This window comes from Ornithodoros turicata, chromosome 2 (assembly GCF_037126465.1).
Source record: "Ornithodoros turicata isolate Travis chromosome 2, ASM3712646v1, whole genome shotgun sequence".
Classification (NCBI taxonomy): Eukaryota; Metazoa; Arthropoda; class Arachnida; order Ixodida; family Argasidae; genus Ornithodoros; species Ornithodoros turicata.
The window spans coordinates 92861597-93149954 of NC_088202.1; the positions used below are offsets into that span (position 1 = coordinate 92861597).

General features: G+C 46.5%; 5 protein-coding genes, 1 long non-coding RNA gene and 1 other non-coding gene across 7 annotated transcripts; 4 read left to right on the forward strand and 3 right to left on the reverse strand.

Annotated features, from left to right (window-relative positions):
- Positions 1-3651: 3651 nt before the first annotated feature.
- On the reverse strand, positions 3652-9631 carry LOC135383847 (uncharacterized). Its single transcript, XM_064613149.1, has 4 exons — positions 9418-9631; positions 7512-7719; positions 6173-6391; positions 3652-4434 (listed from the first exon to the last, which is right to left on the reverse strand). Exons 1-4 carry the CDS (start codon positions 9443-9445, stop codon positions 4278-4280), a joined length of 612 nt encoding a protein of 203 aa, XP_064469219.1. The 5' UTR covers positions 9446-9631; the 3' UTR covers positions 3652-4277.
- Positions 9632-11871: 2240 nt separating this feature from the next.
- Positions 11872-15372, forward strand: LOC135383848 (uncharacterized). Its single transcript, XR_010420104.1, has 4 exons — positions 11872-12029; positions 13415-13473; positions 13569-13617; positions 14995-15372. It is a non-coding gene; the product is annotated as an uncharacterized LOC135383848 (long non-coding RNA).
- Positions 15373-36482: 21110 nt separating this feature from the next.
- LOC135384869 (uncharacterized) lies at positions 36483-38325 on the forward strand. Its single transcript, XM_064614052.1, has 3 exons — positions 36483-37152; positions 37229-38070; positions 38185-38325. The coding sequence occupies exons 1-3, from the start codon at positions 36483-36485 to the stop codon at positions 38323-38325; spliced, it is 1653 nt and encodes a 550-aa protein (XP_064470122.1).
- Positions 38326-75571: 37246 nt separating this feature from the next.
- LOC135384870 (uncharacterized) lies at positions 75572-80101 on the reverse strand. Its single transcript, XM_064614053.1, has 2 exons — positions 79071-80101; positions 75572-78965 (listed from the first exon to the last, which is right to left on the reverse strand). Exons 1-2 carry the CDS (start codon positions 80099-80101, stop codon positions 75572-75574), a joined length of 4425 nt encoding a protein of 1474 aa, XP_064470123.1.
- Positions 80102-80111: 10 nt separating this feature from the next.
- On the reverse strand, positions 80112-80926 carry LOC135384872 (uncharacterized). The gene is made up of 2 exons (XM_064614054.1): positions 80232-80926; positions 80112-80136 (listed from the first exon to the last, which is right to left on the reverse strand). Exons 1-2 carry the CDS (start codon positions 80924-80926, stop codon positions 80112-80114), a joined length of 720 nt encoding a protein of 239 aa, XP_064470124.1.
- Positions 80927-85133: 4207 nt separating this feature from the next.
- On the forward strand, positions 85134-231296 carry LOC135383849 (uncharacterized). Its single transcript, XM_064613150.1, has 6 exons — positions 85134-85541; positions 138976-139338; positions 191933-192250; positions 216307-216324; positions 216693-216796; positions 231186-231296. Exons 1-5 carry the CDS (start codon positions 85478-85480, stop codon positions 216767-216769), a joined length of 840 nt encoding a protein of 279 aa, XP_064469220.1. The 5' UTR covers positions 85134-85477; the 3' UTR covers positions 216770-216796; positions 231186-231296.
- A 25073-nt stretch (positions 231297-256369) lies between these two features.
- Trnaa-ggc (transfer RNA alanine (anticodon GGC)) lies at positions 256370-256442 on the forward strand. The gene has a single exon. It is a non-coding gene; the product is annotated as a tRNA-Ala (tRNA).
- The last annotated feature ends 31916 nt before the right edge of the window (positions 256443-288358 follow it).

Genomic DNA, 288358 nt, shown 5'->3' on the forward strand with positions numbered 1-288358 from the left:
GAGATATTTCCGTGATGTACCTCCTGTTCCTGTCCGGGCAGGACGACCTTCGATGTGTGGGCTCGTAAGCAAAATGTGGACTTCTATTTGTGAATTCGGGTGGTCATATCATGGCAACACGGCCTAGCGCTCAGAAATTGCTAGGTCGCCGCCCGAGCTGGATCACGTAACCGTTGTTACCCGAACATGAGTGCCAGGAATCTAGCGGTTTTAGTCGCTTGAATCGCTAGGGGTATCGCGGTCGCCCGTCTTCAGGTTCCGTCGTCAGCTAAACCAGATGAACTTCGACGTGCGGGCCAATGAGGGCACTTGCTATCGTTGCAGTACGGATGTGACGACCCCGGATATAGTTGGGCAACCTGCTGCTCGGTCATTTGGAGACCGAGCGAAAAAAGTGTTATCTGGCAATTTCCGGGCGCTCAGAAAGTGCCACGCGAACATGCGAGATTTCTCGGCTTTGACCAAGCAAACATGACTGCTCGGGATCAGGCAAAAAAAGTTGCCTCGAAATGACCGCCCGAATTCGCCATATGCTAACCAATGCTCCGATTGCAGTAAACTGTAATATTGCTATCATGCTTTTTGTATTGCAAACTGTAGGATGGGACAAGCACAATGGTTTTTTATTAGTGTGTGTATTGTCATCGAGCGGGCGAACTACCACACAACTCCACACGGATACCGACGGTTATAAGCGGGAAATGCAGTGTTCTAATGCAGACAGCTTCACGCCATGCAGTCGTCTTCACAGTATACAGCTCCTATGGTGTCTGTTGTAAATAGAGGAGGAAGCGTATGCCACCCGTTGCACGGGAGAGCGAACAGCGGCACGAGGGAGTCTGTTGATATTTGACATTAAAACCTTTGCAGACGTTGGTAACGGGTCTACGAGTGTCCCTTCCTTGCGTAACATTATTTGGTGCCGAAACCAGGGATAGGTTTCCCTCTCCCTCCCGGCAACGCTCCCCTTCTCGCTACACGGGAACCACCCGCTCTCGTCAGTTTTCGAAGGAACAATCCAGACCTCGTCGGTGGCCGATGGATTGTCTTCGGCAGACCCGTAGCATCCTATACGCTTGGAAATCATCCGCCTCATCACCAAGTCAGAGGCGCTACAGGCCATCGGTGATGCAGTAGGTGCTTACATCGTAAATATCATTCGTCGACTGGAAGAAGGGTCCAAGAAGCTCAAGGACCTGGACGTCACCATTCAGGAGGCAATCGATGACGACGGCTTTGAACAGGAGTTCCTGGAGGCCTCAGAATATCAGGACTCCATCATCATTGCTGTTTTCAAGGATCGCCGCTTCGTTGCACAGAACCTTCCTCCTCTCCTCGCTTCTCTCGTCGACCGTCGGAACTGCTCTATTGCTTACTCGGAGGTAGGAGACAGATCGGACGACAGAGATTCTGGAGGGAATAGCAGAGCAGATTCTGACACTCCAGTGAACTACTCCAACTGTCAGCAAGAACGATACATGGCAAGAGATTTGGCTACTGAACCCGTACTACGGGCGGACTCGATCCCAAGCCTGTGGAGACCCCATATATTCCTCCTACCTTGTCAACGGGTGAGGACTTGCTCGTCCCTACGATCCCGCCTAGCATGAGCATCGACAAGTACAACACTGTTCCCGTCGAAGCCAGCGATCCGGAATTTCGTGTGCCATTCGCTCATTTAGCTGAGATTGGGCTGTGCGACCTCAAGAGCGGCGCCCTGCGACGTGCAAAGCACACCGGGTCAACGGCTGCCCAGAAATCGGACAGCAGGACCGTGCTCACTAGCAGACTCTTCATGACGTGCGCCCAGACAGGGCATGTGAAAAGGTCTGCCTCTGCACTGCCGGACCCGCAGAGGTCGCAGGAGGATCCTAACCTTGAGACCCCATCGGATCGCGAAGTTCGAATGCCCCTGGCTGAGCACCATGAGCCAGCAATTCTGTTAGCGAATGTGGCCAACGACTACGGATCTATCCACAAGACAATGCCATGTTTATCCCGACTATACCATCTCGCAGTCGCAGCTGCAGGAGTAGTCCGTGGGCTCGACATTAAGGATTTGCGTTACGCAGTCAGTTACTACCGGCTTGAAAGCATTGACGGGTGCGTCCATCGTGTGGGGCGTACTGGACGTGTGCCAAACCTGGGCCGAGCGACGCCTTTCTACGGCTCCGATGGCAGTTGTCCTACTGCGAATGCGCTCATCAAGACTCAGACGCTGTGGAACTTCGAGCAGAAGGGGTGGAGGCTACTGGTTAAAGCACGAAGCGAAGCTTGGTGGGACTGGTGGCGTTATCGGAGGCGCATCATCATAACGCCGGCCGGGGAGGATGTTGAGGAAAGACACGGAAGAGGACGATAGCGCGAGCGCTTGGCGCGCACTGCAATTCTGTTTTGTTGTCAGTAAAACGTTTGAGCATAATCGACTGGGAGGAAACAACCGAGTTGATGATGTTCAAACGTTTACTGACTAACAAAACAGAATTGCAGTGCGCGCCAAGCGCTCGCGCTATCGTTTCTTCCATATGCCATTCCTCAACAGTGTCTGTTACAAATTGCCATCTTTATAGCATTCGCTTCACATCCGGCGTCGTCTCTTCCAACGTTGCTGTAGGTCTACACTAAGCCAACGTGTCCTCCGTTTCTGCACTGCATGAGCAGACAACAGGAAACGGCATCAGTGGGCGAGCCGTGTAGCGTTCAAAAGTTACTTTTCGCTGTTTAGTGGCCGCTCCGGGTGTCTCAAACTCCCGATTTGAGTCCGCCAAAAGAGGGGCGCCTACTTAACGCACCCATTGTTGAGGCTTGCGAGAATAGCCTTAAATCGAGGTTAGTCTCCGATTGTAGTGCAGCACGCGCCAAGCGTTTAGTTTGTTAGTTGTGTGATCGGTGCATGGGTGCTCCCCGCCCTCTCCTCCCTGCACGGCGTCGCCGCTATCTTGCTTGTTTTTATTCGCTTTAGTTTTAGTCCTGCGGGCTGTTGGGCGCTGTGTAAGAACTTAAAAAGCAGGAACAAAGAAAATAGCCTATGATGCTTGGCGCGGAAAAGGCTTAGTGCACAAAACTTTCGAAAAAAAGTAACTAGCTACGGTAACTAGCCACTGCAAAATGTAGCTAATTACAACTAAAAGTTACCTTTCTCCGAAGACTAACTAGCTACAAGTTACTTTTTCAGCCACTGTTACTGTAACTAGCCACTAGTAACTAAATTACTTCCCAAGACTGGCCGAGGGCAGGTACCGTTCCATTGGAGATGCAAGCCTGTACGCCACCACCGCGAGTTCGCACATGAACTACACACGGCGTGGGTTAGCCAGCTTGACTAGGCTGACCTCTCCTATAATTACACATAACGAAAGAAAGAAAGTTCGCTGCTTGATGGAATACGTCATTGCCAATTATTGAGAATTTATCGAACAGCCTTCAGACAAAAGAGCGACGCTATGTACTTCCGCCATTTGTACACTAAAACTCTGTAAAATAACCATGCCATTCCCTGTATAGCTTTGCAGAGGGTCATTTCTCGCACACCAATTAGGGTTTACCACTGGGAGGGTGTACCAATAACGGTGAGTCCCAGTTGCGGGTCACGTATCCATTCATTTTTACAAGCAGAGCCAGCGCGTGTATATATCATTCGAGAGGCAAATAGGAGGTATAAATTATCAATGTACTTTATTTCAGATCTATCACAAGTCAGGGAGTAACATAGATATCCGACTACCGCTTAGCCGATGGACCACTTAGAACGACATCTATTATACTACGAAACAATAATATGCTTACACGAAAATGTGAAACGTTGTCGTCGCAAATGCATATATTACTACAAATTATATGGCACTCTCAGAAGTACAAATACACGATATAGGTTATGACTCGATAGAGCGAGACTCCCTGCAAATAATGAGGAATCAACACGGGTCGTTGAAGCGATCATTCTAAAACAACATTTGCGCTCCATCAGTAACTCAACATTTTAAAGACTCGTCGAATTCATACGTCATTGTTTTTAAGGGCAGGACGACGCTCAACGCAAACGTTTCGCGGTCAGTTAAAATAGAAGTTTTGTCCTCTAATATGAAAAGTAAAATGTGAAATTCTGATAAAAACTGTAAAACGTGCCATTGCAGTTACTAATTACACATCGTCATTCATCCAACGAAAACGTTTTGCGAATCATACTTCTGGAGGTACGTCGGCGCACAACATTGAATGTCACCTGTGCAGGTATATGGAGAAGTACACCAGCTTTGGTAACTCAGAAGTACTAGGTTTCAATATCTGGGGTACGTGAAGTTAGCTACTGTCTCGTTAGGCATGGACGTGCGAATCAGAGTGGTGACACAGCTTGGCACAACCTTATGCATTGATTGCCCCATGCTGTGCCAAATCCAGCGAGCAAAGCGTCCGTAGGCGATGCGACGATACTGCCTGCAATGAGAAAGTGCATTTAACTCATGCATAACGTGAGGTATAGAAAGACCACGGAGAAGGTGAGCGACATGTCAATGTGTAGGATAAACCGTGAAATCAAGGATTTGTTGTATCGTAGTTGTTCAGTAAAGAATTGTAATGTTATCACAATTCATAAAAAGTGGTCACTGTCTGTTCATCATACATCGATACATACATCCTGCGAGTATACTTGATGCACGATGTTAGGCTTTCTTGTGTTGACCGAAAAGCTCCGGTAAAGGTACGCGTTTAGATTTAGATTAAGATTAAGATTTAGATAACGTAGATTTTAACGCCGTCGAGGAAAAAAAAAATACGCCAAAAATAAGCTGAATGAGAATTTCAAATTTCTCGTCTTTCATTTTCTGTCGGTTGAGGTTGAACCGCTGCGGACGAGGGCTATCGGGTCACTCCATTGTTGCAACAAAATTTAACTGTGTTGCAAAAAAAGAAAAAAAAAACAAGAGAAAAAGCGCCGTTTGAGATGGGCGTGAATCCCTTCATACGTCCCTAGCAATTTATATTGAGGTTGAACATGAGAGAACTGATGTTCTGAGGCCGGAACAACATAGAAGGGACAATCACATACACGGCCTCAAGTTGCCTAAGAAATTAACGATGAAAGATGGAAGCCGCTGAAAAGGTTAGCCAGCTGTAGGACTCGAACCCCCATCTTCGCCCTGGACCGGTAACCCAGAAGATGTGGATTCGAGTCCTACAGCTGGCTAATCTTTTCAGTGGCTTCCACCTTTCATCGTATATTGAGGTTTTTGCAGATGCTGCTCTAACGAAAAAAATAAAGCGTTGCATTCAATGTATGCACGGGAAATGCCAGTTTCGTTTCTCGCCGATTTTCACCTAGTGACCTTACGGTATAAGATATTACCACCGTAAACCGCTGATTCGTTGTGAACGAAATAACCACCGATTTTTCACATCCGAATTCTGAAATACACGTTCAGTTACACACCGCCATTTTTGCCATTGTGTGCGTATCTCCTTCTGAAAGGAAGGAAAGTAGAGATAATTCGTGGATTTACGACGCCACAATGGTCGGTCTTGGGGGCTTGATTTTGCCCACTTTTTGCTTTCTTTTGCCCACAGTGCACCGAAATATGGTCAGACGGCACGCCACATCACTTGCGAAAGACGGTGTCTGAGCAACTTGTACCCCGCCACCAAGTGGCCGGCGTCCTCGGCAGGGTTAGAACCCGCAACTTTGGGATCAGCAGGCGGATACCCTACAAACTGATCCACCGGGGCCGTTGTTAACGGTTAAATGAGTTGTGGCAATTTGACGGATGTGGTTGCACTGTACTACGCGTCAGAGTAGTATTGAGAAGAAATTATTCTTTTTAGCTTCCGTGGTTTGCCAGATACATTCCCTTGAAGGAACTTCCGCGTCAAGCACTGACGTCAGAGGAGAGAGAGCCTCTGAATTCCCATTGGTTATCGAAAACACGTGACCTCTCCCGCGGTCACCTCATTGGGGAAGTTGCCTGCCGTGACGTGAGGGATGTGAGAGACGGATTAGTTTCAGTATTCGGGGTGCCGATTTCTGCGTCTATTACACAAATTTAATAAATCATAATAATAATCAATAAAACTTAGAATGCAGGCCCACACCGGTGCCAACAACCGTATATCCAGCATAACTTGGTGCGAAGTATCACAACGCCTTTGAGCCCAAAAACAGGAAGCTGCATAAACTTACTCGTGTATGGCCAGTTTATCGAGATAAACGGGCATCTTTTCCATGTACCAGTAATAGGAAACCTCGATGCTGTGAATGTTCAGACAGACCGGTTCAAACCCGGGATGCAGTGTAATGCAGGGATATTCGTCGGTTTTCTTGCGCACGATGTCTCGTACTTCTTTGCAGCATACAGATTCACTAATCACTGACATGCGAGCGCAGTGGCCACACGTGCACCTGGAAGAAGCCAACAAAGATGTCAACGCTGAGCAAATGGCATTTTCAAATTACTGTGATAAGATCATTCACATTATATGTGCATGCTCGGGGTTAACATAGCACGGCATATTGTTGGTTCACACAGAGCTACAGAAATGTTATCCGTTGTGGGTGAAGTCATTTGGCCCGACGTCGATAGCCGTGGTGATGTATGTCGCTGCCGGCGCGAGCGGCCTTTTTTTCTTTCTTTGTTTAAAAAGTCAGGGACGTTCTGCAGTAGTGAGGGGCACATTCTTATATCTCCTATAGTCAGCTCTTTGCTGTAGGACACATTTTCTATTATTTTCAATGTATTTTTGTCTCATACAGGCCTCATTGTCAGAAAATTCACACTCTGGCGCACTATGCCCTGTGTAACTTGCAAATGTGACATTTTCTTAACATTATACACACGTACGGTTTGAGCTCGTCCAGACGAATCGTCTGACAGCTCATTTGGTTTGCCTGCGACACACCGTACAGGTTGGGACAAAAGTGTACGGAACACGTGAGCGACGTACTTTTTCTTCGGTACGACACCCTAGCGGCTGCCCGAAGCGGGTGAGTTCACTGTTTCGGAGGGGTGGAAGGGTGCGCTACCAGCGACACACAGTGGTAGTTCCGGTGTCGCTTGGGTGTGCCTGGGAAGTGCAAGCTACCGCTCTGCGTCACTAAGAGCGCACCCTTCCACCCCTTCGAAACAGTGATCTCACCCGCTTCCGGCAGCCGCTAGGGTGTCGTAGCGAAGAAGTACGTCGCTCGCGTGTTTCGTGAACTTTTGTCCCAACCTGTACGTGTGCTACGCGACGTGATTCTTGTACGTCTTACGAGAGACTACATTCGTGCTCTTCAATTGCGCAACATTCCCCCTCCTCGCAACATTGCCGGTGCGCGTGCGTTATCCCCTGAAAGTTTTCTCTGTTATACATACAGCGCCACCTCACTGATTGCGATAACTTGAATAGTTTTGAAATGATGAGCGTTTTAAATTACTTTCAGTCGTTTAGTCGTGACGCGTGGCTTCGCAATCTAAACACCCCATACGCCGCGCAAAGAAAGGCGTTAGTTTTACGTCGAAAATTTTCAACAAAACTCTCACCAGCAAGTATTGCCGAGCCTGTGTCCCGGCAATCGTGCTTCCAATGCCGACGGAGGCGAAACTTCGGGGCCTCTACGGGATGCAAGCAGACGCGATACGGCTTCGGAGAGGCGACGTCTGGTCACACGGGATGACTCTTCATCAGAATCGCTGTCGCTAGAATCCGACGACGAGCTCGATGACGAACTCGTCCCGTATCTCCAAGATCCTGTCATGAAGGAGTAACGTACGAAATAGGTTTGAAAAACACTCGCTTAAAGCTCTTGCAAAGTTTTTGGACACTGTAGGACCACGGTGTTAACTGTGAGGAGACATCCATTTCATCACATTACCGCCAGCAATGGGGTAAGGTATCTCCCCTGGCGATGAAACCCCTCACTCATCATCATTTAACTAAACTTGTTGTATATTCTAGAACATTTGATGATTGCGACAGTTAATGACTGTAAGCACATTGCTGTCTCCATACGCACTATCCCGCCAGATTTATTTGCTATTAAAGCTGTACTTTCTCCTTTAGGAAAAAAAAAAAAAAAAGAAAACGAGAAAAGGATACAGAATTAATCGAGGTAACGGACGGAGTTTATAATGAGGTGAAGTGAAAAATCAGAGAGTGTGTAGGAGTTAAACTGCACGTTGGAGGACGTAATATACGCTGAAAAACCATACAGAAATTGTAATTTGGTCAGATTCCTTGTCAGTAAAACGTGAAAAATTAGACAAAAAATACAAAACGCTGATCCTCATGCGTATACTGTGTTGCGGGGTTTCGTAGCAGTTTTCCACATCTATTTTGCTGCGGTTTTTAAATTTGGAGACATCACGCACAGTTCTGTTATGTTTCTATTGAATACATCTTCCAAAACTAATTTCGTTGCGTCGCCGGAAAATGGCGGAATACAACAACAGCAATAAATGATGGAAAAGTGGTGGTAAATGGCGGAATTATTTTATTTTTAGAGTATTGACAACGTTCGAGAAACCATTGCGATAAAGTTCTCGCAATTTACTGCGATGTATCTGAAACCTGAGAAATTTTTGCATGGTTCGTAAGTTCGCTGAAAAAAGGAAAAATATTCATATGATTATGAAGCACTACATGCATCGTTGAAGGTTTCGCGTCTGCCTATGCAGTATTTCTTACGGAGTGGAAGGAGTGCAGCACTTTATTTCGGATAAGCATGTATAAATCAATACACATGCAACTGCACGTTATCAATTACGGTAGCTGATTATGATAATTCGTAACGTTACGTCACGAGACAACCAAACGAGGCCACAGCGAGCGGTTAATTGATTAATTTCGACCGCCGGGTTTAAGAGTTTCTCGCGAAACCGATCCACATAGGTCGGTGGTTGCTCGTCAACAAGTACGAAACCTTCAGCTACAGTTACGGCGAGAAAGCAAGCATGGCCAACGTTGAAACAGTCTTCAACAATATTGACAACTGCTGTTGCTGTTAACGTGATCATTAAACATGTGGTTGCGCTGTAAAAAGCATAAAGCATCAAAGCATATTCATTAGATACCCGCATTATTCATCTATTCAGTTCCACGCTACGCACCACAATATGCAGAATTTCGAGATAGTCGGCGACTCATGCGAGCGCTTTTCAGGAAGTTCTGAAATACATCAAAACATTCCATGCATGCAAAAACTATTTCTCAGCCATCGTTACAGCACCGCACTTGACGTGGACGATAAACTGCGACGAAATGTGTTCGTGAACGATAAATTCCTACTTGATGACGAAACTGCGTTGAGAGTTTCATCGCCAAGGACGAGGTTTGCACCTCAGCTGCAACGTCGCTTCATGTAACCGCTAAGCGCGTTGTGGTCCGATATCGGATGTTAGTTTCGTTGTGGCGCAGTGGTTTGCTACTTATTAGTAGAAATATGCTTACCTGCCATGATTGTTTCGTAATAGGGCATTCACCGGCAAGTAGGTGCCTGTAGCGAGTTCACCGTCGAGTAGAAGAAAGCAACCTTCTAACCACAGAGCGCCAGAGATCAGTGCTGTGCAGGGCATGAAAATATGTGCGTATGACGTGTCGGAGAGCACACTGGACTAATCGGGATAGTTAGTTTAGCCCTCACGATAGATTGGCTGCTGATTTTGCTGTGTTGCCCGATAAGCAAGCAGATAACCGAGAACGAGTCCGAAGTATGACAGCTCCCGCCCCCGCACGGCGTGACCTTGTGCGGTTCAGAAACAGCACAGAAAGATTAATCTCACGAGGGTGTCATTGCTTAGTGACGAAATAATCATTTCTTTGGGAGTGATGTCAGCTCGGTGGCTTTTGTCATTTCTTAGGAACGAGAAGACATATGGTATTAGAAATAACGGAGGATGACATAAGGTGATATCAAAGGATGATAACATGTTGAAGTATGGAAGTGGGCGTCGTGAGGCTTGTGTCGTGTTTCTCCCTCTGTGCTTAATTGCCTCATCCACTACGTTACGTGATATGAAAGGTTCCCTATGGCAAGTCCGGCACGTCCGGCGAAAATTTGTTTGTCTTTTGTTTTTTGGCTTGTTCAGAAAAGAGAGCCGCGAGCAATCGACAAATTTCGTCGTTCATCGTCACTACACGTATTTGTTGTTGTTGTTGTTGAGTGTTTGGACCTGGGTTCCAGGCTCCGAAGTGAACATATAGTGACAATTGAGAGTAGAGATACGCTGCTACATCATGGTGACAATAGAGCTACAAATAATCGTGGGTATGCTTTCATATTTTTCCTCATCATTACATTTCCCCCGTCCAAAATTTCTTCGAGGCTCCGAAGTTTCATTGGAGTTAATTAATATTCCCCAGTATATTAAAACACACATGATAAAAATTGCGTGGAGAGAAGGATCAGCTTCCTGCAACGTTTGCAGAGAATCCTTTTCGAGTACAGGAGAACGGGAAAACGCTAGGCATAAACACGACGACAACAACAACAATAAATGACGGGAAAACGATGATGACATGGGATGTTTCCCCGTGGCGGCCACAGGGCCGTGCCTCACTTCAAAGAGGTTAACATGAGAAGATGAATTAATGGTGAGCGCGAAGGGAAGATAGGTAGGAGATGAGATTTGTTTACAGGTCTTCGAGGAGGCCATGCAGTACTTTGCACGAAAGCACAAAGGGAGCGAAGAGCCCGGCACTGATGCGCAGGGGAGCTCCAGGGGCCAAGGACTTTGGACAAGCTGAATGGCATAAACACGAGGTAAAGCAAACAATATGATATTCATGGGGTTTCTGTGTCTTCATATACCATCACCCCAGCGGTGAATCACGCCAGGCCATAGTCATGATCTATTTGTTGTTGTTGTTGTATACCATCACCTCGCCTGTGCCACTTCTCTGTGGGCCGCCTATTAGTGATAGCCACTGTAACTGTCAAGAGAACTATTCTTGCGAACAAATCGTTCACAACCATCGTGTCTTTTCTTTTTTTTTTAGTCATAACAAGACCCAAAGACACACATACTGGAACTGACGTTGCTATCGACTATAATACTCGCCATTCAAATAAGCAACTGAAACATCTTTGGAAGTAATTTTGTGTGCAGGTCTTGACAATGTTTCCTGTTCGCATGGTGTGAGGTTTGAGCACTCAGCCTAAGTTCATCGTCAAGACTGGGACTGCATTTCTGGTACGACCTCGCTGTCGCAATTACCTAATACGTGTACTGTTGTGCTTGTTAGCTAAAAAAAGGTATCTCGTAAAGTATGTCAAAGGCAGCTTTTTTTTAGGTGTCCTCCCTCATCTGAACGGATGAAAATAAACTTCGTAGTCCATAGTAGGCGGGTCCTTACACCCCCCCCCCCCCAGTATTTAACATCAAGCAACAGCAACGACTTTATTTTAGGATGACGTTTGGGGCCTTTAACGTCAAACGCATCGATGTAGACAACGTAAGGTGCAGCCTTTATTGATTTGCTATTCGACCAGCGCTGTTGGTAGGCCGCAACGATGCTGGACAGTACGTTAAGCACGAGAATGACCGCCACAGTATGTATGCCACAAGCGCTATGTCACTGCGTTCATTGGCGAGCAGCAAAACGCAGCTGATACAATGAGCGCTAATATGTGCCATCGTCACCCACATATTCGCTGCTAAGTGACATGCAGGCCACGAGGCAACCACCGATAGGGTAACGCGAACGAGCGCATCGTTAGGCTTGCCAAAAGCATCTGGCAATGATAGGAACGTGACACGGGCTGAGGGTGTAATTATCTCATCGCACATCATTCACAGCCCACAAGTAGAGAACCCCTGTCACGGGAAGCGAATAATAGCTTACCTCGTGAGTTAACTGCGCGATTTTAGGGTGCGGGATGTGAACAACGGTGAAGGGTTGTCAGGCGCGGCGGACAGTCAAAAATATGTTTGTAGAATAGATGAGGCGGAGGTATATAATGTGCATGACTTGCAAAGTTTAATGAGACCGCTTTTATACTTCGGGTGCGATGCAGGTGGGTTTAAGCGCTGCATTGATTCTGATCGTTGCCTCGTCTTTTGGTGAGTTTTCTTATATGTATTTTTCGAGATAATCTGGCGATTACGGAAAGGATTAAGGATTAAGGAAATTATGGTTGAGGAGGCAGTGCGAATAGAAGCAGTGCACGGTGATCGCATCCACGTAATGTTTGTTTCTTCCGCGTGCTTACTATCCGCGCATAATGCACTCTAAGAAAAAAAGGAGTAAAACGGGGAGTAATTGCAGCTTATAGTCCCCCAGACTGCCCCCCCAATTACTCCCCATTTTGTCCCCTAACCCCGGCATTTACTCCCTAGGACTGCAAATTGTCATTGAACTTCGCAAATGGTCTTCCGAACGCAACAGTCCACGTAAATATGTGCTCTTGGTCAATTTGATGTCATAAGGCTGTATAACTCAGCCAACTTAGCAATTTTCCACCCACACAGAGTAAGAAACAATTAGTGCTTCTTTCTTCGCAAATTGTGCCCTATGTATGGCGCAAAAATTTATATCACTCGATATATCACTGTTGACAGTTTGATTCGAAGTATTTTCATGCATGCAGACGAATTATGTACCTGGGACTCTTAAAACAGAGCGTGAAATGCAGTCTCCACTCTGTGACATTCATTTACTCCCGTGCATTTACTCCCGAAAGGGACTATTTTTTGTGGCAAAGCATTTAGTCCCCAAAAGCAGTAAAATTTCTCAGTTTTTTCTTAGAGTGTGTATGGGTAAAAAAAAATAAAAAAATAGTATGAGTAACAAAGTTCCGAGGTACTGCTCGCGACACGGTTATCTGAAATCGCATGTCAGTAGTTCTGCAGCCTATATTTCCTTGATTGCCCTTGAACATACTGTGTCAATAGTATTGAATTATTATTATTGCTATTTAAGGGTGGACCATATGCTGCACGTGTTTCTTGCTCAAAATAAATGATCTTGCAACATCTGGGGATTTGTGACGGTTTAAACCACGGGGTGCTGATTTCAGACAACCGTGTCGCAAGCAGCACTTGTATGCTTCACCAGCTTTCTGGGTTGTTATGCATTGGAACGATCACGAAAATAGGGCGACGTTAGCGTGTTGTGGTCCGCCTAAGTATTCACCTCAAGTTTCTGTCATTTGGATACTAACTGCTGCTTACATGAAATATCACAATTGGTGAAATAAAATATACTCGGTCTGAATTATGCTTTGGCCGCCAACGGGATATATTTGTCGGTTGGCGTTACCAGGGGATTGCAAGGTAATATTAACTGAAGTGCTCGTAACGCAAACTCCGTATAACTACTCATCGCCGAAGTAGTTGATTACTGTTTTCATTTATTGTAACTATAACGGAAAGGTAACGGCTCTTATAACCTTGTTACTACAAGTAAAGGAGGATGAACTCTTAAAGGTGGATTATGTTCCCCACAGGTAAAGCATATGTGCTAGACAGAGCGGGTCACCCTCTTGCGTGGACACATGGATGTCATGTAAGTTCGACACTCATTATTCGAAAATAAAAATGGCGTACTTATGGAGGACTTTCGATGACGGTGCCCATAGTCATTGCGTGTGTTTCTGCTAGGTTAACTGCCCACCTGGATATCACTGCGTAATAGAACCAGCACTTTCATGTAAGCCTTTTGAGAACTCTTCTCCGCTACGGTGGAATGTTGATCGGGTTACACCAAACATATAGCGATTACTACGGTGATGTTACATGAGCTCTTTCATGTAGGCACCAGCACTTTCTTCTAAGCCTTTTGAGAACCCTTCTCCACTACGATTGAATGTTGATCGGGGTACACCAAACATATAGCGATTACTACGGTGATGTTACATGAGCTCTTTCATGTAGGCACCAGCACTTTCTTCTAAGCCTTTTGAGAACTCTTCTCCACTACGATTGAATGTTGATCGGGGTACACCAAACATATAGCGATTACTACGGTGATGTTACATGAGCTCTTTCATGTAGGCACCAGCACTTTCTTCTAAGCCTTTTGAGAACTCTTCTCCACTACGATTGAATGTTGATCGGGGTACACCAAACATATAGCGATTACTACGGTGATGTTACACAACCTCTTGATAACACCGTGAACACAGGTCTGCATACATAGCACCCACGGCTACGAGGTACTTTTCCAGACATTCCACATATAGAGCAGGGATTAACGAACGAAAGAACGAACGAACGAACGGACGAACGAACGACAAAAAGATAGAGCGACCTCGTATTTCCACATAAAACTACTCACACATAGAGATATTACTACACGACTAATGAGATAAGAATACCCAACCGTATTCCACAATGACATAAGCTTTACCTCTTTGGGCTATGGGTTATCTGTTTAGCAATTTTTTCGTCAGTTATCTGTCAGACTTGACCCCAGTACCAGGGTACAAGTGTATATCTACGCGGCTGGATTTGCAGAAGTGTATGACTCTAGCGTTGAGCTAAATGTTGCTTATATTGCTGCGTTTGAATTCGACGTGCAGATTCTATAAAGATATTTTGTCCAGATAAGCCACACCAGCTGTAGAGCTGGGCTGTCAAATTCGAACGCGGCCGATGATGGTCATGGTATGGTGCGCAGTAAAAACCAACACATTCTCATTAAATTCCGGTGGCTTGCAAAAACGTGGCAGTAACCTTAATGTATTGCCACCTTGCAGTCTATAGGTATGGCCGTATTCTTGAATGATCCTCGACTCGTCGTCAGGCCTCGTCTCCAGTGGGTGGAAGAAAGGCGCTCCTAATCTTGATGAGCCATTGGACTTCAAGGAGGCTCTACAGTGTAGCACTCAGAGAAAGCGCGAAGGATTTCCTCTGCTCGAAGGGCGTTTGGAGTCAAGATCGATATTTGAAGCACAAGACCGCTCACGTAGAGACGCCTGACTGGAGGGACAAGTTGAGGATCGTTTAAGAAGATGGCCCTTGGTAGCTTTCTTTCCTTTAGTTCCTCTCTAGTGGCTCATATCGCACTTTTCTCTGTTGTTCCCAGGCGTCCCATCGCAACCTTTTCACCATGGCTTCGGACACAGCTATGGCAGTGGCTTCGCGCACGGTTATTTAAACCCTTACCATGGCGTGGCAAGTCACACACAATTCTCTCCACTCAGAAGGTTTGGGGGTAATACGGGATTCAGGTTCAAACGCCAAGCTGAGTACGCAACTCGCCCAGACGCTGCTCCTCAGTTTAGTGGAAATGCTAACACCGACAATGGCCCCGCACCGTCATAGTTTGCGCTTGGACCCTGAATTACAAAGAATACTCTAGCATTAGCTAGTTAGCCAGTCATTGTACTTTGTCGCAGTAGATTCCAGTACATTGTGCTGCCTGAGCAAGAATAGAAAAATAAACAGGCTCGAATGTCTAGCATTTCTCTGTGCAGCGTTTGTTTGTGTGTTTTGTCATCCTTCTCCGAGCAGTGCTTGCAAAACGCAATGTGATGCCATCCAGGACATCGTGTCATCGCGAAGCCTCAGCCACTGCTCAACGCAGGCCAGAGTTGTACATGGCGACGCTACTATAGTAACGCCGCTACTGTATTCGCTACTTTTTGTCAGTAGCGGAATAGCGATACTGCTGCATTTTAAATTATTAAAAAAACAGTATTTCTGCTTCAAATATGGGTAGCGGCGGACTTTTTCTCCGCTACCAAATGGAAGACGTGGAACGCAGCGAAAAATGGGAGATACCGGCGAAGCAGAACATAGTATTTTTTGTTCTATATTCCTGCTTGTTAATGAGGCAGACGGATGTGACGATCTTCCTGAGTTTCACTAACTCTCATAAGTTGAGCGCAATCGAAAATTTAGGAATATAATTTGTGTTATTCATTATTTGTTGTGCATTTTTTTTACTTTTTTAGGTCACATTTATGAAAACACAAACGGGTATGTGTAACAAACTGCATAATATTGGGTTACGAGCTAGTTTCCAATATAAAATCAGTTGCAAAAATAGTGTGAGCGTGTTCAGGGCACATTTCAAGATGTGCTTTCAAACTTTGCAACTTTATTCTTCGGATCAGATTTTAAAAAAAATTGTGTTTTTTTTTTTTTTTGAACGGGAATACGAAAATACAAGGGTCGCTCAAGGTTGACAGAGAAGTTTGCTCGAGAAAAATCTGTGAGTAAATGTAATTTCCGCCATTTCATAAACGGTTAACGGAGCGTGTGCAAGACGGTGGCGTATCCTATCGGGACTCTGGTTTGTCTGCCATCACGTACGCACATGGTATCGGGTTGCACATTTTTGCGGTAAGAGGCAACATTTCGTGAACCATTTCGTGGAGCGGAAGTCTTTTTGATAAAGATGGTAGTAGCATGTTCGTTCAGGAGTTGCACAGCAAGGTACAACAAGGGAGAGAATTTTGGCCTTCTTCGGTTTCTGTGCAAACGACTGAACCCACAGCAGAAGCGGGGGCGAGGGCGAGGCTTGGCACCGGGGCGCCGCCAATGCTAAGCGGGGGGAGAAGGTACTACGCTCACATCCCGCCCTTCTCCGAAGAGACCAAGCCCTCTTGGTGGCACAGTTCAAAGGTTCATACAAGGTTCAAAGAATATACCAAGAAACGCCAGAAAACTGGGAAAAAAATGGTGCCAAATATACCAAATGGCTAAAAAGATAATAATTGATGGTCTAGTAGAGTTCATAGTCGTTTAGCTGACTTGGCAACCTGCGCTAACACACTGTTCGGTCCCAAGAGGGTAGATGTATCCCTGGAGAGGCAAAAGGTAGTGCGTCGCTCGTTTGTTCGCTAGGAGTGCTGGAGCTCTGCCCATCCACAGGCTGGATGGGGACCATGTGATCCACTGGTCATACAGGCGGAAGATAACTGTGATGGTCCAGTGAACAGCTATGCATTCCCATATGTTGCTATGCAACTTGCGTTCATCTGGAGTGAGGCTTCTGCTCGCATATTCGATGACCACTTCCAGGCCGTTTTGTGCTTGAGAAGGAACAGCACCAATTGCTGCTCTTGAGGCATCTGTAGTGACGGTTGCTGGGGCTTTGGATTCGAAATGAGCCAAGAGTGGGGCTTCGGTCAGTGCACGGCGAAGAGTCTGGAAGGCTTCATCACACTGTTCTGTCCAGGCGAAGTCAGGCGACTTCATCAAGGTTTGGAGTGGAGTTGCAACCCTGGAAAAGCTGGGAATCAACCTGCGGTAGAAGTTTGCGGTCTGGACCCATGAAAGCACTTCTTTATGGGTACGTGGACGGGGGCCCAGAGCATCGCTTTCACTCCGTCAGGGTCTGGCTTTTTCCTTTCACTGGATAGAACAAATGCAAGGAATCTGATGCTGGGAGGCCAAAATAGCACTTGTTTAGCGAAACTTTCAGGCCATTAAACTGCAAGAGATGAAGGGCTTTATCGAGAAGCCTCTTGAAGGTGCCAAATGAGTCAGCATAGATCAGATCGTCCAAATAAGCACGGATGCCATGCTTGCAAGTATGAGGCTGGAGGTCTTGAAAGGCAAAGTGCATGATACGTTGAAACGTCGAGAGGGCATTTTTCAGTCCGAATGACATGAGAGTCCACATAAAGGTTCCATGGTGGGAAATGAAGGCCGTCTTTTCATAGTCCTCTGGCCGAAGGCTGACCTGCCAGTAGGCGCTTTTTAAGTCGAAGCGAAGAACCCACATCTGGCAATGCCTTGGATTATGTTATTCCGCTATGTCGGCATCCTTATTAAATCCAATCGTGTGCTGCCTTGCATGCGCATCGACTTCTAGCTCCCTTTCACAACGACTTTTGCCGCCTTCGTGTAAACTCGATCTCGTGGATATCGCAAGGACCCAGTACAGCATGGCTAACAGGGGACGCCCAGCAAAGGAACAAGAAAGCCAGAAATGGGAACACTCTAATCGGGGTGCCCTTCCGGAAAGGATCCCCCTAATCTTCTCATGCATCTCATCATTCATATTGGAGCCGCTGGGTGATAATAAGGCCTGCGACACGACGGCATAAAATTGAGACCTGCATACGTATGCCAGTCTCAGCATAACAATCTTTTTTTTCTTCTTCGCGTATGACGCGCACAAAATAATATACGACGCGTTACCAAAAGAAATGCCTTCGAAGAAGACAGCGTTTCGCTGATGCTCTCAGGATTACTGGAAAGCGTCTGTTCTCGAGATACCTGGGGCATCTTATTACGCTGCTAGGTTTGCCCTTTTCAGGGCTCCGTATATATCGCGTATAATTCCAAGACGCATAAATGACGACGCAGCGAACGGCGAAGCGATAACATTGTCGAAAGCCGAGGTTCACAAAAAGGGAAGCGCGAAGAATGTTACAGAACAAGCCCAAACATAAGAGCTCGTCTTGTAATCTGATTAACAAGCCACGGAAGGGCAACTTTTGTCTGCTTCTCTTAAGGGCCATAACGAGCAGCCTCTCTTCGTTAATATAATTAGGAGATTTATGGTACACTTTACGGAGACGTGCTGTAGGTTTTGAAGTTAAGGACGCACGGCGGAAGAGCTGCCTCCGAAGAAGGTTGTAATTAAAGTCGAAAATACGTAACGGTTCGTTTCGTCGTTGAGGACGCTGCGGCGAATCTTTTGTTCGTCTGGGACGTAGGCCAAGTAACGAAAACCAGAGAGCCGGGGTGATTTTTAGCTCGTGGCTGTGTGATCTCATGCATGCGTGCTCGTTAATACGGGTTCTTCGACTTTGGGTGCTAGGGGGACAAATATTCTGTGCTTACAGTGAAAGGGAAAAGCATAGCACACTGAAACCTCTCCAAGGACGACACTGCGGAAACGCCATATCTCCTTATTAGGACACAAATGGGAGCAGAGATTTTGTACAGAGACGCGTGTATCCTAATAAAGGACATAAGTAGATTATGTCTGAGCAAATATTTCTGTTTCATTATAAATCATAGTAACCAGAAGCCTGCGTGTGCCAGTATTCCGAAAACAGGAAACGTCGTTAGTAATGAACATCACGTAGCACTTTGTGTTCAACGGCAGAAACCAGTAACTACGTCTTCTTTATGGCGCTGTTCTTGAGCCCAAGAAAATGGAGTCTGAGAAAATGGTCTGACCAGTTGTGTGGTGGGCTTAATGGCGGCCAATTGAAAAAGAGCGTGAAGCTCGTCGCTGAACTGGAAAGGGTAGTTGTGTTCCCCAAATGGCACTACTACACAACTACACTAATGGAACTAACATCCTCACCTTATGAGGATGTTAGTTCCATTAGTGTAGTTTCGTTAGAGCTATTTCGTTCTTTCGCTAAGTAACAGGGAACGGTAATGGTCACCTAAACAGAAACGGTATATTACCGAAACTGGAGGTGTTAACAATAACGGAAATGCATACCACCCTCCTCACCCAAGCAGCACATCTTGGCCCAATATTGGCAATAGTGGTCCAAGATTGGACCAATATTGGGCCGGTATTGCCTATATTGGGCCAATATTGGGCCAGGATGTTGTGCTGCTTGGACCATTACCAGAAACGAAAATGATCACGATGGAACGTAATTGTTCTGAGGCTGGAACTTACAAAGGCACAAACACAACGCAAGCCTCAAGTTGCCTGGGGATATGAACAGTTGAAATACGACACTCATCGAAAAAGCCAGACAGCGGCGGGATTTCTACCACGCACCTCTCGATTTCGAGAGATGCGTGGTTCGCAATATTGCAGCAATATTGCAGCTCAGGGGTGCATCCGTCGCCCTTCGTCCCAGTCCTCATAGCCCATGACGTCCTACACAACAGACTCCACGACACTACTCCACAACATAGCACAAGGACGGTAGCCTACTTTTTTTTTTCATTTCCCCGAGGCTATGACAGTATCGTTTACAACTGAGAGCGTCCGCCTAGCGAATGCGCCATTAGATGGAGGTCTGGGCCCACTTGCACGAAACCCTTTGAGTGCAACAATCAACGAGTGTCTCACACAAGCCTATTGCACTCGGTGTGCATTGAGTGCAACACTCAACGAGTGTTTCACTCAATCCCCATCCATAACGGATTCCACACATAACGGATAACGGAAACAGAAAATATTGCAGTAACTAAAAAAGAAACGGTAACGAAAATGCACCAGTTACCCTTCCCTGCTGAGTAATAGCCAGAAATATCAAATAGAACTGCGTAATGTCCCGATCCAATCATGGCTAATCTTCCCCTTCTATTTTCTCTCTCTGCTTTTTTTTGTCAGCATTAAACACATCCATCCAATCCAATCCAGAAGAAATGACGCTGATAATACTATTCCTGCAAGTGTCATGGTGCTGGCTGAGGGGCAGATGCCGTCGTATAGTGTGCCCACAACAGTGTTGTACCCGCTACCAAAACAAAGTAACGGAATACTGCTACCAACTACTCCACAAAAAAGTGGCGCAATACTACATAGCGTTGCTACAAATTTGGAAAAGTAACGCGATACGGCTACCAAATGAAAGTAACGTAAATACTATGCCGCTACTTTTCTGCTACCGTTCGCTCCTCTAGGCAACACCTTACCGTGGGCATCTCGTTGCGGAATGTGTCTAAAGACGGTGCAACGTTTATGTTCCCTCGCATAGACAATATGCAGCATACCACTACTTACAGCCTGTGTTGTACGTATCGCCGTTACAGTAATCGATACTTTTTCGGTATCGGACTGCGTATCGCGATACTTTCTTAAATCGGTATCGGAAAAGTATTTCCGTTACAAATTTATGGTAACGCGATCTCTGTATCGTTACTCATACCGATACTTTTCAATGCCCCACCCTTTCTTCACCGACCATATTTTTCACTCCTAGTCATTGTCTATGGTCCGCCTAGCTCTCGACAAGAAGTTTGTGAACACGCCTACTTGCTCCGTAACCGGAATTATGGAATTATACCAAACTCGTGTTCCCCGTTTAAACTTTGAAACTGAAGGAAATAACCACGCTGTGTTCAACAAAAGAGTTGAGGTCAACGAACAGAGGTCAAGGCTTTGACAGTGCGCTCTGCACTCCACTGCTAAACTGCCGTGCCGCGCAGAGTCACGCTCACCTACACTGTGGCATTATAAACTTCGGATAGGATTCCTGGGTCATTGGACTCCTATGTGTGGGCCTGACACTAACGTAATTGTCACACTGGACTCTGTCAGCTGCCGGAGAGACCACGGCTTGCAAGGATGGCAGAAAACGATTTCAAGAACCAGCTATTGACAAAAGTCAAGCATAACGTTTCCGAGCTGCATATGAAATATGCTGTATTTTCACTGCAAAGCTGTTCACGTAAGTTATATTTCTGTGTTGCGTCATCTCCGTATTTCAAACAAAAGTATCGCCCAAAGTATCGGGTTACTTTTTCTTAGTAAGGGTAGCGGTACTCCGTTACTTTAAAAAAGAAGTATCGATATCGGTATTTCGACACTTTTTACTCAGGCAACGGGTATCGGGATCGCGATACCATATTTCGATAACGGGTACAACACTGCAAGTTACAGCAAGATGTCATTTCACAGTGATCTTGAGATTATCTGCGTATAAGACATAGTTTAATGCACATAGCGCATATGTGCATTTAATAATTTTCCCGTCAGAATATTTCGAACGCAAGATTTTTTTTTTTCAATAAAAGTATTTTGTTCCAGATATCCGCGAATCCCAAACTCAAACTTTTCTGTCTGCTTACTGCTGACGAATTCATTTATGTAGTTATTTATTTATTAAGGTACCTCAAAGACTATAACAAAGGGCATTGCATGAGGGTACAAAGTATGGCAACGGCGATCAAACACAATAATACATAAATAATTGTATATATTGTATATAAATTATAATTGAATAAAATAATAATTAATAATAAATGTATAAAATAATAATAATAAAATAATTGTATATATTATACATATTGTATATACAGCGCAACATACAATACAATACATATACAGGGTGTTTGCTCTAACGTGTCCAGAAAATTTATTTAAAGCGAGCGATAAAAGAGAAACGAGCGCTACTTTTCAGCTACTTGACTAAGAAACAGGTGCTACTAGTGAAGCAGTAGCTGTTTCTTACTCAAGTAGCAGAAAAGTACCACTTGCTTTTCTTTTATCGCTCGCCTTAAATATAATTTCTGGACACATTAGAGCAAACACCCTGTGTATGTGCATACAAGCAAACAGCGTACATTGTGAAAAAATCCATAATCCACCTATATTAGTCAGCAGAAGCAAGATAGTACGTAAGTAAATTGTTTCGGAACTGTTGCAAGTATGAGGTTAGTACAAGTGATGAACGAAGCTCATTCCATTCACGAGCAGTAGCCGGGAGAATGTATCTTGAGTTAATGGAAGAGGTGTGGAAAAAGTTCTGGAACAGACAAAGGCGAGAAAATTTACGGCGAGCGGAAAGTGTGGGAAGACCAAGAGAAGACATCAGACTGGAAATGCTGGAGAAGTAAGAATAATCAGAAAGGATGAAATGGACTGCTCTGCTTTTAAGAGATTCGATGTAAGCACGTGTGGTGTGGATCCCAGATGGAAGAGGTGTATTCAAATTTAGGGCCTGTTAGGGAGGTGAAGCTAATAGTTCTTTACCTTCGGAGGAAAAAGTGTAAGGTTACTTTTGATGAAGCCTGATGCTTTGTTAGAATTCAAACAAGAAACACAATGTAATTGGTCCATGTCAGATCGGGAGAAAGATTTGGACCTAGACATTGTTTGATGAAGCACACGGCACTTGACAACAGGACAGCCGATAACTATTTTCACTAGCAGATCACAAAAACGGGCCATTTGTCAATGTTTAGGCTGAGTAATCAGGTTGAACACCAAGAAGAAATTTTATCGAGGTCTTGTTTTAATGGGACGCTATCGTTTTGTGAATTAATGGGACGGTAAGTGACACAGTCACCAGCAAATAACCGGACATAGGAAGATATATTAGTTGGAAGGTCGTTAATAACTATGGGAAAGAGTAGTGGTGCAAGAACGGATCCTTGAGGGACACCAGAGGTGACAGGAACAAATTCAGACTGGAGTTCGTTAGCATAACAGCACTGAGAACAATTAGAAAGGAAACTGTTCATCCCAGAAGAGGACGTCAGGAGGGAGATTAAGAGCTGAGAGTTTTAGCACGAGACGACGGTGTGGGAGGGAATCGAAAGCTTTAGCGAAGTCACTGAATATTACATCAGTTTGTATTCTACGATCCATGAATGAAGGAGGCCAGCTGGGATCGATATGATAAGCTTTTACGAAATCCTTGTTGTCAAGTAATGAAAAAGTTGTTACAATCAAGACAGGCAGATATGTTAGAGAAAATAATGTGTTCAAGAATTTTATAATGGATTGAATGCCGACCCACATGGTGCGTATTTCGCTCCGCGAAACACTTCGTGAAAGAGCGTGCGTGATACGTGGAACCTGAATACGCAGAGCGAACCACATGCTCGCGTAAATATGAGGCATTGCGTGAATGCGAGAAACTGCGAGCCTACTGGCAATACTTCTTCCTCTGCTCAATTCGCGTAATAGATTGACTGTTTTCGGTTCGACTGGCTAGTGCGCATGCGCCACTCACATGCGTAGCGTGAAATTCAGAACACTCTTCACACGCTGTTTTACGTGCAGAAAAAAGATATGCGTGAAATTTTACGCTGGGCATGGCACGCAACGTGTTGCGCGCTGGAATACGCACCATGTGAGTCGCCCTTAAAGGGATAGGTCGCTCCCTAACGACACTAGAAAAACTACGCCATTTTTGTGGCATTATGCAGTTTATCAACGCCACACAAATGGCGTATACGTCCCCTGTTTTCATCAAATCAATGCAGGGAACGTTGTCGTTCGGGGTGATGGTTGGCTAGGAGAGTGCTATGCGGGGAAGCTCTGTTTTTAGAGTCGAGTCATTAATAGGTATAGCTACCAAGTGGGAAGAAGTTCAAACGAATAGCATAACGTTTGCTCATGCTTTCGCAAGGACCAACGGCTCCAAGAAAAATGGACAGCCTACTGACTGTTGTTGGCATACTGCACCAAAGCTTGGGTCTCACAAGAATTAGGGAGTTACTGTTGTTGCTTATACCGTCTGCTGCTATTCTACCAGCCACACGACGGCTTCGCTTACAAAGCGCTTGACTGTACGAAAATTATGTATAATACACCTTTTTCGGGGGGTGGGGGAGGGGGGAGTTCCTCAGGAAGAGTCTAACCGTGTGAGATTACTTTGGTAATGAAGCATTTAACGAAACAAAAAAATATCATGTGACTTTTATCTAAACATGCAAAACGCCGTTAAAGTGGCAGTCGCATCCGTTTCGGGCGATTTCGAAACTTTCGTGTCATTTTATTCCTTATGGACTGTTGAACACGCCATCGAAAACCCCACACCAAATAGTGGCGTTGTTCGGCTGTTATTCGATGGAATACACGACAAGAGCAGACGACGGATGTTGTTATATTCCGCTAATCCCTCTCTCAAAAAATGTGGAAACGTATTTATCTAAGAACCAATCAGGGCGCGGCCTCCAGAATCTGGACCGGGACGCTTTTGATCCGCCGTCGTCTGCAAGCTCTGCAAGGCATTTGGATGTCAACATGTCCGACGCGAGCGAATGTTACCTGTCGTCGCTATCCAGGGATTTCCTCGCGAGGACAGCAGTGATGCAGTAATAGAGGACAATGATCCTTGTTCTACGGATTCGTTGCAACGACACTGTATAGAGATATCGAGACGAAAATGGTCGCGACGATCATACTCCCTTCGTCAGTTACGAGCAGCTTCTCGATTCAGTGCTTGACAGACGCTCACTTCAAAAACAACAGCCCAACAGCTGTCTCTGCGGGTTTTGCAATCAGAGGAGCCGAACGTGTACTGTGTTGCCGTGCAGTGGGCCCGGTAGCGACGCTCTGCACTAGCACATTGTTCTAGTGCATTACGGCATCATCTTTTTCCCCCGACCTATGCTACCGGCTGCAACTTCATGCTCCAACAGACAACAGGTACAGTAACATGTTTTTTTTCAATTTCTTTGAGGGGCACTGGTTATCACTTTCAAACGATAGCTAGGTAGCTGTAGAAATCTCGCAGCCATCACTACAAATTCGGTATCAAATTTTGCGTCTATCTCTTCCTTTTGTGCTGTATTTCACATGAGACGCATGTTTCTCCACAACTGGCACCCCACTTTTTACCGCTAGAATTCAGAAAAGCATCTCAATTTGAACCAGTCCCACCCTGCTTATTATACTACGTGAAACATCTTGTTGGGCATGTTTGACTAGGATTTTAACTGTACAGGGCAAACACTAAGAAGGGTCACATACACACACACCAAACACACTTTAGTGGCATACTTTGTATATATGTTGCTTCATGTTTATATCCTGTGTAGAGTGTTGTTTGGCTGTCTTTCATGGCACAAGGTATATTTTAGTGCTTTTACACTTTTTAATTGACACAGCAGATTTAATGATTTTTTATCTCACAGGTGTCTATGATTCACCAGCTGGATCTGGGGCTACCTGGATGTGCTGTTGCTCGTCCAATCGCCATATGAGGGCACTAACAGATTCAGAAGGATAACATATTCCATTTACATGTTATAACTTACCTTACTATGGATACCAATTTTTTTACAATAGAGTATATTGGGGACACTATGAGTTTTGCTACTTGCGTGTATTCGGAGCAAACTTGCGAAGTGGAGTAGTTTGTTCTGAGCGAGCATCCTCCAACAGGAAGAGACAGGGACACGAACACATGCACAGCAAGACAATCTGCTTTACTAGCAACTAAGTAAAAGATTACTAGAAGAACACAGTCCACAGTTTTTCCTGAAGAGATCCCAGATTTTCCAGGTCTTGCGCCTGTGTTCTTAAATTTTTCTTCACGTAAAATATATGTCTTTGTTATATTCTGTCACGCAGTTCCTATAGTGAAGTAGTGTTGTGCATGTTTGTGTCCCTCTCTCTACTGGTTGAAGATGACTGCATGTATTCGTAGGACATGGAAATTATGTGAGTGTACATGTGTTCGGACACTTATTCCATTTTATGCAGGTTTCTTTCATATAAATTGCTGCTCTTTGCATCCTTTTGTTCCACAGCAATCTCGTGTTGTAAACTAACAAGCTGCAAGTAAATCTTTCTCATCAGTCCAGTTTTAACTCATGTCAGGCAGCATGACATTGAGACCTGTCTCATTCCTGCTGTCCATGTCTTGTTTCATCTCTGTAATGTGGTGTAGATGTACATTGAACTGCACAATAAAATGATAAGCAAAGCATGAAGCATGATGAAATTTTGCTTTATCTTGAAAACTTTATAGTGCAACAATAGAGCATGTCTGTTTGGACTTAACATATTGGAGAATGGACAGGGACAAAGACAACAAACACAGAGTGTTCAACTAGTAATAGATTTATTTGGACTAGGGGTGTTTGTCCAGATAAACCAGATGCTAGTTGAATGCTGTGTGTGTTTGTTGTACTTGTCCCCGTGGGTTCTCCACCATGTTCAACTTCACAGTGATGCATTCAGGTGCACGGCCCTGGGTCCCCATTTGCTTGTGGGATGGGTTAATGTACCAAGAGCTAGCAGCCTAGCCAGGAGGTCCAAGGTGCATGGGCATCAGATGTGCACAGGGGAGGGTCAACCTAACGCATCCCTGAAATGCAACAGCAGTACAAGTGAGGGGCAAATGAAACAGCAACTAACTCTCACAAAGTATGTCTGCAATAACAAGTAGTTTATGAAGCAATTTGTCCCTGATGCTACTTTGGGCATCTTTGTCCATAAATGTAAACTGGTAAAAAATACAGCGAATTGGTTGGGAAATGTGAAGGAAAGTGCCTCTGGAGGACAGCTACCAATATTTTGATTGTTGTCCTTCTGTGCACTGTCCTCATCATTACCACAGTATTTAAATAATTAGAATTACAAGCCCTGTGCAGAATATAACACCTCAACAAAAGACACATAAGACAGCATCGAAGTTTCGCCTCTTAGCAACTCATTAATTTCAACTCAACTCTTAATCAGCAATTCTCTCAACTCAACTCAACTCAACTCTTAATCAGCAACTCTCGCAACTCATTAATTACATGTAGGAAATAGAAACAGTTACGTTTCAATCTCTACGTGAGACTTGTACTGTCGAAAGTTGTAACACAGCACTCATGTCATTCACAGCAAGAAATAAGAAATGTTGCTTTGTGCCTTTAAATACTGCATGTGATTTCGTCAGGGTAGACACTTTCATATGTCAAACATGCGAAGTGCCTTTGCAACATTCATGCCCTAAAAGAGAATGGCTGAGCACAGGAGGGTGCTTCCCAGTGACCTATTTTCTACCCAGGGCTGGCTTGACCGTGTGCTCTGGATGCCGCAACTGCAGCCAGTTGTAGCTTTCAGCCATGTGCCTCTTGTTGTTACTATGACGTGAGTATTGCTGTTGGCGCAAGATAGGCCCTTAAACAAGGGTTCTATAGTCTTGTTCGACTTAAAGGGTCCGTAAACAGGCCACCAAACGTTTCTGAAATAATGATACCCCATGAAAGAACGCAGATCATAATACCAAAATATACATTTCGTTCGGCTCTTGCCAGCTCATTGACCCATATAACTGCTTTCAGAGATGAGTAACCAGCGGGCCTCTCTCCACCACGCATACGTCACATGGCTACGTAGCGTTTTGCCGTCCAATCGGGGGGCCGAGCTGTGCACATGACGTTTCAAATTACCAGCCAATAAACATACTTCGTTATCAGCTGTGAGTCGGAGCGCTCAGTTTGTTTGTGTGAAACGACGATTTGCGTTCCGTGGTTCCGAAATTCAACATCATGACATCTTCAACATCTCTGGCTGGCGCAAACGTCAACAGTTGGGCTGCTATCACATGACGCGATTCGAACCCGGGTTCCTCCCAGTCACGACGTGACATGGCCAGCACGCTATCCACTGTACCACGCGAGCTGGTGACGCGATGCCGCGTGGCTCAAACCAAAGTACGGCACCCCAGTTGTCGGAACCATTCGAAGATGACGAAGATGTTCCATCGCGCACGTACCTAAGATTCCGGAACTGTAGTCACGGATATTCATTCGCGCTCGTGGTGTGCTGCGTGCTACTGCCCAGAAAACGTAGTGCGCGTATGATACCTAAATTAAACGCATTTCTTTTTCAGTTTGAGGCTGTAACTGTTTAGATTTTGAATAGAAGAGGATTCACGTTCGTCTAGTCCAATTCCGCATTTGAAATAAAATCATACGTGGAACACTCGATCGTATTTGGTGAGGAAAGCGCTACGTCAAAATGACGTAAAGTTAGAGCGCGGGCGGAGCTTAAATGCGAAAGAGTGCAGTGAATATTTCATCCGTATGCAAGCGCCTTTTGTTTTTGAGCGTTAGTAATTGCAAGGAGTTTTCACTACATAAGTTTCAATAATATAACACAAAGAAATGTGCACCTTCTGTGCCTGTTTACGGCCCCTTTAAGAAGGAAACAAAATCTAGTTCATCAGCTGTCAATATATTACTGCACGGCAGATAGGATGGTTGGATGCAGAGAGGTTACGCTGAATCGCTGCGCCAGATAATGTAATTGAATCTATTTCACTATTACCAGTTGCATCTTATTTTTGTGTGAGGAAACTCCAAAATTTACTATTGCACCTCCTTATCTCCAACGGCATATGTCTCAACTCAGCCATGAGATACCAGCATTCTTTTGGATTTAATCTAAAATGTAGATGAGCATCTGTATAGCTTATGGGCATACTGTGGAAAGTATGTCCTACATCATATGCACACGAGATTTCGCAAGGCTGTGACTGTAACTGTTTTTTGTACTCCTCACTAGACTAAGTGTGTTCAGATATGAGAGCTGCCAGCACAGGACTTAAACTTGGTTTTCAGAATCTGAGCTCCCTGTTGTTTCGGAAAGGGGGAAGCTCAGGTACTGAGGGTCAGCCGGGCTGCACCAAGGGAGATTAATTTGTCTTTGCCATGCTATACATACCACAGTGATGTGGCATGTATAGCATGACAAAAGCAAATTAATTTCCCTTGGTGCAGCCCGACTGACCCTCAGGATCTGAGCTTCCCCTTTCCGAAATAACACAACATCAGCACAACATCAGCAGTACGTAGAGTGGTAGAAATCCAGCGAACCAGTATAAGGAAGTATAAAGGGAATTGCCTCAAGACGAGAGCCGCTGATATTTTTCCTAGGCACCGTCCGGATCATTGGCATGGTATTTAAAGGGTTACCTAACCCTTTAAATAACATGTCAATGATAAGAATGGTGCCCAGAAGAACAGTCTCTGTTCGAAATATAAGCGGCTCTCGTCCTGAGGCAATTCCCTTCAAATATCAGCAGTAGTATCGCCAAATAATTGTGCTTCTGCCACGTTGACGCTGCTCTTATATCAGGATATCGAGGTGCTGGTGTGGAACAGCTGATATCGCCAAAGGATGCAAGCTGCACACTTTTAGCTGTGCTTGTCTCTGCATACCCCGAGAACGACCGACACTAGGGCGCTAGAAGGTGGGAGGCTTGCCCCACTTGGCATCAGGAAGTGGGTCTGAGTACCTGCAAGGCAAGGTTGCAAAGAGTTGTGGGTTTCTGAAAAGTGTAACTGTATCGTAATGTGGCATCAATTCATGATAAAATGACACTATAATACTATTTGCATGAGTCACATTCTACAGTGGAGATGTTGCCTTATGCAGTCTACTGTCTTAGGCAGTGATAATCCAATATTACTCTGAACAAGAAATATTATTTCATGCTAATAAGGCAGTGCTATTTATGCTCTGTGCCATAGATGGAACCCCATTCAATTTGAAGCACTTTTTATTTGGGAAAAGTTACCTCTAATCTGATCAACTGATTTTATTCGATAAATAAGATCAAATGCCCATAGCTGAAATTAACCAACTTATTCTGCACCGATTTGAACCAGTGGGTCTGTTCCAAGTGCGCACATACAGCATTTTACGTTTCACGCAAATCTTAACAGCAAAAGCGTCACGCGGTATTACTGAGTGCGCAGGTTGGAAGACAACACAGATGCGTAACCAGGGACGTCCCTGGTATGCCTCTATGCGCATGTTGCAGACATCCCAGAGATGACCGCATTTGGTTCCATACACGTCCCTGGGAGATATGAATGTAACTCCGAAGTACGTAACAGTGACGGTCCCATAGACGTCCCTCCGGATCTCTAAAGGATTTCTGAGGGACTTCACCGGTACCGCACGCCCACGCTGGTAGGAGTCTTCACAGCATAGCATATTTGCTCTGCAGAGGTGCTAGCCTCATCTGCTGATTGTTCTGTAGGGTCGGCGGTCATCGATATCCGGTGCGCGTATTTGCGACCTCCATACTGTTAGTGTGTACGCTATAAGGAAACCACATTCGCTTTTATACTTGCAAAAACTGTCAGTTTATTGGTTTCAAATATATTTGAGCTGCAAAGGAACAAAATTTCACACTACACAGTTCCTATCGCAATCCAAAATCCTACAAATCACATTTACTGGGAACATTGCACAGACGGAAATGACACGTGCAACACCGGAAGCATGATATCACATCTGCGTAAAGAGAACAATTTGCCTTATCACAGCGAGTGATTTGTTCCCCAGTCAGCCTCATTACGGCATGGTGAATGACTAAACAGAGACGGGACACCGGTTATATTAAAAGGCAAGCCGAATTGAATTCAAAACTTGAAGCCAAAAGGTATGCCCAAATAAGAGCACTTGTAGCAAACTATGCATATATCGACATACAGATACAAACAAATTAATATAATGCCGTTCCTGAGATTGCCACAAAGATCCGTATAATTTTTGCACGCACAAGTCCTGTCAGCTTCCACACTAAAAAAAAAAGATAGGAACAATAGCTTGCACCTCTACAGCACATTTCGCTTGAAATGTTAAGTTTTATCTATCTTTCTATAACTTTTGTCACAAATTACAAGCAATTTAATAATTTTCTCATGCTGAGAAATTAAATTTTCAAAATTAAAGTTCAAAATTTGCCGTGTTAGTATCAGATTTTTACACCATAAATCCAGAGCTGATGTCTGATATAGCCTGTCCCTATACAAATACACAGCTTACTACAAAGACAATTTTAATAGATTTTTCTAACGCGCAAGGCAACATATGCTTGTCTCATAAGCGAGCGGTGCAGTCTTCAACTCAGTAACCGAAACAAAGCTATGTATCTGAGTACACACAGTTTAAATGTCCTCTTTGTTGCTCCCATCTGCTGCTCCTCATTTGTGACGTTCCTGAGTTTGCGATGCATGGTGCAGTCACGACATAGTTGTCTCTTTCATTTCCCTCCCATTAAGGTAGCGACGCTTGAGGCACCGGGATCTTCGTGAGGTAACCTGACAACAAACAAAACCGAGACGTCATTAAATATTTAGATCATATCGTACTTCATAGAGTTTTTTTTTTTTTCCGGGGCTATATACACAATGTTTTGTTATTGAGAATACAATTAAAAAAAGAAAAAAAAGAGCTACATAGACACCGCTTAGGTACCGCTTGTGGCGAAAACCTCTATGTACTTATACTGTCCACATAGTATGCATATACACACAGAAAATAAATAGATTGCATTATTTAGCTTGCTCTGAAACAGCGCAGGAGGTAAACATGCCCAGTTCGCAAGCCTCACGTGGTAATACAGGTCAGTGGCATGCCAAATGGAGCCCCTGCAAGCAGGGACACATTTGGAATCCTATCACAAATTTACCTACCTTGGCATTATTGATCTGCTCATGAAAAAAAAATCCCATACGGGTCGTACAGTAGTTGTTCGTTGGGATGCTGCGGGACAGGCCGCTGTGAAAGAACCGTTGTGGTTACCTATACAGATAGGAAAATGTTCAGAATTGCATCACTGGGTGCTCTGCTTGTGACAGAAATGAAAAAGCGGGGCACCTTGTAAATGACGCTGACGTGTTCCTCTGAACTGAGAAGATGGAAGTGAGTAATCTTCTGCTGAGAGCAATCTTAAAGTGCATAGGACAGAGGAGAGTCAGTTACCCCTGGCACAGTATCCTTTTTGTCGTACTGGAAGCTAGCTTACGCTATCCCTGTGTACAAGCTGATTCCCACGCAATGAATGCACTGGCCCTGGTTTACCTGAAATTAGAGAAAGAGTACTACAGCTTACCGTGTCTGCGTTCAGGCCAAAAGCTTGTGATGGATAGGAGGCTGCTGTAACTTGGCAAATCCTTCATTGACATCCCTGTAATGACATTCAAAAATGTTATGGTACACGATACATGTTTGTTACAAGCCAGTGTTTTCATACGATTTGTATTTGATAATAAAACTCACTGTCACTCTAACTTACAGTGTTGTTCTGGACTCGGCCATTGGTAGCGACTTCTCAAACAACTTCTCAACTTAGCAACTTGTCAAACCTCTTCATAACGAACCCTGAAACTGGGGAAAAACATACTAAACGCTCTTTACGTTGTCAAACGTGTTCGCTCTGAACTGCCAGAAAATTATGTCCGTACGCTGCAAAACTTCACTGCATTATGAAAAACAGAACCCGTGACAAACTATCGGTCCATGTCTAGTTTAGCGGCGCCACTCGATTTCAAACTTCTAATCTATATGCCTGGATGGAATTTTGCATGGTGCATCGTAATCCAAAATAATCAAGCGGCGGTCGGTTCCACAAATTCCTCCAGAGATCAGTTTCCCTGGGAAAGTTTCGGCAGCGGCGACCATGTCATCTCCATGCGCCCATTGTTTACCTATGACAGCTTACGCACACCTCGCACTCTTCCCAGCGTGCATTTCGCCTGTTCCCTCTCGCTTGTTGCCAAGGATGCACAATGAAAGCACTAAATCTCGACAGGTATCATTTGTGGTACTATTACGCATCAGCCACAGAGCTTGGTTTTTCTCACTCAACGAAGTGTAGTGAGGTTAGGTTAGGCCAGGTCAGTACATATTACACGCGGGGGGGGGGGGGTCCGGGGGGCGGCAGCCCCCCCCCCCCCCTGCAGTTGTTCGAGACTGTGCTGACAGAAGACAGTGCCAACTTTTGGCGCGGAGCAATTGCGTGAGGAGGAGGCCGACTGTCGTCCGATAGCGGAGTTGCTGCTGTGCGTCTCAGCAACGAACAGGCGAAAGGCATGCTGGGAAGAGTGCGAGGTGTGCGTAAGCTGTCATAGGTAATGGGCGTATGGAGATGACATGGTCGCCGCTGCCGAAACTTTCCAGGGGAAACTGATCTCTGGAAGAATTTGTGGAACCAACCGCCGCTTGATTATTCTGGATTACGATGCACCATGCAAAATCCCATCAAGGTATGTAGATTAGAAGTTTGAAATCGAGTGGCGCCGCTAAACTAGACATGGACCAAACTATCGTTATCTAAAAAAGAGCAAACATACCTATACTGCCGTCCATGTCTCTCACTTGTACATCAAACTGCGGCAATACGCACGGACGCACGCCGCCATCATGGAAGCCATAAATACAAAGAACGGACAACGTCCTGCTCCCGCCACTTTTAGCGTTCAGTTTCACTCAGCCGCAGTACCGTATGACTGTTTGCTTTTTACCAATTTCAAAACCATGACATGCAATTATCCGCGGCACGTTATTCTCTATTGTCTACGTAGCAGCTTTGCGTTACTCAAACAATGCTGTGAGCAACATTACAAAGCTAGTGAGAAATTAAAAATGATTAGCGCCATCTGGTTGCTAATGGACGCCATAATTCGGCCTCGCAGTTTGCGAGTGTTTGCGAGAGAGTAGAAGAAGGAAAGTGGGAGAGCGGGAGGGAAGTCCCCATTACGAGGGCCGAAGTACACATGATGGACTTCATGGTGGTTGCGCTCCGCGACTGTTCCTTCGACGTCTAAGGGATTGCCCACGCGGGACGGGGGGTGTGGGGATCTTTTTCGGACGTCCCAGTGAGGTTTCGTGTTGTTTGGGTATGTATTCTCGCATGGTTTGTGGCTGAGCCCCTGCTCATTTTATTGTTTTACGATGGACCGTACATCCTAGCTGGCACACACGAATTCTGTGAAAGCGTCGTCGTAGCACCATATCTTCAAATCATTATAGCCCATTGAGGCTGCGAAAGAAATGTCACTTACCTCGGGCAATGGCATGCTGAATAGTTGGCTTTGTTCAGCGGATATCGGCACGGCGTCAACTCAAACGCTTTCTTTTTTACTGGAATCCCTACGCGCATTCGCTTAATGTCAGTGGACCTGTAGATGTTGTCCGAAAAATGCGAAGAACGGACGCGTAGTTTTTCTCGTAGGTCAGGGTTTGCACAGGAAATTGCATCTTCCCACCTTCGCTTCGTCTCGCGGTCCCTCGTCTCGTGAAACACATCTCGGTTAGCTGTGGGCTCTTCATATAACCAGGGCCGTAACAACGTGCACCGCCTGACATGATCACTTCGGAGCTTCCAGACGTGAAAGAAATGTCAGCGAATTTCCCATTATTCACAAGTGTCGAAAGCAGAGCAGACGAACTTGAAGAAAACAACAGCACGATCGACTGCTCCCAGCCAGCGCAGCCCTCTGGTTCGCTTAGATAAATACGTCACGTTGATGTCGGTCCCGCTGGAGCCTCCGCGGCTGCGGAGGCGGCTCTTATCTTTAAAATTCGTTTATTTAATATCTAAGCAGTTCCCAGCCATGAAAATTGGTCAAATAGATCAATGAACGATACCGAACATTATGGTATCAATTTGATACACCCGTTTCCGGAAGCGACTGTCACTTTAACGATCAAGTTGCTTTGAAGTTAATCGCCTCCGTATACCGCAACCAAGCAAGTGGGCAAAGAGCTATGCATGTTGGCATACAATGACTCCCGAATACTATTATTATTTCTTCATTTTGCGTAGCTTATATACCTACAGTGGTTACACTGTAGGTATATAAGCTGTATTATTTAACGTGAGAAAATAACTACATCGCGTTCGGCAAGCTGTGTAACCTATAATGTAATCCTATCCTGCCAGACATGCTTCACCTGCGGCACGAACACCTGAAAGCAAATTCGGCGGTTGCGATTGGAGTGCAATGACGATATCTCGTTGCGTTCCCGATATACAAGGGCCGTTCAAGGTTGACCCATACTTTTATTTCTTAAATAGACAGCAATGAAACATGTGAGAAACAGCAAACTACGTCAGTTTTTCAAAGTAGAACTCCCCAATCATCATCTTCATCATCAACTAGTGCTGTTGTTGTTTGAAAGTATTCACCATACGCACCTAGAAACCGCTGCCATCGCTGAGGCAACTCTTTGATATCTTTGGCATAGAAGGAAGCGAGCTGCTGTCCTGTCGTAACCACTGCAGGACATCTTTCTGGAGGGATTCATCTGTGTGGAGCGCCTTTCCTCCTGTGATGACCGCTCCCGATGTAGGAACGACAGCACACGAGATAGGGGTACCTTTGGGGTAGTTTGTGGAAGGAACGAGACCAACACCAGTAAATAATGGGCACACAATTTAATCTAAAACAAGAGATCTGTGCACAGGCTGTCGGCTGTCCTTGGGGCACAATCTGTGACGGCACAGTGCTGATGGAGACTGTCGAGCTGGCTGTTGAGAGGTTGCACAGTCTGAAGTCCGTGTCGAGTCCTGCGATACAGTTGTTGAGGGTTGCTCGTCCGAGCGCTGACTCCTTGCTCCCGATGGTTTTGTGACGAGTCGTGGTCGTCTGCCCTCACTTCTCTTTCTCCCCTGGTTACGGAGCTGCTCCCCTTTTATGGACTCTCCGGTCGCCATTCCCACTCCCATTCCTTGCTTAGGGAAAAGTCGGCAAAGTAATGAAACGGCTTCCTGGAACCTGCGGTCTCGTGTCAAGTCGTGATCGCCTTCCCTCTTCCCATCTGTCGCTTCAGTTTACGTACCCTGCTAGCCTCCGCAGGCCACGGCTATTCCTTGCTTTGGGAAGAGTCGGGAAAACAAGGAAATTGCTAAAAAGAGAGCTTTCTCCGCACTATATCTTCGTGGTAGACGTTGGTTCGTGAACAGTTGACTTAGCTCTGGATGGGGGCGTTCAAGCAATGCCGTGCTGTCCATTCTTTGCTAGATGCTAGATTGCAATTACTCCCCAGTTTAGTCCCCTAACCCCGACATTTACTCCCCAGGACTGCAAATAGTCAGTGAACTTCGCAAATTTTCTTTTCCGAATCCAACAGTCTACCTAAACATGTGCTCTTGGTCAATTTGATGGCATGCATTCAGATTGATCAACAGCCTTATGCATAAGGCTGTATAACTCAGCCAACTTAGCAATTTCCAACCCACACAGAGTAAGAAACAGTTAGCGCTTCTTTCTTCCCAAATTGTGTCCTATGTATGTCGTAAGATTTTACATCACTCAATATATCACGGTTGACGGTTTGATTCGAAGTATTTTCATGCATGCGCACGAATTATGTACCTGGGACTCTTAGAACAATGAAATGTGAAATGTAGTCCCACCCTGTCTCTGTCTCTCCGCACCCCCATGACCCGGATCTGGAACGTAATGAAGGGAATCTCTTCTCCAGTCACGCTCCGGCACCCATTCCGTGCCCTGTCCCTAGCCACCCCACCGAGCGCACGGAGTTGGATATTGCTACGGAATATTACGCTCGCCTCGCAGCCGACCCCTCAGCCGACCAACTATCGGCCCGCGGCATTCCAGTTGTTCCTGAGCGGCCGCTTCTTGTTTGTTCGGACCACTGAGAGGAACACTGACCCCCACCCTGCTAGCCGAGGCGTTCCTCAAGGAAGTGTGCCCAGCCCCCTGCTCTTCAATGTCATCATGGCCTCTCTTCCTGCACTGCTGCCCCACCACGCGCGTCTCACGCTATATGCCGACGACATGTGCTTATGGACATCTGCCGCTCGCCGCGACACCATTCAGCATCGACTGCAGGGAGGTTTATATATTATCGTCGCGTATCTCGCATACCTCGGTCTCTCCGTTTCACCCAGCAAGACAGTGGCCATGGTGCTCACTTGTCGATCATTCACGAGGTTCCCGCTCGTCATTGAAGGTTCACCGCTGCCATTTGTCCCGTACTGCAAGTACCTGGGCGTGGTACTTCACCGTGGCCTTTCCTGGTCTCGCCACATTAAGTCTCTCACCACCAATATCAACAGCTACGTGGCGGTTCTTCGTTGCCTCGCTGGTTTGCGATGGGGCCCGTCCTTCTCTGACCTCCGCCGTGTCCAGGAATCCCTCGTGCTGGGTTCTCTCCGGTATAGCCTTCCCATCTAGCGTGGTATCAACCGAAGCAGAAATCGAGATCTCCTCTTTAGCCAAGCCAGGAGCCTCCGCGTCTGCTTGGGAGTCCCTTCGACCGCCGAGACATACTCTGTCCAAGCCGAGGCACGCGGACCGCCGATCGATGTCCTGCGGGACGGCGCAACCCTCCACGTTCTCGCACGGTATCTTACTCGGCACCCTCTTCAGTACCTTCGCCACGTCGACGAAGACTGTCCGGCCTCTGACTTCGGTCGTGCTCTCGTTCCGTCAAAGGGTCCGTCCCTGCACAGTCCTCCCTGCCCTTGCACGGCCCGGCGATGTGGACGCTTGCAAGACCTGGGATCTGTGCCATTTCCCCGGCCTCCAGAGGAAGAACGATGTGCCTGTGACAGTAGCCCGCCAGCTCGCGCTCGAGCATCTCAGTTCGGCCTATCAGCTGAGCCGCGCGATCTATACTGATGGGTCGGTAGCGAATGAGTCTTCAGCAGCGGCCTACTACGTCTCGCAGGAAAACCGTGACCTCGCCCTCAGACTTCCCTACACAGTGTCCTCCACGGATGCGGAGCCACTCGGACTGCTTGCCGCTCTGCGGCATATCGCTGAATCTATGCCCGATGCATGGGTCGTCCTCACAGACAGCAAGGCGTCTTTGGCACTCCTGTCAGCATACCACCCGGGCGTCGTGAATGATCTGCGTACCATGGTACTTCAGGAGTACGCCCACCTCTCCTCGGTCGGCCACCGTAGCTGCCTTCAATGGGTACCCGGGCATACAGGGCTACACGGAAACACCTGTGGTGACGCGGCTGCGAGACGTGCCGCGCTTGATGCGCCCACGCCGGTGCCCCTACTGCCGCTCCCGGTGTCTGCGTGTCGCCTGCTAATACGGCGTCTCTGCGGCGACGGCACCCGCCAGTTTGTTGTAGACGCTATCCGACATAATGCGTTCCTGCAGTCCATCGACCCCTCACTGGAGTTTGTCATCGGCCGCCGCAGTACCCGCGAGGAGGAGTCCCTTCTATACCGTTTTCGGATGAACGTTGCCCTCACCCGTTCACTCCTGTTCAAAATAGGCCGCGTCCCATCTCCCACTTAGCCCTGCTGCGCCGTAGAAGACGATAGCTCCCATCAGCTCCTCCACTGTCAGCGTCACCACCATCATCGGGCCGTGCTCTGGCAACACCTCTCAGAGCTTGGGTGGGCGGACGAACGGACAGATGTTTCTCTCACAACACTCCTTCGCCCCGTGCAGCGAACTAGCCAATTGAGAGTCACAAAAGCAGTGCTCCGCTTTCTGCGTGATACGGGCCTCCTGGGCTCCCTGTGAGCCGAGTGTCTCTTTTTTATTTTTTCTTGTTTTTATTTGTCTATTTATTTATTTGTCTTTTTGTTATTTCTTTTTCTTTCTTGTTTATATTTTTTATTTTTGTTTTTTTTTTGTTTAGGGAACAGCAAGGCGGCTTGCTGCATGGCTGACCTTTCCCCTTCCTTTATTTCTTTTTCTTTGCCAATAAATCCCCCCCCCCCACTCTGTGACATTCATTCACTCCCGTGCACTTACTACTTCTTGTGGCAATGCATTTAGTCCCCAAAAGGAGTAAAAGTACTCTTTTTTTTTTTCTTAGAGTGTACTAATGCAGTGTGATGACATTGAATAGAATCCTGGATCAGCGACTGACGCTCTCGCAAGACAAATGACCGAAATGTTTCAAATGTTAAATGAGTTAAAAGGCCAGGGGGCTTAATCACTTCCATCGTTCGCAAGCCAACGAGGGGCGGGGCTCTCGTTAACACGAACATCGTGACACGTTTCACGTGACGCGTGACGGGGCTTTTTTCGTTAACGGGACAAAGGCGTAATCTCTTACTCGCGTAACGACCAACGGTGTCGTCTGCCTAACGAATGTGTTCACGAGCACACAGGCTCCATTGCCTATACATGGCTCATGATCTAACGAAGCGCGAGGCACTCGTAAACTCGAGCACGTGGTGTATAACGCGCTCGTTTCGTTAACATGACAAGGGCGTAATCTCTCGGTCCAGTAACGATCGAAGCAGATCGTTTGCTTTACGGGTGGGTCTACCCACTCGTTAGAATGTTAAACATCTTCGTTTGGAGATTTGCAGAAATAGAATTTCTACAGAAACGGATATGTATTGCTCCACGACTATGTACAAAAGGACATCCTGTCCATTTCGTGGTATTCACGCCAGTGGTTTCATGAGGTCTGTAAGATATTCTCGAGAAGATGCAGATCAAGACGAGAAAGAAGACGAAGAAGTGACAGCGACAAGCCATAGACAAACCACGCGAGCTATCCAAACAACATTAACAACCCCATTGGTCGAACAGATTGCAGCCTTGTTCGCAGCTGTAATTGCTGTGGCCAGCTCCCGTGGCTCAGTGGTTAGCGTGCTGGCCATGTCACGTCGAGACTGGGAGGTACCCGGGTTCGAATCCCGGTGCCGGCTGTGCTGTCTGGGGTTTTTCCTGGGTTTTCCTCAGACGCTTTCAGACATATGTCGGCACAGTTCCCTTAGAAGTCGGCCCAGGACGCACATTCCCCCAGGGCGTGAGTCGTGACGTTGCCCACATACGTGAGGCCGACAACGGCAAGCCCTATCACCACCACCTGTAATTGCTGTGCAACAACAACTTTATTTTAGTTTTGGAGAGTGGGGAGGTTCATCGCCACAGGCGATACTCTACCCCATTGCTGGTGGGAATGTGGGGAATAAAATAACGAGCCCCGTCACAATAACGATCGAAGTCCGATGGTGTCCAGAAATGTCAGAAGAGCTTTGAGCGCAGAGCGTTGCTGGGCTGGATTAGGCCAGGGACCAAGCAATTTCGATAGGGAGAAGGGGCGAGAGTCCAGCTGACGAAGAGACTCGGAGAGTGTGGTTCGGGAAGGTTGGTAGTGGGAGCAATGAAGAAGAATATGCTCCAGATCCTTAAGCCCACCACAGTGGCAGCAGGTGGGAGAGTCAACTTGTCTCAAGAGGTAACGCCACTGAGCTGTAAAGGCCACATCGAGACGCATTCGGTGGATTAATGCACCATCTTGACGAGAGGTGTTTCGTGGCATGCGGAAGGCGAGCGTTGGATCAACTCTGCTCAACATAGAGGGGGGAAGATTGTCGGTTGTCCATTGGCGGGAAGCCAGGGGTGTCACTATGCGTCGGAGAATTGAACGGCGGTCTCCTCTTAGCAGAACAATACTGGTCCGTTTCCGATACGAGAGTGCTGCTTCTGCGGCGCTGTCGGCCTGCTCGTTCCCCACGACACCACAATGGGCTGGAACCCACTGGAGAACTAGCCTGTGGCCTGCTGCGTAGATAGTGTGGTAAGCCATTAACACATCTGAGACTAGGGATGTGAATGGGCCTCGTATGCCGGAATTTTCAATTGCTTGAAGTGCAGATTTGGAGTCTGTGAAGACTGCCCATTCCCGCGGTGTAAAATCAGCGATGCGTTGTACAGGGTGTTACCCTATAAAAGTCTAGCAGCGCCGGCATGCCGTGCTCGCCAATTACTCAATGCAGGCTGTACAATGTGTTGCCTACGTATAAAACTCATAAGGACATTCCATCATGATAAATATCGATGTGATTGAGCATCGTAACGCAAAGTTATAGCCCAAAACGTGAGGTTTCCGTAGTCAAAACAGCCAAGATGGCGCCTCTCAGTTAGCAGACGACACCCCTTTTGGGTGTCGTCTGCTGAGTATGCGTCGGCATTTTTCGTTCCTCACGTTGCTTACTTCTGAGCAAAATACGACAGTTACACGAAAGCGAAATGAAAACTGCGGTTCCATCCGGCTGGCAGGATATGCGACACGTTGTCGTGTGGGGAGCAGCATGTCAAGTGCTCTTCTCAACGCCGCCATCTTGTTTGTTTTGACTATGAGAATTGCACGTTTTGAGATATAACTTCGTGCTGCGGCACTCAATCACTTTGAAATTTACCAAGATTAAATGTCCTTATGAGCTTTATATAAAGATCGCACAATGTGCCACCTGCATTGAGTAATTGGCTAATACGGCATGGCGGCACGGGTAGGCTTTTATAGGGTAACACCCTGTAGAAAGAAAAGGATGGCATAGAGTTCCGCAGCTGTGGAGGAGGTTGGATGTGAAAGGCGTGCACTACGCCTTCGGATGGTATGACGAATGCTGAGGCGGACTTGTTGTTTCGGGATGCGCCATCGGTATATGCTGCCGTAAACGTAGAAAACTTCTCGTCTACCAGAGCATGAAAACGGGCTCGTAGGACTTGAGGGGGGACCTAGTCTCTTCTTTCCAGAAGGTTAGGAAGGCGTACAAAAGTGGGCGGTACCGGTAGAAACCAGGGGGCTTCCGGTGGTATAGTGTCCTTAGTTATGAAGCCAGTGAGAGTCTGGCGTGTCCTCTGCGCTACTCGATAGAAGTCGCTTTCAGGGCGGTATCGAATTTTCCTGAGGAGCGGGTGGCGGGGAATGTGAGCACGCAAACGGAGGAAGTGCCGAGCCGTTTCACGTTCACGGAGAACCTCAATCGGGAGCCTCACGAAGAACCTCACCAGCTTCAGCCAGTACTTGCCGTGTTTCAGCCATTCTTGGAACTCCGAGGCATCGACGAAGGCTTCGAGCAAACAGGGACCGAAGCAGGGGCGCCGGAACAGGGGGAGCAGAGAGAGCGACGGCTCCCCCACATTTACGAATGGGGGAGCACGGCTCCCCCAGTGTCAGCCCAGCGTCGTATTCTTCTACGGTCTAACGGAAAGGCCCGTGCATGTGTTCTTTCGGCGGCCATAAATTTATAGAGCAATAAACAGAGAGCCTACCACTGTCACTGTGCGGAGACCGTTTGAGAAGAGCTACATACTAAAGGTGTCAGGTTCACAGGGTCCTGGAGTTGACCATGGCAAGGTTTGTGGTACGAAGTGCACTGTCGAGGTTTCGAAGTGCAATAAATCAGTTCGAAAGTGTGTACCGGGAGGCGCGAGCATTACCAGACTCAATCCACGGGGTGGGGTGGGGGGACAGAGGCGCAAACGGGAATCGCGAAAGGCACGCAAGACACAAGACATCTGGGGGAAATAAGGATACAAAGATACCGCCCGGTTGAAGGTTGTTCTAGGGGCGGTTTGCGAGGCACAGCCACAGATTTCAGTCGGTTGTGGCCAGGGTGCCCACTTCGAGCTGGCGTGTAAGACCTGTAGTACGACAATAGATGGGTAGAAATCCAGCGAACCGGTAGAGATGTAGGAAGGGAGTTGCCTCAGGACAGAAGCGGCTTCTGTCCTGAGGCAACTCCCTTCCTACTCCTGTAGTACGACAAGTGCGATTGACTGAGACGAAACGTCGTGCCGGTGTTGTGTTCACCTGTCGGCAACGGCAACGTCGAGGGAGCGCCATCAAGTTGTCGCCTGCAGAAGCGTTATATGATTATCAAACGCCATAGACATCGGAGAAGCCCACACCTCTGGTAAGAGATATGTATCGCAGCTTGTTTGTTGTCTTCATATTATGTATATGTTCACTTGTCATAGTAAAATATTCTAGCTGTTAACCTGATTGCTGGCTCCTCACTTTCCACCGTACTGATGTCTCAAACTACCCGCTGTTGTCATTTACCCGGCTTTTCTTATTGAGTCGCCCTGGACTGATAACGACAGCGTGACACCCAGTCAAAGAGCTGGGTGTCAAAGGGACACATTCTTGCTGAGCTCCAGACCGCCCCAGGAAAGTCTGGTTTCTTCGCAGAAGGCTTGAGGATCAGACGATATTCGCTTCCAGTCGCGGCACGCGTTCATGCCGCGACGACGATTCCCGGGGACAAGTCCCGGAAGTTCCTTACACATTACTTGTCATAGAGGTCTAGGCACTGCGCAGAAGTAAAAAAAGCCGGACGCACTGAACTCATACCAACTAGCCCACCACCAAGCGCTATTTAATTACAATACTTCTGCAATGCTATTTTAGATCTACTGTACAAATATGCAGATGTCGTTTGCCTGGAGCACGTTTACAGTTTGTGTAGCAACCCTGTATAACACCAGCATGAGCCTCAAGGAAAATAAGTGATGATGATGATGATGTTTACAGTAGCACTTTTTTTCGCTCCCCCACTGGAAAAATAGTTCCGACGCCACTGGACCGAAGTGTATTTAATGAAGTTGTTGATATCTTGTGCAGAATAGGAAGGCTGTAAAGCACAGTCGCCCTCACCAATGCCGCGTGAACCGCGAGCAGGGAACGCTGATCACAGCCCCATCCTGAGCCAGAAAGATGTTGAATTGCGGGGAGCCATCGCTGCACTTTGGTTTCAAGGTGTTTAATGTGCCGAGCCCAGCGCAAGTCCGAGTCGATTACCACGCCAAAGAAGCGGTGAAAGCGTACCGGCTCAAGCTTCTTTGCACCAAGCCAAAGAAGGAAACTGGCCGTAGCTTTGCGCGTGAAAGGGAACTCGACACACTTTTCGGGTGAAAGGTCCATCCCAAGGTACGTGAGGTACGTATGGATATTATTTAAAGCGAGCTGCAGGCGGCGCTGTATGGCTGGGCGTGATTTTCCTACTGACCAAAGGGCGACGTCATCTGCGTACACGGAAAAGGACACTTTACGAGGAATTACTGATTGTAGGCCGGCCATCACCACGTTAAAGAGTGTCGGGCTGAGAATGCTTCCTTGGGGGACTCCTTGTGGAACAGGATGCTGTGGGTTTTGGTCTAGGGACGTACGGACAGCCACAGTTCGGTCCGTAAGGAAGTCTTAGAGCCAGATGAAGAGCCGGATACCCCAAACGAGCGCAAGTCGTGCAGCACACAAATGTGCGAGACGGTATCATATGCGCGCTTGATGTCGAGGAAAACCGATGGGACGATCCGTCGATGGGCACGAGCATGTTGAACGGTAGAGACTAGGTCGAGAACTGGATCCATGGAGCTTCGGTGGCGACGAAATCCAGCCATTTCGTGAGGGAACGCACGTTGTTTTTCGAGCCACCAGTCGAGGCGATGCAAAACCAGTCTCTCCATCAGTTTCCCCATACAGCTTGTCAGGCTCACAGGGAGAAAGGAGGATAGCGCATTTGGGGGCTTGCCTGGTTTCAGGATGGGAACAACCAATGCCTCCTTCCATGTATGTGGTAAAAATCCTTGTTGCCAAGACGTATTATACACATGAAGGAGAGCTTGGAGTGACCGCCCGTCAAGGTTTCGCAGGGCGGCATAGGTAATTGCTGTAGCTGTAGCTCGTTGGTAGCCGGCGCCGGCTGTTCTGTCTGGGGTTTTTCCTGGGTTTTCGTCCGATGCTTTCACACATATGTCGGCACAGTTCCCTTAGAAGTCGGCCCAGGACGCACATTCCCCCAGGGCGTCAGTCATGACGTTGCCCACGTCTGTGAGGCCGACAACGGCGAGCCCTTTCAAAATCACCACCACCACACCACCCGGTGACATCACAACACGTAAGGGCTCGTAACGAGCACGATAGCCTCAACGAAGAAGCTAAACGAGGAGCAGAGATTGCGCCACAGCAGAGCGTCGATAAGGTTCTTCGTTTCGTTATTCCCAACGGCTCGCTGACGTTGAAGCTGCCAAAGAAAGATGGCGGAAGGGTTCTTCGCTTGGGCGATCACACAAGCGGCTAACTGTGCCCCATGGACGTGATGGCGTCAGGATGCCTTTCAACTGGACGAGACAGATTTTGTAAAGTTGTTCCGTCCGCCAAGAAACGCTGTCCGCACCGTTGGTGAGGACTTGCGACCGTATACTTCACACCGTCTTTATAGCTACGGGTGTTGTGATGAACAACAAAAGCGAAATGGATGCCTATAGGAGTTTTCGAATTATTCTCTTTAATGGTATATTGCGGACATTAGTGTTGATGTTGTAATGAATGCGAAGAGCAAAGCATTCTGTACATTTCCTGAGGTAGATTGTCTTGAATAGTTCCATAACATTCTTTTGCCTCGCGGTGCTAACACGGAATTAAAACAGTTCACTAACATTCCGTTCAAGCTCACAAGAAAAACGTTTTATTGCAATGCGAATTTATTTTAAGTCTACTGTTTATGAAGCCTGACAGTAAGGCTGCGCGTTGTACTTCCATGCTTGAAGGAAAAATTTACATAAAGGTAATCAAATAAGTGTATACGTTGAGGAAAAAGGGCAGCCTCCTCCTCTTTCTTCTTTTGATACTTCTGATACCACTACATCTTCCCTTTCTGGCCTCGGACTCCCATGTGCCCTAGAAATCAGCACACGTGCCATACTTAAGACCATTCTCACCCGACACCATCGTCAGGGCAGGAATATGATTTACAATTTTTTGCGTATCACTCGACGATTATCCTTTTAGTGACGTACTTGTTTGTTCATTATTTTCACATGACTAGCGAGCCATATATTGAGACGGAAAGCAAAAGAAGGTGATGAACGAGCATGGGAACGAACATTGGAACATTGCAGCCTCGCTGCCAGCCTGCTCTTCGCTCAGGGCGGTGACATCACAACACGTGAGCGCTCGCAACGTGCACAATAACCACAAGGAAGAAGCTTCACGAGGAGCACAGATTGTGACCTCAGCAAAGCATCGATGAAGTTGTTCGTTTCGTTAGCCTGAACGACTCGTTCAGCTGTCTCGTGCCTTTAAGTTGAACGTGGGAAATGATTAAGCCCCCAGATTAGTTCACTCAATTGTCATCAGGAGGGCATCCTAAATGCCGTTCAAACACTGCAAACTGGACAACAAGAAATATGGGACCAGTTGTCGAACCTCCTCAGCTCGCGCCTTTCTGCTGTTGAAAAAAATGAAATCCACCGGTGAACAGATAAATGAAGAGCTGGAATCTGTAAATGCAGGAAACTTGCTCCTTCACAATCGTCTTGATGACATTGAAAATCTGTCACGGAAAGGTAATTTAGTCTCCCGCGGCATTCCCGACTCAGCAGCAGAAACGTGGAATGAAACAGAGTCTAAGATTGTTGAACTTATCTCAGACAAGTTGGGAGACCCTGTTAACAGCGGTGCGTTCGAGCGAGTTCATCGCATAGGCTCATTTAAGCAGGGCAGTTTCCGTCCAATCTTTGCAAAGTTTTCGTCCTTTAAAACCCGGTGTGCTGTGCTGCAAAACAAATCAAAACTGAAAGGCAGTACCTTTTTTGTTCAAGAAGACTTTTGTGCCGCAACACGGTCAGCAAGAAAAAGGCTATTCGAGTTTGGTCTTTCACAGAAAAAACAGTTCAAACTTCGGTTTAATAAGCTCTCGATCGATAGCATCTGCTATATATATGATTCCACCAGTGCTACTGTCCGCTGTGTTGACCCTAGTTTTAGTTATAATTCTGCTGTACCCGTTACCTCTTGCGATAATAACTTGGTAGGTAAAAAGTCCTCCGGTCAGCCGCAAAATAAAACTTGAATGACTTTGCGCCCCAGACGCGATGAAATTCGTAACCAATAACCATTGGCCAGGGCCATAAATAACCATTTCGCTGTGTCCAGATTATCTGTACTCAACACTAATATAAGAATGTCGTGCGCCATGGCGACATGGAATTGCTGCTGGAAAGGGTTAAGGACTTTCGATATCTCTACGACAAAAATGACAAGAACTACAAAGGTACACGCTTGAAGGGGTCGGCGTGTGAATTCATAGGAAACGAGTTAATTAAGAATTAATTAACAGGGAAAGATTGACGTCGCGTTCGGAGGAATGCCTGTTCTGATTGTCTTTTCCGCAGCATTAACGCCATTATGGTGAGCTAGAAGGAGCTCACCATAGCGCCACTGTTAACAGAAGCACGTTGACTGTGCCGAGAAATTCGTTTTCTTCCATGACGATTGCGAAGGAAAGCACAGCGACAGAGCGAGCAGCTGGCCCAACAGCGGAGGCGGAAGTGGCGCAAGTCTCGCTTTCGCAGAGATACCTCGAGATTACGGCGACCGTCGGGTGCCCTGAGTGTGGACACTCTTGCCGTTCTCCGGTCGCCGTTTCACGCAACGGGAGCGGGCACTCGGCAGTAGGAACCAGCCTTTAGTCGGCTGAATTGTTCAGCGCTCCTGGGTACCTCACTCGATTGAATACTGCTGCGGGTTGACATACCTGTCCATGCAAGCACGGCTAAGAAAATAACCGTGTTTACAGGAACCGGTATGATGACTGGCCACTGACATTGATCTCGATGGATGCGTGTTTTTGCGACACGTATCAGGCAGGTACTGTGCGCTTTGCCGTGTCTTTGTAGACAGTTTCCCGACTTCCACAGCATACATCACAGTCTGAATCGGATTTGAAATTATAACACAGGCAAAGAGCTGCGGCGCGGATGTCCCCTTTTGTACTGTAGGCATGCGAGGCCATAATTTCATAGTGGACAACGACGAAGGACAAAATGAGATGTACTGTTGGGGACACAATTAGCTAAAATCGCCTGTCAGTACTTCGCCGTCCTATATTACCACCAATGCACTTAAAAATGTTGTGGCAATATTGTATTTGAAGGTGGACCATGTGCTGCACGTGTTTATTACTCGAAATGATCGAAGCGACCTCCATGCCATTTCTTCCTGGTGTAACAGTTGGCTTATGCCATTGAACACTAAGAAGTGCAAACACGTGTCAGTAATCATACGCTCAACACGTATTCTCTAGATAATACCACACTTGACACTGTAAGTTCATGTAAATATTTGGGTTGTCATATAACTAGCAACCGCACATGGGAATGAAAACGGGAGGCGTACGCCTTTTTTGTGACAATTATGAACAGCATAAGTGTCACAAAAAAGGCGTACGCCTCCAGTTTTCAACAAATCAGGGCAGATAACGACATCATTTCAGATTATGGTTGGCTAGGAGCGTGCTATGCGGTGAAGTTCATTTTTAAGAGTGTACCTGGATCATCCTGAAAAAGTCATCATTCCTTTTAACCGAACTCATCACTTCCAGAACTCATTTGTTCCCAAGACAGCCGTGACTGGAATCACTTACCTGCGACCATCGCTGTGGCCCGGGACTCAACAAGGTTCCGTAAATTACTCCATGACGTATTTGATGGGTAACTTTGTATGTGTAACTTTTCATTTGCTTCATTGCTATTTCCAGTCCCCTCTGTAATTCCATGTGATTTGAGGAAGAATTAAGAAAGAAAGAAAGAAAGGAATAGTCTGGCAACACCTGGAGATTTGAGATGAGATGGAGTGGTGATTTTAGACAGCCCCGTCCCCTACAGTACAACACGAACACTGACAAGCCAATAACGCAATTCCAATGTTAGATGAATAAGGAACCAAACGCGTCGACGTAGTTCCGGATAGACATTCAGCGCGAGATCACTAGATGACCTCCCCTTCGCAGTCTGTCGAAGGCAGCCCGTAATGAGCGGTGTCGGCGTCAAGACTGTTAGACAAATGATTTCCCCTTTATGTCGACTACACTGAAACCGGATAAGACCATTTTATGTAGTTTTAATTGGAGGGACATGCACCTCCCTTATGGTTTATTGGGAAGAGAGGGATTCAACTTCCTGTGACTGGATACACACGCGATAGAATGCATCCGGATCTGATACGCACGCAGTCCTGTACATCCGGAGGGTGACGGGTCCGCGTACAAAAGCGTTCCTTTCATTGAGTCATACGTGATGGAAACGCGGCTCGAGACACTGTTCTGTTATCTTGGAACTGGGATATGTTGCTTCGGGCGCAACCGACCGTTTGGCAAGCTGATAAATACTTCATGAGCACAGGGGCAGTAAGACAATAGGCGTCATCACCCGGTGACGTAATCAAGCTGGCTCATAATATTGTGGGGGAGCGATCCCAGGTTCGATTCCTGGCGTCAGCACCTCTTTTCCCTGCGTTGTTTGAAGTCCTTGGTAATTTGTCTTCGGCCCTGCATGTGGGCGGGATCCACATTAACAACTATGTCACAGGAACGTTGCTCGCAACATCTTACACGTGGCTGTGCTAGGATTGGCGTGCTTTATGCTTCATTTTGCTAAGATCAGCTGTGGACGTGGCCGTTAGGCCTGTTTCACAAGAACGTTTTGCTTCTCCGGGTTTTTTAAGATGGAGCCAAAACGGACTCATTAGAACCTACGGGGCTCGAATGCCCTTAGGTTCTATTTTTGAAGTAAACGGACGGCAAACACTGTCGTGTGAAACAGGCCTTAGCGGTAGGCGTGCAGCCCGTGCAGCTGATATACAGGGTGTCTTTTTTTTTTTTTTCGATACAGATTCTTCATAGAAAAACTATAAGGGCTATAGACATCCTGTTTTCACTTCTATCATCTCTGGACCGACGGACGTTCTTGGCCATCTGCTGCTCAACCGTGGAATGACTAATTACCTAAAACTCGTTAATTAACTTTGTAATTATAAAACCTACAAGATCGTCCCAATGAGAACATCTGGCCCCTTCGTCACCTGATAGCGTTGCCGTTTGCAGAACAAAAATCCGTTCGATAGATCGTCCGCTAAAAATTCGTGAAGGAACACCATTTTTTCTGTATTTTGCTCATTCAGCATCTTTGGAGACGCGTCTTTCCTTCACCATTGTATGGCTCCATAAAATGCAGGGTGCTTTCTTTTAACTACAGCAGACTTGAAAAAAAAAAAAAGAGAGAGAGATGAGAACAGCATGAATACCGTTTTCGCAGACGGGTTATACGTCCAGGCGGGCATTCTCTCGAAGAGAATATGGAAATGCTAGACGAATAAGTACTTAACACTCATTACTTAACTCTTTAATGAGGAGGGGATTTCGGGCATAAGTGAGACAGTAGAATGAGGGACAATCCTCGTTAAAAGTCATTCATTTATCAAAAGTCCTGAATCCTGAAACAAGTAAGTACGTTGAAATATCCATCGCCGAATTTTGCTATGCAAATGAGACGAAACCTAAACCGCGCGGCCCAGGAGCACAGATAGGACAGCGCTCATTCCATGTCAAAGGGTCTTGTGCTTTGGAGCCATGGATGTGCTTGGAGTAGGTGCTGATTTGCTGGCCAGATCAGCCGCTTCGCGGTCACGGCAAGCAATTCCATCATCACCACCACCCACCGCTTCGCGGCCCTATGGTGTGATCCGACGACGAGGGAGGTTTGTTTGTTTGTTTGTAAGGAAAAAAAAAAGAGGAAAAGGTTGTACGCTGCTCAGGCGCGCGGTTTTCGTTTCGGCTTACTTGCATAGCAATATTAGGCGGTGGATGTTGTTCGATGGCACGTGCTCGTTTAATGGTGTTTTTGAAAAATAGAGATCACCGAATTGGGGAGATAATTAATGAATTCGAGGTTATTAGTCATCTAGTAGCTACATATTCTTTTCGAGAGGACGTTCTTTTAGCCGCATAACTGAGCTTCGGAAACGGTATCGATACTCCTCTCATAGCTTAAAAATCTGGTGCACCTAAAACACACACACACACACACACACACAAAAAAAAAATGCCATCCACCCTATGTACAGCGCTGGCAACGTCCAACCAATCTCCCGTTTCCGTGACTTCACTCCGATGAGCGCCCGACTAGCGGCGAACATAACAATCAGTACCTGGTCTGACCCATGTTCTTTCGAGGGGTCGCAGGATGTTGTCATGATGTCGCTTGTGGCCAACACGTGTGGAAACAGACTCGGCAAAAAACAAAATATGGGGCAATTTTCGGGACACTTATCGAAGCAAGGTCACGGTAACGGGAGAGTTGTTCAAAGTTACGAGCACTGTACACTGTCACAGTTTTGCATCTTGCCCGATGATGCGTACATAGTATCTTGAGCATTTTCTCATCGTTACAAGTATTGCCCGCAAAGAATTTTAAATAGTATCGACAGAGGTTGAATAAATATCGTCAAACAATAAATTGGAAACCACTGCCATTGTGGAATTTTGTAAAGTGTTGCTGAAACCATCAACTGGCAGCGTCTACCATTAAGTACCTGCTCTCAGCACGGGTAGTACCCCGTGGTACAAACGTGACCAGGGCTGCATGCAGCTGCTCTGTTGTTGTACTGTTTTCAGTACTCATTAGTAGGATAGGGCACAGGTGCCCACACTGTTAGAAAAAAGGTATAAATAAGGTATAATAATGGGCTCTTATACCTCTTTAATACCTTGTGCTTCAGATGTATACCTTTGGAGGGTATAGAAGAGGTACAAATTTTCGATTTATACCTCCAACCCTTCTCAGGGGTATAAAAGAGGTATAGTGGAGGGCTAACGTAACACATTTATGCCTCACCACCATGCGTTTATACCCGGTACCAGGTATAGATCACCGAGGCCATACCGCTCACGGTATAGGTGAGGCTGTTTATACCTTCTGCGTTATTATACTTTCCTGCTTTTTTTACACCTTTACTTCCGCAACGTGCTTATCACATTTTTTTTTTTCGAGACGGTATCAGCTAAGTTAAACAGATATTTACTTAAGAAACACAGACATCAGTACAGTAGTATCTGAATCCACATGGTGGCTTTATGGCTGCATAATATCTGTGTACCTATAATGATTAAATCTAGACGTCCTCACCCTTAGGGTCGCTTGCCAGGCGAAGCCGGCTCCACAATTTGTCAAGTCGCCAGTTGTATATCAGTATTTGTTGCCCTGTAGATGGCTATCTCGCGATTCTCGATGACTACGCACTAACAAAATCTCAGAGCGCTCTTGCCCCTTACGCTTGTTCCACTATACAGTTGGCAATAGGAGACTTTTCGTTCGTTTTTAATTATTTACTTGGGGAGTAATGTGCACGAGCTTTGCTTTCTACTTCACACCCATGCGCGTTTTTATAGCGTGTATGTGTGTCTGTGTTTGAGTGTCCCTTTTTTTGTGTGCTCTCCTTCCCTCCAAAGGTGATTTTTCTAGTTCCCTCCTCTAAAAATTTGTCGCAAACTGGATTAGAATATACCTTCGCAGTGGTATAGTTTGTGTACCCAAGGAGACTAAATTCTAAACCTCCACTAGGGTATAAACTATTTATACATTTTCAGAAGGTATAAGTTTATACCCTAAAAGGTATACATTTTTCTAACAATGCACTTGAATTTCGGAAAATATGCCTCAATCTTGATAGAGCTGGTTGGTTAAAATAAGACTGCAATGTGACACGTTTTTTTGCTCGGCTTTTCTAAGGCGCTGTAGTAGTGGAAGAACAAGGGATAAATATATGCTGTAGAAGTGTTTTTTTCTGCGTGTAAAATATTTTCGCGTTTTCGAACAGGGCTGCTCTGAGGATTGATTCGCGAGAACTTAAATTCGCGACACAGGTTTCCGGGAGTGCTTTGCTCTTGCATATCGTGCCGCCGTCAATACTCGGGCATATTTCGGCACGTACTAAGACATCCGTTGTTCCCGTAGATTGCGGCATTCTAGGTCTATTCCTTTCTTCTCCTCACAGACATGGGAGGAAACGCCCTGTAAAATGGCCTTTGGGGACCCTGTAGGAGGCCATAATACTGGCCGTGTGCAGGTCAGCCACTTCATTTTAGCGGCTCTCATCAATTATCACTCCGGGCACTGAACAGTTCGGTTGAGATGTGGTGCTATCATACAAGCTGGTTTTGAGAATGCGTATAGGGCATGTTCTGGCTTCGTGGTATAGTGGTATATTGTATGTATAGTGCAAAGCGTTTATAGAAGTAACAAAAGCATGATCAATTTTCATTTCTTTGCATCTTGCCTGATGGGATAAAGCAATCTTCTGCGCTTGCTTAAACTGCCTACGCTGCATGGAGTAGAAAGGGTCAGGTAGTCACGGTATAGCGTCGAACGCCGAACGATTTTCGCCCTCATATGGCCAGAGTTATTCGCGGGAACTTAAATTCGCGATTTTGGAGGTGTGCGCGAAAAACGCGAATAATAATTCCGCGCGAGAAAAGCCACTTCTACAGTAAATGCTCACACAGTACATGCTGTGAAAAAAAAAAAAAAAAAAGATATATATACAGCTTGGGACAAAACTATATGAAACACTGGGATGTCGTATTTCTCTATTGGAGCGACATCCTGGCAGCAAACAGGTGCGGGCAGAGATATTGAGAGATGGATTGAACAGCCGGTCACCCGTTTCTTATCCGAGCTCTTCCTGATGGCAAAGAGCGGCTCCGACGAAGAAATACGCCAGAGCCGTGTTCCGTAAACTCTGTCCCAAGCTGTACAACAGTAAAGTGCCCACATCTGGTGCGGCGCTACTCTAGCCACTACTCATCGCCCACAGAACTTGAACCATTTCATCCCTTGATGTCGCCTCGCCGTCTCTCAAAGCCTTGGGAGACACGGTAATATATACGATGTATGCGATACGAAATACGATAAACGATGCTGTACACGAAGGCTGAAAAGAAGCTAAGCAGTTGGAGCATGGATGCCACGTGTACAACTCAAACCATGCACCTGACCAATACTTGGCCACTACGTTACGACAGTGTGTCTCTGCGAGGGTAAAGTGTGGAGAACCCACGTGACGAAGCGTCTGCCCATTCAGAAGGCAGCAATAAGAGTGTACTCATAAACGGGCATGGGCCTACAGAAGAAACCACGTGCACCTCAACCTTGAAATGTTACCCCCTTATTTGGGAGGACCAATGAGGTCACTGAACGCGCAATAGGGGAGTGAGGGAAACTGGGGAGTTGCGTAGACAACTGACATACTTGCGAAGCGAATACCCCGCGAAGCGCCGAGAACAGAGAGGGGGGGGGGGGGCGAAGACGAGGGAAATAGGAGGAGGAGAGAGTACGGCGCACATGCGCAGATCGACAAAGTCACCGCATGCTTTTTGGCGCCGAAATCCCGCCGTAAGTTCGCCGTCTGCTGCCGGAGATCACGTGGCCCAGGGATGAGGTGGTTTTTGTGGCGAAACTGTGGAGGCTGTCGCTGCACTCCATTGGTTGGGCAGCGCCAAACCCTTTAACGAACCATTTGAACTTTAACACGATTCGTGAAAACTACTTAATATCTTCACAAAAATCATTCAGTTTGCTCGTGACCATGCTTCTCAGCCGAAATAACGACTCGCAAAAAAAAAAGAAAAGAAAAAAAAACAGCTTACTTTTCTTTCAAACAAATCACCTGCTACACATACTGCAAACAACCTTCACTGTCGTAATACGGATGTCGATTATGTAACCTGAGCGGTATAAAATTGTGGGGAAACGGTGCATTTCTGGAGGCAGTTATTGTGTTCCACATAATTTTATAGAACAGGGTAGCGGTGGTAGAGATGCCAAGACAAATATAACATGACGACCTTTAAAATTCAAATAACTCAGGAAAAAGGTGCTGACACCAGCAGGGCGCTCTCCTGGGTTAGAGTGAATCCCCTCACGTACAAGGGGGACAAACAACCGCGCTCTTTCCATTCTTGCTTACATCTCTCTCATTCACGCATAGAGACACGAAGCAACGCGACATCTAATTTCGTCGAATTTCATTGATTCTTGGGCGTTGGAGGCTGATGTGTTTGTGTCGTCCATGCTTGTAGCCTGCCTTGCGGCTAATTCTCGTTGGTAACAATCTTGCTTATATACCTGGTATATTTTCCGAACAGTGTACAGAGCGGTGAACGCTGCTTGAATCGTGCAATATAACTATACTGCAGTTCATTTTTCCATTGATTTACCTTCGCAACCAAGTGAGCTCTAAATAATTCACCAAACAAACGCCAATTATGGGCTTTCTGAAGAATGGGCTTTCTGGAGCTGGCAGTCGCGTTCATAACTCTCACGTGACAAATCGTGCTGAATGTCAGTAAGAAACGTCCCACTATAGCATATGCGGGTCGACCGCTGAAGCGTCGGAAGGCGTCGGCTAACTCCCAGCGAGGAGGACGAACGTCATTCTTCTGTGCAGGATAATCACATAAGTGGCTTCTCTATCGCGTTCCATGGGATCGTGGCATCTGCCACAATGTGTGGCTGCCACATGTCAACCACCCGGATGACGGGAGACGGTCGTGTGGGTGTCTCCCGAGAGTTGCGTTTCTCCAGACACACCCAGTAAGCTCGTTCATTTCGATCTTGCTTGCAATGCGAGACGCGCAGCTTTGGTGGAGGACAGTGATTTCTCCGATTCGCTTGTGGTGGATTGTTTTCCAATTTGAGCTCGGTTGTGCCAGGGTAACGAGCTGTAACGAGAGTTGCGACGTGGGGCTTCATTCAGTGATGTTTTGTTTCTCATGAAGCTAAAGGATTGCGACGTGCAACCTTGCAGCAGCAAAAACTACTCGCACGTCGGTTTTCAAGTTGCTTTGACAGCGGAAGCGTATTGACGATTACGCTTGCAACAACAAAGTCAGAAGCTTGAACTTCGCGCGATTGCACTCTCGGTGATCAATAAAAAGTGTGAGTGCCTTTGGCTGTGGCATCGGATAGCAACAGCAATATTGCAAAGAAATCATACCCAGGGGCAAAAAACATAGTGAGGAAAAATCCACCATTTCTCGTCAACTCGAGACCACACTGAATTTCCCCTTCTTGATTTTCGTGTTGATGACACCATTCGAACAGATCGATACCTCTGTTGATAGGCGTGATGTCAATTTGTGTAGCCTTTATCAGAAACAGATGCTTGTAATAGAATTTGGGAAGGCAAATTCCAGAAACTCAAGTACTATTTGTTGAACTAGATTTGAATCAATCATCACTTTTTACTAGGCGTGTATAACTGAGCACCAATGGCATAGCTGAATAGGCTGGTGGTAGCCAAGGTTGTGCTGAAGACTGGGAGGTGGTGGGTTCGAATCCTACCACCGGCTGTGCGGTCTAGGGTTTTCCCTGGGTTTTCCAGCAGACATTCCAGGCGAATCTCGGCACAGTTCCCCTTGAGGTCGGCCCCCTCCCTGTCTCCCACTTGTTCCTGCTGTCCTCTCTCCATCGGTCCTCGTCTGTACGCCGCTCATAGCCACAGTTGCTTCGCGGCGCTAACACGAAAAAAAAAAACATATACGTACCGGCTGTTTCACGATGGTCGCCCAGCTGAATAATTCCTAAACAGGTGGGGCTATCGAAAAGCTTTCTTTTTAGTCATCATACCTCAGACATTGGCTAAGAACTGAGCAGTGAGCGGCTCATTTGTTTACGCTCATTAATTAAATGAAGCTCATGACTTTTAAATTTTACAGCGGACGCTTTCGGAACCTCTGTTTTACCGACCGGAACTTGCAGCAAAAAATGTTCCAGAAGAAAAACGAAAAAGAAAAGAAAAAAAAAAAAAACGCCGACGCTGATAAGGAACAGACAGAAGAGACGCTTCGGTGCATTGGTCATCATGATGAGAAAGGCAGGCTCTGCGGCGGTTCCTTATCTTCCGTCACCGCAGTGTGTGAACAGTGCCGGTGAACAAGTAGTTGCGAGCCCGATCCCTGAGCAAAAGAAATATGTAAACCAAAACCAGTCAATTATCTAAAAGTCACTAACTGTGGACGCTGACTTTTTTTTTTTTAAGCATTTTCCGCTGAAGGTTTCGGTGGGTAAAAGAGAGGTTCCGAACTCTGTTCTCCGGTTCGAAGTAAAATTTAAAAGTTAGCTTTTAAAGGTTAGCTTTATTTCATTAATGAACGTATGCAAATGAGCCGATCATTCCGCAGTTCTTGGCCGATGTCTCAGGGATGCTCACTGAAATGGAAGCTTTTCGATGGCGCCACCTGATTACAAATTATTCAGCCGGGGGACCTTCGGCAAATACACGGTGTAGCGGAGCACGTTCATAGCAATGCAACTGCACAACCAATTCTAATTCGTCCCACAGTGATTTTTTCATTCAGTGTTTCTTTTTTTCTCTCTTTACTAAACCCATAATGCATGTTTCTATTTCAAGCCGCAAACATTGCGAGTGAAAGTCACACTTCACAAAAGGGAGTACCAGCTCCCGTGGCATAGTGGTTAGGATGATCACTTTCCACGCCGAGACTGGGAGGTGACACGGGTTGGAATCCTGTCACCGGCTGTGCTGTCTGAGGTTTTCCCTGGGTTTTCCGAAGACTTTCCAGACGAATGTCGCCACAGTTCCCCCTGAAGTCGGCCCAGGACGCATACTATCCCCCCTGTCCCCCACTCCTTCCTGCTCTCCTCTCTCAATCTGTCCACGTCTGTACGCCGCTCATAGCCACAGTTGCTTCGCTGCGCTAACACGGAATTAAAAAAAAAAGGGAGCCCTTCCGTTTGTCTCATTGGAAGTGTGAGAAGCACAGGTTTTCCAGTGCTCAGCAGTGCGTTACGCAACGTTGTGCGACCGCAAAAGTGCTAGAGAAGGTTCCCACCATCGCTGACTCGCCAACTCTCATGCCGTGTCTCAGTAAGGTACCGTTAGTTACTCATTAAATTCCGCGGCCTGCACCCCTACGTCATTGATTACGGAACACCACCACGCAAAGCATGTTGGTGGGCACCATCAGCTTTATCAGCCTATCAGCCGACGCGTCTTTCCCGCTTCTTGCCAACCACCGCAAAATATAACCTCGAACCGGTGTTCTCGTGACGTCACATGTATGTAAACGAAATCGTCTGTAATAGAAACACAGTGCAGCATCACGAAGTAGACGGGTCAAGGATGTTGTTGTCGCAATGTCACTCTCCGCTTGAGATGTGTTCTACACGCGTGACTGAGTTGCTTTTACATGTGTTCGAGAACAGTCGGCAAAAAAATAAAAAAGAATGAAAAGATAAAAACGAGAGAAAGAAAAGAGACAGAGATTGGTTGAGGAGACAAGGCACCAGCAGATGAAAAGAATGCCTTTTTCCTGTGGCATATTATTTTTATTTATTCCGTGTTAGCGCCGCGAAGCAACTGTGGCTATGGTTAGTATGCGTCCTGGGCCGACTTTAGGGGGAAGTTTGCCAACATTCGTCTGGAAAGTCTTCGGAAAACCCAGGGAAAACCTCAGACAGCGCAGCCAGTGACGGGATTCGAACCCGTGTCACCTCCGAGTCTCTGCGTGGAAAGTGATCATCCTAAACACTATGCCACGGGAGCTGGTGTGCGGCATAACGACCATTCGCCAGCAGGTACTTTTTCCTGAAAACTGCATTTAACAGACATTAGTTGTGGATGTGACTTAACAATATTCATGAGTTATTTACCCTAAGTGCGATTGAAGGAGTGATCTCATCACACTTTCCTCGAAAGTGAAAGTGAAAGTGAAAGGAAGGCCGCCAGCATCCGAAGCACTAGTTGCGTGAATCGCCGACCATAAAGGTTCTTCGAAGGTCCATGCGTAACACTGTGTCGAAACGGGAACGCTGCACTCAATTTACATCTTCAAACAACCCATGCCATCGCATAACTCATCACCGACAAACGTACTTTAATGTACATCCTATGTCACGACAAGACTGAGAGCTTCGATGACAGCAAACATGCGAACACGTCGGATTGACTTGGCTTCCATGAAAGAATGCTTCCAGAGTGCGTGAGCTGTAATACACTTTGCAAACGCGCAGTGCTGACGCGTGCAAGATCAATACATAGTTCCAGTATCACTGCATGGCGTCTCGCACGAAACTGTGTGCCTCAGCGCTGTGCAGCAAAGATGGGGAGTGATGCATTACCGGTAATGCAACATCGCCTGTCCACTATATCGTCTGTCATGCAAGTTGCATAATCACCACAAACACCGCAATGAAAGGCAACAGTGTCTCGTGCATTCCGAGCTCGTGTATATTTCCGAAGCCCCGGTATAGGCATTATGGCGGGCTATATAGGCATGCCCCAGCTCCAGCGGACGAAACTTCGTTGCCGTTGAAGGTATACCGTAAAGCAGTGGAGGTGTAATCTCGGAAGATTTATCTATTCGGTAGCCTGAGCCCTCAGGTCTCTTAAGACATAATTTTCGCCCCCGTTGGACTCATAGTTGTTTGGAAAATTAAAATAGAAAATTACGAGCAATACTGTGTGGAAGTACTCACGCAATGCGTATTGTTCGCCAAGTACGCACGGCGGAAAACTACATTGCATGCGGAAAACGAAATAAGTAGGAAGCTACATATAGAATCCTTGCAAGTTACGTAGCAATGAAGGCCAACAAGTCAGTAGATCACTGAGGCTTGACGAATTGGAGGTTATTTGCTCCCAGACGTCGCCCCAAGCCGTTTTACTTTGGGGTGCCTGAACTCCCTCTGTGTATGCTGAGGGAGCCAGTATTGAGGCACCCTATTTTACCGCGATCGTACTTGCAAATTAAAAACATTAGGCTCTGTCACGCTTCTGACTTAAAGGGTCTCTGACCAGAACCTGGTCAATGTCTTTGTTTGTATGGATAACGAACCTATATGGTGCCTCCAGGTTACAACTGAAACGTTTCGTTTCTGCGGGGCCGCAAACTATTCCAAACAAGGAGCCGAAAAGCGGTTTCGATTTCTGCCCTCAACTCGTGCGATCAGCGCAAAACTCTAGCTATTATGCAGTGGTTTTCCCATGTGTATGACGTCAAACGCCCGCGACGTTTATTGGTGGAAAGTCCACACCGGAAGTTCGGGTGATTTCCGCAACTTCCGTATTGCTGGGTGCTTTTTCAATATGGACGCGGAAGCACAGCGGAGTCGAGAAGTCAGCTTTTCAGCTACCTTTCAGCAGCTGAGAGGCACCTGCTACGTGCAGCAGAGTTTGGAGGCCTTGCTTTTGAAATGTTGAGCCGCGAGTCGACTTCAGCATGAAGAGGAAGTTCCAACGACAGACTGTTAGATGAGCTTTCAGCATCCATCACGATGAAGCACATGAACAGTTTGTGTAAATTTCATGTTTGACGGCGCCGTGTAAAGGGGCCGGAGTGGTTCATTGCATAATAATGCCGAAAGAAGTCGAGTGCTTATGTTGCAAGGAGCTGCTCCTAAAGTAGCATATATTTAGAACTTCGAGGGCAGCACGAACCTAGCGCTCATATTCACAAGTAAGAAGCGTACGTGTCTCGTGCACAATCATGCTGGTTGGTTTCAATACAAAATAGTTTTTCTGAACTTTCCGTTATTGTTCGTCACTTATTCAGAAAGACTGCAGCTGAATTAATACTCGGCGTCCTAGCTACTAGCTTTAGCTTTGTTCAAAGCTTGCGTGTCTCATACAGGAAATAGATACGTACACTACATACCAACAGTTCGTGAGATGGATGTTGCACAGACTTGAAAAAAACAAGAGAATTGTTATACCAGTCTGCGCGGTGAACAGGATACGCAAAGCCTTTCCCATAGTAACTACTACATGCTTTAAATACCCAAGATACTAGGTGGAAGTACCCCCTACAGGGGGTGCCCTTGCAATTTCAGCTGTAGACACATGTCGGTAATGATGCAACTATAATAATGACCCCCCCCTCCCCCCGAACTTTTTTCAACACTCCTCCATCCTTGGGATTCTGGATAAACCACTGTGCTGACCCCTGACACAAAGCACCATCTCATCAGCCTGCTCCGCCTAGTAAGAATTACATTGGGCTCTCAATTCCACCACACCACAAATCCAACCCTGTTCTGACGCATCCTTTTGTCCACCCATTCAGTCAATATGTCGTAAGTGTTGTTCGAACTCTTACTGTCTGATAGCACCCAAATAGTATCGTTTAAGCACCTCAAGTATTTTAATGATCATTATGTGGAAGTAAATCACACTGTTATGCAGGTTACCCTGTGTGTGACCTCGGTTCCTGCTCTCAGTCCTCCAGAAGTGCTCACTACACAAGTTGACTATCGAAAACCTCAATCTTCCATGCATGATGTAAAACCCCAGTTCGCTTGCTTCCTAGCCATTTTTTTATTCTCAATTTTCCTTTTGTGTGCAAAGTGCACACCCAGTTCGAGTAGGATGTAGACCTTGAGGAACCAAGCTTTGTATCTTGGGCTGCTCAAATACTCAAATAGGCATGTTTTAGTCGAAGATGATGTAACATGAAATGTGGTTCATATAGTTTATTGTGGCACTCAGATAATATCTTCATAATATGTCTGCAGAGGTTGCTCCAAAATAGCATATGTGATGCAGCGTTATACATTATTGGGCTTCTGGGAAAAATCATGATTCACCTGATACAGACGGCAGCCTTTGTAACGGTGTCTGACACATTTTTAGCAGCCACTGTTTTAAAATATGCATTAAAAATGCTCCAACTATGAAGGTATCACGAAGTTCTTCATTTCATTTGTTTACTTAAAGACCCTTGTGAAGGGACTTACATAAATGCGGGAGGTTTTTTATCCAAAAAAGACAAATACCAAAATGATGCAAACAAAATTCGTTCACTCACCACAAAGAAATTCATTCGATCTGAAAACGATGATAGCACTTGGAAATAAATGACGATACATTTTGTTCTGATGCTATGTGGGCAGGAACGTCATTCCAGTTTGACACCATCAGCTGGTGCGGAGAGTAGAGGAATTTTTTTGTTTATGTAGGTGGAGCAAGTACTTTGTGCGAGTCATCAAGTCTTGGAAGTAACTTGTGAGGATATTGACAGTAAGTGGGGTGGGGAGGAGTGTGACTGTGATATAACTTATGAAAGAATGCCAGGCCTGATACCTTTCATCTGGTAATCAAAGGAGTAAGAAAGAGTTTGGCTTTAATGGCTGAGACGCTGGAAAAAGGATTATAATCACGAGCAACAAACCGTGCGGTTCTGTACAAATTCTACTTTATCGATTAAGAGATGTTGGGATGGGTTCCAGATTGCAGAGGCATATTCCACTTCTTTTGAACATGGCAGTTGATGTTCTGAGACTGGAACACATAGAAAAGGCAAATACATACAAAGCATCAAGTGCCTAAGAAATGAATGATGAAAGAAGGCAGTCACTGGAAAGGTTAGCCAGTAGTAGGACATGAACCCACATCTTCTGTATTACCGATACAGGGCCCTTACCAATTGAGCTAAGCTAACATGCCTCTCCAGTGAGTTCCAAGGGTGCAGATGTACGCTAGGAATAGGTTTATGGGCAGGAGAACATTAGTCACTGTTATTATACAGGCATAGCTCTCTGTCCAGTATGATCACCGCAGAGCACATTTACAGGAACTCACAGGCACAAAACTTGCATAATAAATATGTAATAACCTCAAACAGCTATTATATATAATAACTGGGACATGGAACTCCAACAGCAGATGGTCTGGCAGTACAACACAGGTAATCTTGCCATCACTATATTTTTCCCAAAATGCTGAAAATAAATCGATAGAATTACTGCAGTGAACTGCTCAATTTTTCACCTCAGATATATTTTTAGCACTCTGTCTTTCATGTTTCAAAATATACATGCATCGAACCTGCAGGAGCTTGTGTGTGTAAGTAGAGTCACACATCTCATGTGCAACAGGCAGATCTAAGTTGTATTGAGATATGTCAGTTCCTTACGCGTGCTCACCACCTGTAGATTCCTTTAAAGGGAACAAAAAACTTTTGATTAGTAACAACTTCACGCTATATACCACATTTATAAAAGAAATTGGTCCCGTACCTGACGGACAACTGTCATGACCATTGCCAGATGTCTTCCTCTCCTGTTCCTTCCACTTCCATGAAGTCATCACCCTAACATTGTTAAAAAAGCCATATAAATGCGATAACTGAGATATTACTACTACGAGCACACAGCAAATCACAAACACATAAATAAAATACACAACTGCACCGAGCTGTCCACATTTTCACACACACACACACACAAAAAAAAATACATAACAGAGTGGACTGTCTCTAATAACACTTCAACAAGTTTGTGTAACTCTGTTTTGAAACTGGACACAGGAAGGCCATTTCCAATCAGCTGAAAAAAATTGTTCGGAAGAGGAACAGTTTCTGCTGATTTCTGGTAGTTGGTCCGTAGCAGTGGAACCTTGTAAGGTGGTACAGTGATAGATTTCATACCGTAATGGCAAGTGTTTGGGATGGCGCTAAAAGATCCTGAATTTGCAAGGCAATTTTGTGTAAATGTCTGATTTCCAAGTGAACGCTTTGTCTACTGTATTTTGCATGTCTTGAAGGAGCTGAGGGGCTGGATGGATGGATTGTAGTGGCACCCCTGCTGGGCCTCTTTGCAACGAGGGTCCAGCACATTGCACCTGTAGACAACCTGTAGACATGGTTGTCGTATACCAGGCATTCTTTCTTTTTTTGTGCGCTGCAATTTTATTGTAGTTGCCCTCTGTGGTGTTTCCCCAGATTAGACAACAATAGTACAGCTTGGGGTAAACTAAGGATTTCAACTGCATTGGTTTAGAATCCAGAACCCTTCTTTACTATGTGCAGTATGTTGCATATTATAAGGAAAACAAATAGAAGAAAACTTGTACCTGATCCCTGCCTTGTATTTCCAACATTTGGTTCCACATCTTGTCCAAGGAAGTCATGAACTACATTGGTGCACACTGCTGTGACAATTATAATGTTACATCTAGATGCTGAATACACACAGCTTCATTTTACGTACTGTGAATGTTGCTTACTGCATTGGCATGGCTGCATTCAACAACACTCAGAATTGTACAGTAATCTTTTGATTTAGTGCGTAAACTTCAATTTGCTTTAATCCGTATTTTTCTTTGTTGCGTAAATGGTCTCCTAACATCTGCATGCCACAACGTAATTCTCACAAGGAGAGTAATCACTGTATAAATTATACAGAAGACACTAACCTCGTCACGTCCAGATGCAACAGTCTTGGAAGATAGATTCAAGGAAAGCACTGCGAACTGCTGTAGGCGGAGGTTCTTTGTACTCAAACTGAGGGGTCCGTCTCATAGTCTGCATTCTTCAAATACGATTGGCAAAATCCGCCACGGTATTATCCTGCCGGTGCGGTTGAACGCGCAGTATCGTACGGAACTGAATGCACGCCGAGAAATCTCGCTTTGACGACACAACCGAGGCACGTCAAATGAAGTAAGGGCTGTAACTCGATAAATTGGTCGTTGTTCCAAAAGATATAAATAAAGAAAAACTTGGAAATACACACACTACGCTAACGCAGTGAAATAGCGCGCTGGATCCCGAAAGTCGTCGTAGCTCGTAGCCTCGTAGCTCCTCTTTCCACGGAAGTCGCTAATTGGATTATCGCAGTTATAAAACAGGTCGTAGATTTCGAAGTATATATATACTTTTTATTTCCAGACATTGTGACAACAGTATATCGGCGTAAAACTGTTGGTTCTTGCTGAAAGTTGTTGTTGTAGTGCTCGATCACGTGACGGCATTCTGCGCGCTGATTGCATGGGCGATTGACGTCATCCCAGTGGGATGACCAGATGAGTTTTCTATATATGCGTACGTTTTCTTGGTTTGACGCTAGGTGTGCCAGCGTCGGCGTGAACCGCGATGTTCAAAATTCGAGTTTACGAAAACTACGAGGTGTTGAGGCATGCATTTTCGTATGTGAAGTTGCTTTTGTGTATTCTATCGGTAGCCACTGCGGAAAAGGCTCTCCAGCTTCTGGTCAGAGACCCTTTAATGCTCTGGGTTTACGAACAACGCCGTCAACACAAAAGTGCCTGCCTGCTGCAGTACTCAACGCATTGTGGGGATCATCTGTGTGTACCTCGGTATGTGGCAGGAGGCAGGCGAATATGGGAGATGCCCAACAGGGAAATTAGTTCCGTTTGCAGTGTGTGCCGGGGGGGTTAACGAGGCTGGAGCCTGAACTTCCGCCGCCATTGTTTCGACGACTGTCATATAGTTCTATTTTTCAATGTGTCCCAGTATATAATACTAGTAATCCATTGATACTCAACCCGTGGGTTACCAGGTCAGAAAAAGCAGAACAAAATACATAACTCGTGTTCATACGTTCATTCCCCAGTCACATTTTGGTTTGGGCGAACAGCAGGTGCCTTGTTTGTGACCGAACGTTTGCCGGACATCTTCAGAGAATTACCGGATACAGGATACCGCTGAAGCTCGGCAAGCAGAACTTAGGATTTCTCAGTAAGTGTTACGTCTTCCATAGCGTTACACGTTAACAGGAGCAACATTTCCATTTTGTGCATTACAACACAGATACAAATACATTAAAGAGAGCATTCGAATACATACTAGAGATACTCAAAAGTATTACAGAAGTAGCATTATTACACGAAGGATTACTATTACAACCCGCCCTTCCTACTGCGCGCAAGTATAAGGTACGAAATAAAAATAAAGCAACATATACGGGACAAAAATATCGAGGAGAAATTACACCTTCAATTATATGCCTTTATGACTGAGCGGTTCTGCTGCAGCCCGGGGTCAGAGAAAAGGAGAGCAAATTGTTCATGTTAGCAAATGTTATTGCCCTGATATTTTTTAATTCCTCTGTGAAGAAATCATTCGTAATAAGCGTCTGAATTTAATCCAGGAAACTTCCTGACGTCCATCACCAATACCAACCTCGAAGACGCGGATCTGCTATCAGAAAAAAAAAGAAAAAGAAAAGAAAATCCTATCTTGCCATTACTAATATTCTAATTGTAGTAATGGGGAAAACCTTATGCGGTTTTAGCTGATGGTGCAAACGTGAGAGGAAAGGCTCGAAAGACAGCACACTTAAGTAAAAAGCTGTGATAATGATTATAATTCGTGGCTGTACGTCGCGAGGACAATGAGGAACGATGAAATATGTGTCGAATAGTAAGTAAACAATGGGTGTTGTCGTGTGATGTGCATCAATACTAATCGAAATCACGCAAGTTGGTCAACTCTGAAATGCGCTTACCAGCTTTCATGTAGTAACACGTGGGTGATTTCATCTCAATTCAGGCAAGCCCGTCCGTCGAGGTCATTCGATTTTGTTACATATTTTTTTTGTGTGAAAGCCACATCTTTGTGATAAATATTGGTACAAATTTCGGACTTGAAATCGGAGCCGGGAAAAAAATTGAAGCGCGCACGACGGTGCCTCATAAGCGAGCACTCGGGCCAGTGGCGTCGGAACTATTTTTCCACTGGGGGAGCGAAAAAAGGTGCTACCGTAAACATCATCGTCATCATCATGACTTATTTTCCTTGAGGGCTCATGCTGGCGTTGTACAGGGTTGCTACATAAACTGTAAATGTGCTCCCAGCAAACGACATGTGCATATTTGTACAGTAGATCTAAAATAACATTGCAGAAGTGTTGTAATTAAATAGCGCTTGGTGGTGGGCTAGTTGGTATGAGTTCAGTGCGTCCGGCTTTTTTTACTTCTGCGCAGTGCCTAGACCTCATGGCAAGTAATGTGTAAGGACCTTCGGGCACTTGTCCCCAGGAATCGTCGCGGTATGTACTTGTATGGGGACTGGAAGCGAATATCGTCCGATCCGCAAGCCTTCTGCGAATAAACGAGACTTTTCTGGGGCGGTCTGGAGCTCAGCAAGAATGTGTCCCTTTGACTGGGTGTCACGCTGTCGTTATCACTCCAGGGCGGCTCAATAAGAAAAGCCGGATAAATTACAACAGCGGGTAACTTTGGACACCGGTACGGTGGAAAGTGAGGAGCCAGCAACCAGGTTAACAGATAGAATATTTTACTATGACAGGTGAACATATACATACGTAATATGAAGACAACACGCAAGCTGCGATACATATCTCTTACCAGAGGTGTGGCTTTCTCCGATGTCTATGGCGTTTGATAATCCTGTAACGCTGCTGCAGGCGAGGCCTTGATGGCGCTCCCTCGACGTTGCCACTGCCGACACATGAACACAACACCAGTGCGACGTTTCGTCTCAGTCCATCGCACTTGTCGTACTACAGGTCTTACACGCCAACTCGAAGTGGGCACCCTGGCCACAACCGAATGAAATCTGTGGCTGCGCCTCGCAAACCGCCATTATAACAACCCTCTGTCTTCAACCGGGCGGTTTCTTGGCATCCTTATTTCCCCCAGATGGCTGGTGTCTTGCGTGCCTTTCGCTATTCCCGTTTGCGCCTCTGTCCCCCCACCCCACCCCGTGGATTGAGTGTAGTAATGCTCGCGCCTACCGGTACACACTTTCTGACTGCTTTATTGCACTTGGCACCAGAAACCTTGCCATGGTCAACTCCAGAACCCAGTGAACCGGACATCATTCGTATGTAGCTCTTCTCAAACGGTCTCCGCACACAGTGACCAGTGGTAGGCTCTCTGTTTATTCCTCTCTAAATTTATGGCCGCCGAAAGAACACGGGCCATTCCGTTAGACTGTAGAACATCACGACACTGGGCTGACACTGAGGAAGCCGTGCTCCCCCATTCGTAAATGAGGGGGAGCCGTCGCTCCCCTTGCTCCCCCTGTTCCGGCGCCCCTGACTCGGGCCGAAGTTTGAGACAACCCTATGCGCCCTACGTTCAAGTGATGGGGACGACATTTTTTCTACTCGTTCTCTACATACCGGACTGTAACTCTGTGGCATAGCTCGATACCTACTGCCGCCCGTTCGCTTGAGAAAAAATCGCAAAAACGGCGTAAAGCGCGTTTTTGCGTGAATTTTGTAGACTTCCTGTCGGGAAAGTGGACATTAGATCGAAGTGATTTTTACACTGAAAGATAGCCCATTAAGTGCTCTTCCTAACGGTATGCTGTTAAAGATTGTGAATGATAAAGCTAAGGCGGGATGAGGGAGCAAACCGGGATCACCCTCGAAAAGTACGCCGACTTCATGGATCGATTTCTCGAAAACCCCACGCTTTATTTTCTCGAAAAAAATATCATTCATTCGTCATTCTATTGCCTTTCAAGCGGTATAAATTTTGTAGCGACTAAAAACATTTGAGAACCATAGCGGAGCGAAAAGGCGACACATGGTACGCAGTGACATCTCACAGGCGTACGGCTGGATTAATACACCACAGGCGTGCGCTAACGTCTGTATATCCACGTTACCGTTTATTTCCTGTGTTCCCACATGCAGGAGAATAATCCTTAGCAGTTTCTTGCACCGTCACCGTGTAGGCGTGTTTATATTTTTTAACTAAATGAGATCTCACGCCACGGCTATGATCTCACGGGCTATGCCACAGAGTTACAGTCCCGTATGTAGAGAACGAGCAGATAAGATTTCGTCCCCGTCACTCGAACGTAGGGCGCATATGGGTTGTTTCAAACTTCGGCGCGAGTGCTCGCTGATGAGGCACCGGCATCCGCTCCGATTTGAAGTCCGAAATTTGTACCAATGTTCATCACAAAGATGTGGCTTTCACACAAAAAATATGTAACAAACTCGAAGGACCTCGACGGACGGCTTACCTGAATTGAGGTGATATCCCCACGTAGTCTCCATTTGCGTGTGTCATGTGTGGGCGCGGTTGTGTATGCCTCATGTTTTTCATCGTCATCCCACTCATATATTAACCCACATGCACTGAGGTATGGTACCGCAATTGCTGCGGTGAATCACCTCATCCCATCGTCGTTCATGCAGTAGTTGTCGTCACAACTACAGGAAGAGTGAAGAGTGCAGCGAGTGGATAATCTTTTCATCGTAAAAGAGCACTGAAGCTGTTATAAACTGGGCGAAGTTCGTCTCGTAACTAAGACAGAGGCACTATGGGCTGCTTCGTCGGCTTACCTCTTTCTGTACCGAATGAGTGAACGTACGCTCAGCTTCTGTGCTCAACGGTTATTGGCCTCAAGAGTTTTTTCATGGGCCTTCCAAGTAGGGAAGTAATCTATTAGGAATATGAAACCAGCGCGCCAAACAGTTAATACACCGTCTTATTTCAGCGTTGACATAGCTATAGGGTGTCTTTTTACAGTGGTGTGATGCGGCAGGCTGTGAGTCAACCTACGTGACAGCGGGTCAGCTCACAGTGCCTACACTGGACGTATACGCCAGAGCCCTCAGAGTAGTTCGGATAGAAGCTAGCATGAGACAGAGTCAAACAAGGTTGTAAGCAGAAACTTTACTGTGAGCATAGGTCGAGACCCTGGGCCTGTCGCTTGTACTGGGAGCACCTCTCACGCAGACCCAGCAGAAGTAACCCTCGGGGCGGACAGCGCAACGTCAGCAACCAAGCAATATTCTGAGTCAGAGGCAGGTATCTGGTGGGCAGAACAGCAGCCGGAACCAAGAACCCAGGAGCAGATATGAGACAGAACCAAGAGTCGGGCGGTAGAACTCGTAGCCGATGCAGACGGTCAGCCCGAAGTCCTTGTTCTCTTCCAGAACCCAATCGCCCGTGCACCTCTGTCCGGCCCATACGTCACTTCACGTTTTTTCCCCCCGAGCTGTTTCTTTGCCCCGGTATGACCACAACCATGACAAGCGGGGACAACTGTTAAAGGTATTGTTCGCTCTGCAAGCATCGATTCATTGATTTCTGTTGCAGTCGGTAGTGAATTTCGAACTTTATCAAGTATGTGCATTAGCTTCCCGAAGCTCGAGCGGTAATATTTATTGTAAGCATCGAAGTCCCGCTTTGCATAGGCATTGCAGTCCCACGGAGAAGGACGCGCGCACGACTTTTCTTCGGTTTCTCCGTTTTTCCGGTATCGAGATGCGGCTTCCTATCACCAGCCCTGACGAAACGTCACGCGAGCCACCGCCCATTTCCCGTTCTATGCTCCTCCCGGGGCGCTCGACCCCACTGCCGATTGCTACAGGCAAATACTGAAAGCTCAGAAAATACGTCGATGTCGAGCTAAAGGAATTGACGGAGGGTTGTTCATTGTCTATTGCACACGTCCAGCGCGTTTTTTTTTTTTTTTTCGGTTTCGTTAGGGAGCGAAGTATACCTTTAACGGGAAAGTGTCAGGAGATCGCCGTGTCTGTGGTACAGGCACAATGTAGATAGTTGCAGGTGTTGATAAATTATGTTTCTCGACCAGTTTGTGATTTTGAGTCGAATACTGTATTGAATTCGCCAATCCCTAGCTTCGCAGAATGATGGTCTATTGCTTGTAAACAACGGGAAATAGTCCAGGCAGGCATCATTTGAAGAGAAGCCGTAAGCCTCCAACCCCCCAAAATCAATGAAATCAAACACAGGAAAAAGGTGCGAACGCCAGGATTCGAACGTGGCCTTCTGATTTCCGGTCAGATATTCTATTACTTGAGACGTCTCCTCAACACCTAATGCCCTCACGATTTGTCATCTAGATTTTGTTCTCAACTTTCCTTGCCTGCACATATGTGAGTTGTTTCGATTCATTCAATGTTGTTCCGGTGGGTCAGCACATAGGGTGTACCACACGCTCGAGGCAAACATCTTACAGCCATGGTATCAACCTTAGTCTCTCAATAGTGGCGTCATGACATCACGCAGGCACTGGATCACATACTATCCTTCGACACGGCAAGCAGACTTCCACGTCACACAGCCTTTAACGTCGCCATTACCCCTTTGTGTCGGTATACGTTGGGCCATACCAACACAACGCTGTGCACAACATGCGCTGTCCCGGCTATATCATTGAGCTCATCGTCATGACCTGCCAACACTGCAAGAGGTAAGGACACCCTTTTTTCGTCCCCAAGAAGCCATCGACATCAGGCCGTTCTGTATATACAAGGTATCTTGACCTTGGCGCAGTCCTGCACACCAGCATTGGTCTCTTGGATCACTTGTGAGTTTTTCAACTAGCCACAGTCCTACAGGACGAACTCTAAATGGTGGTGGTGGGGGTGGTGATGCTGCTAGCGGAAGAGCTCACCGCTGTCGGCCTCACAGAGGTGGGCATCATCACGACTGACGCTCTTGGGGGAATGGGCGTCCTGGTCCGACTTCTAAGGGAACTGTGCCAACATATATCGGACAGCGCCTGACGAAAACCCAGGAAAAACCCCAAACAGCAGAGCCGGCACAGGGATTCGAAACTGTTTACCTCCTAGTCTCGACGTGACATGGCCAGTACGTTAACCACTCACCCACGCGAGCTGGTGCGAATTCTAAACCGTTGCCCTGCTACATTCGCGACTGTTCAAAACCCACCCATATCAACCCACGAGAACAGGACTTTGATCCTGCGGCAAAATGTTATCGGTTCGGGTTATACAGCAAGGGTTCAGTTCCTATTCAGCTCCGAAAGTTAATTCTAAACGGTTCGGTTTATGAAGCGGTTCAATAATATGAACTTGTCTCAATCGGAAATTAGTCGCGGTACGTGTGGCGCTACAACATTTTTGTTGTTATAAATTTATTTTCTATGGTGGAGTGGGACACGAGCTTGCAATGCTCAATGCAGATTTTTGGGATGGTTTAACACCATGGGCGTTCCCAGGATGTTTTTCCAAGGGGGGCTAAGGGCTTAAGGGGGTGGGGGTTGGAGGGGGCAAAGCGTGCAACTCCCTCCACGACACCTCATTTCCTGAAGACGGACACTGCCGGGCTGTGGTGGTGGTGGTGCTGGTGAAAGGGCTCGCCGTTGTCGGCCTCACAGAGGTGGGCAACGTCACGACTGACGCCCTGGGGGAATGTGCGTCGTGGGCCGACTTCTAAGGGAACTGTGCCGACATATGTCGGAAAGCGTCTGAAGATAACCCAGGAAAAACCCCAGAGAGCACAGCCGGCACCCGGGTGTTAAGAGGTGCGGCTGCTAAGAGTTTGATATTATGACATCTGAGAAATGTCATGGCGACCTACACTCAGAGAAAAATCTATACATTTCGAGGTACAGATCGCTTGCTCAATAACCTAGCCCTAGCCCTAGGTATTACTTTATACCTCAGTTACAGGTATAAAAAGTAGCCCGCAACAAAGGGCTATAATGCCATACCTTTAGGGGTATATCTCTATACCCCTGTGAGGGTCTGCACGAGTACCATCATGGTGTTAAATCACACCTAGGCATAGGCATTTTTAGAGGAGGGAACTAGAAAAATCACCTTTGGAGGAAAGAAAAGTTTTTGACATACACACACACACACGTACTACAAACACACGCAAACGCATATGGTTGTGAAGTAGGACGAAAAGCTCGTGCACGTTACTCCGCATGTAAAAAAAAAAAAAGATGTGGAGTTAAAAACTAAAGAAAATTTTCAAGGAGCAAGATCGATCTGCGCAGCCATCAAGTGTGTATCACGATGATTTTTTTTTTTAATAGCAAGCTGACACCTTGTCTGGCTGACCTTTCCCTAGTTCCTCTTCTTTGTTATCATTAAACATACCCCCCCCCCCCCCCCACGATGTATATATGTATTGGCATCGTCGTGGAAGACCAGCCATATTGGCTGGCTCCCTTTAACGCAACAAACGCACTAGTCTACAACCATCGCAACGCCAACACCCAAAGACGAGCTCACGGCAGGTCTGGGATTGATGTACGTGCTAGATGCCACCTCGCAACAAACCAAAACTCACGGAGAGTTGCTCGTGGGACAGCAGCACGAAGGATATTAGAAGCGGATGACATACCTACCATTGCTTTCTTCGAAGAGGGTCGCTGATGTTTGCCACCGCCTACCAAACTGGACGGCCCCAAGATCTGCTCTCTCCCTGTATAACACTCTACGGATGCCCGCTCTGACCCTGTTCAGTACCTCAACGGCGGTGCGAGCACGGCCACCGTGCACAGCTATGCAGCGTGCTATCCAGACCTGGTAGTTTATTTCTACCGGCAGGAGTACAAACTGGCGTATATCGCCGACCGGAACTGGGAGCGAGCTCAGTAACTGGACCGTGCCCCACCGAATGAACGGAATGCCGTAAAGCACCTCAGCCTTTTGCGACAAATAATCCGGGAGTAGACAGTTGCGAAAAGCGTGCTCCGACGTTTCAAAGGTATGGCAGAAAGGGGCAAAAAGGCCTGGTCAAACCAAAGCGGGACAACCTGTCTCTGAGAGGTAAAATCGTGAGATAGACATTTACAGAGCAACGTATACTGATATACTGGCGGCGACTTGACAAACTGTGGATCAGCCTTCGTCTGGTACGCAACCCTAAGGGTGAGGACATATAGATTCAACATTCCAGCAGTGAAGATTTTATGCAGCCATAAACTAACCATGTGGATTTAGATAGTACTGTACTGATGTCTGTGTTTCTTAGTTAAGTATCCGTTTAGCTGATACCGTCTCAAGAAAAAATAATAATGATGTGATATAGCACGTTGCTAAAGTAAAGGTACAAAAACCACAAAGGTATAAAGAAACAGAAGGTATAAGCAGCCTCATCTTTATACCGTGAAAAGCATAGCCTAGTGATCTATTCCTGGTACTGGATATGAACGCGTGGTGATGAGGTATAAATATGGTACGTTAGACCTCCTTTATACCTGTTTCATACCATTGAGAAGGGTTGGAGGTATGAATAGGAAACTTGTACCTCTTCTATACCCTCCAAAGGTATATATCTGAAGCAGAAGGTATAAAAGAGGTATAAGAGCACATTATTATACCTTATTAATACCTTTTTTTTCTAACAGTGTATGACTAAAGAGCACACAATTTTCACAAATGACCTCCGGGCTGCAGAGGGGGGGGGGGGGCACGGCACCCCTTTGCCCTCCTCTTGGTACGTCCATGTTTAACACGGAGGACGAGGAACGTGCACTATTAAAGCAGATGTTCTCATCCTACGACGATCAGAATTGGTATATCATCATTTCATCTGAGAAGTTGAGAACAGGTGTGGTACCATTATGCAAGTGAGAAGCGTACACCATGCTTTCGTAGCAAATCGCAAACATCACTTTGATCATTTCAATTTGCGCTATAGCACCGGTATAACATGCAACATTCACCTACGTCGTGATCGGTCCTAAGTGCAGTAAGCGGTGATGCTGTCCTTATGAACTGAACCAACCAATGGCAAAGACCACGAGCATATGCTCAAAATGAGCACCGCCTTCACCAGTGAATTAGGAGAGTGTATAGAAGGCGGCATAGACTATACGTCCTTCGTATGTTGCGGGCCAGTGATCACTTGCAATGACATTGTTCAGTCCCGCTTTGTTGAAAACCTGAGGACGTACGCCTTTTTGTAACACTTTGAATGTTTGTGAGCAGTCACAAAGGTGGTATATACTTTTGAGATTGCTGCTGTTGGCTCATCATTGGCCCAACATTTTGCAGGCAAAAAATAACTGTTGAGACGTTAGGTTAGACACCGTCAGTGTGTTTTTCCGCTCCTTGCGAAACGCACACTAAGGAAATAGAGTAAACTGATGGGTAATTGCAACTCCCCATTTTAGTACTCTGGCCCTCAAATTTACTCCCCAGGACTTCAAAGCAGTTACTAAGCTTCACAGATGGTCTTCTGAATGCAGCAATCTACGTAAATATGTGCTCTTCTTGAGTTTGATGGAACAAGGCTATATAATGAAGCATTTCTTTTTCTTTTTTGCCGACAGAGTTAAGAAATAGTGGTTCTTTGTTGGTAAATAGTCTATACATGATTTTATCTTGTTCGATATATCATGATGATGGTAATGGATTTGACGGTTTAATGCAAAGTATTTTCATTCATGCACATGCTTATGTACTCGTACATAAGGACTGAGGAGAAAACACGAAATGCAGTACCCAACTCTGTGGTATTCATTTAGCCCCGTGCATTTAGTCCAGAAAGGGACTATGGTTGTGGCAATTCATTTGTTCCTGGAAATGACTAAATTTGCTGATATACAGGTTGTCCCACCGAAAAAGGACCAGGGGCTAAAGAAAAAAACTGAGTGCTGGGTACAAATGGAACCAACTGTATACGTGTTTGGCAGTTGTGTGGTCTATCCAAAAATATTTTTTTCATCGCCCCTTGTTAATTAATTAGCGGTAATTAATTTTCTAACTTTTTAATTATAGAAGCTACAAAGTTGTTTCAATGAGAACATCTAGTCGCCTGATACCAAAGCCGTTTTCAGAACAAAAATCCGTTCGATAGATCGTTCGCAAAAAAAAAAAAAAAAAATCGTGAAGGAACATCATTTCTTTCTTTATTTTGTTCATTGCGCATCTTCGAAGACGCGTCTTCGCAACCTCGCAACATTGAGGGTAAGGTTTCGTTAAAGAATGATGTTTTTGTGCTAAAAACTTCATCCCTATAGAGATTTTCAGCACAGATGTACGCCTCCCAACGTGAAGTACATCCCTTTAGCTTACCTGTGCGATAAAGGCGCTTTTTCCTGTTGCGTAGTCTATAGATACGTCTATTAAACCACGGCGAGTAATTCCTGGTGGTGATCCTGCGCTTTGGTACATACTTCTCCATTGCATGTGTTGTGGAATATCCACTCCGAGAATGAAGGAACTGTACTTGCCACTTCAAATACGTTTAATTTCAGCGACCAGCTTCAACCATGTCCGAGTATACAGAGGTACAGCAAAAACGTGTCCGCTCCTAACACGAGCGCAAGGTGGAAAAAAAAAAATATATATAGAAAAGTCCCCCAAAAGGCTCACACACACGCGCTTCTTACACGCGCTCTCAGTTGCTTCGTAGTCGTCTTACGATGCACACAAAGAAAGCTGCAACATCCTCCCCCGCGCAAAATAGAGTTAGTCAATGTCTAGTCATTTCTAACGGGTACAATAGCTGCACAGGCCGTCGAGTTATAGTTTCATTGGGTAGCCTCACTGTACAAGAGCGTACATTGCCATCTCGACCGGGATGAACTTCGTTGACTCTAGCCAGCTTCCAGATATGTCGAGGTGTCTTATGGTCGTGAAGAAGAACGACGTCCCCTTCCGAAAGCTTTGGGAAGCACTCCGTTGCGTTTGTTTGATGAGCTGACCTGAGCTCGAGGAGATACTCCTGCTTCCATCTTCTCCAAAACATGTCTGCAATTTTCTGTTTGTGTCGCCATCTTCGGATGCTTGACTGGGCTGTCGAGGATTGAACTTCATGCGAAGGTTTCTCGGGTAGTGCCGTTAAGGTCCTGCCTATTAGTAGATGAGCTGGAGTCAGCGCGGCAGGTTCGTCGGGAGTGGAATGAAGAAAGGTGAGAGGTCTGGAGTTAACAACTGCCTCTACTTCATGAAGAAGAGTTTCCATCTCTTCGAATGTGAGGCACTGTCTTCCCAGAATTCGCCGCAAGCAGCTCTTGACCGTCCGTATCAGTCGTTCCCACATTCCGCCCCACCATGCAGCCCGTTCTACGATGAACCTCCAGTTAATACGTCTTGCAGACATAAAGTCTTGTGATTCGGTGCTACGCATTATCCTCCACAAGTCTTGAATGTCCCTCGACGCCTTCTTGAAAGCAAGGGCATTGTCGCTGTATATGATAGAAGGAGTTCCCCTTCTTGATATAAATCGTCGGAACGCCATGAGGAACGCTTTCGCCGTTGTATCGGTCACTAACTCAAGATGAATCGATCTCGTCGTGGCACATGTGAAGAGGAGGATATATGACTTAGAGGAGGATTCGTAACCTTTACTAGCTTTGATGTACAACGGTCCCGCAAAGTCGACACCTGTGGTCTCAAAGGGGTGAGTCGGGTTTGTCCGAACGTCTGGCAAAGGCGCAGTTGGCGCTGTGATTCGAGTAGCACGAAACCTTACGCACACCGTGCAGTCGTGTATGATCGACTTCACAATCTGCCTGGCCTGGACTATCCACCACTTCTCTCGCAAGGTCGACAATGTCAGTTGTACCCCTCCATGTAGCGTTAGTTCATGTGCATTCCGAACAATCAGCTTGGATAGCGTGTGCTTCTTTGGTAGCAGAATGGGATGCTTGATATCTTCAGTGTTGTCCGAGCACTGTAGTCTGCCCGTAAGCCGCATCACTCTATTTTCATCGAGAAACGGATTCAGCCTCAGAAGCTTGGATGATTTGGCAATTTGCTCGTTGCGACTGAGTGCGAACGTCTCTTCGGGGTAGACTTCACGTTGCACATGTCTCACCCATAACATCTCGGACTCCGCCACTTCAGATGCCGTAAGCGCTCCTATGTTTTTTACATTAGTGCGGCAATTCCACACAAATCTTCGTATCCATGCGGTAACCCGCACAACGCGGTTGTAACTGCTGTACTTAGAAAGCTCGAATAGAGGAGAAGGCCCCTTTAAATCACCTGCAATCACTAGTGCGGCTCTCAGCTTTTCTTCCTCGACGCTCTCTAAGTCCGCATCTTCTTCACCGCAAGGCTTTGGCCAAACTGTGCGTGGATGGGCAAGCCACCCGGGTCCTTCAAACCACTGTGTGTTCTGACTTAATGACCTGACGGTGAGTCCCCTTGTTAAGGCGTCCGCTGGGTTATCGCAGCCTGGGCAATGCCTCCACTGCTGCTGACGGCTATTCGCCTGGATCTCTGCCACTCTGTTCCTCACGAAGGGTTTCCACCTCGTTGAGTCACCTCGGATCCAGCTTAGCGTAATGGTGGAGTCGGTCCAGAATGTCGTCTCAAGGTTCGACAAAGACAGCGCTTGACTCAGGAACTTGGCTATTCGCACTCCTATCAGGGCCCCCATTAGTTCCAGCCTGGGCAAAGTGATCTTCTGGAGTGGTGCCACTCGTGACTTTGAAAACAGCAGGGATACCTTTGTTTCTCCAATCTCACTCGTGCTCCGTAGGAGGGCGCATGCTCCATATGCCTGCGGACTAGCATCCGTGAAGATGTGCATTTCATAAGTGTACAAAGACCCTTCGGTTGGAAGCACACATCTTTCCACTGAGATCATATGTAGGTCGGGCAGCTCCTTAAGCCAGAGGTTCCATGTCTTCGATATCTCCTCTGGAAGTTTGGAGTCCCAATCTATCTTCGCCTTCCAGAGTTCTTGGAAAAGCATCTTCACTCGAATGGTATACGGTGACAGGTACCCCAGAGGATCGAACAGTCTGGCGGAAGCCTGCAGTATGGACCTCTTGCTGTCTTTCATGTCGGCAATGACATCCAGCAGGTGATGTGCTGAGAAGCTCAGTCTGTCACTAGATCGGTCCCACATCACCCCAAGTACCTTAGTGTGTGCAGTGTCGACGAATGATTTTCCTTCGCTAGCTCCGCCGGTGTCGGACTGCAGGAACATAGTCTGTAGCTCAGCAGAGTTAGACGCCCATTTGCTTAGTTTCATTCCTGCCCTCTGAAAGATGTCTTCCGCCTTTTGGACCAGATGTTTCCCTTCCAAAACGTTGGCTACGCCCACAAGCAGATCGTCGACATAGAAAGAATTTATTAGTGCCTGGGCCAGATCTTTGTTCGACCCCTCTACTGATCTCAGGTGATGCTGTAGAGTTGCAGTCAGCAGGAAAGGACTCGCCGATGTCCCGAAAGGCACCCTCGTCATTCTCCAACACTCCACTTCAGGCTGTGGATCGTCCAATGTTGGAGCATGGTTAAACCACAAGAAACGGAGAGCATCTCTGTCTTTCTCTCGAATGCCGATTTGCAGAAATGCATTTCGGATATCCGCTGTGATTGCTATTCTGTGTAGTCTGAAACGCAACAGGACAGGCACCAAATCGGCTCCCAACTTCGGCCCCTTCTCCAAGTGGTCATTCAGCGACGTAGCTCCAGATGCGTGTGATGAGGCGTCAAACACCACACGTATCTTCGTTGTCGTGGATTCGCTACGTACTACTGCCCTGTGAGGCATGTAGTAATGCAAACCAGTCAGGGCTGTGTCTTCGTTGGCCTTCTCGGCGTGCCCATTTTCAAGGTAGCTCCTTATAACCTCGTCATACTTCGTCAAGCAGTCATTTTGGAGTAACCGTCTCGTAAGTCCTCGCAGTCGCCGGTTGGCTTCCTCGAAGTTGTCTTCCAATTCTTCTGTACGAGGCTTCCAGGGTAGGGCCACCTCGTACCGGCCGTCCACATAACGAATGTTTCTTTGAAATTCTTCAAGCACCGCTGTGTCATGCTCGTTGTTGTTTGTCGTTACGTCTGCGATTCCAATACTTTCTAACTTCCAGAACTTCTCCAGCACATCATCTGGATCCACACAAACTCCTGTTCTTAAGACGCATATCGTCGTGGCTGCTCAAGTTTCAGCATAGCCATGTGTGACCTGTGAGGGCCCTTGAAACGTCCACCCAAACACTGTTCCAATTGCTACCAACTTGTCATCGTCTGCATGCCTCTTCACTTCTCCTGTCAAGAGCTGCCACATTTCGTCACTGCCTATTAGCAGTCCAATGCCAGCTTCACACTGAACATTGGGGAACAAGGAGTCGTCGGCTATCTGGTGTCCTTGTCGACGAAGCCTTTCGACGAACTCCTGATTAGCTGGAATTTCCGCAAGATCCTTGCAAATGAACGGAATAGTGGTTGCGCGTATGACATAGTCCACAGGACGATACTGACTCCGCAGGTGAAGTTCAACCACCTTCCCTAAGTGGGTCTTGTTAGCGGTAGACGAACTGGCAAAAGTGTTCAACCGCAACTTGCTCTCACCTACAACTTTCAGTTTCAGCTTCTGCGCAATGTCGTCACGGATGAAGGTCAGCTGACTACCTCCATCGATGATGCCACGAAGTTGGGTACACGCGGTGTCAGATGACGCCCATAGTCTGAAGGTCTGCAAAAGAACCTCGGCACGTCCCCGTTGGTCCCTGTGCTGGGTGGTGGTCATTATGTTGGTCACGGTGTCGTTGCTACTTGTCGGACCTGGTCTCTTTGAGGGATCGCAGACGACGGAAGCGTGTCTGTTTCCACAATGTTTACAGACAACGTTAACACGACAGTCCTTGGACCGGTGACCTCTTTTCGTACACCGAAAGCAGCGCATATCCTTTGACAGTTTTTTAATCTTTTCGGCGATCGATAGTCCTGCATTGCAGTCCAGTGTGCTGTGGCCAGTTGATGCACAGAACACGCACTTTGGAGTTCCTTCAACGCATGCTTGGAGAACCGCTCCGGTAGGAATAAGTTTGTTTCTTGCCCCGTTAGTATGTTGGGCCCCTGAAGCCTTCTGACTGTATTGCAGTCCAGACCGTTCTAGGCTATCTAATTCCGCTCTGATGAAGTCGAGGACCTTCGACAACTCATCTGTAGTCTCTACGCCGCAGTCATCTTGAGCAACTGGCCTGGTAGACCTATCCCTGTGCTCTGCGGTCCCGTCGTCGCTGGGGGTCCTCTTGTGTCGATGCATTCGGTGGTACTCAACCACCATCTCTGTAGGGATAGCTGAGAAAAGGATATCGACCATCATCGACGAGTAACTACTTGTTGACACTCCCAGCGCCTTGAGACCTCGCATGTTGGCTTGTAAATGGTCATACAAAGACCGTAGTCCATGTACGTCTCTCTGTGATTTCACAGCTGGTAAATCCCGTAGCCTCGCGAGATACTCCCGTTGTATAAGAGAGGTGTCTCCGAAACGCTGCGATAGTATCTCAATCGCGTCGTCGTAGGAAGACTCTGTTGATTGCAGTCCACGAAGGGAATCAGCTGCTCGTCCTTTCAACGACGTGTTTAGGTACTGGAACTTCTCTGTCTTATTCAGCCGCTGGTTTTCATGTACTGCCGTCTTGAACTGCTCCCAAAATGGTCGCCATTCTGTGAGCTCACCGGCGAAGGTCATCAACTGCAACGTAGGTAGCTTGATCCCCGCTTGGACTTGTTGGTTGATCTGTGGCATACGAGGCGACACTGGCTCCGACTGAGGAGAAGCCATGTGCCGTTCCAAAAGCTGAAAATCAGCCAGCCGTGTCCGTAGTTCCGCAGTCGCATTAGCAGTTTGCTCTTCATATCGGAATACTGCTTCGTACTCCGCGGGTAAATCCTCATCCTTTATGAAGGGCTCGATTTCTGCGTTCACCGCTTGTAGTTCCTTGTAACTTTCTTCTATGCGAGCTAGAAGTCCATTCAAAACGGTCTTACTGACACCGACGTCCTGCCGAAGATCCGTGACCTCGTTCACGAGTCGAGTAATTTGTGCACGCCGTGCTGCTCTTTTAGGCTTAAGCCGGTCCATGATCAGTCTTCGAAACGTTCAATATCTTGTACAGCCAGGCCAGTTCCCGGGTTTCGGCACCAGAAATATGTTGTGGAATATCCACTCCGAGAATGAAGGAACTGTACTTGCCACTTCAAATACGTTTAATTTCAGCGACCAGCTTCAACCATGTCCGAGTATACAGAGGTACAGCAAAAACGTGTCCGCTCCTAACACGAGCGCAAGGTGGAAAAAAAATATATATATAGAAAAGTCCCCCAAAAGGCTCACACACACGCGCTTCTTACACGCGCTCTCAGTTGCTTCGTAGTCGTCTTACGATGCACACAAAGAAAGCTGCAACAGCATGTTCGAAAAAACTCTTGAACCAGTTCCAGTTTTCATTAACAGAGCTAGAAGAACAAGTACTACTGAAGTCAGACGGCCACAGTTCAAACAGGTTGTTGATAGCAACGAAATCTGCACTCTTATAGTCTCTGATTATCTTACATACAGTTGCTCGCTTAATGTAGGATGCGCTAAGCATGAAATGAATTACCTTATGATCGCTAAGTGGGGGCAAGTACGTCATTGAGGATATAAGGTGAGGCTTGGTTGTAAGCAGGGAGTCGAACCGAAATGTTTAGTGGTCCGGTTCGGGTTTAGGTTTGGCGATAAGGGTTCGGTTCTGGTTCAGCTCCAGAAGGCAATTATAATGGTCCAAACCGGTTCTTTCCAAACGGTTCGGTTCCAGAACCGGTTCAGGGACGACGGGTACGAATGAAGCACAACAGGTAGGTTAAAACAAGCTTCCGTGTGTATGTTGCAATGCTTGATGTGGGCTGGAAGGTGTCAGTGGTCGTTCAGGATTTTGAAAGAGTTTGTGCGACATGAAAGACAAGATTAGTAGCGGTTACAAGAGGAGCATAGCCATGAATTACTGGTTTGGGTTGACTTTCCCCGCACGTAGCTCAGGTCTCGTGGGTTAACTCACACACCGGGTTGTTCGCAGAATCTCATCAGGAATAACAGTCACACAAGCCTGCGACCTAAATCATTTAAGTAATTGAAATTATTCGTTACCAGTCAGTCAGTCAGTCCACTGGGGATTTTTAGATACTGTGTCAGTATGGTCGTTTTTGCTTTTTTTTAAATTTTAAATCCACAAAGATCGCCAGCTTGGCATGTTCTTTTCACTGTGACCAGCATGAGTGTGACCAGTGCTTTACTTTCTAGTACCCTAGGCACGCAGCAAACTTAATGAATTAAACGGAATGACAGTAACTTCACCTCCTGACGAACCATCGTCCCGAATGACAACGTTTTTTCAACACGCCCCTGTTTTCAACAAGCCAGGAGAGAACGACGCCACGCAAGATAATGGTTGGTGAGGAGGTGAACTTACCGGTACTCCGTTTCATTAACTTTGCAGTGTGGCTAGCGTATAAGGGGCTTATGTAAGTTCACACACGCACACGTTGGGAATTATGCTGCAGTGTTGTGCACAAGAATACGTGCTAGAGCTGAGCTCAGGTAGTTTGCTTTCGCAATGCATTACGTACAAGAGAACAGAAGAAGAACAACGAAGGAAAGAATATTTGAAAGACCGAAGGTCACACAGTCGACGACATACGTCGGATAGTCCACGTATTCGCATTTATATACAGGATGCCTGCGAGGAGATACGGTAGAGATGATCTCGAAGACATAGCGCTGTCGAAGAAAACCTGACAGGTTTCTGTTACAAACGGACTGATCTTGAAATGCAGCAACTGTTTCTGACACAAACGTCATAGGAGAGTGTCAGTCTCCCATTGACCGTGCTATGTACCAGCGATCATTTCTGCGGCTAGGGTGGACACCCTGTGCATAGCTGACTTTGATTAGCATACTATTGTAATATACGCCACTTATTGACTACTACCCAAAACTGTCCCTATGTCCTGTTGATCCCTAATTCTTATATATAGTCATGTCTTCGACGTTAGTGGCCCTGGCAGTTTTAAGTTACTATCTGTTGCTATTTCGTGACTCGAGAAGATCCAAGTCATTGTTGCAGGGCACGACTTTTTCGGCAAGCAAGAGAATGTCTACGAAGCTAATAAATGAAGAAAAAATACGAAAAATAGTCTTTGTGTTCATGCACAACATCCAAAGTTTGGAACTTAATTCGTGTGAACCGTTATTTGAACCGAAAACCGGTATTTTTTTTACCGGTTTAGTTTCGGTTCAGCGCCAAGATGGCATAGACTCTTTCGGTTCGGTTCAGTTCCGGTTCGGCCAAAAGTAACAGTTAATAACGGTTTTTGGTTCGGGTTCGGGTTCGGTTCGACTCTCTGGTTGTAAGTACCAAATCCAACGTTGAAGATGTAGTAGCGGTTACTCTGGTAGGTAGTTGTACGAGTTGGGTCAAGTTAAAATCATGGCACAAATCAACGAATTCTTCGCATTCAGAGGAGTGCGAAGCAGCGCTAGGGGTTTCATCGTCCCAAACGATATTGGGAAAATTGAAATCTCCGAGCAAAAGTAACAGCATTTAACCGGTTACCGAAACTTTCTTAACGGTTCAGTTCCGGTTGAGCTCCAAGATGGCGATAGTAGTTTCGGTTCGGTTCTGGTTCTGGTTCGGCGAAAAATAACGGTTAATAACTGCTTTCGATTTAGGTTCTATTCTTTGGCTGCGAGTAATCCTAGTGCGCAAGAGAGCTTTCAATCTCGCGAGTCAGAAAAGCCTCTTTCCTTTGGCTGAAGGTCTGTCACTTCTTTTCCTTCTTTTCTTTATGCGGTTGTGTTTGGCACCCCGCGTTCCGCGTCTCACACAGGGGTGTCGACCGGTCGCCTTGCTCCTGCGCTGTAGAAGACGATTCTCAACAGCCAATGAAAGTGGTCCGACGAACTGACGTCACAACACGCCAGAAAGGGCTGGGAAAATTCGCAGCCGCTGCGTTCATTCTTGTAAATTAATGTGCTCAGGAAACATGCGCTTCCCAACGGAAATAATTTGCGCAACAGTTCCTGAAGGTATAGTATGTTCACATCACACGGTAAAAATACATCTTTGAGGTGCCCCCATGCTCCTTTAAGCAAGGAAGCACCCCATGACATCATCATTCATCATTTAAATGTTGAACATCGTTCTTGCTAAGCACATTGCGCAGACATGTGATCCAGCATGAAGCCTCATATTTTCACAATTATAATTTCACATGTTCACTGAGACCATTAGTCGAAACAACCAATATCTCAACAAACAAACAAAGAAGAAAAAAAGAAAGAAGGACATTAAGCAACTCTTCACATGGTCTTACATACAAGCGGCAACCGCCGCTACGACTGTTCCTCCGAGGCACGTGACGCCAACGGCACATCCAACGTGACTGTCTGAGATGACCAATCTGCATCCCGCGACTTTTTCTCGTTCCTACGCTTCATCTCGCGCCAAGAGAGAGAAACACCTGCGGTGCGTGCTGGGTTTTCGGCGATGCGACGTACGTACAGGACAGGATTGTCTGGAAAGTGGAGAACAACTTGTTGCTGTACAAGCAGTTCAAATCCTTGCATGACACGCATCATTTCTACAGTTCCCCGTCTTCTATGTAACGTTTCCTTCGAGGTCTTCCTTCCCCGCATGTATCGACGAATGACGCCCCTGCTCTCTTTCATCACAACTTAGGAGATGCAAAAAACACTTCCAACCAACCTTCCCACGCCCATTGGCAACTTCCCTTCAAGTCAGATTCGCTGTGACTCATCCTACGCGCTTGTCATCCTTTCTCGTTTCACGAGTCCTCTCCGGTTGCAAGCTTCACAATCACATCCATGGTTCCGACGTTCGCGAACAAAAGCACATGAAAAGAAGGGAAGAGAATCAGACCTCCTGACATTTCCCCAGCGCTGTTGGAGGCTTTCCGCCTGATTATTTTTCCTAAAGTAAAGTACGCGTGAGCTACATTTCCATCGCACATTCTTCTTTTTTGGGAACTAAATTTTAAAGGCGTGTATATCGAAACGCAGCAGAACAAATGAGCAACGCTCGGATGGTTGCGTTCGGGAAACGGAAGCATCCTGGGTCGTTAAATATGCGCCACACGGCGAACATTAGTCTTGCCGGTTTCGGCCGAGCGGTGGCGCCACAGGCTCTGGCGTCACGCCTTTGCCGGCCGCGCTAGCCGACCCGAGCGCTGCAAGCGCATGGTGGATCTATCCCAAACTTCGTCTCGAGCTTGAGTCTTTCAAGTGCACGGCCACGGCGCACTAGGCTCTGCCGCCACGATGGGATGTCAGCGTGGCGCAGGCGTGGTTATATGGCAAGTGTTGGTGTTAACTCAACGCCAGCTTCCTTAACGTCACATGTTGATTCTCCGCTAGCACCATATTAATGAAGGGAACCCTCGTAAATATTTCGCGTGTTTTAGACCAAGAGTAAAATGTGACATGTCCGATTGGAACTGTCGTCAACATCCTTGAAGAAGAGTGTAGCGGTGCTGAAGCCGAAGCCTGTCGTTGCGTACGCTTGTCGTAGGATACTCTGTGCGCGTCAATAAGCGGCTTATGTAGGTGGCTGTCTACTGCGGGCCAGCTTTCTGGATTATGTTATTCTACGCAGCGTTTTGGTGGATGGTCTTCCTCGCCGTCGGGTGTCTTCCTCTTCACAGTAAGTTTATCCTTCTTTCTTAGCGGCACGAAAGCAGTTAAAAGGAACGAGGAGATGAAATTCAACAACGTTATCAACATAACTGTGTGCCAAATCGATACCCAACTGAGTGAGGTGAGGTGCAGGGGAAAAAAAGGAGGTGTTTGCCCCAACAACCGAGGGGGCTACTCCGGACTGCTTAGAAGTAGGAATGAGAATGGAATGATGGGCTAGTTGGAAACATTCTTATGGAAGGAGGAAAACTACGACACAGGACTACAGGAAATTATTAACTCTAACAAGTGACCAGTCAGTTGTTGGAGGTAGTCGTCTCGTGTTGCCCTCTGTCGTAGCTTTCTTTCTGTCATAGGAATGTTTAAAGTAATGAATGTGTCCCTGATCCATGTTTGTGTACGAATGTCCTGCTGTGAAAGAGGGAAGGGAATATGTCTAAGGAGCCGCGATGGTCATAAAAAATTTCAGCAAGGTTCCGGTTGCTCAGCTCTGCCTGCCATGCTCCTAACAGCTTGTTCAGGTCACTTGGGTGGTGTTCAAGTCGTTGAAATGTAGCTCGCAGATCACTTCGATGCAGAGTGTATCGGAAGCAACTGAATTGCGGAGTTGGGACGATGACGAACAATGTTGACGATGAGAACAAGTTGGAAAGAAAGGCATAGGCATCATCACATTGTGATGTCCTGCGATGTGATAGTTCCACACGTACTCTCCTAGCCCCCACAAAACATATGTGTGGTTTGGAGCGTGTCGGCCACATTATTATCGTTGCAACCTCCCACTACATCATTATTACTTATTCGTTGTTGGTGGTGCAACCTCGCGCTAGGTTTTACGAATGTGGGTGAGCTACATGCATTCGTACGTACACAAATCTTTGCAGTGATACGCGGTGCGGTGCTGGCTAAGATACTTTCAAAACCTACTGCTTCTCGAGGCCATGTCAGTGCCTTAATCGCGAGGAAGTACCGCTGCACGGTTCTTTCGTGCGTAGTCGTAAAATGAAGCCACGGTGCATAACTAGCTTTCGAAAACGACGTCCTTCATCTTTCACATTCCTTTATCTTATGATACTTCCTGCGCACGTTTAGCGAATGTCGTAACGACGTAGAGCACGATGTACTTACGGGAGCAAACTGAAAGCAGTGTGTGAGCAGGCATTGCCAAGACGAGGCAATTGGGATGTCTTCAAATGCGTGGTGAACACGTGTGCCGATCGACGTTCTTTCTCGCTATCGAATTAAAAAGGAAAGAGGGAAAGCCGTTTCGGCTCCGCGAATATTGTAATGACGTTACGTTTCTCACCGAGCCACCGTTGCTGTCGCGACTTCGGTTTTCAACCTGCCGTTAGAATCAACAGGAAATGCTTTTACTTAATGGTTTTACAATTCGACGCATTACGTATTCATTTAACTATGTGAGCCTAGACATATTATGTTACGTAAACGTTTCTGTCAGCGGAGTGCATCGGCGAATATTGGTTCCAGCGTCTGTGTTTCGGTTATTTTTGTTTCCATTAAATTTTCGTGTACGGCATGAATGGGGAGTATTGACACAAGTCAGAGTTGCTGCACTACACGGCTACACTCACGCTAACTGCGACGGGGTCAAACGTATGATGTGTTTCAAGCTAGGCTCCGTTTTCAGACGTGGATGTTGCAAGAAGAGAGCAGTGAGATAAGAAAAGGAAACATTCATTATATCACCATGTGTCTAAAATTGATATAGACGCTCAGAGCAAAGAGGGAGATAGATAGACAGATAGAGAGAGAGGAAGAGAGAGAGAGAGACAAAATGGGGGAAAAGTCGACGGACGCGCCGCTGCAGGCAGCTGTTCCAGAACAGAAAACTGTGTTCGCGTGTAAAAGCTTGCGGTATATTTGCGCTGATGTATAAGATTTGGCGCATTTTTATTGCCTTACCCACGACAGTACGCGATATTTATCTAGGTTCGAGACACTCGATCCATGTTCTGCTCTTCTCAGCACTCGATTAGCGGTAATACCGAAGCGCTGCGGTCTTACTATGAAACTACAACTGTGTGCAAAGTAAGACAGAGGCAAAAGCATAGTCGGTGCAACCGTAGTTGATGTGCACCAATTTGGAGCAGGCGATGCCAGCACAAATGGAAATGAATACCGCATCTTGAAAGTATTACTAGAAGGAAAACATGGGTATTTACTGATGACGACGATTTGAGTTTTATTGGCGCAGAAGCCACTCGACCTATAGTCATTGTAGCTTAAACTAACGTCCATCTTTTGCATTGAGAGCGACGCAGACAGACCGATCACTGCATTCGGGCAGTATTTGTACCACTCCTTGTGGCTATGTGGAGCTGCACGGAGTCTACTACTCTGCAACATTGACAGGAAGTTAATCTTCTGCGTACCGCCATCACTTTCCCGGCAAGCTGCACCTCTCCCAGGTAAGTTGCGCCTGAATGCCCCGTACAGCTTTTGACATTTATGTAAGCTTTGGAAAGCCGACTTCCCTTAAAGGGGCATTAAACAGCTCGACGTACATTCTCCAATTATTATGATCCATGAAAGAACGTGGTCCACCGTATACAAACATGAAATTCATTTACTCCTAGCGAGCGCCTTTACCATGAAACAATGCCATTATTCATCCTTGGAACGGGATAGCGTCACCATGTTCCAACGTATAGCAACGCCGCATTCCAGGCGCTGGAGATAAGGGAGATTTCGCTCTCCTAGCCAATGACGGACCCCACAGAGACATGCTGCAGCTTGCGATCGCGAAGGAACTGGTTGCGGGAACGTCGCGGTGACCTCTCGGAGTAATACAGCACTGAAAACATAGTGCGCACATGAAATGGAACATTGCGGGTTTTTGGCACCGTTTGATCTGGCTACCTTGGGATTGACAAATGGAGAGATGTTTAGGATTGACCTCACTTCCCGATATTACAACAAAATCAATGTATAATCATCCCGCGTTTGATTGGTTGATGGTGGATTGGTTGATGGTGCGCAACGTGAAGGTGACGTGTGGCTACTGCAGCAGTTATTCTATTATGGCTATTGTCGCCAGGGCATAGTAGAGCGGAGCATGAGCGTGAAAGAGTGCAGTGAATATTCGGTCGGTTTGGAGCCATTATTTACTTCTTTTGCGACAACAATTTTTGGAAAATGTTCTCCGCCGGCAACATATCACAATGCATTAAAAAAAGTGCACATTGTATACCTGTTTATTGCCCCTTTAAGTAGAGTGAGTGCGACGTACAGCGAGTAGAAGACGCTGCTCCCCTCGTATGTTCCCCTGTTCTAAAACGTAGGAGCTCCCTTTCGAAAGCTTTGTTCCTTTTTCGCGCGGAAGAGCAGGAACCCGTGACAATGCTGACATCAGCTGTTCGGCTGGCGAGGCGCATTTCTGTGGTAACCTGTGGAGAATAGTTCATAGCTGGGTCCTTCTCTCACCATCAGCTCGAGCGATGCTGTGTTACCATTATCGAGAACATCACGTGAAGCTGCAAACGCGACGCGGACTGTAAGGCGGTCGTCGCTATAGAGGTAGTCAGATTTGTCACGTGACTTCATGCCCCAGGTGGTATCGACTTTACATTGCACCAAAAATCAGACATCGTGTACCACAGTTGCTTTGCTTTTGATGTTGTGATTGAAAAGAGCAACGCTAATCGCTATTTATTTTTGGTAACTGCCAACGTTTAGCTATTTCATTAACGTAGACCCTACGAGGACTGCGCAGTGCGTGCGTGGGCTTCGGCGTTGCAATATTAATGCTTGCTACGGACAGAATGAATTAACGCCGAACAGTCCCTCGAAAGGTCACTCCTGTCCATCTACGAACACTGCGCTTAGGAATACCAGAGGCTGCCGCTGTTTCTTTTTCTTCTTCTTTTTTATATATGGGTATGCGGAGAAAAGTTAACATTTAGGAAACCCAATACTGATAGAGCTGAATCGGCACACATGCTGGAGCGAAACCTCTTTCTTTTACTCTTAGTGCTATATCGTTGGAGGGCTCCTAACGTGCCTCCTGCTGCAGTTATAAGCACCGTACCAGTATTCTCGGTTGAAGGCAACCATAATCGCTAGGAAGTACAGGGAAAGGCCCTAGGTAATATTTAGAGTGGAATTTGTTCTGCTGCTGAGCGCAGTGGTTATTACTGGCGCTGCCGTTGTAAATGGGGCGGCAAGGGCAACTTGTCGAAGCAACTTATATCAAGCACAATCGACACGAGACAGGTTCGAGCCTAGAATGTTGCATTTACCAAAGAGACTATCTGTTCGGAACAGTACTTGCGAAGCCGCGTTGAAATATTCGATAACACTTGTTTCATGTGCACTATATGCATTTGTCGCTATACCCATTCTTTGTTGCAACTTGCGTGTTGCAACTTGTAACATGTAAAGCTCTCGTAAAGGCACTTCAGCAAAACTCTTCCCCGGAAATAATGAATATCATGTTTCACGCAAGGATCCATTGCCTTAATGGAGTAATCACAGTATATGGGAAAGCACTTGTGTGGTATATCACACTCATTTCAGCAGGATAATTTTTGTATGTGTACATAACCTCCACACGGTTACATTTTTTTCTCTGTGCACTTTTTCAACGCTTGTGGAAAAGTTCACGCGGGGGAACGTCTGTCACGCTTGTGCGCCACCTGTGAACTAACGTGACTGAAATTGGAGGAATAGACAGCACTACCCATAAAATTTGTATGCTGGACGATATGAAACATGGATCTGAGTTGTAGATTCCGAAGCGAAAGTCTCTCGAAGTGTCAACAGCTTTATAACAGGTTACATTTTAGCGAGTTACGTTTTAGTGAAAAAGAGTCTCGTTTTAGCGAATACCGTTTTAGAGACTGCGTGGCACGGTTTAGGGAATGCCGTTTTAGAGAAAACAGATTTCGGTTTTTGTCTCGTCCAGTTATGTGATGTCGACGAAGAAGTTGTGGTTACTGGTTCGTGTAGTTCGAGCAAAGACAAGGGTTTTCTTGCAACCATCACTCCAGCAAGCACACATTTCTTACAATGTTTTATTACACATGATACATTGTAATGACTAACAATACACGAGACACCTATTTTAAGTGATGAGCGACAGCTCGTAAGTAGTCAGCAGAGCTCATTTCTTGACGTCTGTCAAACAGTCGCCGTAGCGCTTCTTCCCTTCTCTTCGTGGCTAACCGCCGAGTCGGTAGTAGGGATCCCCGCAGCAGGGACTCCACTAGGATTTCTGTTTCTCGCTCTTCTGTTTTTACAGCCTCAATGAACCCGTATAATCCAGGATGGGCCACTCCCACGAGGCTGTTGAATCCCCGGTGCCATGCCTCAACATGGTTCGTACCTGTACCTGTTCGTGGCTGTCCAGCGTTCATAAGCGGGTCTACTGTCCACACCTTATGCATTCCATAATAGAGTTCTCCGATTCTAGTTCCCGTCAAATAATTTTGAAATGTCATCCTCTCCGTGAAAATACAAGGCTTGTCATCTATTTTTTTAAACACATCACAGAGCGTTGTGTTACAAATGAAAGAAAATCAATGATGACGATAAAATAGCAAGGACATTATTTACTGTATATAGCTCACAGTATAAAAAAAGACCCTAAATTAGCATCCTAAATTAATTAGGATGCAGTCATATACATACGTTGATGATTGGTAAGAGCGAAACCGAAACAGAAATCGCGTTGTATTTCGCTAAAACGGTACTCTCTAAAACGGCTTTCGCTGAAACGTAACCTGTCGCCATCTTCTCTAAAACGATATTCTCTAAAACGAGGCTCTCTAAAACGGGATCTCTAAATCGAGGTTCGCTAAAACGAGGTTCTCTAAAACGAACGGCTCCCATATATTTTGCGAAAGGACTTCCTTTTTCATCTGAATAGGTGTTTTAATGTCCACATGGTTATCGACATCTGGACACCGTATCGTCCAGTCGAAATTGTGTGTCATCTTTCGAAGGGTATGATGTATTCAAAGCATCGCTAACCCGGTATTGCACAAGCAATAGCAATAGTAGCAATAGTAAGAAATAGCAGTTGTACGTGCAGTATCACGCACGTACGATAAATAGTGTCGTAACAAACTTTTCAATTGCGGGTTAGTAGTCAACCTGTTTGCTGTGTTCTGGCCCGTATGTGTTCGTCGCACCGCTTTTTCATCATCTGAAAATTTGCTTTTGTGTGTGTGTGTGTGTGTGTGTTTGTGTTTACCTCTGGCATATTAATTTAGCTCAGGTACATCAGAGTTCTTCAAGGTATCCAAAGGAGAAAATAATGCGCCAACCGTCAATGCATGCGCTAACACGCACGTAATCAGCTACAGTACCGGCTTCGTTTGCTCACAAGCTTTACCTAACGAAATGCGTTGGAACTCGACAATTGAACAGTGTTGCTTTCTGACAACGCTTGCATAATATTCCAACATAACCCACTCGGGTTTCCATGGGTTGGAGAAAGTCTTTAGTGAGATTATAATTTAATTTCGGTCATTTCTGCTAAGGAAAAAGAGGAAAGGAAATGGTGTTTCTGGCTGTCAGGTTAATGGAGACACGCTCAACGTCATGTTTGACTCTAATCAGGACGTACAATTATCAGTCTCTTCACAATCGTTCTACTGTTTTCATGGGAAAGCCTATCTCTCCATGCGCACATATGTAGCAACGAGGCGGATTACTCAGAGGCAAAAGTGAAGATCTTCGGGCAATATTTTTTACAAGCACTATAATAAAGATTTATGAAAGTGTTAGTTTGTTATGGGTGGACCGGGTGAACACAGCACGCACTACATGGAGGGAGAATGTACAAGCATGGTTGACCTACAAAGTTTTCCAGCACTGGCCCCAATTACAGAATAATTTACATAATAAAAAATACACGGTTAGGTGCCGAACAACGACAACGTCATTTTGACGATGGTGATTGGGGTGTGCCATCGCCACAGACGGTACAGCTTCCCATCCATCGCGGTGATTTTGTTATGATATAACAACACCTTTATTTTGAAATGATGGATGGGAAGCTTCATCGCTACCCCAATGCTGGTGGTGACGTGGTGAATGAAATAATGAGCCCCTTCACAATAAGGATCGAAGTCCGATGGTGTCCTAAAAGGTCAAAAATGTTTGACGGCAGAGCGTTGGTGGGCTGGATTTGGAGAAGGACCAAGCAATTTTGATAGAGAGAGGGGCGAGAGTCCAGCTGATTAAGAGACCCCGACAGTGTGGTCATAATAGAACCATGAGCCCGAACTCTGAGGAAAACCCAGGGAAAACACCGAGAGAGCACAGCCCGCACTTTAAGACAAATGTCGGCATATAGTTCCCTGTGAAGTCGCCCCAGGACGCACGATCCCCGCCTGCGATAATTGTGACATTTCCCACCTGGGCGTGACAGACTACGGCAAATAGTTCCATCCCCACCACTACGACCACCACCAAGGTCTGAAGTCGTAGATTCTACAGCAGGGTTAGTAGTGCTTTTATGGCAGAGCGTTGGGGGTTGTATTTGACCATGGACCGAGTATAATTTTGTCAGAGTGAAAGGGAGAGAGTGTGGCTGATTTAGAGACGCTGTAAGTGTGGTCCCGTAAGTTTGGAAGTGCAGGCAATGGAGAAGGATGTATTCCAGATTTTCCGCGTCAACAGAGTGACGGCATCTTGGATAATCCGCGTCTGGTAAGGGATAACGCCACTGAGCAGTAAAAGCGACATTGAGTCGCATCCGATGAATTAATGGAGCATCCTGACGAGATCGAGCATCCGGAGATTTCGTGGCACCCGGAGAGCGTGCGTTGGGTCAACTCTTGCAAGCACAGATGTGGAAGGAATGTCCTGGCGGGAAGCCAGCGGTGCCATTAAGCGTCGAAGAATGAAACGACGGCCAGCTTTCAGCAGTGCAATACTCGTCCGTCTACTAGAAGAGAGAGCTGCTTCCGCAGCGGCGCTATCCAGTCTGCTTATTCCCAACGACCCACAGTTGCCCGGAACTCACTGGAGAACTAGCCTGTGGTCTCCCTCGTACACAATGCGTTGTGAAAAATTGTGCAATGGCGCCTCAAAGTTATTCATGCTCTAAGAAACATTAAGACATTTTGTCGTCAAATCCTATCCCTCCACTGCGTTCCACAATACATTGGCGTTATCTAAGAACGTACGCTTAATCCTCACCCTGCTACACGAGAGTTTCAAAGTCGTATGTGGATGTCAGCCGACCGCCGCCTCTTTTTCGAAAGCGCCTCCTGTTGGAATGATTTGTCATCGCCCCTATTCGCTCATTTCACTTCCCACAGCCTCCTCTGTGATGCTTATCCGGTAAAACTGAACAAAAAGGGGATATGCATCAGTCTTCTTTCATTATAAAAGGGGTTGCATTCCACATGAATATTGCAGAGCGCAGATGCAGCGCTCAGTACTGCATTGATCGCATCGTGCCAAAAAGAATTACGCTCAATACCGCTCAGGCCACTCGCTTACCCAACGTCCCCCCCCCCCCCTCCCCATTCAATATAGTAATTACTCTTTCGTACTTGGCCTCCACCAGATCCTGTGGACGAAGTTTTCCGCGTGAATGAGCAGTGAAGATGTAAGTAGCTGTTCGTTTATGCATGAGTCAGCTCGTGTGCCATGTAGACAATATCACAGTTTGTTGATGCACCTGAGGCTGGAGTGCCATAAGCTTCTCTGCTGGGTGATACAAGCGCGAGCACGAAGCCTTTGTTGCGGGCGAGACACGTCGTCAGTGGACCTTCGCATGTTCTCCCATCGACGGTCACACATCACACAAAGCAGTATCGTATCCGGATCACCGCGTGTGGTGTTATCAATAATTGTTGTAATTCCGTAATTTTATCAATGGTCAACCAACAAGTACACTTATAATATCAGAGTTGCTAGCTGAAAACTGTAGCTGCGAAAGTCGCTTGTATCATTTCCAGACGTCTGCAGCTTCAACGGCTGCGCAATGTGAGAAACACACGATACCGAAACCTATTGTGCAGCTGTCTTTCCGGCCGAGGAAACGGTTCAACGGAGATCGTTTGATCAGAGCACTTTGTATGTCCACGATGAACCGACTCACCCCTGTCTCACTTAGTGCCCTCTATTTGGATGGAGACGACCAAAGCAAGCGACAAAAATCGATCGCCGAGTTAATTTGACCCTTGCCTTTACGAAGAGGGGATCAAATAACCCAGAGATCAAGTTCGGCGTGCGCGTATTTTCGCTTTACGGGAGCTCTCTGGGTTCCGATAAATGTTCCATGCCTCGTATACGGCAGAACGCTATTTATGGGTTCTTCGACGGTGGAATTTAACGAAAGAGAACTCTCGATCGTCGGACAAATATTATTCCGAAATTTTGGAGAGGCAGTGCCTTTCACGCATCATTGTGCATTTCCATTGAGTAATCAAATAATCATCTAATATCCTCTAGTAATATTCCTGGAAATGACAGTAATAATAAACGACACGGCAGGTTCAGATTTACAAGAGGAAGTTTATGTAATGTGGTGCGAGGGCATGTGGAATTTTGTTTGTATCATCGCATTTTTTCCCGTCATGTGTAATGTTCGCCTAAATCGTAATTTGCATGGTGCGCAAGTGGATCACATATTCTCCAGGCAAAAGTCCCTCATCGCAGCTTTAAATAACTTGTTCAGAATTGATATCGATTCCAGCTGAGCCAATTCATTCGCCACTTGCACACATCATACGCATGGTAAGTGTATACGTCACAAGTGCATTCGTGTCCGGGAATACCTTCCATATATTTCTCTTTCTCAATGCCCGTCAATGCAGTCTCTTTGTCAATGTCTTTGTCAGTGGCGTTACCGCTTGAGACAAGTTGGCTCTCCTAGTTGCTGTCACTGCGGTACTCTAGAAGATCTAAAGCACATTCTTCTTCATTGCCACACTACCAACCTTCTTGAACCGCGCTGTACGGGTCTCTTAATCAGCTGGACTCTCGCCCCCCCCCTCCTCTCTCTCAAAATTGTTTGGCCCCTCGCCAAATCCAGCCCACCAATGCTCTGCCCTCAAAGCTCCTTTGACCTTTTTGGACACCGTAGGACTTCGATCCTTATTGTGAAGGGGCTCATTATTTCATTCCCGGCATCACCACCAGCAATGAGGTAGAGTATTGCCCCTGGCGATGAAACTCCCCATTCATCATCTCACAATAATAATGTTGTTGTTTGTCAATGCCCAGCATAACCCATCGAAAAACACTGCAGCAAGCAAACACAGGACGAGAGGGTTAACACACGGAAACACCACATCTGCAGACTCACAAGTAAATCTATGAAACACACATTTATACAAGAAGCACCCGCCGGTGCAGCACCGCAGTATTCGGTGACTCATGAAAACATTCCCCCAAAACAAGGTTCAGTAAGACAAGAGGGGGGGATAGGGGGAAGCAGAGGGAGGGGGAGGGCCCCATGTCACCCAAGTAATTCCATTTTCAGATAATCTTTTTCGCATTCCGTGAAAGCAAGAGAAGGAGCACTGATGCATTGCCCGGCATGTGTGTCACTATGGAAGGCCTCAAAAACTTCACGAACAGTTTTATCAGAGCTTTTGGTTAGCTTAGAAGTACTTTGAAATTGAAGCTCGGACTTGCATTCTCTGCAGTGCACCCCAAGGTGACCTGGTGGTGTGGAGTGTGACTTAAGGTTGAGACATGTTCCATGAGGCGAACATTAAGCATCGCCCAGGCTGGCCAATGTAGCATGCACCGCAATTTAAGCGAATGGAAATGATAACCCCCTCTATACATTCCACGAGTGCATACCTATGACGAAAATGCTGCATCCACGGTGGTGCGTTTCCCCATTGATGGAAGAGCACAAGAACTACATATTGTGCGCTGCTGAAAAGACAACAGGAATGTGCGCTTCCTGCTTCCCCCTATCTTCCTTTTGTGCCCCCCCCCCCCCCATCTAGTTGTCTTACGAAAACTTGTTGTGGAGGAATGTTTTCATGAGTCACCAATACTGTGATGATGCACCGGTGGATGCTTCTTGTATAAATGTGCGTGTCATGAATAAAAATTCAGTTGTGAGTCTGCAGGTGTAGTGTCTCCGTGTCGTAACCCAGTCGTCCTGAGTTTCCTTGCTGCAGTGTTTGGCGATGGATCATCACGGACTCCCCTACTTCCAACCTCCGTCCCAGCATAACATTCGAATTCCAGCAGGCGACTAGGCTGATGTGTAGAGAACATTGCGTTACTGTCTTTATTGTACGTATTTTGCATTCGCACATCCTAACGATACTTTGTTGATTATATAGGTGCGCTCTCTGCATTTGCGTACGTCGTAATTGGAGAGTTGAGGCGATACGAAACAGTATTGGCGCCGCGTCAAATCCCGAGGGTTGTGAGTTTCGCCGATTGCGGCATACGGGTGCATAATTCATCCTTTCTAATGAACAGCTCCGACGAAGGTTGGGCGTGCGGGTACGCGCACCGTGGGTATAGCTAAATGGCTTCAATTGAACCACCCACGCTGGTTAATGCCCACAATTAGAGCATCAGCTATGAAGGGAATGAATGCACGCGTCGTGCGTTTTGTAATCGCAAGTACGCGTACGTTTTGCTATCACAGAAAGAACAGGAAATAACCCACAAGGTTGAAAACAACGGGACGTTATGTTTTGCGACGAGGGAATATCCCTTTCGCTATTCGTATACTCCTATACATGTTCCTCTGGCAGCTTCTGAACTAATGGAGTAAGGCATGTGCCTCCAAAGTTGCAAGTACCATGTATAGAACGAGAGTGTCGCAATGGCTAAGAGGTGGAACAGTCCAGCGACAGCATCTGCATGCAGGGACGGGGACATAGCAATGAGCTTATGCTTAGACATTTTGTTTCAGTTTAATTCAGTAAAAGGTTCGCGTTCGTTTGTTGTTCGAAATGTTGAAAAAATGTTCGTTGGATGTCGTTTCCTGGATAAGCCTTCTGTTTTATGAGTAGTTATCATTGCCTTTTCCTTCACTGTAGTTCCTGTCACCGTGGTTTCTAATCCGAACAAGCCCAGTGTGTTGGTGACTTAGCATTAGAAAAATTAGCAATAGGTATACTATGATTTCGTCATAAGAGTAGCGACATTCCAGGAGATATCGCGTAACTATTGTTGCAGTATAAAACGGAAAGGTCACATAACGCAAACAGAACAAAGTATCCCACTAAATCTTACAAGTTTGCGTTTGCAGAATCACAAAACGCCATGCCTTTCACACATCGATGACTTATACGCACACACAAAAAGAGCGAGGGAGATACCAAGATAGAATAAATCAATCTATGAGGTAAGCACATAAGAAACGACAGGGCGGTTTGACTCGGGCGACTTCCCCAGTACGGACAGTTTCGAAAAATGTCGCATAAACGTGGGAAATGCGAAAATTGAAACGGATCTTGGCGCTGACCCGCGTTCTTTACAAGGGGCTCAACGGGAAATATAATCATTCTTTTGTTCTTCTTCACTCCTGGTCGAAATATTGATTAGTACTTGAAAGTGGCGACAGCACTTTGAAGCTGCGAGGGCGTTAGATTTGTTACGGTGCAGTCGCGACATAAAGTCTCTCTCACATTCCCCCCCCTTTTTTTTTCTACCGAAGCTCAGATTCCCGCACTTTGCAGCGCGCAGGGCGATAAATCTCAGCCACCGTTCGATTTGTCTCGGAGATATTTTTTCCCCGCCAGCATTCGTATATATAAAGCCGTCACACGCCGGGTCATATATTTCGTGAAGGCGCAATTTTACAGCATCAATTCCTGTTTCATACACAGAATAAGCGAGAAAGGAATGTCTGTGTCACGCGCGCAGTCACAGCAATCGGAAATGTCAGGCAGGAGGAAAACGCCCTGGAGATATCACAAATCGCTCCGAACAAGACTCGTCAAGTGTTTGAGATGCAATCCAGGAGAAACGGTTGAGTTAGAAGTAATCTTCTTATTGAAATCGCAGAGATGCTAAACGGCTAAAATGAACGATTTGAACTGACACATACGACAAGCAGGCGAATGCACGGGTGACCTGTTCGAGAAGAAATCTTTTTTTTTTTTTTGAGGGGGGGGGGGGGGGGGGACACGGTCAGAAGCACTCACTCCGCAACGATACAATTGTTGATACGCTACAGGGAAAGTTGCAAAAGGCGAAACGAGCGGGCCAAATGCCTTCTTATGGTCAACGAATTTTGTGTGCTGCTGACCTCACCGGTAGAGTCCCTGGAACTTGGTGATGCTTGACAGTGCTGGCCACCCTGTGCAGCACGGAAAGTTGTGAAAAATACGGAAAGCAAGAACGAAGAAAATTCACGGCACCATTGATTTTTTTTTATATATAGAAGAGTTAATGTTTCTAAAAGTCACAAAATCAAGTTGGTGGTCGATTGCCAGTCAAATAACGTGCGCGAAATCCCACTGCTTGTGGTTTCAATTTTGTGGAGCAAAGTAAGTTACGTAGATAAAAGTGAAATATAGCCAAAACGGCCGAATGCCCGTCTACGTGAACATTCATTGGAAAAAAAAAAAAGAAAATGCTGTCGAAGAGGCAGATCAAACATTCTAAATGCAGGCAAGTAGGCAGATAAGCTCTATCACTACGAAAGCGTGGCGACGAAATAAAATGCACGGCACATCTCCAACCGGTAAGCGGTTTTACTAAACATAGAAACGTGGTTCTTGCGTGTTGTACTTATGGATATGTGTTTAGTAAGATTATTTGCGCTTTTAGGCTACCATCGTGCCGTTTGCCTGTCGCCTAAGCTCAGGCCTTTATCATCATGAATTTTGAAAGGGTGTCCTAGCAATTATTTGCTATGCGATCTTTTTTGCAGTATAGGCTGTCTGTGGACTGTTCATGAACTAGGGAAGTTCAACGAGATTTTCTTTCCTAACTGACAATAAATCTTTTGCTCTATCAGTTGTTCACGCGTAATAAATTTTCCAGCGGTGTTTAAATCGCTTTTTATGTGCGTCCTTCGTGTTCCCTTGTCTCGAGGTTTGGTTCGTGGTCGGAGGGATCGTAGAAACGGTGCACGTCAAAGTTGAAAACGCGTGTAAAGTAAACGCAACACGACAAGCGAAAGAAAACCTCGATCGACTCAGATAACCCTATGATGAAATTGCTGATTAATTATTGATTCAATTATTTCTATTGGATTTCTGATTACTTCGCCAAACGGCGAACTTGAAAGCGTAGTTCTTGCAAACGCACATCAAAGTTTGCAGTGTTTCTTAGGTGACAACAACAATAGATAAATTAATGATGATGAATGGGGAAATTCGCCACATGAGGTGCGACCCACTACTCCAAGGCACAATGGACAGGATGAGATGTGTTCTGATGATTAAATGATGATGAACGACGCTGAATAGGGGTGATAGTCAGTGGAGTCACTGAGACAACATCAAAAGAACGCTAGGCAAAAAAACACAACACACAAAAAACACACACACAGCACACAGGTAAGCAGGTACATCACAGCGTAGAGAGGAGACCGGTGACCCGGAGAAAAATCTGGCAGCACACAAGAGCTTAGCGATGGTCGATCTGGTAGGTTAGACCAAGGGCCGATGATGGTTGCCAATGTGAATATTGCGGCCGCGATCGATTGCAGGCGACGCTGCAGAGCTGCTCTTTGGGAGGTGTACATATGGCAGTTGAGAAGCACATTCTTAGTATCCGCCAAAACAGCACACCGAAAGCAGAGCTTAGAGTCGGAACGGCCGATCAGATGCTTGAAATGGGGGGGGGGGGGGGTGAACGCAATCCCGAGCACCAGCAATGCAAAATGGCGAGGCACACGAGAGGGCACGGTGAAGCAAAGGTCAGGGTCCACTTCACGCATCAGAACTCTTGATGGAACGTCACAGGACCATTGCGCATGTGCGAGAGGCCTCACCACATCATTGAGAAAAGTTCGCCTGTCGCCTTTGGGGAGTGTAATCCGCTTCGCTTGATCGGGAATGGTACGCAGCTGCTGCAGCCCCGTCAGCCTCTTCATTGCTGCGGATGCCGCAGTGTGCAGGAACTCACTGGAAGTAGACAGAATGCCCCCTAATCTCTAGACGGCTTAGTTCTTCCAGTATTTCCACAACCACTGGCGCAAGTGATCCACGAATACCCATGCTCGCTATACACTGAAGAGCTGCATTGGAGTCACAGTACATCACCCAGCTGCTGATATCGGCGGATGGAATGTGCTTGAGGGAGAACAAAATGGCATGCAACTTTGCAGTCGTGGATGAGGTGCGGTGCGAGATACGGTATGCGTAGCTCATTCGGAATTGTAAAGGCTGCAGTGGAGCAGTGTAAGTTGGTTATCTGTGAACATTGCAGTGTGCGAAGGGTAACGGAACCGCATCATGACTACACTCTAAAAGCTGTACCTCTTAAAACCCCCTTTTATAAGGTACATTTTTGCAACAATGTACCCTTTATTTTATGCGGTACGAAAGCGCCTAAAAGGTACAGCACTTTTAAGGTACTGCCGTCTAAGAGGTACGCCCGTCTAACAGGTGCTGCCGTCTAAGACGTACTGCCGTCTGAGAGGTACGCCCGTCTAAGTGGTGCGCCCGTCTAAGAGGTACGCCCGTCTAAGAGGTACGCCCGTCTAAGAGGTACGCCCGTGTAAGAGGTACGCCCGTGTAAGAGGTACGCCCGTCTAAGATGTACGTCCCCCCCCCCCCCCCCCCCCCCAGATCCGCGCTTGCCCACAACCTATATTTGCAGCAGGCCTAACAACTGGCCAAAAGCAGCTGAGTATGACAGTTTTTTTTTTTTTAAAGTAGCAGCAGGGCAGTACAAACTCGTAGAAGCATGCCCGACGGTTCCAGCTGCACAGCCTGTCGGTCACTACACCAAACAAGGCTCTCCTGCCCGAAAAAGAGTTTCGGTCCCGCTGAGAGACTACCTCTTCGGGGACGGTCTGGAGAGGAACGCCGCAATTAGTTCGTGTTTGTATCTTCCAAAAGAATTGTCTCAAACAAAGGAAGCACTCCACATACCGTTTATATCAGGTCATACTTCGATTTCTTCTTTTTTTTTTTTAGGTAAGAATGCGTCCACATCGACGAACGTCGGCGATTCTTTCCCTTTATGGCTGAAAAAGCCGCCAGGGCGTTGATCATCTCCACCACTGCTTGATCAAAGGTTTTGCGGAATCTGACGTCGAATTATATAGTATCCGCTAAGAAACAAATGAAGTTTAGATATTAGAGATAAAACTACACTGTCGGCTTGAGCAGTCTTCTCCAGATTTATTTCAATCGTATTAATAATTAGTGTTGTTAGATTACTGACATGACAAACTACATCCCTACGCCGTTAAGTGAAGACGTCATTGACCCATGGGTGTTTTTCCGACTGGTTACTCTTGGTGCCTGACTTTTCAGCAAAGCAATGTGTCATGGCGATGAGATTTTGCTCAATATAGAATTATAATTTTATTCTTTACTGGGAGAGCTGGAATCGAAAGAATCCATTGGAGGTGGCCATGTCATGGGGTAGTACTGTTCGTTATATTGACGGGAGCTATACATTGGCGCGAAGACTTGTCTTAACCAGAGGAGCGCTTGTAATTGGGCGCTGATAGGCAGCTGGAAGCGAGGTTGGATTATCCACTATCCCCATGAAGGGAGGGTCGGTACACACAGCGGATTAGTTCGCGTTTCGGCATCTCCGTTGTGCGTACCGACCCACCCTTCAACGGGATAGTGTATCATCCCAATCTCGTTTCCAGCTGTCTATCAGCGCCCGATGACACGCGCTCCGGTGGTTAAGGCAAGTGTACGCGCCACTCTATCTACATAAAAAAATATTTCACCGCTACAACTGGGACGATAACATTCAGCACTAGACAAGCCTGAAATAATACACTGACTTGGAACGCCCACGGATAGGTGGGTCGTTAGAACCCTCAATGCAATCGCATACGCACTCTGACAAGCTACCGGTCACTACGCTCACCCTACGCATGCACGTTTTGGGAAACGGTATGAACGTAATTGTAGTGGAAATGAACAACGTTAAAGAGCAACTTACCATGAGCAGGTACACCTTCCCGGCCTTTCCATGTCCCTTAACCGGTCAACTTAACCGTGCGAAGACGGCGGCTTCCTGATCACAAATAACCTTCACATGCGGACGCGGCTGCACTTATAACACATGTTTCTTCAGTAAGTATCAAAGGTTCGATTCGCTTGATATAAGGCAAGATAAAGAAAAAATAAGAAACCAACCCCCCTGACCTCATGAACCCATTGGAAGGTGTGGCTTGTTCGTTGGCTGGTTCAATGAGCGTTTATCGGTTCCCGGAATGTTCTTTTTCTTTTAGTTTTCATGTTGGCCAAAAGAAAACCTGCCTCCTTCACGAACACACGGAGAGAGTTCAACCTCTTTCGCTTTTATCAATGTAAATACCTAATATGCAATAAGCATCATATATACCGAATGGCATTCTCCTTGCTCACTATCTAGCCTATGTTCGTAACATACTTGAAACAGTTACGGGACCGGGACGGGACGGGACGGGACGGGACGGGACATACTTGAAACAGACGGGTGAAACCGTTACGGGACGCAGACAAGTTAAACAAAAGTACCATGGTTGGGGCTCTTTAGCTGACGACACAGACAGGAAACGTTTTATCATCTCCCGTGAATGAAACAATCATAGTTATAAATCAACAGCTAATCTTTATCTCCGAGCCCGTGCGATGTACATGCATTATCTGACTGCATCGAACCCTTTGGGGCGTTACTTGAACGCAAGAAGTGCTGAAAGCAGCGGAAAGCACAATAAGATTTTGCGCAAGCGGTACTGCTTTATACGGTACAAGTCACGGTACCTCATAAACTGACCGTGTACCCGATAAATATCCTTGTACCTCATACATACAAAGCGGGATCCTTTGTCTCGCCCAGTACCTCTTAAAGCAACTGCGGAAAAGCAACAGGCACAGCTCGATATAAGGTACGTTATAAGGTACCGAATTTAGAGTGTAGCGTAAGTTGTTTCAACACGGGTGCTGCAACGTGATCCCTCTTGTTCTTGAGCCTATGAATGGTAGTGGAGATTGAATGTATCGATAAGACCCACGGAGGTCGGCCACGGTTGATCTGCCAGCAAAGAGAGGTAGCAACGACTTTACAGCAGAGATGCAGCGAGATATGTTGCTCTGCCTCCGCCTTTTGAGCTTCGAAACCAACGGGTGACGTCGGTGTTACGTGGCGAGGCGTAGATAATGTCGCGCAGTTTCTCTGAGACGTAAGACCTCTACTGACAACTCTCGCGCCTCTGCCACCACCATGCGCGTTCCAGCGGCGCGGGGTACACCGGGGCAGATCCTCAAGCTTCTGGTCAACATATACTGAAGTCTCTGTTCAGAAGTTCTTGAGATGCCGTGTAAGACCTGTTGGTTCCCCGAAAACACACACGCACACACACACACATACACACTCCACGTTAACACACATTAACACACAGTCCACATTAACTTTCCAGAATACGAAGTCATTTCGATCGGCGTTAGGGTTAGACGTTTAATATACGCCAATTTAAACGTTAAACGGCGTTTGGGATTAGCGTTTAATATTCGTCGTCGCTGGCCTACATCGAGCAGCTCTCAAATTAATTTATAGGGCACATGGATTGTTATTTTTTTTTTTTTTTTTTGCGCTGGTAGGGGGGGGCATACGTTTAGTAAAACAAAGAAAGGATATTCCAAAGAAAAAAGGAGTAAGGAAAACAAAAACAAAACGAAATAGAGACACTATAACAACATGACAAAGTCACATGCAGTTGATGAGTCCTGAGACTCTGAGAAAACGGAGGAGAGCGGCAGTGACAGCCCACTGGTTGGGGCTGAGGGGCTGTGGGGCTAAGTGATTACAGCCAATCTGGAGCAGACGGCAATGCAGGGTGTTCCGATGGTGAAGGTGCTGTTGACAATACATAAGTTGGTGTGGGATGTCAGCTTCCACGCCACAGACAGTGCAGTTCAGGGAACTTAACCGGCCCATTTCGGATTAATTCATATGGTGCCCGGATTAATCTTTTTTGCGCCTGGATTGATTTGCGTAGTCTAGCATCTGGACTATTTCATTATTGCACTATGCAAATTTTTAAATTTTAAATCGCCGCATGCGGCGCCAAAGCTTGGGTGGGTTCCTATCGATGTTGCAGAATTCGTCTTGTGACAAAATCAAGTTCTCCCTCTTTTCCGTTTTTCTCTCAGTCCGATCTAATCCAATGCCGGTCGAACAGCAACGGCGGCACAATTGCGATGTCGAAAATAGAGAGAATATAAAGCCGTACACCAGCTCAAAAGTCATGCTAAGCATCGTTATTATGTACTACAATTATTTCAAATATGCAGCTTGGAACCGCATGTTGAGCAGAGGTCATTTGAGGTCTCCTACTGCATTTGGAATCTTTGGACATGAAAAATCGAACTTCGATGTTTTCTCTCTCAATTTCTCTCTCTCTCTCTCTTGGAACTAATCTTCGACATCCACTTCGACAACACTGCACGGGCCGGGCCAACTGCACGGGCCGACGAAAAGCAGCTAGTTCACACTCTACAACCGCAATGTAGATACGAGGGTAATGGAAAAAATGTCTTAAAGCTGTGTCTAGCTCAATGTTATCCGGGGTACCTTTCTTTTGACGTCGAACGCCTTACGAAAGAGCTGTAAATGTACATGAACGTATTATATGTTCGACGCAATTAGAGGATGCCAAATCTGGAGAACGAGGTTGTCCGCCCAAGGGCGACTTTCTCTTTTTTTTTTTCAACGCGCTCTTGTAGATCGCGAGAGATAATCAATATTTCTTTCTTTATTCACCCTCCTGTCGTCTAAATAATGAAATCGTTAGAGCGTGTGCGCCGAGTACAAGAACGGGGGCGCTGGGAACATAAAAGAAGAAGAAGCAAGAAAGTCAGGGAATTGCTAGCGTCACCTAAACGACCCCGTTATAAGGCATGACATTTATGCCCTACAAGAACGGTCCAGCTAACTTTTTCGAGTTATCCTCAGCAGATACTTTCCTGGTTTGTTTAGCAGCTTCAAATTTCACGAAGAAGAAAGGCCCGTTTTCGCTACGAATTACAGCCCGCCTGTTGTGTTACACACTTGATTGTGTCGACTGCGTCGTTGATCTTGTAGCGCTCTTTCGTAAGGAGCAATACGATTATACTGTTACGTAATTTCAAGCGCCATTCTTTGTAACCCTCTGTGCCTTTCCCTATAGGACTTACCGAGACTGTTGTGCAACCTCCTTTAAGAGCCCTTCTGATCTTCATTGCTCGCGACGTCAATGCGAGTGCGTTATTCTTCCATCGCGGTTTATCTACGACGCCGCAATGAAATCAACCAATTTCTGGGCCTGGGATGGGTATGAGTTCTAACTCTTTTAAGGTCAAGCTCGAGCGTGGGGGGCAGATATAAGCAATCTCATCATACACGTACTTCGTCGCTTGAGGTTCACATTCACACAGGCGTTTCAAAGCGCGACGCCACGTCAGCGTTCGCGGCGCGGCAGAGAGGAACCGGCCACACATGCGTACAGACGCGTTTAGATGTTGTTGCTATGTCAAGATTGTACGTGCACTTCTTGCGCTCTCCGTTCAAATTTACATTGTGAATCATTTCTGCGTGCACCATGAATCGTTGGAACGACAGATATGACACAATATAACCGGGACCTTTAGTACGCCAGCAGAACTCTACGATAACGATACGATAAGGAAAGCTATCAAATCCAAGCTTATTAATATGATGTCACCCGCTTCAAAAAAACAAAGCGATTGGCTGGTTGTGTTTTCGGAACTGTATCGTGAACTTCTTCTATGAAGTCGCTAATACAGACGCAGAAAAGGAGCTGCAGAAGAAGCGATACACATGTTTACCTGCCGGCGGCGACGAATACACAGGGTCACACTCAAAATCGCATTTATTTTCGTTGATTCTGTGATTTGCGCAAATCCCTAGCTCGTCGTTGACAACAAACAACTTTTCATGAAAGTGAATTCACCACCAAGCACACACAAACAAAAGAAAAAAAAAGTTCTCGGCGTGGTATAGCTGTTGTGCTGGGAGGCTCGCGGACGAAAAACCAACTCCTCCGCGAACGCTCCAATTGGACGGATGAAAAAGCGTTCGCGTTTCTGCCCTCCGAAGCTGCGTTAGTCGTGACGTTGCCCACCTTTGTGGGGCCAACAACGGCGAGCCCTTTCACCAGCACCACCACCACCACCCACCACCGTCCTCCGAAGCTGCAGGAGGGAGCGGTTCTTGAAAAGTGGCTGGAAACGCGCCGTGGGCCGCGTTTCGCCACGAACGTTCAAAAAACGCATGTGTGAATCCAGCTTAAAGGTCTTCGAGAAATGACACCTGCGAAACGTTCCTCATATATATTAAATGTAGAGGAAAACAAGAATGACTATACAGGCTCTTAGGGTAACCGTGGCTGTGCGCGTTTTTGTCTTTTTGGGCACATGCCTTGGAAAAGTGACCAAAATACACTTTTTAGTTAGAGTGAACTAGAAGAGGACAGTGGAACGACCGAGCTCTCCGCGTGACTATCGCGCGCGGCGTCGACAGCCAAAGGCGGCGTTGCAGTGGACCATTTCCATATTCGCCTCGCCCCTGGCGGCGGAATGTCGAACGTCGTATATTTCCTCACAATAAACATGAGGACACTTTTCGGAGTATCGCATTCCTTTTCCGCGCCGGTGCCGCCGTTCGATGTCCGCGATTGGGCCGATCGTGTCACGTGGTTTCTCCTTCGAAGAACGCGCTGTCCATGTTGAGTCCCCTCCATCCGAAACCGGTTTCCTCGGTTGCAAGCTGGCTCGACTGCGCATTGTTCTCAGGTGGAGAAGGGGGAGATTGGTGTCCCGTTGCTAGGCGACGCAGCCGCGTCGGACCCAATATGGCGGTCTCGTTCGCCGGCAGCACGGGGGAGCACATTTCGACACTCCGTGTGGCGCAATGCGTGGACCTGCGTGACCCACGACCACGTGTGACTCAAAGTATTATTGCAGTCCCTCGCTGGATGTGTTGTTGACGTGCTGAATCGTCTCAAACGAAGGCCCTTGTCTTTTCTCTTGTTTCAGTTATCTCCGACCATCACTCCTTCCCAAGAATGGGCACCAATTGTGCTATGGATACAAAAAACGCGTTTTGACTTCTAGCCTTTTCTTGTCTTTGCTAAGCTTCTCTGCGCCCTAAATTATGACGCAGTCCCTCGTCTGTTTTTGGGAACCGTTGGTGATCGGTGGCACGAAAACCGGTGTCTTTTCTTGTGTTTTCATAACCTCCGATCATCCCACTTCGGCAGCAGATATCTTCACACGGAAGAGAACGAAGATCACTGATGTAAATGTCGAGTATCAGCTTCTTGTGAAGTGCAATTTCTCATTAATAATGAGTTGAAGGCAAGTTTTGTTGGCTCCTTTAACTATGCGGCGGTAACGTGAAAGTATCTCGTTACCTGTGAGTAACGAGAACTCGTTACTTTTGTATGTTGGTAATGAGTAACGTATTTAGTTACTTTTTTCTGAAGTAACGGGTAACGGTATTTAGTTCCTATTTTTTGGTAACGGGCACAAGTCTGATTGACAACTATAGAGACGCAGTTGAGTTAGTAAGGAGGAGACGCAGAATAAAAATGCAATTATGATTGCATTTATAATTAATTGTTCTCAACAGAACAGAAGAGAACAGAATTTTGAATTCGTAAAATTGTCGAAATGCAGGCGACGCGCTTTGCGAAGCATGTCCGCACACTGTACTTTGCGATAGCAGCGCCGCCGCTATATTTCTACCACTTGCTCCGACAGTCGTCCCAAGGCGCAGAACCCTCCGTTCGCTGCACTATGAATCTTCTGGTTTACTGCAGTGTAGTCGATCTGCTCTATAAAAGCTGATGGATTTAAATACCACTTTCAATTTTTTATTGTACACCGCAGCACACGTTCTTATGCTGTGCAAACTACTTCCCCTGCCACAAGGGCAATCTTCGATGGGCGTTGAACTAAAGTTTAACTTGCGCATAGCGCTGCCAAGCGTCAAACGTGTCAACTTCCCAAATAACATTGGATCCAATGCTCCATGACAGGTTGACACATTACACGCTAGATGGCTCTAGACGCATGTTCAATGGCCACTTGTTTCAATGACCACTGAAGAGTGCCCATGTGACAGGGGTATTACTGAACACACCTTCGTTCATTACATGCGGCGAACATACCCGGAAGAGAGGAGGCACACGTGTACGATTGGCCCCTGGTCTCTGCTTCTAGTAGTTATTGAGACCGCCTCAGGTGAATATCCTCCTCTTCTTAGTCTCTAAACGAATGACTTAATTACAGATCGAGGTATATACTCCAAAAAATGAAGTGACGAATGGCCACATGACCCCGAGATGAAGGAAAGCGATATACAAAGCCAAGCATCTGTTAAAAGAGCACTAAACTGTTGGTCTGACTTCATCTAGAAACCGCCCAGAGTGAAAGTACCGGCTTCACTGTACCTAAATATGTGCAACACTTTGTCACCCAAGCGCTACATTATTTACAAAGTAGATCAAGGTGCGAAATCAGTCAACACCACCTAGATAAAACAAGGCCCCTTCACGTCCTCCTCTTGCCGGGGATAGCTTGGGAGTGTATTGTCGCTGCAACGTTCGGCGCATCATGTTTCCTGACGCGCTCATGCCACTCCGTCGCTCCGGAGAGGTCTCAATTGAAAGAAATAGTGCAGCTTATAAAGTAAGCTCATGTCTGTTACATAGGGATTCTGGGAGAGATGTACAAATAATACGTTGTGGAGGGACATTCCCGGAGAGTGTAGTCTAGTGGCTCTAATAAGCGGTTCTTAAAAAATGCAGCAATGTGAGTGTACTGGCCGTGTGCAACGTCGAAACAATGTCGAGGCTGCGAGGGCGGAGCACGTTTGACGAATATAGTGCACGACTCGTTTCCTAATTACTAGGCTATAGTATGCGTTGTCGACCTCCATAATTTCTGAAATCGTTTCTCAGAGTTAAACTTGATCATTTAGAAACTGATACATCGTTGTTCTTGAATCAGTTCAATGCCCCTCTTATATGCATTTGCGCGCCGAGCAAAGCGCACTGCAACAAAACCTTTGCTCTACCGTTCAAAATGAGACTACAAAAGATGTGAGCAGTCTACGCAACCTTGAAGGGATCGTCGCCTTCATTAAGCATAGATATCCGAAAATATGGCGGCACTTTATTCCTCGCCGATCGCTGACGCTGATACCAAAAGTCTCACTTGAATTACTGGCGTAATGTTCGTGCAGTTTGATGAGTCATCGAGTAGACCCGGATGTTGAGAGTATGTCGGCAGTCCCCCCTGGAAGTTTGAGAAAGTGTCAGGATGAAACTGACCAATAAGGTACCGTCCTTGACGACCCTGAACCGCTTGAGTGGTAAGCGCACGCTCCCCCCCCCCCCCCCAATGGGCGCGTTAAGCAGGTTCCCGAGCGTGCTTTTCCGGGTTCTCAGGGGAACATACCCTTGGTGTCTCCACTTAACGGTTTTTGTGAGGCTATCCGGAAGCCGAGTGCTCCGCACGCGCTCCACGTATCGAGCTTTTTTCTGTGGTCTGCATACTGTAAACATATAGCGAAGGGGGGAGGGTTGAAACCGCCAATAGGGGCCGCCGAACGGAGCGTACAGCGGAACATGCGTCGCGGGCCGGCAGTGGTACCGCTTTTCCCTCGCATGAGACAAGGGGCGCGCAGGGTACACCCGGGAACGCGCACCGGAAGTCGCTTTGGCGCTGTTAAGTGATCCCCTCAAAGAGCAGGGAACGTTCTTGGAGCACCAACTTAACGCGCCCAATGTCTGGAAGGCTCCAAGTAAGCGAAGCAGACGAAAATGAGCGTACATTGCGCGACCTGAATTTCGGGGTGCATGTTTGTGCTTGTTTTCTACACAGTGTTACATATAACTAGGGTTCCGCGTTTTCGGTGTTAACCGAAAAACACTGAAACACGTACTCCGGTAAATGTTTTTCATCATTCGGTGTTAACCGAAAAACGCCGAATACAAATGAATGTCCGAGGAAAGATTAGAGGTGCCATTTCTCGCAGGTGCCATTTCTACGAGGACCTTTAGCAACGGAGTACGCGTATGACGAGATTCGCTATATCTGCCCCCCATGCTCGAGCCTGACCTCAGAAGAGTTAGAATTTATACCCATCCCACGCCCAGAAATTCGTTCGTTTCACTGCGGCGTCGCAGAGACTGCAATGGAAGGAACGCCTGGGCGCTCGCCATGGCGTCGCGAGCAATTTCACTTCATTTCATTTATTCATTTGCCCATAAACATCTGAAAGTACACAATGGTGCAAACACTCAAAACTGGCAAAAAAGGAAAGAGAAGGACCAAAAACCACGTACTAAATTATTAGAATCGAGATAACTGTGTTTTAAAACTCGAGAAACTGGTGGGAATTTCGATGTCTTCACCGGAGCAAGCCTCATTAAAGAAGTGCTGAATCCGTAGAATTGGGTTCGAGTGTTTAGGTGAAACACTAACTTCAAACACACGTGAATGCCTTAGCGTCTAGGTGGTACATTAATGCGTTAGCACGCGTTAAACATTCAGCATCGATAACACTGCGCACACGCTTATAAAGAAATAATAGATCACGTTTTCTACGTCTACCATCCAATAATTACATTTGACAGCGCAATGAATGTCGAAGAGCTCTTAAAAGTGGTTGCACAACAGCCTCGGTAAGTTCGATAGCAAAAGGCGCAGAGGGTTACAGGGGATGGCGCTGGAACTTAGGACACAGTAATCGTGTTGCTCCGTCCGAAAGAGCGCTACGAGATCAACAACGCAGTCGACACAATGAAGTGTGTAACACAACAGACGGGCCGTAATTCGTAGCGTGGCCTTCCTTCTCCGTGATAATAAAATCTGCTAAATATACCAGGAAAGTATCTGCTAAGGATCACGCGAATAACTTGGCACGACCGTTCTTGCAGGGCATAAATGTCATGCCTTATAACGGAGTCGTTTAGGTGACGTTAGCAATTCCCTTACTGTTTCTTTTTTCTTCTTCTTCTTTTTTTTTTATGTTGCCAGTGCCCCCTTTTTCATACTCGGCGCACACGCTCTAACGATTTCAGTATTTGGACGACAGGAGAGTAAATAAAGAAAGAAATATCGATTCTCTCGCGATTTACTCGAGGGTGTTGAAAAAAAAAGTCTCCCCTATAGGCGGACTACCTACAGTCCTTTGGTAAGGTGTGTGACGTCAAAATAAAGTTACCCCGGATAACATTCCGCTAGACACAGCCCAAAGACATTCCTGCATTACTCTTGTATCTACATTGCGGTTGTAGACTGTGAACAACCTGCTTCTTGCAGGATACCTATGTCATTCTGGGACTGTTCGAACTCACTCTCAACAACACCTATTGAGTATCATACCTATATCTCTGTGTATTACCGTAGACCAGAGGGCTTCACGATTCCTCTGTATAAGCTTGACCTGGATATAGGTCGCATATCTACCGCACTAGTGCTCGCTTCATGGCTCAGAATGGTGGCGATGTCGATGGATTGCGCAATGTAATAGCATTCGAGTATATGAGACGCATATAGAAGAATTCAATTCCAGCAATACGTGGAACATAGGTTACGTTCGTGTTGATATGCGCACATGATTGAAAAAGTGTAATAACGAACGCGAGTGTCGTCTGCGATTCTTACTTGGTGGCGCCAGAGAGCACGTAGTGGCTAAGCTAAAGAAGTGCTCACTGCAACAGCTGAATCAGAACTAATCAGAACTGAAGGTTTATTCCCGTGAAAAAAAGGAAGATCGTGAAAACGCGCCACGAGTAGCCGTGGCGCCAACTTCGTCGAAGCGGGGCGTCACAAGCAACCTGTTTTTTTTTTTCGGGGGGGGGGGGGAGGGGTGGAAGCAAGCCGGCGTGCTACCTGGCTGGCTGACCTTTCCCATTTCTCACCTTCTTCTCTTCTCTCTTCTTCTTTCTTTCTGCTAATAAATCCCCTCCCCCTTCTTGAAATCAGTTGGTTCAAAGTGCCATAGACATATGGGTTACAACACGTGTACGCGTGGGCTTTACGTTGAACATGCGCCTAGCGCCACCTAGTGTGTGACGTGTCAACTTCTTAAAGAGCATTGGATCCAATGCTCTTTGAGTAGCTGACAGGCCTGGTGGCGCTACGAGAATGTTTAATGGCCACTTGGATAGATCATCATTGAAGACTGCCCGTGTGACAGAGGTGTTGCTTAACACACGTTCGTTAATTGTCCATGTGCGACGAACGTACGAGGTAGAGTCACTAAATAAGCTACGCTTCAGAGTATCGACACTGAGTTCCAAGAGCGAGCATGCGCCATCTTGTTTCGGCGCCACGCTTCCCACGCGCACTGCGCACGTTAGCGCACGATGCCATCTATCGTGCGCGGGTGAAATGTTCCTTTCGTTACAGGCAGCAGTTGACGGCCTTGAGCTCACCTTGACATCTTCGGGACGCTCTGGTGGACAATACATGGATTATCGCGCAACAATCATACACGCTCCTCTATGCCACAGCGATCATTATGTTAGTCGTCTTTGATCCTCAACGGGGGATGGTACCGGTGTGGTGCGGAAACAAGATGGCGCTCCTGCTCTGCCTTGGACATCAGTGTCGATACTCTGAAGCGAAGCTTATTTAGTGACTCTAGTACGAGGAAGACAGGAGGCACACGTGTACAATAAACCTCTACCCGAGAAACGTCATCATGACGTTGGTAGACAAACCGAAACCGAAACAAACTGGAAGGGGAGGGATGGGTTCCACGAATGTTCGGTTGTTCGTTGCTTTTTACTGAAAGAAAAGTAGGACCGAAGGTCGCGTCCCTTTCAGGGACAATCGTAATCCCCTCAAGACCGTGGCTCTGGGGCGCGACCTTGTTCACCCCTAGTATGGTAGCTAGAAAGTGTGGTACCCCGACCGGCGAGAGAAGCGTACGCTCCCGCTGGAAGAAAGGCGCAGAGGGCGCTGCGAGCCGGAGGTATGTGCTCTTTCCCCAGTCGGCGGTTCGCATTTCGATGAGCTTTGCCAATAATCCCGTTCTGAAGCATTTTCTTACGAGTTTATTTTTAGGCGAGACACTACGAACAAGGGTTACGTATATTCCTGAACAAATGCGGGGTTTTCACATGAAAAATAAAAACACGCAATTCGTACGATAACAGCCGACAGATTCTAGCGAGCGCAAAAAGCTGCCGCGGCTGCTCCAATTACATGTTATACCTTTTAGTTATCCGCCCTTTCCTCAGCAATAAGGCGCTTTACTGTGCAAACAGAATACATTTGTGACTATTTATGACTAGAACATTCTTACAGCCCTGCCCAGAAGTCCTGGCCACTAGCATAGAAGATACCGCAATGGAAATAAAATAAATAAAGCGCTTGGCCTGGTCTCCCTGCGTGCTACATTAGTTTTGTCGAGACCGTTTGGACATATTCCTGCGTACTCTTCTCTGTGTCTGTCGAGGTTTACGCCCTTTACGTAAAAATAAAGCCTCGTGATCAAATAAAACTTGCACGCAGCACCTCTTTGTTCATTTCGGTGGAGCTCACAACCAACTTGGTGGTCAACTCATGCAGGCTGTCAGGATGTAATTTGTACATGCTGAAAGATCTAGTGAAAGCTGCTTCAAAGGAAGCAGGGAAGAAGGGAAGGGAAGGGTACTTCTGTACCGACGTATTCCCGGCGTCTGCCGCTTCATCACCCATGTCAGGATCAGATGTATTCCTTCTTTGGCACTGGCGACTCCACGTTGCGGTCCCTCCTCTTGCGCTGAGCGGGTAATTTCTTGGAATTTCTGCGGGAATATTGTGGGTACCGCATGATCTTTCAGGGTAGGTCGGTCACGCTTCATCGGCTCGATCTTGCCGTTTACGACTGGTGCGTGGGCGTAAAAGCGCACGATATAACGCTCTTCGAAATGTCTTTCGCAAACGGCTGAATGCGCTTGGAGAGGCATGTCTGCTCTTGGTATACGCTGATTCCATTCTTGAAACCTTTCTGGGTCCTGCGGAACGGCAAAGAGCGCGAACTTTCCGGTTGCGGAACAGTATCCAGTGTTGCAGCCATGCACAAAACAGTGTTTGGCACGCTGCTTACGTTGCCCAGGCACTCAGGCTCAGGACGTTGCCCAGGCTCTAAAAAGAGATTCTGGAACAATGTGAGCGTGCAACGTCAAAACGATGTCGACGCTGCGATGGCGGAGCACGATTGATGAATAGTGCACGAATCGTTTTGTAATTACTGGGCTAGTATGTGTGGTCAAGTTAAACTTGAACATTTAGAACTGGTACATCGTTGTTCTTGTGTCAGTTCAATGCCTCTTTAATACGCCGTTGTGCGCCTAGCGAAGCGCTCTGCAACAAAGCCTTTGCTGTGTCGTTCAAAACGAAACTACAAAAGACGCGAGCAGTCTATACGCAACCTTCCAGGGACTGCCGCGTTAGTTCACCGTAGATTCCGAAACAATGGCGGCACTTTATTCCTCACTGATTGCTGATACCGAAAGTCCCACTTGAATTACTGGCGTAGTTTTTGTGCAGTTTGATGAAAGACATCGAGTAGACCCAGATGTTGAGAATATGGGGGAAGTCCCCCTCTGGAAATATGAGAAAATGCCAGGATGAGACTGACCAATAAGGGAACGTCCTTGACGACCCTGAACCGCTTGAGTGGTGAGCGACCTCAACGGGCGCATTAAGCAGTCTCCCGAGCATCTTTTCCCGGGTTCTCGGGGGAACGTACGCTCGGTGTCTCCACTTAACGGTGTTTGTCAGGCTCTCAGGAAACCCAGTGCTCCGCACACGTTCCGCATGTTGAGCTTTCTTCTGTGGTCTGCGTACTGTAAACATCGCTAAGGCGGGAGAGTTGAGACCGACAATCAGGCTCGCCGAACGGCGCGTACACCGGAAAATGCATCACGGGCCGGGTAGTGGTACCGCATTTCCCTGGCATGAGACAAGGGGCGCGCAGAGTGCACCTGGGAACGCGCACCGGAAGTCGCTTTGGAGGTGTTAAGATGTAAAGGAGATGGTGTTCCTCTTCATGTGTCCTGACCGGCGATGATGGAATGTCCCAGCGGGCCGATGTGCGTGACCTCACGCTAGGATGGTGCCGGTAGAACTGAAGAGCGGGTGCTCCAGGCGCCTGGCCATCCTCGTCGTTGTCCACGGTCCGCCACATCACTCCCCCCCCCCCTCAGACGCGGAGCGGCGATAAAGCAGAAGAAAACCACGACTTCACTGGAGGAGGACAGCGAGCGAAACCGTGGATGACGTGCACGGTTGAACAGGCGCATGGCGCGGCACACGTTGGCAAACGATCACAGCTTGTGAGCAACGGGAACGACGATCCGTTAGCTCGAGAAGAGCGGCGAAAAGAGTGAGACGCTGTGGGAGTCATGGTCCTGGGGTGCTACGACCAGCACTGGAGCTGAAGCTCTCAGAGTCCTAGGTTAGGTGAGAGTTAGGCCGAGGCTGCGCGAGCCGTGATGCCGAGACGCCGGCTGAAACGTGCCGTGGCGTCGGCTGCTGCGGCTGCCGCGACCGACAGGCGAGCGGGAGGCTCGAGTGTTGCGGCCGGGAGTGAAAGAGCGCCGGGGTGCGGTGAACATCGGGCAGGAGTGAAGGTTGATTGATTGATTGATTATGTGTTTAATGGCACAAAGGCAACAAAGGCCATAGAGCGCCAAAACTATGTGGACTAGGTGGATGTAGCTGTGAAGCTGGTGTGTGCCGGAAGGATGTGCTTCGCAATATGGCATCAGTAGCACAGCGGCTTGCCTAGTAGAGGAAGCCGTTGAAAATGTGTGAAGAAGCCGGTTCGAAGAAGTCGAGTCGCAGTTGGATGGTCGGATCGTTGCGCGGGCGTAGGACGTCGTTGGGTTTGGAGGCTTCCAGGGTGGGATGCTCGGCACCATGCCGTCGAAGCTGTTAAAAAATTTGGGATGGTTGAAGGCCAAATTAAACCGAACGCGGTGTCCCCCTGAGTCCTGACCGGCGATGATGGAATATCCCAGCGGGCAGACGTGCGTGGCCTTACGCTAGGACGGTGCCGGTAGAACTGAGGAGCGGGTGCTCCAGGCGCGTGGCCATCCTCGTCGTTGTCCGTGGTCCGCCACAAAGTGACCCCCTGAAAGAAAGAACGTCCCCGGAGCACCAACTTAACGCGCCCAATGTCTAGAAGGCTGCAAGTAAACGAAGCAGACGAACTTGTAAACAATGCCCCCGTGCCAACGACCCCCCTCCCACTGCCATAGTCGTGACGTTGTCCGCTTGAGCGTGGCCGACTACGGCAAGCAGTTCCATCACCACCACCACCACCAATTGTCTACGCGCTACCCTCTGATTCACCATGATGATGATTCGCTGCACTATGATGTTTTTGCCGCTGGATCTTCCTCAGCTACAGAGGCAACGCTAATCTATGAAACTGGTTTATTTAATGTCTAAGAGCTTCGCTGCAGAGAAAATTGGCAGGATAAACTATCGAACGATATGTCATACATCGTGGTACTTATTTCACAAACAGGCTTATGGAAGCGGCCGTCGCTTTAAAATTACCGTTTCACCACTTTACGTAAATATTGATGTCTTGCCGTCGCAACAGTTTACGGAAGTATTCTTCCTTTTTTTAAACACTAAACTGTAAGAGCTGCAAGTTAAACTGTACAGAGCAGAACCCTCGCTTTGTACTCCAGTTTTTTCTTTCTCTTCTTCTCTTATTGTTTAACGAATTCTCCGACTACATTTGTCTTTTTTATAATCAATATGCCCTGAAGCAGAAACGATCAAGAGTAACATTATGCGAACGCAGTTTTTAACGATGTGCCACTCCGCTTCCCCTGCGCGATTCCGTTTTTTCTATGAGATACAAAGCGAGTAACTGTATTTTTTATGAATTCCGTCGTGAACCCTGGTGTGAGCGAGCGGGCGACCGCATTTAAGAATGCCAACAACGTCTGCCTGTGAAGCACAGATAAAATTGGCGCATCGCTGCCTCTTTCGGGAGAAAGAGAGAGGAAAAAGGAAAAATAAAAGATAAAAGACAGGAAATTCTCTCTACATTTTCCCGCAAAATGGGCCTTCCTTGCACTGAATTTTAGTAGTTGCCCATTTTTTGAAGTTTACGGCGCCGTTTGTGTGAATACGCCGACCGACCGGTTTTCTTGCGTTGTGGCATTTCAAATACACAAAAAATGGTGACGGGTTTTCGTAAAATATATATATAAGGTGCATGGGTGAATGTCATCCACAGTATGGCATCTGGGATGCAGAGCGGAATGCTCCTGAAACGCGTGCAAGCGTCTGTTGTTTGCGCCCTCGGATGAGAAAAAAAAACTGAACCCAGGAGTACGTGCACAGAATGCATTCGAAAAATGTGGCGCAATTCTCGAGACATATCAGGACATATAGGCTGTGAACGACCTGCACACAGGGAAGAGTAAGTTGAACTGCCGTTATACTCAAGACGGCAACGAGTTTCGCCACCTTGTTCTGTGTGAGAGAGGAACACGATCTGGATTACAAGTACTGCGCGCTGGTAACAACGCCAGCATGCTATGAGGCCACGCAGTTCCCTTACAGCGAAGGGAATCTGTTGTGACGTTCGATCTTCCGTCTCATTTGACATAAAAATAATAATGGAGAGGCTAGAAGGAAAGCAGGAGATAGAGAAATAGGCGAAATCAAAGGATTTGTGAGGAACCGATGTCCTCTCCCAACGTCCAGGTCCGTTAGCCGCAATGATAGGTACCGGTCGCTGCCCTTCAACGCTTGCCTCGGCATTCCTGGTATCCAACCCAAGTAGTGTGCTCTGTTTTTTTTTACATGCGTTAGCATTAGAAGCGGCATTTCGAGGAAAAATATCGGTGTCGATTCGTGGTCAAAACGTGGAGAGGTAAGTACGTCGCGTGAGAGTGGAGGAAGGCACTGGAGAGTTGAGAGAGAGTCATTATTGAGAGAGAGTCGCATTAATTACATTAATCGTCCTTCAATTTTGTTTCGTCTGGTCTCCGCACGTGATTCACGTTTGTCTTATTTGCTGTAGTCGGGTGTGCTGGGGTTGCTTTCTATTCTCTAATAGCAAAATCCCCCGATCGTTTTCGTGCAGCGCAGTGTGGTGTACCGGTGTAGGCTCACCCTAGAAACGAACGAAGAGTAAATGGAAGGACCAATGAAGCGCGGCGCACGGCAGTTCGTTTGTGCACTTCCTCGTCCGTGTCCCTGGCTGCGTTCCGTGTATCATTATGCGCGGCGTACGTTGGATGGAAGCAGATTGACATGCACGCTCGAGGAAGTGTAAATTTTCCTGCACTACACTCCAAAAATAGATGGTGGTGGTGGTGATGGTGATGGTGAAAAGGCTCGCCGTTGTCGGGCTCACAGAAGTGGGCAACGTCACGACTGACGCCCTGGGGAACGTGAGTCCTGAACCGTCTCCTAAGGGGACTGTGCCGACATATATCTGAAAGCCAAAAACCAAACACAAACAGCAACAAAAACAAACAAAAACAGAGGGGGGGGGGTAATGGCAGGATCGGCTCGCCGTTGTTGGCCACACAGAAGTGGGCGTCGTAACGACTATAGCAAAAAGAAGAAGAAGAAAAAAAAAAGAAAGAAGGACGGACGGATAGAGGATAGAGGATGAAGGGTGGAGATGCGTAGGGGGTGCATGAGTTCTTTGGGGAGGGCAAAGTATTAGATGGGTCGTTGAGCAAGACCTGTCTTCTGCAGAGAGAGAATAAGGTTTCTTGCTTTAGCGGAACGTTCGGCAGAAGAACTACCGGGGTAGAGGATGTCCGCTAGCGTGCCCGAGGTGGAGCGAGGGAGATGGGCTTCGCGAGCAGAATGGTATACGCTCGGCAGTCTCGCAGGATGTGTTCGATTGTTTCAGGTTGTTGACAGTGGCCACAGCAGGCGTCACCGCTAGAGCCGATCTTGAATAGTTGAGTTGGTGAACGCAGACCCAGTGCGGAGCCTATGGAGCATGGTCTGTATGCTTCGAGGAATGTTTTTCATGGGAAGAAAGGGGCGATGATGATGCATGATGTCCCGTATCTCAGGGTGGCGCAGTTCAGAAACCTGCTGAACGGCAATTTGCCTGTCGGTGTCGTCCGGAGTTGGCAAAATATTGCTGCAGCCCAGGTGTGTCGAGGACGCCAGCTGGTCCGCCCTTTCGTTGCCGCCGACACCGACGTGGGACGGGATCCATTGGAAGACGATATCACCTCCTGTGGCGATATGGTGTTCGTTTATGCTGAGCGCACAATCTTCTGATGCTTCGCGCTAAGATGTTGTCACACATGGGGTTCATCACGTCCCATAGAGCACTTCTCGAGTCTGTGAGTAGGAGTGCCCTGGCGAACCCTCGCACCTGGACCGCAGCAGCTGCGTGCCGGAGAGCCAGGAGTTCAGCCGTCATGGAGGATATCGGGTAACGCGATGATCTCCCCTGTCAGGCCACGTTCACTGATGGGATGTGGAAGGCACAAGTAGCACTTTTGGTACGGTCGTCAATACAACCATCAGTGAATACTAGACTGTGTGAGTGGTAGACGTCGCTTATAAGGTTCTCAGCCGCCACTCTAGCGACCAGGGGGCTACATTCTCTATTTTTATGAATGCCCGAAACGTAGGGAATTATACCCGGTACAAACTCCCGCCATGGCACCGAAGGTAACCCAGCAGGATGTTGAGGCGATCGCTCACTGTGGGCCAGGGCGCTAGTAGCGTATTCGCTGGGTAAGCGGCCGAGGGACGTGTGTGACCTTCTTACGAGGGCAGAAAAAAGAGAGTGCTTGGTTCCGGGCGTGGCCAAGTTGTTTAAGTACCGGAGCCCCCTAAGCTCGGAATGAATACTAACGGGCTTTTCCTTGGCTTCCAGGTAAGTCTGGGTAATTCCAGAGGAGCTGGGTGTTCCAAGCGCCGCCAACAAAAACAGGGGGTGTCGAAGTAGCTTTACAGAGCTAAAAACAGAGCCTTAGCGCATAACACACTCCTAGCCAACCATCGTCCCGAATGATAACGATCGTACGATCTCTCCTTTGATTTAATGAAAACGGGGGCGTACGCCATTTTTGTGGCAGTTGTAAAGTTCGTAATGCCACAAAAGTGGCGTACGCCTCTCGTTTCCTGCCAATCAGGGGAAAGAACGATGTCACTCGGGGTGATGCTTGGCTAGGAGCGTGCTATGTGGCGAAGATCATCTTTAAGACGAATGGCAGCATAGTCGGCTGTGAAATCGGTCCAGGACGCACGATTCCCCTACGATAGCCGTGACGTTACCCGCGGCCCACTCCGGCATGCAGTTTCACCAGAACGACAACCACCACCACCATCATTTTTAAGAGTGTACAACAACCAGCGGAATTCGCCATAAGGAAAGCGTATTGTAATCTGCTAAACCTTCTACCGTGGCATGTGAGAAATACACGCTGATTCGTGACCCGTTGGCGCGACGGTACCTATCGTGGTGGCTCTTGGCCATCTTCGTTTCTTATGGTATTATGAGAGTTCTGCGGCAATAACACCGGTGTGGCTTCGATTCCGCCAACCGGCATTTGCTGACTCCACTGCCGTCCATGGGTGGTTGGCAGTGACCGCCTTGGCAATTCTCAAATTATTGTGAAAAGCAAAGAAAATGACACACAAGCCACGTTCATCCCCAAGGTGAATACTGGAATTATTACGCATATCGATGACGTTGCAAAAATGCAAGAAGTGGTGGAACTCGCCTCGAAAGTCATTTGTCCGAAGATTTATGACAATCGTTTTGTTCTTGCTGACGCCTATGGTTCGTGGGATCGGGTAGGATATAATGAAATCAATACAATTGGTGGATCTTTGAAATTGAACGATCACACGGCAAATTATTAGGAGAAGTGCATGCAATTCAATTGCTAGTAGTTTGCGCGAGAATACGTTCCTTGGGCTCGAAGACCAAACGACACCCGAAAGCACGCTCATGAAAACTTTGAACATGATGATGATGAGTTGATGTTTAATGGTGCATAAGGAACTATGACCATGAGAACACTCTGAACATAGACCCACATAGTACATAGTAAACATAGAACATAGTAAACGACCCTCACTGCTTACTCACTCTCTTTGTCTCTCTTCTCTTGCCTGTGATTGAGTTTGGCTCAGTTGCATGGAATTGTATTGGGCAAACGAATGTGACACATCTGGATAGTATCCTCAAGCGCTATTTGAACGTTGTGGAACCTAGAGTTCCCTTAGTCACTGTACACGACTCAGCTATGTCACTCCTGTCAAATCGTAGGGCCAGTCGTGATTTTCGCTTTTTATATAAATATCTACATAATATCTTGTATGTCCCATCTGTGATCGAACTACTTTGCTTCCATGCTCCGACTCGCTCTATTCGTCGTCCTACTTTATTTTATGTGGGTGATGTTGCCGCGTGTGAATCACCTACTAAACGGATTCAGATTGCTTTTGACCTTATATCTGATCGACTTGACCTTTTTTATCCATCTTTTAAATGTTTTAGACAGGAGGTGCTTCGTCACCTCAGCCTGAATGTGCACCTGAATGTGTGTGTCTTTTTTCAACTTTGCAAAGACTACGACTGCACCGATGAGGAGCTCTTCCACTTTTCTCTTTTGTGTCGTCTTTCGTCTCTTCCTTCCCTCCATTTTTTCCTAATTATTTAATGAGCTCTTCCGACTCAGCTGCTGATAACCTGCGAATAACCCGTCTCGGTGTAGCTGCTAAGTACTAGAATCCACCCAGCAATCATCGAAAAAGAAGGATGCAGAACGTCGGCTTCCCGCAGCGTGCCTTCACTTCGCAAGTCATGCCTGGTCCGCCAGCGATCAGTCACCGTCGATAATATATCAAACTTTTTATAATACCATCTTCGATCTCAGAGCACCACAAGAACGGATAAATTTGGGCCGCTATGTGCATCACGGCGGTGGTGGGAGGAGCATATCGACGAACATACTACTACGCAGGCAGCGGAAAGTGATGAAGGGGTTCCGGCAGCAGCTTCTCGAATGCGGTCAATGATGAAGGAAGGCCGATACAGCGTTGTACCTCCCGAAGGGTAGTGATGGAGTAATTAATATCCTCCCTGAGCGATGAGAGCTTCAGAAGGAAGACCCGTGGCCCTGTCATTAATATTTTCTTTTTGAAAGCGGGCGGCAGAGGTTGTTCTTCAGCGAAGAATGGATCTTTTGGACAGATATGAAGTTGTGTTCGTCGATATTTTACTTCCTGTTTTGCGGGGCATATAACTGATTACGCTGAGGTTGGCAGTGTTCGTTTGTGTATCTCTATATCGAGGGGAGAAAGGTCGGGTGATATATCGCACCTATGCGCAATTTTAGAGTGTGGAGACCCCCTTTTTTTTATCTCAGGAGATACACAGGTGGTTGTTGGATGGTATGTATCTCATTCTCTTATTTGGGCTGCATCATTTGAAGATGACAAACACTTACTACAATGCTAATCGGAAACACTTCATTTTCCACACCCGTGTTTTTGTTTTTCTTTTTTTTTATCTTTGGTGTGCGGCGATCCTTGGTACCAAGTTTCATATCTTTGAGTTGCTTTTTATGAGTTCGCAAGCCTGCGGTGGAAGGAGAAATACGCTCAGTGTGCAACACATTCCTGAGCTTGGGGTGAAGACAAGGGGAAGAATGGTGTACTTTGCTTCTGCCTGGACATTTTACATGTACGGGCTGTCCCAAGACGACTAAACCTATTTGGAGTAAGGATGAAAATGACAGTACCTGTATATCGCTTAAAATTCAACTTCTCCAAAAATAATACTTACCGACCAGCAACAAAGACTTCAGTTTGCTAACGAGCTCATCGCGGTAGCAGGACAACAAGCAGCTTTCCATATGAAACTTATGATGAACGATGAGGTTCACTTCCACTTGAGTGGATATGTGAACACACCAAAATTACCGCTTATCGGTAACAGAGCCACCGGCCCAAATCGCTGAAGGAACCCTTCATGAGCCACGGGGGACGGTTGGATTGGACTGCAACGGATTGGAAAATAGGGATGAATTGACTCGTCACCCAGCGAATTCTGTTGCTCCCACGGTATGGTGTGGGTCTATGGGTTCAATAATTCAGGTTTCACGATACGTTTCAATAAATCGCGTTCAATAATAATAATAATAATAAAAGAGAAGTGAGGTCTGCCTGCTCAGTCAAGGCGGCAAGGTGGCAAAGTCTAGACGCATCGCCGGTTTGGCCCGTCCATTTTCGAGGACGACGAAGTTGTGGAAATAGTGGTGTCTCAACTCGGCATTGCCCGTGGTCACGTGCCCATGGTTGAAGGATGGTCAGGTGTCCAATGTATTTTTTCCCAATCTATGATCTATATGCATCCAATAAATGACACTCTAATAAATACGACAATTTCATTGTAATGCAAGAAATTGTTCAGTTGTCAACAAAGTATGGCTTTACTATTTTCCAGACAGGATGTTGAAAAATACATTACAGTTTCGGCACCACCTCCTGGACAAAAAAAAAAGAAAGAAAAGTACAGGCCATCATTAAGCCGGCTGTTTACGCGTACCACTGCAGACAATTTTCTGAGCACTAAAACATAAACATACAAAATGGGTGCTGTTATGATTATTGATCAACGCTTCTCCGCTAATTAATTTCAACGACAGCGATGTGCAATACGTGAAGGCTTTGATTGCTTGCTCGAAGCTTCGGTGGGAACTGTGTGAATTAGAGCTGGTGAACTATAGGCTGAACAACATATCCTACGACGGAATTAATGCAAACAAAACATGTTGCTAACGACATCGCTGCCGAGCCTTTCCCTTTCACCGTCATTTCCGCTTCATGTCGTTTAAATATTTGCTTTTATTAGGCGTGTGGCGCTGAGCTGGAAGGTGAAGCGCTCGTTAGAATCAAGAAGGGGGGGGGGGCGTCTTCATGCAACGAGCGGGATTTTATTTACGTAATTGTCATATGGATAAAATACACATGGAATAGATGAAAATAATCTAAACAGAATAACGCACAGATACACACGCGCGCGAAAAACGTCCGTGAGTATGAGGACATGTGACATAGTAGGGCTAAATGCGTTGAGTAGCGCACACGGCAGGTAGCATACTCATAGAGCAAGGTATTTCACAACTTTTAAAGCGTTAGCATTAGAACTGGTGTTTTGAGGGAAGTTTTGGTGTCGATCCATGGTCAAAACGCGGAGAGGGAAGTACACCGCGTGAGAGAGGAGGAGGGCATTGGAGAGTTGAAAGTAAGGGAAAATAGGACACGGAGTAGCAGCGGTCTTGCCGGCACGCCAGATACGCGGGCGAGTCTGAACTTGCCGGTGTGCAAGGCGCGTACGGGTTGAATTCAAGTGCACAATGGGGTGTGATCCGAGTACGAGTGCTGGGCCAAGTAGGCGCCCAAAGAAGACGGATTCTGAGCGAAGGTGACGAGCTGCCGCAGCCGAGGAACGACGCACGCAACGTCAGGCAACGGATGCCGCTGCTCGGCGCCGAAAGCGGACGAATGAGACGGAGGAAGAGCGAAAGCAGAGTTTCAAAATACGCCGCCGCCATGGAAGAAGGCTTGCGCCGCTATTGTGGCTATGTATTTAGTAACAGTTAGTGTTAGTTCGGGGTGGATAGTGGTAGTGGGTGGGTCGGCTGAATGCTAGCGCATTTCCACCGCATTAATTACATTTATCATCCTTCAGTTTTTTGTTTTATTATCGTGTAACGAAGTGTGTGTTCTGGGTCAGCACGACAAAAGATAGCGTAATACATGCGTGTGAGCATATTGAAAAGTTGTGGCGCTCCTACGGCAGGTGCATATATAGTCAAGCACGATGAATCATGGCAAGTGCACAGTCTCTCTATGGTCAAAGCACAGTATTGCACTATACACCCTAATTTTTTTCTTTATGATTTCCATCCTTCGGGGGTGTTTATTGGTGCTGCTGTTTACACAAAAACATGTTTCGTCCTCTCCGGGATGGTGCTTTTTGCACATAACGGATGTAGGCGAGGAATGGGGGGCGGGATTACGTTCAATAATGCTCGTCATGAGTGCCTATTTCTCCTTTTTTTTTTTCTTCTTCTGAACTCAACTCAACGTTCAATAATAATAATAATAAACAAAAAGGAAAAAGGAAATGAGGTCTGCATATCAGTCGATCCATCGAAGTGACCCCTCGAATTCGCGGAGTCATGCACGAAGCCCGTGATTAATTTTTTTTTTCATTAGTTCTTCATCAAGCTGTTTTCTTTTCTTACTCCGAAGGCTTCTTGCACATTTAATCGATTACATATAGACCTGTTTCTGCGGCCCAGGTGGCGTGATTGAGCAGCAACGTCTAGGGTGTCTGAACACGTGCACAGAGGGAGCTAGTATTCAGTCAATCTAGCAACGTCAGCGCCCCAAATTTTGCAGTGCGGTATAGTTAGCAGACGACGGCGGCACTTTCAAATATATGGCCTCGGGTTGTTAGTACTTTGCAAAATGCACCGCTTTTTCTGTAGATTTCCTACAGGTTTTTTTTGCAGCTTTCATTGGCGTCATGCCGCTTGAAACACCGTGGAAAACTCGCTAATGAAACTGTACCTACGGTTGGATCCGTCGCCGCTTGGGCCCGAAATGGCGCTGTGGGAACTTTGCTGCAACAGCCTTATAGCGAAAGTAAATCGCTAAAACATGCCACTAAGCAAACAAGTAAAAACAAAAATGATATTCCACATAGATGAACCTCTTGCGTCAACTGCGATGACGAATTGATCGCTACCGTCCCCTTCAGTTCTTCCCTCACTGAAAAAAGAAAGAGCGAGGAATGCAAAGAAAATGAGAAAAGAGAAGCTCACGTAAAATGATATCCTCTGTCAACCTGTTTACTTCGTGCGAGCTGATAACAGCTTCAACGAAAATAAAACAGAGTAGAAGGATAAAGAACGTATTTCATGAAAGTATGAGCTTTCTTCTCAATTTCCCCGCTTGTAAATCATACACAAAATGAAGTCGCTTATACGCGTGACAGTGGACAGGGACTGTATAGTCGGGCACATAAAGGGACTACCGCAGACGGACAGGAAAATCAATATAGCAGCCAATATGCGCGTTGGTGCGTGTGTGGGTATTCTCCCGCGGCGGTTGCATATTGCGTTCTAATTTAATTATGCCATCTTCACTGGTTCCTGCAGAAGGGTATGGTGACAGTGTCAGAGGCAATCCTGTTTGTACCGTTTGCAATGCTTATTCTACATGTTAAATTCAGGGTCGCTTTTGTCTTGGTCGGCGACAAACAGAAGGCGTCCTGTCAAAAGATACGTTAGCGCATTAAGGTATATGTGCTGACGGGTGACAGCAAGTCATCGAAGCGTTGTGTAGGCGTTCTTCACAACAGTGTTGCTGTACAAAATGTGTCTCAGTAAGAGGATTAGCGAAAGCAAAAAGAAAGAAAGAAAGAGAGAGGTGCTTCTGGCTATGAATATTCAAAACGGATTATTCCGCGACGCTCAACTTGTTACAGCAACACATGGTAAGAAAACGAAAAAGGAGCTTGAGATGCACACAAAAGGACACTGTGCCTTCCACGATGAATCTACTACGTGTATACAGAGATGGAGAGACAAAAAAGGAAGACGGAGAGGAAGGGATCCTCGTGAAAGGACATCATACTATATCCTGAATCGGAATGAGAACTTTGGATAGCGAAGGTGAACAATATTAGTTTTCGCTTAATATGTTCCTTAATATGTCAACGTTCCTCCTCCCCTTACCCACTCCACATTAATTGTTCGAAACTGGAATTGTGAGAACACTAATGCATTTTCTTGAGAAAGTAATGTACTCTAACAATTGGTGACATCGTGACGGTACATTGTAAATATTCTCAGCAGGAAAATTTGAGTAAGAGCAGCAACAAAACAGAAAGTAAGGATGGGGGAAGAGTATCGTATTTGTCTTATACGAAGTATGCGTAGCTGCGGCGCACCTTCGCCGTATGTGTGTAGCAGCTATAACGTCTGCCCTAAAGGCTGACGAATGGCATGGAATGTTTATGAATGTGCGGGCTCTTTAACTGTACTGTAATGTTCTTGAATTTTGCGAGCTAAGTTTTTTGCGCATCGGGCACAGAGCACATATTCGCGGCCACGAAATTTCGCGAAATCTATAAGACGCGAGAGCTCGTGCTCCGATTGCTTCAAATGGTGATGGTGATGTGATGAAGAAAAAAAAAATGTGGATGTGAGTTTCGACGAAGTCGAACTGGCTACCCCAGTAGGCTTACACACAGAGTGTACAAACAGATGAGAGACGATGAACAGAGAAGAACAGAGATTATGATGGAGTTCAACATGCAGTTCAAAAGTTTCGACGAAGTCTAGTGTAAAATGTCGGAATCGCTGGGGGCACACACAGCGCACATTCAGCGAGTCATATAATGTCCATAAGCCCCTTTCTGGTACATCTTAGATTTCCCTTATACTACGTTTTATTAAAGCGCCATTGCGCATGTTTGTGGGATAAAGCTGCTCAAATAAATGCGTACTAGCAACTAAATGTGAAAATAAAGTTTGCGACTGTATCATTGTTTTCGAAGTGCCCATTCTTTGCTCAAAATTCGCTTGTCCCTCGTGAATATACGAGTACATTTCCTTGTGTGCGTCACCTCTCTAGCCCACCTGCTATTCATAGCTACTTACGTCCTAGTATCCGATGGTTACCTACTGACTTAACTACTGATGTTAACCACACACTCACTCAACGCTAGCTTTCGTGGAATGACTCGTCATTACAACGGGAGGCAGTAAATGTGAGCACTACGCAACTTGACTTCCTACATCGCAATGCGTCGCTCGTTATGTATGCTTTGTCGTCGCACAGGGCTACGGTTCCCTTCACTAACGAAGAAACAAGACGTTAAATTATTCCTGACTGCAAGGCACAACACAAACCTTGGTGTTCTTTCAGAGTCGGCCCTTGGGAAACTTTGCAGGGCTCACTGCCACTATCTTTAGGTAAATCTCCCTTTGATTATTTTTAATTTTCAATTTCTCTATTATTACGGAATCGGAGTATTACTGGAGTAGCCTGTCACGTGACTACCGTCCTCATTTTTTCCTTGGCTACACCACCATCATCATCAACATCTTTCACTCCCTGTAGTTAGTCGTCTTCCGACTGAAAGCCGCGAACGTTGGGTTCAGTAGCGGGAGCCCACCCATGGTCACCGACATAAAGTGTCGTGTGCGACGTGCCTTTCACTGGTGCATAGAGCAAGCGTGCACATTCCGGCGTTGCACTCAAAGCGAACTCCACATCACCACAGTTTGTCTTGTTATGGGCAGTTTCGTAGGGTGATAGAAAGGAGATTGCGCTCCAGCAGAATGTTGGGCCATCAGCCACACATCAAAATAGAATTCGACATTACAGTTCATTGGAATTCGACTAGAATTCTAGCTACGTAAGCGCTGCGTCGATTTTGCACTGGGCACATTTCCTCTGCACCATCGCTGAAAAAAAAAAAGAAAAGAAAAAAAAAGAGAAAGAAGAAGAAGCTCGAGGAGAAACAAAGATAGTCATAATTATGCTTCAGGACTAAGTTGAATTGGACTGAATACATCAAGGGTGCGTCATCAATGGACGCATTCTCGCACCGTCGCAACACAAACCCACATTGTCCGTATAGGCAGCTGAAAAACACACTAAATGAAACGCCATCTCGTGCCATCGCTAATCTAAACGCCAGAGCTCGTGGTTCTATTGCTTCACTTTCAGGTACGCCTTAGATTTCCCTTATACTATGTTTTATTAACATAGAAGGACTATATATACGTTAGCGATTGGCACACGTGCATAGATAGCGACAGTTATTAACCTGCAGTGCGCGGCTTTCGTGCGAAGAAGCGCTCGCAAGGCTCCTCTGATTCTCTACGACCGAAAACGATCATCGAAACGGCACAGTAATATGTAACGAGGGATTACAGATCATCCGTATTTGCATGTTGCGCAGGAAACCGTATGGGTTTAACTGTGCTCTTTTAGGCATGAAAACGGATCTGTCGCGACATCCAATCAATACTAATGCTTCCAAAGAAAGAAAACTTTCCAAACAACATTTCGAATAAACGACTTCGTAGAGGATTTGTTCTGTTAAGGTCCAACCGTATACGGCAATTTCTCGACGGGAAACCGGCGAATTTTCCGACCGGCACGACGACTTGGCGGAGAAGCGACGGGACAAACCGCATGCCAGGGATGAGCAGTATTTAAATACATTGTAATTAAAATATTATTTAAAATACAATGCTAGACCGGGAAAAAAAAAAACACAGCGCGAAAACGACAACCACGGGAGGAACATAAGACACACAAGCGCCCGTGTGTGTCTTATGTTCCTACCGTGGTTGTCGTTTTCGCGCTGTTTTTTTGTTTTCCCGGTCTAGCAATGAATTACCAACTAGCCCAACAAAGCATTTTGTTAAAATACAAATACATGTATTTATATCTTGTATTTAAATACAGACTGGAAACATGTATTTATAATTATATTTAAATACCAATTTTAGGGTATTTGTTCTTGTAAATCTTTTATAAATACGCCTAAATAGGGAATATACTGATTCATATCCTAAAATTGCCCTCCATTTGACTTTTCGTGAAGAAGGGCGAGTTTGGGGCGCAGTTATACCGTGTTTGTGACAGTCAGCATGCGCGTGCGCGTCAACGTGCGACAACCATTTTAGATGGAGAGTTTTCCGTGTTGGTGCGGACAACGGTCGCGACTATACCCGGTTACCTTGTTCTACGAAGCAGCTTTGTCAAATTTAGTACAATCCTTTGTTAATCAGCACCTGTGGAGATGCTGCTCTCCTTGGCGAATCTCATTGTACGGCCGAACAGAAGGTGCCTAAAAGATGCAGACTTCGAGAAACTTGTAATATTAAAATCGCCACCATAATCTAAGAAATAAACGTTATTGTTGCTTGCTGATTTGTTGTTATAATCATCGTTATTTCTGTAATTCCAGGTGCCATCTTCCTCACAGTATTTATGGTAGTAGTTACGGTATTTAAATTTTGTATTTAAATACTCATAGTGAAAAGTATTTATGAAGAGTATTTAAATACCCCTTTCAACAAAGTATTTCGTATTTATATTTATATACCAAAAAAATGTATTTATGCCCATCCCTGCCGCATGCACAGATTTCCATTTGCGGTAGACGGTGGCGCCCTAGCGGGCGTTTCGTCAGTCCGTATTAAATATTTGCTTCAAACTAACTGATAAATATTTTGCTACACACAGAAAAGTAGTAGTGGCACACAGAAGGTCAAGGCATATTCGCAAAGCAAGCGCTACAAAGGCATGTTTAGCTTTCGAAATGCTGCCCAGGTTGCTCATACGGGCATCCGAAATGCACACCACGTCCGCACCAGGAGCGGCCGCGTGGCGTCTTTTCCGTGTGCGGTCCTATTGGCTGCCGTCGAGCGGCCGCTTCCGCCTTTCGTCGGGAAATCGGTGACGTTCCCGTTGTTCGCGTCGGCTCAGCGGAAAACCGGTGATGGATGCCGGTTTTACGTCGAACAATCGTCGTATGCGGTTGACGCTTTAGCGTAGTAGAGTCTGCAAATAACCTGTAACGTCCGTCGTTCGTCAAGCCCGTTGCCCCGTGATAAGTCCACAGATTCACCACAAAGACACGCACCCCCGCACTTGCTCGCGGACCCATTCAGACGTCCTTGTCGATTGCAACACATTGAAAGCTAGTACCAGTAATCAAATGCGGATTCAGGTTTCATCATGAGGGAGAGTCAGTTTTTGTTTTTCGTGCACTGTTCTGAGTTTATTCATATTTCTATGCAACAGGGTGAGGCATACCACTGCGGTTACTTTGTGATTCGGCATTTGCATATTAACAGCGGAATTGTAACCTGTAAGTTGTAATAACAGTCGTTAGCGTGGACGATTACACATGTTTGCTCATGTTTGGGGAAGAATTTAGGTGAGGCGAGGTTTTGCGGTTGTGGGCGACAACTTGTGTTTTTTGAGGCGCCGAGTGGCCTCAATGTCTTTTTTGATTTATTATTATTTTGTTTGTAGCAGCCCTGATTACGGGCGAACGTTTCCATATAGTGTGGGTCACCTTTCGACAATACACACACTCTGCAGAATGTGAAAGGAAGCATAATCTTCTGGGACCCACTTTGTCGCGGTTAAAAAGGAAGCTCGAGTACTTGAAAGGGAAAACATGGGTCCCATTGGTGTCATGATCCTTGTTGGTGGCGACGAAAACCGGCCGGCCAACCGGCTTGGCGTTGTTGACCTCACTTGATGACACACAGCCGCGGACTTAGCCAATGACCTAGCCACGAACGACGCTGATGTGTACTGTGCCGTTCATTTCACGGTCATCATAAACAGATACTAATTTGATTTTGGTTATAGCTAGAATCACGTCCTTCAGTGTACATGGAGCTTGAGAAATGGCACTGTCCATTTTTGGAGCCGTTTGGGAGCCATTTGGAAAAGCCTGGTTGTGGTTGACTACATTACCCGACATTAGGGTCTCGCCTAAACTTGTAAACACGCCCTTTGTCATGATTTGGGCGCTAAGAGACAGTGCGGGTGCATGTATCGGTGGCGGTGCTACGTCTATCCAACACACACAACGTGCACAGATCCTCGTGAAGGAACCCATTGATCCTCGTGAAGATCCTCGTGATCCAACGTGAAGATCCCGCGCAGATGCCAGTCATCATCGTGACTCATCATCTACAGCGCTCCTTGAAGACCGGTGCACACCTGGACGTAATTTGCGGAATTGGGCTGGAACCGCATCGGGCTGCACCACTTACATTACCTACTACATTCCAGGCCTCCTCCAGATTATCGAGCGCTTCCATTATAAGTGTCATTGCCGTACACAGTTTAATCTTTCTCCCTAGCTCCATTCATTCAAGTTCATCTCGCGTTTAACCTCTTTAGGATCGTCCATGCGTTGTTCTTCCTGGTCATGTCACGTTAGTTCCTCGTCCTAACAATGATGGTCCGCTTCGACTGACCGCCCTACCCAATAATGTCACACCTTTCCTTACGAGCGTCGTGCAGGGACGGGTCAACTGCTACAATGAAGCACTAGAAAACGTTCAACTGCGACAGAGCGAGGCGTGTGTAGAAAAATGCCCTTCCATCAAGTTACCTCAAGGGTGCACTGTCCAATGAAGAAAATGCACGCATCTCTACGGCGACAGAATCCAACGGAACGTGTCCGTATGCCCTTGGGTGTCAAGTTCCAAGCCCCAGACCTCCGTCGCTCGCAGACGTCCCTCGACAAGCCCCACGCTTGCGTGCACCCCTGGTCTTTGACGCGTCACTGTCGTTCATCATCCGGAGAACAGATACGACAAGGCTTTCACAAGTCTTCGCCTCCTCTTGTCTTCCATGGCACCCTTTTGATTCCCAGACATTCTTTCAAGCGCTTGTGTACCTACAGCCGAAGGCATCGTCTTTTGTTGATCGATTGCATTCGAGGTGACTCTATATATATGTTCATTTATGCGGTCTTGTCGCTACACGGAACAAGTCATGTGAGACAGACGGGTAGCATGGAACGTGTTCGTTCGCTGCTATTGATTTGTGTGTTTGTTCGCTGCTATGGACTGCAGCGACTTCAGTTTCATTCTCTTCTTATTCTATTATCCAGTTACAATGATGGAATACATTGTTTGCGAGAAACTTTCTTGTGCATTTTGTACCCTGTGTTTGTAAGTTCCCGTGGAAGGAATACGTTGCGTTTGGTGTGTCGAGGAAGCAATGGGAGGGGGTTTTGACTTGAGGAAAGGGCGTATTCGATACGTTACCATTATTTAGCCGCTTGTCGTCTTTTTGTCTAAAAATCACCGCAAGGTAGTCAGTTTGCTGTATTCAATAAGGTTGAGCGTGTGGTTAACTGCGAAATCGAAGAACATAATCTAAATGGAGAAATTCGTCATTCCAGGCAAGTATCCGTCAATACGCCCGTTGATGATCCCATAGTCGAATAGGAGCAGATTCGCTTGGAGCCAGTGAAAGACAAGTAGAGTGCGGAAATAATTTCATAAAGTTCCTTGGATATACCTTCAATAACTGATCAAAGCGACGGTAATAGTACTTTCGTGTTGCAGAGAGCCGAGGCGAACCCGAACCTGCACCGAAAACCGTTATTAACCGATATTTTTAGCCGAACCGGAACTAAACTGAACCGAAATTATTGGCGCTATCTTGGAGCTGAACCGAAAGTGAACCGTTAAAAAGTTTTTGATAACCGGTTTAAATAACGGTTTACACCTACCCAAATTACCGACAGTGGGTGAAATTTAGATTATGCTACTTACTTTGTTGGTAGGTAGGTAGGTGTTTTATTGGTTCCAGAATATTTGCATTGTTATTTTGTCATGACTGCCAGGCGAACCTGATGAAGCGTGACTGATGTATGCCAATGACTTTCATATGCCACACTTCAAGAAAAAAGGAGTTGCAGCATCACTCGCAAACAACAACAACAACAAAGACGCACACAGGACGGTGCACAAAGGACTAAATTTACTGCGTGAGCAGCATTAGTCCTTTTGGAGACTAAATCAATTTCCACAACCAGTAGTCCCTTTCTGTACTAAATGGATGCTGCTCAATGAATGTCACAGAGTGTTTATGTACTGCAATTCACGCTTTGTCGTCACAGTCCTTATGTACATAAACCGTGTGCATGAATGAAATTATGTTGAATTAAATGGCGAACCGTGATATATCAATAAGATAAAATCTTGTGACATGCAGAAGACACAATGTGCCAGGGAAAAAAAAACGGCATTTCTTACTCCGTGATAAAAGAAGGGAATATTAGGGAATTAGGGTAGGGTTTCATGGGTATATGAAATCACTCGCAGGGTATCGCCACAGTCGCTAACGGATTTGCCACCATGACGTAGGTCCGACGGTTCTAACCGGCCTGATTTTCGTCAGCATCGCATTTACCATTGATTTCTTGTTTCCAGGGTTGTAGAATGGGGTCACCTATTCCAGTTCCATTCAGAGAATGGAGATTTGTGATAATTCAATTCCTCGGAATGAAAAGGTATTGTCAATTCCCACTCCTGGAATGGCTTGACAGCCCCATTCCATTCATTTAATTCCAGGACCGGTAACCGTACTGGTATATCCCAGCAGTGCTAAAGAAGATTGACACGGAAAAAGCACAAAGACAAGGTTATTCCGCCCTTGACCGTGTGCAGGTGCGAAGCGTGTCTCCAAAGGGTTCGAGGGCAGAAACTGTTTCTAATGGCTAATTCCATTGGGAGAACAAATTTGGCCGCGCGCTGTGTGGGGTTTAAGCGCATGCTCCCGATGGGATCGCATGGGTTTCCTTCGTCAATGGGCGCGTTCAGGAGCGACCCCAGAGTCAAAAGGTTCATGACTCTATCCATTAAACGGCCAAGCGCACTTCCGGTGCTCGTAACTCGAGTCAAAATTTCTGACACATCTCAAAAGCGGAGTCACGGTGCAAAGAGACGGGGACGCAAGCGAAGTGACGTAGTTCCGCTAGCTAGCAGATGTTTTTTGGCGCATGTATGCCTGCCCTGCGCTGCACGGCAATATCTCGTTTGACCCGCACGAATATACAACGATGAACGATACTCAAAAGAATCAACCAAGAATCAATTGATCCATCGGCTGATCGATCCACTACAGGATAAAGGCGGGATAGTTCGTAAATTCAAGCTCTTCAGTAGAGAGTACGGAGTTGTCCCTTGTCTTCGTCCGTGTCTTTTATGCTGCCCTACAAGTATGAGTGATCGATTCACGTCGGGAAACTTACCATCGCTGATCACATGCGTTAGCGCTGTTGCGAGAGACATTGCAAAACGCAACGACTCAGCCTTTCGCAAAATCAATTCATTCAATGCTTCACTTTTAAAAATCGCGTGCCTGTAGTGTCTGTCAAAACCCCGAAGCGGAAATAGGTGTGAGCAGAAGCGTGGACCCTCGTCATGCAGGCAGGCGAGGATTTGGAGCGTCAAGCAGAGGCTACTTGTGGGGTTAGGCAAAGTCACTCTCTTCGGAGTGCAAGAGGCGCTACTTAACGTGCCCAATGGAATGCTAGCACTAGTTCAAGGTGCAACGAGTGCTCTGCGCATAGCTCCTGACCCGCTTGCTTTCTCGGGCCTGCTTTGGCCGCATGGTGTTTCGGAATCGCGCCATGATAATTCCAAGTACACGCAGCGGGACGCTCCATGTTTCCAATGTTCAAGAGACGTGGGCAGCCTTCGCGACACATGAGACAAAAAGAAAGAAGGGGAAGCTCTAACATCACCGGCCTCACTTATCGCGCGCATGCCTCTTCTCCTCTGCTGTTTTCCGCTGGCTTTGCCCCAAGGAAATCGCTGAGTCTATAACTATTGCTCTTTGGACCAAATGTTTTGCCCCTGCTTTCAATGGAACATTCAATGCCTGGCGCGATTTTGCCAATAGAAGAGTTTTTGCCCGCTCCTGGGGCCAAACTTTGACCCAGCTCTCAGCGATGTCAATGGAATCTCAGTGTGAACATTGTTTTTACAATATCCCTGTAATTTTCAGGCATGCGGGTCTTCTGGTAAATACCCCACCACCTACAATACCTGGGAAATACGCCACCACCACCACCTGCTGCAATTTTCATAGTTTCAGCCTTAATAACATCCAATATAGCATATGGTAGCGAACGAAAACCCAAACCAAACTTCGCAGGACCTATACATTATGGCGGCGATTTCGCCTTTTCAAAGCTACGGCCCTGTAGAGGGGTAATATCAGTGAATAAACTCTATAACCTTGTTCCATCAAATTCACAAACAACACATATTTACGTAGATTGTTGCATTCAGAGGACCATTTGCGAAGTTTAGTAACTACTTGATGTCCTAGGCAGTAAACTTTAGGGCCAGGGGAGAGGACTAAAATGGGGAGTAATTGCAATCCAGGGAACTGCATAGAAGCTGCAATTACGCCCAGTTTACTCCTTTTTTAAGTGCTCTCTTTCTTACCCTCTTAATTCATAGGTGATGGTGGTGCTGATTTTGAGCGGATGGTGGTTGTCTTTGCCATTCGTTGGTTCATAAGCAGATCATCACCGTTTAGTACGCTCTTGACCAATTACTACGTAGGTGAAAGCTACATATTATAAGGGCGCTAGCGCATATGAACATATATAGTATAGTAGTAATATCGCATATTACTATTTGCGATCTGCTACGAAAACAGCACGTACGCTTTTCACTTACAAATAATGGTATGGCCCCTGTTCTCAACATCCCAGATGAAATGCTATTTGGTTGTTAACTCTGATCGTGGTAGGAAGAGAACTTCTGATTTAATGTATGTTCTTCGTCCTCCGTATTAAACCATCCCAAATATCAACCATAGCATTATGATCTCCTATCCCAGTTCTCCATTGAAATTTGAACGTAAGAACAAAAATATTGGACCGCAATACACGTGCTGCGACTGATTCCGCCTACAGGGACATTCCAAGTTCATATTAGAGAGCGTTAGTAAACCGTTGATAACGACACCGTAAAACTATCATACATACCAAATTCAATGGCAGCATCCGTTGATAAGTGGGTGCAGTAGACACGGCAGTTCGAAAACCACGTTATCAACGGTATACTGACACTCACTATTATTGAACCAGCCGCTTAGAATTAACCGGTTTGAACCGCTATAGCTGCCTTCGGGGGCTGAACCGGAACTGTACCACTAAGGTCGAACCCGAACCGAACCGATGACATTTTCGGTTCGACTCTTGTCAAAGCTTCTTGTAATTCCCATAATGCCTTTGAAGTCGACATATTCTTCTGCGGTGTGCGCGGTATTTAGTCGCTCAGAGCTCAGAGTCGTCTTCAATCCTCGCTTGCAGCTGGACATTCGCGCTTTCACTAATTTGACGGTGCTGCGCACAAGCAGCATTATGTACTGAAAGTCGAGTGCAATAGCGGTGGGCAGTATGTGTCTTGTCAATGCTCTTAAGTTTCACGAGTCTGTTCAAGGCATTCCACCTACCCGTCCACCCCTATTGCACTCGACTTTCAGTACATTGTGCTGTTTGGGTGGGTGCTGTGACCCTCTTTCAAGGTCGTCGAGCGCTGCAAGCGCTTATTACGTTCCTTCAAGCCATCAGAGCGGTTGATAAGTTATGACTAAGCGCGTTTACATGAAGGCGACATAAGTCGACTGGGCGGGATAGGTCGATCTCCCCTCTCCATGTAAACCCGCCTACATCGACCTAAAGGGGACGTCGACGCAGCAGAAATAAGTCGCTACGTTGGGGTAGATCAGACGACTGGAGTCGTCTCGCCTTTGCCATGTAAACCGCGCAAGTCAACTGTGTCAACGGTTTCCGCTACGTCACAACCGCATCTTCCGCCGTGCTCCGCCCGCAACACAGAAAATAAACATGGCGACGGACACGGTTGACGTTCCCGCCGGTGCAAGCGTTTCAAGCCAGCAGCATTGGGCATCGACTGGGCCGTTGGTAGAAACGTTGGGCGTAGTAAAGGAAGTCACAGACTCGTAAAACAGTATGCAATTGCAAAGTGACCACTTTAGTGCCTTGGTGGCGCTGTCATCGACTGAGTCGACTGAATTGCCCGGCGGACTAAGGCGCATCGCTTCCTACCATGTAAACCGTCCCAAGTCGATCTTTGCGATCCGTCGACTGTTGATTTCAGTCGACGTATGCGCCCATGTAAATGCGCCTATTGACTCTCTTTTTCAGTTGCTGTGTTGGTTGTTCACCTTTCCGGTGATATGTGACCGTGACTGTATTTTCAGTGTGTGACTTCTCTGCTCTTTCCTGCTATCCTGGTTTCTTCTCCTTTTCCTTTCTTTCCTTTCTTATATTACGGCTAGCTGATAACTGTTTGCTTTGCTCTTTGCCAGCTTCGCTCTTTTACCGATGTGAGTATAGGTGGAGCCAATCCACGTGGATGGAGTCAATTTCTCCAGATTATTTTTATCAACGCTCACTCACACACACACACACACACACACCTAGAGCACCTTGTGATTCATATATTATGAATTGCCTCAGGATGTGCCCCGAGTACCCCATTATTGCATATGATAGAAAGACTCGTCCTTATCCATTGCCTATTGGAACTATTAATATTACAAATAATGTTTCCCATGGTCCGTAATGTATTTGTCATACTTCGAAGGTTAGCGTAGCGTATTAATTCTTCAGAATTCCGCATGCAATTAAGATCTTGTCGTACAGTTCATGTCACACACAGTCCTAACGATGATTTCTATACACTGTTTTTTCAGGTGTGGTATGCGTGGCCATCTGGAAGCTGTCCGTGCCACGCTGGGTGCAAAACGGCACAGACGACCCGGTGCTCTTAGACTGTGAGTATGTGTACAACGAGAACGACGTCCGGCTAGTTGTCAAGTGGTTTTTCAATGACATGCTGGAGCCCGTCTATCAGTGGATCCCGGAATTGAACACGCGACACACAAGCGGCATTCTGACGGGACGTCTAGACGATTCCTTCAGGGTGAATACTCAGGACTCGCAATACCGAGCTCTCAAGATTATCCGACCTACAACGGAGCTTAGTGGGAGATACACCTGCGTTGTCTCCTCGCTTGCTGGACACGACTCCAAAGAGCAGTCCATGATGGTCTATGGTGAGTTGTCCATATTATTCAGTGCAAATATTCTATGTGCTAAGGTAGACGCATGAACAGTACAAGGTGCACGTAATTTAGAAGATACAGGTGGTCCGAAGGACTAGAATAGGCCACTAAACATTAAAAAAATGTTGTAACTGGGGGTGGGGGATATTTATATTAGAACAAAGAAGAAAAAAAAAGGGTTAACTGGTTATATTCTCTTTGTGTGTTTGAAGTACGCTAACAGTCGCAGTGCCGTGAAAGCCGACTTCGGCCCATCTGCACGCCCCACGTTTTGATAGCGTCAGGAATATGGGTTGTTGGTCAGCGCAATACCAACTGAGCTCACTGTAGCACAAGCGCCTCGAAGAAACCCAACACATAGGCCGTCCCGTCTTAGCTGCACGCTGACGCACTGCAACTGAACTTTCGGCCACCTTTCTACTTTCTCCCTCTCTGTTTCTTATGTTTTCATTCCTGTTTTTTTTTTAAATTAATGTAAACTAGGAGAACTTAGTTTCATTGTTTCTTGTTCGTATGATGATCATCGTGGGTCCTTATAATAACCTATTATACTCGGAATGCAAAAAAAGAAAAACTATTCTTAGAATTTTCCCACGATTACGGTCACAATATTCCCTTTTATTTAGGGATGTGCCAACCGAATCCGCGAATCCTCGAATTCTAGGGAGGGATTCGAGATTCGCGAATCCGAATTTCATTGCCAAAAACTGCAAATCGAATCTTTCGAATACACCAACCACGTTTGTTTGTTTCTTTTTAAAATCGTCGCCTCCAAGCCTGCTTGCCCGGCGGCCCCCGGGTCGCGACAAAACACCAACATAAAGCTCCGATATTAGAAGTTTAAAAGTAACGAAGTTTTGCTTTGATTGTTTCTCAGTTTTACGGAGGGAATTCAGACTCCTGAGTTTATGTATTTCCTGTAGTCGTTGAACAACAAATGAAATATGTGACACTTAGGAAGAAGTATATGCCCAGACAGCACAAGGTGTTACAAATGTGTTGCATCAATGTTACCTCAACGTTGAAGTGTTGCAGCGATGTTTCATGCCCACATTCGTCGTTGTAGGCAATATACTTACTTCAATGTTCATGCTATGCCTCAAAGATTGCGTAAACCTAACATTGCGATGATGTTACTGAGCCAATGTTGAATATGTTACACTCAGGTAATGTGGCGTTTACATTGTTGATGCAATGTTTTGCAAGCAATGTCAATGCTATGTTGCAGTTGCATTTCTTCCAAAACGCTTAAGCAACAAAGTAAATTCAACGTTTGTGCAATACTGTATAAGTAGTAATTTTCGCGAGGAGCGATTTTTCGCGAAATTCCCGAACGCCCTTTTTTTCGCGAATCTAAAGTCCCGCGAAATATTCGAAGCAATAATAGAAAAATGCGAGAAAGAAATTAGATTAGAACGCTGATACATCTTATGTACGCGGTTTATTACGCCCTTATACTGCACTTTCAGTTCTGCACCTGGCTTCAGGGCTGTAGCAGTAGTTTCCACGTTTACGCTTCTGGTTGTGCCAAATAGCTACTTCGCGAGAGACATGTTCATTCAAATATTCAAACACATGTTCAAATATTTTGTTTGTATATATTTTGTTTTGAATTTGTTCGTGGCCTATCGTATGGAGGACGGCACTCTCGGGCAGTCCATACACGTGGTCGCTGGTTGAAGGAGGTGGACGCGGCGACATTGGCTTGAAGCTCTGGCTTGAAGTACCGGAGCAAGGACACCGCGGTAATGAGTCGAAATAAGTCGACAAACACAAAGCTGTAGCGATGTTGGGCGTGTCGGTGTGGACACAAGAATGACGGGTGACACGGAAATTCCGCAATAACCCAGATGCCACCCGAATGATGACCCCTTATCGTAACACTCTGAGTCAGGGTAGCAGCTCCTATCCTTCAAACGTCCATTTCCACCGACGTCCCAAATCAACCAAAAGCTCATTTCCTCCGAAAAAATATTCGGAGCTTCTGGGATTTCGGTTGATCTGGGCACGCGGGTTGCAGTGACCCATATCCCCCAAATGCTCTTTTCATCCGAGCGCCCAGAACCACCGAAAGCGGGATACTTGAAAGGACACGCTTCCCCCGTTTAACAAGGAAAGGAGGAAGGGTGAGCGGATCCTAAGTGTGCGGGTATCCAATGTACAGCTCGAAGCAGAGTTAACTGGGACGCCACTTCGACTGGCGTAGCTAATGTCGGGGAGAGAGTAACCCTAGCAGCTCTTACGAGAAATAAAGGCAAACAGTGTTTCGATTGTCACACTGTTGCTGCTGGAGCGTCCGCCTTGCCATGAGCTGTAGACTCAGCATTGAATATCAGCGCTACGTTTGGTTGTGTTTGCGGCATGTGAAGGTGCATGTCGGCTGATATCGCACGGATGCTATGGCTTTATCTCATCGATACACGTGAAGGTGGTCGTGTTCGCTCAGTTGGGCATTTTCAGATTTGTGATGAAACAAATGAGGATGCACGGAGTCTAGTGGCAAATTTATTGGATTTGGTGTCCACATTTGTGTGTTAATGAGATAACAGCATCGCATCCGCGTGATATCAGTCAGCATGCACCTTTACATAATCGCCTCAAACCCAACCAAACGTCGCCATGATAACCACTGTTGAGGGTAATGCCGAGTCCACATCGCATGCCTATGCGGACACCCTCGCAGCATAAAGGCGAATTCGGGTGATCATTTCGTGGCAACTTTTTTTCCAGATCTCGAACAGTCATGTTCGCTTGGTCGAAGCAAAGCAATCTCGCATGTTCGCGTGGCGCTTTCCGAGCGCACAGAATTTGCCAGCTAGCACTTTTTTCGCGCGGTCTCGAAACTGTCGAGCCGCGGGTGCCCAACTACTAGGGGTGTTCAAGTCAAACCGGGACTTCCTGTCTCCTGAGTGTACAAATGGCTCGCGCTACTTCTTTTTCGTCATTTTCACACGCAGCCGTCCTCCGCGTTCACCACGTGGTGGTCCAAGGTTTGTCCAAAACAGAAGACACGTGCTGGACAAGATAGCCGACAACGAACGAATGAGCGCGCACATCGAACAGCGAATTGTCATCAAGTTTCTCGTGAATGTAGGCGTAAAGTCATCTGAAATACACAGAATGAATGAATGAATTGTTTATTTCCAGTTTGAGTCGTGGTGGGAGCCGTGAAAAAAAAGTCCCAGTAACGACTTGACAGGCTCACAGCTCCCCCAGACTCCCAGAAGACTTCAGGCTCAGTATGGCCACGATACACTTAGCCACAGCAAAGCGTTTGAGTGGTGCAAACAGTTCCGAGAGGGCCGTACATCAGTGCCTAAGCGCCGCTAGGGTGGCTCTCTTCCCGATTCGGCGGTCGAAGTCGTGTTCCAGTTAAGTCTGCCTCGAGCTGTACTTCCTGCAGCTCACCAGAGAGGGTAACGTGACCCTAGCCATCACGTGCGTCCCTGGGTGCTGCTCATCCGGTGCTCGAAATGTTCTGTAACATGATGTACGCGGTCCGCTGACTTCTACTGCTTCTTTTGTTTCCGTACTTAATAATTCTCCTTAGAGATCTAGCATCTGGATCTCCGCGAGATGTAACAGATATGACTGATATAAAAATGAGAGCTGATGCACGGAATCTATATTAAAGAAGCCTGAGCTCGGGTGGGTAGAAATGACACGACTCTCGGTGTGTACAAATGAGATCGCGTTCAAGAAGCCATCTGAACACAGAGATATTTCGAAAATGAATTTTATTCGTTTAGCACGTTGCTCACGGGAGAATCACTATCTTCGGAAGCTCATGGAGGTCCGCGTCATGAGGCACGGAAAAAGAACATGATGGGAATGGTATGTCCTGTGGCTGGAACATATAGCGGGACGGCGGAAAACACACAAACCTCAAGCGCCTTTTCAGGAGATTGACAGTTCAGACGATATGTTGGCTTCATGCTTTCATACTGCTTGCAAGCTTTTTCTAGGGGTTGTTTGAGCCGGTTAATAGAGTGTTTTCTGAACGTCTAAACTGTATTAACAGAAAGCATTAAAGAAAAGTAAAGAAGGAGGTCCTTTTTGTAACCTTTTTCGGGACCTGTGCCGTGGGCGCTTTGTTACTATTCGTTTGTTATAGGAAAATTTAATGACAGGTATGAGACAGGTATGGTCACATGTTCAGGGGCTGCAGGATGACGCAACGATTATGTACAACGGTTATTTACAACATGGTGATCGATGAAATGATATGATATAGTTCACGGCGGCGTGCCCTTGATCGTAACGCAGCCACCTCGGGCTGAAAGCGACGGATGGAAGCGCCATCGACGAAGAAACCACTACCACTATCACTATCACTACCACTATCGTTTACCACTATCATGACCTACACAGTGCCTCGACTTCAGTCACTCATATGGAAAATATCTCTCTATTCGGATCGGATCAGTTCTTGAACGCGATCGACATCAATAATACCTTTCCTTGGCAAACTTCACTTCTGAGTCAGTTGCAGGAAGTACATTGAATTCCCGCACACCCAAGAACCGCTCACCCTTCCTCCTCTTCCTGATAAACGGGGGAAGCGTGTTCTTTCAAGTATCCCGCTTTCGGTGGTTCTGGGCGCTCGGATAAAAAGAGCATTTGGGGGATATGGGTCACTGCCACCCCCGTGCCCAGATCAACCGAGAGCCTGGAACCTCCAAACATTTCCTCCGATGAAATTAGCTTTTGGTTGATTTGGGACGTCGGTGGAAATGGGCATTTGGAGGATATTGGGCCTAACCCTGAGTCAGAAGGCCTTAAAAGGGATGAAATGGGGTTTTGTCCAGGGTTGTTGTCCTCTTGTTAGTTCAAGGCGGAAAGTCCCAAAGACTCCTCGTGCGGGGGCGACGCATTGCGGTACCGCGAATTTAAGGTTTCGCGAATAATTGCCTGAGCCTCGCTCCTCGCAATTTCGCGAATTATTGAGCCCGCGAATTTAACCACTTATACAGTATCTTTATTTAAATGTTTTTGCCGTATTTCGAAAGATGCGTAGAGCGAACAGCGTGATTGTGTTTCCGAAGCAATGTGCGTGTGCTACACTGAAGAAATGCCACAGTTACATTGCTGATGTGGTGTTTGGCAATCAATTTTAATACAATGTTGCAATAGCATTGCTCACAAAACAGTGCGTCAGCGACCTGATCTTAGCGTTGCAGCACTGTCATTATATCAGCGAGTCTGCTGTATTTCGAAGGATGCGTAGAGCTATACAGTGTGATTCTCTTGCGAGAGCAATGTTGCACATGTTATATTGAGGAAACGTCGCAGCTTAGAAATGTTACCAATAAGCAACGTCTGAAACATTGCAGCAACATCGACACAAACATATTGCTGCAATGTTGCACGTTTTGCAAGCAGCATTTCCGAGGCACTTGCTCCGAGTGCTCCAGTAACACAATGTTTGCACGATCTTGTTCTATCTGTAATTCCCTTCAGTAAACAATTAATGAAATCTTCGGAACCTCCCGTGACGTTCACCCGTCGTATATCAGTTTGTTTTTGACGACGTGTTCAAATGTTGCGGCAACGTTTCATGCACAAATAGAATGTTACCACAATGCCTCTAGTTCAATGTTGGTGCATCATTTTGAGCCGATGCATTTTAGAAACATAACGATTATGTTGCTCAGGCAATGTTTCACGTGGTGCAGTGAGGTAACATTCAATTAGTGTGACCATTATGGGATTAATTCAGACTGTGAGAGACATATTCTGGGACAACAGTGCGGACGCACTATGGGAGATGACTATGGACAAAAAGATCGAGACGAGGACAACATAATCTCAAAGAAAATTAATCGGACTGAGAACATGAAATTAATTACAATTCATTCTTACGCACATGTGACTGCGCGCTGACCCTCGATATTGCGTTCTTCCATAGCGTCTGTGCGTGACATAGTGGTTAGAATGATCGCCTTCCGTGCAAAGACTGGGAGGTATTACTTGTTCGAATCCTGACTGCGCTGTCTGCGGTTTTCCCAGAGCTTCCCGGTAGGCTTTCCAGACGAATGTCGGCACCATTCTACTGAAGTCTACCCAGGAGCAGACGATTACTGAATGTGAAGCATACTGTGTTATCACCAAGACTGTAGTGCTCCTTCGGTGTTGCTTTTGCAACGTTGCTATCACTGTAAAATAACTGGTCATTGGCAGTGTTTCATCAACATTGCAATATCACATTTTTTGCAATGTTGTTTCTGTAATATTGTTGCACAATAACGAAGCCGGTCTTTAGCACTGTTACATCAGCGTTGCAATGTCACATTTCTGTATCATGTCACATCTTGTGTCACAATGTCACATTGTTGTTTCAACAACATCGTTGCTGCATAACGGAAGCGGCCATTAGCAACATAACATCAATATTGCATGGCAATATTGGCGCAATGTCACTGCAACAATTTGTGCTGACTGGGCGGGTATGTGTTCTCCCGAAATTTGTTTTTTGATTAAACAAAGATATCAACTTCTGCTTCAAAACACTTTTCAGTAGAATAGTTTTTTTTTCTGGCTTTTTAAACTCTTTCAAAAGAAAGGATTCGAAGGATTCGAGATTCGTAAGATTCGTGAATTCGCAGAACCTTCCTTGGATTCGGATTCGGATTCGAGAAAATCTGGATTCGTCCCATCTCTAATTTTAATTGATTCTTCTGACAAAGTGGTCAAATAGGAATCATGATAAGGATACAGGCGTCCTGTCTACAAATGTTTAAATAGTGTATCCATATTTGGAGGTACAGTACATACACTCATGCTAATCAGCGCGTCATGTTCCCCGGTCACGTCACAGGCCTCCCGTAAAGCCTCCCGTTACCTCACAACCTCTGGCTTCGCCGGTCGCCACTTCCTATGGATCAATGCGAATTTTGATCGGAGACACGCCGTCGTTCTGCGGTTGTCGTGACGCGCGTCCTTTTATTCTATTGTTTAAAATGCGACAGCATTTCTTTAACGCACTTTCGATGCCGTCAGTTTGAGGGTAAGAGGCATCGGAAAGGGCCCTCTCACTCTGACTCCCCAACCTCTCCCCCTCGCACATCACGCCACCTCCACCATCTCGGCTGAGAAGAAACCGGCGGGCGCGCTCGCTCACTGGTAGTGATGGGCAAAATGACTGATTTGATTCGACCAGAAAAAGAAAAAAAATCCCTGACTCTTTTTAGTGAATCAATTCATTCGATTCAGTTCGTTTTAGTGAATCGTTCGAAAGAGTCGTTCAGTGATTCAGTGACGTCACGACACCACGTGACGGGATGATGTCAATAGGTCGCGTGACCGGCGACCTCATATATTATAAAGAGGTCAAGAGAAGAGAGGCGCTGAAGAGAGGCGCTTCCGGCAGCCGCACCTTGCTGTGATTATCTCTGCTTAATATTGCCCCCTTTTGAATGGACACACCAGGGTTGCTACCGTAATTAAGACCGCTCATTGAGCTAATTAACTCGTTAGCTGCCGAACGAATCCATCCCCCGTGGAAGATCAGCCGAGGAACACCAAGAACGAGCAAACCAATTCAAGCCCCTTTCCCACTCACACGGCCAAGAGCGGCGGGGTGTAGGAAAAAATTGGTCGCGGAAAAAATGGTCCCGCAGGCGCCTGCGCGATCAAAAATACAGAAGCGTAGTTGCGGACAGATGAGGAAACACATCATAGCCGACCTAGTGTTATCATTCGCTCTCCCGATTTGTTGAAATTCGAAGACATAGTTTCTTTTTTTTTCCTTATTGTGTTGATGGAGAAAGAAATCTACACCCCATTCGATGAGAAACATAAAAGCGATATTATTCGCTGCACTAGTTCGCTAGCGGTATCGTTCGCAGGATGCCAGTATTTTCCTACTCTTGGTCAGGCACGGGTTTCACAGTTGTCCTCTACATATTTTCTGTGTCGATGTTTATGGACAGTAAAAGCTGTACAACCACTCATTCATTGTTTCATTGCCCTTACAACTCCGCTTCTGCTCAAGAACGGTTCATCGACGTAGAAAGGAAAATAGGAAAACACAAATACAACAGGAAAATACTAGCATCCTGGTTGAGGTGGGAACTATACCCGACTACATCCGACGGACGACGCGAGCGTGAACCATTGTACGGCTCACTTACGCCCGGTCGTAAAGCCGGAATACTAACCGTTGGCTTCCCTGTGCTCAACCAGGGATTTCTTGTTCTCGGAACATGAATTCACTGAGTAAACACGAAACCTGACGTCGGAGGCTTCCGCTGCCTCAGTGAATGATCTCTGCCCTCCTAGAGACTGCTCACGTACAGCAAACAACAGCACCTAAGTCTTATCACAGCATCAGGACAATCCCCAGAATCTACAGGGGGGCAGCAGCGATATGGCCGCCCGAATAACGGACAAAGACAACACTGATGCAAAAGAAGCACCTTAAGATTTTCTCGACAGCAACTCAAACGCAAACGTCGTGCGGAACGCCGCCACAGCATCTCCATTGATGACACAGTAAAGAGTGATAGTAACAAAAATCTCCAACCAAGGTACAGGACGGGGATACCCGACGTTTGGGAGCCAGTTCGGCTCCTTCCGCAGAGGTGACTGTAGTGGCCAACGGCCACTACAGTGATTTTCGTTACTATCATAGATTTTCGTTACTATCACAGTTCTCACCCAACCAGACACACTTGTGTCGAATATGTTCACTTTCACACTAAAGAGTGTATCGCGTCGTCGGTGCGCTTTGCGCTGACTCATAACCGGACTGTGCGTTTCAGTATCAACGGTAAAGGTGGGAATGTCAACGATTTGAAAATAGCCAGCTTTAGTGAATCGTTTTCGTTCAAACCGTTCCGCGAACCGCATAGCGGGCAACGAACGGGAAGGGGACCGACTTCGAGTGGAATCCTCTGGTTGGGCAACGACAAAACAGTTCACGAACCGTTCAAGTGAAAACGATTCATTAAAACTTCCTAACTCCTCCTCCTAACGAGAATATCTGGACTCGGATGCCTCGAACGAAGTCGTGGAAATACGTTTGAATAATAATGATGCCGTCATGTTACACATAAGGTTTGTCTGCCCACAATATGGCGACATGTTGCTCGTCCCGCAGGGTAGGACTGCGGATAATTTCGACCACCTGGGTTTCTTTTTTTTTCTTTAACGTGCGCTGGAAATCTCCGACACACGGTGCTGGGAGCAATGTTTACCTCACTCGCATTGTTACCGTCCTTGGACGGGATCGAACCCGCGATCTTGAGCTCAGCAAGTCAACACGTTACCAACCGAGCTACCGAGGCCGGCTGCGTTTGAATGGCCAAAATAACGTTGCCGCACTGGATGTTAAAACCGCCGGTGGCGTAAATAAGCTGCTGGGGCTATCGCGCCTCTGTTCCAAATCAGTTTGTGCCTTTCTCCCGGTGTCAATACGTGCCGCGATTGGAATAGTTCGAGTGACTATGTATCACTTATTGAAAGTGAACTCGGTGAGCGGATCATGAGCGTGCGGCGCCTGGGCAAGCATGGTGCGCCCGTGAAGATATGCTTCTGAACGGAACCCCAATACGTTCATGTTGGAACCGTTAAGCTTCGAATTACCGAGTAGAAGCCCAAGCCCGCCCAGTGTTTCAAGTGTGGTCGTTTTGGCCACGTCAACGCTACCTGCACACTCTCCCAAACTTGCACAAAATGCGCGGGTGACCACGACGTCAGCGAGTGCATCGAGGAAAATGCTGCTAAGTGCCTAAAGTGTTGCAAGGGCCACTGTACGCGAGATAACTGTTGATCGATAAAGCAGCTTCAAACAGCGACCAACCGATATTGTATCAATAAGGGGCGCATCGGCCCGGGAGGCGCGCAAAGCCGTCCTGGACAGAACACGCGCTAATGCACAAAGTAATAAACAGCCTCCTTCACTCATGCAGGAACGGTAACCACCCACGTTGTGCGATAATTCAGCAAACGACGACCTCTCACAGAGGGTGCCTATAGTCAAGCAGACTTCAGCAGACCAAGCAGACTTCAGCTATTCTTTCACCCATTCGTGCAAAACGCTATGATGCAAACTTACCGTATGCAGCAGATGTATAACTATGCATTATGCCCAGCACTAGACATCTTTGCTGATCTTAAGCTTTTTTAAAAGAATGTGCCGCAGTCTTGCGAAGTGCTGCGAAGTGCAGAAGCCTTAGGGAAACTTCAAGAGGTTAACCTCTTCCCCAGGAAACGCCCCATACCCGTACTAACATTCAATGAATGCGGACTTTCACAGGCTTCCAATATTCAAGGGTATAAGAAGTATGTTAGAGCCCACATACCCACTTATCCGACCGGCTGCACAGGTCCGTTTGTAAATACTGACCTTCCCCAGTGTGAACGGAACTTGCAGAATTTGTGCTGTGAAAACGCAGAGTTTGTGGGCGCGAACATATAGTTCTGCAATGCAACCAACAGTTGGGTCGGTGTACGTCCGCCCCGGTAGACTTCAGCAGAGTCAGCTTCACGACCGCCTGTCTCAGTTGCATCAGCAGTGTACGTGTAACCTGATCCTATGTGGCGACCTTAACGTCCATCACGAGGTCTGGGGCAGTGAAGCGTCATCTAGTCGAAGCAAAGATACAGTGGATGCTGTGCAATATAGTAGTGGCTGGACTTCCGCAGGCAATCCCAAATCTAACACCGTCAATCGAGGTTAGACTATACTCAGAAAACTTCACAATCTGGGCGGTAGGCAGTCGTCTCACACAAACGAGCAAAAATCTCCATCACAAGCAACATTCGTGGCATCAGCCCACTATCGGAATGCCCAGAAGAAGCTGTGCGGGGTGAGCTGGGGGTCTTCACCAGGCGCGCTCCACCTGATCCACAAAGCACTCTCAGTATCAAGCGTCCTATTCGCTTTTCCTTTCACCTTCCCCAGCTAGTCAAGGCAAGAAGAGTGCTAGAAAGAAGCTGCAAGTGCTAGAAAGAATCTACAGGGGCGGCCTGAGGACTGCCTAAGGCCTCCCACAGGCAGCAAGTGGAAGGGAGACCTACAGAGAAGCCGAAGCTCTCTCCCTCCATCTAGCTGCGACAGAGAACCTCCTGGATCATTTTTATCCGCCTAAGTACGACTAGGACAGGAATTGACATCTTAAATCGCCTCGAGAACCACAAGCACTCCCGTTTTGCACAACTACTGCATACGTTCTCCCTTCTTGGGAAGCCACTACTCCTGGTGCAAGGGCCCATTAGACCACGAGGTGATCGGGGGTGATAAATTGTGAGACCTCCATCCCGCACCTACATCGGAAGAATCACGTGTCAGCAGTGGTTGCTAAATCCATTGCCTGCAACTTTGTGGAAACCAACTTTACCAGCCATGTTAAGGTTTTCACAGATGACTCCGTCTGCCCAAGATCCGAAACAAGTACGGTGTCGTACTGCATTCTTGTATATCGTGTAACGGTCTCATCATCGACCAGGTCACTTCGGGAACAACTGAACTCATAGCCATTCGACACGCCCTCAGGCGAGTGGGCAGTCTTCCGCCGCAACCAGTGGTCATTCTCAGTTACTCGAGTTCCGCGCTTCTTCGCATCCAACACACTACAAGTGAGGATGCATTAACCAGGCACGTTCGGGCCAACATACATCAGCTGGAAGACCAACACTGCAGTATACATCTACAGTGGGTACCATCACATGTAGATATAGCAGGGAAGGAAGCGGCGGTTAACCCGCCGCGTCCCCACATTTACTTGAGCCAAGTGTTCTAGCGCCCGAGGACACACGCACTACGCACAAAGCAATTAAGAGTGACGTTCTCGAGGCCCATCGTCAGGCAGCAACATCTTCCACACAATGTGCTCCACCCTGCCCCACTAGTGGACTTCCTAGACAGAAACCCACACTTATCCGGCGCCTTCGAACGGGCAGTGCCTTCACGCCGGTTTTCCTCAGTAAGATAGGAAGAGAGGGCACGCCGAATAGCAGCTCCTGTGGGGAACCATCAGACATGTCCCACCTCCTGCTTCACTGTCGAAAGTACCACGGTGAAAAGGAGGAGCTCTGTCGAAGTTTGAGAAGCGGTAGCATCTCTATATGCACTCGTCTACAGACATCACCCACCCAAACGGGTCAAAAGCTGCCCGGCCCAATGTTGGTGACGCTCTCCTCGGCTACCTAGAGGACACTGGACTTGCAGCAGTTTTTAGAGCATTCACAATCGTCCTTCTCCACTCTTAATCACTTTTCACCCCTCCTCTTCCCTAAGAAAATAAAACATGCCGCCATTACAAAAGCAGGCAAACCTCGTTTTCTCTTTCCATCTCTACGTCACCCCCCTCCCCCCCCCCCCGGCTAGAGAAAACCCAAAGCTTCCCCATTGGTTCTTTCCATTCAATCTAATCTCCCTGTTATCCGAACCAAACAATTTGGCTCTTTTAGCACAAGGTTGGTAAGGTTATCATGCCTATCGGAGCCAATCGCAGTCGTGTGTGACTCAGAATCTTGTCCATTGATTGGTTCCGGTTGATAGGGCTCAACGAAAGTCACGTTATCAACGGTTTCCTAAGACTCTCTATTGATAAGCGCAAGTTTATCTGTCAAGGCCGCTGTCGCGCATCAACACATATCTCGCCGGGTTGTTTAATCATGGCAATGTTCACCACGTGCCTCAGGTAAGTTCCGCGATATACGAATCACTTCTGTCGTATCAGAGGATTTACCCAAGCAGCACAATGTACTGAAAGTCGAGTGCAATAGGGGTGAACGGGTAGGTGGAAGGCCTTGAACAGGCTCCTGCAACTAAAGGACATTGATAAGACACATACCGTCCACCCCTATTGCACTCGACTTTCAGTACATTGTGCTGCTTGGGTACTTTACTTCTATGTTCACGCAGCCCCTTTCCCCTTGTGACTCCCATCAGACTTTTCCGTCTGCTCCTTTTATCTTTTTCTTTTGTGTGGTAGCATTATTGGCCTACCCCCTCTCAAATTCCTTTGGTCTGCGCCGAAAACTCATCTCGGACAATAGATGGCGCCACGGGAGCCATAGGCGGAGAAGCCTTTTCGGCAGACTGCAAAGGCGGGAGATCGAAGTCTTGCCGTCTTGATTCGTCGTGGCTTGGGCCTGGCCGACATGAACAACCGGTCGTTCTGGGATTCACACTTTGGTGCATAGACGCTGACAGCGTGGGGACCTCAGCCCGCTCCCCCACCCCCGGAACTTTCTTAGACGGGCAAGGCCCCCTTCGAGAACTCTAAACAGCTGACACTCCAGATGAACGTTACCAGGGATATTCTAAGAATCGCGTGTTTGATGCAAGTGAACATGAAAATCCTGTAATAATTTGCCTTGCAAGGTCACAACACGTAATCCCCAATACCCCGCACGACCTTTGCGTATGAAAGGCTGGGGGGGGGGGGGCGTTGTGTGCCGGCGCCCTCTGGCGGATTGAAAACTCTTCGCTATGTGTGTCGGTAGTCGTGGTCTACGCATTGCAGGAAATCCAGTTCGGCCTGTCGTCACCTCTACAGGTTCCATCTGAAAGCTTCAGATCATTAAAATCAATGGCTCTCACAATACACACACACACACAATTAATGTGATTTATGCGTCATTCACTCGGAGTGCTTGCCGACGACGACGTCACGACAGTCGAATTTCAGTTCGATGGTGAACATAACATGCTGAAACGTACTGATTCTGCAAAGCACGCCAGCATCTACGTGTCCACGTGTCCCACGCACGAATCTCGTTTATGGCTCCCTAACGGGACATGCAGGTGGAAGGTGGAAGATTGCTGTGTTGTGTTCTGCGACCTTCAAACTCATTGAGGGACCAACTACAGGCTCGCGGTTCCTTCACTTTGGATCAACATCTCCATATTTTTCTCTTTTGTACCAACCAACCGACCTTCGCTTTCACGTCGGGCGACTATTTCTGAATAGAATATTTCTTTCGCTTGTCTACAAAACGTTCACAATATGACAAAACCTGACGGAGCACACGACCAACACGACGGAGCACACGACGGAGCACACGACGGAGCACACGACCGGAGGCTGTCACGCTCCCGTGACAGCCTCCGACACTGCTGAAAAATCTCGAACTTGTATGGCACACGGCCGCCGTCCTTCAGAAACAAAACGATGTCATTTAACTTCCCCAGTCCAAGTATTCAAGAAATACAGGGTACGTGCTATAAGTGCATTAACTTGTAGCTAGCCATCTAGGAGAATTAGACTATGTATAGATGAGGCCCGTTAACCGTACATGTCCGTTGTGAAGAGCAACATGGCGGCAGGACCATTGTCGCAAGAACTCCTGCTCATCCAGCAAAAAAAGTCTGTGCTCCAAGTAGTCTGTTACCAGTTGAGTCCCAATGAAGAGCCTAGGATGCATCAGCCGGTTCCTCCTATTCTGGGTTCAGGCTGTGCAGCGAAATTTCCAAAGCGTAAATGCTGTCATTATCATAATTAACTGTTCGAACATTGCCCTCATCTGTTGCATCGGCCGATACCGAATGGAAAAGTGGCGACACACGAGTGTCCACAGAGTCCTTGCTGTGACACACTCTCGTGGCACATGGTCACTATTCTCCTCGGCGCCGCAGTTGGAACATGAGGGGCTGCTGAGAAGACCCCATATGGCCAATTTGTCTTTTGTTGACAATATCTGACAACTAGCTTTCCAGAAAAAATCGCTCACTTAACTGTTCAGACCAGTCGGCTGCCTTCCCTTCTTGAACATGGCCAAGTTGCGTCTCCTTATTCGATGCTCTTTTTGTGGAACAACAACAACAACAAATAAGTTAATGATAATGAATGGGGAAATTCGTGGAAGAGTTCTTCGCATAAGCGAGAAACTGAGGCGAGTCGAGGGTCCGGATCAGGCACAGCTTCCTGTAAACGATTAAATTGCTGGAATTCCTTTTTGTAAATCAGTGGTGGTTCTTCAGCTGCCGGTTGACAGTTTCTTCACGCCAAACCCCACAGCGTGTTATTCTCTCTAGCATTACATCATAACTCGTTGCAGTTAGATTATATGAGAATTAGAAAAAAAAAAAGGGAGATGGTGGCTCCTACAAAACATAGGAGCCCGCTGCTCCAAAACACTTAAAAATAAAAATGCAGTTGACCCATATCTGCAAACTATTACGCGCAATTTAAAATTATCCCCGCATTTTCTTCGCAATTCAACGATTGGTATTGCTTTAGCCCTCGTCGCATCAGCAGAGAGACCGCTAAGCTTTTCTTTTTTTTGCCTTCTAGTTTGCTGATGTGGTGCTGTAGACAGCTCAACCCTGTCGCGACTTACGTTCCATTTTTTTCTTGTTCCCATCATCATCATCTCGACACTACCAGAGTGGTTTCTGTAGAAACATTTTGTTGATTTAGCGCGGACCTAACTCATTGTTACTGTCTAATCCCTTTATGAACCAGAAACCACCGACTCCGATTTGACTAGTAGATTTCCTTCATTGCTCGGGCTATCTTCTACGAAATGCATTGATGACGTTACCCCGCTTCTACCGATAGGGAAATGCTTTCTTAACTGTCTGCTCGACCGGCTATTTCCAACATTCAGCTTGTGTTCTCCTATTTCTCCTTAAGCCGTTAAAAGCAGAACGTATATATCTCGGACATCGGTCGAAAGCCGTCATGACCGCATAATTTTTATATGGTGATCAAAAAGCTGCGTACCGTTTGCATTACATATTGTTTCACTGCCAGTCGTCTCGAAAGGCCCCAAATGGACGTCCTCCTTCTATGCCGTCTTCAAAACTCGAACGGCCGAGTAGACGCGGATAAAGTTCTATTAGACACAGACATGCTTCGCATTTGCATGCCACGAAAGGATAGTCAGGGCTCGCATGCCTATATAGGACGCACGGTGCTGCAGCAAAGCATAAAAAAAAGAGGAAAAGGAACCAGGCGGATGTGTAAAGGACAATCGGTCACGCAGGATGCTGCTGCTGAACGACATTGATCGATCGAGTGCCTTTTCTGCTACGCCGATATCGTCAGCGGGGTTCGTCGTTGTGCGAAACCGTAACTTAAAAGCGATTGCCCTGTAGCGACATTCGCCTGGTACATGTTTCGTCTTCTTTTATTATTTTTGCGCCTTTTAATGCGTACGAAAAGTGTGATCATCTGCGGGACGTGAGGATGAAGGAAGGGACTCCCTTTTATACTGCGTATGAATCAATACGAATGTATGGCAATAATTGTCAATGTGTCCTCATCATTGTCGGCGTCCTCTCTGATGTATTTAAAATGCACGAAAGAGACAAGGAAGCCTGGAAAGAAGCTAGCGTAATTTGTGTTGAAAGAAATCTACCCCATTTGCGAGCTCTTGTTTCGTGCATACCCCTCTCGCTTCTTTGTTCTCCCTCTTTTTTCTTGGTATCCTACATATGTGTGGAAACATTTGTCGTAGGTCCCGCGTTATATGTACACGCATATACATGGTGTGCCAGCTAAATGCGAACATATTTCTTAAAAAAATATATATATCACTTTTTCGGAGATGAAATCAACTACATTATACCATAGGCGGAAGGGCACACGTTAGGAGGGCATTAGCAAACTCCTAAGGCAATGTCTTAATTAACTTTCAATGATTAACTTTTTAATTATAAAAGCTACGAAGTTGTCCCAATGAGAACATCTGGTCCCTTTGGTCACCTGGTTCCGGAGCCGTTTTTAGAACAAAAATCCGTTCGATAGATCGTCCGCAAAAAAATTCGTGAAGGAACACCTTTTTTTTCTTGATTTTGTTCATTGCGCATCTTTGGAGACGCGTATTTCCTTCACCTCCCATTGTTAGTGGGACAAAGAGCACACTATCGCCTCTTGCGCCCTGGAAAAAGATTAAAAGAAAACAGAACATGCAACCCAAGATAAAGGCAGTTCCGATAGAGTCACCCCATACATTTGTTTTTGTTTTGTTTCCGCAAGTTAAAGCTCATCTTTGACGCATGAGGCGGCACTGTGCTCCTTCACCCTCTCATATTCGGAGTGAAGGAAAGACGCGTCTCCAAAGATGTGCAATTAACAAAACAATGAAAAAAATGGTGCTCCTTCACGTTTTTTTTTTTTTTTTTTTTTTTGCGGACGATCTATCGAACGGATTTTTGTTCTGAAAACGGGTCCGGTATCAGGTGACCAAAGGGATCAGATGTTCTCACTGGGACAACTTCGTAGCTCTTATAATTAAAAAGTTAATTAAGACATTGCCCTAGGAGTTTGCTAATGCCCTCCTAAGGAGTGCCTTCAGCCTATGCTGGGTGATTCCACGTGAGATCAGGCAGGTTGGTCTCGACGACCTCCTGGATATTTTGATACGCAATATATGTTGAAGCCTAGGTTATGGAAAGCATTCCAGGACAAAAATAATTTGAAAATTATTTTGGGAGTTTACGTAAAAAATAATTACGTGAAACGGCAACTTTAGGACGTTGTATCTCTGGGGCCATGAGGCGCAGGGGGAAAATATTTTTGTCACAGAATATATAGGTTGTCATTAGTTGGCCGCATACTTTCTACGGTCGCACCTGTGACAGATAATTTCCTAAAAATTCTCAAAGTCACTTCATTTGCAGATTTTCCTGCTTTTCAGACGCGTCGTCTCTCAGAGTGCTCGTCTCTATGTTACCGATACATAGTGAATGTGGTATCATAATGTTCGTCATTACAGCCTCGTTCTACTCGTAATAGGAATGTAACGGGTTGTTCGACGACAAAGCTCTCAGGGGCGAATTGCTTAACCATGGTTCAGCGAAACTGTCCAATTTGGACGTCTGTTTCAGGTATCCGCCCACTAAGTACGTTGTTCATACTGCTTACAGACATTGTTCCACGTGTTCCGAAAAAAGCATCAAATTTTTTTGTGGATCAGAGAAGGGCAAAGCACAGCCAGCAACCTTTGTAGCATGGGACAATCTTTCGAATTCACTGCAGGGTCTCTTTATGTGGCCGAGTATAACATGATGGGGCTTGCACATGCTTATATAGTTGTTGCACCGGGGAAGGTAAACAATTTCCAAAACAATTTATTCAGCTTGAAACACACCTGGTAGCGGTAGGTAAACGAAAATGCAGACGATGCCCAACACTGACGTGCGTGGAAAAGCGGGTAGGTACTTCCTCTTCCACGCACGTCAGTGTTGGGTATCGTCTGTATTTTCGTTTACCTACCAGGTGTGTTTCAAGCTCAATAAATTGTTCTGGAAACTGTTTACCTTCCCCTGTGCAACAACTATATAAGCATGTGCAAGCCACATCATGTTATACTCGGCCACATAAAGAGGCCCTGCAGTGAATTCGAAAGATTGCCCCATGCTACAAAGTGATAAGCCGCATCTGCACGCGCTGTCCCTATGGGCATACAACTGGTGAGGTAGGGGTGATTCTAAGGTTGCTGGGTGTGCATTGCCCTTCTCTGATCCACAAAAAAATTTGGTGTTTTTTTCGGGACACGTGGAACAATGTCTGTAAGCAGTATGAACAGCGTACTGAGTGGGCGGATACCTGAAACGGACTTCCAAAGTTGACAGTTTCGCTGAACCATGGTTAAGCAATTCGCCCCTGAGAGCTTTGTCGTTGAACAACCTGTTACATTCTTGATGTGAGTAGAAAGAGGTTGTAATGACGAACATTATGATACCATATTCACTATGTATCGATAACCTAGAGACGAGCACTGAGGCGTCTAAACAGCAGGAAAATCTGCAAATGGAGTGACTTTCAGAATTTTTAGGAAATTATCTGTCACAGATGCGGCAGTAGAAAGTACGCCTGACAGTAGAAAGTATTCTGTGACAAAAATATTTTCCCCTTGCGCCTCATGTCCCCAGAGATACAACGTCCAAAAGTTGATGAAAATACCACTGCGCAAAATTGCCGTTTCACGTAATTATTTTTTACGCAAACTCCCCAAATAATTTTCAAATTATTTTTTTCCTGGAATGCTTTCCATAAGCTAGGCTTCAACATATATTGCGTATAAAAAAATCCGGGAGGTAATCGGGACCAATCTGCCTGATCTCACGTGGAATCACCCTGCAATTGATTTCATTTCCGAAAAAGTGATATATATATATATATATATATATATATATATACGCTACAAAATGGAGGTTCGAACGACCAGGATGTTGTATATAGATAGGGGAGTCTTTTCTCTTTGTCTGGGGTGTTGATAGGGGTGTCTTTTCTCCCCTATCTATCTATCTATCTATATATATATATATATAATAGGAAAAAAATAGCCGGAGCTCTTTGGCTGCACGTATAGCATATGTCTGTAACTCAAACATCGCCATGCCAGTACTGGATAGCTGTTTCGGCCTTCTTGAGCCTCATCAGCAGTACGCAGGCAGGCAACGTTTGAGTGGATGGCGTCAGAAGGTCACGTAACACGTGATTCCTCCCGTCAGGGTGAGATACCTCACTCACTGAAAGCCCAGTGCAAAGCCAGTGAAGTATAATAGGAAAAAAATAGCCGGAGCTCTTTGGCTGCACGTATAGCATATGTCTGTAACCCAAACATCGCTATGCCAGTACTGGACAGCTGTTTCGGCCTTCTTGAGCCTCATCAGCAGTACGCAGGCAGGCAACGTTTGAGTGGATGGCGTCAGAAGGTCACGTAACACGTGATTCCTCCCGTCAGGGTGAGATAACTCACTCATTGAAAGCCCAGTGCAAAGCCAGTGAAGTATAATAGGAAAAAAATAGCCGGAGCTCTTTGGCTGCACGTATAGCATATGTCTGTAACTCAAACATCGCCATGCCAGTACTGGACAGCTGGTTCGGCCTTGTTGAGCCTCATCAGCAGTACGCAGGCAGGCAACGTTTGAGTGGATGGCGTCAGAAGGTAACGTAACACGTGATTCCTCCCGTCAGGGTCAGATAACTCACTCACTGAAAGCCCAGTGCAAACACTGATCTCGATTGTAAAGGGCTGGATCGCGGATTGGGAGCGCGAGCGTGAAGAAACCGGCCGCCATCTTACTGTACCCACAACAGTCGCCGCAGCGATCATGGCAACTTCTTGCAATTACGGTCGTGCCAACCGTACTGGCAAGGTTACAGGGCCTAAATTTATACAGGTGAGTCACTCTTCATCAAGGAATAAATAGGCGTCCATTCTGTATATTTAGTTGACCATTATGAAGTGTTTTTTTTGCCCAAAACGAGCATTGGATGCAGGTTGCTTGATCGCTCTTCCGACGTTCAATCGAGCACACTTGCATTTTACCCGGCGGCAAATACAGTTTGAGTGCATAATATGCTTGAAAGAACATGTTACACTACACAGGTAGTGTTGTCATCAATATATGTGCAAGCACTCGAGCGCTTTTTTGCATGCATTGCTAGCATGGTACACGGTGTTCTCTGCGGAAGCAAGTGCCACATTCACTTCTTTGAATTACCTTCACGCACAAGTTCGGTATTACGTCATAATGAGACCAAGATTGTCACGTTTTTTCATGTATTGGTATTGTTTTGTGCCTTGGTTTGATTTGTGACAAAGAATCCTACGTAACGGTGGTGTGGCGCGACTTGAATAACGCCTGTGTGTCTGAGCTGTATCGTCAGCTTGTTACATATAGTAGTAATCTGTAGCGTGTCGTGCTATTTGTAGCAGTTTTTAAGGCAAAAGTGGTCTCTCAATACAGGTTTCGTCATGAGGGCTACCCAGTGAATAATCTGTGCAGTGTGATACGGCTGGGTGTACAGGTAAGTATCACGTTCCTCATCCACTGGTTTCTACTTTACAGGAAGGAACAACCTCAGTGCACGCACTGTGGTTAGCCTCTCTCAGTTTTGCATATTTTCTTACATGTTCACATCAGAAACACACCTTAGACTTTAGGCTCCTTCACCCAGCAATATAATAATTAGAGATTATAATTCTTTTTAGAAGTGTTCCCCATATTCTTTTTAGAATTGGTTTTAATCTTTTCAATTTTTAGAAGATACAGGGATTGTAAACCATGTTTTAAACTGATGTTTTAACATTTGTCCAATGCATTTATTAAACAACATATTCATTTTTAACTGGTTGCACCCAAACCAATGTTCTGATGTATTATTCCGTTTGTTGTCGATGCACCATAAAAATTGGAATAATCATCATCAATGCAGGTTACTTCACAGCTGCCTCGACATACTCAAGAAATGGGTGCAGAACCTGCGTAATGCCCACAAACTTTGACCACCACAGCACCTCCAGAAAGTAAAGGCATATGTGTCACATCGGATTTTTAAAGGCATTCACAGTACATAATACCTTGTATGAACTGTTGTAGATCTAAGCAGCCTCTACAGTACGCTCTCAGAAATTAAAACTTGTCAGGGAACTGTGATAATTGTTTCAGTTAATAGGCATGCACATATACTCTACAAGAACAAAATTATTTATTGTGAATGCACTTCTCTGGTTACTCATGCTGTTTACATCTACTGTTGATCACATTCATTTATCACATATTATATTCTTATATATTATTATTATTATATTATCACATATTCGATCACATTAAATTTAAAATTTAGCATATATGAGAAAATATCAGGAGGGAAGTTGCTATTCATTGCTCATTCCAACCTAAAATTGAGTGCTACAAATTTAGAGAGCGTACCTGACCATTGTCATTCCTAAAATATATATTGCCATTGTAGCAAGGTCACAAAACAATAAATGTAGTCTTTTGCGACCTGCCTGCACGTTCATTGTATCCTGAAACGCATAAGTGCAAGAAATAAATCTTGAACTTGAATAAACTTGATGTTGTATAAACTTGACATAAAATGTTGAATAATGTAATGAATGATATAAAATATTGAATAAACTTGAACTCGTATATTCTCTTTACTCATCATCAGTGATCTTCATTACAAAAGCATATCGTGTTAGACTTTTTTGTTTGCGTTTCACAGACTGGGTACACGAGGGCCAAAATGACAAAATCACAACTGTTTCAAGCTCCAAATAGTCCTGTTGCAACTTGAAGACCATATGTGGAGCTGCATTTTTTGGAACATGCTCCACATAACAAGCATGACAAAGTCAGCACTGGATAGCAGGACCCCGTCCCCAAGCAGCTTTTCTCACGCTGCAGTTGTATTCAACAAAAGCATGGGAGTGCTGGAGAAGGACATTCAGTTTGGCACAACCGCGCCTGCAAATAATCAGAACAAATAAAGGAAGAAGCAAACATACATAGAACGGCTGTACTTAGTTCAAAAAGAGATAAGTCCTGTGTCTCAAGGGGGTGTTACCACTTTCTAAGTAACTTAATTGATTAAGTTTACATCACTACCTGATTAACTGTCCTAACGAGTGTGATCTAATTGCGTGAAGTGATTATTTGCGCTGCTTCGGTGTGTCCATATTTGCGAGGCAAAGCACCGCTGTCGTTTACTAAAAGGCTCTTTCTAAGGCGATGCTTGATATAAATCATACTAAACACATACACGGCTAAAACAACGGCTGAGATTCTACAGAACGATCTCTTTCTGCCATGCGAGTATATCTTTTCCCGGACCGTTCTTTATGGAACAATTTTTGTTCAGAACGCAGTACGGGATATTATATACATGGTTGTTGCTAACCTCAAGTCGTTTCTTATTGAAATATTGGCTGGGAAACGTGCTGTAGTACAATCCCCAGCGCTGCACTGCGGTGACGGTCTAGTTTCGGAATGCAAAACATAACGTAATTAAGAATCGAACGGCAGGACACCTGTGAAACACTGTTAGGATACATCAGTATACTGGCACCTTACAAAATTGTGTGATGACAAACAACGATCAATGCTAGCAGCGCAATAAATACTCACAATCTCTGTTGCCCCCCATTGTTTTCTATGGGCACACACAGCACTTTAGGGCCCACCAACATGGCGTCCCGAAGGCACGCCTCTCCCCCACGAGCCCCTCTCCCATGCGCGATCCAGCCTTTATACATAGAGATCAGTGAGTGCAAAGCCAGTGAAGTATAATAGGAAAAAAATAGCCGGAGCTCTTTGGCTGCACGCATAGCATATGTCTTTAACTCAAACATCGCCATGCCAGTACTGGACAGCTGTTTCGGCCTTCTTGAGCCTCATTAGCAGTACGCAGGCAGGCAACATTTGAGTGGATGGCGTCAGAAGGTCACGTAACACGTGATTCCTCCCGTCAGGGTGAGATACCTCACTCACTGAAAGCCCAGTGCAAAGCCAGTGAAGTATAATAGGAAAAAAATAGCCGTAGCTCTTTGGCAGCACGTATAACATATGTCTGTAACTCAAACATCGCCATGCCAGTACTGGACAGCTGTTTCGGCCTTCTTGAGCCTCATCAGCAGTACGCAGGCAGGCAACGTTTGAGTGGAGGGCGTCAGAAGGTAACATAACACGTGATTCCTCCCGTCAGGGTGAGATAACTCACTCACTGAAAGCCCAGTGCAATGCCAGTGAACTATAATAGGAAAAAGCCCCGAAAAGGAAAGAGCTCCGGCTATTTTTTCCTATTATACTTCAGTGGCTTTGCACTGGGCTTTCAGTGAGAGAGTTATCTCACCCTGACGGAAGGAATCACGTGTTACGTGACCTTCTGACGCCATCCACTCAAACGTTGCCTGCCTGCGTACTGCTGATGAGGCTCAAGAAGGCCGAAACAGCTGTCCAGTACTGGCATGGCGATGTTTGGGTTACAGACATATGCTATACGTGCAGCCAAAGAGCTCCGGCTATTTTTTTCCTATTATACTTCACTGGCTTTGCACTGGGCTTTCAGTGAGTGAGTTATCTCACCCTGACGGGAGGAATCACGTGTTACGTGACCTTCTGACGCCATCCACTCAAACGTTGCCTGCCCGCGTACTGCTGATGAGGCTCAAGAAGGCCAAAACAGCTGTCCAGTACTGGCATGGCGATGTTTGAGTTACAGACATATGCTATACGTGCAACCAAAGAGCTCCGGCTATTTTTTTCCTATTATACTTCAGTGGCTTTGCACTGGGCTTTCAGTGAGTGAGTTATCTCACCCTGAAGGGAGGAATAACGTGTTACGTGACCTTCTGACGCCATCCATTCAAACGTTGCCTGCCTGCGTACTGCTGATGAGGCTCAAGAAGGCCGAAACAGCTGTCCAGTACTGGCATGGCGATATTTGAGTTACAGACATATGCTATACGTGCAGCCAAAGAGCTCCGGCTATTTTTTTCCTATTATACTTCACTGGCTTTGCAGTGGGCTTTCAGTGAGTGAGTTATCTCGCCCTGACGTGAGGAATCACGTGTTACGTGGCCTTCTGACGCCATCCAGTCAAACGTTGCCTGCCTGCGTACTGCTGATGAGGCTCAAGAAGGCCGAAACAGCTGTCCAGTACTGGCATGGCGATATTTGAGTTACAGACATATGCTATACGTGCAACCAAAGAGCTCCGGCTATTTTTTTCCTATTATACTTCACTGGCTTTGCACTGGGCTTTCAGTGAGTGAGTTATCTCACCCTGACGGGAGGAATCACGTGTTACGTGACCTTCTGACGCCATCGACTCAAACGTTGCCTGCCTGCGTACTGCTCATGAGGCTCAAGAAGGCCGAAACAGCTTCCCAGTACTGGCATGGCGATGTTTGAGTTACAGACATATATATATATATATAAAGAGGGGAAAAAGCCTTTTTCCCCTCTTTATAATTCACTGGCTTGCACTGTGGCATTGAGGAGTGCTCAGTCACCCATCAAGGTGTATATCGCTCGCTGAGTGACCCCTGGTTTGCCAATCCCGAACGATGCGCAGCTACCCAGGGCTGACGAGCCGCAAACACGGCAAAACACGTGTCCTCTGGTGCTGTCGCATCGTTCCATGAGTATCTATATATATGTTCGCATTTAGCTGGGACACCCTGTATACACGATGGTACATTCGGTTACAAAAGCAGTTATTCTGAAATTGAGTTGGGCTTCGAAGGGACCATTGTTCTGACGTTGAAGCTGATCCCACAGGTGACATTTGCACATGTTCGTCATGACGAGAGTAGTCCTCGAACACGCACGGTATAGTGCCCAGAAAAATAATGTGTGCCAGGTTGCCGTTGTATTTAGGTGAAGGAAAGGCATCGGTATGGCGGAACACGAATCCACACCCACCAGTTATAGCAATAGCAGGGTGTGGGTTCGAGTCCCACTGGTCCACTTTTAATGGTTGGAGTTTTTTACGCCTCTGTAACACGGACATTCTCAACTAGCGTTGAAGTAAATGGCAATTGAACCTTCTAACAGCACCGTGTTCGCAGTAGTTGCACGCACTTTCTACCGTGAGCCGTTGTCTCGTGCGCGGGACGGTCTCGTACAGCCGGGGCCATTCAGAAACTTAGCCAAAACTATCTTCACGAGTACTGTACACATACAACCGTCAAACTTTCATTCAGAATAACCAAGTCGTTTTCGAGCAATTTGTCGAAACGTGCTGTAGTAGCAGACGACGAAACTTGCGTTCACTCTCATGCAACGTCATGCATGACGTCGGCCTGCGGGTACGTCGCCGTTGTCATAGCAATTGGAACCTGCAGAAAGACCTTGGGTTGAGTTATCCTCTTTGCTTCTTGAAATGGGGACACTCAGACATATATCTCCGCGAGCGGAGAATGTAGCCCGTGCATTGACTGTGAGCTCTCCGATAATGTGGCGCACAGTTGGATACTTGGAAGCTAAGTCACGTGTTTTCTTTCCGCGAGTATTTAATGTGGTTTTTAAATAAACTTTATAAACTTTTATGTGGTTTAAATAAACACGCACTCCTTCTCCAAGTACGTCGTCAGCGACACTTCATTTCGAAACATGATCAGTGTACAACGGGGAGTGTAATGGAAGCGAATGTAATATATTTTTGGTCGGAGCTGTAAAGCGACCGCGTGCGCCGATGGCTGACGACTTCAGATTTGTGATTTTGGGCGCGGTTGTCCTGCGATTTTTAGCTTGTCTCTGAGGATTAACGTAGTTGTTTAAACCACCCTGTGGGCCACTTCTTAGAATGTGCTTTTTTCGCATGAGAACTGAAAGAAAATGTACGAGAGTTGCCGCGGTCCCCACTCACTTCTGAAAGTCGTCTGCTCACGCCGGTACAGTAGCGCGCGCTGAAGCAGACGATTTCTGTATCCAAGGGCTTCCCGTTGGGAGTCGTACTCATTGTTGCCAACACAGATCGCAACATGCCCTGCAATATTTATCAATTTAATTCGGTTATTTAATAACCGTGACGTGCTTTGTCGGGTAAATTTGCGGTATTCCATTTTCAATAAAGGGCAATAGAATGGTACACTTTATGAGAGGGGCAGGGGGTACGAGACCGCCCCTTTAAACTTGCGTTAATTATGTGATAAAATTTAGGTTTCCTTTCTTGTTTATTCGTGTCAGTTTTTGTTTTAGTGTGTTGTATCACAAGTTGTACACTTTCCGGTTAGTCGTTTGTGTGTGTGTGTAAAAGCACACGCTAAGCCACGTGATAGATGTTCAATCGAAAGATGTCGCGTTCTGCCCCGCGTCTCAGTCTTCCCGACCTTACTTATCCTAATGATACCTGTGCGGGCGTTCTTGAGCATCAATAAAGGGCTACCCGGCTGCGTTCGCCTCGCTTCCGTAATGTGTGTACGTTTGCATTGTACTTTGTGTGCTGGCTGACAGAAGAATTATATTTTCTTTGTTCCGAACTCATACGAGTATGATGTAAAAACAAATGCTATGTATCAGGCGTTTATCATTTATGTAGAGAATCTAATTTATACATCCAGCAGTGGAAGGCGGAACAGTGAATGGGGCAGGGTACTGCACCGTCGCGGTGAAACGCCCCATCTCATCGTCAGCATCTATGTTGTTGTTGTTGGAAGGCACCTTCATAGTATAAGGCCCACCCCGTCCCATGAGGTAGATCTCTTGACAAAAATTCAAAATAATGCGCGAAGCACACGCGTACTGCGAGTGATCTCCATCCTCGCCTATAGACACCTCGAAAAAAAGAGACACTTCTTACACCTTCGGGTGCCCCATGGGGGATGGTACGAAAGCTGCTTTGCAAATGTGCCAAGGAATATCCGGATTTCGAGATGTTCACGTCGCCAGGTGATCGCGATACAGATGTCGCTAAAAGCACAAGAGCACACGCTTCTGCAAGGCTGCATCTAATCCTCTTTGTGAAGATGTCGTTTCAGAGCCGTCGCTTTTCTCTGAATTTCAGGTGATTAACTTAGGTGTAAACAATATAAAGGACAAAAAACTCAGCACCTTTGGGAAGTAATAAATTCCGAAAAACACTTTCCGAATGTGCCCAAAATAAACTCCGAAAACCCGAAACCCGTTCGTCATTTTTGCGCGAACTTCTGTATTCACTGCGAGATCGACCTATAGGGGACGACACCGTCTCCTTTCTAGTGTGGATAACAAGCCGGCCGTTGTTCCGAGCTGATGGTTCTTTTCCGTAATTGAAGATCACTTGTGCCGCAATGGTGCGATACTGTTCGGTTCGCCAATGCTCCACCTGCTAGACTTAACGCGGAATAAACGTGTAAAAGCAGACAACGCGAGGAAGCTATCCACACTACGATAGTTCATCGTTTCTCCGCAGCGCGCCGACACCGTTCTATCTCGGAGCGATGAGATAGGAGCTGTTGCGTCGGGTAAATTAATGTAAAGCGATGTATATGGTATGGAGTTTCCTTCTCGCTTTGGGGTAAATACCGGCATTTTTCCGTGACGGTAGCGTATCTTCCCTCCGTGTAGTCGGCAAAATTTTATGAACTTGCAAACCACACTCAATGTATTCGCTACAGAGACGCTAAAATATTAACGAGCAATCTCGATGCTGCCAGGCGTTGAAGGGAAATTATCGATTGCCTTTTTAGGCGTTCTTATGCATTATTTAGGAAGGAGAAACTACGTGGTATTCTGGGGACGTCATTTCAGACGGGCGAATTTGGTTGCTGAATTTACGAGCAGCTAGAGTGTCATGAAACTTTAATGGCCCAGATACGGGGATGATGAAATAGACAGTGTTTTCGAATATTTCATGTCCAGCCGTGCACGAGAAAAATAACCGGGACAGTATACAGCTATGGTACCAGCAAGATTCGGTGTCTGCTCCGTTGAACGAAATGCGTGGAAAATCTACGACTGCCAATGCTCATTCGTGTGTAAACATTGAGGTTGTAAGGCATTGAAAAGCGTTTACAGCATTAAAAGATTCATTTAACAAAGGAATAAAGGAAGTTGTGTACGGGATTTCCTGGCCGGCAGAGGGTATTATACAGGGTGTTTATTTTTATTCGTTACAGAATTTTTATTAAAAAACTAGCAGAGCAAAATAGATGCCGTTTTTGTAGTTCAGTTCTACGGCCAGACTGACATCCCCTGGAAGTATGTATGCAACTAGAAGATGACTAATAAACTAAAATTCATTAATCAACTCTTTAATGGGGGATTTCGTGCAAAAGCGGGGTACAGCCCTCATTTCACGTCAGATGGGGCTTCTAGTCAGAGGGCCACGTGATTTGGAGCGGTGGAGTTGAGTGGAGTAGATGCCGACCTGCGGGCCAGATAAACCGCTTTCCCGCCCAGATAAGCCTCCGTCGGTGAAGGTGATGCGCATCTCAGGCGCGCTTTTTCAGTTTCGGCTCATTTGCATATCAACATTCGGGGATGGAGGGAGAGAGTGAGAGAGGGAGAGATACATGATGACGATGACATGGATATCTTAACGCAGGTGCGTGTTTCAGGATTTTTTAACGTGGAATTGCTTTCAACTAGGATGGTATCTCATTTTGATCTCCCGCTTTTGCCCGAAATCCCCTAATGACAGAGTTAATTAATGAATTTTATGTAATTAGTTATCTTTTAGTTGCATACTTTCTTCGAGGGGATATCAGCCTGGCCGTAGAACTCAACTGCAAGAATGGCATATATTTTACTCTAGTTGTTTTTTGAATAGACTTTTTTGTAATGAAGAAAAATAAACACCCTGTATATTGTTCCGGTTGCTAGGTTGAAAACCTGCCGCTTGAAAGTGTCTGCGCAAAGAGAGAATGGCACGTGTAGAAAAGAAGGTCTGACCTCGAGATGTGCGTCCCACGCGGTTAATATGAGAGAAGGAATCACGCGAAGTACTGCTCCTAGGCCACTCTCTCAAGCACTGTCCCACGACTATAGTAAGAAGAAATGTATCGCTAGACAACTTTGTTACACACGTGTAATTAACAGATTTATTAAAACCGCAGGAATCCAGAGAAAATTTCTTAACCGCTGTCAGATTCTGTTACATAGCTAAGCATACGCTATGTTTAGGAACGAATCATTCCCGATCTTTCATTTTGTCCTTACGACATCAACAGAAACGGTCAATGTGACATTAGTTGTGCAACTCCGTTGCGTTGAAGTCCACTCCAAAGACGGTGTGTTCCGCTGACATGCGCCGCAGGCTGACCCTGAGCTGAGCAAAAATATGGGGAGATCGCGATTAACAAAATGTGCTCAGATAAAAAATAAGAAAGAGCAAAAGAGAGAGAGAGAGAGAGAGAGAAAGAAAAAGCTCTTGAGAAAGCTGAGGGTGGAGCTGGGGGTCCAGAAGGTGATCCCCCGAAAGGATGTCCGTTCGTACTCACGAACGTTCGGACGGGTCAATGGTCATCTCGTGAAGAGATTTAATGACGCATGTGGTGCTCTAGGGTGGCTTAGTTACTAGATCTTGAGAATGATGAGCGGACGAGGCTCTAGATGGTTTTTCGGGGCGTGATGGTTGATGGATCTACTGTTGCGGCGTCGTGGACATTAATAGTAAATTATTGGAAGGCTGCCCTAGCGCTTGAGACAAGACTGCCCTGTGCTCAGAGCATTTGTGTTCGGAGGCCGAAATGCTAGCTGGTGCGGTGAACCAGATGTCGCCAAAAAAAAAGAGAAAAGAAACAAAAATAGCGAGAGAGAAATGAAAACGGGCATAATCGGGAGCAATAATGTCTCAGCGGACACTTTGTGAGCACCTCCCCAGACGAGTCAGGTGCGTAGTTACCACCCCCGAACCCTCACATCGTCCCCCGTTTCTTTTTTTTTTTTTTGTAGGGGTTCCCACATCCCCTCAAAGTACAATAATTGTGTTTCTCGGGAAACGCTCCGCCAGGTTACATAAAATGCCGACGGTGCTGATGCGGTGAGAAATTGTGGTAGGTGCACGATGGTTCTACACAGCATGCAGTCGTGCTGGAGCGGCGTTTGCAGCCATAAGGGCCCGTACCCACACGCGATGCACATGCGCGGAAGCCATCTGCGGGCTGCCGATCGGCGGCATGCAGAGTACTTGCCGCCCAGTAGCCGCTACCGCCTGTGGGTTCCGCGGCTCTCAAGATACTGGCGCTGACGACGCTGTCAACGTGCTGCGGCTTGCGTGGGAGGCCGGAAGAAAACAAGAGCGTGACGCAGTCTCTGTTGACCACCTGATTGGAGGAACATGAGCGGCATGCCACCAAAAATTGTGCATTGCGTGGTCGAGGGAAAGCGGAACGCTGAGACGGCTTCTCCCGCATCGCGGCAAGACTTTTTCGCCCCGCATGCGCGTTACCGCGCGCATTTGCCGCATGTGGGTACGCAATACCAGCGGTAGCGGTAGACGATGATGCCATTGAAGAGCGTCCTTTTTGCGGGCAAGGAAGTACTTTGATTGTTCGTGGGAACGCTTTGCACAGATCTGAGACGAATTATTTTGTCGGAAAGCAGGAACTGGGGCAGGAGCTCCCAGCGAAAATAACACTCTGGCTAAGTCACGATGTTTGTCCCGGATGCGCGCCTGCCTCTAGCGCTCGTTTTTGGGCAGCAAAAGTCTGAAATTTGCCGACATTCCATTGCAGACTTGCCCTCCATTATGACCCGTACCGATATGCGGTTGAGATATGCGGAACTGCACTTGCCGCGCGCATGCATACCGCCTACAGTAACCGCCTCCGCCCGCGGCTCATCACGGGGAGATATCGTTAAAACCGAGAGCTTCGGACACGGTATCTTACAAGATGGAGAACAACAGCGGAGCGGAATTGTGGTAGACGTTCTCACATCTGTGCGTTCGCGAAGGTAACAGCAAAGGGGCGAAAAAGGCACGTTTGGGTTCCCCCCCCGTCATGATAGCGCGTTCTTTCCCTGTGAACAATCGTTAGCTTTTGCTTTCCTGTCCTTAGACATGACAATCCTTAGGTTACACTTTACTTACCTGTACTCCCGAACTTTAGCCAAATTTCAGACCAAAGAGTGCGTTGTAACGCCGTGTCTTTGTATGTGAGCAACGATAATCACGTAGGCAGGGATGATATTTTATTGCCTCTATACAAATTCGCCGGATGAAAAGCGGGAACTGCTGGCTGCGCGATACCTTCTACTTGATGACGTTGTCAACATGCTGCTGCTGACCTCGTTCGATGCCAGAAGGGAAGAAGAACGTGACGGAGCTTCCGTTGACCTCCTGATTGGTCGAGAATATGCGGCATGGCTCTTCAAATCGTGCATTGCGTGGTCGACGGAAAGCGGAAACCCCGGACGCACGACGCATGCTCCTCCTCCATTCAGCATGTCCCCATCTCTTCGAGCAGAACACAAAATGCAGCATCAGTAATGCAACCAGACGACCGCCACAACCACCCACTGGTCTTTTTCTTTTTAAGCATGTCCAAACATGGTCGTGCATAGGCACGTTCAGGAACATGCCGAAGAAGCGATTCTTGCGTCCTTACTAATAGCCAAGATTGTAATATCATTATTTGTTGTATAGGCAACTGAAAATTTATCTCCGCGGCCAAGCTCAACACACTCCGTGTCTTTTGCTCGTGTTGCAGTCTCGAAAAATTTACATTGAACGTACGATCTCCTTCTCTGCAACTGATTAAAGCATCCCATTCCTCATGAAGCGCCGGGAAACATCGTACGTTCCACTTAATGCTAATTAGAATCTGCGGCGAAACACTTCCTTTTCGGTGATCCAGGCGCAGGGAAGTATCTAAGATTGAGAGGAACGTGTACCAACGCAAATTAGATAGATAGATTGCGTGACCGTGGTCTAGATATCTGCATTACGCAAAGATGGAACGCGAAGCCCAGGTTTCATTCATTCAGAAATCGATGTCTTAATCAGAGGTAAGCGCCGCATGTGAGGAAAAATATCTTATTTGTCTTGTAAATATCTAGTTCGGCTTTGTAAATATCTAGTTTGTCTTTGTAAATATCTACTGTGTCTTGTAACATCCATCGACGGTGGTTTCTATGCCACGGTTGGAATGACACACACGGAGTGGCACGCTTCTCTGTTGTCGGGTAAAGAAAATTAGGCAACGGAATATTCGCTGCGATTTCCCTTCTGCTCTTCCGTGTGAACATTCACGTGGGACTGGAGATTATTTACGTGTATTTTCAGGTTGGCGCATGTGCAAATTCTTCGTAAAGAATTCAATTAGTGGGACAAATATTTTTTTTTATTCCGCGTTAGCGCCGCGAAGCAACTGTGGTTACGGGTGGCGTACAGACGTGAACATGTGGAGAGAGGACAGCAGGAAGGAGTGGGAGACAGAGTGTTAGTATGTGTCCCGGGCCGACTTCAGGAGGAAGTGTGCCGACATTCGTCTGGAAAGTCTGCCGGAAAACTGGGGAAAAATCCGCGGGAATTCGAACCCGCGTCACTTCCGTCGTAACAACAGTCATCGTAACAACTATGCCACAGGGGCTGGTCAAATCATGGGTACTTTCTTAGTGTAATTCCTGGATATGGCACTCTTGACTGGTTGACTATCAGGAAAAACGTGACGCAATAATTAGCCGTCACGAAATTTGCTTCTCCTATACATTCGTCTCCATAACGTTACCCCCTCACCTACTCACCGTTGATACAGCGATCAAAATGAAGCAGGAGGAGGAGAACTAAGTAACCTCATGCAATGGAATAAATTACATTACAAATGCTACAATTAAATGTATGAATGCGCCTCAGGCCGAATCCAAAGACAAGCAGTACTACCACTGTTATAAAAATTTATACCTTTTAGGTAAACGGCTTGTCCCAGGGCGCACACCTTTTGAGGTATAAACGCTATACAGCCCTCGAGGTATAGTAACTTTATACCTCCCTAAAATAATAGTGATCGACAAGTGCTTTAATAACAACAACTACCGCGAGAAGGAAAGAGAGAAAGAAAATACCTGGACACGCACGAACACAAACGTACCCACAAACTCATATTCACAAAGTGCTGATGTGAAACGTAGAGGAGAGCTCGTGCACGTTACTCGCCACACAAGAAGCAACGTGGGAGGATTTGGTGAACAGATACAGGTATACTACATCGTGGCTTCGCAAAATGTGGGGCCGCCTTCGCCCAGCGAGCAACTATATGAGTGAGGATGCGTAGATTTGGTCATTTCAAAACAAATAGCACACTGCTACAAACATCTCCCTCTATTAATTACGATGCAGCTGTATTACTGACCGTGTTTCTTAATTAGATTAGTGCTTAGCTGAACAACAACAGTTATATTTTGACGATGAAGTGGGGAGGTTTTCCACTTAGCTGAGATGGTACTGTCTCCACCACAAATTAATGTGGTACCACAGGTTCATACCTAAAGGTATACAAAATACCGAAGGTATTTTGTATACCTTTTTATACCTTTTTTACCATTTTTGTATACCTTGGTATATAGGTATACAAAATACCGAATGTATTTTGTATACTTTTAGGTATAAACGCAAGAGAGAAGTACCTTATTATACCCTCAACTGGCGTGCAAGGTATAGCCTCGGCGATTTATACCTCCCACATGGTTTAAACGGGGTATAGACGTTGGTGATAAATATGGTAGTTCAGCATAGTTTAGCAGTTTAGTTTATTGTGAAGGGGCTCATTATTTCATTCCCCGCATCACCACCAGCATTGGGGTAGAGTATCGCCCCTGGCGATGACAGTCCTCATTCATCATCTCGCAATAAAGTTGTTGTTGTTGTTGTTGTTATACCTCTTCTATACCTTTTCTACTAACAGTGTACAGACTATTCGCAATTCAATTGATAACCTCGTCTGGTGAGTGAGAGACAAGTTAAGCAACAAGGATAACGTCAAACAGTTATTTCACGCGAAAGTGTTCATTCTGCAACAGGCAGTCGCCGATGGGAATACAACGGAGATAAATGCTGCTAAAGATAAAGTTTCAAATACCCAGCTCAACACGACTGGGCTCGTGTTAGAAATTAGGAGGCAAGCATGTTGCGAATGAATAAAGAATGGCGCAGATAACGAACGCGGAAGGGATGCGGGGGGTCAGCATACATTATTGCTCTGCTCCTGACTTGTGACGAAGGAACAAGATGGCGGAGGCTGGGTGGGTCCCTCATAATTCAGACCCTCTCGAGCATGTGTGTAGCTTAGGCGGCACTGTGCATACCGTGCTGTTGAACTTCGTACGGCGTGGTTTATTCAAGAGCGCGTCCTTTCGTGCGACAAGCGGCGTAGCTCTCCCAAAGTAATGGGCATTACAAGAAGTGTGGTGGATGCCAGCGCTCGCGGGTAGGATTAGTCTTAACGATTGAAAGCGCTGTTGGCGTAATGATTCTTTAACGCTCGTCGTTGTGTATGGTGATGGGTTCTGCGCCGCTGTTAGCGTGGAAGCCACATAATGCTTTGTGTTGGAGAAAGGGTAGGAAGCGCATCTCATGTGCCCGTTAAAGTTGTCGTGGAGCTGTTGAGTTAAAGAGCTTCCTGGATGGGCTTGAACGAGGTAGAAAAATCGTGTTGAGAGCGGAAGGATTACGAAACATCGTAAAGGAACTCGTAAAGTTATGCGATTAATGAGGCTGGAGATTAATGTTTATAAGTCTTCTGCGGAACTGTGAAGGGCGCTTTGTATCATGCTGCGGGCGTTCAAGTAGGCTGTCCGGGGCCTGTAGCTCGCTTTTCACGAAAATCAGTAAGTGTTGTAGGCTTGCAATCTTTATTGCTGAGCTACACGCTCTTCGTGTATCAGTCTATTTCTTAATTGTTACGTTTATGGGTTTACCAAATTCTTAGCTACTCAAACAGTGGGGACAATGTGGACGATACTTCGCATAAAGTCCACTTCGTAAATGTGGTATTTGGGTATTCCTAACCAGTGCGAATCGTCCAGTCCGCTATAGTTAGTTGAAGCAATTACCGTACGATGATCCCCGAATAAAATCGCATTCCCTCCAGGATACAAGATGTCTGATACAGTTTGATTTTTAACTTGGACAGGATCACAAATCAGGAAGAGGTCCGTGCTCAACATAATCCGAGTTGGTTCAAATAATTTTTTATTCAGAGCTCTGTCACAGGTGAGTCAACGATGTTAATGACAGGGTCAAACTTGCATTATGCCTGTAACTTTCATCAGTGCGCGATTCGGCTGCGGTACAGAAATATGACACGAGTCTCATCCGGATACTAAAGTACAGCACGTTCTTTGAATTATGTTTTTTCAACTCCAGAGCGTACTGTGCCCTCGTCCAATCATAGGTAGTTTTTCCTCCCCTTCTCTTCTTCGACTCGTAGAGAGGTCGGTGTCACCAGCAGCGACTGAGCGTGTGCTCCTTCAATTTGAAGGGGAACCACAGCGCTATGAACGCAAATCTTTTGTAAATAATATCAATGTTATTTACATAATCTGTACACTTATATGCACATTTATATAAACGGGTCACGAGCTCGTACGCCAAGTACAACAAGAACATTCAAACGCTCCTATATAGGCACTCCTTGCACTCATACTGTGTCGGAGACACGCTAAGCAAGTTACGAATGTCTTTCCACTCCTTCGCTCCAGTCCCATTCAAAATCAATATGTGCGTGGGAAGTAAATAAAGCAGCCAGCAATTGGATCACTAGATCACGTGATGAATACGTACACTTCTTTGGGCTTGTTGGTGCTGAGTTAAACAAATGCTCTTAAAGGCGCTAAAGACGGCCCGGAGGCCGGGACAAACAGAGGGACAAGTCGTTGTGTGTCATCTTTTTGTCCCGACTCACAGGCAGTTTTTAGCGCTTGTAAGAGAATGTATTTAGTATCACGTGTTTTTCATGTTATTCAGGGGGTGTACATTCCCAACGAGGCAAGCACACGCGGTATGGATTCGGCTTTGTGAATGGGAATGAACCGAATGCTTCGCGGTCAGAGGTAGAATTCCTTGCTAAAGAACCGATTGAAGACGTCCCAGAAAATCAACAGTGCAAGGAGGGATGCACGATCGTCTCCCCAACGAGAAAGCCGCGCATGCAGCCGAGCATCACCAAAGCACTAACGGAAAAAGAACGTTTTGATCTGTGGGCTGAGCGGCTTCGGCGATCCCGAAGGAAGACATCCTTGCCCGGCCTATCGCCAAAAACATTGCAGTAAGTGGAAAATAGCCCTAATCAGTGCCCAAAGCAGCTGGTTACGAGGCGTTTCTAATATTCAGGCAAAAAATGGACGAGTAGGAAGCGGAACGCGCCTACTAACCCCCTGTAAAAGAATCCCGAACATGTAAGGGAACGTCGTACTCAGTGAAGACTACAACATGAGGTACCTCTTCCTTGCGAATGCACGAAACACAGTGCTGCAAAAAGGGATTGGGCTGCTGGCGAAGGAAGGTAACCCACCAAACTAATTGGAGGAGGAACAGATGCGGTAGGGAAAGCGCGCATTTTCGTAATCGATAGAACAGGTTACTACGGCGCAAAGTTCGTATTAACTGTTACACACGAATGCATTGAATATCATGTGAATTACATTAATAATTCATCTTGCACAGGGCGCCACCTGCAAATGAAAGTCTAGACAGGAAGCAATAAACGGATTACACACGTGGGAGCCCCTAAAGATAGGAAGACCAAGAGGATGCCACCTGTTTACACGAAGCTTGAGACGGCTTATCCTTTCCAATCAAAGTGGTCGCTGCATTCCCGCGCACTGCAGTGGAGCTCCCAGGCACCTACCAGGTTGTCTACTCCAACTTAACCTTACAAAATCGTAGATGTATGCTGCGCCAGTCTCTCAAACAGGTATTCATGCTCTCAATCCAATTAACCCTCGCCTCGCTAAAATGACAATACTCTCAGCAAGTAAGAGCACATCACGAATTATTGTCGCGACGCGCTGAACAAAGACATCATCCGCGTATGCCAAAACTTTAACCTCAAAACCGTGGTGGCGAAGCCTTCTTAGACTTGCACTACTGAGGATAATCCTACATAGTGCTTCGATATACACATTCGTGTAGCAAGTGGAAATCCATGTTAGCAGAAACTCACTGACCCCAAAACACGTGGAAGGGAAAATAAAAAAAATGGTGGTCGACTCTGGCAAAGGCTTTTGCTAGATCTTTCATGGTCGACATTGGCTGACGTTATTGGTCTGCAGTTTTCTACCTTGTTGGGCGATTCATTGTCCTACACGACGCACGATCCCCTCTACGATACTCGTGACGTTGCCCGCCTATGCGTGGCCGACTACGGCCAGCAGTTCTATCACCCCCACCACTATTGTCCTCTTCCTTAGAAACGACAACAGTGCACGTTCAAGTTAAAGACCCTCAGCTCTCTGGGCATCGCGGAGCCCTCCTTGGAGCCCTCCTTAGCCTGCAAGTATGTGGTAGCAGTCGCTGCTTCGTCCTGAGTTATTGACCCAGGAACAGAATCAGCGACTAAAGAAGGAGCTTTCGGCGGCAGGTCTATACAAGCGAAACAACATCGCGTTCACGGCCAAGTGGAAGAACCCTCAACAAGATGCCAGAGGAGTATTCGTGGAATGCCCCAAGATTCCTTGTTCATCGAAAAAAAAAAAAAAACAGCTGTACCACACCAATGCGCAGACTGGACGCACTTGTACATGGTATGGTGCACATCATGCAGCCGCTTCAAAATATATCGTCGGGGCTGACTGTAACAAGCTTGTACGAATTAACCCGAACTGCAACACTGAGGTAAAATAAGTACGTAAATACATTTTCGACATATATAAACAACTTTTGAGTGCAATGCCACTGCGGTATAAAACGTATCGCCCTTTTGCAGTTCTTTTTTTTTTTTTTGAAAGCCAAAACAAAGCTTTGCCAAGGCTGTTCTTGGCTCCTTGCGACGAAAATGCGTCGTTATTGCCTTGAACACTGTACGACGTATTCTGCAGCACGTTTTCTTTTAGCCGTCGCGACACTCAGTCGTTAATACGCCTTAGAGAGTTATTGAATAGCGAATACACCCATAGAGTTAGATTGCAACGGCGTCGCACAGTGCTTTCATGCGTATTACTTGCAGAAGAAAAAGTATAGCATTCGAGAAACCAAACCCCTCCGCGTCGCCGGAAGATAAACATGGAGATACATAACGAGCTCGCTTGTCTCATTGTTTACACTTAAGCGTTCCTTACACACAATGGATGTCCAGCGTGTATTCCAAGTTAAACTGTTCAGCCCATTGCCACAGCTTGCTCCTTTACTTCACTTTCGCGAGCTCTTTCGCAAGACGCAGCATCGTTGAGCGACATGACAAGTACATGCATTAGCTAATTTATATACAGGGCTTTTTTTTATTATCCTTTATAGAATTTTTATAAAAAAAGCTATGAGAGCAGCATAGATGTTGATTTTGCAGTTGAGTTATACGGCAAGGTGGACATCCTCTGGAAGAGACTATATGTAACTACAAGATGACTAATTACCTAAAATTTATTAATTAACTCTTTAAAAAGGGGATTTCGGGCAAAAGCGAGATAGCAGAACGGGAGACAATCCTCGTTGAAAACCATTCTATCTTTTAAAAATCCTGAGAAGTGCGCGTGCGATAAAATATCCGTATCTGAATTTCGGTATGCAAATGAGCCTAAACCGATAAAGCGCGCCTCAAGAGCGCATCACCCTCGTCCACGGAGGCTTATTCGGGCCGGAAAGCGGTTTATCTGGGCAGCGGATCGGCATCTACTCCAATCATCTCAATCGCACCAAATGACAGGACCCTCTGATGTGAAATGAGCGCTATGCTTCCTGCGTTCCCGATCGCCGCGGTTTGGGTTTCGGCTCATTTGCATATCAACATTCGGGGGTGAATATTTTAACGCACGTGCGCGTTTCAGAATCTTTAAAGTGTGGAATGGCTTTCAACGAGGATGCGTCTCATTCTGCTATCTCGCTTTCGCCCGAAATCCCCTAATTAAAGAGTTAATTCATCAATTTTAGGTGACTTGGTCATCTTATAGTTGCATACTTTCTTCGAGAGGATGTCCGCCCCGCTATGCCGCATAACTCAACTGACAAAACGATATCTATACTGGTCTCATAGCTTTTTATAAAAAAAATCTGAAGAGGATAAAAATAAACGCCCTGTATGTGTGCGAGCGCTCACAATAAAAAAGTATTAATCGTAGGAACTAAACATTCCTTACATTTCACTCCACTACGTTCTTCTTCCCGCTCCTCATAAAGAAAGTGATCCGTCGTCTGCAACCAAATATGTGCGATTCTAAGAATGAATGGGAAAGATCTTGTCAGCGAAACGGATGCGGAAGCGGAAACTAAAACTGGACGGAAGTAAAAGCGCAGGTCCTCGTCCGCAGAAAAAGAGGACGATGTAGAAGTACATCGAAAGTCGTCTTTACCGCTCGTATTTTCAGCTTTTGCTTCTTTCTTACAACACAGTTGCTTTACATTTACACGACAGACATTTTGGCGCACTTCCTCCGGTGACTGCATACGGTGTAGAAGGGCTTCGGAAGTTCGCAAAACGTGCCGCCTCTAGAACAAAAGGAGTACGGAGAACGACATCGCGAAAAGAACGACTCTTTTTAAGACGGATTCGTGGATTGACTTCGGGATTGGGCCAGTCGGCAAAAGTTTCTTCTTCCGTAGGCAGCTTATATAGTTGTAGTCAGGAAAGGAAAAGGTTAAGAGATGAGACGCAGGATAAAGGAAGTGGCTTACGGGAGGATTCGAAGGTTTCAAAAGGGTCGTTTCAGTGTTTGTGATGCGGCAAAACTTGCAGCGTAGTGAGTGGGAGTTTCGAAGAATGGGAGCTGTCGTGAAGGCTGCAGGGATCTGTAGTTGCGTTGCGTTTTTACTTGTTGGGTGCTCTTTTCTCAACTTTCAATTTATGCAAGATATAACCCATAGCAGCAATAACTTTTCGAATGTCTCTAGCGATGACTGATGCTTGGACGACCCGAAGGAAGGATGGTAAGAAATGAGTCTATGCAAGCGCATTTTGGTTCATTTAGCTGACGCGCCATTCACGGTCACTTAGACATCTGCAGATAGAAGCCATGCCTCAACTATTTGCTACACCGGGTGGTGCGCGATAAACTTCTACTATGATTGTCTAGCCAATTGGCAAGTACAAATGGCTGATCGCGCTGATATCTCTGAAATGATTTCGTTCAGTTCAGTTAGATAGAATCAGGGTTGGTTACCGAAAATATTATTGTTTCCGGTTCCGTTTCCGGCAACTGAAAACTTCGGCTTTTCGCTTCCGTTTCTGTTTCCGTTTCTGCACGATTTTTGGTAGCGGTTTCTGTTTCCGTTTCCTTTTAAGAATGTCGTTTCCATTTCCGTTTCCGAGGTAATTTAGGTACTGGTTTCTGTTTCTCATCCGGAACTGGTACTGTCTGGTCTTGGCTTTTTCATGTCAGATATTCTACTTACATGATGGATGCAAAAGGACAGCACACCAAACACAAACACTAAAGACTTTAATGCAAAGTTCGTCACGAATCTTATACACCGCAAGTAGATGCCTCTCTAGGTTGCGGAAATAGATGCCTTTAAGTTTCAAAAGTCTCCGCTCGTGCGCAAAAATAACACGTCATCCAAAAGTTTCGCGTCCCTCTTGCTGGGCAGTGGGCTCAACACGAAAGAAAGTCTCGAAAATAAACGAATGAATGAATGATGACTGGAAGAATAGTGCGGATATATATAATTTTCATATCATCGCGAAAACACTGAGGGAAACGTTCCTGCGAATTTGGTTTCCGTTAACGTTACCACTTTTGAATTTCGTTTCCGTTTCGGTTTCTGGTAGTGGAAAGTAAAACAATTTTGTTTCCGTTGTGATGTGATGTGATGTGATGTGAATAAAGAAAAAATTTCCAATTTTGTTTCCGTTTCCATTTTCGTTTGCTGTAGAATTTCGGTAATTACCGTTTCTCGTTCCCGTTTCCGTTAGCCAACCCTAGATAGAACATCCGGTAAGAGTGACAGCAATTCTGTCTATATTACTGTGACTCCCAATCGGATGCTGCACACTCACTCAACGTTCTGTCACCGCATCGGTGACTCTTCCTTTTGCCCAACTGAGCCGTACAGATGCACAGGGTGTCCGCGCTAACTATACATACATACATAATACTTTATTATGGTGTCCGCAAACAGCAAAGCCTAGAATTGCAGTGCACCCTAAATTACAAGTTGAGGTTACTGAGAACCTCCCGTCTGAAATGTTTAAAAGAAGGATAAAATAAGTCGATTTCAGAAGTCATTGAGTTGAAGTATAAGTGAATGCGGCGGGTGGGCGACTGGCTCGCACGTATGTTGTCTACATAAAACAAGTGCATGTGTCGGACAGTGCGCGCGGGTACATGAAAACACACAAGGTCAAGTATAGATCGAGCATCCAAAAGGTTGTGAACACATTTATATAAAAAAATAATATCACGGCTCGATCGGCGATCGCTCAAAAAAGACCCAGAGGGAAACGTTGTGACATAAGAGGGGAACCTCCGGTAGGCGATAATCAAATATCTCCTCAAGACCGAGTCTAGACGAGACACATTAGAACGACCAATACAATTCCAAGCAACAGATCCAAATTCAATGACAGGCAGTAAAAGACTACTAAAAAGCACTTGTAGACAAACAGGGTCACTTAAATCTGAAGTTGTTCTACAGATCAAGCCAAGAATACGGTAGGCTTTTTTAACAATATTTTCAACGTGTTCATTAAAGGACAGACGGCAATCAATCCAGACACCAAGGTCCTTAACAACAGGCACTCTGCACAATTCGTCCCCTAACAAAGTGTAGGCAAATACAATAGGGTTCACCTTGTTGGTTAGTGTCATTATTTTCGTTTTGCTAGCATTTAGTAGAAGCCCGTTATCTGAACACCAGCGTGAAATGGCGTTAACATCACGTTGAAGAGACACACAATCAGTAATATCAGAAACAGCAATAAACAGTTTAAAGTCGTCGGCGAACTTAAGTATTGCAGCGGTTTCCACGACATCATCGATGTCGTTTATAAAAATATTAAAAAGTAGCGGTCCCAATGTAGATCCTTGAGGCACTCCTGAACAGGCAGGATAATTATTCGAGAATGCTCCACCAACCTTTACTGTATTCAGTCTGCCTTCTAAGTAGCTACTGAACCACTGACAATACAGCACAGAAAGACCGTACCGGTGTAGTTTACGAATAAGGAGAGAATGATTCACTAAATCAAATGCTTTGGTACAGTCAAAATAGACGCTATCGACTTGACCCTGTCTATGTAAATACGGGGCTGCATAATCAAGAAAAGAAACCAAGTTGGTTTCGACTGATCGTTTAGGCATGAAACCATGTTGCGAGTCATACAGACAAGACTTAAAATAGCCTAACAAATGTTTATATATAACCTTTTCAAATATTTTAGAAAAGGATGGCAACAGAGACACCGGTCTATAGTTGGCCACTACATCGGCCTTCCCACCTTTAAAGATCGGGGTAACGACAGAAAGCTTCCATAACGTGGGATATTGACCCTGAGAAAGCGATAAACTGTACACATATGTAACAACTGGAATGAGGATGTTACTACAGCCCTTAATAATAAAGGAAGGAATACAGTCATGACCGACAGCCTTTCCAGAGGATATACCACAGATGGCTTCTTTAACATCAGTTTCACTGATGACCGGGGGTTGAACAATGTCACTGAGAGAAGATTGGAACTCCGGATCTGGGAGAGAATTTGCCTTAAAAACGCCAGCAAAATAGTTCGCAAACACTCCGCACAGGACTGCGGGATCACTGACGTGATCGCCATCGACGCTAAGTGAGAGCTGCTCATATCCACCAGTGCCCCTCCGTTGCCTGACAAAGTTCCAGAAAGATTTAGGACAAGACCGTAGACTAGAAGCAACCGATTGGTCGTAAGCACGTTTGTCACGTTTGAATGTCTCTTTCACCTGTCCCCGACAAGCACTAAATTTGTCGTACCAACGGCCGTTGCCTGTCTTTTTGAACTTGCGAAAAAACTTAAGCTTCTGGCGTATCAGTTTGCGCAGGTCAGCCGAAAACCAAAAAGGGTACGGAGACTGTTTCCTTTTGACGGTCGGAATAAATGTGTTAAGAGCTGCCTGTAAACGGTTGGTAAGCCCCAAAACAGCTTCGTCGACATATTTTTATGGCCGGAAATTGTTCGAACTAGGGAAATGCCTTTTCTTCTTTTTTTTTTTTTCAGTTACCGTAATTGGCGATATACTCTTGGTTAAGTGGGCCACCGTAATTACGGAGAAAACAGCGGTTCTCGAAGGAAACGGGCCGAAACAGCTAGTTGTGCTCTTATTTTCTGTTACGTCGTTCTCGATACTGATTATCCTCTCTCACATAGGGCAGTCAATCAAATTTTCTTTACCTTGTCAATGCAAAGCCCGTCCTACAGTACCGGTAACTGGCAAGACTAGGCTCCTGTAAAACGTGCTCTGCCTCTTAATGAGTCATTATGCGGTGAAGCATCCTTTACAGAACTGCAACATAGTGTTCGCACGTGTCCATTCCGTCTTTTTGGTCATGGGAACAAAACAACAGAAAAAGAGTCGAGCTGAAGGGTTTCAAATAAGGGTAGCCGTATGTTACAGCGTCATTAATTTTCTACACCATGTGATAGAAGCACCTGGTACAGATGTATCGGGCGACAGCGTACCACCGAAGGCAGTCGGATTTCAAAGGGAAACGAAAGGTTGCTAGCTGGCATACTGTCTTCACACGGGCACATACTGTTTGACATCCGCTGACCATGTGCCTATGTAGCATTTTTTGTGTTGTACAAACGCGCATCGTTCTATCGCCAGGCCGTAATTTATTCCGATAATACTCGAAATAAGTTATTGATAAATATAGTAACGTCTCACATCATTGTGGAGTGTCGCGTATTTATGTGCCCGCTATTCGGCTTTTATGAACACTGGTTGAGCACGTCAAGGATTCTGGTCAGACGAGCAACGCTTGTCGTTTTCCAAAAGTCGTCAAAAATCGAAAGACAATGTTGGTTTAGGAGGCCGGTTTACATCTTATCTAGTTTTAATACCGCGTACAACCTGCAATCAATTGCATATCGAAAGATTTCAGAAAAATGAAAAGGAACACATATCTTGATAAGTAAAACACGGGCATATTGTGATCGGCATCTCATGTACGTAAAACAACAGCACCCAACATAACCGCAAATTCCAAGAAGTTCCCGCCAGCTGCACCGTAAATCCATAAGATGTTCACAAATATTGCCCATTTACGAAAGGAGGGCTCATTTTATCTGGCATAAATATCCGTCAATCTAGGCCAGAAAAAAAAGTAATCGAACCACGTCTCCAAAACGTGTTTCCTTGAGGAATACCGTTGAGCGCCAGCATTCCCAGCAGCTGGCGCGCACCGAAACGTCAGCCCGCCCGTCCATAAATATTCTACGTTACATGAGACCGCATACGCGTCACTGTCACATATATGCGCGCCTTCCTTCGCACCACAACACAGATAATGTTATTCCACCAGAGAGAAAAAAAAAAGCAAAAACTGAAATCGAACATTCTAAGAAAGGAACAGCAAATGCTTGGGTTACAGAGGCACACACCGTTTAATATTGGAATAGTGGGAGGCCCGCAATAAATATGGACAAAGCAGGTCGTCTTCCGGCTGACAGAAAACGCTCAACAACGCCACATTCATCTACGTCTGGATGCACAAGGAACACCTGTCGCCTGCCATCGGCATATCTTATAGCTCCCACGATTTACGCATCCTTCAGTGGGCATTTCTTCTTTTTATTCCCGACTACTGGTGGAAAACAAATGGATTTCGTCTCCCGAGCAGAACTGGCAGCATATTCGCGACCAGCGACCGACAATCGTCTTTCTGGACGTCCAATCCACATGAGATATTTCGCCGCTTGAGTTAGCGGGGCACTGTTTTTTTTTTTTTCGTTTTTTTTTTTGTGTGTGTGTTGTGTGCGATGGATTTAAAGTACAGTCGAATTGTTCGTATCAGATTGAGGAGACCTAAAGGATAAAAGGCGGAACCTTCGTGTGTTGCGATTGTCGATCATAGATCAGTTAAAGGATCCGGAAATGCGAAGGCGGGATCGTGGCATTGATTTCTTTTTTACTTGTATGTAAGCTCTGCGTTTAAAGAAAGAGAAATACGGCGATAGAGGTCCACTGAAACGACCCCTATAATTGTGGGATACGGTGATGATTGATTGTGGGTGACTCTGAAGGCAGTGGAGCAGTAGAGATGCGCCCTGCGCAACGTACAGGTGGCGAAATAATACAGTTGCCTCGGCTGTACCAGTACCGTGTAAAGACGACACGCTAGAGCGGAGCTCAAAATGGATTATCTAAACGATTCCTTCTGAGGTTTGTTCCTGAATATGGTCCGAATAAATTTTACTTCTGTAGGGCAGTACAGTACGTAAGTCGGGTGTTGCGTCTTCACCTAGTGAAACTATAAGCACGATGTCTTCAACGGCCGGTAAGTGCCCAGAGTTAAATGATGATGATGATGATGATGGTGATGATGACTGGTGTTTTTATTGCGCATTAGCAACTTGGGCCAAAATGCACCAAGACAGTGCTATGGTGAGTAACTATTGTATATAAGAGATTACGATACTAAACGGTAGGAGCAACTTATTTATTTACACATGGTAAACAAGACTTTCGTGGAGGAGACTTCACTTCTTCAGGTTACAGAAATACGAACATGGTACAGGCACATATACCTATACAGTTGACGCGGGAGCTTTGGCATGAGAGGTTTACAAGGTGATGGAAAGGATACAAATACAGGTAAAAATCAAAAGAACATAAATACTCCCCCGTCAACTGTATATATGTGCCTGTACCATGTTCATACGTTTGTAACCTGAAGAAGTGCAGACTCGTGCACGAAAGTCTTCTTGACCATGTGTAAATAAATAAGTTGCGTTTAATATCACTCTTTGATTTACTCACCACCGACAACGTGACATCGCCTATTTTTTGCCTTCGTATAAAAAAGTACATTAAAACTGAAACATTACGAAGATCAAAGACAGACTGGGCAATACAATAAAATCAGATGCATAAGAAGTTCTAGGATTAACAGAGAGTTATATAACGAATATCAATAAAAAAGCTCGTAATTTTACTACAAGGTAAAAGGAAAAGTGGTGCATGACATTGGTAAAGCGCGGGATGGTTCGGATGGTGGGAAACAAGTACCAGAGCACCTGCCAGAAACTTCGATGAGGGTTTATAACTGACCCGGACACGCGTTGGCTTAATTGTGAGCCGCCTTATTTCAACGCATACTCACGGAAGCGTGAACTCGGAATTTTTCCGGCAATGGCGTTCCCAGGATTCCCAAGAGGTACTGTATTAAAAATATTCATGCACCAGGCGAGGCTTGAACCAGGGTACTTTGGTATTCAATTGAAATGCCTTACTACCAAGCTGCACCGGATACTCGGAATGTTGAAGTGAGCCTTCGTGTTTGTAGGAGTACTATTTGAAGATGATGAGCGAAGGCATATCGTTTTTGTTGATTGTTTAATACAAGGATACCATTAATATTCGTTTTTTGGCCTTCCATCTAGTAAAAAAAAGAAAAAATAAAACCGCAGAAAAGAACTTTTATGTACCGAACGTGGTTTCAATCATGATCATCTGGGCATCAATATCACAATCACTGCAACCGTAACCACTGCAATACAGACAAGTGTAGGGTTTTGTGCTTTGGAATGCCCCAGAGAGATTATCACGTTTGAGTATTCCTGCCACGTCATGGTGTCAAGACGCGGTGACGTCTCCGAGCTTCAGTTCAAAACGTTGGTTCACCTTAAAACGTCCACGATTTGTCACCCATTATCTGCTCTGTGTATATACCGCAGGGCAGCTGGCTTTACACGTGTGGCAAAATTTCTAACATCTAAGCCCTACGCCGCGTCTAGTATGTCACATTTATGTATATCATGCTAAACGCAATGGATATGCCCACACGAACCACAAGTGGTATATCAATTCTACAAACTGATTTCCAATAGGTCCCTACGCGTGTCAACTGACAGTACTGTTGCCGCACTCGACATCGTCCTACTCCGAAAAAGACGGGATTGCACGATCGCAGCGTTCTGGCAGAAGGACCTAGTGGAAAACTTGCCCGTGCATCGCGTGACGCTTGCATCCTGCTATCTTGAAACTTTTGTCATCGCGTCGCATCCATAATTCTGATTCCTGGCGAACGCAGTTCTTCAACATTGATTTATTCCTACGTTAAGTGGCTGCAAGACTTTTGCAAGCCCACCAGGAATTATGCACACCCGGTCTGCGTGCAGCAGTGTAAGTCGTGGACCTCATGCGCGTGCATGTAGTTCATTATAATGACACTTTTCGGATTGAAGATACTACTTGGTCGCCCTCACCAGCCGTCCTTCGCCATTTCTTCGGTGATCTGTAATCTCTTGTTTGCACGGACAATCACTTCTTTCTAGAATCCTTTCTTCTGGAGCGTCTTCTCGCACGAAGATCACCATCACCTCTTCTCCTCTCACTGTGCTGCAGAGTACAATAGTGAAGGAAGATATTTCTGCATTGTTTGTAAGGATGTGAACTGCCTTTGTTCCTTTTTCTTCAATGGTCCGTGACATCGTTATGTCAAAGCAGAGGGCAACTTCATTGACGTTAACCACGGCTGTCGCCTCATCAGTAACTGTTTTTGCGAACACCCCAACGATTCTCTCATTTTTCCTCAGTCGTCAGCGAGCGCTTGTTCAATTATATAGTCCGCAAACGAACACTGAGTCCGTTCCGTTTCATGAACGTGGGCACCATGATAGACCTCCGTTGAAATCGGGGATGCCAGTTTCTTGCCATGCAGTATAAGCCGCGGGTGAATTCTCCCGTAACATCAAGATTCCAGTTAGATGAGGCTCTTACAGTTTTGACCTTCTCGAAAGTCCATGACAGAGAGACTTCTTCGTTCTCCGCACAGTCTTCAGTGCAGATGTGATTTCCCGCCTGCTCCTGACGCGCTTCTGATCAACTACGTACTCTCTTGCAGCTGCTGTGCTCCCATGCCGCTGAGCGAACCCGACTATCCGAAGCTTGAATTCGGTGTTGTAGCTGCGCCGCCGTGTTGGGACCATATTTTCTTTTCTAGACAAATCACTGAGCATTCTTTAGGGACCTTTAGGCATCCACTGACCCTTAAGCGAAGAAGAAAGGTGACGGAATGTGGGGTTCGTTTTTGCCAGCTATATTATGGGAAGAAATTTCCAGAGAGAACATTTCGTCAGATAAGCCGCAGCGGTGTATAAGCTGCAGAGTGGAATTTAAAACTTTTTCACAGATGAGCTGCGGCTTATACGCGTGGAATTATGAGTTTAATGTACCATGGCTCCTCGAAGGGAGATTGAGAGTGCGCGAAGCATGAGTCTGATGCGGTAAAGCTATGGACTAATCTCGTCGCCATTTCCTAAGCAATTTCTCAAATAATCCACTGGTTGCTGTAAGCGTCACCGTAACGTATCGGCTTTCCAAACATCTTCTACGTCTGCTCAATAGTACTTGGAGGGAAGTCGAGTATGAAATGCTTGCAGATTCGTGGCATGTTGTTCAAGACACCTTTCGCGATAAAGTATTTAGGTAATGAAAGGCTTGCATGTGAACTGGGATCCTGGCCCGCTTAGATATGTGAACATTCAGAACACAAATGTCCGACTGTATAATTGAAAAATTAAGGATTATCGATATATAAACTCTTTACGTTTTAATCTGACGGAGTTTTCCTTCTCTTTCGTTCCTCTTTATCACTTTTATGTATCACGGATTGGTGCACAAAATGGGTAACGAGCAACTGTTAGTGCTACTATTACTACCACAAAAAGCCCCTATATTTTGGCAATTCTCTAAATAATATGCCTGCTAAACCCCCCCGAGTATGTCAGCTCGAGTACCGGGTCCATGCCACGGCAAAACTCACTCATGAGCAGGCTAACGCATGCCCACTCATGCTCAATGTGGCGAATGAGCTGAGAATGAGTGACAAAACGGAGAGCTGAGCATGGAATGAGTGAGGAAACGAGGCGCTGAGCAGGAGATAAGTGAGCGCGAGTGAGCAAACGAGAATATGAGCATGTGCAATGCTTACTCATGAGAATGCTCATTCATGTTCAGAGCGGCGAATGATCTGAGCATGAGTTAGCTGAAATGATGGTCAAGTTGGAAGAACTGAGCATGAAGGAACTTGCGTAACGCTCACGCACAGTGAACTGAGCAGTCTGATGCCACCCCGCCCCTCGTACTCGCGATTCCAGGTAAACCACTGCCTTACACCTTACGTCGCAATCTACATGACTTTAACTTCATCTCCTCCCCTCTCCTAACATCATTTGTCTCTCACGTAACCCCTATAACATGAGCTCAACTCTCCTCATATCATGCTCTTCACGCTCTTGACAACCTAGAGACCTGCGAGATGAGACGGCAAACGAGGATTTGAGGCAACTTCTGTGCGTGCGAGCGTGAGCACCTAGAGAATACCAGTGTATGCACACATGCATGCATGCGTGCATGCATGTATGCATATATGTATGTTGTATGTACGCATGCGTGCGTGTGTGTGTGTGTGAGTAATCTTTCGTGCATTGGTCGCTAGTGCTCATTTACTTACACAAATCGCTGCGTATAATATTGCCTTACGCTGATTGTACGCCATGCGTGCATGTAGCCTGTACCCGTGGTTCGATCTGCTTACAAGAGCATGCAGCAGTTCTTTTGAACCTATGTACATTGACGAACTGGAACTTATTAACTAGAACTTAAGCGCTTCGAAGTAGAGCTGATCTGTTCAGATCACAAACGAAGCAAACAGCAACATTATATTAACACCGAAGAGTGCTCTGAAGTTAAAAAAAGGAGCATCCTCCATACTTGCGTCCATGCATCCGAGCGCTTTTCTGGTTGCCACTGCACTGGACTGTGGAATGTGCTCCGTACTAATGCTGTACAGAAGTATCGCTGTAAGCGGCACAACGTGGCAACGCTATAGCAGTATTCCTTTGTTGCTACTTTTTTTGTGGGCTAATAATAACTGATGCTCACTCTCCTCGTAAAATCCTTCTGCGACGAATAATATCTGTAAAGGGAATGAAAACACACGCTTTCTCTAGCTGCGAACCCTTCTCTTGCACGTAGAGCGGCGTTCCTTCTATCGTTGGTATATCAGGTAATACACGCGCACATGGCTTATGTTTGAAAAGCCGAGTGGACCTTGTTTTCACAATCCCCGTGCAAAATCTTCTCACGTACGCATGATGGAGCACGGAGCACTTGAGCGAAAAGTAATCGGACGAAAGCGATTGGCTCACCGATGACACCGTTACGAAGTAACGAAAAATGTGGGCCTCTGTGTCAGGACTAAACGAGAAGGGATCCATCAAACGACAGATACGGCAGCAGTGCCTCTGTGTCCACCAGGCGTGGGCGGATAAGTCCATATGGGAGGACCTCATTCGATGCGCACGTCCCGTTTATGCAAATCGCTCACGTAAACTTAGTCGTAAATGTCGCTCAATCCATCCGGTCAATCATCCTTGTTTTTATCGTTGTTCAGAACTACAGACAGAAGGCCGGGAAAGAAAGACATGACTATGCCGTATTTTCCAGGGGCTATCGCGTGACGTTCGCAGCTTCACTCTATTTTTATCGTGTAATGTCACGTGGAACATGATGTCCTTCCGTCCTACAAACGTTGCCTACCTACACTGCCGATGAAGTCTCACTAAGGCCCAAACAACTGCCTATTGCTGTTACGGCGACATATGAGTTAGAAACTGATGTTTTACGCGTATTCACGGAGCTTCGGCTCCTTTTTTCGTTGCTTGTATCCAGGTTATCATTTCTAATGTAATGACAATGAGTTATCGCCGAATTAAAGTAGACAATTGTACAGTAAAAGTGAAGAAGCACATAAAACTGCCGCGTGGAAGATGGACCTCACACGTATATAATCCGCGGCATCTTTCAGCTGACACAGATTTGTGCTGTTGGGCCAATACGTCTTCATGTGCGCACAGGGAGGGAGGGGCAAGGGGTATGTGAAGGCGCGCAGGCTCTTGGACATTTTGCGGAGAATCATTCACAGAAAGTGCACATTGTTAGGGTGATCGGGGGTAATCGTAAATAGCGTAAATATGTAGACAGTGCCGCAGAGTTGCTTCATAACTTTGAATAAATTTCCCATTGAAAAACGAACCTCAGCGACGGATATCCCATTATAACATGCTTCAGGACCCACTCGTTAGATTCATCTCTCATGCTCACTGACTCATTGCTTTTGACAAACTTGCTCGTGACGGAATATAGTGTTAATACAGACTACTTTTTACAGCATTTTTCATCAGTTTGCTGGGATCGAATTCAAACACCACGCAGAAAGTGTCGCACAATTATAGTTCTTTGCATGCACAGAAAAGACTTACTAAACTAAACTGGACCACTCACAACGAAACACGTTATATTGAGGCACGCTCACGTGCCATAAATTACGTCAATTCCTCGGTGATCGATATCGATTGTTAGTGGTTTTCATTGCCATTTAAATTACTTCTCAATGACCTGGTACAGCTCAAGAAGCCGAAGGGTGTAACGTGTCTTTAGTTTGCTAGCAGACATTCATACATTACGAGCACAAACCACCTTTCTTGTATTGTTCCTAGAGCGAAACAGCCTTCCTAGAGCGTTACACGGTATTAATTATCATTTACTAATGTTGATGTGTATCAAACAATTTGTGTTTATTAGTGTGCCGAAATGGTCACTACGTTGCAAAGAGAATGGCATAAACGCAGGCAAGCTGGCGGAGAAACGCCATAATCATACAGCTGAGGTTCACTAGATATTCTAAAATATACGACGTAAATACGACGTAAAAGTACGACGTAAAACGACCGACGACGACTAAATACGACGACCAAAAACGACGACCAAAAACGACGTAACCAGTTTTCTACAGTTCATTTTTCGTAAGAAAGGTATCAGTAATGGGATCGTGTCGGCACTGAATTATTACTGTTAAGAAAGAAAAAAAAAGACACACATCGCATCTGTGAACGATATTATTCAGCAGAACAATACAGACAGGGTAAAGAAATGTGCGGACTACGTGGAGCTATTCGTGACGTTCTACTGATTATTTCCAGCTGCATTTTTATTTTTTTTCTACGATCGTTTCCTCCTGCGAGATAAGTGTCATTAGCAACTCTTCCAACCACTCTTGCATCTTTACTCGCATGCTTTTTGTGAGAAGCGCTTACATATTCTTTTTCGGGTTTATTTCAGTTCCGGCGAAAAACTTTACCCTGTCGTACAACACCAAGACCAGGGAAAGCGGCAGCGAAAGCCGTGTCGAAGTGCAGTGCGTGGCGCGTGGTCTGCACCCACGGCCCACACTGCGGCTGTTCAGCATCACGCCAGACATGGCGCGGACCGAACTGGAACGAGGCCGGCCGCGCACACGGAAAGTGAACGGAACGTACGACATCGAGCTGTCACGGACCTTCCGCACCGTCCAGCTACCCGCTGCGCTCACTTTCGAGTGTGTGCTAGAGATCCCCGGCACGGACTACGAGGTGCGGCGACGGACCGTCTTCAATCCCGGTACGTTCACTCTGCGTGTCTAGCACCGCCTTGCTGTTGACTCTATCATGTGCTACGCTTGAAATGTACTACATGCCAAAGAAAAGACACACACACACACAAAAAAAAGAGAATCCCTTCTGAACGAAATACATATAGCATTACATTGAATGAATACGGTGGTTTTCATTCGGACCGATGGCACGGTTCTTTCATATCATTCGAATGAAAATCGGCGTCGCAGTTCGATTGAAAACTATATATAGCGGACTAATCAAATTACGCCAGTTTGTTGGAGGTACAGCAATATCCTACGGTAGGAAAAAGCTCTCCCCTGGCATACTGATTAGTTTGGCCGAGTATCATGATTATGGGTTAGAAAGTTGAATATTTTGATCTCGGAAGTGATGCCAGTTAGGTTTTATACTTCCGGACAGCCAAGCCGATGACCTTTGCATAATCTGCTTCTGCCTCCCTGCATTACAAGGTACGCCTCCCGACTATTCCTTCTGTGCCGCGGTGCCAAATTCATGTCCAGTTCTGTGAGCTATGATCATTACACCAATCCGATATGCAATATGGAAACTCCCGGGCTTCCAATCTAACGATTATGACGATTTGTTAAACCATTCGCACATATTCCTAGACGCCACTTTGCTTCAGAAGCGCATACAACCTCGTGTTATTCCTCACGTTGAGGCAGCCAGTTCGACTTCGTCGCGACTCACATTCCCGTTTGTTTTTTCTTTATCACATCGCCATCACCATCATCCTCATGTTTGTTAAGCCGTCTTAACTTTCATCCGCCTCGTGCTGCATCTTGAAATCCTGGATAATTTTTATGTGAAAGTCTTTCTCCCTAACCGATCATTTTATTCGAATTCAAATCTCCCTAAGCTCATTTTCTTTGTCTTGCGACCCATTCTCGTATGTGTCTTTCAGGAGTGCCGTTATTTCTTACCTGATATAGTCCCAAACCTTTTCTGTCTCATCTTCTTCGAGTATTGCATTTCTACGTGTTCCTTATGCTTTGTTTGCATACTACGGTACTACCACTCACTTTCTGATTAATTCCGTTGACCCCACACTGTCTCTTTCTCTCCCCCGCCGAATTCTACGTTCCTTTACCACAGACTTCCTCCGCGTGAGACTTAATTAGGCTTTTACGCCGGCTTTCAAACAACTCCTCGGTGTCGGCGCATCCAACCTCTGTTCCACGTGTGGTGTGCGCCGTGACCTCCTACACATCCTCCTGGTCTGCGGACAGTACGATCGCGCTCTCATGGAAACTGCTCTGCAACGCGCCTATCAACGCCAGCTCAGCTTAGCCAAAATTCTCGTTCCATGGTCGCACCCACATGTAAGGCCTACGAGTTGTTGCTGAGTTCAGTTGCAGCACTGGACTAATGGACGAACTCTAATAGGACACTTTTCCGCCATTATCCCTTTCTCATCCCTTCCACAAGAGCAATGGGGCAGTGTACCAAAACGGCGATGAATGACCCACCACATCACCATCCCATTTATGTGTATGTGTGTGTGTGTGTGTGTGTGTTTTCATACTGATTTCTACGTTCTGGGTTGTGAAATTTACTTTGCTGTATTGCATGTTGCATGTTATGTTAGCAAGGGAGGATGTTTATTAAAAAAGAAAACGAGTGAAAGGAAAGGTCAATATGGATGATTATGTAATCTGACGAAGTGCACACCAACACGAAGACCCTTGCGGCTGTTATTGGGCTCGAATTATTATGATGATTATTATCTTAGACGGAAATGTGTCTACATTCATCAAGGAACTGAGAACACTATCACAGTTCTGAGAATTCGGGACAGGCTGGTGAGGGGTACAAGGGACATTGGCATACAAAAGCCTTTTTTTTTTTTAATTCCGTGTTAGCGCCACGAAGCAACTGTGGCTATGAGTGGCGTACAGACGTGGATAGATGGATAGAGGACAGCAGGAATGAGTGGGGGACAGGGGGGTTAGTATGCGTCCTGGGCCGACTTCAAGAGGAACTGTGCCAACGTTCGTCTGGAAAGTCTTCGGAAAACCCAGGACAACCTCAGACAGCACAGCCGGTGACAAGATTCGAACCCGTGTCACCTCACCTCCCAGTCTCGGCATGGAAAGCGATCATCTTAACCCCTATGCCACGGGAGCTGGTACAAAAGCAATTGCTTGCAAAGCGAGAATTGATCCTGGAGAAAGCTACGACAAACGCGTGCGCCGTAGCGATGGCAACGAAGAATGCATTAGAATGGAGTCAGTCTCCCGGACAACTCAGTGAACTCAAATCTTCAACTGAAAGTGTCGACAGCGTCCGGTTGGTCACGTACCTAAAGGGTCACCACTAAGACAGGCGAGTCGGAAACTGAAATGCATATGTTGCGGAGGGAGTGATCAGGGAGCACCAGCAACCCCATTTAAGGCTGCTGAGTATCATCTTGCAAAAATGTGCTTATTAGCTCACGACACCAAAGACCACAAGCACACGGTCGGACGAATGCAATTTCAGCAGAAGGGGAAACCACAGAGGCAAGGCTTAAAGAAGCAATAAACTGACTGCAATAGTTTTTAAATGTGCCGTTCTTTTGTGTTGCGCGGCCAAAAATATGAATCTCCGGAAAATATTTATAGTTATATCTCAAACGCGGAGCGCGAGGCGCGCGCTCGAAGTTCGGTTTTGCCAAGCGCGCTCACCACCTGCAGGCGTTGTTGACGTTTCGCTGATGACGCAGATAGTGTTTGCGGATCAGGTCATTGGCTGTTGAGAGCCAACGGGAGAACCGGGCTGCCACATCGGAGAGCTGACGTTGTGAATAGATCGTAGAAGACGATTTTTCTGAAGGTCACTGAACAGAGTCAGACTCCGCAGACTAACGACGTCACAACGGTGGGCCTCGCGCTCCCCTGATGGCGCTGGTGGCTCCCTTGTCATATCGTTCGCATGGACCTTTCGTAAATCCCATTGCGCGGTGGCGAGTTGCCCTAAGGAAATCACCCCTCACACTTCTTCTGGGCCTGACTGCATTACGTACGAGGCCCTCCAAAATCTACCCCTCCATGGCCGACACGCCATCCTTAGGCTCTACAATAATTGTTGGCGGGATGGTGTTTTCCCAGCAGAATGGAAGAATGCAATGATAGTGGCGCTCCTGAAGCCACTCAAGCCTCCACACGCCATTGATGCCTTTCGCCCAATCGCTCTCACCAGCTGTGTCGGGAAGATTATGGAACGGAGGATATCCGCACGATTGAAATGGTATTTTGAGGGCACCCGATTCTTTCCTGAAGCTATGGCTGGTTTCCGGCAAGCGCGGTCCGCGATTGACAATCCCATCGACCTTGTCTCCTCAATCGAGAAAGCGAAGTTTGATGGGCTCTTCTTTCTCCATGTTGCGAAAGCATACGACAGTGTTCTCCATAATGTTGTTGTCGCATCGCTTCAAGAAGCTGGTGTGGGCGGCTGTACCCTAGCCTGGTTGCAAGACTTCCCCTCTGACTGGTCTCTGTTCACAGCAGATGGTGACAGTGCCAACTACTCTGTGCATCGTGGAGTTCCACGGGGGAGCGTCATCAGCCCGCTTCTGTTTAATGTCATCCTGGCGCACCTTCCTTCTCTTCTGCCCAAGCATACCCATATCACGATCTATGCTGATGACATTTGCATATGGACTTCTGCAGCGTGCCGTGATGCCATCCAACATCGTCTGCAACATGCCTCAGACATTATTGTGGCGTATCTTACTGACCGTGGGTTGTCCGTCTCACCGGCTAAGACAGTAGCTATGGCATTCACGCGCCGCTCCTTCACCAAATACCCCCTACTGCTAGCTGGCTCTAGGCTGAACTACGTCTCGCATCATCGGTGCCTAGGCATAACCATTGATAGGGGACTGACATGGTCGCGGCAGATTAACTCTCTCTCTGCTAGCGCCCGCATCTACTGTAATGTAATGTATGGAACCTCTGTGGAACCGCATGGGGCCCATCCTGTGCAGACCTCCACCGTGTCCACTGCTCCCTGTTGCTTGGCGTTATGCGCTATCGCCTGCCTGTCCTTTATGGCATCTACAACACTCACGAGCGGGAGTTGCTCAATATTCAAGCCAGAAGCCTCCGTCTCTGTTTGGGAGTGCCAAAGAAAACGGAAACCTTCTCTGTCTTGGCGGAGGCACGCGAACCATCGGTGCTTATTCTTCGCGATAGCGTCGCCTTACACGCGTACACACGCTATCTTGCCCGCCATCCCGCCCATTACCTCTATGACATTGCGCAAGGTTATCCCGCATCTGCATTCGGTCAAGCTATTTGCTGTTTACGAAGCAACATCCCCTCAACATCAACCTCGACCCGGCCCTCCTATGCGCCACCCATGTGGACGCTTTACTATCCCACTGTACAAACGCCAATTCCGGGCCTTCGGAAAAAGAAGGTTGTGCCAACAGCTGTGGCCTGCCAACTGACCTTGCACCACATCTACAGTCATCACCGGCATCGATCCCAAGTATACACCGATGCGTCAGTTTCTCTAGTTGGGTCGTCTGCTGCCTTCTGCATCCCAGAGGATGAAGCTGAGCACGGCTTCAAGCTCCCTCTTATGTCATCTGCTGAGGCCGAGGCATTCGCACTACTGGCCGCTTTGAGAGATGTCTCCTCGTTGGCGCCCAGGGCCTGGGCGATCCTCACCGACAGTAAAGTGGCTCTGGAGGCGCTGGCCTCTTACTCTGCTGCAGTCATCAGTGACACCTACACCACGATCATCGCCTTGCACTCTGAACTTGTATCCCTGGGACACGGCGTGGTGTTCCAATGCATTCCGAGCCATGTCGGAATTTCAGGCAATGATCGTGCTGACGCTCTTGCTCGGTAAGCCCATGACACTGAGCAACCAACTGTCCTTCCCCTTGCGCACTCCAGGTGCCCGCTGGAAATCCGCCGCTTCATTGCCAACCGCACACAGCTGTTTCAGCAAGAAGCTATACGAACCAATGCCTTCCTTAAATCCATTGACCCTTTAATGATATATGCAGTGCTAGCCACATCTCGCGCATCGAGGAATCGTCGACTGCGGCTGAATGTGGCACGAACTCCACTCCTCCTCTTTAAGATGAGTCAGCATCCATCGCCACTTTGCCCCACGTGCAGAGTAGAAGATGACGTGCCACACATACTCCTTGACTGCCAGCGGTACGAAGGTCACCGGTATAGTCTCCGGCGCCGCCTTGCTCATCTAGGGTACCGAGAGCTTTCCCTGGCAGTGCTACTTTGCCCTACTCAGCACGCTGAAGTCACGTCTGCGCTGACACGATTCCTTCGGGAATCTAAACTCCTGGGCATGCTGTGATACGTCCTATGCGCAACGATTAGAGAAGGAGCTGTTTATTCTGTATTTTTTCATAATTTTCTGTGTTTCAGTTGCTTGTATCGTTTTTTGTTTGCTTGATCGCTTTTTGGGAATAGCAAGCCTACCGTGGCTAACCTTTCCTTTCTCTTTTTTTCTTTTACTTCGCATTCAACATATCCCCCCCCCCCCTTTGTGACACTCCACTGGCTAGCTCGCTGCACGGGACCAAGGAGTGTTGCGAGGGAAACGTCCGTGCACGCAACCTCTGAGAGGCGTTTCCAGAACACGGCCCGATGATGAAGGTGATGCCGACAGTGGAGCAGCTGATTGGGGATACCGTCTTCTACGGTGCAGATGGGACGCGGCCCATTTTGAACAGGAGAAACGGGTGATGGCAACGTTCAGCCGAAGGCGATGTAGAAGGGACTCTTCTTCGTGGGTACAGCGGCAGCCGATGGCAAACTCTAGTGAGGGGTCGATGGACTGCAGGAATGCATGAGGTCGGATAGCGTCTAGAAGAAACTGAAGGGTGCCGTCGCCGCAGAGACGCCGTACTAGCAGGCGACACGCAGACACCGGGAGCGGCAGTAGGGGCACCGCCGTGGCCGCAAATAAGCGCGGCGTGTCTCCCAGCCGCGTCAGCACACGTGTTTCCGTGTAGTCATGAATGCCCGCGTACCCATTGAAGGCAGATACGGTGGCCGACCGAGGAGAGGTGGGCGTGCTCCTGCAGTACCATGATGCGCAGATCACTCACGACGCTCGGGTGGTATTCTGACAGGAGTGCCAAAGACATCTTGGTGTCTGTGAGGACGACCCACGCATCATGCACAGGTCCTACGGTATGCCGCAGAGCTCCGAGCGGACGAAGCAGCTCTGAATGTAGGTGTGCGGTATCGAATTGATGACAGCTTCCACCTGAGTGATAACCGTAGATAAATCCTCGAACCTCAAGGTGCTCTTTCCCAAAATCTTGCGGAGGGAGGTCTTGACTCTGCGGATCAATCTTTCCCAAAACCCTCCCCACCAGGCAGCACGCTCCGCAATGAAACGCCAAGTGACTCGGTTCGATGTAAAGAGCCCGGTGACCTGAGAGTCCTGGGACAGTCGTGCCAGGGTGAGGTCTCGGCGGACACGTTTAAAGGTGAGAAAGTTGTGAGAACAGATATTCAGCGGAACGCCACGTCTCGCGATGAATCTCTTGAACGCTTGCATGAAATCCTCGGCCGACATGGACTTCGTGAGCTCAAGGTGAATGGCCTTCGTGACAGCACACGTAAAAATGAGTATGTGGGACTTCTTGAGTGCTCTACCAGTGGACGACTTGTAATGAAGTGGTTCTGCATAGTCCGTGCCCGCTACCTGAAATGATGGTGAGGGAGGTACCCGGCCGCGCGGCAAAGGGGCCATTGCCTCAGTACAGGCGCGAACCTTGGCGCGTTTACAAACAAGACACTGGCGGATAACTCTTTTGACGACCTGTCGACCCCTAACGACCATTGTTCTCTGAGTTCGGCTAGAGTCTCTTGAACACCTGTGTGGAGAAGCCTTGTAGGCGTGCTCATCACTAGCAAAGCTGTGACTGGGTGATCCGTAGGGATGATTATGGGGTGCTTAAGTGAATCTGCGTATCCTCCATGCTGCCCTTCATGCGCACTATACCATGCTGGTCGTGGTAGACGGACGTATTCTGAAGAGATTTATGCCCTGTAGGTTGATGGCCGAAAGACGACTGCTGTGCCAACACTATCCAGTATCTCCTTGCAGCTTCTACTTCTGTGGTAGACAGAGCTCCTGTTCTTTTGGTTTGCTGATTACGAGAGTTGGGTAAGAACCTCTGCATTCACGCCGTGACTCGAAGCAGCCTAGAAAATGAACTGTAGTTGAACACCTCCAAAGGGGGGCTTTTCAGCACGGCAGTGTGATCGAGGCAAACAAGTACAAGTCTTGCTTTGTGGTGTACCTCAGGCGAAACTTCGGTGGGCTTGTGCCAATCGGGAGGCCACGCATTCCTGTCACACAACCACTCCGGTCCATTCCACCAGCAAGGATTATCCACAATGTGAAGACAAGACGTTCCTTTTGTAAGAATATCAGCGGGATTGTCCCGTCCCGGACAGTGACTCCATTGGTCAGGAGACGTAACTGACTGAATCTCTGAGACTCTATGCGCGCATACGGCTTGTTGTCTCCGAGCTGATCAGATTCTCTTCATCCCATGGCAGACGTACTACGTACCTACCATCTTCGAACGAAGCCGAGGAACGAAATCGCTGCAGCACAGTGTCGTTATCTGGGTTAGACTGTTCGCGGTGACAATGCCCATGTGCTCAAGTGAGTCAATATCGCCGACAGTGTCTCCATATTCTACCACAATTTGCATTACTCCAATAGAATCATCTTTCTTGGAGGTGTTCGCAGACAGGCCTTGTAGCGTCCACCCGAAAAGTGTTTCGATAGCTACCAGCTGTTCTGATAACCGAACGGAAGCGCCGGTGACGATATTCCAGTAAAAATCACTGCCGATTAGCAGCGAAACGTCATAGTTGGCTTTCATGGGTCCGTCAGCAATGTCAAGATCCATGGCTTTCAGCTGCCTTGACAGATCTGCTGGGAGCTTGTTCGAACATATCTGCTCGTATTCAAGTGCCTCGATCGTAACTGCAGGGCCCCGGTCAGGAGAAGAGAATTGGCTACATAGTATCACTTGGACGCAACGGTATGTAGTACGGAAGGGAGCGACATTTCCAAGGGTGTGAATATGCAAGTCGTCAGTACGCAACACAGTGCATCCAGTCTTGGCCGAGATATCCTTGCGGATGAAACTGCGCTGGCTGCCGCCATCGAGCAGAACTCGCACCAGACGTCGTTGGCCATTCCCGCCCTGTACCCATACCTTTGCTGTTTGCAAAAGAATTTCCCGTTCAGGCTGCACTTTGGGAGCATGTGGGGCAGAAGACATGGTCGTGACGATGTCCTGAACCACTGCAGCGCTTGACGACGGAGCAGGAGATATCGTGACGATGTCTGGAGTAACAGCCACATATGACGACGAAGCGGAAAGTCCTTCAAACACAACTGTGTGAGATACCACCTATTGCAATTTTGGCAATGAAGCCGGTAGCAGACGCGACAATCCTTCGACAAATGTGACCGTTTGCCACACAGAAAGCAACGTCTTTCACGACGCAATAGGCTCCTCTTGTTCGCTTTGCTCAGTGGGGCTGTACAAGCTTCTAGCGAATGCTCTTTAGACTTGCACAGTACACACACAGCGTCCGTCGCGCTGGCTGCTAAAGAAGCAGCAGAAGGGTAAAGGGGTGTCTTGCGGCGATCAGCAGTATCCTCCTTAGATGAAGCTGTCGGCCTGCGGACCCGTTCTCGAAACTCAATTTCCTTTTCAAAGAAATCCAAAAGTGATGATAGATCATCGGCCGTCGATGTGGCTGCCGAGGCGGTTGCAGAGTCGGTTCTCTTCACACGATAGTATTCCAACTCAAGTGGTGTAGGTATCTTCCGAAGAATTGTCCGGAAAATGGGAATCGAATATTGGCTTCGTGATACACCCATACTCTGAAGATTCCGAATTCGAACCGTAACAGCGTCATGAAACTTCCTCAACCTTCTGACATCATCAATAGACTTCACAGGAGGCAGGTCGAACAAATAATCCAAGTGGTCGCTCACCAGAAGCTCAGTCTTGCCAAACCGTGCCTTGAGGATATCGACGGCCGTAACATAGTTCTCGTCCCTGGGTGATAGTCCCTCTATTGCCCTCTATAGTCCCTCTATCGGATCCGGTGACGAGTGAGAGCAAATATTTGAACTTGTTGACGTTAGAAAGTCTGGGGATTTCATGACACGAAACTGACACGAAACTGATCCCATAAACCTTGCCACTGAGGCAGCTCACCAAGAAAGGGGTCAATCCGCAACTTCGGCAATTTGACGCCGTCTGCAGGAGGGCCCACACCTTCAGATAGAGCAGACGAAGGCTGCCCGCCGACCTGAGCGGATGCCAGTCTCATCGCACCGAGCGCGGTGTTCAGAGCTTCACGGACTTGAACCGAGATAGTGATAATAGATTCTGAGTACTGGTCGCAAGCCTCGCATTCTGCTTCCAAGGATGCTTCGTCGATAAGGGCCTGGATCTCTTGGTTGAGCTGAGTCAAGGTTGATGCTTTTGTTTCGAGAAACGTAAGCTTTGCAGTAAGCTGAGCAGGACCGTGGGGCGATGTAGGTAAGAGAATCTTTAGATCGTTGATGATACGCGTCACAGTCGCTCGGCTGGAAGCTCGCATCTTCTTAAGTCGTTCTACGTTATCCATAGCAACCTAGGCAGTCAGTAATCCTTGCACAAAATCGTTTCCTGGGTTTCGGCACCAGATGCGGAATAAAGCCAAGGAGCCACAGAGATGACAGAAGAGATAACCGTTTAATGCAACGAACTGAAGTAGAAATGAAAAACCCTCGCTCAAGCGCGATCACGAGGATGATGTGTAGTGACGTCTTGGTGTCATCTTCCTCAACATGCATATTCTAAGGAGTGGCATACTTGCTGATTTGGAACAACTGTGTCATACCGCTGTTCAACCCCACCCACAAATCGGAAGTCGTCCGTCTTGGACGGTCGTGGTCGCATTACAGCTCTGACCAAAAATATATTACGCGCGTGTCTGTTACACTCCCCGTTGCACACTGATCATGTTTCGAAATGAAGTGTCGCTGAAGACGTACGCGAGAAGGAGTGCGTGTTTATTAAAAAAACGCATTAAATAATCGCGGGAAGAAAACATGTGACTTAGCTTCCACGTATCCGATTATGCGCCGCAGTCAATGCACGGGCTACATCCTCGGCTCGCGGAGGAATACGTCTGTGGTCGCATCTCTTCTCTGAGCGTCCCCATTTCGAGAGCTAAGGGCAGCTTATGGGGATGACTCAACCTATGATCCTTCTGCAAGTTACAACAGCCAATGGGCGACTTTCCCGCAGACCGATGTCATGCGTGACGTCGCGTGAGAGTGAACTGCAGGTTCCGTCGTCTGCTATTACGGCACATTTCGACGGATTCCTCGAAAACCACTTCGTTATTCTGAATGAAACTTTGACGGTTGTATGTCTACATGTACTCGTGAATATTTTGGCTAAGTTTCAGAATTGCCCCTGTTGTACGAGACCGTTGTTGAGATAACCGCCAGGCTAAAAGGGATGGCTATAAAAGCATTCATTGATCGGATAAAGTGATTGCGGAATGCTTTCGTGGGTCTAATTAACGTAAACTCCACATTATCTTTCGTGTGAGCTTTCCCAAGTGCAGTTGCTGCGCAGAAGTGACGCGTTCGCATTATCCAAAGCCACGCTATCTTGATCATATATGCGCATGTTCCCCAGGAGCCCCGAGTTTTCGGATGTGGGCAATGTCCCTTAGTTTAGTTTACGTGAAAAAGGAACATATTGGCAATGTCAGAAAACACATTTTCTCCTTAGCCTTGGAGTCTCTGTCACGCCACACAGCACAACGTCTGGTTGTGCTGACTGACTCGAAATGCGCACTGCAACGCATCACAAATCCTCGGGCCGACGACCCCATTTCACGATCAGTACTGGAATCCTGGCAATCTCGGGCAACGAGGTAGCGAACCCCATCACAGGCAGCTGTGATAATCTTTCCCCGGATATACGTACACCCCACGATCCGGAACACGACGGAAACAGTTTTCAGAGTTCGTTCGTGAAATCCGTCTTGCTACATTTCCAGAATTGCATCACTTCGCACAACCCTGCCCCGTCAAGGACCTCAGCCGCAACCAGGCTACCCTGCTTCACAGACTGAGATGCAAGGCTGTACTAACACTTGCCTACCGTTACAAGATTGGCCTCGCTCCATCGCCCCGCTCCGCGCCTTGTTTCACCCACGGTGATCTGTCGAACATCGTTATGAACTGCTGATGAAAACGATGAAAGATGAAAGTCACTGAAAAGGTTAGCCAGCTGTAGGACTCGAACCCACATCTTCTGGATTACCGGTCCAGGGCGTCCGGTGTGTCGTTGTCCCTTCTATGTTGTTCCAGTCCCAGAACATCAGTTCCCTCACGTTATGGACTGCCCTGAGCACCAGGTCGCACGAGAAGTAATGATGGCGCAGTTGGAAACTCTTCCAATCTCCCGTGTCACATTTGAGGACATCCTGTACTCGCAAGGTCCGCTGGCCTGCGTTTCGTCCGAAGGACTGTCTTAACTTCATCTCCATACTTTTTTTTTCTTTTTTTGAGGAGTGCAGAAGCCTCAACGCATCACTGTGTTCATGCGAAGCGTTAACTCAACATCGCTTCACGCTGTCTGGAAGGGCCAGGGATTACCACTATCGCGTTTCCGTCAATGGAGATGCTTCGGCCCTGAGCATTTCCGACCAGATTTCGACTTCCAATTCTCACGAGACAATGAAACTGCCGGACATTGAATTAAAGCTGAGACGTTCTGCGGAAACACTATCCATTCTGACGGAAGGCCTCTGTCGGCAAACAAAAGGACCCCGCTCTATACAATTGCGCGCGTTGGCTCCTGAAATGGTGAGGATTTTCAAAACTGCCTTCGTGCGAAATAGGCAATCCATTCCCCAGCGGTCAATTATTCTGCTAATACTCGCTCCAAAGCGCGAACAAAATTACGTTTTGAACCTGGTTCCGGAATCGAGTATATTAGAAACTTCGCAAATGCACTTCGCTGAAGTTACGGCGGATGTTCTGAGAGAATGTGCAATTTATCTGGAACGCGTCCCTGATGATGATGATTTTCCCTTCTGCTGAAAAAAAGGCGAACACTTCGCGAAGAGCGTCTTGTTGAAACGTAATTTGATGTAGATTTACACGTTATGTGAGTCAACCTACATGTGTGTGGCGGTACGCTGCACATGCCGTAGGCCCCCCTGTCCCCCACTCCTTCCTGTTGTCCTCTCTCCATCTGTCCACGTCTGTAAGCCGCTCATAGCCACAGTTGCGTCGCACGCGCTAACACGCAATCAAAAACAAAAAACAAAAACATGCGGCGGGGTAGGGCTGCGGATGATATCGACCACCTGGAATTCTTAAACGTGCGCCGCAAATCTCAAAAATACGCTGCTGTGGGGGTTTACATGGGTGTTTACGTTGCTACCCTCTCCGGCCGGGACAGAGCAACAGATCCCCTTGGACCGGGATCGATCTTGAGTTCGGCAAGCCCGCTACGGACTGAGCTTCCGGTTCGTAAAACGCTTTATAAGCCGGTTTGGCTACAAATGTCCATTGAGCAGTACCCCCCCCCCCCCCACCCGAATATCCTAAGCTAGGATATACCACCCGCTGAGCCTCGCTAACGAACTCTCTGAAAGGTCCGCGTCAGGTGGGTGATTACAGATGGCTCGTGAACTTGCTGAAGTGGTTGTAGACTTATATATAAGGTATTCGGCATTTAGTCCCCCGCACGCGAAGGGCCCTCATTCGGTCCGCAGTGCACTGATGCATTATGAAAACATGTGCGCCTGAAATGTTGCGTTAGAGGAGAGGACAAATACCCGTTCATTAGGTCATGATATTCGCAATGTAAACTCCACTCTAAAGAAGAAAAAGATACTAATTTTTTACTAGCCGATTTACTCTTCTTTCTTTTTCTTCCTATGCAGGTGGTTTCAATCGCGGCAAGTTTCTTACTTCAAGTACCTTTCGGGAGTAAATGCACGGAGGCTCCTGGGAAATTTATGAACTACACTCTAAATAATTTTACACCTTAAAGGGTGTAAAAGAACATGTGCATGGCGCACACCTTTTAAGGCGTAACGGAACACCCTCAAGAAATCAAGGTTGTAATTGTATGGAAGGGTGTAATGTAACCTGCAAACCATAGAAGAGGCAGCTGGAAATTATTACAGCTTCACTGCGAAAATATAGTGTTTTTAGTTTTTACAGAAGGCACATGCTTGGTACTTTGGAGTGTCATTGTGGCTATCTTGGCTTCACTCTTCGATCACAGCCATGCAAAATATTCTTTAAAAAGCCAAGAATATACTTTTCTCACACTGAACTTGTAATATATATGGTATACTACTCAGCTCTACCATGTGTGAAGCAAAAATAGGACATTGCAGACACATGTTGCACAACACACACATGTTATAGGTGATTGATGTGGGTATATGTGGGCATCATACATATCAGACACAATCACAGGAACTGAATAGTTATGCTTTTATTAGGTTGACATTATGCCATGCCGCATACATATCCTACATTACGTAGGCATGAAGGTATTCAAACGTATCACTTAATACAGCTTTATCACATAGTAGTAATTTTATATTTTCCAGTCATCTAACCTTGAAGGGTTAGATGACAGTGTACCAAATGTTGAGTAACTGTGCATTTGGTCTTTATATCACAACTTGTATCACAAGCTTAAGTTCTGAGTACCACAAGCACTCCAACACTGCATAGGAACAGGAATACATTTAGCCGGTGTAATGGAGCCTGTCCCACCTCCATATGCACCCTCTGCTGCACCCTCATCACACCCTCCTGACAATGTCTCATAAAAGGGTGTAATTCACCATAGTTACACCCTCGAAAATTTCAAAAGTCAAGGTTCTAGGGTGTAAAATAGGTGTAATACATGAGAATACACCAATTTTACACCTTTAAAGGTGTGAAAATATTTAGAGTGTACTTGCAATGATGGGGAGTAAATTTCAGATATAGTATCATTTTTTATAATGTAGACAGTTATATTAGACTGTGTAATTATTTAAAAACACATATATCAAAGCACCATAACTCGATACGATTAAATGTGCCGATCTTTCCGTCGAAAGCAGGCATTATGGGCTCACAAGCATTTCAAAGAAAGCATCATGCACTTTTTGACCACAAGGTATACGGCATTGACCCGTACCGCATATTTCCAATCTTTGTTCCACATTACCAACTATACTCATAAAAACAACGGTAATTGGAACATGGCTGTTAGAACACGTACAGTACATTCGCTGTACATCGTCCTTCCTCCTGTTTCCGGTTGGTCTATCTCGCTAATCAAAAAAGGAGCCTCGAAAGGGGGGAGACTCTAGGTATACGGCTGTTCTCGCAGCTGCGAAGATCATTATTTTCGTCACTTTTTATCTAACGACACTCTCACTACAATAGCCATTTAGTGACACGTTCTTTGTTCCGCACATCGTCTTCCTTTGTTGTGAGTTGAAAACAAGGTGGTCTTGTTCCGAATCACCGCCGTCCAAGCGAATCCTAGCGGACCATTCCACCTTGCAATGGCGGACACGGACTACTTCCGCTGTTTCTGTCCGACAAAGTAGCTTTCCTTCGTCCAAACTCTAGAAACTCTGAGATGCGACACAGTCCGAAGGGCCAGCTTAAGCTAAAAAAATGCTGTGGGCGTTCACACGCAAACAACCGAACAAGGATCGGCATGTCCGCGAGCAGTCCTGCTGTTATTGAGACCAGAGTTCGCAACAATGACGCTACCTTTTAAAACTTTGACACACACGTTCTTTCATGGGTTGGGAACTTGGCTTTGGGCGACATAAGCAAAAACTAAGGACTTTCTTCCCGCTGGTACACGTTCCCTTAAGGCTGAGTCGATTTCGACCGATACACAGCACGGAATTTGCAACAACTTTTGCTATCTTTCCGCTAGAACGCATCGAGTTCAAAGAAGAGAAGTGTGGGGAAGGGAAATTGCAAAATGCGTGACTTCTCACTTCCCTTATGGTGAGTCTTTAATGATGGGGCCAGCTTTCTTTTCTTTATTTTAATTATTAAGGGGCGAGATAGAGTGAGTGGATGTTGATAAGCAAATAATGACGTCACTGCGTCATATTTGAATGCGAACGCACCGTTGTTAGCACACGCTCGTATACCGAGGTCGACGTGCCAACGACAACTGCGAGGACCGGTACCCGCTGCATAACCCACCTTGGTCAGTAAGCGATTGTTGCATTTACGTGCACCTGTCAATTGAGTGACGATAAGCGGTAAAAGTACGAGTTAGGAATCACATAATCGACAGGCAGTACTTAACAAATAAACATTCAGCACAATTTACACAATGTGGCTCCAATGGGAAAGACTCATCCATCACCATGCCAGCACTGGACAGCTGTTTCGTCTTGTGTCTTTTCCATCATAAGGATCGAAACTATCGGTTCTGTTTGAGGTAATTTCTTCCGGGGTAACGGTAGCAGCTCGAACCGTTAAACATATGTTGGAATATGTCACTGCATTTAGTTTACATGCCTTGATTTCGACATGCTTCCCACATTGTTTTTCCGAATTCGACACAAAGGGAAAAGAAAAGCGAGCATTGAACAGAGCAGAGTGTCTCTGTAAGTCGTTCCTTTTCGCCGAGCTGCAACATCAAAACATTTGGACATAAGTGGATTTATATATTGAACGCGAATAAACAACGGCAGCTTTTCACTATATCTCTTAAAAACATATGAAGCCGTATTAGAGAGAGGAAAAGTTCGACACATTGGAGCTTCCTCACGACGACACATTTAATTTGCATCCGCAGTAATTATTTATAAAGTTTCAACTGGAGCTCTAAGCTCCATTAGCCAGTCATGGGGAGGCCGTTCGGTTTTCCAAATAATTTATGATGGCGGCCCGACCCCCCCTTCCACGAATGAAGAATCTGCTGGGTGCTCAGCGTGTGGAGACTGCACGCACGTAGTAACTGAAGCTGCACGTAAATGCTGAGAAGAAATCTTATGTTCGCGGCTAGAGGAGCGATGACGGATATGTAAGGAAAAATATGGAAAGTGTGGGTCAACAAATGTGTAGCAGTCTATACTACATAACACTTTAAGCCGACAAAGCGCGGCGACGAATGCTCATTAGTTTCATATCAAACGTTGGAAAGGCCCATTTAAAGGCTGCCTCGCTGCGCATATCGGCACACAAATATTTTGCTCGCACTTATTGAAAAATTATTCTAAAACAGGCATGTCTATTCCCCTCTTCGACCTTTTCTAGGCGATATATTAGTACCAGAATATCTGACTGCCTTGGATTGGAAAAATTCTTAAAACAGAGATTCATAGATGAACTTCGCCCCATCAATTGTGTCAGAACTTCCCCTCGTAGAATACATGAAGCGACATGTTCCGTAAAAATAATTGCAGTATTGCAGTTTTCTTGCCACTTCGACTTCATGATATATTGTCACCACGATAAGAGGGCGTCACACGACCTTTACACGTACAGCTCGAAGCATACATAACAATAATGCAGTTTCTTCCGCAGGAGCTGTAGTACAGCCACCATAAGGTGCTTGTAAAAGAGAAAAGGAGAGTCCGTCGTAAGTCACATGCACCAAAGAGTATTGACTCTAGGTGCTATTATCAAGCGGTTGTCGGTATTTGGGGTGATTATGCAAGTTGCATGCTAGATGATATCGTGACCATAGATGATATCGCTGCCATATGAAGTGACTCTCTTATCGCGGCGTATAGAGCAGGTGATCGCGGCAAATGGAGAGGCCATCCCCTACTAAAGTCGGAAGCAAGACCAGCTTTGCCGCAGATTCGCCAATGGACAACAAAATGTCTGATACAGACGCTTAGTATTCCTGTAAACCTGTAGTATTCCTGTAAAGTAATAAACTCTATTCCTGGTGTCTCGTTTACATGCTGGCATTCTATTAGAGGAAAAGTTAGGTCAGCCCATGGGCGAATAGTTTTCTCGTAGACGAGGTTCCCTCGGCCTTCAGAAAACCCTATAAAACACGACCTGGTGTGCGACACCGGGGGGGGGGAGGTGCGACACCGCACAACATGTATAGTTTGGACATTCATTACGTCAGGTTAGCCATCGTTATTCGTACCTATCACCAAGTTGCAATACTGAAATATGGCTTGTTATAAATATATAGTTGTCATCGAGAAAGCCACACAGCAGCAGGAATCGAACCACACTGGGAACCAATTGGCGACCGGGTGCACTAACCACTATGCTACACTGGCATTTTTTCGATCAACAGCATTTTATTCCATACAGGTACAATTCAAGGGGTACACGTCGTTTCGTGTACAATGCAAGTTGCGATATGTGACTGCGAGAGCAATATATAAGAATGACACGTTGCACTACGTACAGAAGAACACACATGGTTATGATGAAGTGTCTGCAAATGTGTAGATGTACTTTCAGGACAAAGGCAGCAGGCTAAGGCGATGAAAAAAAATCCTACACAAACCTACAAACAAAAGCCTACACAAAGGGTCTACCCTACCATCGGAAAGAAACACACATACACTCACAGATACACACGCAGAGAGAGACAGACAGACAACAGATAAAAATGACCATGTCATAATGCTGTGCAGGTAACTGTCATGAGCCCAACAAGATGAGTACTCAGTCGGGCTCGATACAACAAGCTCAAGTATACTTGAAGCCACGCGGGGTTCGCCGCACTGCTTAGTTGGAACAGGAGAAACTTACCCGACATCACGTGCATCCTGAGAAGAGACAGAACCCAGCCGGCGGATCGTCGCGATCCCTGCTACGATGTGCTACCCGCAACGAGTACAGTCCTGACACAATGAGTGCGTCCCACGCGAGCTCGCACTCTGGGCGAGTCGGCACGCAGGAATACGTCCCAGAAAATGAAAGTATCCCTACATGGCAGGAAAGCATGCTCGATGGTTTCACTCAGAGAACAAGGAGCAGTCAAGAACAGGGACAACGACACAAGAAGACACACAAACAGTGTCGTTGTCCCTGTTTTTGACTGCTGCTTGTTCTCTGAGTCGTGTACCAACAAGCCCATCAACCTACTCTAGTCGATGGTTTCATCCTCTGGAAGGAGCCTACAGATGTGGTTGCTGAAAGCTACGAAGAAGCTCCGCTCTCGCAGTCAAACGCGCACAGAAAGCGTGACGATATGCAGGTGGCAGAAAGTCGTTCACTTTGGCTTCTACAGGAATTTTCTACACATGACGAACTCAACCTCTTCCTAGTATTTTTTCTTCATCAACATCAACATTTCCACTAGAGCTCTATGTTAAACGTTTAAACATCGAAACGTTTAAACGTTTTCTTAAGAAACGCGTTTTATAACACGTTTCACAGATTAAACGTTTTCTTAAAACACGTTTAAACATGTTCTGTTAGGTATACGTTCAACTGCACGTATACGTATTTAAGGTAGTCGGGCACCCAAAATTTTTTTTTGTTCCTCGCAGAGTAATAACATATTTGGAGTTCGTGGACTGATTGCTGATGGGTTGACACAGCTACAGGCATAAAATTGTGAATTTTTTGCGCTCGATTTTTGTTACATCTGCAAAAACGTTGAAAAAATGCCATTTTCCCCGTACGTTATAACACGACGACCAGTACCTCAATGCTGCTAACATTTGGCATGCTGCTTTATTGAAGCCTGTCAAGTGAAATGACCTAGAATCACTTACTTCTCTGAAGAAACTAATTTTTGGTGATTTTTTGAAATTTTTTGGTGAAAAAAAATGGGGGTTGTCTTACGTAAGAAGGTCCCAAACAGAATATTACCGATAGAATGACACCATTCTAGTTCAGTACAGATCCAAGTACCCTGGCAAAATCATGCATGTGTGGCGGATACGTTTTGAGATATCCTGTTTTCCGTCTCGAAAATATGCAAAAAATGCGTATTTGAGAAAATTGGATTTTTCTGACATATTTACAAGTATCTCATAAGAAGATGTCCGTAGGCTCCTAAAACTCCCCAGGCTTGTACGTCAGGCCTTCATTCACCTCGTCCTTCTGAATTTTCTTCTTCCGTCTTACCCTAAGCACCTTCCTGCCTTGTTTCGCAAAGGTCGTCGTGCAGCGCAAGCTCTTGGAAATCCTTTCCTCATCTTGCTTCATATACCCAGTGCTCGTATAATATCCTGCACATATTCCGAGCAGTTCAAACACACGTAGTAGGCCTCTGAAACCATCGTTGAACTGTACTATAGCATTTGCTAAACAGGCATCTGCGTACAGGTGAGGCACATTTTTGAGGACAGTCCTTCGACAGTGGTTTCACTAAGTTCAAGGCCAATTCCACCACAGTTCAAACATGCCAAGGCTTGAAATATGTTCTCCATACGCGTGACATCAAGCAAGCGGAAACCGGAGAGTGCTGAGCCTGATGGAACATTGCCTGGACCTGGTATCCCTCGAAGTTTGACGAGCTCGCTGTGATATCACAAGGGCTGTGTTGTCATCATGCTGTAGCTTGCGCACCTTGTCGCGTAACGATTGCCAGTGAATTTTCGCTTCTTCGTTCTCACGGCGCGACCCTTGCCCATTGCACGGCAGTTTCACACAGGCACAGTCAAAAATATACTATCTAAACACTGAAAACGAAACGAATAACGAAAAGGAGAACTGTAGAACGATTTCTCCGAAACGCGAACAGAACAACGTAGAAATTTCCAAGCATCACAGAATGGTTGCTGACGATGCCCGGTGTGTAGCCAAACGCGTGAGATATCGCTTAGAATTTTTCGTTGCATTTTTAATAATTTAAATGCCTGCTTTCGGTCACACCTTCGGTTCACGAGGGGCGTGACCAATTCTAGAAATTGCTCAGATCTCCCGTTCTATATGGCGCAATCAAAAAGTTTTTGCGCGAAAATGTGCCCTAGACGTCCTAGTTTCGGTTTTGAAATCAATCCAACTTTCGATTTTTTTTCGAAATTTTTCAAAAGTTTGGGTGCCCGACTACCTTAAGCGTTTTCCCAGGATACGTTTAAACGTTTTCGTTTGCATAAAGGTACAGCGGCACGTATACGTATATAAACGTTTTCCTAGGAGACGTTTAATCGTTTTCTTTTACATAATCGCTTTTAACCGTTTTTGTTTCCTTCTCGAAACATTACAGCTTACTTTCCTTGAAAGAGAGTGCAGGGTATCGTTAAAGTGGCATGTTACTTTGTCCCGCTCATTTGTGACCGTCTTATGTTTAATAAAGAACAGTCACAGCGCAGGGCGCATTTTATTCCGTTTCTTGGTGGTTAACAGAGCGTTGCCACGACCCCGTTCGCAGCGTACACCGAACTCCGCTCCGCGTGCACTCATGGCATTGGGATCGCTGGCACTCCAAAAGCGGAGCTTTATCTCATCGACATCGTCCGGCAGAATTACAATCCTGGGTGTTATCCTTTTCTTCATCCCAATTTGTTCATAACGGGAGGTGTAGGGCTCTTTGTGGGAATTCGCGTCAGCGCATCATGCCACAAAAGTCGTGCTCATCCCTTTTTTCCCACTCTGGCGCAAGAATGATATCATCCGGGACAGTGATTGGTTCTTAACGCGTAATTGGCAAATGTACTGGTTTTAGAGTGCAATAGTTGGAACCAGTAGGAAAGAGCAGGTTACATCCTTCAGGCTAAAGTAAGTCGCTCAAGGTGACGATCTTCCGCGTTGATGTTTTCACCAAAATAGTACTCGCGTAAAGAAGATAAATACGGAATTTTCAGTATAAGCTACCCAAAAGATTCAAACGTCATCACCGCCATTACGAGCTCGACAAGTTTAAAACTATAGTGAAACACGTCGGTTCATAATGAAATGTACCACGAAAATGAACACAAATAGGGTTGCTTAAAAGCCAAATATGAATTGAAGTAATAAGCTACTTATAAGACAGTGAGAAACTGGCGTAGTTGGTAATTACTGTTGGGAACCATGGACGCGCCAGGCATAACGGGGAACACTTCTGTCTCTGTCCCCGTAATGCCTGTCGCGTCCATGTTTCCCATTAATAGAGATAAGAAGTTGCTTGAATAGCTATCCGTTTCGAAAGTTGCGGTGTATCCGTTGATACACCGCTATCTTTGTCACTGTTTTACTGTATGATATTGTTGTCGTTAGTGATGCATATGTCATTTAGTATTACTAGGGCTTGTCATTTCACTTTAGGTGTTAGAGTTGTAGTTGAGATAACTATTGCTTATGCTGTTAATTTGTCGTGCATCTGTTACATACCTGTGGTTTCACTTTATCACACTTGTGCTGATAGGCTGACCCACAAGACATGAAACGTAGTTTCCATATTGTTTGCCCACACGGGACTACATAACAGGCTGCGGCCTCGTAGTCCCACATTTCATCAGTGTACGAGCAATGTGTGACTAAATAAAATTTAAAAAAAAAACGTTGCGTTTCGTATTAAGAAGACGTTTAAACGACCTTGACATAACGTTCAACCGCTTCATTTTAACAAACGCTTAAACGTTTCACATTAACGACACGTTTAAAGGTTCGCATTAACAAAACGTTTCAACGTTTCGCGTTAAACAAAACGTTTAAACGTTTCATAAGGAAACGTTTTCCAGACTATACGTTAATCTAAACAGCGTATAAAACGTTTAAACGGAAACGTTTTAAACGAAAATCGGAAAAACGTGTTAGATCCCGTGCCCTAATTTCTACACGCGCACAAGCACATCTTCGCCGAGACCAGAGCCAAAATACTGTCTGCAGAGAGGAAGGAAAAAGAGCGTAGACGACAGCCCAATGCAGGGCCCGACGCGATGTCTGAAGAATGGGTGTCGCGCATATCAAAATACACCGCTCGCGCGTTCCGTAAACTTTTGTCCCGACCTGTACCAGCTTGCTTGCTTCAAACTTTTCTTCCATGTGGAATACATTCAGCACACACATGTCTCTGTCTTCACTCAATTAAATTCTGCTTATATCACTAATATTCAGTGCGGGTGCACAACATTGTTCCCGACGGACGTCATATTGTGGGCAATGGCATCATTTGTCCACGATATTAACCGGCATGGAACTTGCAGAATCACCACATACAAAGACAACCGCAACTGGAGGCGACATTCTTTCCTGCATTTCTAACCCGCGAACCTGGCTCACGATTTACTCCCCTGTAACCAGAGCCCCCGTTATAACGCAAAACCTCTCCCCTTTTCTTTTCCCCAAGCGCCACTGGGTGGCTATACCCGATGTCTGGGGGATGAAACTGCGTTATTGTTCAGTGTGCTTCCAGCAGCACATTCCTTGTAGCCATGCAGCATAAAGACTTGGACGGACAGAAACACACAAACCGACTGCTGACTCACAACTAAGGTTTATTAACACATACACACACACACACACACGCACGCTCTTTAACGTCAAAAGTAAGCGACTATTGCAAGATAAACAGAGAGATAAGCGAAAAAAACCTGTCAAATTCTTCCCACGTGGCAAGACTGCTCAACTTCAATGAATTGATGCCAACTACCCCATCTCCCCAAGCAGCACAATGTAGTGAAAGTCGAGTGCAATAGGGGTGGACGGTATGTGTCTTATCAATGTTTTTTAGTTTCTCGAGTCTGTTCAAGGCCTTCCACCTACCCGTCCACCCCTATTGCACTCGACTTTCAGTACATTTTGCTGCTTGGGTCTCTACGCTTGAGCACGTTCGTGCTACGTAGGGAAGATCCACCGCAGCTCACAAACTGCACGTGGCAGTTTCAGTCACGTGCGTCCTCCTTGCATGTCTGCTGCATGAACATTATTGTCAACTTCAATTACTTGTGTTCTGTTGACTATTTATGCTGGTCTATACGGTAGGACAGCACGTTCTTCGCATGAGAGGTTGGGGAGAGCACGTTACAAAGCGTCTGTCCACTCAGGAAGCAGCAATGAGGGGGCACTCGTAGGCGGGCCACAACACTATGGTCAAAAAGATGAAGCAACGTGGTGGTGGTGCTAATGAAAGAGCTCGCCGTTGTCGACCTCACAGAGGTGGGCAACGTCACGACTAACGCTCTGGAGAATGTGCCTCCTGGGCCGACTTCTAGGGGAACTGTGCCGACGTATGTCTGACAGCGTCTGAAGAAAACGGAGGAAAAACCCCAGACAGCACAGCCGGAACCGGGATTCGAACTCTGTTACCTCCCAGTCTCGACATGACATGGCCAGCACGCTAACCACTCAGCAACGTGAGCTGGTGAAGCCACGTGACCTCACGTGCAGTTGTTGTAGTATCTTATTTGAGAGCGATCGAATAAGACCATTCTACATGCACGAGGGGGAAGGGAAAATAAGGGGCTGTGCGAAAGGCTGACCTACTTGCATAGCGTATTCTGCCCTATTGCTGAGACTGGGAGGTACCCGGATTCGAATCCTGCTGCCGGCTGTGCAGTCTGGTTTTTTTCCCGGGTTTTCCTCAGACGCTGTCAGATATGTGTCGGCACAGTTCCCTTATAAGTCCGCCCAGGACGCACATTCCCTCAGAGAGATAGTCGTGACGTTGCCCACCTCCGTGAGGCACACCCGGCGAGCACTTCATTAGCATCACCAACCACCGCCCTATTGCTGTATGATAATGCTGATGAGAAGTCGGAGCTTTATGGCGCGTCTGTGACTCCTATTGTTGTGTGATGCGATACTTGTTCCTGCTTCAAGGATGCATAATTTCTTTGGTTGTACTGTCTGTATTAAAGATGTATGATTTTACAGTGACCCCCTCGCAACTTTGCACTGCGTTGAAGTTTTTGTATGATTCGTTCATTCGTTCCTTTTTACTTGATCACTCGAATTTTAAACTCTTCACTCGCCCGTTTATCGCTATTTGCTGCATTGTAGTCATCTAGTTGCCCCATACGCCAAAACCATTATCATCACACATGTCACTGAAATGTCAATGAGCACGAGAAGGTAATGTGCCCACTAACCTTTGTCATTTTTTCTTTGCAGGTCTTCTATTTTCAACAGGTAAGACATCACAGAACCGTATTAGGCTACTTTTCTTCCCCAGCCATTAGAGCAATCACAGACACGTGGCGTCCAAGCATTGGGACAGCCAAGTCCACCCGATTCAACAGGGCATTAGCCTTAGTAATAGAATGTGGCTCTCATTATTATTCTTGCTTCTCCTAAGCGGATAACAATTCCTTCCATGCAAGGGCCTAGTACACATTGCCTTGATCAATCAGCTTTCGGCATTGCAAAACTCTATTCGTCTTGTGGAGCCCCTCACAGTGTAATTAGTTCCTGGCCCAACGCAAGGAGTTACCGGCTCATTGTCGATTCCAGTTAGGGACTGTGGTCCTAATGAATGCTCACCTAATCATCCTTTACAGACACATCGGCAGCGCTGGTGGCATCAAAGAGCTTACTGATTGCATTACTGGGACACGCATTTCTCAGGAATTCATAGTCAGAAGGTGCTTGGTAGACTGCCTTGGTAAGTCAGCCCTCTTTCGGGTACTGATTTTTGTGTGATATATGGCGAGCACACTGATGGGTCTATTTGCCGTAACTACAGCGTGTTGTCTAGGAGATTGTGTGTCCAGCCTGATTAGCACTGGGCAGGTGGGTTAACGCGGTGAGGGATTTTTCCTGGCGGGGTTGGGGAGCATTAAGCGCTCAATCGCGGATGTGGATTTGCACGGCGCATGTGGTAAGATGTGGGTAAGAGTCGAGTGTGAGACTAACCGGTGGTATTGTAGCCTTAAACCTTGTGAAAAAGTGACTCTATTGAGCCTCTCTGCATTTTAAAGGAACACTGAGGTGACACCAATTTTTTTGTCGTCTGCGGCGAGTTCTGCAACGAATAAAATAAGCTTCTGCGAAAGAACGGCAGGCGCAAGTGACGGCGCAAGCGAAAACAGGCGGTCTTCCGCACACCTTTCAAACATCCTCCACTCTTCAAAGGAAATCATCGAAGAATGAGGGAACGTCATCACGTAGCCCATGGCATGTGACTCGTGACAGGGACCGGCTTGGCTCAAGTGGGTATAAGTAGCGCGTGAGCTGAGCAGAAAGAAACAAAGAAGAAAGGCTCGGGGCCTTGTCCACATCACGCGAGAATTGCGTCGGTCGTCTGTGGCTGCTTTCTCCGACTGGCTTCGTATATGTGATTGTGCAGTGACAATACACGACACAGCGAAAATATTTTGCATGGTGACTCCTGACGGACAGCTTGACAGATGAGACAGGGTTTCGAGCCGCGTTAGATGTTACCTCATTGCTCCTTTACAGGAGCAATGAGGATGTAACATGGCTCGAAACCTTGCCTCATCTATCATGATGTCCACCAGGTGCCACCGTACAAAATATTTCCGCTTTGCCGTGTGTTGTAGATGTGCAATCGTATTTACAGAAACAGTCGGAGAAATCAGCGGCGAACGGCCGACACGATCCTCGCGTGACGTAGAAAAGGCCCCCAGCCTTTCTTTCTTTATTTTTCTTCAGGGGGTGAAAATTAGTGGGGGAGGTCACTATTAGAGTTACGTTGTGCCAGCTTTATATGCGGACATGCGATCAGAGCTGAAATAGCAAAGGCCCCTTGTAGGGGGTGCACAGGAAAGAAAGGCAGACGGGTGTCGCGGAATATTGGGAGTGTGGGGGTGTTAGAGGGATGCAGGATGGGTCTGAGTAAATCAGTGCAGTCACCTGTGTGTGGTTTGTAGTTGGCAACGACTCCCTTGAGGGCAGGGGCACAGTACACGAGAAAAACTATTTCAGTTGGTGTCCGCGAGGAGTGCGGAATTCTAAAGTTAATGTAATATCCACTTGGAGATGCCTTCCAACACAAAAACACCAAAAATGTTTCGCAAAATTCGTTCGTGTTTTTCATAAAACATCAAAAAACATCGAATTCGAAGCCAACTGCCAGCTTCCGGTTGAAACGGCACTTCCATGCTTCCCCTCTTTCGGTGACGTAATTGGCCAGAGCCGGCGAGATTCCAAATCGCTCAGCTGACGGTGTCGCCACGCTGGTTGCGATCCGATACCAAGCATGAACGCAGATGTTTCTGGCGACAGCTCGTCAGCAGATTGCAAGTCGGAAAACCGCATTTTGCGATGGACAGCCTGCCTTTATAACCGACTCCTGTGACGTTGGTCCGCACACTGTTGCCAGAATTCAGCCGGAGCGCGCAGCCGGCTGCAAAAATCCGATTAAATTCATTTTCGAATGTTTCCGACTGTTTTAAGACGAAATATTCATCTTGCATGTATTTCAGACACCCACTATTACGGTGCACCTTCAGTTCAACTGCGTTTTTTGTCCGTATATGACCTTTAAGTATGTTAATAGCCACGCGCGCGTTAAAATATGCCTATAGTCAGCTCCGCAATAAAACCCAGCCGAGACGTTCAAACAGAAATGGGTAAGTTCCTGAAAAGGGACAAAAAGAATCGATATCAGTGTGACTTGAATACGCCGCACACAATCCCGACTTTACAATGTGGGCCCGAATTTCGAAGGTAATTTTTGCTAAAGAAGGTCGCTAACAATGCTAACTATCGGTCTTCCGCCATCATTGTTGAGAGTTTGCTGGATGTTTTATCACGAGCCACATTTATCGTGGTCAGCTCAGAGCTTTTGAAACACAGTTTATACGAGAATGGTGCACCAGGAAAGCAGGTACAGTGAACCCTCGTTAATATGACCCCCGATAATCTGACATACGCGCTTTACGACCATACTCCTGGGAACAATGCAGTGAAACCTCTGCAAATCCCCCCGTTAATATGACAATTCCGCATTATGACCAAAATTTTCGGGAACGACCATGGTCATAATAACGAGTGTTCACTGTATATGCCTTCTACGGTGCGAGGTCAACGGTGCCGATATATTCGGAGGTCGCGATAACTTCACATAGCACGTAGGATTCTACGCCCATTTTACTCGTAACAGCGTTACTCGTGACTTCTGGAATATACTGTCCTGATTTTACGGTTTCACGTTTCCATATGTTTCTTTTTCAATCACTCAATCGTTACTCGTAACCCTACGCTAGGTATGACCCGAATTCCTGTAACACCATGGTTAGTCTACAACTCCCTCCCGTGCTCTATGCATTTCGAAACTAATCATGAAGACAGAATGTAAAGCTGAAGCGAACCTTGAAACAGCACAAAACGTAATGGACAGGTTTTCGAAAAATCATCCATTCTAAGCGTTTTTTAAAAGTTGTTTTACCTCGCGTATGCCCATGTGGGGATGCTTACAAACAATGCAGAGACCTACAGCGTACGCGCATTTTGTGAGACCTTTACTCCGGACATAGCATATAACGTTCGAGCGCCTTCTAGCAGCTGCCAGGCGCGCCGGAATGTTTCTTGAAATACATTTCGTAACAGTTCCCCCACTTAGGAAGCTTCCGTGAATCATTCAGGGAGTGACACGTGAAAGCGAGTCGGCGGATATTAATTCAGCGAGTCGGTCTCTTCTGGCTTGTCAGCTTTTTCCAAAACGCTGAGCACATCCTTTCGTCAGCATATTCGCAGGAAATCAGCGGCGGAAGTGGAATAGAAGATCTTCTTCCTAAGTAAAAGGGTTTGAACTAATCGTCCTTTGCTGTCATGTAACTGATATCTAAAAACGTGAGCTCACAGTCTCCTTGACGCATAAGAGGAGCAGTGCTTCATTGCACTTTGCACTTTCCAGTTGTTTGTCGCTATGTCAAAACAGGCATGGAGTCCACGTCCCAGTTTGAAATGCGATAGCATTCATGAGCGAACCGTTCGAGCTTTCTTGAAGCGAGGTACGTCGTAACATAAGCCCTGCACTCATTAGTGAATTTTAGTATATCGTACGTTATCGCGTCCGCTTAGGTAATGGATAGCGTTGGCGGTCCTGCGCACGCGCAAGACATAAACAGAACTTTGCGCATTGCGCAGAACCACCACGCTATCCCTTACGTACGCAAAGGCGACAGCGCACGATATACGAGGGGTGTTCAAGTCAAACCGGGACTTTCTGTCTCCTGAGTGTACAAATGGCTCGCGCTACTTCTTTTCCGTCATTTTCACACGCGCAGGCCTCCGCGTTCACCACGTGGTGGTTCATAGTTTGTGCAAAACAGAAGACACGTGTTGGACAAGATGGCCGACAACGAGGTGAGCGCGCACACCGAACAGGAATTGTCATGAAGTTTCTCGTGAATGAAGGCGTAAAGTCATATCAAATTCACAGACGACTTCAGGCTCAGTATGACCACGATACACTTAGCCGCAGCAAAGCGTTTGAGTCGTACAAACGGTTCCGAGACGGACGTACATCTGTGCAGGACGATCCCGGCCGGGGCTCGGAGCCCAGTGTCAGAGTTCCTGAGAACATCCAACTTGTGGAGCGCCTGATCCTCAAGGACCGACGGATAACATGTTTCGAACTGGCTCGAAAGATGGACCTTTCTGTTGGAACGTTGAACACTATCATTCATGAACACCTCCAGTTTCGGAAAGTTAGTGCCGGTTGGGTCCCGAGGCAGCTCTCCGTGTGTGACCGGCAGAGAAGACTGGAACTCTCCCAAGGGCTAAGGTACCGTTTCGACACTGAAGGACAGCCGTTCCTTGATCGGATCGTCACGTGCGATGAAACGTGGGTGCACCATTTCACTCCTGAGTCTAAACTTGCATCAAAACAGTGGAAGCATCCGGGCGTGCCAGCTCCCAAGAAGTTCCGAAGCACCCCGTCTGCGGGTCAGGTCATGGCCACGGTTTTCTGAGAACAGGCTGGCGTTGTTCATATTGATTTTCTGCCCAGTGGTACCACCATAAATAGTCCATATTACTGCCAGGTTCTCAGAAGTGTGCATAAGGCGCTGAAGCAAAAGCGGCCGGGCCTCATCACCAAAGGAGTCCTCCTCCTACAGGACAATGCACGCCCGCCTATCGCGCATCTCACGACACGCACCTTACAGGAACTTGGCTGGGAGTTGTTGCCACATCCCCCTTACACTCCAGACCTCGCCCCCAGCGATTTCCATCTCTTCGGGCCACTGAAGGCTTTCCTTGGGGGCCGCCACTTCAGCTGCGACGACAAGGTCATAAGAATGCGGTCCGGTCCGATCATGGCTGCTACGCGCCGGTAAGGATTTCTACGCTGCTGGCATCCAAGCCCTCGTGAAACACTGGGACAAGTGCATTAGTGAAGCTGGAGATTACGTTGAAAAATAAAACTAATTTCTCGCCTGTAACTTCATTTTACTTTTGCGAAAAATGAAAAGTCCCGGTTTGACTTGAACACCCCTCGTACTAAAACTCACTATTAGTTGCTGCTTGGGGAGCACGCATTCCAACACGCGGCTACAACACTGCCGTGAAACACAGCAGTTCCAGATAGCAGAGAAACGGATAGCAAGAAAAACAGAATACACATTATGGTCTATCCTCCAAGCAGCGCAATTCACTCTACTGTGCTTTGTGTCTAGGCTAAATTGGGTAAATTTGTAAATAAAGTTTCTTCGCTCGCAAAAAAAAAAAAAAGAAGTAAAAGAGCTCCCGTGGCCTATCGGCTACAATGACGCCATTCCGCTCCGAGACTCACCGGTGAGCCCTGTCCAAATCCGGGCGTCGGCTGCGCTGTATGGGTGTTTTCCCTGGATTTTCCTCAGGCATTGTAAGAAAATTTCTTGCGCAGTTCCCTGCGAAGTGGGCCCAGAACGCACGATCCAACTGCGATACTTGTGACGTTGCCCGCCTGGTCGTGGCCGACTGCGGGAAGCAGTTTCTCCACCACCGCCGCAGTTAGCTCCCGTAGCCTTGCGGATACGATCATGGTGTTCCACGCCGAGACTGGGAGGTGACCCTGGTTCGAATATGGGCGCCGGCTGTGCTTTCAGGGTGTTTCCCTAGATTTTCCTGATACGCCTTAAGACAAACTTCGGCATAGTTCCCTGTGAGGTCGGCCCAGGACGCATGGCCTCACCGTGCCGTGATAATCGTGACGTTTCCTGCCTGAGCGTGGCCGACTACGGCAAGCAGTTCCATCACCTCTGCTAGCACCGTGAGAGAGGGCGAGATTCAGATGTCACATCGTGGACTCAACGGCACAAGCAGTTGTCGGCGGAGCAACTTTTCCAGGTCAAGTGTAGCGACAATTGCATGCGAGTACAAGAGAGACTCAGAGCAGCCCGAAGCGCATTTGAGTAAAACTCGACAAGCGCGAATGTCTCACGAAAACGACGAACAACACCAACTCCATCTACAATGAAGCTGGATATGCGCTAGACAACAAAAAAGCTACCCACTACTCTCCAGATGTCCATCTGACGCAACAGGACAGGTGCCGGCCAAGGAGAACGACAACATGGTCATAAGGGCCCTTAACGTGCTCAGTCTCAATGCAGACGTTACCGGTATAGCGACTGACCCGGTACTGGCCAAGTGCAACGTCCTGGCCCTCTCGGAGACCAGGACCAACCTACCGCGACATAGGGAAGGCTCGTTATGCGTTTCTCATGCCAAGAGAGGAGACAACTGAGGTACCGGTGCCCCCATCTAAAAAATACGAATGAATGACAAAACTGTCATAGCAAATCAAGATATAGTTATACTCTCAAAGTAGGCAAGGTAGAACACGCCCTAGCCGCTACAGATTAAGTTGGTGGCATATGCGTCGTAAAGATGGAGAGAGGGATTATGTTCGGTGAAGGTGCTGTCTGCCTGCTGGGTGGAGGCGGTACGGGACACTCGGGGGGAGGGAGGAAGAGGTAATGGTGAAAGAGAGAGGGGAAAAGTGATGGTGGTACAGGAGGGGGAGCATTGTGCAGTCCCTCTTGCTCTGGGAATCGGGTAGTTGTGGAGAACCACCCACCACAGGAAAGACACGAGCATCCCTCAGTAGCCTTCATTCTGTACCACGGTAACCGCCAGCATGATTGGCGAAGTTACCCCACCTATGCGTCGTAGAAGTGGACTCCCCCACGCTCATCGTGCCGGTATACCTTGCACCGTGATCCTCTAAAAGGCAAGATCAGGAGGTTCCTTCTAGTCAACGCTTCAATTACTCCGCGAGGAACACAACATGCCTATGATAATCATGGGAGGCTTCAATACGGACATTAAGGGACTCCAAAACAACTGGTTCGCAGACTTCATGAACGGAGTCTTCGATTTGCATCTAGCCAGTGCCAATAAAATTTCCACAACCCTCACGGGAAGTGTTACCGATCGTGTCTTCGTCAGGGACATAGACAAGCTAGTGGTTGCCAAGTACGTCAGCTGCTTCAGTATCCACAGGCCTCTACTGGTCATCGTCGGGGAATACCCGCGATGAGCTCATAAATGCTATCGCATTTCAATGATAATTGGCACAACGATTTCTGCCGTATTGTTTAAAAGTTCCGTCCTTTCTGTCGCGTAGAGCACATGCGCGTACAGAAAACATAAACAATCTTCCCTCTTCTTTTTAACGTAATTGCGACTCTGTTTACAGAAATCACATTATCCACTCGAAGGAAAATACATCTGATTATAGGAGCAACCGACATCTCAAACAGAAAACTGTTCCTGAGCTGGGCCCAGCAGGACGCGTTCAGGCGTAGTCAGGCTTTCCTTCTAACAATATCATTCTATTCCATTTATTAAATATCAAGGGCCCTACTAGGGCGTTGCATGGAAGAGGGTACAACGGGAAATACACAGGGGACTACACATACGCATATTGAAAGGAACATAAAAACATCGTCTCTTATATAGCGGGGAAGACACAAAAAAATCTACAAGATCATGTCGGCCAGAGCGTTATACAACTTGTCAATGGATTCAAGGGCGATGATTTCTTTTGAAAAGTTATCCCATTCTATTACTGTGCGTGAAAAGAAGAAACTTGCAAATGTTGATGTTCTAGAATGGATGCGCGAAAACTGATAACCATGATGATAGGTGGATGAACAATACGGGCAGAGATCTGAACGGGGCGGAACGACATACGGCAGGGAAGTGTTGGATGAATTGAGAGAAAATCTCGAAATGGTCCCTCAGCTGGACAAAATACGTTACTCTAGGTTATGTTCCAGGCTTGAAATGCCGGTTAAGAGTCATAATTATTAGCGATGAAGCGGGCAGCACGATTGTGTATCTTCTCAATGTGGTTCGATAAGTATGCAACGGACGGCTACCAGATGGCGAATGCCTACTTGAGCTGGGGGCGGACAATGGTTACATACGAAAAGCGATTGACATATGTGGAAGCATGACGGAGATGTCGTCGGAGATAACCTACAGGGTTAGTGTAGCAATCATTGCACACCTCGATCGCATCGTAAAAATAGAATTGAAAACATTGCAAACTGCTGGCCATTTGTCTGTCAGTTTTCTTGAAATATTTTCCAAGCCTTGTGGTCCAGAAAAAGAGAGAGAGAGAGAGAAAGGAAGGAAAAAAAGAGAAAAAAAGAGCCAAATGAACCAAAATCCCTGCATTTTCAACGGCCAACCTCACTCAAGAACCGCCATTTCTTCCTGTGTGTGCTTCAGGTTTATATCAACACACACTCGTGGCACAACATGCAGAAGAGGACTAGTGCGTAACGTCGGCATGTCGTATTGATCAGAATCGTATATTAAAATCAGAGCCGTCGCATTGGGGTTTCCCACCAGCTCCCGTGGCATAGTGGTTAGGGTGATCGCTTTCCATGCCGAGACTGGGAGGTGACACGGGTTCGAATCCTGTTACCTGCTGTGCTGTCTGAGGTGTTCCCCGGGTTTTCTGAAGACTTTCCAGACGAATGTCGGCACAGTTCTAGCCAGGACGCATACTAGCCCCCCTGTCCCCCACTCCTTCCTGCTGTTCTCTCTCCCTCTGTACACATCTGTACGCCGCTCATAGCCACAGTTGCTTCGCGGCGCTAACACGGGATTTTAAAAAAAATGCATTAGGGTTGCCACCTGTCTGGATTGGATCCAAACAGCTCGGAAATTCGAGGCTTGCGTTCGATGTCCGAATGAAGACGTAATCGGACATAAAATGTTCGGAAATTGGCGAAGTCGGAGTAAAAACGGTAAAGACTCGAATTTTCGTTTGCGTCATTGTCGCTAAAGATTGAGCGATAGCTAAATGCGTAATCAAAGCTGCGTTGAACCACACGAAGATACTGCAGATAACCTCTCATAGATTATTAGAAGCCTTCGTACCCAGCGCTGAGCTATCAAGTCTGAAGAATTCGATGCGGTCCCTAACAATCCAATGCAAGACAGGGCAAAAAATGGAGGAAGGTATGGCAAGGTGCAACAGTAACAGCTCCTCATACAGACACATGGTTTGAGATAGTTCACACAGCTCTGGGCACAATGCAAATGAAATTGCCTGGACCATACGCGACGTTATGCATTCCAGACGGCCAATCAGGGTCCTTGCTTGTCTCGCCTGGTGTGTCCTGGCTAGCATCGACCTGTACTGGTTTTCGCGGGAAGCCCAGTTATCTGTAGTCAGAAATCAGTAATGCAACTTTTCGATAGAGCTTTTTTGTTATATATTTATATTATCCATTTATTTCTTGTTGGTGAACGTCAGGTGACTATTCTGTTGGAGAGGTTCACGCGAGTTGAGGGGATTGCTGTTTGCCACCAGCATCAACAATCACGCCCCTGCCCAGGTGTTCAGCAACCCTATCCGGCATTGATGTAGGCACAGCTCCACCTTTGTGTGGCGATGTGAACGTGAGGCAGACACAAGCAAAATAGACTGTATGCAAAACCCAGCGCCATCTCGTAGCACTCGCGGGAACCTACCCGAATTCCGCCATGTTTGAGGCGCCCAACTCGGCTGGAGCCATACACAAAGCTGCCGTTTTATTGCGTGGTGTGCTTCATAGATGTACTGTTCCACCATGTTATTTGTGTGGTGAGGGGAAGGGTTCAAAAGGAAATACAAATCAAGTAAGAGTGCTTCAGAAGCCTGTATTGCTGATGGTGTCGAAAGCAGTTAGCTGGGTGATTACTGATTGCACCGAGACGGTGAGCGCGTTAACCTAGCTCAACGCTCTCTCTCTCTCTTTTTTTTGTCCCATCACAGGATAAATTTAGTCAGTTTAGTACATCCCATCTCAGAACTATAGTTAGTGCACTCTATAAGGCAGAAACATTTGGTACAAACTAAACGCTTAGTACGACTGCAGTTGACATGAAATGCTCTGTAATGTTCACTGTTACGCACTGGTATGGAATGCGATTTTTTTCAGCTCGGTGAATCTGAGTTTTCGTTTGAGCATCCCACACAACTGTCACGTTAGGTTGCACGGGATTTCATGTGACTGTTTACCAGACAGATAGTCTGCCTCAGATATCCGCCTCAGACTCTGCACGCGCAGTGTTTGAAACGTTTAGTGTGAGGACACTTCATACTTGGGTGAACACGTCACATAATATATATTTTACAGCTACCATCCACAGTTCCCTGAGTTCTACAGAAATTGCTGCTAGGCTAGCCATCAAGGGAAAAGATGAGTTCAGTATTGAGAGAGCAAATGTGTGTTCACGGCACTTCAAAGAGGGTGATGCCAAACGTGCCGAGTGGACATATATTCTCTATGAATTTGCGGTGCCATTAGCATTCACACTCGAGAAGCAGAAGTCTGTGAGGAAACCACCTAAACGGTTAGTATTCATGGGAAAACTATCGGTAGTATACATCAATACGAGAAACGGCCGATAGTTTTACGATATTCACGATCGACAGTTGCCCTTTTGTATGAAATGTTGCTGCTGTACACAGTACACTAATAGTTCCCAAATGTGCTGTACGAAACTGTCTAAATATATCCTGGAGTGAGATGACAAAGCAGTGCAATTACAGCAGAGCAATAACCGCGCTGCGCCAATGCTTTCAATGCAGTGAGGAATGCAGGTATTCGAAGCACTCTCATCTGGTTTGCATTCCCATTTAAGCGGCTCCTCTCACCACGTGAGTAACATAGTAGATATGTGTGAGATAGAGTGATATAGAGACAAGATATGTGTGAGCAAGGCATGACACGCGGTAGAACTGGATGCAGGAGAGTCGTGCGTATCGCTCGGGCCGCGGCGACGCCTTAAACATGGCGAAAATCTGGAGGTTCCCGTGGGCGCTACAAGAGGGCGCTGAGTTTTTGAGTGACACCGCCTATTGCGATGTGTCACTGATATAGGCCATTGAAAATGCATGGCATGAGTGTTTTGCTTGATCTTGGATTTTGTTTCTACGCAGGCCCATAACGATTGAAACAACAACAACAACAAAAAAAAGAACGAAAGAAAGAAAAATCCAGTACGACTTCAGACAAATGGCTATCAGTCTGCAAAGTTTGGGGCGGGATAAGTCCCGTATTCTATTTTTACGATGTGATCGAAATGTGCTATGATTGCTAGACCTCTAGTGTCGGCTGGATTTTTCAGTAATGTTGGTAATGTGCATGTTCCATGACAAATGAATTCCAGTGTGACACCTCAGTACTTGTATGATGTGCTTGGTGAAATCCGATGTTACTGAACTGACACGGCAAAACGTGATGTACCAGTATTTATCGACGTTTAGAGGCATGGATTGGTCGATTGATTGGTCGAGAGAACAAGCGAGGCAATGTGTGACTCCTATTTGTTTACATGGGAGCAACGACCAGTTACCGATTTTCTCCTCAGAAATCATTCAACCCTTAAATATCCGTGATATTTTCCGATTTTTCCCTTATTCCTTCCGGCGTACCGGAAGGGACTGTCAGGCTCCTTCGCCGCAACATGGTACCTGGGCCCACTTCTGTAAACCAGCGAGACACCAAGGAACATGGACACACAGATAACATAAGTCGTAAGAGTTACCGACTATAAATAGGGCACACACACGACTCACCTATTTGAAGACTGACTAATCCGCGGAACGTGGAGCACAAAAGTACATTCAGTACACCCAAGTTTTACTGGCACATAACTATGTCTTATTACGTGATAACAAACTATGCGCACGTAATATCACAGTGCTTACATAACTTCGAAGGGAGATGAAAGTCATGCAGTTTTATCACGGTTCATTCCTTTGCAAGTCTTTTAGTTTTCTCGCAGACGCAATTCACAATTTGCTGCGGCACGTCGATGTAAAAGCACACAAATGCAAGTTTTTTTCTTAGCTGCACTTTTTGCTGTTAAACGTATTTCAATCTGGGTACATTTCAGAACCATTTGAGCTGACAACTTGCCAGGAAGTGGATGACATTCCGAACAGATATTTTAGCAGTTGCGTACTGTTACTGTGTCGTGAATTCTAAATGAAGCATACCCGTGAAATATCGGGAAGTATGATGATGCTCTCTCTTGGCTCTGCGTGGCGTGAGTGTAAACTGTGGAAGACATTTTGGGCACCTGGCATCCTCCCATTAGCACTTTTGTCACGGTCTCAGAATGGCATTGTTAATATAAAGCGAAATCGATAGGCTTAGCTCCGCCCCGCCCCAGCGAATAAATGTGGTCATTACAGTTGGTAAGAGATTGCTATGGGATTCTGCCTTTAGTAGCTGCTCCGTGGGTACTTTACGTGGTCAGCGAAAAGCATGCCCTCTGCTGACTAGGTGTGTGTGTGTGTGTGTGTGTAGGTATGTAACGTAAGCAATGTATTAGATGTTAAATTGGTATGAGATGAACACGCTTGTGGAAGGAAACTGGGCTCGATGCAAGTCCATGTTTACCTGATCGCATAAGAAACGGCTCCAGGTTTGTGGCCGCATGACGGATGCTCTTTGTGTACGCTGGCGAACATCACGAGAAAGTAAAGTCGCTAGAGTGGAGCAATCCCAAAGCAAGCTGTGGTCACGCCGCGACGCAAGTAACAAGGCGTGAATCATCTCATGCACATCCCTGCAGAATATGTCTAGGATATTAGCGGTAACTACTATATTTCGTTTCACCCACTCGAAATTTGGGTGTGGTATTCATGAGGACACAATTAAAGGGAGTGGCTGTTTTGCTTGTATGCAGTTGGTCCCATTTCCCGAGGGTTAGGGGAGGAGAACCACCGCGAAAGTCGAAATTCGCGAATAACATGAATGCGTATTTTTGACTCGTTGCTTCCATAATGGCGAACAACTGCCGAATCTGTTTTTTGTGTGTGTGTGTGTTTTTCTACGCACTATACGTAATAATGCAATCTTTACTTGTACGGTCTTCACTGTCAGTTGCCTCTTGGGAACACATTCAAAAGCAGTAGCAGCTCCACGCTTTCGACCCTTGATAACAGTCTCGTTGGTTTCAAGACAAAACAGACACCAGAAACAGTTTTGCACACGCCGCCTTGGGGTTCCTTAATAGGCTGCGACCACACCTATTGGACACGCCGAAACTATTTTAAATAGACACCTGTAAAATCGAGACCAGAGAAATGGCGAATAATCGAATTCGCGAAAGCTGGCCTGTCTCCCTTCCAGAGAACCTTTGCCTTTCTGTATCAAATAGATTTTTATTTAGACTGCATTGGATAGTTAATACAAGGGGAGAAGTTGATATAGTCACCTTTCCAATTCTGCTGCTCCTACACTACCTCTCCAACACAGGCACACACACACACCCTTAAAAGAAACACACACAAAAAAAACTTAAATTTTGAATTCTGCATTGTCTAGTTTATAAGACAAGGTCATCGTCCACTTCGTCTGCTTTGTTTCCATCTTTATACGAGTCTGCACTGTGTCCCTTCATTGCTAACGAACATCTAGTCATCTGAACTCTGCAGGCCTACAGATGCTGCACGGCACATATTGACGTGACATCGAGCAGACAGATGGTGTTTCCTTTTCCTTGTGCAGAGGTGCTGCTAATCTCGTGCGTCTTTCCATTACGTGTATTATGCAAGATCGGGTTTTCGCTAGCTATGAGGACGTCTGGGCATGGAGGTAAGAAACTAAGGAGAGGGCTATAAGATCGGAGGGCCGTGGGACCCCTCTAGCGGTCGCTCCTGGCAATACCACGCCCATCTAGTTGCCCGGTCACGTGATCCCCACATGTTTCGGCGTTATGGCGGTCTGCTCGGAGGATTGGAAGTTTAGCAAACCTCATCTTCAGCAAACGTCTTACCTTCAAGGAGTCCATTCGCACAATACTTTGAAGGTTATGGGTTGTTTCAACATTTGCCGCGTGATAAATCACAACAAAAGTTGAGCAAAACAGAAGAGAAGCCAGGCAATGTCACGATGACGTACGTACGTCTTCTAGCGATTTGTGATCCATTGCTTCCACTCTGAGATGATCTATCTTGTGTTTCAACGGGTGTGATAACTTCTAAGATGTTATGAAAGCGGAAACAAGTTATTCGGCCGCAGCTCGTCTCTGTATTCAGGTAAGATACGCCGCGGACATGGAGGACGCCATGTTTTATGACGTCTTGCCGTGACGTTTATGGGTCACGTGTGTGGGCAACTAACCACAATGCCATGCGCGGGTCACAGCACGCTCGCTTGCATTGGGAGAGGCGCTTAGGGCATCTCCTTAGTTTCTTACCTCCATGCGTCTGGGGCATGAACACTAATGCGATATGCATATAATTGCTGTCATTCAAGGTTATGCGTATACTATACCTAGTGCATAATGCGTCGCCTGGTACTGCTGTACTGAGATACTGCTACGGTGTGCATGTTCAGTGTGCACATGTATAATGTAGTAGAATAGTTGGTTTTGCAGTACATTTCCAAAATGCTTTTTCCTTAAGGTGTGCTTGTGTAACTGCGGTGTGTTTAGCGCATGCGTTGTAAGAAAATTTAGTGTGTTTGTGGCTTGACAACGGTGTGGGTTCCTTAGTAACGATGTTTTTAGCACGAAAGTGCGTTCGTATGCACATTTGTAGATCTGTCGACTCTAACTCGACATTTTATGTTTCGTTACAGGTTTCTTCCGTGGGGGCTTGAATCCACCAGGGCATTCAAAGTTTTTTTTAATTGAAATGTACATACATATATATATTTCTAAATAAAATCAATTTCCTTTCTGGGAATGTATTAAGTGTTCTTCAGTTCTTTTTCTTTTTAATCGCTGAAATGCACTGTTGGAGAACAGAACGAAGAAGCGCAGTGCAGAAGAGGCGTGGTGGGAGAAACGGACCGGGTCAAGACTCTTCATCAGTCAAGCAACTCTTCATCATCAAGCTCTTCATCAGTGACAACTGCGTTGCCATGTATAAATATCTATGAAGTATCATGAAGGTTGTCGCGTAAGACATTATGGCGGGCAAAAAACTACGCGGCTTAGTCTAGTCACATATGCGTGACGTCACGAGGTGACCATAACGTGATTGAACGAGCAGAGAGGGAGAGAGAGAAATACGGGCATAGCTGTCCAACGCGTCTACGCAGATGGCGTTCACTAAGTCCCATGTGCTAAAGAATACCCTCAGTAAGGGAAGTGAGTTATCTGGGGTTCCAGGTTGTTGCAGCAGCTTCTGTTCCACGAAAACATCAGTAGCTGAAAGTTCTGCTGTGGTCAGCATGAGTTCTGCTGGTAGGCTAGGGCTAAATTAATGTAATTAATCTAATTTCGAGTTAATTAATCTAGGTGAGAAAATAAACAAATTAAACTAAATTACGAGTCACTGACATAACTTCCACGCCCGGAACTTCGTGGACCTCACCAACGGAGTGAGCATAGCTCCTCCTCCTCCTCCTTTTCATTGCAAATTTCATTGCATCGTTTAGGCGCAAGGTAAAGCTAGACGAATCGTACCATATCGAGTGCTTCTATATTTATATGTTAATCTCCAATTGGGCTTAGACCACCTTACATGTGTCGGAGCGTGCGCAAGCTCCCCAAGCTCCTGGAAAAGTCTGACCCTACCAGTATGAATGATGATGTTAATCACATATGTGTGAAAATTCAAGGTAATGATGACGTATGGTTCCCGTCGTGAGCTCCTCCAGTCCGAAGTAAATTGTGCGGTCTCGAAAACTCAGTACTGGAGTGTAGTGAAATCTAGGATCCTTTCTCTGCATTTTTAGCGTGCGTTTTTTTTTTTTTTTGCGTGCCCTTCATTTCATACAGCAGTCTGTTGACCCAAACATCATACGTCATCTACCCAGCATGATCATTCAGACACACAATCGGCTCTGCGCCAATGGCCGTGCTCTTTCTCTTCCATGGATCCCCGGTCATGTGGGCTTATCCGGTAACTCTCACGCAGATGCGGCTCCACGATGTGCCGCAGCAGGTGACCGCTACCACTGTACATCTGCCCCTTACTGTCTCTGCCTGCCGTCTGTCAATCCGCCGCAGGTCTGCTGCTCGTGCCCGCGCGTTCAGAGCCGAGACAGTCACATAACAGTCAATTATACGTAACGTCAACGTATAACAGTCAGATGCAGTCAATCGATCCCATCGGTGGACTTCTTTATTACGTGTCGCTGAACTCGTCACAAGGAATCGCTCCTTAACCGCCTCCACCTCAACGTCGCCCCCACACCACTGCTTCAATTTAAAATGGGTCAATCAAGCACTCCCCTCAGCACCAGCTATTACGTGGTGGCTGATATCACCCACTGCAACCTGCACTGCCGGCAACACCTTCTGCGCCGTGACGCCCTCCGTCGTCGTGTCCCCCCCCCCGCAATTTGGCTACAGCACTTTCTCAATGGGTACACTACTGGGTCTTGTTCCTCAACATACCCAGTGGGCAGTCACTACTGCGCTCTTTTCCCTTTCTACACACTACTGACCTTATCAACGCCCTGTGATCGTGTGTGTGATTTATTTTTCCGTTCTTTTTTTCCCTTCTTTTGATACCTCTTCTTTTACTTTTTTTTAAATATAAGCCGGCCTCTGTCTGGCTGACCTTACCTTTTTTTCTTCAATAACTACTTCATCGCTTTCTACTTCATCACTAGAGTATCGCCTCTGTCGATGAAACTCCCCATTCATCATCTCTCAATAAAGTTGTTGTTGTTTCTTTAATAAACCTTCCTATCCCCCCCCCCCCCCCACAGACACAACCTCAGATGACGCTCATGAGTTGGACAGCGTGAATAAAGAGCACAGGATCACTATAAGCTAAATTAAAGCAGTTGCCACATACTACCTACACAGGGGTGGCACCCAATGTATTGCTCCGTAGACGAAAGCGTGCAGGGCGAACGCAATGCATCCTGGGCAGGTCCTGGTCGCACGTCACAGCAAACGTCAATGCACACGTGACCTTAAAGATGGCCACGCCCGTGATCGGCGACCAACTAGTTTGTAAACAATGCGGTTCTTGTTTCTGCGCGACGTTTTGGATGTCTTTTGACCACGGTAATTATTTTTTCCGATAATCTCGCAGTAGAACGTGCAGTTTTCGACATAAGGCCTCGTACTGTTGCCGACTTCCAAAGATGTGATGACGACCGCGCGTTAAAACTCACTGAGCCGATGCGATGTACTTAAACTAAGTCGAATGGGCTACCATGTTGCGGAAGAAGTACCGCGTAGTGTACGCTAGCAAAATATGTTCATCTCTTGGCTTGACGACGGAAATATGTCGGTAAGCGGCAAAACGACATGTAAACAAATCAAATGACCTCAGAATGACGTTTTCTATGATGTGTGACCAGGACAAGATGGCGGCTTTGCAAAAAGCACCCGCTTGAGGGTAGTTACAAAGACGGCGGATTTATGTCACCCTTGCGACTATACCTACAATAAATACTAGCGAAAAAGAACCAATTTATTTTTAATGAGTGAGGTGTAAAGTAACATGACCCCTAGGAACCAATGTGAGGCACTCTTCGAAGTGTGCACCCTCCAAGAGTCAGTTCTAAGTCCGGGGCTCTCATTCGTGTAAGTGACAGAAAGATTCGCGTGGGATAGGACGTCAGTCACGGTTTCCAAAAGTTATTCTTTTTTAATTTTATTTACTTATTTATTTTTATGGAAGGACGCATCTAAAGAAGACCTATAGTCGTGCTCTGCTTGAGAAGAAAAATAAATCTAGTCCGTCAACTACGTACGCCGTTGGAGTTAAGGAGGCGCAATACCGTGCCAGGAGAAATACTGCAGCGCCACCACGCAGCGTGGTGGTGGTAGTTGTGGTGGTGGTGACGAAAGCCGGCTTGCTGTTGTTGGCCTCACTTACGCGGGCAGCGTCACCACTGTAGCCGGAATGAGATGAGATGATGTGATAGCAGATGAAGAAATGATGTCGGCCGAAAGTTAAGGTCTAGGGCATGCACTACCGGAATTGGTGAGAAGTCCGAGCAGTACTCGTAGTCTTTGAGCGAGGCCAGACACCTAGAGAAAGCACATGAGGCTGCGAATTTTGGGCGAGTCTTTCCATGAAAGAGCCTCTGGGATGTATGACATCATCCACCGTACAATTCCTGCAATGGCCAAGGTATTTCTCCCGCACCACAGCATATGCACAGCAATGAAGAAGGATGTGTTCGATAGTTTCGATTTGCTGACAATGTATGCAATTTGCGTTGTCCAGAGAGCCAATCTTTAATAATTGTGATTTAGTGAAAGCGCTTCTTGTCCACTCAGCGTAGGGTCATGTGACCAGTCTTAACAGCCAATACGGAAGCAGAGTGAGTATGATGGGTTACATTATCTTGCGGAGGAGCGAGCGTGACCTCTCTGTGTCCAGCCAACCTACCTGCGGCGCAGTAATGCGAGTATTTCGAGAGCTGACAGACTAGACTTCTTTTCCTTCTTAAGTTGAACACGACTATAACAGTAAACGCTCGCTGGAACAAGAAAAGCCACAACAGACAAGATGATGATTAGAGCCCGCATGTTTAGCCATGAAAAACGCTAGTTTTAGGCGTTATTTTATTCTTTCTTCCCCCTCCGCCCCTCATGCCCTGAGATGTTGACTCGGGGGGGCTTCCATTACTGCTGTGGTATGCAATGGCTTTCATTCAGGCAAACACAGAGCTTCTGTCTGCATCACTCCAAGAAGGCTGGGCTGATGCTGTTGGGCTTTGTAGCATATGGGAGCGGTGGCGCTGCTTGACATGACATCAGATGCGTGGTCGTCTCCCGTAGGTTGGATTGTGTTGAAAACAGATTCCCCTAAACGTTTCAGAGCATCAGGCTTCTCTGGGCATTGATAACGCGATTCGACATCGAGGACCGCTTGATGGAATCCGAACGCGGCTTGTCCGAGAATGGACTTTGACATGTATTCTTCTACAACGTGTTGTGTTGGCAGCAATAAAGCATTATTACTTAGGACTGATTTAATAATCGATGTATAGGAAAGGGATTATACAATTTCCACACCCACCGGCGAAACGGGAAATAGTTGTGCTGCACACAAATAAAAAAAAAGAAAAGAAAAGAAAACTTCATATTTGATATTGCTGCGCCCGATACTCAAATACACTGCTATTGTACGCATTGCTTCCTGGTGTCCTAATAAAAGCGAAAAGAAACAAAAGCTGCCACGGACTGACGGAGCATTTGCCACTCTCATGGTTTACACAAAAAGATAAAAGCTTTGAGAGTCGTGGAGTAGACGTATCCACATTTGTGGAACCGCAATCTCCAAACTTTTTTCTTCTTTCTTTCTTTTTTCATATATCCGTCCATCCATAAGGAGACTGTCTTGTGAGGGAAAGGTTTGGAGCTTTGCTAGCTTCAACTAAAACACCGTGAAACGCTTGCGTTTGCATTGAATGAAGTACAGATGCGTCAACGATCTCGTTCTATCGCCCGTGATTGTGTTAGGCATAAAAATCGGGAGTGCAAATAAAAGCGCTGCTTTCACAAGCGCTCTCTCTCACAGGTGTTGAGTGCAGCGTCGGTTGGCACACCTAACGCACTCAAGCAGACCGAACGGTGATTAAGTTGGTTTCAAAAAGAAGCAAAATATGAAGAGGTGAGTTATGTCTCGACAGCATGAGTTATTGGCGACTAGAACAGCCACCTTTGTATCGGGGTACAATTTCCTAATTACATTTGCCGTCGCTGCAAGTTCCTCAACTTTCTCTCTAGTGCATGCTACACTTTAGATTATGCGCAAGATAATTGCATTGTTCCTTCTGCATACTTGTTCAGTTTGCTAACGGATAGTCATTTCCCTCTTTCTACTATTTACTCTTGTTGATTTTGAAAAAAAAAAGACAGCTGTAAAGGATTGAGCTGTGTTTGCATGACCATTATGAGAATTTGTATGAGAGAAGTATGTAATATTTGTCCAAATTGTAACATCTGGCATCATCCGCCCACGTCTGGTGTTGTTGGGCAATGTTTGCTCATTTTCTTAACGAGCCTGCGACGAGGGTTGACCCGACTGGTAATGTCAGTGGGGAAAGGGAATGGCATCGTTGCAGGTGCAGGGGAGCTGGGGTCCTCCAGGCAACTCGATCCGTCGCGACGGCCATAAATCTGGGTTCTGGCGCCGGAGGCATGTACTGACCGAAGTTAGGTCATGCACGTGTTGACACCTCGAAACGTTGGTCGTAAGTCGCGTGGAGAGAGTGTGCAATCGGGCGGTTCTGGTCTGGACAAGTATTTAAACTGGGCCAACCACGAGCTGTAACCCTTTGAACCCAGGCCGCCCGATTGGGAAGCCTTCAGCGGGGACGGTGGCCTTATCTGTCACCCTTTTAAGCGGCCGCAGCGACGAAGAGAGGACTGGGAGCCGGACTTCGGAACATGTAACATCCAGTCCAGTGTGCAAATCTTGTAAATATCCCTATGTACCATAGTCTCCAGTGAATAAAGCCCGTATCACCGTCATCTGAGTCGGGCTCTAATCAGTGCCTACCGAGCAGATTCCGAACCATCCCTTCATCGAACTCGGAGCGGCGGAGAACGATTTGGACACTTCGTGCGCATCGTCATCGCCCATCCGTCCCCCGCCACCCGGAACGAGAAGAACGGACAACAACAACTTCGAGTTCGAGTTTTTACTACAGCCGTTTATAGGCGGCTTCGGCGTATTCAAAAACATCCAGTTGCATACATTATGTCGCTTTCTCGGCATACGTGGGTTGATAACGACAGGGTAACATCTCATACCAGAAAGCTAGTCACTGAGAAGACGATTCCCATAATAGAGACAGAGCGGAGAGATGACAGTTCGCTACTGAATGAGATACAACTGGGCGCTCCGCCCAGAAGCACAACCAATCATCATTAGGATTGTTGTCTGCCATTGTTCGATGGTTCGTCGCTGAAGACAAAGGCGTCCTTTGTGTACGGTATCTCTCGAGGCCATCTCGTACATAGCGACCGGGCTTTGGGGTTCCTATTCTAGTCAATGATTGTAGTATTGGTCGTTAATCTTCCCTTCATGTTCACAAGCGTGCCAATTTATGGTGTATATGACTCTATTCAGTTCATAAGTTTCATAAATCACCTTGTATTGTAAGCAGATATTTATGTGCTTCCGCGACGAATGTGAATGTCGGGGCTTACGACTACGTCTTAAGTGGGGGGCGGGGGGTCATCTCCGGCACATTTTTGTTACTCCAAGCTGAAAAATAGTCCTAGAGTGCACGTTGAGATTGCTAGGATATATATGATTTGAAAGTATGTATGCATCCTAATAGACTTGAGCTGATGTTAGATGCAGACCTGCTAGAAGCGTTTCACGAGTCATCAGAAAAGGGAGAAGAAAGAAAACGAAGAATGAAGACAGAAGCAGACAATGAAGTTAGGCAAAATGACAACTGACAAAATTTATCCGATGAACCATCCCCAGGCAGCACAACATCTTGGCCCAATACAGGCAAAATATTGGTCCAATACTGGTCCAATACTGGACCAGTATTGGTCCAAATATTGGGCCAAGATGTTGTGCTGCTTGGGTCGTCATCGAAGTTAGAACGGGCGACGTGTTCGCGTATAGTACCAGTCCAGTCGGCGTGAGACATTCGTAGCACCACCCCTATTTACGTTGCGTCGCATCTTACAATGATAATAATTTGTGATCGTGAGCAGCTATCGTGAGAACAGGCCGTCATGGGTGGTCACATGCAGCCCGTGTTGAAAACTGAACCTAGTAATATAGTTTGAAGCTGGCTTAATGTGCGCATACCCTCCGTGCGGAACAAACGACAATGCCATCAATGCTATGGAGATACCCGTCCACGATTGTCTGCTTGGACCTTTAGAGCACTGTGCTGATGCAAATGCGGTTTTGTTCGGTTGTTCGATATTGTAAAGGGGCGTCCTTATTGGATCCCGCGCATTAATTCAGTGAACCGGGCGGAACAGCCACTGTTCGGTTTTAAAAGCACGCACTGTATTCCTGTCTGGTGTGTTTTAAAAACCTCCCCTCTGGGTGGTTACATCGACTTTAAGCGCAACCAACAAGCACGGATTTTGATACGTCTTGCGTTCTTTATCCGAAGGAAGCGCTACACACGTGTGTCGTAGTAGCAGGCAGTGCAATACGAACTGCAACTGTATTGCTTTTGTGGGAAGAATTACATTACGTACTCGAGTCACACGTCAAGAGCAATCCCACGAGCATGTCCGCTAATGGAAGAGTATAAGGTCACATTTATACCTCAACACGATGTGTGCTCAGAGTGCTACTTGTTTTAGCTGTGTCCAAATACACGCGTCGACATTGATGCCGTGCAAAGACGCAAGTGCCCGCAGGGTATTCGGATCATAGTATAAAAGAGCGCTCGCTATGTTTTTGGTTATTACGGTACAACTTGAGTTCTTCTCTATCCGGTCGTGTTACACTGTAGAAAGGACCCCCACGGAAGGCTGAAAGAAAACTCCTTAACTGACATGAAACGTCGTGTTTCGTGCCGAAAGCATTCCTATACACTCGTGTACTCCAAGTGCCTCCGATGATAGTATTGGAAGAAACCATTTTTACCGCTGTAGACGTAAAGTAAAGCTCCAATATAATAAACAGAATAGCAACAGCAAAAGCAATCGATTAATGAAAAAAGCTAAAAGTTGGGCAGGACGGTCATACATCACTAAAATCGATATAAAAAAAATCCCAAGCCCTAGTGCTGGGTACAAGAAAAGGCCATATAAGAAAACGTTTCCAAATTCTATAGGTCCTGTATAGAAACTAGAAAATCATTTTCATAAGGGACACACAGAGACAGCACTGTATTCATAGAGGCTTCGGAGTAGTTAACAATGTGGACTACAAAATACTGGCTATTCCAAACCGGCTTAAGACGGCTGTACACTTCGGAAGCAACCTAAGTTCTTCGAACGCCAGTCCTTGGCACAAAAATATTAACTTATACTACTCCTTCTAGAGAACTATCTTCCAAGCACAGAAGCTCAACGCTGAGTAATTCAGGTGGTAGTGGTTGTGACGATTCCGGATCGCTGCAATTCAGGTAACAGCTTATAGCCAAAAACACGACCCCAAAAGAAGCTATTTCTGCCGTTTCACCTCCTTCTGTCACTTACGTCGTCGCTGCCGCCTCTACGCCAATCGTTCCGGGCGTTGTCCTTCTCATTCCATGGCAACACAAGCGAAAGAAAGAATGTGAGGGACGAGTTACAAAAGTCCGTCCACATCGCAAGCCGATATTACATTCCTGTCCGACACATACCACGGTGCCTCACAAAGAACCCTAATTTACGTTTCCCGTCGACGCGCAGAAAAATAACCAGAAGACACAACCCTGCAGGCAAGCCATACCCCATAGTGACGTACGCTCAAGAGGGACCCTATATCACCCGGGCTGTCCTCTGTAGAGTGGCTGGCCCGAATCGGGGGAACCACTTGTGCGCTATCTCCCTTTTCCCATCGCCGTCAACGTGCGTTTCACCAATTGAGCTGAATGGTGCTCTCACAATAACAACAAATAAGGGGAGAAACAGAATGAAACCGGGATCGACCCGTGTGCGGACGTCCTCATGCAAGGCCGCAAAGCTGACTCCGTTCTCGTCTTCCCTTCCTACGGTTTTCCTGTGTCTCGATGCCTAATGGTATTGAGCGATACTGATTGACAGTACAGTCGCGCTTGAGTAAGAGTAGAAAATATTCTTAATGTGCAGGGCAGTGTCTGATGTCATTCCTGTCGTCTGTATACTTCGATGTACCGTTGCGGACACGGTTAGATAAAATCGCCTGTGAGTAGTTCCGCGGACCATATTACCTCAGTTGCGCTTGAAAGTGTTGTGCCAATATTGTATTTGAAGATGGACCATGTGCTGCACGCGTTTATTACTCGAAAGAAATAGTCTTGAAACACATGGACATTTGAGATGGGACAAACCAAGGAGTGCTGATTTGATACAGCCGTGTCCCCTACAGTACACTGGGTTGTGTTCGTTTGTGAATTGTAAAACTAAACAACAAAATCGAGGGAAGTTGTCAAGTTAAGTTGTTATCGAAGAATTAGTTAAGTCAGCCAACTTCTCAAGCTCGACCTGTCTCGTAGCCTTTCGAGTAATTCAAGATGACTGCGTCCATGTACAAGCTGCGAAACAACACTATCTCAGCAGCCAATCCGAAGCTAACAAATTACCCAGTACCCATTAGTTAAATAAAGAACAGGAAGCTGTAGTCCCTGTTTATATGCTGGTACCTTTCATGCAATTATTACTTTCACCACGTTTGTTAGGATAACATGAACGATCGTGACTGGGCAAAAGCTTCTCCTGTTGAAGTATTCACTGCCCGCAACGGGAATTCATGAGATCATTCCCTTGATTGGAGATCCATTTACCGGAGCAGATTTGCTTAACATTAATGCCGGGCGTACCGTTTTCCCTCGGCTGCTGTATCATCCACTCATGAAAGTTCGCAGCCCTCATTGTGTGCGTACTCTCCAAGACAGCAAGGAATATACGATGATCAAAGCCATGATGACACTAAACCACGCAATGATTGCTTCGAGCAAACATACTGTAGTTCATCTGCGCACGCTGCGTAAGAAGGAGCGGCAAATAGACTTAGTTTGAACGCCAATAGAGTGGCTCATCCGATGGAATGCATAATTCACGACTACGTCAACCGGACCTCGTACTGTGCAAGTGCAGGTCACAGACAGGGATTGTAAATTATGTGCTTGAGTTTTATAGTACAGTATAGTGTGTTCCAAGTTTGTTTAATTGCTGGTCAGACTAAAGTATTTTTTTGTTAAATCTCAGCTACAGAAGGTAGCTTTGAGTTCTTTTCACCTAAAACAGGGTATACTTCCGAATACTTTATGAAACACATGTATTCCTTCTCCAATACAATATACTCGTCTACAATGTCGACTCATCGTTCTGGCAAGTGCGAAATCTATCTTTAAATCTTTTTATACATGTCTGAGGTGGAGCATACTCACTTCTGGCGATCTTATGTCGAGTATAGGCCTCGAGTTGCAGACTGCACTGCTTCGTCATTGGTGTTGCGACTTCGGTCTCTCGGAGTAAGAACGGAGGACACCGATGCAATGAGGGAACGATTCGTTATAGGCCAATGTTGTACCAGACTTGTACGTAACTAGATACCCTTTCGAACTTTTTTTTGTCTGGTTTCAAAACCAAGTAACAATCCTATGGGGCAAGGTCTGGCGAGCACGGCCGATTTTCAATGCATTCGGATCGTCCTTCAGAACCTGCCTTGTCTGCCAAGTGGGCAGCTGCAGTGTCCTGCGAAAGGAGAACGCCTTTCCTTACCTTCCCGCACCGTTTTTCTTTCAAAGCCTCTTTTAACCGGCAGAGCAAGCCACAATAGTATGCTGCATTAACTGTTTCACCCTTCTAGAGATAGTCAGCCATCAAAACACCTTCCTTGTCCCAGAAAATCGTGGCAGTGACTTTTCCCGTTGATGGTTGAGTTTTGAATTTCTTCCGCCTCGGAGGACCCGAGTGCCGCCATGGACTGTTTTGTCTCAGGATCGTTGTGATAGAACCATGTTTCATCAAATGTAAGAAGTCGCTAAAGAAGAGTCACTATAATGCTCAAGATGTTCCAAAATCAACTTGCCGGCATCCATTGGGCGTTGTTTCTCATCGGCATACAAACATTTCGGCATCCACTTGGCTGATAACTTCCGCGTACCCAAACCAAATGAATTGCAGACTCAATCCGTTCTCTGGATATGCCTAAGGTCCTCCACAATTATCTTAGATGAGATTCACCGATCTGACAAAATGAGGTAATGCACATAATCAGCAAGAACGGGTGTTGACATCGTTGGTGGTCTCCCTGATCTTCCGGCGTCTTTGGTGTCAAAGTCCTCCTTCCCCTCCCACCACTAAGTTGGTACACTACTTCTTCACGGTTGCATATGGTGGGCACTCGTCACTTAAAGTTTGCGAAATGCACTCATAGATTTCCCTTGGAGTTCTCGTCCGCGCGAACAGGGACTTCATGACAGCCCGAAGTTCAACTTTTGAGAGTTTCACACTTGTAGAAGAGATGATTCTGTTGATAGCCCGAGCCATAGTTATACAGGAGGCCATGCCGCCCGTGCAAGAATGGTTACAAACCTACAATGTCTCTTCTTATTGGTCTCGCTATTTGTGTCTACAATGACGCGATCGCGTACGAATATCTGGAAGTGGGTCGGGCCGCGGACCATTCCACACGGCCTCATAGGTTCGGAGTGTAGAACGCGAGACAATGCGTTGGAGTGAAAGGCATGGTGTTGAACCCCTGGGGTCTGTAGAAGCCAGGGGAGTGGACCGGTGTCTCATAGAGTCATATCGTGCGAGCGCGACTATAGCTGTTAACAATTGAAATGAACAGTTGACTAAAACAGTAGACAGAGTAATGGAAACTTTTGCGACCATTTAGGAAGGCTTTGGACAATTTTTAATTGAGGGATTTTTTAAAATTAAACTTTGAGAATTGTCAAGTCAAGCTCACTTCTTTTACAGAAATATGAAGTCCTCCACGGATAACCACAGACACAACAAAAACTATGCACAGTATCGCAACAGAAATAGTCGAAAAAAATTGGTAGAAATTACGCTTTAGCCCGGCCTGCTTCATTTTCGCAAAGAAGCGCTCGCGAAATGTGCGTCTAGAGAGAAGTGCGTCTGGAATTTTTCATCACTTTATAGGTGAAACACCCTGTATAGTGTCTTGAAAGTAACGATATACTTTCATGAGTATTTCACATTCGACGCGAATACCTTTTAAGGTTGAGTATTTAGTACTCTACTCAATAACTCAACCTAAGAACTATTTTTGAGTAACTTATACAAGCCTGCAGTGTACAGAGGTTAATATGGACTGATCTGAAACGTTTTGCTTTAAGTTCGATGTATGTTTTTGTGCCGTCCTATCTTGCTAATGCACTTGCAAAGCCACGAAAATTGTATCACCTTTTTAGGCATTGGAGACTGTCCTTTGTAGGTCGCTGGCGGGCGCGAAGTATTGTATGCAAACCTATAACGCAAGGGAATCACCTGTTAAGGCTGGTTCACACTGCTGCGTTTTACGCTTGCGTCTAAAGCTTGCATTTATTTTCATCGCGGAACGGGTCCACGTTACCACTATCGTAGTCCCCGTTCACATCAATAGACAGTTCGCAAACTGTATAGCGTTAGGTTCCTCCAGTGAACGAGCACAGTTCACAGCGCAGCTCAAAAGGAAAACGCATCAGCAGCCTTGTCGCAGTGCGTGTGCGATGTATCCTCTCCTCCTATTGGGCACTTGACTTGCGGTTGCGATGCTTGCATCAAGAAAGTTAAAGTTGGCTCAACGCCATCCGTCCGCTTACGTACTGCGTTCGCGGAGAACGGGGCTCAGTTGCCATGGCGACGATTCGCCGTAAGCGCAACCGTAAACGCAGTAGTGTGAACCACCCTTTAGTGTAGGGTTGCAGGAGACATACGTAGGACTCCAGTCGGCCTCCTAATACTAGTTATACTATAGTAGGGGTACGATTTGTGGTGGGGAACGCGTATACGGTACCACAGCGGTACCGTAGCTACAGTACAGCAAGCGTGTACGGTACGACGTCCTCAAGGAAGAGGACGGAATACTGAATATAAAACACGACGTACTCTACTTAGAAAACTTGTGACATCTATTTAGACATGTCAATAGGGACAGCTTTCGTGTCCGTGTATACCGAGCCATGTGATAAATAGCCACAAGTATAATCTATTTACTTATTCTGAAGAAGAAAAAGATTGGACTATTGCGTTCCAACGCGTGCTAATGCGCGCGCGTACGGGTTGCCGTGGTAACTAAGCTGTGCGTCGCCCTGTGCAAAAGAACGCAAGAAGATGCTCTTTGGATGCCAAGGAGATGTTTGCTGCCCTTCTCTGTTCTTAACATGGTTGCCGTGGACAGCGCAGAGAGAGAGATGCGTGGTTCATTTGACCCGTCGCTGCAGAATCAGAAGCTAATATGTGCAAAGGTTGACAAGGTTCACGAGATCACTCCAGGAGGACTATAAAGACGCTCATTGGTCGGGCCTTGCGGATTCTTGCGGTGCCCGCATATATGTAAACAGTCCAACGCATGTCTACCACATTGCAACCCATACGCTCACAGCCGCACGCACGCATTGGAACTTAATAGTGTGAACCGGGCTTAAGGGATGCCGAGCCGCAGCTTGAGAGAAATGCCTGTGGTCGAGAGGACATATCGGAGTAATTCGGAAGGTAATCTCCGTGGTCTCTTGTGCTCTTGACATGGTTGGTAGTCGCGTATGTGTTTCTTGCAAATAAGGTCAGAATGAAGAGACGAAGGGCATAAAGGAGAAAACAGTTTATAGTTTAGAAATGCGATAGTTCTTGCAATGCAAAGTGGCATTCAGCACAGCGCACATATTTCCTTTGCACCATTGGTGCTTCCACGCGTGAACTTTGAAGCTCCATCAGAAGGGCAGACGAACAAGCGTCGATGTGATTGAGGAATAAGGGACAGAACTGGGATTATATGGAAATGGAATCCTCGACAAGGGAGACAGATGGGGGTACTGATCGATCGGAGTGTGTGCGGAGCGAGGCGTTCCCAAAATTTCTTTCAAGGGGGCTTGTCGGGGGGAGGGGGGGCAGCAAAGCATGCAACCATCTCACCACTTTTCCTGGAGACGGACGTTGCGGACTGTGCGGGTGTTCAGAGTTCATATTGTTATGACATCTGAGAAAAATCACGACGTCCTATGAATAAAGAGTGCATAACATTCATAAGTGGTCGCGAAACTCGAAGGGGGCACGGCCCCTTCCCCCATTGTTCCCCTCTCGGTACGCATATGTGCGGAGCGTTTATATCATATTCCTGTAATTTCCAGAAGACGGGCACTGGGATCTTTGGGGTTTGAAAAGCAGCAAAAGTACTGTTACCAGTGTACAGTGAACCCTCGTTATTATGACCATGGTCGTTCCCGAAAATCTTGGTCATAATGCGGAATTGTTATATTAACGGGGTGGGGGATTTGCAGAGGTTTCACTGCATTGTTCCCCAGGAGTAAGGGCGTAAAGCGCGTATGACAGATTATCGGGGCTCATATTAACGAGGGTTCACTGTACTGTACTGTACTGTTACTATGTCGCTCGAACACCGACCAAACAGCCTTTCTCAGTTACGGTCCAATTGCATTTCTGACATCGCGAGTATGAAGCCGGCGGCCCCTTTTCGCTCGTGCTACATTTTTGGAAAAGTACGGTAGCGAAGTGCGTGTCGCTTCGCCAGCTTCATGACCCTCGAACGAAAGCGACAACGAGAGGCTCTTCACCCAGTTGCGCTTGAGGGACTCAGTCAGGTGGTTTGCGATGCCGTTGCAGTTGCAGAGCATTCCCTATTTTAGCAGGTTATAAGGGTCAGGGGTTGTTACAGATTGCGATTGTTTTGGTAAATGATTTCGTCGTTTTCGTTGATGAGCATTATGTGAAAGACGACAAATAGTCTGTGGAGGCAGCGGTTATATAAGGAGCGTAACATTGCCATTGGACTACGTTTTGTTTCTTTTGCCTTGTGTCTGTCTGTCGGCGTGCTCTTTGAGAAGCACCACCCCACCACCACCACCGTTTTGACGCTGGATGCCTAAGGACGATAAAGTTGTAGTGTTCCGTATGATCCCAACGAGTCCTTGCTCTGTCGTTTTGCGATATATTTCAGGGGTACAACTGAGAAATCGCATGCGATTTTCTCGGTTGGAAATCCTGGTTAGAAGGGCTGAAGGGCTTACGATTCAACACCGCGACCCGAAATGATTGATACTGCGACCCGACCTTACTGATACTGCCAACCTTTCAAGATTTGCAAGTCCCTTGGTGGTGCAACAGAAACACCTTCAGCTGCTATGAATGTTTGAAAAATAGGCATATTCGGACCATTGTTATCAATCGGTGAAAGCGCGTGTGACTAGAGTCACTAAATAAGCTACGCTTCAGCGTAGCTTATTTAGTGACTCTTCGTGTGACCATGATACTGTGCACAACAAGCAGGTTCTGGTTCTAGTCGGTAAAATTCAGTCTTTGTCCCCCATTTATATCAATGTGGTTGCGGAGGCCTTCAGAAAGACATACATACCTTTTGCACTTTTTCAGCATATTTTCAGTTTGAACACAAGGTTTCGTGGCTTTCTTCCGAAGCAAAGGCCGATTGCGTATTTAATGACGAGCCAGAGCGTGCTAGATGACTGCTACATGTAATATACGTGCTTAAGAATGCAAGAGACGCGCGATGTTCTCGCCATAGTGAAATGCAGGGTGTTTATTTTTATTCGTTGCAGATTATACAGATGCCGTTTTTGCAAGTGGGTTATGCGGCCAGGCGAACGTCCTTTCGGAAAGCGTATGTTAAATATGTACTGGACGACTAATTAGCTAAAACCCGAGCGACCGACCTGTATCAAACGGGGGGGGGGGGGGGATGTACAACTGCCACCGACGCTGACGACGACGACTTGGTTAAAGAAGCACATGACCATGAAGCAGTTCAGCTTTGGTGAGCTTACCATCGTTGCCGGGCGCAGGACGTTCTATATACGTCGTTACCAACTGGCCTCAAGAACATATTCTAGCTCGCAGTTATGTAGGGGTGCCTCTAGCGATCACCTACACACCCTATTTGTAGTTTTCGTAGTTTCAGTCCACGTTAGCAGGTGGCTTCTTGGGGAGCACCACTAGAACGGATGGGAAGGACGCTGCGCTAAATGCTGCTTTCTAGGCTACGCGACGCTCATGTTCGGCTCTGAAACGTAAGCTGAGCGATATGTAGACACATCCAGCGAAAACGGTTCATGTGTTATTTGTGTAGTGAAATTGCTGACAGCTTGAAATACCTGCTAGAAAGTCAGAGAGAGTAGGCACCCAAGCTATTTTGAAGACGGTAAATGAAGAACAACATGTTTAAATTTATAACTCGCCAGCACCAGCTTCCTGTTGTTCGTTTCACCGTCTTTCGGTCAGAACTAACTAATTAAGGTCAAATGCTCGCATCTGTATCGTGTGATGCGAGCATGCATGCGAGCCACAGCACCGTTCTAATTCGTACTTCACAAAAAGAGAGAGAGAAAAAACAGCATAAACAAGTAATCACGTCTTCAATTGTATCTTCCCCACTCCAAACCGCTAATTTCAAGCACCCAATGAAAGCAACAAAATCTTAAACTAAGAATTGTTAATGCGCTTTCGGTTCCGAGTCAGTGAACACAAATGAAAACCCGAAGTACCAGGGTCAAACATGTATCATCGGCAGCAATTCTGAACGCCCATATTGTACACCACCCATGTAAGCAGACGCTGCGACACGCACTGCACCATCACTGAAGATGAGGGGGAAGAATAAGGGTCCATTATTAAACGACGTGTTCGCAATCTCAGTAATTAAACGCCTCAGCAAGGAAGCGGTCGTGGCCCCTCTCTGACAAAGTTGTTTTTCGGCACAAGAGAAATTGGACATCCGACAGGAAAGTAATTACAATTGACGGTTGCGCGTGTTGTAGCGAGCTTCTCCTACGTACTAAGATCAAGGTGTCAATTAGGAGTTGCTTCCTGCTCTGCCGCTGTTCCGGTTGCCGGGTACGGTTGGTAGTTATATAGGGACACATATTGCCTTTTTATGTATCCTCTGAAGTCGGAAGCGCGCGGAGACGACGCTGCAATAAAAGTCAATACCGGTCGATCATCTGTCTTTTGCTAAATGAGCCTGAACGAACATGCTACTCTGTACAGGCGATCATACGCGTTGCCAGAAAGGATACCTCAAGTTTTCAGATAGATTGCTGTGAGAGAGCAGAAGTTGGTGCAGTGTAGATTTACACGTAAGGGAGGGTCTACAAATTACTTCCAGATCTGGGATGTGTCTTACAGTCAATCTGTCGCAGCACGGGCGGTTCGGTTGCGACATTTGGTTTGATTTTTCGCTGTTACAGTTATAGCGTATCTGACCACACAGGCTGGAGGCAGTGGCATGCACCACTGTTCGAACGCCCAAGGTGGGTATACAACAAAAGGGGACACATATACAAATTAAAACTACATTTCATAATAAAGAGAAATGGAAGAACCGCTAACGGAAAGCGAAGATATCTTGTGTCCATGAGAGAACTGGGCAATCCAGAAGATGTGGGTTCGAGTCCTACAGCTGGCTAACCTTTTCAGTGACTTTCATCTTTCATCATATCCTGTGTCCTCTCATTGCTTTGTGGCACATCCCGTGAGAGAGAGAGAGAGACTGTGTCTCGAAAATGTGTCTTAGCAGAGCCCTTCATACCACATTCCTCTTCCCACCCCCAATAATGTGTGCAAGCCAGGGTTGCGGAACGGGATCATCCATTCCATTCCATTCCGATGAATGGAGATTTGTGATAATTCCATTCCTTACAATTCCTCGGAATGAAAAGGTATGGCCAATTCCCACTCCTGGAATGGCTTGGCAACCCCATTCCATTCCTTTAATTCCATCAATAAAATAAAAGGGACCGGTAACCGTGCTGGGTAGCCCAGCAGTGCTAGAGGAGATTGACATTACCCAGCACGGAAAAAGCACAAAGACAAGGTTCTTTTGCCCTTGACCGTGTGCAGGTGCGGTGCGTGCGTGCAAAGGGCGCGAGGGCAAAACCCAGCGTGTTCAAGCCAAAAACTACCAGCGGGGCATTCCATTCCTCCTGCGAAAAAAAAAAATGCCTAATTCCATTCCCATTCCATTCCTAGGACAGTTTCCGCCATTCTATTCCAATTCCATTCCGGGCTCTAATAAATCTGAATAATTCCGGAATCATTCCAACCTCGGAGTGGCAACTCCGCAACCCTGGTGCAAGCCACAGCTGAGTACAAACGAGTTGATTGCGTACTTGGCCAGCTTTGGCCTTTGGCTACACCAAAGTACGTGAGGCCGACAACGGCAAGCCCTATCACCATCACCACCACCACCACCAAAGTACAGTTAGGTGTACATGCCCTTGCAGGTCGATATATCGATTAACGTGTATGCCGTGCCCTTCTTGGGTAGAACATAACTACGAAACAGTTTTCTAGTCGTTTTTAAATTCCGTGTTAGCGCCGCGAAGCAACTGTGTCTATGAGCGGCATACAGACGTGGACAGGAGGAAGGTGTGGGGGATAGGGGGTTAGTATGCGTCCTGGGCCGACTTGAGGGAGAACTGTGCCGGCATTCGTCTGGAAAGTCTGCCGGAAACCCCAGGGAAAACCCCAGACAGCAGAGCCGGTGCGGGGATTCGAACCCGCATAACCTCTCAGTCTCAGCGTGGAAAGCGACCGTCCTATCACAGTAAATCATTTTACACCTTTATTTGCTCAAAAAAGGTGTATTCTTATAAAAACACCCTTTCCTATTCCGCAAAGGGAGCAAGAAGAGCATTACTAAAGGTGTAACATCGACATACACCACGTTTTATCCAATGTCGATCATTGAGGGTGTAAAGTGTGGTGTTGAAACAGGTGTTAACCGTCTAAAACACCTTTTTTACACCCCATTTGTATTGGGAATATGGTGTTAAAAATGGTATTTTATTTCGTCAGAGAAAAATTATGCTGGTTTCACATCTCCGCTCAGCAAGTAATCACATTATAGACAATAACGTGAGTTAAAAACACTGTATTTGACAGGCAGGTATGTTAGAAATTTAGCTTATATCTTTTACTCGTTGCAAGCGTGGTTGTTAGTTGCAAAAACGCATTCCCGTCACCGTTACGAACGTTTCCCGCCCCATCACTGTAACGAACGTGCCCCAACAAATTGTATTTCAGTATATGATCCATCCGACACGCCAATATAGGCTACTGAGGGTGCCCGAGGTCTCTTCAAGCCTCACTCACTCAAGCGGCACTCACGTTGGTCCCACAGTGTTACTAAGCTAACGAGGCGCGCCTGCGACGCATTGCGCTCCGGTTTAGGTTCTACACGGCTGGAAGTCTGCCGTGTTCACGGTGCTGCTTGCCGTAGAAGCAAGAACTTCGAATTGTATGTCTCGGCCACTGGTCTCGGTATGCTGCCGCGGAAGCTTCTATTACACTATCTGCGAGGGAATATTTGCTAGCAAATAATTCCATCATAAAAGGTGTTTTCAATAGACTACTCCCCTTTTAAGGGTGTTTTTGTTTTTAAACGCCCATTATAACAGTGTTTTATTAGGAATGCACTTAACTAAAGGGTGTAATAGAACACACCCATCATTTGAGTGCAAAGGCCACACCAAAAAGGTGTGCGCCATGGGACAAGCCATTTACACCAAAAAAGTGTAAAAAAGTTTACTGTGATAACCACTATGCCACGGTAGCAGGTGCGTGTAATAGCGCACTGCCGTCATGAATGAAGAGGCCATACGCAATCGGAGCAAGAAGGGACTACTATAGGGCATTTCCCACATACAGCGCTTCGCCCTATAGCGCTAGAAAATAGCGCTCGAAACCTAGCGATGTTTTTCGGCTTGCCGTCGTCGTCGTCGCATTCCCACCTTGCTGCCTCGAGTGGCTGGAAGCGAAACAAACCCCAACTTCCGCGACGTCACCGCAGGAAGAAGCTCCCGATTAGTTAACGCAGACTCAGCGCTCAAAATAGCGCATATGTCGGCACAGTTCCCTTAGAAGTCGGCCCAGGACGCACATTCCCCCAGGGCGTCAGTTGTGACGTTGCCCACCACTGTGAGGCCGACAACGGCGAGCCCTTTCACCAGCACCACCATCCAGCGCTAGAAAAGTTGACGGGTCTCTATACTTCGACAAGCGCTGTTTTATAGCGGTTCGCGGCACTGCGAGGCGGAAAATATAGCGCTATTTTTTAGCGCTATGTAGCAAATCGCTAAATGTGGGAACTGGCCATTAGGCAATAAAAAAAGGCGGGAAATAGAATAGATTATTCTGATAATACCTCCATGTGTCATGGTTGTCTTTTAATTGCGTTGCTAAAGCCTCAGAACCCTTATCAGCGGTTGATGTCGCATTTACCACATATTTTAGAACTGGAACCAATGAGTTAACAGGCTAGTACTCACAAATCGATGGTAAACTACAAAACGGCGCGGGTGGTCAATGTTAATATCTATCACAAAACAACATTTGCTGCGTTTACATGAATGCCACAAAAGCGTATTGTATCGACGTATCATAACAAAACCCCTCCGACAGGGCCACGTCAACCAAGCCACTGATCGGGATAGGTGCGAGGAGGTGCGATAACTCGATATGATGCGCTTCTGTCGCATTCATGTAACTGCGGCTACTGATAACCTCTGTGATTGGTACACGTTCGCAACAGTGAACCGAAAGCAAAGACCTCCAAACTGTGGAGGGTAGACACGCACGCCATAAACAAGACATAACGATAGGAAGGAGCTTATCGCTGTGAGCTCGCCGTGGCCATCTATATAACTCTAACATATTGACCCACACTTGATCCACGCCATAAAGATGATGTGAAGCGTGCAAGAAACATTTTCATCACACCCAAAAGATACAGCATAGCGGCCTCCCCCGTCATACTCGCTCAACTGTTCGGCACGAAACACGTCATCTAACAGAAAGAGAATGGGGTGAGGTCACGTATCTCGTACCCCATCTTGGCATTCGATTTTATGCGTTTCGTGGTCCAACCAATCAGCGAGAGCCAACCCCCTGTCGACTTCCTTTTTGTTTTTCTGTTCGCCTCATCGGGCTTCACTGGCAAAAGAGAATCTCCCCCACATGATAACGATCTTGTATATCGTTTCTAGTGCGGCATGCCTCCTTCCATGTACCGCGAACGTAAAGAGATTCCAGGCAAACGGAAGACCAATTTGAACACGATATATAAAGAACGATAGAGCTCCGGAAACGGCAACATCAACCGGGGACCGTGCGTGCAGCTGAGCCCACTGTCATCCGCTTTGCATTCAGCATGGAACGAAAAAGGACACAATGTGGTGGTTGTTTCTTCCCTATATTATTTCGTGTTCTATAGGGAATAAGGCAGCGCGGTACATTACCGCGTTGTCTTACGTTCGGAAAGAGGGGACCATATTTGAAACAATTGGTTTTATGTAGGCGCAGTTTCATGTGGTCCAATGTGGACCGTAATGTGCAGGAGACATAGTTACACGTAGAGGGAAGCAAGCCAGTTGAACTGGCTATGTTGCGCAACATCGAAGACGCGGGTTCTTGTGCAGTACCGTGCAGTTTCCGCCACGAAAAAGTTTGTAAGTGTAAGTCGTAGTTGGGCTCTATCGGGGATGTTACAGGGCGCCACATTCACGGGCTTGATCCTGTAGGGTACTTTATTGTTGTGAGGTTGTCATTTCTCATCGCCGCCTTTTCCGCACTACATATCTAGGAGAGAGATTAGCATCTGGAAAGCCTTAAACATGAATCTTCAAGGGGCGGAGTATCTGAAAATTGTTAAAAATAAAAAAAAATCAATAAAGAGAACACAATTAATGAGGATCACGCGTTCATCACCGCTAGGATTGACTGAGCTCCAAAAAATGAAAATATTCGCTGATATTTCAGTAGTTACTGCCATTCATACTTTCATTTCATTTACTTAATTTGTTGGTTAATATAAAACGCGCATGCAACGCCCCCATACGGCAATACGAGCTGTTCTTGGAAGCCCAGCTTGACGAAAACGGAAATGCTCGTATCTCGTGGAAATATTGTGTCAGGCTCCTACGCTCTGAACAAACTTGTCCCGTGCCGAGAACGAGCTGAAACTTCACGAGAATACAGGGTAGCTACCTATAAAAGTTTACCCATGCTGCCGCGCTGTACTAACCAATTACTCAATGCTGGTGAGAAATTTCTGTGTTCGCGTGGAACACTAATTGGTGCGTTTCATCGTGGTAAATTTCAAACCGATTCAGCGTCACAATGCAGAGTTACAACCAAACAACAACTACATGAATGACGATGGGATGAGGTGATTCACCGCAACAATTGCGGTACCATACCTCACTGCATGTGGGTTAATATCAGGGTGTCGAACCGAACCCGAACCGAAATTTTCATGACACTGTTGAGCCCGAACCGGAGCAGAACCGTAAAAAATAATAGCGCTGCCCGGTTCACAACAAATTGGTTCGAACATAAAAGAAGTCAGCGTAAGAGTTCCACCCAATCCCCGAACGAAGACACATTGGTATCATCAACACGCGTCCATATCATGGATTTCCGAAATTTTCATCTTGCAGTCAAACGAGGACGCATAGTAAGTATACTTTCAGCGTCTTTTGAACACGTTGAAGCGCAGGTGTCCTTGTGAGCGCCTCGGCTAACGCGGCACGCACGCGCCGCGGCGTCTACTCTTCAGAGACGAGGCGCCACGCGAACGAATGAAACAGGAATGGAGTAGGCCAGTTATGTAGCTCTATAGGACGAATATGTGATTCAGTAAGCGCCCAACATTTCCCTCGACACGTGAGCAGTAAAAATTCAACAAGTCAGAAACATGAGAAGTGGAGAAGGAGCGTACGCAGAACGGTGCCTGTTTGATTGGTCGTGGTTTGAAACGTAAATTCAGTTCTGCTTATTGGTAGTGCAGTTGTGTCGTGACACAATGCCTTTGTGTTGTGGATTAAGTAGTACACTGCAGTGAGCTCGGAGAGAGTTAAGGGTGAACCGCATGGCACGAAAAACTCTCCGAAAACTGGCCGAACCGAAATCGGGACCGAACTTTTTTCTGTGCATCACCGCATGCTACCGAAATGCACCCCGAATTTCGGCCGAAGACTTTTGGCCTTGGGGAACATCTCCTTTCAACCATCCAGGTCAATGAGATAATCCCTGTATTCATAGGGGTAGAAGTCTCACACACAGCAACAGTCAACCCCATTGCTACGTCATCGTTGCTATGGTTCTCCTTCCGGCTGGATAACTATTGGATGCTTCTACCTTTTCGGTTTGCGTCACTTCCCATTTCGGAGGAGAAATCTGGCTTGGCCAGATCGGGCCGAATTCGGCACGGAATTCTGTTCTCCGAAAAAAGTTCGGTCGAATTCGGTTCGGAAAGAATTCGGACGCTTTTCGGGCCATGCGGTTCACGCTTAAGGCTGGCAGGCTTATTTTCGACATGCTTCAGTACGGTTTCAGATCGATTCACGCTGCGAATGCAGTGTGCCGGCAGGTACCGTCGTCTGTGTAACGCTGTCCATCTTATTAGGCTTCCTTTAAATGTAACTTGCTGGCACTGTGCGTGTGAAAAAAGAGATTTTGGGAACAGAAAGTAGTAGGACTACACCGCCTCATCAGCGTGGACTCTATATTGCAATAAGTGTTAGTCCATTTCTCCATTCTCTCGCTAAAGGGAGTACCTGACCGCTAAAAACGTCAATAACGTCAACAACAGGAGTAAGCTATTAGCCACGCATTTCCTGATAAAAGCAGTTTCATGTAACATATAAGATGGAAGCATTGAACCGGTTCGCGAACCGGTTCGGAGCTGCGAACCAGTTTGCGAATCTGTTCGATTTTGGGCGTGGCCGAACCGGAACTGAACCAAAACGAAATCAAAGCAACGCGAACCCGAACCGAACCTGTATTTTTTGCGGTTCGACACCCTGAGTGGGATGACAATGAAAAAGATGAGGCGGTGGCGGTGGTGGTGGTGGAGGTGAAAGGGCTCGCCGTTGTCGGCCTCACAGAGGTGGGCAACGTCACGACTGACGCCCTGGGGGAATGTGCGTCCTGGGCCGACTTCTAACGGAATTGTGCCGACGTATGTCTGAAAGCAAAAGATGAGGCAGCTCGCACACACACATGACACACGCAAATGAGATATCACACACGGGGGTGCGTCTAACTGATGGAGATACCAGTCCATCCGGTCGGCCACTGGAGATGTCATGCTGTGAAGATCACAGCTCCGCATGCATGGCAAAAGCGCGGAGGTAAGAGGAGTTCAAGCAGCCTAGTAGGCGTCAAGAACAGATATAACGACTGCAGGCATTGACGGTGCTGCACAGGATAAGAACAAGGACCCAAGATTGATGCAAGGCTGAGCCGCTTGCTGTTGATACGGGTCAGTTGGGACTGGAGCATTGCTCTCTCCGAACTGTATAGAGGGCAGTCGATGAGGACGTGTTGAATGCTTGGCACCATGCCGCAGTTGGAACATGAGCTGGTTGAAGCGTACCCTAGTCTGTGTCTGAACTGCGTGGTGAAGGCCACATTGAGGCGAAGTCGATGCAGAAGGAAAGTGAGGGAGCGTGGCAAACGGCCTGGGAGAGAAAATGACAAGGTTTGTCTGAAAACAACAAGGACCTGTCTGTAATGACCTGTCTGATATTGCTGGGACGCCATTGGTTGTATCGTGGCTGACAAGAATGCCCACCTGTCACCACCGGTCAACATATTCGGTATCACCGCCTGGCATTGTCTGGCAGCAGCAGCCACTCTGTTAGACTCTTCATTTCCGCGTTACAACCAAAGACCTGCAAGTCCCTATGCGAAAACAATCAAGATGGAAGCCATGTTAGGTAAAATTTTATATGTAGCTACCCTGCACTTTCTGAAAAGTATCACAGACAATGAAAGATGAAAGTCACTGAAAAGGTTAGCCAGCTGTAGCACTCGAACCCACATCTTCTGGATTGCCGGTCCAGGGCTCTACCAATTGAGCTAAGCTAACACACCTTCTCAGCGACTTCCAGGGTGCGTCATCTGCAGGGACAAACCAGCCACTCTCTCTCATTCATCCTCCTTTCACTCTTCATTTTTACAGACATTCATACGACGCATCCCTTCAGGTGACGCACCCTGGAAGTCGCTGAGAAGGCGTGTTAGCTTAGCTCAGTTGGTAGAGCCCTGGACCGGCAATCCAGAAGATGTGGGTTCGAGTCCTACAGCTGGCTAACCTTTTCAGTGACTTTCATCTTTCATCGTTGATTTCTTAGGCAAATTGAGGCTTTGTATGTATTTGTCCCTTCTACGTTGTTCCAGCCTCAGAACATCAGTTCTTTCATATCACAGACAGTTTGCACAGCGTTTTTCGCCAATGACGGTGACCTTGCGCAGGTCAATTGAATTAGTGAGCTAACTGTAGTACACTTGCTAACTAGTGCACAATTCCTTGATTAGCCGCGACGACGCAGCTGGTTAGCCCAGAAATCGTAGTTGCGCATTGTCTCCAACTACTCCTCTTTTGGAAGCTGTCCCCCATGTGACGTGGATTAGACAAAGGCAGCTCATGTTCGCGGCGCTACATTCCTCGGCATTGCTACTCAGCTATCCTGGGTGAGAATATTGGGTAGAAGTTCAGTAATGAAATAACGTAGAGTCCCTTCAGCGATCGGACTGCTTGTCGCTTGAGTCATCAGTGTCCTCCCTCACCGCAACTCATTTCGGTCGCGTGTGCTGAACGCTTTACCCGTCGGCTAAATTGTTCATTAGAGTAACAAAGGGCTGCCAGTTGTTTTGACAAAGTTTCAGTGAAGAGCACTAAACGCGGACATTTCTTGAAACAATAGCTGGGGGACAACAATAGCACCAAGTACTTAACGCATTTTTCTTTTAGTTTTACTTCAGCGTTTTTTTTTTGTTTTTTTTTGTTTCTTTCATGCGTGGCTATGTTTGGTTTGCGACAGCTGAGGGATAAAGAACCACGTCTAAGTTTGTCTTTCCCCCCTTTAGGTCGCTAAAGAGGACCCGTTATTGAGTCCGTATTTTTCTTCGTTTCTCTTTTTAGAGGTTACTGTGTTGCGTTTATTTTACTTATATGGCGATGTTCCTTTCTTCCTTTTCTTTCCTTTTTCTTTTTCTTTTTGTGGGTCCCGAATAATAGGTCGTCTTCTTCTCGTATGGTGTTTAAGTCGAGACGGATAAAGGATGGAGACTTTCGTGCAGCTGGGATTAAGAGTAGTAGAAAAAAAACTGTTGACCTTTTGTTTGAATTAACTTTGTCGAAATGTTCTGATAAACCTATCAGAACATTTCAAGAGAGATTTAAGGAGAAGAGAACTACGTTTTGTTTTTGTTTTTTTATCGATCTTGCGTGCCAGCAGTCAGCACTCGCATGGGCCCAGAAACGAACGGCGCGGTAGTGGCTAGTATTCACGTGCGACATCAGACTCAGCTGTGTGTCGAACTCGTGATATACAACCCTACAGTGTCCCATTAAACAGCCTTAAACTCCCTTGAGAATGCCAGATCATAATATATGAAATTATAATTCTGTAGACATTGCGGGGGGGGGGGGGGATATACATTTATTAAAAGGAAAGGTCTGCGAGACATTGGTTTCACACTAAACCTTAGATTACCTGAAGGCGGCTTGCACTTGCAACTTTACCATTCACTCGAATGCTCAAGGAGGAAAGTTGAGTTGAGAAGACAGCATGATATGGCCGGCACCTATTCTCTCAACATCGCCGAAGAGATGTAGTGGTAACTTGATTTCCATTTTTCTTTCAAGCACCATCGCTATAGCGCCGCGGCATCACCGACTCTATATTTGCTTTCCTTTCTGCTCCCAACGCAGATGGGTCCTTCCGGAGAAAATGGACCTGTCGAAACGATCCTCCTACATTGTGCTTCCTGCCAGAACCACCAGCCAAGATATCAGTTCAGACAAACTGTTTCATTTCGGGAAAAGACAAAATCCAACAAACATGATCTCTGAAAAAGAAGCCTTGTTCATCCCAGGGGGATCCTGTCTATGCGGCTCCTGTACGAGTGAGTTTTCTTGCTTTATATTTTAGGCACCGATGTAACCTTGACGTCGGAGATAAATCGCCGGGCTCAATGTACTGGGCTGCGTCATAGGTATACAGGCAATTCATCCTACGCTCGACATATCGCTCCTGCTATCCGAATAAGTTACAAAGAAAAATCGAGATATATTTGCTGTAGGGCAACGCTGGAGGGAGTGTTAAAAAGGCTACAGCATCAAGACGGTTGAGACGACAGACAGAAGGAAAAAAATTGATAGTCTTCAGCGCAGGGTAGGAGCTGTCCGGAAGTAAAGAAACGTTTCAATAACAATAATGACTCAAGTTTTTATTTTATTTTTTCCGTTTAATAGCCTTCGCAGATCCTGCGTACCGTAATCTACGTTGGGCAGCTCATTGAAGGGGTACTAAAATGCAAAAACAACTTGCTCTCAAATGAAAGTCCGTGTTTCAGTTAGTATAACGCAAGCAAAATTAGCTAACACAGCGCTACCGTTTAGAAGAAAACGCAATTAAAACAGAGCTGTCTTTTGCGGTAACGAACGGGATCCCCAGGAGGCAACGATTGGCGGCGTCCAATGAGACAGCAGGAGAAGCGCGCGCATACCTATCGTGGGCATGTGGATTTGGAACAGTTCCGATCATAGTGTTCCGTATATGCGCGGCATGATGTGCACTGCTGCAATTTTAAATACCGATCCACTGAACTGTAACCCACAACAGTTCTCGCGAATGTTCCACTGACAACATTCATCCTCACGTGCTTCCAACAGCAACGGCAGTCCGCTTCGCAACGCGCACTATGTTTTTCGGGACTGCTTCATGGCATGGCAGCGCAGTATGGACTAAAAACACCGATGCACGGGCTGAAGAGTCGTTCACTGCTTAGCGCCGAAGCAAGAAAGAGTCCGGTATAATTTCGATTGTAGCTCAGTAACGGAATCAAAGTTCTGAATTATGATAACAAGTAAGTAAGTAAGTAACAAGTAAGAAATTAACATAGCGTGTAACGTAATTTGAGGTGAACTTGTTTTTGCATTTTAGTGCCCCTTTAAGCATTAATTTTCCACCAGACACCCAACATAAAGATCAAACTTCGTAGTTTGTCTCAACTTGAAAATATAAGTTGTTTAAATGAGAAGCCTGCTAGATTACAAACCACATCCCTCAACGTAACGCTCTTAAATTATAAGTCCCGTTACTCAACGTAATTTAGTTAAGAAGAACTACGACATGGTAACCAGCAAGACTGTTTTATATAACGTAGAACAACGTACGGCGCAAGCGCAACATTAGTACGGCGCAAGCTAGCTGGTGTAGATGATTTGAGCATTATATGAACTGTCACATGTCCTCTCCACTTGAGCGTCGTCCGTTGTTTTTTCACTCCAAGCCCAGGGCCATGTCTTCCTCAAACAACTGTTTTATGCAACGCCAAATGTTACGAGTTATCACTCTTGTGACAGCAGTGCACATCTTCAATCGGTCACGGTCCAGCACGCGGGGGGCATAGTTCACTTGTCCTCAGGCACCGTCACAGCTGGATGCTAGAAGGAACTAAACGAGCATGAAGCTACGACTCAGTGGAACATTCAGGCTTCGCAAGAACATTTTACAGAATCAATCGGGATACGTCCTATTGGCGTCCTTTTGTCTCAGTCAGCGGAACATGCACATGCAACAGGCATGATTAAAGTATGACGCTGTCGTCCGCCATATAGGCGAGTTCGGAAATGCGTTGAGATGGTTATAACGAGATCAGATTAGAATATCACCCCTCGGTTCGATGCAACACGAGATCGTACAGGTCGCAAAGTCTGTTTGAAACAACGGTTTTCCCGGGTTTTGGTATGTGGTTGTCTTCAACGTACCATTCATTCTTGTTTTCAGTGTCTGATATTACGTTCAGTCTAGTTTGCTTGTGGGTGATAGAGACGTGTGATGTATTGCACTCCACATGTGGTCTCCGGGACTACGTCCGGGCTACACTGTTCGTGCGTGCGACAGATAGTACCATGCGCCCATCTGTAATGGCGTCTGTCTTACGTCAGAAGCAGTTATTCAGGGTATCTTGGTATGAAACGTAAAAGTTGGCCCATGGTCGTCTACGTCGAATGTTCAAGCTGCGGCTGCAGCGTAGTAATCTCTTTTTTCAGCTTCTCAGACGCGGAAATCCCTACACCAACAGAGTCGCCTGGTAACCATGCATCATCATCATCACTTGGCACGTTCCACACACAGGATAAATTCCTCAAGCCGTACCGAGTCAAAATTTTGAAACATAAAGCTTTGTCAGGTACTCAGGTCATCGGTATATTGCAACATGCTATTGTCTCCGTTGAGATCCTAAAACAGAAATTCAACGACACGGCATCTTCTTGTGTTGTGTGGCAACATAGCGCTGTCTTTGTTGAGAGAAGCAGTTCTACAGGGACCGGTGTACTCAGCACACAATATCTATTTGTACTTCTGTGAGGTCAGAGGAGTATCTCCAACAGACACCGCTAGGAACGTCTTCGACCGCAGCTGAACTTAACTGTATTTTATTGGCGGTACAGCCCATAACATTCATGTCATCTAGCTTCTCAAGTGTAATCTTTACCGACGCCAAAGAAAGTCTCCTGGCACTTTGTTCTGCTGCACATAATGGTCACAGATTGACTACCACCATCACAGCTTAGACGATGAACAACGTAACAAAACAAGAGTGCAGAGTAAATCATTTTACACCTGTAATCGCTCAAAATAGGGGTATTCTGATAAAAACACCCTTTTCTATCCCGCGGTCTGAAGCAAAGGGTGCGAGAAGAGCGCTACTAAAAGGTGTAATATCGACATACACCACATTTTATCCAATGTCGATCATTAAGGGTGTAAAGTGAGGTGTTGAAAGAGGTGTTTACGTCCAGTACACCTTTTTACACCCCATTTGAACTGGGAATATGGTGTTAAAAATGGTGTTTTAATTCGTGAAAGAAAAATTATGCTGCTTTCACAGCTCCGCTCAGCAAGTAACCACATTATTAGGGTTCCGCGTTTTCGATGTTTATTTTTGGGTGGATTCGGCGTATGTTTTTCCTGGCGTGTACATGGTTTACCCGACAGGTATCGGCGAATAGCAATTACAATGTAATTTCAGTGCTGTGCGCGTCTAACGCAGCCTTAACAACAATACCAATGCGAATTACCTGTTTTACGAAGTACCAGTTCGAGTTCTATAAGCGCTGCAAGAAATGACCAGAAGGCGTTTTCTCACCTTGTTCGTTACGAGGATTCTTCAGATTCACGTGGCGCCGCGATTGCACGTGGCCCGATATGCGCGCCGCACCTCTTCCACAGCCCACATTAACTGTCACGTGACAATACTTGCATACGACAACATCTTCCTTGCCTGAGAGTTCAAAACCTTGATTTTCACAAACGTAGTCCGAGGCCCTCTTCCTTTTCCTTCCCATCTCGTGTGCCGCGGAAAGACAGGACCACCGTATGTGGAAAGTGTAGGTGTATGTACTGTCGTAACCTCTCCACTAAACAACTAAAGGCCGGTGACCGAGATTCTACTTGACGTCACGTCCCTAAAAGGTTCACAAGCGCGGTGGGGCAACTACAATGGCAGAAGAATGAGATTCTGACCAACGCACCCAATCCGGGGCAAAAGGATTGGAACGATTGGAACACAGAAAAGGACCCTGGAACACTCAATGTGGTCGTAGGTCATCCAACCATAGCAAATGCCAAGAAAAGAAGTGTACTGAAGGAAAGCCTGCTTGGCATGTTGGAATCTTAAGCTGGGCATGTGCAGCAATTTATCTGTCATGGTTCCTGGAATGTTCCTCTGTATTCGATGTTTTTCGATTAAAACGGAATGAGGGAAAATTTACCTGGCGTATGTTTTTCGATTAAAACCGAAAACTCGGAACCCTACACATTATGGACGATAACCTGAGTTAAAAACACAGTATTTGACATCGAGGGATGTTAGGAATTCATTTGATATCTTTGACTCTGGCAGTCGTACGTGATAATTGCAGAAACGTGTTCCCGTCACCCTTACAGACGTTTTCCACCCCACTACACTTAGCAAACGTACCCCAACAAATTGTATCTCAGTATGTGATCCATCCGACACGACAATATAGGCTACTTCGGCACTCACACCTACCGAGCTAACGAGGCGTGCCTGTGACGCATTGCGCTCCTGTTTCCGGAAGTCTGCCGTGTTCAGGATGGTGCTTGCCATATAAGCAAGAACGTCGAACTGCATGTCTCGAAATGCTGCCGCGGGAGCTTGTATTACACTAGCTATTTGACAGGGAGTATTTGCCAGAAAACAACTCCATCCTATAAGGTGTTTGCAATAGAATACTCCCCTTTTACGGGTGTTTTTTTAAACGCCCATTATAAGGGGTGTTTTATGAGGAATATACCTAATTAAAGGGCGTTTTAGTAAACACCCTTCATTCTGGTGTGAACGCAACACCAATAAGGTGTGCGCCATGGGACACACAAAAAAGTGTACACACATATAAAAAGTGCAAAATGTTTAGTATGGAGCTGGTGTAACGGAGCTTAAGGTAGCATTTCTCTGTGCTTGGGGGCGACGGAACGCACGGATACACGGAGAAGTAGACAGGACGAGGCTCATATGGCTCGTCCTGTCCACTTCTTCGTGTATCTGTGCATTCCGTTGTCCTCAAGCTCAAGGAAATGCTACCTATATACAGCTTAAACGTCACATGTAAGCATATCACCGCACTTTCCCAGAAACAATACTGCCCTGCTGCTTCTGCTGCGGATGTATCGACGCTGACATCCCACGAGTTATCCAGTGTGCGCTACGTAAATGTCAGGGGGTACGGCGCCGAGAGAATTCTCGGCAAAGTGTGACGGTGTATGCAAATGTATGCATACCCCTAGCCAGGATCAAGTCTTCCATACCTTTTCGCATAACCCGCATGCCAAGAACTTCGCGTGCATGACGGCCGCTCTATCCCCGAGCTCCGCAATTCCAATGGCCCAAGGCCATGTTACCAAAGATTCTGTCTCTGTACCCTGCTCTAGTATTCTCCCTACTGCAATGCCCGTGCCTACTGATCACAGAATCATTCCCCCATCCCTGGACTTCAGCCTGTGCACGGTATTACACTGTGACGTGACCGTGGGGCCGTACACAGTGGCGGACTTCAAGGTCGCCCTTCGTCCACTCCTCCAGTTTACCGACGTGGCAGACCCCGGGGATATTCCAATATAACCACGTGCGGCTCCTGCAATTTAAGACCGCTGCAGCGAAGTCTACCTTCATATCCAACAGATCGGTGACTGTGAGGGGAAAGACATGGCCTGGTGCTCGAGGCATCGAACCCCGTCCTCACCCTGCGACTGAACTGGGTGCCCTCCGTCATAACCGAGCAGGATATCCGAGCTGCCTTTGTCAACCACGACAATGTGGAGGAAGCAAGTAAAGTCACCTGGTCAAATCCAAAGCTTGGCCATGTCGGCTCCCTCTCTCGCTCTGTCAAGCTCCATTTGAAGAGGGACATCACGCCCATGGACATCCCGCATCTTATCTTCATTAGACGCTGCCAAGTGTTTGTGTTGTGCAAAGACAGACCCCAACTGTGCCTTCGATGTAAAGGCTTGGGTCATATTCGCCGTGACTGCCGCACTCCACAGTGCCCCAGCTGCAGGCGCTTCGGTCATGCGGCTGCTCGCTGTCTCCGGACCTATGCTGCTGCGGTGACAGCTGCCTCTACTATGGAGAATCCTGACATGGATCTCCTGGGGGCTTGTGACCCTGGTTTGCCTGCGCTTCTACCCAATGAGCCCGGTCCCCATGATTTGGCAGTTCCTGCAGCTGATGCTGCTCTGGACGCTGCAGCCTCCACTCCCGGTACTATTGTCGAAGCTGCGCCTGCAAGGCCCGACCCTGACGGGGACGGAGCTGATGACCCTGGCTCTCTTACCTGGGCGGATACGATGGATTACCATGAGCATCCCTCTAAGCGGAAGCCCACGTCGCCAGCGGGTGCCTCCGTCAAGGCACTCAGGACTGATTCCTCCAGCGCTCTCTCTGAACGTTCGAGCGCTACTCTGCTCAATGTGGACCGGGTGCCTGGCATGGAAGAACCCTCGTCGGAAGGTGCAAGTTCTCTGACCCAGTGAACTACGGTCGTGCCTCGCCAAAGCCGCAGGCACAGTCATAGCTCTTAATCGCGACACATTCTTTGCCACGATGTCACCCTCTGACGACGCCCTACCCTGTTTCGCCCTACCGACTCATCTGTCTTCTTCACGCTATTGGTCACTGCTTCCCCCATCACCAACCTGCCACCTGCCTCCTGTTGGGTGTTCTCTGCAGCTGTGGCTCTTCTTTTCTGCACTGGCTTTGACTGGACCCCTTATGCATGACTTCCCCGCCGGCTATGGAACCAGTAGCGAACTACGCTGCGCTGCAGTCTCGTATCCGTCGATGGCCATATTTCAGTAGAACGCGAGGAGTCTGCAATCTAAAGCCTCTGACTTCCGTCAGCTTGTGTAGCGGCATAAATTCCCCTTCATATGTGTGGCCGGGTATCTGCCGCCTTCCGTCTGTCCGGCTATACAACCTTCGTCTCCCGACATGATGAAGAGCGCAATTTGGCAGCAATCTTTGTCCGCTCCGATCTACCTGTCATCGGCCGACCGTTGCAACCTGTTGGTACGGGCGAGTACGTCAGCTGCACTGTGCGTATTGCGTCCATGAACGTCACTGTCGTTCCGCTATACCTGCCACCTGCGTCTACTTATAATGTGCACCATCTTGAAGACACACTGACCAACCTGCCCCTCCCTATATTTTGTGTGGGGACTCCAACGCGCACCATGAACTTTGGGGCAGCACGCACTGTGACTCTTGGGGTCGTCTATGGGCGGCCCTGTTTGCGCGAATGCATCTCTGCGTCCTTAACGACGGGTCCCCGACATTCATTCAGGCACAACGCCTCTCGTCATGCTTGGATCTCACAGTTGTGCCATCTTCAATAGTGCGACGTTTCTCTTGGCAGACTGGAGCTGACGCACTCGGCAGCGACCACCTCCCTGTCTTGATTGGAATCTCTGGTGTGCAACGTTCCCATCAAGCGAGTTCCTGAAACTAGGCCGCGTTTCGCTGAACCATTGAGTCGGCCCTTGCGAACCAACAAGTCGAGACTGCACCCATCTCTGTCTTCCGTCGAACCGTAGTAGATGCTGTAAATGGTGGTTCTACTGAACGACGCCTCCCCGATTCTTTCTCGGCTGTAGATGCGGAATACGACAGATTGCGTGCTGTCCGTCGCCGTGCTGAACGGAAGGCTCGCCGCACCGGTCTTCGTTGCCACCTTGTTGATGCTCGACGAATCCAGAAACTCATGCACCGTCACTTGGTTAAACTTGCCGCTACTCGCTGGCGCCGTTTTGCAACATCTCTGTCTCCGCACACACCGCTATAAAAAATATGGAACGTGATTAAGGGGCTTTCGACACCAGTGGTCCAGCGGCACCCATTTCAACCCCTCGCAATTGCCACCGCTCGCTCGGAACGCCAGGTTGCGAACGACCATTGTACCCTCCTCACCACAGGGACCGGGACTGCCATACCACTGTCAGCGGATTCGTCGGCTCTTGCTATCGCGGTTGTCCAGGACACTTCGCAGGAGCCCTCTCTGGACGCTCTCTTCTCCCCACATGAATTAGACACTGCGCTTCGGATATCTCCCTCTTATACTTCTCCTGGGCCTGATAGCATTACCTACAAAGCACTCCAGAATCTCCCCCACCGTGCCCGCAGCACACTGCTGATGATCTAGAACCGTTGCTGGCGAGATGGAGTAGTCCCAGATGATTGGAAGCTTGCTATGGTGGTGGCTCTCTTGAAGCCTGGCAAATCCCCGCACGCTCTGGACGCCTTTCGTCCAGTCGCTCTTACCAGTTGTGTCGGGAAGGTTATGGAGCGCATGGTGTACGCCCGGCTGAACTGGTACTTCGAAACTACATGATTCTACCCTGAGGTAATGGCTGGATTCCGCCAAGGAAGATCAACTATCGATAATGTGATAGCTCTCGTTTCCTCTGTGGAACAAGCGACGTCGGAAGGACTCCTCAGTGCTGCCCTCTTTCTTGACGTCGCAAAAGCCTGCGACAGTGTTCTTCACAGCGATGTAGTTGCATCGCTTCAGTAAGCCGGGCTTGGTGGCTGCACACTCTCACGGCTACGCGATTTTCTTTCGGACATATTCTTGTTTGTCCGTACGTGAGAGGGCGATAGTGCCACGTACCCTGTGCGCCGTGGCGTTCCGCAGGGCAGTGTTCTGAGCCCCCTCTTGTTCAATGTCATCATGGCGCACCTGCCCCTTCAACTGCCTAACCACACCCAGATTACCTTATATGCGGATGATATTTGCATATGGGATTCTGCTTTGCGGCGGGATACCATACAACGCCGCCTGCTATCTGCTCTAGACGCTACTGTGTCATGTCTCTCCGATCGAGGGCTATCGGTATCGCCAGCCAAAACCGTGGCTATGGCATCCACGCGGCGCTCATTTTGCAGCTACCGCCTCTTCTTGACAGGATCAAGACTGCCGTTTGCTCCCTGGTGCAAGTACCTCGGCGTCATCATTGATCGGGGTCTAACATGGTCTCGGCAGATTGCTGCCCTCTCTGCCACCACAGGCTCTTATATTAACGTGCTGCGCCGCATCTGTGGGTCTCTTGTTGTCCTTCTTGTACCGACCTCCTCCAAGTACACAACTCTCTTATTATGGGCACTTTACGCTACCGCTTGCCTGTGCTGCACGGTATTTCCCCCTTCAAGGAACAGCAACTGCATAATCTTCAAGCTCGTAGCCTGCGCACTCGCTTGGGAGTCCCGAAAACCACGGAAACCTTGTCTGCTATCGCCGAAGCGCGTGTTCCTTCCGTGCTTATCATCCGGGACACGGCAACCCTCCAAACTTACACACGCTGTCTTGTACGCCCCCCATGTCACCACCTTCGTGATGTTACGCAGCACTGTCCTGCTTCTGCGTACGGCCAAGGTGTTCTGCGCCTAGAAGGACGTATTCCACCATCGCATACCTTGGTCTCCTATACTTAGCCGCTGTGGACCCTAAGTCGGCCCCCGTGCACACATCCGTTCCTGGTCTTCCGAAAAAGTGCCATGTACCAGCTGTTGTGGCATGCCAACTAACGCTGCGAGATCTCTACTCCCTGCACTCAAATCGAATGGATATTTACACTGACGGCTGGGTGGCATCCGATGGATCATCATCTGCATTTTACATTCCTGAGGAGGCATACGAGCGCGGTTTCAAGCTGCTGCCCGCGCTGTCATCAATCGAAGCAAAAGCCTTTGCTATCTTATCTGCTCTGCGGTACACCTCTTCGTCGACACCAAGAGCGTGGACTATTCTTTCGGATAGTAAGTCAGCCTTGGAGGCCCTGGCATCGTATTTGCCCAAAGTTATCAACGACATCTACACGGAGATCCTTTGCCTGCACGCCACACTGTCGTCTCTAGGTCACAGTGGGTTCCGGGCCACGCTGGTATCTCGGGGATTGCCCTCGCCGATTCTGCGGCCAGGTGTGCTCGTGCAGCTGGGTCTGTCACTTCTGTCCTTCTCTCCCCGTCTGCCTGCCGGCTAGCCATTCACCGATACTGCAGAAATAGCTCTCAGGCCTTTTTTCAAGACGCTGCCAGGACGAACCCTTTTCTGCGCTCGATTGACCCTACGATGACCCACAGACTGGTAGGCCGCTACCCCAGGGAGGAAGAGTCCTTGCTTCGCAGGCTACGATTGAATGTGGCGCGTACTCCACTGCTCCTCTTTAAGATGGGCCCCCTTTCGTCCCCCAACTGCCCCACCTGTTATGTTGAAGGAGACATCCCGCACTTGCTGCTCCACTGCACCCGTTACCACCAACATCGTCTTCTCCTACTGTCGCGCATCGCTCGCCTGACGATTTCGGACTATCCCTAGCTACGCTACTAGGCCCCACACCATATAGTCAGGTGACAAAGGCACTTGTTCAGTTTCTGCAGATCTGTGGCCTTCTGCGTGAACTGTGACCAGTTTCGTGTTTGTTTTCCTTTTGTTTGTTGGTTTTTCTTTTTGTTTTTCTTTCTTTTTTTCTTTTTTTTCTGGGAATAACAAGCCGCCGTAGCGGTGGGTAACCTTTCCCTTCTATTTTTTTATACAATAAACATATCTCCCCCCCCCCCGCATGCCACGTGCAAATGAATCTTAACTACATCGCCTTCAACTGGGCTAACCTCTCGGTGGCTCCTTTCTCTACAAGATTGGAAAGTAGGATTTGCCCAGTTGTCATACATGCGGACAAACTGAGCGCACCGTAGACAGCTTGTTTCACTACTCTCGATACAGTACACATCGACGTGACCTTCGTGTTGCCCTGTGCCGACTGGGCCATTGTCCGTACATGAGGAGCTACTGCACTCTAAGAAAAAAAAGGAGTAAAACGGGGAGTAATTGCAGCTTCTACTCCCCTAGTCTGCAATTACTCCCCATTTTAGTCCTCTAACCCGGCATTTAGTCCCGGCATTTACTCCCCAGGACTGCAAATTGCCACTAAACTTCGCGCATGGGTCTCCTGAATGAAACAGTCTACGTATATATGTGCCCTTGGTCAATTTGAGCTGCATAAGACTGTATAACGCAGACAACGTAGCAATTTTCCAGCCACACAGAGTAAGTAACACTTAGAGCATCTTTCTCCGCAAATCGTGCCCTATGTATGGCGCAAGATTTTATATCACGCGATATATCACGGTTGACGGTTTGCTTCAAAGTATTCTCATGCATGCACACGAATTATGTACTTGGGACTCTTACAACAGAGCGGGAAATGAAGTCTCCACTCTCTAGCATTCACTTACTCGCGTGCATTTACTCCCGAAAAAGGGACAATTTTTTGTGGCAGCGCATTTAGTCTCCAAAAGGAGTAAAAGTACTCCTTTTTTTCTTAGAGTGTGGGGGTTTGGCCGTCTGAGCCACGGTCACGAACGCCCGGACCCCATGTGAAATTTCTCATGAAGGTCACGACCGTTTCCACAACAATATCGCAGGGACATTACAGACAGATCGTTGTTGCACGCCGTAGATCCAACTTTGTCGTTTGCCTTCCCAGGCCGTTTGACCCGCTGTCTGTCTTCCCCTCTGCATCGTCTTCGCCTCAATGTGGCTTTCACCCCGCAGTTCAGACACAGACTAGGGTATGCTTCAACCAGCTCGTATTCTAACTGCGGTATGGTGGCAAGCATTCGACACGTCCTCATCGACTGCCCTCTATGCAGTTCGTAGAGAGCAATGCTCCAGTCCCAACTCACGCGTATAACAACAAGTCGCTTAGCCTTGCCGCAATCTTGGGTCCTTGTTCTAACCCTATACAGCACCGTCAATGCCTGCACCCATTCTAACTGTTCTTGACGTCTACTAGTCTGCTTGAACTACTCGGACCTCAGAGCTTTTGCATTGAATGCGGAGTGTGATCTTGACAGCCCAACATCTCCGGCGGACGACCAAAGGAACTACTATCCCCATTAGGTAGACGCGCACGCGTGTGCGATATCTCATTTGCGTGTGTCATGTGTGTGCGCGAGTGTGTATGCGTCATCTTTTTCATCGTCATCCCACTCATATATTAACCCACATGCACTGAGGCATGTACCGCAATTGTTGCGGTGAATCACCTCATCCTGACGTTATTCATGTAGTAGTTGTTTCCACGTATTAGTAGCTCTCTTTTCTCTTCTTCCTCTTCTTCTACACACATATATGCATGCAAACTTACTACTTCATGTGTAAGTGAATTGGGGTAGCCGGCTTCTCAGTTACAGGGGCGAGATTATAAGGCGTGCTCTGTGAGCTGCGAGCCGAAGTGTGCAAAGTGCTGTCTCCCGCATGCCGCAACCCAGTGCATGCCGAGTAGCAAAAAGCAGCAGCTGCCAGGTGCAGAGTTGTGCCTAAGTCGTTACAAGTAACTCGTTACTTGGTAACAGTTACTTTTTTTGGTAACGAAGTAACGATCCAGTTACTTTTTAAAATATGGTAATAGTAACGGAATCAGTTACAAAAATTGGTAATTCGTTACCGACGTTACTCGTTCCTTTTGTTCAGCGCGGGGGAGCACATTTGGGCACTCCGTGTGACGCAATGCGTGCAGATCTGACCTGCGTGACCCCCGACCATGTGTGACTCATAGTATTTGCAGTCCCTCGCTGGATGTGTTGTTGTCTTTTCTCTTGTTTCCGTAATCTCCGACCATCACTCCTTCCCAAGAATGAGCACCAATTGTGCTATGGCTACAAAAAACGCGTTTCGACTTCTAGCCTTTTCTTGTCTTTGCTAAGCTTCTGAGCGCCCTAAATTATGACGCAACCCCACGTCTGTTTTTGGGAACCGTTGGTGATCGGTGGCACGAAAACCGGTGTCTTTTCTTGTGTTTTCATAATCTCCGATCACCCCTAGAGTCACTAAATAGGGGTCCAGGGAGAAGGTCCAGGCAAGCTGATAGAGAATCATGGTCCGAGAATCAGGGGCCGAGAGACACGGAACACGAAGGATGGACGTCAAATTCTCAGACTCAGGAAAAGTTTTATTACAATAACCCAGACTATATACCCAAGAGGCGACACAGAGGGGGAAGAAGACAAAACGGAGGGTCACTAATCACGTTGCCACGTGTCTCGATCAGCTTCTTTTGAAGTGCAATTCCTCATTAATAAAGAGTTGAAGACAAGTGACGGCATGTTTGTTGGCTCTTTTAACTATGCGGCGGTAACGTAAAAGTAACCAGTTACCTGTGAGTAACGAGAACTCGTTACTTTTCTATGTTGGTAACGAGTAAGGTATTTAGTTACTTTTTTCTGAAGTAACGGGTAACGGTATTTAGTTACTTTTTTTTTGGTAACGGGCACAAGTCTGGCCAGGTGCGATGCGTTACTATCGGGCATTTCAACACCAGTAAGTTAGCTCCACCTATCGAGCGCGTGAGGGTCGTACAAGAGGAGGTTCACCTTCGGGCTGCGTCGAAGCAACCAAAGAAGATTCGATTACCAAATTAGCTCTTACGAAGTTCAAGGGATCAAGGACGTATGCTAAAGTGACTGCCCGCAGATCTCATGAACATAAGAAACCCCCTCCCTATAAATTGTCCCTGAGCCCCTAACTTCCAGTCGTCTCTTCAGGGGCGGTATTGCACCAGTTCTATAGATGCCACCACCTGGTCCATTTCTGCAATTTCTCGGCGTATGAAGTGGTGCACGCCTGTTGACTCACAAGGGCTCTCATCGCGCGCCCTCCGTCAGGATCCCAAAAAAGACAGCGACGCTTGTGTGCAACGGAAAGGAACAATTCCAATCAGCCACAAAATATAGCCCGTGCACCAAAAGGAGGAATCTGCAGCTGCAGTGAAAAATAAAACAAAAAAATCAAAGAAACGGCATTTAAGGTCCTCTCAGCCTTTGACATATACTACAATGCACACGAGTGCACGCTCAGTACGACAGGGCATGAGGAATTATACGCAGAGGTCGGACACATTCACACACACTCGTCCGTGTGAATGGGAATGTGACTGGCAACAATGTCAGAGGGAATGTGTTGATGATGAGTGCGTGTCCCTGTGTTAGGTTGGCTTGGTGCAAACGACAGAGCAGCTAGCATGATGTATTAGGGAAGAGGAAAAGCCAACATGGTGTACCTACCTCGTAGTACCTCTGACCCAGTATATCTGGGGATGTGGTTTCGATTCCCACTGCTATTGCCCTTTCAGCAACTGGTATTTGTTAATTTAGTGGTGGTTCTCAACCTTTTTAGCTTCATGCACCCCTTTTTCTGTTTGTCAAAAAGTCCCCCCCTTTATTAACTCGAAAGCAAAACACGGATACATTTTTTTGGTATTTTATTGCTTCTTCTGTGTTTCTTGAATGTATTGGTTGTGGCGATAGACTGCTTGTGCGAGTTACTGCTAGATAGCACTCCCCCAGTACGGAGCCCACCTAGGAGTCATCATGGCACGCCGTCGAGGCACTCCTCGGAAAATGTCCTGAGATTGATATACTGCGTTCTCAATCGTTCCAACTGTTTGGGAGATAGCCAAAGATCTTCCAGCACGAATCTCCCTTTTAATGTTTTATGTTTAGCGAACAGGATCATCAATTTCTTTTCATCTTTCGCCATTATACATTTTACCTCATTAATGAAACGGAGAATGAAGACATAATGCCGCATTGACCGGCACCTAGATTTTTCTGTATTTTTAATAACCAAGATCAGCTATATTAGCTTCTCTAAGCGGGGCTTCCTTTGTACAGCAAAACAATTAACGAAACGGAGAACAATTACCGTAATGACTTATCTAGCTGCAGTCAGGCTAGCTTATGTGACTTTAGAAGATCGAAGACTCCTTTTGACTCACAGCATTCTTCGCAAAGAAAATCTGAAATGTGAGCCAAGCAAGATAACGAAGGCCAGCGAAGCGATAGTGCCAGTCTTCCCCTTGTACTTCCTGTTACCGAAGCGAACATTTGAGCTGGACTCATTCCTCACGCTTCTTAATCCGCGGAAGACTAATCTGCCCGGCTAACCCCTGGAATGACCGACGGGAGCGACCGAGGGTTATCTGTGTCTTCTCAGGTTGGTTTTGTTCTTGGGGATTAGACGATGGGGGACTCCATGCTGCTCGACTTCGACGTGATAAATTGTTCCAGGTCGTCTGCGACTGCTTCCTTTACCCCGCATCCTGATGTTCACGCGGCGGGGACGAAGCGGAGCAGGAAGTTGAGCGGCATTGTTATGGTACATTGTGCGGGTCCACAGATAGACAGTTGACAAAAGACAGTAGATAAAATGCGTCCTGCTGCGGGGCTGTGTCACTACTCGCCGAGGATAGGGTAGATTGAAGCAGCGTATTGCAAACGGCAAATGCATCTCTGACGTACAGCTAGCCTGTTACCCTACCTCAGCCGAAGACATGACTGCGGGAACGCGAACCTAACGCGATTCTGCCGCGCGCTATCACCTTAAAATCCGCTGCGCTCGAGGATGTTGGAGGCGTTGGACCTTCTCCCGGGCTCGGCCCGGAGTGAACAACTTCTGAATATAGTCCAATTGCCGGGAGTAGACATCTTTACTAGTTTGAACCGCACCGGCTTTCAACAAACATAACAAAATACAGTTAACGTTTCGGGTCCCATTCGGGTCCCATCATCAGAATGACGCTGGACAGCGTCATTCTGATGATGGGACCCGAATGGGAAGGAATGAGCGCAAAAAAGGCAGTGTGACAGGCAGCACGATGACTTTGGTTTGGCTTGCCTGGGAGCTTCCAAGACATGATTCTAGTGGTTTTTAAATTGTTCCGTCCATTGGCAGTTAATGGACATTTTATTTCACATTGTGTGATTGGTTTCAATTGCTATATGATAAAAAAGGAAGATGCTGAAGACAGATACGTTTCCATTTTGGTATTGTACCTTTTTCACGGTAGATCACAAAGCCACATAAAAGTTGAAGTTTACCAGCATTGCGCTTTATATGCATGCTTTCTTTAGAAACATGATATAGCAAAAAGCAGCAAGGAATGCTCAGAAATGTATGGTCCCTATTGACTTGGGTATGGTGTCATTTGGTTCTGTTCATATTTACGAGTATGCAGTAAACTAGCAGGACTAGACAACTAGCACTTGCCAGAAATGTTTGCTAAAATGTTGCTACAACATCAAAATATAATTATTTTCTCACTTTTCGCTACCACAAAACTGAAGCCCTATGTAACACAAACTAAATTTGCAATGTACCTGATGAGTACTTTGAGGTACTTTGCTTAGTACTTTGGTAAGAAAATCCAGCCAACCCGTAAAGAAATGTTAAGGAAAGTGCCGCCAATATTTCGAACAGTCTCTGTTCGAAATATCTCGGCCTAATGCCCGAAACAGAATGCCACGAATGTCCCGGTCCACTCTGCGCGAGCCACTTCTGTGCTTCGTTCTCGTCGTCCTTGCATCTTCACAACACTCCCCCTCTGAAAAGCGGCATTTTGATTGGAAGCGATCTGGTGGTTTCCGTCTCCTTTCCGAACGCTTAAATGTGACTCTTGTTTGGGGAGGTAACGCTGAGCTGGCCGGCTGTTGTCCAACTGCGGAGGCAGCTAGTCCCTGGGATCCTTTCAGACGGTGACCTGGTAAACGGACGCGTACATAGTCTCCCGCCTGGAACATGGGAGTCCTCACCCGATGGCGTTCGTAGAAATAGGCCTTAGACTTTTCCTGGTACTTCTTGATACGTACTCTCACGTAGCGAAGCCATTTTCATCAGAATAACTTTGTAAAGGTTCGGGAATCCGGCTACGTCAAGTTTGGTTTCATGCGCCTCTGATGTAGCAGTTCTGAAGGTGATAACCCCGTTGCTGCGTGAGGCGTAGATCCCCAAGGAACGCCTTCACATCTTAAGAAACATTCCTCCCAGTGAGTGAAATCGTTTGGAGGAAGCCCTTCAGAACTCTATTGAAGCGTTCCACCTGTCCATTTGCTTCAGGGTGGTATATTGCCGACTGTCGGTGCAGTATACTCTTCGCGGCAAGAAAATTCTTGAACTGGAGAGCTTCGAACTGAGGTCCATGGTCCGAAACAAAATTTCACGGTATCCCTCACGAACGAAAATGTCCATTAAAAACTCAAGGATAACATCTGTGGCGACATGCGAAATAAACGCTATCTCCGGCCACTTGCTAAAATAATCCACAGCTTTGATAGCGAAACGGCAGCGTGCAGGAAGGTTGCCGAATGGACCTACGATATCTATCCCCAACTGCTTCCACGGACCGCAAGGGAAAGGTACTTGTTGTAGAGGTGCCTTGTGTGTCACCGCAGTCTTGTCCGCTTCACGACATATATAACAGTCTCGTACATATGTCTCAATTTCAACATCCATACGAGGCCACCAATAACGTTCACGTATACGTTGCTTCGTCCGGACGATCCCCGAATATGATTCGTTGTACGATGTTAATTGTACGATTTGTTGTGATTCGAATACGATTCGTTTCCTCAGCGAAGACAGAGGGACTATCCTTGACCCTCTGAGTAGCATACCTCCTACCGAAGTGATCTCGTCGCGAAGTTTGAGATATGAAGAAAGATGTTCCTGCTGCTGCTTGTCAAGTTGAGGGTCAGGCTCCAAGCAACTTAAAGCTTGATGAAGTACGACGTCATCGTCCATAGCCAGCTCTTGCGTGGTGATGCAGGATAGTGCCTGCTGAACATAGCACACTAACTCGTCTTCGCCTTCATCCCCGGTTGTAGCCAGTTTGTGAGGTAGGGAAAGTCGTGACAGGGCGTCAGCGACGAAGTTATGCTCTCCTTTCTTGTATTCGATGGTTTTATCATACTGAAGGAGACGTGCAGCCCATCTTGCAATACGCATTGGTTGACATCCAGTACCTTGGGCTGACAAAAGCGTGACCAAGGCTTGGTGGTCCGTGCAAAGTGTAAATTTGCGTCCAAAAAGTAATACGTACCACTTCTCGCACGGCCACAAGCACGCCAAAGCTTCCCTCTCTCCAGTTGAGTACCGGTATTCCGTCGTTGTCATCGCCCTTGAGGCGAAGCAGACAGTACGTAGAGCGTCAGGATGCTCCTGTTGCAGTACAGCTCCAAGGCCGAAATTTGATGCATCCGCCGTGACAACTGTAGGAAGCGAAGCATCGAAGAGAGCCAGAGGTACGCACTCTTGAATGAGTGATCTGACTCTGCTGAATGCAGTTTCTTGCTCTTCCGTCCATAGAAATCGTGTCTCTTTGCGAAGCCGTCGTCGAAGCGGCTCCACCACTGCGGCGAAGTGCGGTACCAACTTGAGGTAGTACGAAGCAAGGCCAAGAAATGATCGCAAGCATGAGACGTGCTGCGGAGATGGCATATCACGAATGACTTCCAATGTATCCTGAAGCGGATTCAACCCATCTGGCGATAAAGAATGTTCAAGAAACTGTAACTCGCGGGTGGCAAAGACACACTTCTTCTTGTTCAACCTTAATCCAGCGGCATCCAGTGCGAAGAGCACCCGGTCCAATCTAAGGTTGCGCTCCTCCATTGTAGCACCGTATACCAATATATCATCGAGGTAGTGAAGGACACCTTTTAGACCCTGTAGGACCCTGGGATACCGATGCGAGAACTGCCGCATCGTCTTCGGCATTCAGACACATATGAAATCTATCTTGAGGACCCTTCAGAAGTGCCGCTCACGACTCGTCATGCCAGAGTTCTTGGCGGCATAACTTCCACACAGGGGCATAATGCTGAAATGTCTGACACAAGTTCATGTGTACAGACGTACTCACCCTGGATAAAATTAACGAAGCGAGGTCCTGTCCAAAAAGACGGAGGCGGGATTCCATAGAACACACCAGTACCTTGTGTTTTTAGGAGTATTTCTGAAGTATTTACAAAACTAAATACCCGGCAATTGGTATTTAAATATAATTATAAATACATTTTGGAACTCTATATTTAAATATACAAAATATAAGTACATGTATTTATATTTGGTGAAAGATGGAAGTCACAGAAAAAGTTTGCTAGCTGTAGGACTCAAGTCCTACAGCTATTTATATTTGAAATAATATTTTAAATACAATGTATTTAAATACTGCTCATCCCTGAGTGAGGCCACCCTTTGCTATGCATCCTCTGAGTAACTACTGCTCTGAAAGGCTGCCCCACCTTGTGGGTCTTCATAGCAAAGAAGACCTGTAGTGCTTCTTTTCCACGCCTCAAAGTCGCATTGCACAGGGTATCCAATTTCCGGGACTTGCAGATTTGAATATGGGAATTTTCTCAGTTTCTATTACCCTCTTCGCTGTGAAACTTTCAATGCAGGTTCATATCGGTGGAAAGAACCATCTTTTACGTTTGTCTGGGATAACCTGGGATTGCCTGTCGCAGCCCCTTTAAGTGCAATTTTTAGGTATTTCGCCTATCACTGAAGTCTACGTATCGTTATATCATCGAGATGAACACCTTGCACAACAGATTAAATGCAGCTATAAGCGTTAATCATGCACCCGAATCGCACAGCATGATCTGTAAAGCACATTTGCAATGCCGCATGCCGCATGGGGCTTCCACAGAGACAACGTCAGTAATATGTTCCATCTTTGTCAACGTAGGACACGTTCTTCAGCTCGCACCAGTATTTATTTGTCAAAATTCTGCGCGTGCGTTTCGTGCGTCTGTTGCGTGCGCGTGCGGAAGCACGTGCGAGACTATTGCGAGAAATGGAGACTCTTGATATGTGAAATGACTTTTCTTTGCCCTGAGCAGGGCTTTATCCAGGGTGTTTTGGTTTCGCAGCCAAACAGAGCCATGAACGCATCACCTAGCGTGAATTTTCAATAGTGTCTACCTAAGCAGCATGCGACGCCAACTGTAACACACACACATATATACAATTTTAGCTAGTACATCCAATATCAATCAATCAGGTCCAGTCAACAATGGTACCATTACTCCGTTATCAATTAGCCGAAACACTGTCGGGACAAATGGGACATAACAAGCAGGATAATTTTTGGAGCTCGAACGGTAACGGCAGCAAAATGAACGTCGCCTCAGATTGCACAAGTCCAACTTATCGGTTGCGTGACCTGTGACCGCCATGACTGCAGTTCTCATTCTGATAGTCAACGGCAGTGATGGCCACTAACTACTTCTACAGTAGTTTAACTATAACTACTAACTACTTTGTGATTGAGTAGTTTAACTAGTAGTTCAACTACTTTTCAGGGGAGTAGTTAAAACTACTTTTTTAACTACTGCAATGTAGTTTAACTACATCTATAACTACTTAACGTTGTCCACCAACACCAATCCCTCGTGGTGTTGCTGGATACTTAAATATGAATCGCGAGCAATAATAAACTTTGGCTCGAGCCATTGCTACGATCGTCAAATACAAAGCTTGCGGCGGTTTTCTTTCTGTGCCCACGCGATAAACTAAGTTACAGAATTATTTCGCAGCAAATAGCATTAAAAGGGACTAGACAAGCATTAAAAGGGAAGATTTTGTACACATGCACGACACAATTGCTCTGCAGCTCCGTTCTCATCAAACAAGTAGCTCAAGGTAAAAGTCGGAAGCACAATCGTGCCGTAAAGCTTGCGGCAAAATCGGAAGTAGTTGGCGCCTTAGGTAACTTAACTACTGTAGTTAACTACTTAAAATAGTAGTTTAACTAGTAGTTGCCACTAAATTTCTGCAAGTAGTTGATAACTACTCTTTAACTACAATCAGGTAGTTTAACTAGTAGTTTAACTACATGTAGTTAACTACTGGCCATCACTGGTCAACGGTCGCCACACGGAAGTAGCGGAATAGCAAGCCGCACCAGTGAGAACTTACAACGTCACTTTGGTCTTTCTGTTTCATTGCCCTCTATACAACACATTCAGTGAATAGCTAAGACTCCGCAGTTTATTGCATTTGAGAACACTTTATGTGTTTATATGGTTCATATCCCAAGTCGATTCACTGAGGCTATTGAGCTAGACCCCTATCTTTGCAGCGCCAGACACAACGTTGTTCACGGACGTCCAACGTGCACACAGTTTATTTGAGCGCACATTCATCATTATACGGATCTATTCATCCCCTTCATTTGGCGTGTAATTTACGACAGAGACTTTTATGAAAGTAGTGTCGGCACGGATGGCTCAAAAGCATTGACGAATGGCTTGGGCACATGTGTACCAGCGCAGTGAAAGGAATCGATTGCCAACGGCAGCGAACCCGGTGCTTTCGAAATCATAACGAGTTCACTGAATGGATCATTCGTCGGTAGGGAAAAATAAACGTAGAGGATGATAGACTGGGCTTCTATTAGCTGCTTTGAAATAAGTATTGTGTTTCCGACGAGTACTATGTGTAACATTTAGCAAACAAGTAACGACAATAATGCGCGTGTTTTCAACTAAGCGGGTGGAGAACGATGCGAGCTCTGTTGCTGATGAAAGAGTCCCGAGTCCTTCTGTGTCGTCCGTTCTTCTTTTTTGCCTAAACTCAGTTTTTTTTTTTACATTATGGAGCTCTGTAGCGATAGTAAATAACTTGAGCTCCAATACTGATTCCAACATTCCGCTTGGTGAAATATTCATTGCAGTCACCATTTTAAGCCATTCTTAAATTTTTGAACATTAGAGAGTTAAATCGTAACGCCTACATGAATGGGCGCTAAAATACTGATACAAACCGTCAGTTCTAGAGGTTCTATGTGTCGCTGGGCGAGAAAAATGAGTGAGACGTTAAATTAGATATACAGGGTGTTTGCTCTAACGTGTCCTGATATTATATTTAAAGCGAGCGATAAAAGAAAAGGAAGTGGTACTTTTATTCTACTTGAGTAAGAAACAGGTATTGCTTCATAGTAGCACCTGTTTCTTAGTCAAGTAGCTGAAAAGTAGCGCTCGTTTCTCTTTTATCGCTCGCTTTAAATAAAATATCTGGACACGTTAGAGCAAACATCCTGTATATTAAACATAGTGTGTGTACAAACTTTTCATGGTAAATTGACAAGCAATGTTAAAGGAGCATGGAAGTCACCCCAAAAATATTTCGTTTCGTTTTTCGCTGCGGCGTCTTCTGCAACGAATCCCGCGGTCTCCTGCGAAAGAACGATGAGCGCAGGTGACCTACAGAGCACGTGCAAGACTCTGCCCCACACCTTTAAAAAACCCTCTCCACGTGCAAAGAGCACATCGGTGAACGAGAAGACGTCGTGACGTACCACGCGCTTCGTCACGTGACCGGTGACGTCCAACGGCACAGCTCAGGCTACGGCAAGGTCACCATACTCAAGCATGTATAAGCGACGCGTGAACTGAGAAGAAAAAACAAAGAAAAAAGACACTGAGCAGTTTCTACATCTCGCGAGGCTCGTGTCTCTCGTCTTTTGAAACTTTGCGCACTGCCAATGCACCAGAGCGCGAAAAATATTTTGCATGGCGACTCCTGGTGGGCAGCTTCACAGATGAAGCAGCGTTTCGAGCCATGTTAAATGTCACTTCCATGCTCCATTAATGCGACGACACTCTCAGCACTGATCTTCAGCACGATGTTGGTGAACATATGACATCGTTCAGCTTTATCCTTTTTTGCTGTGCTCTAATCAGTATTTCGAGGAATACCGTTGTGCCCTCTTCAGTGATGCAACGTACGTCGAAATTGTGCTTAAAGTAAAGTACCAAGTATCTGGCACCATTAGCATGTCAAGTACAGTACAAAGTATCCCATTGCAAATGTACTTCAAATGAAGTACAATGTATTCGGCGAAGTACTTCAAAGTACTCATCGGGTACAGGTCCCGACAAAAGTTTACGGAACACTGGAGTGGTGTATATAGTTATCTGAGCGACACGGTTGCTGCAAACAGGAGCAGATAGACTTACAAACAGGTGACCGGGTACTCGACGCACCTCTCAGTAAGTGTGTCCACTTCCGTTCGCCGCTAGGGTGTCGCTGAGATCAAGAAATACGTCGCTCTGGTGTTCCGTAAACTTTTGTCGGGATCTGTATACTGACAATTTAATTTGCACCACTTTGCATTTCAAAGTTTAGAAGCTATATCTTGCTTTTTCAGCGAAATTTTAGCACGTATTCGTAGTAAGTGCTATGAAATCTTACTAGTTAGGAGCAATGAGGTGACATTTAACACCGCTCAACACCCTGCCTTTACTGTCAAACTGTCCATTACGAGTCATCATGCAAAATATTTTCGCCGTGCCGGGCGTTATAGCTGTGCAATCGAATTTGCCAAAAACGGCCGCAAAAACCAGCCGCGGACGGCCGACACGATGCTCTCGCGACGTGGGGAAGGCTCCGTGTCTTGTTTGTTCATTGTTTTTCTTGGCAGCTTACGCGCCGCTTACACATGCTGGAGCTGTGACGCCGTATACATCACTGGTCACGTGAGGGGAGCAGCATACGTCACGACGTCCTCTCGTTCTGCGATGCGCTCTTTTCACGACGAGAAGGATTTTTCAAAGGTGTGCGGAACAGAGCCCTCGCGCTTGCCCTCTAGGTCACCCACGCTCACCGTTCTTTCGCAGGAGCTCGTTTTATTCATTGGAGAACACTGTGCACCGGAAAACGAAAAACAATTTGGGGTTCGCCTCACTGTTCCTTTAAGCACTTACCCGTGAATATGAATTGAATCAGACGGCATAATTTGCTGTTACATGCACGGAGGCAATCAGCTGTGGTGTGATTGTGCAAAATAGTATTATACTCCAACTGATTCAAGATCAGTGATCCCCCGGCCTGTAGTGGAGCGTTCTGGTACTAATGTTCGAGTATGAAATCTTCGGGGTGCAAGAAAAAAAAAAAAAAAAAGCACAAGCCCACAGAGCTTTCTGAGCATTCCTTGCTGTTTTCGAAAAAAAAAAAAAAAAAAAAAAGGATGAAGCGCAATCTAAACCTCCATTTTTTATATGACCGATCTGCGGCAACGTAGTCCATGGGACCAATTAAGGTAAAACGAAAAAATGAAATGAAAGCACTTGTGTTTTTACTTTCCTTCGTCATGTAATAGATAAAAGTCAATAACCTACTGTGATATACAATGATTATTACGGCAATTAGCAATAGAGGAAACAATATTAAAAAGCAACAGAATCATCCATTGGCAGCACTGAAATGACAAGACCAAGTCATCGTTCTGCCGGTCGCAGTGTCATAATGTGTAGGTATCATTGCATTCCAAACTTTTAACTGTATAACACATAGGCGCCGACTGCGGGAGGTGGTGGGGGGGGGCGCCTACTCCCCCGGGAAGTCCCGCTAAGAGACTGACAGCAACCTTTGGGGCTCGGTGCGCCCGGGTCAAAAGAGCGAAGAGGCACCAACCCCAAAAATGCAATTTGTAAAATATGTATCCGCCCACCATACTCATTATCACAGTAGAAGGTGAGGCGAAGAAACAGAGGATGACACAACACATAGCCTGAATTTCGCCCAAAGCAATCAGATCAATGAAACGAAGCAGTCGAAAAGGCACCAGCAGCTGCCAGTCTTCGGACGCATATGCGTTGGGAGAGGTTCAACTCCCGCTGCTCCATTTCGTTGACCATATTCATTATATTGCGCGCATTTCGGGTCAAACACCGAGGATTCAATGCATTTTGTTCCTTTTACACTCAGTTTTCAAAGGCGTAATGCCTTCAGTTGTGCACATGTTCACTGTTTACGTTCTCTGTTGTTTTTTTTTGTTTTTTTTCTGTTCTTCCTTCCTCTTATTTCTATACCAGTTCTGTATACTTCATAGGATCCCGCCAGAGTGTGTGGTTTTCAGCTTTAGTTTTGTGTTCTTCATTTTTCTTTCCGTTTCTTTCCTTCTTTTTGTTTCCTTTTGCTTTCTTTTTCTTTGTCTTTTTTGTCTTCCCCCTTTCACTTTTTTTTTGGAATAACAAGCCGACATCCATCTGGCTGGCCTTCCCTTTCTTTTTCTTTTTCTTAATAAACATATCCCCCCCCCTCCGCCAAAGTACTTACTTCACGGTGTGCCCTTGTCTCACATCCTTCATGTGAGATAATTTGTGGCGTTCAGCAGCCTACATCAGCTAAATTGAAGCAAGAGACTTTCGTCGGAAGCGGCTGATATTTCGAACAGGTACTGTGCTTAGACAGGTCTCACTAGCAGAAGAGTCTCCGTCTCTCTCTCTCTCTCTGTCTCTTCCTGGATAGCTGGATTTTCCACGACTGAAATATTTCTTATCTCACCAGAAACGTTTCACCTACGCCACAAAAACCTTAAAGCAAGCGCAGCGTCATAGCCCATATCAGTATCTTATACTGATTCGCTTGTGTTTCACAAATGTGAACTAAAGGAAAAGCTGAAAAAGGCCGGGATGAAACACAGAATACAAATGAAAAACCAAAACACAAAACAATTAGATTCTGAAATATTTGTAAATTCTTCTTCCACATGTCATATTGCATTCGGACGCCCTTAATTATTCATTCGACAAACAGCACATTACAATGCTCGCGAATACGGTACGTGTATAGTTGAACATAAAAATGACGTCATCATCAAAAAAAAAAAAAGTGAATTGGCCGCAGCAGCGCTCTAAACTAATGACACGGAAGTAACCAGTGCTCCACTTCAATCACACCTATCTCTGATTATCACCGCAAAATCCGTACGTGCTGTTGCTATACACCCACGTCCAGCACCCGTAAACAAACACGTTCCACCCGTCCTCATGCAAAGTCTCTGCACAGAGGCTCTCGAACACGACTCGGTGAGTCCACAGTTCTCTCTGTCAGCGTCACCCCACCGGATCAGTGGCCGTAATTGCACGCGTAAAGCCTACGGCGGCTTCAGCTACCACGCGAATAAGTTATCCTTCGATAGGGAAAAATGCAAAAGGGCAAATAAACAGCGGTCGACGAGCCAAGCGTATAGGGGGAGAGTCACGCGGTGTCATTTGCATAGCAGCGGAGCCTGTGTGGCCTCCCTTTTTACGTCCCCAGTCTTTTCTTGTTTTTTATGTGTTCGATAAAATCCTCCCTGGAGCCACGTTTTTAGTGGTGGTGACACGAGCTGCATCCCAAATACGACCCAAATTGGACGTGACTTCCACGGGTTTCAGCGGAGCGCTTGGGAGACAAAGGCGTGTACTATAGTATGTGTGTGTTAAAGTCGATATTCGAGAGAAAAAAACGTAAGAAAGAGCGCATGCTGTCATAAAAGAGGGATTTCTGGGAAATATTGGATAGGTGCGGTGTTTCTATTAAATCCCGCAGCAACAGCAGCAGGTATTGCGGTGGGCGCTGGGAAACTCATGTGCATGTGACTATTTTGGCCTTATGTCGCGTTACGAAACTACGATGTCCTAGCTCAAAAATGGCGCCGCCGTAGTTCGAACCAGTGTTGAACCAGAAGAATGCAACGTGATACCGACACCCGTTACTGAAGCCAAAAGTAAAGTATTGGATTTAAATTAAATATTTAAAGAAATATACAGATATCGATACAGTTTTTTTTAAGTTACGCCATACCGCTACTGTTACAAAAAGTGACGCTATATGCTAGACCCACTACTTCTGGTGAAATTAGAAATATTGTTTCTATTGGTATTGTAAAAATACCTTTATTTGTATTGTATCCGAACATGCTTGCTATAGCAGGCCGTTGTATCTCCACTGTGTGCATATGGGTAGTTCTGTAGTACTGAAGCAAACTGAAGGTAGGGATGGTAATGTCACATGACCAAGGATATCTATGAAGAGAATATCTGTGACCCAATGTGACGAGGCTGGGCTTAGCTGATTTGCGGTGAACAACACCCTAGCGGAATTCTAAGAGCGTCGCATTGCAGTCAAAGCTGCCAATCACGACCCAATAAGTAAGTACAACAACGACGACGACAATACATGCTGATGATGAGATGGGGTGTTTCACAGCCGCGGTGCGGTATCCAGCCCCATTGCACGTGGAGCATCATATGATGATGAGGGAAGGATGAAAACAAGAGAACAAATTAAAGCGTCTCGAGGAACCTAGTGGACGCAGGAAGTACATTGACAGGTGAAGAACCCGAAATAACAAATAACTAGTCCAAATAAGCAATTACGCATTTCTTCTTCGTCACAACACCATCATCGCATTTCTTGAGTATAATTCTGGTTACGAAACACCTCGGTTCCAGCGGCAGATGAGGAATGTGGGTGGTGAAAAAATCGTCCAACAGTCTATGAGGGTATCGCTATCGGTAACGTTACAGGATCGCACTCACAAACATTTGTTACGGAAGTACTTGTTCTGCTATCAATTTGAAAAGGCAGTGCGATATTACTGCTTCCTTAATGAAAAAAGTAGCGATCACAGTGAAGCTTTTACTTGTAATGGCGTTATGGACAACTCTGGTGCGAACCGATATCCAGGAATCTGTGATCCAGGAAAGTGTTCAAGCGGAGCTCCTAAAGGTTGGCTGGATGGTCTAAAAAAAGAAAAAAAAATACATGGAGAAGTTGGCCAGCCACTACATTGAATTTTCCATTCCATGCCTATACCAGCACGCTTAGAGTGGCGAGGTGTCACCACCGGATTTACGAAACGATGTCTGTTCCATGAGAGTCCTATATGGAAATCACGATTCACGAAATGCAACACAACTTGCCGATATGCGGCTGGCCAGTCACCGAGTACTTTCTTGATGATGGCCGTTGACGTGTACTGTTGGGGACACGGTTAGCTAAGTACTTCGCAGTCCCGTATTACATCGGTTGCGCTTGAAAGTGTTGCGCTAATATTGTATTTGAAGATGTACCATGTACTGCACGTGTTTATTACTCAAAAGAAATAGTCTTGCAACACCTGGAGCTTTGAGATGAGATAAACGACGGAGTGCTGATTTTAGACAACCGTGTCCCCTACAGTACAATACCTGCTGAATGAATGCGTCGGCACTTCAGTAAACCTCCACACTTCATCGTCAGAATATAATTGTTGTTGCTTCATTCGACAATTAAACTTCATTACGGGCACACAGCAAACAATGGGTATGCAAGTGAACGCTGTGGCAGCGCCGGAGCGTGTTCGCAGGGTTGAGCGGTCTCAGGGCCATAGCTTTTGTAGCGGCACAACAACTTAATCCCTGAAGCTTCTTAAACACGGCATATAATGAAACACATTTTTCCAACAGCAAGAGTCTATAGCGCTTTCAAAGGGCAACGCTAACGGATGCGAACGCGGATGAAGAGCGAAAAGAGAGGTGCCAGTTGCACAAAAAATCATTGGCACATAAAAAATAAAACGACCACCCCACTTAAAATAAAAAAATAGATATCGCAGTATTTCAGAATTGATATAGCACTCTAGACACGCTTACATAATCATCATCACTGTATGTGTGCGTATAAGTGCAGTGTCTTGAAGAAACCCGATTCTGGCTAATCTGTCACTTTTTTTTTTCTTCAGTAACATGTCCCCGCCCCACGATATTGGTAATTTCTTGGCTTTCTTCATTCTCAAGTTTTGAGTTATCTTTTTATCTGACGGTAGCCAACCCGACCTTGTCGCTACTCACGTCCCCCCTTTTCTTTCTTGGTATTATCATCCTAATCACCAGTATCTATTACCCGTGCTAATTCTCCTTAGTAATTATAAAGTGTATAGCGTTGCGAAAATGCACCATGACGAAATGCTCCGCAAACACATTGAAAAGTACAGCCGAACAAACATCAGCACGGCGACCCACTATACTTCATCAGCCTTTTCCCATCAGCCAAGTTCTCCTGTGAACGCCCGACACAAATTTGACCTTTTGCTGTGCATGCTGTAGGGGGAACTCTTTTTGACCTGGCCGGTAGTGGAGAGACTTTTAAGCGACTGTGTGCTTTTGTTATGTTGTGCTCTCATGCGAGCGCGGCTGTGCTGATATAATGTCGTCCCCGGAGGGTCGTAACCGCTGCCGGCAGAGCTCTGCACTTTTCTCTTTTTCTGCACGTGGTGATATCTCTCGGGAGGAATCCCGAGGCGAATGCGCTCGGTGGATCCCTGAATCGCGCGATACTGTTCAAGAGCACGCCTCAGACCCCCTTTCCTACCATAAAACGGCTCATGACGGCACAACTTTCCACATAACTGCCGCGCACTTTCGCATGCGCCACAGCGGCGTAATGTTGTTGGAGATTATATGGCCAGACACGTTGTCTCATTTTCAGCTAGCGCGCAGCGAGACATATACGTCTTTCGTCCGGTTCGTCGTAAGCAGCCTTATGGCCACTGTTTCTGTGAAAGGGAATGTTCGTACGGAAGGATACTCTTTGGATCACGCCTCCCTAAAATGATCAGAAATAAGAACAATCGCGAAAAAAAAGTAAAAATATTGGGACTGTACTCCCGTGAAGCTACGTGCTGTTCGGTGACAGATAAGATGGCGTGGTAGATCATCAACTTGGCCATCAGGTACAACTAATTGTTTTGTTTTGTTGTTTAAAAGAATAGCAATCCGACTTGTGTATGGCTAACTTTTCACTTGCTCTTTTTACAATAAACATACTCCCCCCCTCGCCCTCCAACCGGACAGAAGTATGAAATAGAGGAGGCATTGTGTCTCCTTAACCATATGAGAGTAGAGGAAGGAACCTTCCGGTTGTGTACAGGTTGTCGGCTGCATGACAACAGATTATTTTTTTGGCACATTGTGGGCCATTGGTTTCAAATCTTGGAGCAGAGTTTAATAAATCACTTTTAGCACTTCGGCTCAAAATGCAGGGATCTGGTTCACACCAATTCGCGGAAAGTGACTAGCGACTTGTTCGAAGGCCAAGAGTTCCGGAGTAGCTAGCCGAACCAGCACGGTCTATACCACGACCTACTAGATTACAACGACCATGCCATAGGCACCCCTTGCCAGCGCCACATTTAGAAGCTAGCGGTGGCTCTACTCATCGTCCTGGCTATTGCTTACTCAATTACTGCTATACTTTGTACTTCAGCTTACTTTAGTATTTTTGCGCAAGCGGTGGATGTCCCACGAGAGATGCTTCTTTCTAAAGTAGCTATCAACATTATTCTACGCGTTTTCATAGGAGTTATTGCTGTCGTACTTTCGCTTCTGCGCGTTCAAAATTCAAATTTCGATTGTCCAATCATGATGTAGATGTCGCAGGCCGATGGTGTAGATGTCGCGCCCCTAGCGGATCGTACGGACGGGCTCCTCATAGGGGTTGCCGACCAGGGATGACATGGTCGTTATAATCCAGTTGGTCGTGGTCTATACATGTAGAAAAAAAGCACTGCAGTGCTTTTGCTACATGGAGACTGCAGTCTCTAGAGTTGATTTTATTTTTATTTTTTCTACTCCTGTCTCTCGCGGTAAGCCACCCGTCGTAACAGTACAATACAACAGGGGATCTAGTACCTATACCCTACAAGATGAAATAAGAGTAACAGTGTTCGGATCTTCTTGTTGGATATGATGGCTGCTTCATTTTATCTATCTTTTCCCTGAGTTGTTTGCATTCGCTCATTTTATTACCCGTCACCCAAGTCCGATGTCT

Excerpts from the sequence above, each read along its gene's own strand:
- LOC135383847 (XM_064613149.1), bottom strand. The coding sequence starts at position 9,445 with ATGCCCTATTACGAAACAATCATGGCAG. Across the intron at positions 7,720-9,417 it reads TTACGAAACAATCATGGCAG|GATCTTGGAGATACGGGACG; the intron begins GTAAGCATATTT and ends CCTTCATGACAG. Across the intron at positions 4,435-6,172 it reads GATAAACTGGCCATACACGA|GCAGTATCGTCGCATCGCCT; the intron begins GTAAGTTTATGC and ends TTCTCATTGCAG.
- LOC135384869 (XM_064614052.1), top strand. The coding sequence starts at position 36,483 with ATGACCCGGATCTGGAACGTAATGAAGGGAATCTCTTCTCCAGTCACG. Across the intron at positions 37,153-37,228 it reads GGTTCTTCGTTGCCTCGCTG|CCTTCCCATCTAGCGTGGTA; the intron begins GTTTGCGATGGG and ends TCTCCGGTATAG. Across the intron at positions 38,071-38,184 it reads CGCTTGATGCGCCCACGCCG|TCCATCGACCCCTCACTGGA; the intron begins GTGCCCCTACTG and ends GCGTTCCTGCAG.
- LOC135384870 (XM_064614053.1), bottom strand. The coding sequence starts at position 80,101 with ATGCATCGACACAAGAGGACCCCCAGCGACGACGGGACCGCAGAGCAC. Across the intron at positions 78,966-79,070 it reads AGGCATGCAGACGATGACAA|AACAGGAGTTTGTGTGGATC; the intron begins GTTGGTAGCAAT and ends ATGCGTCTTAAG.
- LOC135384872 (XM_064614054.1), bottom strand. The coding sequence starts at position 80,926 with ATGGACCGGCTTAAGCCTAAAAGAGCAGCACGGCGTGCACAAATTACT. Across the intron at positions 80,137-80,231 it reads GTACATGGACTACGGTCTTT|CTATCCCTACAGAGATGGTG; the intron begins GTATGACCATTT and ends TCCTTTTCTCAG.
- LOC135383849 (XM_064613150.1), top strand. The coding sequence starts at position 85,478 with ATGTTATTCTACGCAGCGTTTTGGTGGATGGTCTTCCTCGCCGTCGGG. Across the intron at positions 85,542-138,975 it reads CGGGTGTCTTCCTCTTCACA|GTGTGGTATGCGTGGCCATC; the intron begins GTAAGTTTATCC and ends CTGTTTTTTCAG. Across the intron at positions 139,339-191,932 it reads GCAGTCCATGATGGTCTATG|TTCCGGCGAAAAACTTTACC; the intron begins GTGAGTTGTCCA and ends GGTTTATTTCAG.